General features: G+C 39.4%; 2 protein-coding genes and 1 long non-coding RNA gene across 3 annotated transcripts; 2 read left to right on the plus strand and 1 right to left on the minus strand.

Annotated features, from left to right (window-relative positions):
- The first annotated feature begins 24300 nt into the window (after positions 1-24300).
- Positions 24301-190236, plus strand: SPEF2 (sperm flagellar 2). The gene is given in 38 exon segments (XM_032415247.1): positions 24301-24545; positions 35315-35417; positions 41714-41966; positions 45468-45491; positions 45493-45642; positions 48014-48154; positions 49624-49688; positions 54447-54633; positions 57715-57903; positions 64239-64426; positions 67429-67597; positions 86372-86591; positions 88091-88245; positions 89941-90016; positions 91366-91427; positions 94616-94719; positions 96054-96310; positions 102997-103105; positions 104377-104534; positions 113514-113672; positions 117491-117565; positions 122180-122328; positions 127329-127456; positions 127540-127678; positions 131621-131758; positions 136396-136547; positions 140999-141179; positions 148211-148358; positions 150219-150347; positions 151436-151574; positions 154396-154625; positions 166735-166841; positions 167547-167729; positions 173735-173827; positions 177287-177466; positions 183719-183955; positions 184153-184275; positions 189938-190236. Coding segments are annotated over 38 exon segments (5448 nt in total). The 5' UTR covers positions 24301-24487; the 3' UTR covers positions 190028-190236.
- LOC116639120 lies at positions 167546-188929 on the minus strand. The gene is made up of 3 exons (XR_004300769.1): positions 188835-188929; positions 172396-172533; positions 167546-167663 (listed from the first exon to the last, which is right to left on the minus strand). It is a non-coding gene; the product is annotated as an uncharacterized LOC116639120 (long non-coding RNA).
- A 39966-nt stretch (positions 190237-230202) lies between the features above and the next one.
- On the plus strand, positions 230203-257243 carry IL7R (interleukin 7 receptor). The gene is made up of 8 exons (XM_032415391.1): positions 230203-230352; positions 234449-234587; positions 245853-246010; positions 250506-250663; positions 252711-252873; positions 253802-253895; positions 254803-254878; positions 255289-257243. Exons 1-8 carry the CDS (start codon positions 230271-230273, stop codon positions 255790-255792), a joined length of 1374 nt encoding a protein of 457 aa, XP_032271282.1. The 5' UTR covers positions 230203-230270; the 3' UTR covers positions 255793-257243.
- The last annotated feature ends 12744 nt before the right edge of the window (positions 257244-269987 follow it).

The following is a 269987-nucleotide window of genomic DNA, read 5'->3' on the forward strand; positions in this document are numbered from 1 at the left end:
TCATTGCTATGGGATTTAGAGGGCAAAGGATAGGAAAACACAGTCTCTGTGTTCAGGGATTGTGGGTGTTTCTTGGCGTTTTATCTATTGCTGTAGAAGAACTAAAAAGTTAGCATCTTAAAGCACCCATTTTATTTTGTGGTCAGGAATTTTGTGGTCAGGAATTCCGGAAGCATTCAGGTGGCGATGCTCACCTGTGGCCTCCTACGTTGTGGCAGTCAGACGTTGTCTGGGGCCCCCGAGCATCTGAAGACTTAGCAGCAGTGGATGTCAGAGTGACGCTCACAGGGCTGTCTGCAGAGGCGGTCACCCAAGCATTTGCACTTGGCCTGGGCTCCTTGCAGCATGGCTGCGGGGTCCCGAGAGGAGTGTCCAATGTGAAACATCCGAATAGGCTGCGTTCCAAGATGCAAGGCAAGGGCTGCCTCCTGACCTTCCGATCTAGTCCTGGACATCACACTGTGTCACTTTCCCTGCATTCTGTCCCTTACGAGGCCACCCCTGGTTCAAAGAGAGGGCCATTAGACCCAACCTCTTGAAAGGAGGAATGTCAAAGAACTTAGGGCCATCTCTATTGACTAAAAGTTGGCTGACTAGCTACCTAAATTTCAGCCTCTTAGAATGCTCAGGAGAATCTCTCTGAGGAAAGATATAACAATAAGCGGAAATATTTGTTTTAGAGACTTTCACCTATCTATTCCTCACAGGTTAAATGAGGAGAATGATTATTTCACCCGGGCTCATAGGAAAAACAATAATCATTTTTTTCCCCCTGTTACTCTGTTTACAGGTGTACACATTGTGAAATTCTTGCAAGGATTGAAGAGATGGTCTTATTAACAGTGGTTTTTCAGAAGAAAATTTTCCATCTGCTCTTTTAAACCAGGGATATTATTTTCTACCAGATGTATTGAGTGTAAGTGTCATGTTATTTTTCTGAATTGTTCTAAGACAAATATTCATTTTTTAAAGTGCAATTTTTTTTTTTTTTTTAAAGATTTTATTTATTTATTTGAGAGAGAGAGAACGAGAGACAGAGAGCATGAGAGGGGAGAGGGTCAGAGGGAGAAGCAGACTCCCCGCTGAGCAGGGAGCCCGATGCGGGACTCGATCCCGAGACTCCAGGACCATGACCTGAGCTGAAGGCAGTCGCTTAACCAACTGAGCCGCCCAGGCGCCCCCTTAAAGTGCAATTTTGAAAGAACCCACTTTCATCGAAAATAATCTGTCAGTAGAAAATGTCATTCATAAAACTCTGACGCAGTAACTGTTTATATAAAGGAGTCTATGTTTTTGTTTGATATGACCTGTGGACAAAAAGAAGGAATCTTACCGCTCGAACAATATGTCTAGTTGGGACAGGACACTTAACGCAATTGTTTGTTTATGATTTTTTTTTCTCCCTTTGAATTTTCCAGGAAAACTTTATTTTGATTTGTTTGGTTTGAAATCATGCAGTGGCATTTGCCCCCAAAGGAAAAAAAAAAATTCACTTCAAGCTGGGCAGAAGAGTGCTATATATAACAGCTGTTTTCACCTTCAAGGTGGTGTTTAAATAAAGTTCAACAAATCAAAACCAACAAAAGGGGAAGGTAATTGAAAGTGTTTATTGTCATCACTTCTGGCCCAGTGCCTCCCAAACATTAACGTGTATAGAAATTAAACGGAGAAATGAATCTGTGGTTTCTAGATCAAGTAAGTCTTGAAAGGGGCTGGAGATTTTTGCATGTGCAAAGCTCCCAGAAGATGTCAATGTCCGCATTTTGAGCAGCAAAGGAGTTCACTAACTTAGCAATGATTAGAACAGGTGGGACACGTTGGGAAAGAGAGCTAGCCCTAACTGCCTATCTATGCAGCTGGGCTTCCAAGAGCAACACATTTAACACATCTTAAAATTGGTGATTTTTAAAACTTTGGCCAATCTTTATCAATGGTGAAATATATGAAAATACATATGGAAACAGTGTCATGTTTTGTTTTATTATGAGTTTTAATGAAAAATTATGGGAAATATAAAGCCTTCACTCATAGTTACAGTTAAGTGCATGACAAAAAATATTCAACACATTAGGATAGCTGAGGAAGGACTTCAATTTTTCCAGAGAATAAAAACAAAGCTGATTCTGATAAATGGTTCTGACTGATACTGCAAAAATCGCTTAAAATGCTAATGTTCATTATAGTGGATTTTGCCAAATTTCTGGACCAATGATTATAGTTTTAGAGACATAAAGATTTTATATGCTTTTTCTTTAAAGTATATATTTTACAATATGAAATATAAAATAAAGCATATTGAGAAAAACAAACCAAACAAACAATCTAAAAGTACCCAGGAATCTACCGTTAATATTTTGGTATTTTTCCATAATTTTTTTTAAATCAACGTCTAGTTTTTAAAAATTCAAAAATGTTTTTCTACTTATGTTAGTTGATTTTTTACTTAAAATCTCATTACCATTCCATAGTAAATATTTTACTACAACATTTTTAGGTGATTATAATGCTTCTTTATGCAAGTATTTCATAATTTATTCAATAAATTTATTTTTTTAAGTTACTTCTATTTTTTATTATTTTGTAACACCATAATAAACATCCAAAAATGCTTATTTTTGTACATGTTTTCCATTTTTTAAATTTTTTTAAAATTTTATTTTATTATGTTATGTTAGTCACCATACAATACATCATTAGTTTTTGATGTAGTGATCCACAATTCATTGTTTTCGTATAACACCCAGTGCTCCATGCAGTATGTGTCCTCCTTAATAGCCATCACCAGACTAACCCTTCCCCCCATCCCCCTCCCTTCTAAAACCCTCAGTTTGTTTCTCGGAGTCCATAGTCTCTCATGGTTCGTATCCCCCTCCAATTTCCTCCCCTTCATTTTTCCCTTCCTTCTCCTAATGTCCTTCATGCTATTCCTTATGTTCCACAAATAAGTGAAACCATATGATAATTGACTTTCTCTGCTTGACTTATTTTACCTCGCATAATCTCTTCCAGTCCCATCCATGTTGATGTAAAAGTTGGGTTTTCATCCTTTCTGATGGCTAAGTAATATTCCATTGTATTTATGGACCCCATCATCTTTACCTATTCATCTGTTGAAGGGCATCTTGGCTCTTTCTACAGTTTGGCTATTGTGGACATTACTGCTATGAACGTTGGGGTGCATATGGTCCTTCTTTTCACTACATCTGTGTCTTTGGGGTAAATACCAAGTAGTGCAATTGCTGGGTCATAGGATAGCTCTATTTTTAATTTTTTGAGACGCCTCCATGCTGTTTTCCAAAGTGGCTGTACCAACTTGCATTCCCACCAACAGTGTAAGAGGGTTCCCCTTTCTCCACACTCTCTCCAACATGTGTTGTTTCTTGCCTTGTCAATTTTTGCCATTCTAACTGGTGTAAGGTGGTATCTCAATGTGGTTTTGATTTGGATTTCCCTGATGGCTAATGATGATGAACATTTTTTCATGTGTCTGTTAGCCATTTGTATGTCTTCTTTGGAGAAGTGTCTGTTCATGTCTTCTGCCCATTTTTTGACTTGATTATTTGTTTTTTGGGTGTTGAGTTTGAGAAGTTCTTTATAGATCTTGGATACCAGCCCTTTATCTGTAGTGTCATTTTCAAATATCTTCTCCCATTCTGTGGATTGCCTCTTTGTTTTGTTGACTGTTTCCTTTGTTGTGCAGAAGCTTTTTATCTTGATGAAGTCCCAAAAGTTCATTTTTGCTTTTGTTTCACTAGCCTTTGGAGATGAATCTTGAAAGAAGTTGCTGTGGGCGATGTCAAAGAGGTTACTGCCTATGTTCTCCTCTAGGATTTTGATGGATTCCTGTCTCACATTGAGGTCTTTCATCTATTTTGAGTTTTATCTTTGGTATGGTGTTAGAGAATGGTTGAGTTTCATTCTTCTGTATAGAACTGTCCAATTTTCTCAGCACCATTTATTGAAGAGACTGTCTTTTTTCCATTGCATATTTTTTCCTGCTTTGTCAAAGATTAGTTGACCATAGAGTTGAGGGTCCATATCTGGGCTCTCTATTCTGTTCCATTGGTCTATATGTCTGTTTTTGTGCCAGTACCATGCTGTCTTGGTGATCACTGCTTTGTAATATAGCTTGAAATCAGGCAACATGATGCCCCCAGCTTTGTTTTTCTTTTTCAACATTTCCTTGGTGATTCGGGGTCTTTTCTGATTCCATACAAATTTTAGGATTGTTTGTTCCAGCACTTTGAAAAATGTCATTGGAATTTTGATTGGGATGGCATTGAAGGTATAGATTGCTCTGGGTAGCATAGACATTTTAACAATGTTTAGTCTTCCTATCTATGAGCATGGAATGTTTTTCCATCTTTTTGTGTTTTCTTCAATTTCTTTCATGAATGTTCTGTAGTTCCTAGAGTATAGATCCTTTACCTCTTTGGTTAGGTTTATTCCGAGGTATCTTATGGTTTTTGGTGCTATTGTAAGTGGAATCATTTCTCTAATTTCTCTTTCTACAGTTGCATTGTTAGTGTATAAGAAAGCAACTGATTTCTGTGCATTGATTTTATATCCTGCCACATTACTGAATTACTGTATGAGTTCTAGTAATTTGGGGGTGGAGTCTTTTGGATTTTTCACATAAAGTATCATGTCATCTGCAAAGAGAGAGAGTTTGATTTCTTCTTTGCCAATTTGAATACCTTTTTTTTTCTTTTTGTTGTCTGATTGCTGTTGCTAGGACTTCTAGTACTATGTTGAACGATAGTGGCGAGAGTGGGCATCCTTGTCATGTTCCTGATCTTAAGGGAAATGTTCTCAGCTTTTCCCCATTGAGGATGATATTCGCTGTGGGATTTTCATAGATGGATTTTATGAACTTGAGGAATGTTCCCTCTATCCCTATACTCTGAAGAGTTTTAATCAGGAAAGGATGCTGTATTTTGTCAAATGCTTTTTCTGCATCAGTTGAGAGGACCATATGGTTCTTCTCTCTCCTCTTATTAATCTATTCTATCACATTGATTGATTTGCGAATGTTGAACCACTCTTGCATGCCGGGGATAAATCCCACTTAGTCATGGTGGATGGTCCTTTTGATGTATTGTTGGATCCTATTACCTAGGATTTTATTGATGATTTTGGAATCCATATTCATCAGGGATATTGGTCTGAAATTCTCCTTTTTGATGGGGTCTTTGCCTGGTTTGGGGATTAAGGTAATGCTGGCCTCATACAATGAGTCTGGAAGCTTTCCTTCTGTTTTTATTTTTGAAACAGCTTCAGGAGAATAGGTATTATTTCTTCTTTGAATGTTTGGTAGAATTCCCCAGGGAATCCATCAGGCCCAGGACTCTTGCTTTTTGGGAGGTTTTTGATCACTGCTTCAATCTCATTACTGGTTATTGGCCTATTCAGGTTGTCTGTTTCTTCCTGTTTCAGTCTTGGGAGTTTACAGGTTTCCAGGAAGGCATCCATTTCATCCAGGTTACTCAGCTTGTTGGCATATAGTTGTTGATAATAATTTCTAATAATTGTTTCTATTTCCTTGGTGTTAGTCATGATCTCTCCCCTTTCATTCATAATTTTATTAATTTGGGTCCTTTCTCTTTTCTTTTGGATAAGTCTGGCCAGTGGTTTATCGATCTTATTAATTCTTTCAAAGAACCAACTTCTAGTTTCGTTGATCAGATCTACTGTGTTTCTGGTTTCTAATTCATTGATCTCTGCTCTAATCTTAATTATTTCTCTTCTAATGAATGGCTTAGGCATCATTTGTTGTTTTTTCTCTAGTTTTTTAAGGTGTAAAATTAGTTGGTGAATTCAGGATTTTTCTGTTTTTTTGAGTGAGGCTTGGATGGCTATGTATTTCCCCCTTAGGACTGCCTTTGCAGTATCCCATAGGTTTTGGACCGATGTGTTTTTGTTCTCATTGGTTTCCATGAATTGTTTAAGTTCTTCTTTGATTTCCTGGTTGACCCAAACATTCTTGAGCAGAGTGGTCTTTAGCTTCCAAGTGTTTGAATTTCTGCCAAAATTTCTTGTGATTGAGTTCCAGTTTTAAAGTATTGTGGTCTGAGAATATGCAGGGAATAATCTCAATCTTTTGGTATCAGTTGAGACCTGATTTGTGACCCAGCGTGTGGTCTATTCTGGAGAAAGTTCCATGTGCGCTCGAGAAGAATGTGTATTTTGTTGTTTTAGGGTGGAATGTTCTGTATATATCTATGGGGTCCATCTGGTCCAGTGTGTCATTCAAAGCTCTTGTTTCTTTGTTGATTTTCTGCTTAGATGATCTGTCCATTGCTGAGAGTGGAGTATTGAGGTCTCCTACAATTAACGTATTGTTATCAATATAACTCTTTATTTTGGTTAACAGTTGGCTTATGTAGATGGCTGCTCCCATGTTGGGGGCGTAGATGTTTACAATTGTTAGATCTTCTTGTTGGATAGACCTTTTAAGAATGATATAGTGTCCTCCTGTGTCTTTAACTACAGTCTTTAGTTTAAAATCTAATTTGTCTGATATAAGAATTGCTACCCCAGCTTTCTTTTGAGCTCCGTTGGCATGGAAGATGGATCTCCATACCTTCACTTTCAGTCTGGATGTATCTTTAGGTTCAAAATGAGTCTTTTGTAGACAGCATATGGATGGGTCCTGTTTTTTTATCCAATCTGCAACCCTGTACCGTTTTATGGGAGCATTTAGGCCATTTATGTTGAGAGTGATTATCGAAAGATATGGATTTATTGTCATCATGTTGCCTGTGAAGACCTTGTTTTTATAGATTGTCCCTGTAAATTTCTGTTCTATATCATTCTTGGGGTCTTTCTCCTTTTATAGAACCCCCCATAATATTTCTTGCGGGGCTGGCTTAATGGTCACATATTCTTTCAGTTTCTGCCAGTCTTGGAAGCTCTGCATCTCTCCATCCATTCTAAATGAAAGCCTTGCCGGATAAAGTATTCTTGGCTGCATGTTCTTCTCATTTAGTACCCTGAATATGTCTTGCCAGGCCTTTCTGGCTTGCCAGGTCTCTGTGGATAGGTCTGACATTATTCTGATGTTCCTCCCTCTGTACATAAGGAATCTCTTCCCCCCAACTGCCCTCAGGATGGTTTCCTTGGTTCTAAGATTTGCGAGTTTTACTATTACATGCCGGGGCATTGGCCTGTTTTCCTTGATCTTGGGAGGGGTCCTCTTTGCCTCTAGGACTCGAATGTTTGTTTCATTCCCCAGATTAGGGAAGTTCTCAGCTACGATTTGCTCAAATATATCTTCTAGTCCTCTCTCTCTCCACCTCCTCAAGGATCCCAATAATTCTGACATTGAAATGTTTCAAGGTGTCACTTATTTCTCTGATTCTATTTTCGTGGATTCTGAGTTGTTTTTCCCTGGCCTCCTCTTTTCCCTTCTTGTCTATTAATTGGTCTTCTAAATCACCAATTCGTTCTTCTGCCTCACTTACTGTAGCTGTTAGATTATCTAGATTGGATTGGATCTCACTGATAGCATTTTTAAATTCTGCCAATTCAGCTCTCATTTCTGCCCTTAGAGACTCTGTGTTGCCATTAATCGATTTCTCCATTCTAGCTATTGTCTTCACAATTGCTATGCTGAATTCCATCTCCAACATCTTGGTTATATCTGAATCCATTTGTAAATCTGTGGTGTAAGTCATAGTCTCTGAGTCTTTCCTATTTTGGGCGTTCCTCCTCCTAGTCATTCTGTTGAGGGGTGGTTGAAGGAATGTATAGAGTCCAAATTATTGACCACAACCCAAGCAAGATGCACCTGTTTTCTAGGGACCTTAGGGTTGCTGGCCTCTTTTTCTCCCAGCCTGTCTTCTGGGGGAGGGGCCTGCAATGCTGTTATTCAGGCAACCCTGTTTGGGCAGAGTTGCCCTGCCCCCTGTGGTGGGGGATGGGCTCAGTGAAAACTGATTTTTGGGGGGTTTTGTTTTCTGGCTGCTTTCCATGGTGGCTTTCCGCATCTCTTCTAAGAGTCAGAGCAGAAGAGACCGTTTCCAACCCTCTGCCTCAGAGCAGAGAGATTGCAGTCTGTTCTTCAGTGAGCTCTCTAGGCCACACTATCTCCATTTCTGTCTGTGCTGCTATGAACTGCAGCGTCCTGGGTTGTGCGCCCCTCAGCAGCGCTCCCAGTCCTTGCCTCCAGGTCAGGCATGTCTCTGCCCTTTGTGCTTCTGAAACCACCAGCTGCCCCTAGTTCGTAGGTGCAACCTCGCTGCTCCGGGTATCCACCTGGGGGGCTGCCCTAAAGTCCTTTCCCCACCACTACTGGTCTGCACGTCAGTGCCCCGTCCCCAGCACGGGAGGCTATTGCTCACCGGTGGTGTAGAATCCCCACGGCCAGGCTCCCTCCCGCTGCCATTTATCCTTGGATATCTGCCCGCAGAATCATGGCTCCCTGCTTCATACCTTGAAACCAACTGCCTGCAATATTCTGTTTGTAGAGATCCAGATCTATCTTCTTACATCTCAGACTGATTTCGTGGGTATTCAGGGTTGTCTGGTAGGTTTCCAGCTCAATTCTGGGGACCGGTTTGAATAGGGTCCCCTACTCCTCTGTCATCTTTTCCCCCTTCACCATTTTTTCTTATGAAAAACTTTTGTTTACTAGTTCAAATGGTGAGTATGTTTCTAATGTCCGTGCATACATTAATGTCAATGAGGAATTGTCTTTCCAAAATGAACAAAACTTGACTCCCTCCAGCTCACTCACTACCTTAATCTCTGCTAGTTTACCATTTGATAAACTGGCAAAGTTACTTGGAAAAATCCACTCTCATGCACAGTGAATGGGAGAGTAAATCAGAGCAATATTCCCGGAAAACAATTTTTAGCTGAGTAGAATGAGCCTCAAGAATGTCTGTACCCTTTGACCTATTTCTGAGAATTTATCCTAAAGCAACAACTCAAAATGTGAATAATTGTACATGAGAGTTTATCCATTTATATTTTTAATAGCAAGATCTTGTAAACATACTAATTGTCTAAAAATTTAAAGAAAGTATGTAAATTATGGCAGATGTATTAAAATTATTGAGCAAGGACTAAAACTATGTTTACAGAGAGTATAAGACAGGCAAACAGAAATGCTGGGTGGAAGAAAATATACCCAGATCATTGAAGAGTGGCAGCCTGTGAGGTGAAATTTGCATTGCACAACTCAAGGAATCGCTGTTTCCATGTCGACTACAAGCTAACTATCTTCCCCCCAGAGTTGTGCAATAACACTGGTGAGATTATTGAATTTTTCATTCTCCTTCACTAAAAGGCATATGTTCCCTTCTGGCTGGCTAAGGTGAGGGGATACCCCAAAAGGAAATTTCACAAGGAAGACACAAGAAAACTAATAGCCAAACAAGAGATGTGTACTGAATACCCAAAATTGAAGAGTTGACCAGAGGCATTCTGCCAGATTCTGGGAAACAAAATCTGGAATTAGAGAAACAGAGCAATGCTGTGGGATGGCTTCCCTGTTTATTAATACTAAAACAAATTAATACTGTAAAATAAAGAAACAAGTTTGATATTTCAGACCACTGTGATGAACGAGTGAAATCTTAACCTCTATTTAAGATCACATTTCATCTGATAGCGGAAAAACTAGTTTGATCAATTCAGGGTAAGTGGATTTTGTCTCAGTTGTGTCTGGCATGAATTTAGTGAAATCAGGTCTGCTTTGATCCCTCCGCCCCTCTTCTCCCTGGGATACCCCTAAGCTCCAGGCCCTGCATTGTCCTACCATCCCTGGGGAGAGGTTTCTGGTGCCAGACTTTTGGCATCCATCCCTGCCCACTTCCTCCACTGGGTCTCAATGCACACGCAGGCCTAGCTGCAGCCCTCACTGTTTTCCAGGCTGAGTAAAGTTTGGCTTTGTCAGCCAGTGCCTAAAACAGTACCTGCCATACCATAGGCCCCCTGTAAATACTTGTTAAATAAATGAATTAACACCACTTAAGCAAGGAAGTAGGTGGAAAGGTAGCTAGGGGATAGGAAGGAATGGGAAAGAGGTTCAGGTACTCCCTCAGACTTTACCTTCTAAAAGAATAATTAATCACATATATTGGCTCACTATGTGAGCCAATGGGATCACCAGGCTGTTCGATCTTGCCTGTTTGAAATGGGCTGATTGCCATGGAAAGTGAAAGACTTACTATGTTCTCAGAGATCTCCTTTTTCAAAGCGTCCTTTACAAAAAAATTAACTTTCTCCTCAGGTTTATGTATGCATTAGTAAGCTCTCTATAAACATTTTCCTTTGAAAGAATCAAGGAGCATGTCTATAACCTTTATAATCCTGTTTCATTCCACAGGCTGCCTGAAAATTTATATATATGAAATACTTCACAAGCTCTCCACCTGAGATGTCACATGAAAAGTACGAGTAATCACTTCCAGTTAATCTCTCAACAAAAGCTAATATGTTTATTTAACTTTTACCCATTGTTCTTGAAGAAGAACAGGAGAAAGCAAAGCCACTCGCTAGCTTGGCACCAGTGTTCCCTTATATAATACCACAGAGAAGAGATTTGTTGGAATTTTCTCTTACTTTGCTTCCAGAAGAAGAGCACCCATTATAATCATTATCTGTACATTTCTAGCATGACTAGCAAGCTAATCATTCCCCAAAAGTTTACTCCTGCAATTCTGAAGTTATATAACAAGTTTAAAGAGGGTGACTTGATCTTGGATTTGGATGGAAAAACCAAGAGAGCACTTTGCATTCAGAGAATCATTCCTCCTCCTTCAACTGTCTAAAGCTTCACAGAAACAAAGGAATTTCCACTGCAACTCTGAAGTTTAGCTATTGTAACATATTTAATTATAGATTAAATTGTTTCCAACTTTAAAATATTAAACCTATTCTTTACTTCAGAATACACAACAGTTAAAAGTCCTTGTTATTTAAAATGAATTATACAACCATATGTGCCATAATGTGGATTATACATTTAATATACCCAAGGCCTTATTTTTGAACAAGATTAGTAAATAAATAATACATTTAATTAACATTTAACTATTATAAAGTACTTAACAAGGGTGCTTTCAAAAGCATTTGGATTACTTAATGGTATTAGAACAGATTAATAGAAATGCCAGAGTAAGTGAAATTTCCTTTTTTGCAAATCTAATTAAGTTAAAAATGTGGTATGACCCTTTTTTTTTTAATTCTCTGCCTTCCTTGAGTCTCAAATTTCAATTTCAAATACTTTTTTAAGTGCATTAGGATAGCATTTGGAAATGATCCAGCAATGTAAAGTGGCTACATGTTTGTGTGTGTGATTTGAATGTACTGCCATCAAGTGGTGGTGGTAATTTTTTAGAGCCAGGGGAGTAGATGCTTGGGTTCGGAGGGTTGTGTCTCCATACCTGAGGAAGTCAGATTTTATGGATAAAGCCTCCATCAAACCTTTAAGACGTTCAGTCTCTGTGAAACATTTCTCCTGAGAGCTTATCTTGACCAATCCCTTCCCCTCTCAGCTTAAAGTCTCTTCTTCTCATCGAGCTTTGATGACTTGATGTAGGGTCTGTCTGTGGATTCAGTCTAATCCCAAAGCCTGGTGTCTGATTTTCCTACCCCACTGTAGACACAAGAAAGAATGGCAGTGAAAAAGGCAAATAATGTTTTCATGTTACTAGGAAAATAATTTGGACGGTACAGACCCCCTGGAAGGGTCTCTGACAGCATTTTGGGGACCACTGGTTTAGAGAGAGCAGATAAAGGGAGGAACAGTGGTTCCTCTGGTCCTGTTCCTAGCTATCAGTCATCTTTTTTGCAATGCGCCAGAAGGGAAATATCAAGAGTAAGCTAAGAAAGACTTCCCTGTACTGTGGGAAAAAATGCACCATGACCTTTTTCTCCCAACTTTGAAAAAGAAAGGATTTTCTATTTCATTTCTACTTGTAAGTGAAATGAAAGTGCCTGCCTTACTTTTCTTTCAGACCAGAATCTCCTTGAGTAAATGAACATGATATTGATTTAACAAGCTAGGAACTCTTAGCAGCAGCTTGCAACCTCTGTAACATGCCTTAGAAGAGAGTTACAAAATTTCCTGAGAAAAATTATTCTCAAGAGAGAAAAGGGTTTTGGTTTTTGTGTTGGGAATTTAATCACGACCTAACTGTGACCACCCTAAAAGGAAATAATAGTAGCAAGAGGGTCAACTTTGCTATAAATTTCGTACTACTAATACTAATCCTACTACTACTAATCATAATAGTTATGCACAATTTAGATGTAACTCACTGTTTCATCTCTTCTAGAATCCCACCCAGGCACTAGTGGTCCATATGGTAACAGCAGTCTACAAGTTGAATTTTATATAAGGCAAATTTTTGCCTCCACTAGGGTCCTGTAAAAGTAGAATCCCAGAGACACGGAACTGGGCATAACTTTTCATCCAAACTTCTCATTTTGCATATTAAGTAACCAAGGTCCGGGGGGGTGACGTGACTCACCACAGATAACACAATATCTAGTCTTTCAAAGAAAAAAAAAGGACTAGAAAACAAATTTCCAGACCCTTAGTAGATGAATGTTTTTATTACCTCCCTGCACTTAATTAACTATAATAATAGCTCACAGTTACAGAGCCCTTCCTCGATGCCATGCACTCTTCTAATTTGGTCTGCTCCATTTTGAAAAATAATTAATTTCTATTCTAACACACTATTTTCTTTTTTGTTTGTTAAAACTCTGCTGCTTATTTCTAATTTCTTGAGAAAGAACTTAGCTCACTGATTTTCAAATTTCTTATTTGCTGACATGTTCATTTTCTGATATATATTTTTTTAGTTACATCCCACAAATTATTATATATAGTACTTTAATTGTTGCTTAGTTCCAAATATTTCATAATTTTTGCTGTGATTTTGTCTCCAATGCATTGATTATATAGAAGTACAACATGTGTGTGGGTGTGTGTGTGTGTGTGTGTGTGTGTGTGTGCGTGCGCGCATGCGCACATACTCACCTCTGGTTAATTTTCACATGTTTTGTGGGGAAAGGGCTTGTTTGTTTTGTTTTTGTTTTTGTTTGTTTGTTTCTCAGCTAAAGTCCATATTTTACATGAGAGTTTACTTTTGGTGCTGTACATTCTATGGGTTTGAATAAACATGTAATAATATATATCCTCCATTATGGAGTCACACAGAGCATTTTCACTGCCCCTCAATCTGTGTTTCACCTTCCTTCCCCACTAATGCCTGGCAACCACTGATCTTTTTACTGTCTCTATAGTTTTGCCTTTTCTAGAATGTCATATATTTAGATCACATCGTATTTAGCCTTTTCAGATTGGCTTTTTCCACTTAGCAATATTCATTTAAGTTTTCTCCATATCTTTTCATGGCTTGACAGCTCATTTCTTTTTAGTACTAAAATAATATTACATTGTTTGGATGTACCACAGTTTATTTATCCATTTACCTACTGAATGACATCTTGGTTGCTTCCAAGGTTTGGTAATAATGAATAAAGTTGCAATAAACATTTGTATACAGGTTTTTGTTTGGACATAATATCTCAGCTCCTTTGGGTAAATAACAAGGAGCATGATGGTTGGATCATATGGTAAAAGTATATTTAGTTTTGTAAGAAACCACCAAACTATCTTCCAAAGTGACACTATCATTTTGCATTCTTCCTAGCAACGAATGATAGTTTCTGTAGCTTCACATCTTTGCTAGTGTTTAGTGTTGTCTGTGTTTTGGATTTTGGGTGTGTAATGGTACCTCATTGTTTTAAATTAAAATTCCCTAATGACATATTAATATGGACTGAATGTGTATGACCTACTAACTAGCCCCTACATACCATTAGTTTCCCATATATATGTCTTCTTACAATTTGTCACTCTTGGAAACTCAAAGTCCCTTTTTTTTGTTTTGTCACTTCCCTATATATTTATCCTCCTCTGTCAGAATGATTTAAAAGCCTCCAAGCTGGGGCACCTGGATGGCTCAGTCGGTTAAGTGGCCGACTCTTGATTTTGGCTCAGGTCATGATCTCAGGGTCCTGGGATGGAGCCCTACATGGGCTCCATGCTTAGCAAGGAATCTCCTTGAGGATTCTCTCTCTCTCTTCCCCCGCTTATGATTGTAAGCTCTCTCTCTCTCAAACAAATAAATAAATCTTCAAAAAAAAAAAAAGGACTCCACACCTAGCAGTTTCTTTGCGGGATTTCTCTTCTCTTTGTAAAGCTCCTCTGTGCCATGTAAAACAACATCAAATAAATTTGTATGATTTTTCTCTTGTTAATCTGTCCATTGTCAGTTTATTTCTCAGAACCACTGGGAGAACCCAAGAAGATAGAGGAGAATTTTCCTTTTCCACATGGTTTCCCTCAAAAACATTGCATTTTAATATTGGGCAACAGCACAACTGCCAAGGTGCTGAAACACCAATTCTCCATTACTTTCTAATTTCTTCTATTATCAAGCAAGACATTGTCCGCCCTGACCCTGCTCACCTGCGCTAAGTGAGGAGGTGTTACAGTTTCCACCTTTTCTGCCCTTTCTTGAGATTTGTGTTGCTGTTGGTATGATGACCAGCCCTCTGCTTATCTCTGATACCTTCCTCATAACAATCTTCATGAGACCAAAACATTGTCAAGTGGAATCTTGAATTCAATAAAAACTAACGAATTCACAAAGGGATAGAGTTGAAAAAGAGCTTTGAAGTCATCCAGACCAACACAGTCCACATACAGAAAAGGGAATTGAGGTATAGTAAGGTGAGGTCGGCAGTAATAAGGATGGTAACATTTTTAGGAACAGTCGCTAGGTGAGCAAATATGAACTCTGGGATTAGATACCAAGTCTATTTTTATGCAGTTACTGAATTCCTTATTTTTTTTTAATATTCATTAATGCAACCATCTGCATGATCACATTTAACCTGTATCTCTTCAGAATCTGCTTTCCTAGGAAGTCTGTGTCAATCTAGCTTTCAATGCCTCAGCTCTTGGTCCAGATTGTACTGAAATCTTCAACATATCTGGAAAGCCTGTTATTTCTGCTCTCTTATTCCCCTTGAGCTCAAAAGAATTTTCATTTTTCTATTTTTCTATAGTGTTTCTATCTTTTGTACACCCATTACCAAATGACCCTCAGCCATAAATCTACATACTTACTAGTCATATCAAATCATAATTTTTGGAAACAATAAAGTAAAGAGAAATTCAGGCACTTGGCATTTTCTATTGATGATGATTATTGACCGATATTTTAACCAAAAGAAATCACCTGTATTAAATTTCCATCTATGGTCTTTTCCCCCACTCGCTATTTCTATAATATGAGTAAGGCATCTAAGAAAAACACCAAGGCAACATCACATTGTAATTAGGCGATGTTTTAAAAAACAGTTTTTTTTCTCCACCTGGTTCTTGGCTATTACCTCTTTAGCCATATTTGTCACTCTTGTATTTGTGGCTATCATGGAAAATGAGGTATATAATATCACTTATTATTAAGGTTTTTTGCCCATTCCCTTTCAAAAAGTTCTTTGGCTTCCTTCCCACTCCATACTCCATGGATTCATTCGTGATAGTTCAAAATAAGTATCAATTCTACAAGTCCTGATAATTTTTATTCAGAATTTCTTTGATTTTTCCCTTATGTAATGCCTCTTATCCCCAGATGTCATCCTAAAGGTCATGCTTAACTTCATGTAAATTTTGGAAGAAATAAAAGTTTATCCATCCTCTCCCACCTTCCCTTCATCAGTCCGCCTTCCATTTCCAGAATAGTTATTCCTTTTGTTCTGTTCAGATCATCTACAAGTTCCTGCATCCCATTCCTGCTGATCTCTTTCAAGATATAACAGATGATTATGCTGTAGAATAAGATGCAAGATGTGATCCCTTAAGTCTCCAATGGCCTTTCTGTTAATAGAGGGCTCCTGCCTTCCAAAAAACTTCATGTTAATAAAGAACTTACAATTTCCAAAAGAAGATTCAAAGAATAGCAGCTTTTGGAGTTAAATGATACACACTGGGTTCTTAACATAAGCTTCTTATGTAATGGTGACCTATTCTGTTTATAAACAACAGTGCTTCCAAATGCTCATGCATTTTCAACCTGTAATAGAAGTAAGGCCAAAGATTTCCTCTTCCTTTTTTGTGCAATTTTTATACACACACATGTAAATGCATATATATGTATATATCTCTATATATGTATATATATATACGTGCATATCAGAGAATGTGGTATATAAATTTGTATATAAATAAAGTACATAGGTATATAAATATAGGCCTTTCTTTGTATATTCCTTTCTGATACAGAATATTTCTATTATTTGACTGACAAATTATTTAAATTCCCATCCAATAGACTTGTCCTCATGAAACTTCTCTCAGAATAAAAATTCCATTTTGACTGATAAAGGTACTTTCAATGTAATAGAGCTTAATATAATTATTGGTCATCATTTCATCACTATTTTAGTATACCTTACAATCATTAATTTCCTGGTAGTTGTTAAACTTGCCTTGTCTTTGGAAATGACCTAAGTATCTTTAGTAAGGATTATTTGATGAGCTTAGCAGGAATTTCATATAAAAAGAGATCCACCTAGTAGATACATGAAATTAGTAATATTTGAACATTGAGTTCCACTTTCCAAAAACATATTAGGCATAAGAAATCAAATTTCTTAATAAGTATAGGTGCATTTCTATTATATTTCATCACAGGTTGCCTTGTCACATTTGAGTGGTTTAGAATAAATAAAACTTTGAAGACCTAGTATCAGTGAGGTGAAATACAGTAGGTAATAACTAAGTAAAGACAAACCATAAGAGACTCTTAATCATAGGAAACAAGCTGAGGGTTGTTTGAAGGGAGGTGGGTGGGCGGATGGGGTAACTGGGTGATGGACATTAAGGAGGGCATGTGATGTAATGAGCACTGGGTATTATATAAGACTGATGAATCATAGGCCTGTCCCTCTGAAACCAATAATACATTATATGTTAATTAATTGAATTTAAATTACAAAATGTTTAAAAGTTCAAAAAAAAAAGAAAAAAAAAAGAAATTGACATTGACTTCATGCTTATTGAAGTGTCTCTGGATCTCTTTTTGGTACAGTTTGATCCAGTCTTCTCAAACTTCTTTTTTTTAAAGATTTATTTATTTGAGAGAGAGAGAGTGAGAGAGAGAGAGCACAAGAGGGAGGAGGGGCAGAGGGAGAGGAAGAAGCAGACTCCTCATTGGGCAAGGAGCCAGATGTAGGGCTCGATCCCAGGACCCTGAGATCAAGACCTGAGCCAAATGCAGACACTTAACCGACTGAGCCACCCATGTGCCCCAGTCTTCTCAAACTTTTAAAGAATCTGATAATTTAATCACATGCTCAGATCAGGTATATAAGAATGTGGTATGGAAATTGCTAGTAGTCAGAACAAATATAAGCCTTACTTTGGATTTGACTTCCTGATAAAATTGAAAATAGCATGATTTAAAGCATCCAGGATCCAGGTTATTACCTTGAGAATTCAGCCATCTCCTAGGGGTCATGTAATCTGAAGTAAATTTTTTTTTCTTCTAGGGAATTTGACTTATTAAAGACAATTCTCTCCTATACTGTGGAACTCTAAGATGAAAACTGTGCATGTGGATTCCATAGATTCTATAGAAGAAGACCTTCAAATTCTATTAAAGTTTGTAATCTCCATCGAGGCCTTAAAACTATTTTCCCCCAAATATGACTCTATATTCTTTCAGAGGCATAAAAAGATAGATGATACCCTAAAAAATGGCTTAGGCTGAAAATAGGACATCCACAGATACTTTACCCTCAACACACACACACACACACACACACCCCTTCAGCTTTCTGACATTCCAGTGTGGAAGGGTTGCAAATACCATGGAAACGGGATTCATAATCAAGTGGGCCTGCCTAGGTGTCAGGTTCTGGGACAGAGCTTGGCAAAATAGGTCCAATCTATAAGGACATTCACAGGTCTATTTAGATACTGTGGGCTTTTCATAAACCCTCTTCTTCAGCTTAAACTATTGTTCTTCATTCTTAAATTTTATGCTTCCTATTTCTTTCAGTGTAAAGTGTTCTTTCTTATGTGAAATGATCTCCAGAGAAGATGCAGTATTTGTTTTTATGTTCTTACTTGGAAAAAAAAAAAGAAAATTGGCAACCTTACACTAGCTATCAAATTTCTTTTGGAAAATTACCAGCTGGTAGAATGTGAAAGTCTGGAAATCAGTACCCGGAATGAAGTGCACACACTCCCTTCATTCTTGCTGAATGAAAGGGAATTATCAGTCTGGTTTTACAAGCCACTCCATAGACAATTTTATGTTATTGCTCTGGCCATTCAGAGAGGCTCGTTCTCTACTTTATCTACAAAAATAAGCAAACAAACAAGCAAACAAGAGGGAATGTACCTATAGTATAATTTTATCTTATTTCATGGAGTACTGAAATGGCTAACATGCTACTAAGATACCATATTTCTTTGTCTAATCCCATGTTCCCTATAAAATTAGTGATTTTCCTTGATATAAAAATATCATATAATTATATAAACTTCTTTAGTAATCTTGGAAAGTGGTTATAAAATACAATTTTTATGTAATATATTTGAAAATGTACCAATAAAAAACTTACAATGTGAACAGATAAGTTCAAAAATCAATAAGAGCTTAGCTGAATAGAACCTAATGCATCATGATGACAATACAGATTCACGGTAGGAAGAAAAATAAAAAGTAACTTTCTCCATAGGATTTTTGAAGTAACCAAAGAGCCAACTTAATCTCCCACAGTATCTCTAGCTCTTAGCGGTACCACTGCGTAGTTAAATAATCAGGCTTCAGTGCCTGCTTCCTTTTAAAGTGGGCAGTGCATGTATATTTTAGGTATTGTTTTATAAATACCAATTATGCTAATTTGGTTGGCACAGTGTTTTTTAAGTTTTCTATATCCTTAATGAATATCTTATCGACTTTATCAGTTGAGATAAAGTTACTGAGAGTGAGGTGTTAAAATCTCCAATTAAAATTTATGTACTATGAATTTTAATTTTGTATCATTGTAATGTTTCTTAGTTCTGCCAGGTTCTGTTGTTAGGCATATGAAAAATAAATTTAAGATACTAAAGTAGGACTTGGCTTCTCTGAAAACATCAGGATGGGAAAATAAGAAATTAAAGCAAAGAATTCTGATAAAGGAAATTTGGCTTATCTGTCTCAGAGAACATATGACTCACTTTTTCTCATATGGTACCAAGTTCTTTGTTTTATTTTGTTTTGTTTTTAACTTGATTTTGTTTCAAATCTGATTGCTCTCTAAGATCAGAAATTGAAATGTTTGCCTGAGAAAGATGCAATCCATACATAACACAAATCATGTGGGCCTGGAATACAAGACACCATAAAAGAAGAAGTCAGATCTGCTTCAACAGAAAAGACTTCAAATATTTTGCAGTAGAACCAAACTTTTACGGTTGTATTGTTATTTGCCATAAATAACAAGAGCTGAAAAAGCCTAAATCAACACTCATTTGGAAATGTGTTGAGGAAGACATTGGAAGTTCGCAAAATTGAGTTTCTGGCCAAGCTGTGGGTGGCTGGTAAGAGTCAGGAGTCTTGAATAAGAGTTAAAAGGAAACTAGCAATTTCGAGCTTTCAGAAGGGAGAAGAGGGTGGAAAGATGGAGGGAGTAAGAGGTTTGGGGAAGGTGGTGACTGATGCCCTGGACCCTGAAGGACAGGTAGGATTGGCAGAGACAGGAAGCAGCACCCCCCTTATTTTTTTATTTTTTATTTTTTATTTTTTGCAAAGGAAGGATGTAGAGGTAGGAAAGTTGGGACCTGGTAAAGAAATGTGAGCAAGTTGAGCAAAGGGAATTTGTGGCTTACAGTTAAGGTTGGATTGAGGCTAGACTGTAAAGGACCTTCCATGGGCTCTTCATCCTCTAGGATAGTGGCTCCAAAAATGTTTCCCAAAAGAACCCCACATACTTACCCTTCTTATCAATGCTCTCTGATGTTTTCTTTTTTGTTTTTTAAGATTTATTTATTGGTACACACTGTTCTGGTGAAATTCATGGATGTATGTAAGCCAAGGAATAGAAGAGGACTTCGGGAAAATGGACTAGACTGTTTGCACAGGGTGACTAGAGGGGAAGAGACAGGAAAATGTAGCTTGAGTAGTTGTTGTGGACACTGGGAAAAACATTTGTTGAATTAATGAATGTAAAGAGAGTAGGGCCATTGCAAAACATGCTGAGAGGGAATTAGAGAATGATCTAAGAGTGATGAGAGGGGAAATGAAGAAATGCATGCAAGATGTACATGGAGGACCAAATAAGATTTTTTTAAAAATCCATCAGTGTATATGTATTTATGTATAGACATTGAACTAGTCATACATAAAATCAAAGAAGCTATATGAAATAATTGCCTCAAAAATTGTTTGAAGTGTTATAAGCAAATCTAAGCTACTCAAAACTAAGCTCACCGGTAATGCAATGGAAAAATTCATACTGCCTCAGGAGAAAAGGAAAGAAACATTTGTTTAGCATCTACTAAGAGTCAGGTATGCAATTTCTTGTTTGGTCCTCACAACCCTGTCAAACAAATATTGATGTGCTTATCCTACAAATAAGGAAACTGAGGCTCAGAGAAGTTTGTTTTTTTCCAAAGCTGAAGAGCTAGTCAGAGCAAAAGCGGACATCTGGACCCAGGTGTTCTGATTCTAAAGCTTGGGTCAATTATGAAAAATGTTACAATTATTTTCTAAAAGAATAAGGTGTATTCCATTTCAGTACACAGCACAACTTTTCAAACCAACTTGCGGGCTCAAAAGAACTCTTAATAATCTGCCCTTGACTATTTACAGAGCGGAAATAAAGAATTATAATTAAATGACAGGTAATGCCTTAAAAATAATTTTTTATTTAGTTTTAAAATTGCTGTAGTAGTTACAATTGGATGCAGGAGCCAAATACTCTAAAAACTTTAATTAAAAAACAATAGGAAAGCCATTTCAGGAACAGATGGGAAACTATTCATGTCTTTAATTATTCCCTCCCCCAACTGATTCCACGTGGGGAACAAACAAGTTATTTATCATATTAACACAAAATACCAACATGGGAGGTGCTAGAAATTTTACCCAGAGCTTGGATTTCAATAGAAAAGAAACAGATTAAATGTTAAACTTGTACTAATAACTAAAGTAGCAATTTCAAGAAAAAAATGAATAAGTAAAAGGCAAACATTTAAGTAACAGCTCAAATTTTCACTAATATTTTAATGTCAGATCATTTTCAAGTTTGATGCCTTAGGAACTGAGGAAAATATCATGCCCTTTTTGTGAAATGAAGAACTTCGCCTTTTATTTTGTAAAGTGTCTATCTTCATGTAACTAACTCCTGTATATAAACTTGTTTTCCTAAATTGGAAAGTTTGTGGCAGTTTGTGGGCATTTGGAAGATTGTGGGCAGTTTGTGTTGTTTGTTCTGGGTTCCAAAGACAAACACTACCAATAACTCTTGGAAACAAACAAACAACTGAACAGTTCCTATGGACAGGCACAGAGATACTTTGCTTTGATGTGGGGGTAAACCCCTATCTGTAGGTGGTGCACGAGCTCAGGCATTCTCTTCTGGTGCCCCTGTGGAGTTTGATGAACACTCAAAAGCAATTTTCTCAGCAATCCAGAAGACATGGTTTTCTATCCTTTGGGTCCCACAGACTGAAATTAAAGCTTGGAACCTGTTATTAAATGTAGCACTAGTCATCAATTTAAATGGGGTGCCTGGGCGGCTCAGTTGGTTAAGTGTCTGACTCTTGATTTTGGCTCAGGTCATGATCTCAGGGTCGTGAGCTGGAGCCCTGCGTCATGCTCCATGTTGGGCCTGGAGCCTGCATGAGATTCTCTCCCTTCCTCTGCCCCTAGCGACACCCTCCCCCTTGCGTGCTCTCTCTCTCTCTCTTAAATAAATGAATATACTACCAGGATGACAAAAAACACAAGTGCCTCAGCAGTGATTTCTAGGCACATATGCACCGTTAGAAATCTTTATTTTATTTTATTATGTTATGTTAGTCACCATACAATACATCATTGGTTTTTGATGTAGTGATCCACGATTCATTGTTTTCGTATAACACCCAGTGCTCCATGCAGTACATGCCCTCCTTAATGCCCATCACCAGGCTAACCCATCCCCCCACCCCCTCCCCTCTAGAACCCTTGGTTTGTTTCTCAGAGTCCATAGTCTCTCATGGTTCATCTCCCCCTCTGATTTCCCCCCCTTCATTTTTCCCTTCCTTCTCCTAATGTCCTCCATGCTATTCCTTATGTTCCACAAATAAGTGAAACCATATGATAACTGACTTTCTCTGCCTGACTTATTTCACTTAGCATAATCTCCTCCAGTCTCATCCATGTTAATGTAAAAGTTGGATATTCACCCTTTCTGGTGGCCGAGTAATATTCCATCGTATATATGGACAACATCCTCTTTATCCGTTCGTCTGTTGAAGGGCATCTCGGCTCTTTCCACAGTTTGGCTATTGCGGACATTGCTAGAAATCTTTTCAGAGATGACATGTTTCCAACAGATAAAGCCTTATTAGATATATTCCCCTTGCTATAGAGACTTTTACAATCATTTGATCTTCCAAATTTGGACAACTCTGAGGTGAGACATATCAAGTGTATCAGGCCCCAGTTCTGTTGGTAATAAATCTCCCTCAGAATTTCCATTGTTCCATCGCAGTCATGTCTGCTGCATTGGGTGTGAGGAAGTTCATGGGATGGGAGATTTAAAAGTTAAGTGAAATGGTATTAAACTTTTAGCCAATCAGGACACATGGATCAATTTCAGATCAATCTTAAGAGACATTTATTCTAGTAGGTTATCACTGTTATTGTGCATACAGTTTAAAAGAATCATAATTTGGGGTGCCTGGGTGGCTCAGTTGTTAAGCATCTGCCTTGTCTCAGGTCATGATCCCAGGGTTCTGGGATCGAGCCCAGCATCGGGCTCCCTGCTCGGTGGGGAGCCCGCTTCTCCCTCTCCCACTCCCCCTGCTTGTGTTCCCTCTCTCACTGTGTCTCTGTCAAATAAATAAATAAAATCTTAAAAAAAAAAAAAGAATCATAATTTGATGTATCCAGGCCTTTGAGGGGAAATTCTTTGTGACATAAATACACTACTATATATTATTTATCATACATATAAGATTAAGTATACATAATACAAATGCATATAATTTTTTCTATAACTCCATCTAAACTTTAGAAATTGTTAAAGGAAAATTTTTCTGACCCTTGTTAAAGACAGTAAGGAAGACTTTATTCAAGGGACCATTGCAAGTAGGTTTTACAACAGGGGCGTGAGTCGGGGCTCCATTCTGAACACAACAAAGAAAAGTGGGGATTTATAGCCAAGGAGCAGGGCTGGGGTCAGTGGATGGAAAATTTCTAAGAGGAAACATCAGGGCCAAGGGGATTCTGGCTAAACTGACTTGAAGGATTCTTGCTGAAGGCAGGCCAGGGGGAGCAGATATCAAAGGTGAGGGATGCAGAATTTGATCAATATGGAAGGGGGGGTTCCTTAAACAAACACCGCAGAGCAGGATTCTTGCTAAAATTGAATAAGAGGGCTAAGGACAGAGCTCAAGATTTGAGCCTCCAGAAGATTCAAACAAGCCTGACTCGGGTTCGCTCAAGGTAAGAGTGTTTGTCAAAATACATTTAAAAATAATCATCTGGAAGGAAAAATTGATTAGAAAATCACCTCATTAAATCTTCACCTCTCAAAACACCGCAGAGATAGGAATTACCCTAATTGTTAGTGCTGCCACCACTAAGAACAAAAATTATTGAATGCTTCTGGGTGTCAGGCCCTATACCAGGTCTGGAACTAAAACATACTTAAGACACAATCTGTTCTTGCCAGGTTAGCCACGCAATACAGCAATTAGAACAGGCAATTTGTAAATCAATTACAAAACGGCTGCCATTAAAGAAGATTTTCTGTAGATTTCCTTAAAGGACAAACAGGAAGAAAAAGAATCCCCCTTCAGTCAAGACTCCTGCTTTCTTTTTCTGCTCGTCCGAGAAGCCCCCGCTCGGGCCGTGGCCTCCCGGCCTCCCGGCCTCGCTCCCTCGGTCCACCCACCACTGCTCGCCCACCTCTCAGCCCCTCTTCCCGGTCCCCGCCGCCACCACCACCGCGGAGGCCCCGGCGCCTGCGCACGTCGCCGCCTCACCCGCCGGCAGGGGGCAGGCCACGGTTTTCTGTCCTCCGCGCCTGGACTCTGGCGCCCCTCTTGCCCCAGCCTTCCCCCCAGGCTCCGGCCCGGATACGCTTCCTTAGCAACGGGTTGCCTTTGGCAACAGGAGGACGCGGGGCCCTTGGCTGGGTTTCCCGCGCCTTCCTGCACCTGCTTACCGTAGAAGGCGCAGGCCGAACCATGTCGGAGATTCTGTGCCACTGGCTCAACCAGGAGGTGAAGGTGTCCCAGACCGTGAGTGAGTGACACAGCCCGGGGAGAGCGGCCTAGGGGCGAGCGGGGCGCAGAGCCCCGGAGCGCCGCGTGCGGACGGAAGGTGGCGGGGAAGGCGCGAGCTGTGCAGTCCAGGTGCCTGCGGGGCCCGGCAGCGCCCCAGGCCCGTCTGGTGGCCCCGGTCACCTCAGCTTCTCCCATCCCCATCCTGCCGCTCCCGAGTTACCCATCATCTCGGTGGGCCCAAGCCCGCAGTTTCTGATCTACGGTGCGGTTCTAAGCCATCAGAGGGTTTAGGGAGGTATCCTTCGTTCCTATGGAGAGAAGAATTTGCTGGACTCAATAATATGGCCCTGACATTATTCCCTTCACATCCTTAGAAGCATGGTAGGCGGGCAAGCCAATGAAATATGAAGCCTTAAAGCCAACTACTAGATGTGTGCCCCTGGACAAGTTACAATACCTTCTCTGAGTGTGTTTCCTCCAGTATAAAATAGATCCGGTCACACTCTCCGTACCTACCGACCTAGCGGGAGAGGGGGTGTGTGTGAAACGAGTTAATGCAGCAGTTTTAGCTCAAAATTTACAAACATTAGCTATTTCCGACCACTCTTCACTCTTGGCTAAAGCTGACCTTATTCACTAATCTGATTTGATCGCAGCCGTCCAAAGTTTCTAACTCCCACAACCACAGAGGCAGTTGTACATGCTGGCAATGACTATGGCAGCCGAGTAATTCCAGCAGAGCACTATCCTCCCGCTCAGCTTCTTTCTGTTGTTTCTTCAGCACTTCGTTTTCCAGCTGGTATGGTTTTTGCTCAAGGCAAGAGATTTTCAGCCCAAGTCATTTCAGTCTGTTTTCGCAGAAGCACCCTTGCATAACGCCCAGTTGGTACCAGAGGGGCAATAGTGCCTACCCGACCTTAGGTCAACCGTGGAATTTGCTAGACTAGTAGTGTTTCTGAAGCAGCAAGATATTCGTCGTCAGCATTAGGCTCCTTAATGTTGGAGCACCTCCAGTTGCATTTCTTGAGGCATAAACCCTAGACTTTTTCTTTCCCAAACCACACCGCACACACTCCCTGGGAACTGCAATATATTCTTTCACAGGATTCTATGATCATCCCATTTTGTCACTGTTTCTCACTTAAAATATGGTGCTGATCACAGCACAATGTTTAGCACTTTTTTTAATTCCCTTTTTACCAGAGGAGCCAAAGTGCAATATAATTCCCTTAAGTTACACTCTTCCAAAGAAAAGCAGTTATGGGTTGCTGAGTTTAATTTGGTTCATTTACTTGGTTAGTACAAAAAACCACACCCTTTGGTCAAGTCCCCAAGACTCTATTGCATATTGAAACACTTTTGAGAAAAGTAAATAAAATTAATAGGAAACATAACAACAGCAGTACGCCATTGTAATTGTATTAGTTGTAATTATAATTGTAATCAGTTTTTGGGATTTTGGTTTTGAGAGGAAGAGGAAGAATTACTTCTTTCTGTGAAGATTAAAAGACTGGAGACATTTTAAGTAAGAATTTTAACAACATAAGCTATGAATGGAAAATTCCCGATGTCTGCTTCCCTGAGGTTGTTAGCAGAGATGGCTGCGATACTCCGCATCCCATTCATTAGGAATACATACTTATTTCTTGATCCTAACTGCTAACCGGAGTCTAAAGAGACAGTCCCTGATGTAACCAGATTCCATATTGTAAAAGGCGTTTCAGATTATAGGAAACACACTCAAATGCGTTTGGAAACAAACAAGATAGAATTTGTGCACCTGAGGAAGCACACTGCCAGTTGTTGATTCTGGTCATTAGATAAGACATTTTATGGTGTACTGTGGAAAGCTCAGAACTGTTCAGAGGAACTATCAGGGAAGGACTATACGTGGCAACAACCTCTGGAGAAAGTAATATAGCAACTTTTTCTATAAGGGCCCTGTTAAGAGGAAGGATTTGGAAACCAGACTGCCTGGGTTGGAATCACTTATCCACCACTTGCTCGCTGGTGACCTTGGGCAATTTATTTACCTAAATGTCATGATACTTAGAATAGGAGTAATAATAATAGCTCATCGAGTTGTGTCAAGATTAAATGAGATAATAAATGTAAAGCATTTAGAATGATGCATGGGACATAATAAATGCTAAATCTCACTTTTCAGAAGCTATCATACTACAATAAAATCACCAGTATGTCAGGATATTTGAACAAGGATGTTTATTGCTACATGGATTGTAGGGATAAAATTAAAAAATGGAAACCAATCTGAATATGCTTCAGTAGTAGCATACTTGGATAAATGGTGCTGTACTCATGCTATGGATTGTTATGCAATTATTAGAAAGAATGAGTTAGTGCTATAACTTTTGACCTACAGGATATTCACGTATTTCTGTCAAGTAAAAAATAAAAGTTATAGCTTATTGTGATGAGTATAATTCCATTTTTGTACCAACTAGGAAATACAGATACGCAGACACACACACACACACACACACACACACACACATCTATCTGTGTATATTAGCACAGAGAGATATGTGGAGAGACACATACATGAATCTTCATATTGTCTGTTTTTGTAAGCATAGAGAAAAGTGTGGGAGGATATAAACTAGTGTACTGATGTTGGTTACCCCGGGGAAGGAGAGGATTGCTGGCTTTTCTTTATACATCAGTGTTACTGGGCTCGTGGCTTGCACTGCTTTCATATTTTGAAAGCAAAATTCAACATAGCATTACCAATGGAAAATCAAAAAAGATCAAATTTCATATGACAAATTAGGAGAAAAAGATGTTTACCATCTTTTAACTGAAATTAGTAACATCTTCTAATAAAGTATTAGGGAGGATTACATAAGAATTATTTTCTTAAATGAATTTTATAAATGAAAAAATAAAAAATAATAAACAAAAATATTATTAGGCACTTACACCAGACCCTATGCTAAGCCCTTTACATAGGTTTTTGAATTCTTTTTTTTTTTTAAGATTTTATTTATTTATTTGAGAGAGAATGAGAGACAGAGAGCATGAGAGGGAGGAGAGTCAGAGGGAGAAGCAGACCCCCCGCTGAGCGGGGAGCCCAACGCGGGACTCGATCCCGGGACTCCAGGATCATGACCTGAGCCGAAGGCAGTCGCTTAACCAACTGAGCCACCCAGGCGTCCTGTTTTTGAATTCTAAAAGAAGGCCCTAAGAGGCATTGTCCCAGCTGTAAAGATGAGTAAGAGAAGCTAAGATGCTTGGTTATTTGTTCAGGGTCACAAATCTAGTGGATCCTATAGGTAGAATTTGAAGCTAGATCTTTGACTTGTGCTCTTACGCAGTATATTGTATATTGCAATTTACAGTGAGGGAATATATTTTTTTAAAACCTCAACTTTCTCAAGTGTATTCATTTGAGCTCCTTTTAATAAGGATTGCTGTTCAGTTTGAAGTTCTAAGAAGTACACAAATTCAACCACCCAGGCATGTTGTAACTTCACAAGGTATAACCTAATTCCTAGATGGGTAAATGGCAAAGGTGGATTTATTAGTGTTGGTTTAGAAGCGGTTCAGTCCATATGTTGCTTGCTAGGACAAAGAAAACAATGAGAATGGCAAGTGAGTGCATTTACACTGTCTTGGTGAGGCTGGGTAATGGTTTAGTCATTGGCAAGGCAGCTAAAGCTGATTGATTTCTGCATTATTCTGAAAGGTAGAAGTCAGTTTGAATAAAGCATACTATACTGAATTTCCTGTTGCCTGGACTACCCTGAGTGTCAGCAGTAAAGAAAACAAATTCCAATGACCCTCAATTGAGAATCGTCTCCCTCCACTTAATGAGGTTTCTGGGAGTCACCAGAGACTTGATTAGTCTCAACATATGAAGATTCAAAGCTTTGTTACTAAAGCTGAGGATCTCCAGTGAGTTTAATTTAACTAGACCATTTCTCCTAGAGAATGGTGCTTAGATGTATATGGTAATAAAATGTCTTGGAATACAAAAAGTTGCTCAACACAAAATTACATCTGAAATTCAAGCAGTTGTTTTCAAGCAGTTGTTTCTATAATGAAAAAAAAAAGTAATGTAGAGTAATGTTACTAAAAGATTTGCTGTAAAATTCTTTAGGAGCTCTTAATTATTTTCAAGAATAAGCATTGCCTCTGTTTTACAAAACTCTTATGAATTCACTATATGAGGAAACTAGCAATGGAGTGTTGTAACTGAACATTCTCCAAAAATGAGTAGAAACATTTGAATTCTATGTATTGTACAGATCAGATCTTTTGTAAACATGGGTATATACAAGAAAATCCATATTCTTTTGGATTCTGGGTGTGGTTATATTGAAAATTGTAAATACCTTATTATGCATATTTTAATTGTTTCAATAATCTTAAACATTGTTGTCAATAATAACAGAGGTGTAATAAAGAGAAAATTGGATTTGGGACAGTTAAGTTTCTCTATCAATTTTGTAGCATCTGAAATATAAATAATTGTCTTTAGGTCCCACTTTTATGCCGCGAGAAGTAAGAATAATAGTTGTTCTAGTTCCAATTATGGAATGAATGAGTCATGGGGATGAAAGGTACAACATAGGGAAAATAGTCAATGGTATTTAACAGTGATGTGTGGTGACAGACGGTAGCTACACTTGGGGGTGAGTCCGGCATAAGGCATAAAGTTGTCAGATCATTATGTTGTGCGCCTGAAACTAATGTAACATTGTGTGTCAACTATACTTCAATTGAAAAATGGAAAAAAATTATCTATGTTTGGAAGGATATGAAATGAGATTGGAAATGGAAAACACCTACCACAGTGCCTAACATCTAAACTAGATCTAGATACTCAATGAATATTATTTCAACTTTTCTTCTGTCTCTTACTTTAGGATAATGCCTACTATCATGCCTGTCCTATAATAGGTATTTAGTAACTAATTGTTTATTACATGAGAGTGTGCCAGTGAGGCAAAGTAAAGTATTATTTTAGGCTGAACTTTATGGATTTGTTCCTCTTGAGAAGGTCACCCTGAGTACTTTGATCCCCATCTTTGTGATTTCAGAAGCTCTGTTTTATTACTTTAAGCAATTTTTTAGGAATTGTTTCATACTAACTGAGATTACATTTTGATTTTATAAATCAGGATACCCATTTATCCTGAGGAAAAAAATAGCAAAATAACTTATACTGGCAATTGTACTTGATGCATCATTTTGATGGGCTGATACACTCAGAAGAAGATCAAATTTATGTCAGATTTCTCATTGATAATCAGAAATTAGATGTTACCAAAAGAACCTTCAAATCAACTAATATTGGATGTGTTTTACTTCTCTGCTTTAGAGAGATTTTTATCTATGTAGCTGTGATAGGTTCATAGTTCATAGTTCATAGCTTAAAGCTCACAATAGGTAAATTGTGAGCTTTAAGAAACAATCTATGCTTCATTCTTGCATAGATTATTTCTTAAAGCTCACAATTTACCTATTCAAATTTTTCACACATCAGGTAGCTAATAATCTTGGGATATATTAATTAACCTTATTCAGAATAGAGATTTGCTAACATAATAATAATAATAAAAAGAAATAATTTATGCTCCTTGTTAATTTTGTTTTACAAGTGGGTTTCCATAGGTGGCTAATTTTATCCTTTTATATTAAATCTTAGTAGTTTTTTAGAGAGTCATATTTTCTATTTGTACCAAATTTTAGGGACATTCTTTATTTGGGCCCTCTTGTGCACTAATTATACTTTGTTGATTAGGTCTTATGTCCAGACCTTTCAAAAGCATCAAATTTTATTTTGAGAAACACAACAGAGATGTTAAAGTATCCTACTGAATATTTATTTATATATAATATTTCATAATGTATTATGGTGACCTGTTATTGGCCTGTGACCTTACCATATCCTAGACTCATAACTTTAGATAGGGAAAAGAATCTTAGACATCATTTAATTCTTGTTTGGCATATGAGGTAATTAAATCAGATGTGTTCAGCGATTTGTTTAGGGTTTTACAGCTAGGTGGTGGCAAGTTACCAATAGATTCTGGGCCTGCTCACTTTTACTTCATTCCTCATTTAACCTGGTGTCATTAAACCACACACATTTTCCTCCCTCAGAGTCCTTAGGAAATATATTGTTTCTCATAATACAACAGATTTTGGTATTTCCTGGCCAGCTCAGCAGCATTTTCCTTGATGAAAATTTGGCTTCCATTGCCTAAAAATTGAGACACCAAATCTGATACCTGAAGGCTGTTGTGTAAATCAATGTCAAAATTTTTAAAATATCAAGTCCCAAGAAAAGAATGCCACCCAATGTTTTAACCATCAAAGAAAATTAGAATGATATAGAGTTTTTGTTTCACATAGTACATCTTGAGAATTATGCTAATGTCTTCAAAGCCGAGGATTGATCATCCTGTTGTTATAGTGGAGGAAAATAAATTGTCAATGTCCTCCAGCCAGAGACCACAGGACACACACCCATCTTTGAACAAAGTTGGGTTTATTGACTTGTGGCCAACAAGAGAAAACACATACCATGGGGAGCTGTCGGTCATTCAGTAAGCGGGTGTTAGAAAGGACTTAAAGCACCTTGGCTTGTGTTAGGTGTTTTTTGAGGAGGGTTCAAGGAAGCAGTGCTTTGCTCTGAATTGGACCATGCAAAGAAGCATAGGCAACTCTATGACTGGGTATTTCAGTAAGTCTTATCTAGGAAGTGGAGAGAATAGAGCAAGACAAAGCCATGATTAGTAAAAGAGCAGCAAACACTCATACTGGCTACAATAAGGGCATTTCTGAGTTTTGGACAATACTGTTTTGGTCTGAATACAGACATGATTACAAAGGAACTTTGTTTTTGTCTTGATCTATCAGGGTCACAGAGTGGCCTTGTCTGGTGTTGGTATGCTATGAAATTGATTATGTTCAGCATGAGAATGCCAAGGCCTAGCTGTGAATGCCGGGCCAACTCCTAGGAACACCAAGGCCTGATGGGGCCAGGTCAGTGCCAAGCTATCAGCAGCTGCTTTTCTCTCTCTCAAATGGAAGTAAATTTGTTTGGTTTTTCAAATGTGGTAGATAATGCAGACTAGATCTTTGCTTTTCTAGTAAAGGAAGAGTGAAGACCACTAAGCATAGAATGTATAGGTCTATAGACCCTTATTTACAATTCCATAATTCAAGTATCTCTTTATTCATTTGGTGGCAAAACTTAACCAGAAATGCTGTCATGCTGTTTAGTCATTATTTCTCCCATTGAAATGTTTTGCTGTAGGAATCAACTATGTTTGATTACACGTACTTCTGATGGGAGTGATATACCTGGTCTGGACCTAAGGGGGGTGGAACTTGTACTTGATTTTAAAGACAATGTCAAATATTTGCCCTCTGAGTATTGAATTACTTTTTAAATAAGGATGTTTGTACTGTAGTCATTGAGCTTAGAGATTGTGTAATTAATATGACATGTTATCTTAAATTGGGAAGCACTGATAATAACAATAAAAATTTGTCACTGAGCACTTAACTATATGCCAGGAATTATGCTAAGCATTTACATGCAATATCTCCTTTAATTCTCAAACCAACTCTTACGAGGTAGAACGCATCACTCTCCCTCTTTTCAAGACAAGAAACTGAGACTTTTATAATTGCCCAAAATCCAGCAGCTTGTAAATGAACAAGGAGTCAAACCCAGAGAATCTTTCTCCAGAGACTTTGATTTCCTTCTTACCATAATTTTGGAATACAGAAGGCTCATCTCCTTTATGTGCTTTCTCCAACTGGCTCAGGGTCATTTTGGTGGGAAGCACACGGGCCATTTCATTTGTTGTATCCTTCCTCATACAGACCTTCCAGAAAGGCCCACATCAAAGATTTCAGCAAAAGAAAACCATTGTGATAGGGATCAGGCGTGCAGTGTGGAAAATCGGAGGCAGGGTTGAGTTGTTGCTGAATGACCTGGTCCCAGATGTAAATGACTTTAGAGCTCAGGATGAAGAATATCACTGGGCTCCCACGGTTTATTTATTTCTCAGATTATTCATTGATCTTGTCCTAGAGTCAACCTGCTTCTTCTTTCCCACAGGAAATTCCAGTTGTTAGTGCAAATGAACTTATAGAGGTGGCCATCGTGGAATTAGTCATGGTAGCCAGGAACATTTACTGGGAAGAAAAAATATAACAAAAATAAACTGTCCTTTGCTTTTTTCTTTTTTTCCTTGTTGTTTCTTTCCCACACCCCTCCCCCTTTCTCTTTTTCTTTCTCTCTCTCTAGCTTCCTCTCTGTCTTCTCGTACTTTTTAATCTGTATATTCCTAGCTAATATATGTTCTATTCGTCATCTTCTTTCCTGTCTAATTTCTTTCAGGTAGTCATCTTTTCCTCTTCTTTTATTTTTTTCTACATGTTTTCCCATTTGCTCTTATGGGAGAACTCACTGTTCTGTTTTCTGCTTATGCAGCACACAGTAATTCTGAAGTGTCCTATGCATACAAAGCTGCAGACAGACAGATGTTTTTGTACTTGTTTATTGGTAGTAAACTATTTGACAATGAAATAAGAAGTGTTTACTGTTCTTTATTCTTTATACCCACAAATGCCTCTATTTTACTCATATCAGAATTGCTTTATTAATAGGTCATGCATTTCAAAGGCAGTGGATTATGATTTTATTTTTCTGTGACCCTTGTCTAGCAAACAGTTTACTAAAGGCCATTTGCCTACTACATTGAGGGTGACACAACAGGATACAGATATTCCCTGGTTCTTCATGGGCTAGACTTCAGGCATTCAGTCTACGGAAGAGCGGACATAGTGCAAAATCCAGAGGGAGGAAGAGAAGGAATGAAAACTACCTGAAGGTGATGGAGCAACAGCTTCTGAATGCAAAGCAAGAGTCTTTAGACTATAAATAGATACCCATAGTCTGACAATGGCTGTATTTCCAATGGCTCCTCAGAAAGCTGAGAGGAAAATAAGGGTGGACTAGGGAAGAGAGAAAGGGGGAAATAAACAACCCAGAAAGAAGGAAGCAATGACGGAAGAGGTGCAGGATGCAGTGAGAGCATCCCAGATGGCACAGTAAGGACAGTGATGGCAGCCAAGACCAGGTGACAGCATTGGTGGCCAACAGTGTCAGGTCTTTGAGGCAAAGAGGAAGCAGCAATGACTCAGGAGGAGGAGATAGCACACCTCTGCCCTTTGGACATGGAAGGAGCCATTTGGATTTCATTTGCTTCAAATACTACTACTGTCTGATGCCAGAAGACACAGTCAGTAGCTTCTGATGCCGGATGATTCTGGAGTTCACCCTAAGTAGATAGAATCAATGGGCATAGTTGGCATCATTTTTAACTACTTTATTATATATTGATTCAACCTGAGAATTGGGGTATTATTAAGAGTATAAAATATTTTGAGAACAAATATTAGGAGAGCTTTGGGCAAAATTGTGGGCTGGTGTCGGATATGCAAGACTTTTGTTCTTATGAGAACGTGTAGTATGCTGAGTAAGGCCTCTGGGCAGTGGCCTTGTAGAGCGACTCACGTCACCACCCCCGGAACCACACACCAAGTTCCATTTCTACAAATCAGGAAGAGATGTTATTTCTTCATAATCAATTAGCCACCTTATTACTGGTCAAAGAGATAAAAGAGAACAATCTGGTATAAATGAGCTTGCCATACCTCAGTGATATTTAGTGCTTGGACTGCTGTTGCCTAAAGGACCCTGAGAGAAACAAGTTGAAGGTTTTGGGAGGATTTTGAAATCATTTGAGAAATGATAGCATAATTTATTTTGTGTATCAACTTTGCATATCATCCTTGAATAACATGTAACCTGATATTCTTCACTTTATAAGAAAAATAGAAGTGACCCACCACTAAGGACATTTTTTAAAAAGCAAATTTTATTAACACATTTTTTTCTGCACTGTCATTATGTGCTTCCTCTGTGGCAGGCGTGGTACCAAGCAATTCTCATACATTACCTCTAATCTTGAAAATAGCTCTTCAGTAGAGGTAGAGATACGGTTATCTCGTAGAGATGAGGAGACAGGAACTGAGGGAGGTTAGCAGCTGGCCAGAGGTTGCACAACCAGTAAGGGGCAGAGTCAAGATTCCAATGCAGATGTCCCTGGCTCCAAACTCTGTTTTCCTCTGGGCTGTCTCTGTCATTGTGCGGGACAACAGCTAGATCAGAGTAACCTCTGGAATTAAGGGAAAGCCTGATTATGCTCAGTAGGTTTTTTGTTTGTTTGTTTGTTTGTTTGTTTTTGAGAAGGTGCAGATAGATGGTTTTTGTAAAATTTCCACTGTAAAAAGGTTAAAATAAAGTCTTAAAGTTTACTAAAGTTAGATAGCACCTCGCTTGGCTAGAATATGCTATCATCATCCATAGATTGTATTGATAACTAAGGTATTAGAGTGTAATTTTGTAAAATAAATTGAAGGCTTGACTTCAGATCTAAGGTTGTTTAGATAAATTTTATTGGTTGTATTTTGTTTAATTTGGTCAAAAGTTGTGTTTCTTTCAAAATTTCTTGTATCTTCACGTATCGATTTATATTTATTTAAGGATATTTATAAGATCATCTATTAAACTTCAGTCTTTTTATTTGATTATTAAAGGATGTTTCTAGAAGTATTTTCATGGCATTTTGAGTTCAAGTTATGGTATGGAGTTTTACTCTATGCATATAAAATGAAAATAATTGTGCTCTATATGGAACATTATAATTTACTTCTTTATTTTTATGTTTCAAAATTCAGGTCCCAAGTCATTTGCAAAGTCATTTTCCAGTGGTTATCTAATTGGAGAAATTCTGCACAAGTTTGAACTTCAGGGCGATTTTTCAGAATTTTCAGAAAGCAGGTTAGTGAGATAAATTCTTTCCTAAAAAGGGTCAATTCGTTTGGCATTTGGATGGCTTTAGTTCCCAAAGTTAAAGGATAGTGAGCTACAACTTTGTTAATTGGTTCTTCTTTCTTTTAAGAGAAATGAAGCAACTTATCGTATCCTGGCCAAAAAACAAACAAACAAACAAAAAAACCCTGTAATATTTTTTGTTTATAGCAGCTATGTTGAGATCTAATTCACAGACCATGATTTACCAGTTTAAAGCATACAATTCAGTGGTTTTAAACATATTTACATATTTAGTATATTCACAACCATCACCACTAACCATCTGGCCCCTGGTACCCACTTATCTATTTTCTGTCTCTATGGATTTGCCTATTTTACACATTTCATATCAGTGGGATCGTACAATATGTGTATTTTGTGATTAGCTCCTTCCACTTAGGATAATGTTTTCAAGACTTATCCATATTATAGCATGTATCAGTACTTCTTAATTCCTATTTATTTGCTGAATAATTTCAATTGGATATATCACATTTCATTTATCAATTCATTAATTGGTGGATACGAGTTATTGGTTATTATGAACAGCACTGCTATGAACATTGTGTTTTTACATGGAAATGTTTACATTCATCTCGGGTGTATACCTAGGAGTTAAATTGTTGGGTTACATGATCTATGTTTACAATTTTGAGGAACACCCAAATTGCTTTCCAAAGTGCCCGTTATCATTTACATTCACGCTAGTAATGTAAGGTTTCATTTTTCCACATCCTCATCAATACTTGTTACGGTCTTTTTGATTATAGTTGTCTAGTCAGCATGAGGCAGTATCTCTTGTGATTTTGATTTGCATGTCCCGAATGAGTAACGATGGTAAGCATCTTTTCGTGTGCTTATTAGTCATTTGTATAGCTTCACTGGGGAAATGTTATGCAATCCTTGCCTATTTTCTTTTAAATTTTATTTTTTAAAGCAGTTTCAGATTGACAGAAAAATTGAGAAGAAAGCACAGAGATTCCCTATTAACCCCCTGCCCTGACACACTCATAGCCTCCTCCAGTATCCACTCCCCAACCAGAGTGGTGCATTTGTTACAGCTGATGAACCTATAATGATACATGTTTACTCAAAGTAAATAGTTTACATTAGGGTTCATTCTTGGGGTTGTACATTCTATGGGTTTGGACAAATGTAGAATGACTTGTATCTACCATTATAGTATCATACATAGTATTTTCACTGTCCTAAATCCTCTATGCTCCATCAGTCATCCTCCTTTACCTCAACCCTGGCAACCACTGATTTTTTTTTTTTTTTTTTTTTTACTATCTTCATAGTTTTGCCTCTTCTAGAATGTCATATAGTTGGAACTTCTGGCTTCTTTCACTTAGAAATATGCATTTAAATTTCCTCCATGTCTTCTCATGGCTTGGTAGCTCATTTCTTTTTAGCACTGAAAAGTATTTCATTGTCTGGATGTACCACAGTTTATTTATCCATTCACGTGCTGAAGGACATCTTGGTTGCTTCCAAGTTCTGGCAATCATAAATAAAGCTGCTGTAAACATCCATGTGCAGGTTTTGTATGGACATAAAATTTCAGGTCCTTTGGGTAAATAACAGGAGGCACAATTGTTGGATCATATGGTAAAAGCATATTTAGTTTTGTAGGGAAACCACCAAACTGTCTTCCAAAGTGGCTATACCATTTTGCATTCCTCCCAGCAATGAATGAGAGTTCTTGTTGCTTCACGTCCTTGCCAGCTTTTAGTGTTGTCAGTGTTTTGGATTTTGGCCATTCTAATAGGAGTATAGTGGTATCTCGTTGTTTTAAATTACAGTTCTTGAAAGTTGCGGAGTATGTTTGTGTGTGGATTCCTTGTGCTCCAAGCATTGTCCCTGGCCTATAGCTGACACACAGTTATGTTTCTTTATTGAATAAATGAATGATGTCAGAAAGTATATCTGTTTAGAAAACTTAAAGCACCATTCTGACCAGATGATGTATGTAGTATTTCAGGTATACTAAGTTAACTTTTGTCAGCAGGGCCATAGAGACCCTTTGTGTTAAATGGAAAAAGGGGGCGCCTGGGTGGCTCAGTTGGTTAAGCAACTGCCTTCGGCTCAGGTCATGATCCTGGAGTCCCGGGATCGAGTCCCGCATCGGGCTCCCTGCTCGGCAGGGAGTCTGCTTCTCCCTCTGACCTTCCCCCCTCTCATGTGCTCTCTCTCTCTCTCTCACTCTCTCAAATAAATGAATAAATAAAATCTTTAAAAAAAATAAAAAATAAAAAAATAAATGGAAAAAGGGACCTCATCTGGATGGACACAGCTGTGAAGACACAGGGCTCAGTAAACAGAGATGCCTTTGTGCTAAGGAGAGGAACCCCTTTTTGTATGAAACGGCCTCGCATCAGGGATAAAGCGTGGCAAGCTGAGCACAAGGCAGCTTCACACTCTTGCCCCACCTTTGCACAGGGGTGTGCCCTGACTAACATCATGTGCAACAGCCCTGCTTTTCACCCAGTGCAAAGAACTAACTTTCTATCCCACTGAGAGTCACTGCATTCCTTAATGTGAGAAGTGGGACCTACTTGTTCTGACAACCAAATTCCATTCATCTTGAATTCTTGGAACAACACACTATTTTTCCAGGGGCACATGGTCTTTTAAAGAAGGATCAGTAAATCCACGGATATCACCTTTGTAGTAGTGTACTTTGTGGGGAAAAGGATCCTTCTCTGTCAAAGCTGTTTTTTAGGCAGATGTCTAATGCTAGGGCTCATGATTTGGGGATTTTGTCTAATAGTTTTAGTTTTTTTAGTCTAAAATATAAACGTTGCTTGTAACTGAAGTTATTTGCCTTAGAGAATAATAGGATAAAAGAATAAAAAGTAAAGGAGCATGGATATTCCTGGGGGGACAGCTTCTACTTACCTTGTAAGATGTGTTCCCTCAGCAGGTGGCAAGGAGGAGAGAAGATAGGTAATCTCTGGGCAAATAAAAACTACAAGTATCAGATACTTAAAATAATTTAAGTACTCCTAAGAATGGGAGCGCCTGGGTGACTCAGTCAGTTAAGTGTCCAACTCTTGATTTTGGCTCAGGTTTTGATCTCGTGATCATGGGATACAGCCCCACACTGTGCTCGGTGGGGAGTCTGCTTGGGATTCTCCCTCTCCCTTTGCCCCTCCCCCCTGTGCACTCGCACGCGCTCTCTCTCTCTTTCTCAGATAAATAAATAAATCTTAAAAAAATAAAATAATCCTAAGAATGTTTTATGTCTTAGAAAAATCACAAGAAAATATGATTTTTCCTCTAAGTCTTAGAATAGTAATAAACAAAAAATAAAAACTAATGAGCTAAGATTTGTGGCAACCAAAATGTGAGACACAATGAATACAATGCTAAAAATCATCATGAACAAACATGTCACATCAGTTACCATGAACTTATTAATTTGTTTTTTATGTTATATACTACAAATAGCATTGCTTGCCCGTGAGAAAAATAATACAGTGGATGGGATTTGCCTCAAATGAGATTTTTTGTTCTTGATTATTTTCCTTCCACCTTTTATGAAAGGGAAAACCTTTCCACGCTCAAATTACCAGTGGCATGTTTTTGGCCAGTCAACAAAGAAAGAAAAAAAAAAAAGACAACCCCCTTCCTCTCCCCTTGCCCACTCACTACCCTCTGTGCAACATACACGCAAAATCTGGGAATTTGCTATAAGAAAAATGAGTCATCAAATGCTAAAAAACAAACAAACACTGCACATAAAGAAGGAGAAGACTTTTCCCAGAATGTATTCCTTATTCCCTCAGAGGTTATCATTTACATCCCGTACTCTGTCTCCAGAGCAAAGATGTCCTCATGGTTTCTCCAGATACGAAAACAACTGTTGATTATCATGCTATACTAATGGGGCACCTGCTATGACAAGAGTGGACTTCCACCAATTTACACAACCAGTTACATTCTCACAATTTTGATAGCTTAGAAATCTGGAATATATATTAAAAACCTGCAGAGAGAAGTACTGTTATACCTGGTACTTCAGCCAGTTCATAACAGCCATTTTAAAGCCTAATGTGTGGCTGATCCCTCATACTAACAGGCTCACACTGCATTCTTGGGGCTGTGTAAAAACGAGTAAGAGGAGAGGAAGTGTTCTCCATTTTTATTGGGTGCCCGGCTAGGTTCTGATAACATCTGGAAACGGATAGTGTTTGCTTTTGGATTTTCCCTCCAGCATTTTGACGCCCCTCATCTCTGTAGCCCAAGGTTATGACCCAGGCCAAAGCTCTGACAAGCGGCTCTCTGGCCGTCTGTCCAAATATGTGTGGTGGGCAAGACATGGGACTTTGAGGATAGGGAAGGCGTGAAAGAATACCTGTGATGGAAGAGCAAGACGGGGTGTCAGGTGCCTGTCCAGGGAAGGCAAGCACAAGTCATGGATCTCACTGGCCTTTCAGAGCTGTACTTTTTAAACATGGTCTGCTTTATCCCCCGCATTTTAGGCAGATGTGTGTTATGTCAAACTGCAAGGTCCCTTGTGGGGGAACAAACTGCAAACCTGGACATAAGAAAACCTAAAAAAATGTTTACTCTTGTTGTGAGATTTCCTGTAGCATTTATTATTTCTTCTCATTCCCCTCTGAGACCTGCTTCTTTTTTAAATTAATTTAAAATATTTTATTCAGAGTTTACTGATGTAGTTTGATATGCCAGGTACACTTTACCAAATATTTCTGTTAAAACAATAACAGTAAACAGAGGAAATAGGAAGTAAATTAGACCACATACCTGGAAGAGGAATTCAAGTTGTTGCATCACTATTTTTATTGATATTAGCCTTCCCATGATATTGACTCCTCATTCATATTTAGAAATCCTTCATATAGTCCCACAGGCCCACCTCCTTTTGCACCATGGGTTTTAGTTTGTGGTGAATGGGCACTTTTAGGCTAGATTTTAGGAGGTTCACAAACATCTGAAAACGACCTACATATTTTGTGTCTCTGCCCGGGTGTGTGTTTTCTTTCCTGTGGACCAGGTTCCATGGCTCTCATCAGATTTTCAGTGGTATCTGTGGTAACAAAACAAAAAACAAAAACAGCAGCCTCTTGAGAAACAGTATACTAGCAACAGTATATAAAGTTTAAGTGTGAAACAATCTCTGTAAACGTCTAAAAACTTAACTGAGGTCATGAAGATCATCGTATCTTCCCCAAATAATTTTACAGTCCAAAATGAAGTTACCAGATGAATAACCCTATTATCAGAAATTCTGCCCAATATGGGCCAAACCCCTCTTTTCTAAAGTATGTTTTTTTTTGGGGGGGTGGGGTGTAGTGGGACTTTCACTTATATTCGAGTATATTCAGTATATTTTTTCCGTGAAAGAATATCACTGAATGTTAGGAAGTTAAAGTAAGGAGGAAATAGGCCAGTAGTTAAAATTGATATTTGCTTCTAGTTGGAACACGGAAAGGCACAAAAATTGAAAATGCATCCAACATTTTCCTTCTGTCACTGGATTCATAAACTTATTAACAGCCCTAGATCATTTGAGACCTGTATTCCAACACTTACCTCAGTTTACCACTTCTTGTTTACTCATCTGTTTTTCTTGCTGTGAACCCCGCAAGGGCAGGGACTGCATCCTATTCATCTTTGTAAGACTTTAATAAACTTATTAAAATTTCATAGGTCACTCAAAAATAACTTAAAATTAGAAAGTCTTTACTGATTCTTAAAGTAGTAATATCAACCTTAAACTGAAGATTACAGAATTCATGTGATTGCCTAGCTAATATTATTTAATTAAATATTTCTGAAGGTGCCTGAGAGGATCGTTGTTAAAGTTGTCAGTGCAACATTTAGGGCTATTTTCAGACTCCAGTAATAATGTCATTTAAAGAAATGGAAATTTAAATTACAGTTTTGCCTTCTGAGTAAAATATTTTTCAAAACCATAGTTGTTTTTCCGTTTAGAAGAAGGCACTTAGTTATCTGTTTTTGTATTGACCTCTTATAAAATTCTAGCATGTATTTAAGCAGAAAAATGTATAAAATGAGTTTTAGTTTCACCATTCAAGAGAAATAAATGGGTGGAGTCCAGGATAGTAGAAAATCTCAATGTATTTACATGCCTGAGTAGTTTTAGAGAGGAATGGTATATTGAAAAGAACATGGAATAATTCATAATAGTAAATCATGATAATGCCTCTGCTTTGTTGTTTGTTTTTAATTCAGTGGCAGTGTCTAATTATGGAAACTATTTTAATGCCTAGAGTTTCAAATGCCAAACTTAATAATTTTTCTCGCCTGGAGCCAACACTTCACCTTCTGGGTGTGCAGTTTGATCAGAATGTGGCCCACAACATCATCACGGAAAAGCCTGGGGCGGCAACAAAACTTTTGTATCAGTTGTACATTGTTCTTCAGAAAAAGAAGAAAAGTGGACTGACTGGAGCGGAAATACAATCCATGCAACCCCCGGCAAACATCAGACAGCAAAGCATGAAAAGTGAGGCTTTTCGAGACGTAAGTACACAAAGAGACAGAAGCATATCACAGTGTTAAGACCTGGGAAAGAAAAATGACAGTGACTTTGCCTTCTCAAAGAAGCCCCATTGGGTAGCTATGGCATCCCTTATGGATGTTCTTGGCCATACTTAGATGTTGTTTTGTATTAATATTTTCAATTCATTTACCCATTTTTGATGTCTCCCTCCATCCTATCCACATTACCAATAGTTTCTCAAATTCTGTTTGTTCCTAATCTGCAGTGTTTTTATGCCTTGCTCCTCTCTTTCCATTTCTGGCCCTGGCCCTGTCCTGTCTGCTGAGATCCCTGCATGAACTACTGCAGCAACCTCCTAACATGTCTCTCGGGCTTCCGGCTTCCTGCCAGAGCTCAGTCGACTGCTGGATGAATCTTTCCTAAATTCCACTTGCATGGGGTTCTTTTGCTCAGAAACCTTCCATTTTGCATATATCCTCTCTCCAACCTGGACTGACATTCAAGATCTTTCACTAAACGGGCTCAATCTGTCTTTCTGTGTTTCTTCATAGTCCTCAGGATAAAGTCTGTTTTTTCTTTCTTTTTTTTTTTTTTTTTTTTTTTAAGATTTTATTTATTTATTTGACAGAGAGAGACACAGTGAGAGAGGGAACACAAGCAGGGGGAGTGGGAGAGGGAGGAGCAGGCTTCCCGCCGAGTGGAGAGCCCGATGCGGGGCTCGATCCCAGGACCCTGGGATCATGACCTGAGCCGAAGGCAGACGCTTAACGACTGAGCCACCCAGGCGCCCCTCTTTTTTTTTTTTTTTTTTAAGATTTTATTTATTTATTTGTCAGAGAGAGAGCACAAACAGAGGGAGATGCAGGACTCGATCCCAGGACCCTGGGGATCATGACCTGAGCTGAAGGCAGACACTTAACCAACTGAGCCACCCAGGTGCCCGAGTGTTTTTTCTACACTGATCCTCAGCCTGTCCTTGAATAGCTCTTGTATATTTCCGCTCTTCCCTCCCTTTCACCCAAGCTCACACTTTTCATCTCTCCTCTTCCCACAAACTTTTCTCCATCCGCTGCTGTGCAACCTTCCCAGCACACATGGATTCTTCCTGTGGAACTCCTAGGGCACAGGTAGTTCTTGCTCTCTGGTGATAGCCTCCTGCTGCTCAGAGTGGCTAACTCTCATGATTTATCTGTCATGTGGCCTCACAAGATTTTTAGTCCCTCCAGTTCAAGGAATATGCCTGGTACAATGCTTTGAACGTTGCAAATACTCATCAAGAGTGTTTTGACTGATTGATACAACTTTTTAGTTGACAGTTCTCTCCAGTTCCTGTTGTTATTTCGTTATGGCAAATGAAGTGCATTAACTTTTCCAGGCCTCTAGGATAAAAGGGAGTGCTGCGCTGATCCAATGCATTAAATAGAAATGGAAATAATTAAATGTTTAAATTGAACTTCTGAAGACACAATGACATAATAGATGTGAGGGCTATCTCCACTTTCAGATTTGTCTATTCTTAGTGGATGTCCTTACGAGCCTGGTGGCAGAAGGAGCTCAGCACCCACAGAGAGCTGGAAATCAGATTAGGCTTACAGCCAAAGAACTCGGTCTTGCCTTCTGCCTCCTTCACTTGCAAAGCTGAGTAACTTTGGGCCAATCCCTGGAACACTCTCAGCCTCCATTTTCCCAGATGCTGAAACAAGATTGATTATCTCTACCTGCCCCAGGGTTAGGCTTTTTTTTTTTTTTAATATATAGTTTTAAGGAAACAATATACGAGAAAATTCTTTGTAAAGTGTAGAACAGTCAACAGGAGCAAGTGCGGTAAAGAGCTGTGTAGTTGAGGCCAACAAGAAACCGTTGTGTTTAATGTTGGCCACGGTGACCTTCCAGAGTCAATCATTCATTTGTTGAACAAATATTTATTGGGCTCCTATTGTACGTCAGGCATTTGCACAACAATCAACACAAGAAAAGTCCCCACCCCCTTAGAGCTTCCATACTCGGGAGAGAAAAATATTTCAGTGGAGTAGTGTGGAACGTGGTGAGGTGAAGAGTAAATTGAGATGAGGCAGCCAGGAGCATAGACTGTTCATTCAAGGAATGTGGAGGTAAGAACAGTGGCTGCAAGAGAGAAGTTCATGAGAAATGTGCAGTTATTTGTTTCCTTTATGGACATAGAGACTGGGACAACTGGCTGGTTGAGAAAAAGAACCAGTGGCAGGAGATGACTGGTGTGAGAGCCAAGTGGAACAAGGTCCTCTGGAGAAGAAAGGAGAATGCAGCTGATGGTCCAGGTGGAGGAGGAGGTATCTTAGGAAAGAACTAGGCATGCCTTTTTCTTTGATACCAGATGGAGGAAAATGCAGGTGTCTTACATAATAATAGTTATGACTCAAATTTATTGGTTGTACGTAGTGAGGTGCAAAGCCCTGTTCCAGGTAGTGTATATATATTATCTCCTTTGATCTTCACAATAGCCTTATAAGATACCTATCTTTTATTATTCCCATTTTACAGATAATGAAACTGAGGTGCAGAAGAGTTATGTAACTTGCTCAACTTAATGCAGCTAATAGGTGGTAAAGTTGCAACAAACCTAGGCAGAGTGACTCTGGAGCCACACACTTAACCGTAGGCTACATCATATCTCAGTGGGTATTTCCTGGGTTGGGGGAGGATAATAATTAAGCCGAAGATATAGATACGTGTTGAAGTAGAGGAGTAGGATGTTCAAGGACCTTACATCTTTTGTTGCCTCTGTGAAGATGGAGGCCAGGCCATTTTTAATGATGAGAAGAGCAGGAAGGTGAGTAAGGGCTCAAAGTCATCTGAAAGGTCCTTAAATGATCTTCTGAGTAAGTGCCTGTATCTGCTGAGGTGGTTTTAGAAGACAAGAACCAAAAATGGTTTGAGCAACAGTTCCATTTGCACAAAAAATTTAGTAAGTCTTTCAGCTTTTAAGGAGATTACTTTTAGATATAAAAGTTTTAGTTAAATCCATTAGCCATGTTGCTCTGTGCCCCATTTTATAATCATCTTTGAAGTTCATTTTCTTATACTGTTAGACTCTCATTTCCAGTGGCCTGGAAGTTTTAATGTTTCTTCACTTTTTACTAGGATGTAGCTTAAGTTATAGAAGGAATCTGGCTCTTATATTATCTCTTATATGTTGGATTGGTTTTATAAAATTATTTTTGTGAAAATGTACTTCTCTAAGAATTCAAATACCATTCATTAAAAATTAAACCCAGAAAAAAAATAAAAATTAAACTCAGGGCAAAAAAATGTAAAAGTATATACGAAACTATTTTATAAGAAAGGATTCAAATCATGTTTTTATTGTTTTCATGTAAATTAAAGATATGAGTGACTAGTATGGGGCTTGAATTTATTTTAACCATCAACAACAGTAATTCATAGAAATTTTATTTTGAAGACAAATTTTATGTGTGCTTTTAATGACAATATACATTTTATTTTCTAATAATGAAATATTTTGAACTGCTTTCTCCATTTAGAGACTTAGAAACCTGATACCACTGATTTCAAACTGATTTCAATCTGATGCGGGTTATACACAGGTTTCAAGAAAAATATAAACACATGAAAGAAGATCTTGTCCGCATGCATTTTGAGAAACTTGAAAAATTTCAAAAACTCAAGGAAGAACAAAGATGTTTTAATATTGAAAAGGTTTTATAGTACGATTTTTCCAGAAACTCATTAGTGCATAGTGTATACAGTTTGCGATTTATGCCTATAGTACACATTACATAAGCATTAATGTAGCGCAAGTTGCATGTTCCTTTGCTCAGGCTCCACCCTGCTCTCACCTTTCTCTCCCTCACTCTCCCTCCATTCCCACTCCTGCCGTCAGCTCTCCTTGTGACCAAGAACAAGAACTGCCATTCTCTGGAGTGGCAGGACAACTTGATTTCTTTTTAAGTTGTCCAGTAGAAATTAATGCTTCAGAGGCATCAGCGATGGGGGGTTGCTACTAACCACTCCAGTGAAGGCTTAGGACAGTTGTCCCCACTAAGGGGTGTACAGTGGGCATTCCCCCTCTGTATTCCCTCTTTTGCAATCCCTTGGTTTTCCTGTCCTGCCTCATTTTTCTCATCCTGGCAATGTGGGGTGATATCCTGCTTGCTTCCTTTTCCAAACCCCTTAAACATCTCTTGCCTTCTTTCTGGCCCTTCTTGCTTTGACTAACTCCCCACTGCTTCTTAAATTTCTCTGAAAATCTTTAATGATCTCCTATGCCTTTAAGTACGTGAGAATGTGATGGTGTGTGGAATCATTAAAGATTTTCAAGAGAATTTCAGGTGACTACATATATGGAATGTGTAAACTCAGGCAAAAGAATTATAGTTCTTCTCCTTGCACTATAAATCACTTTTTAAATTCATATATTTAGAATTATAAGAAATGAACATATCCTGAATGTAGTCAGCCCCCTGTGCAGAGGGAGAGAAAGATGAGAGACAAACTCTGGAATGATCTCATTACTTGCCAGAGAGTAGATAAAGCACCGGGCTTCCCCTTGCATTGCATGGTAAGGAGACAAGGCACTCTTAAAGTAGTGTTTAAGTCAAGACCAAATGCTGGGACTCTAATTTTGAAGGAACCAGCCTGTCTGACTTTGATGTCCTAAGTGTAATGCAGAAAGTGTCCGAAGAAAGTTGGGAAAAAGGAAATATGAAACCATTAAATCTGAAATAAATTATGTTAAAAATGATAAGAAACAGGGGCGCCTGGGTGGCTTGGTTGGTTAAACATCCGACTCTTAATTTCAGCCCAGGTCATGATCTCAGGGTGGTGAGATCAAGCCCCACGGCGGGTTCCATGCTGGGTGTGCAACCTGCTTAAGATTCTCTCCCTCTCTCTCTGCTCCTCTTCCCCCCCCCCACCCCCAACCCCCTGCTTGTGCTCTCTCTCTCTCACTTAAAAAAAATGGTAGGGAGCAAATAAGACAAAAGGGAGAGCCTGTGTCTTCCTGGTTTTCTTAAGAAGAAAAGATCAACATATTGCAACTACAAAAAAATTCATATTTTAGAAAGTAAAATGAAGAAAAAAATTAAGTTATTTATAATTTTTTACTTTTTAGTGGTTAATTAAAGTTTCTTTGGATATAGGAAAAAAATGATCTTATTAGTTCTAATATAATATTTTAGTAGTAAAATCATGATTAGTTTTACATGTTACTTCTTAAATCATCTATTCTTTAAAATATTTTGTCTGATTTTCACTATTTTTTCTTTCACTTCTGCTTATGTTCTACTTAAAATAATTACTCCCAGGTAGAGAAGAGATGATCTAATAATGGTATCACATAATTCAGTATTTAATTCAATATTTGAAGCAGTCTCTGAGCTCATTGTTTAAGTGTGACTAAATTTGGGGGAAGTTTGTCATGTCTCCTGGGTTCCCCAGAAGTCCTCCTAGAAACCATCTCCTAAATGGAATTTTCTCTTCAGACCATCTTTAGAGACAGCATTTTCTCTTTACATTATGGGGTAGGTCAGAAGGTAGAATTGGGAGAGAATTATATTCTTCTTTGTATCTGAGGCGCCTTTATTATTCTTTTAGTGTCATCACCTAGAATGAAGATACACACATCTGATAGGCATAATTTGAGGATTCCAAAATTGTGGGTTTTTTTAAGATTTATTTATTTGTTTATTTGGCAGAGAGAGAGAGTGAGAGAGAGAGCACAAGCAGGGGGGGAGTGGCAGGCAGAGGGAGAGGGAGAAGCAGGCTCCCCGCTGAGCAGAGAGCCCCACGTGGGGCTCGATCCCAGGACCCTGGGATCATGACCTGAGCTGCAGGCAGATGCTTAACCGAGTGAGCCACCCAGGTGCCCCCCAAAATTGTGTTTTAATATCATACTTTTCAAAATGAGTCATATTGATACCTGCTTCCTAACATTACACAGTTGTGACACCTAGTCCATTGGTAAATTGCTGAGTTCTAAAAAATGTATATATGTGTACCTGTGAGTGTGTAACATGGCCTGTTATTCTGATGAGTGGAATAACTAAACTAACATCTATGGGACATTCAGCAACGCTTGAGCAGAAGACGACAAAATGAAATAATGGCCAAAATCCAAGCAGCTATCATACAGATTCCTAAACCTGCATCAAATCGTACTTTGGGAGCACTTGAGGCCCAAAAAATGATGGAAAAGAAAAAAGAGGCAGAGGTAAGTGATAATCCTTTAATTTGGTGTTATGTTAATCTTAATGAAAGAATGATCTTTCTCTAAAACATATAGAGAGAATGCCCCCAACTTCTTAGTTCCTTTTCAGATTATTGGTGGCATTGTTCCTTCTCATTCAAAACCCCTCCACTGTGTGCATATCTAATCCATATCATACTGTTATTTGTTCAGAATGAGAGAATGTAGCTGTAGGTCAGGGATAAGAAACTCCTATTAAATGACAGTACCAGTCTGGACTCCTGTGTTGAGAAGGATTCTGTGGTCACCACAAAAATATTCTAGAATGGTGCTGCCGTGATGGGTCATAATCACCATGGGTACAGAGGTGTCAGTCAAGGTACACATACCATATATATGCCATTCCTACTGTATGTTTTACTCAATTCCTTCTCACCATGCTGCTCTGTTTTTCTAGGAGTACCACAAATGTTAAGTGGTTTGCTTGCTATCAGTGTATTTAAATTTAAGATACCTACACTAGTGATATTTTATTACACCATACCAGCTGTCAGTCATTCCAGCAGGATACCATCTGCTTATGTTTCATAGGGGTGCAATACTACATTTTGAGACTAATTCCTGCAGTCTACATTGCATATTGCTATAGTGATTATTAATGGTATTCTCTCCTGGGACCTAAGGAAAAGAGTAATAGCTACCGTTTATTGAGCATCTGCTATATGTCAGCTGTATTATTTCCCCCAATTTCTAAATAAGGAAACTGAGACCCAGAAAGCCGCCATGTTTCACTCTGGTCCACAGGATAGTAAAGTAGAGATTGACAGGTCTCTCTGATATCTAAATCCAATACATTTTATGTTAATCCACATTTCTTTATTTTTTAGTATTTAAAAAATATCCTGTACTTGGATCCTAAAGAATATTACCCATAGAGGTTTTTTCAGATCCAAATTTTGGAGACGTATTTAATTCTTATATTTCTCTGAGGTGATTAAAGTTTATTAATAAGGATTTGCAGTAGACAAAGGATGAGCTAAACTAATCTTCAGAGAGCAAATTAATAGCATAAATAAGGTTGCACAAGAAATATTTAAAACATGCAAGACAACAGTTTTTGAAGAAGTATTTATATCCCGAAAAAATGCTTATTCTTCTTTAAAAGAATTGCAAATAAAAATCCATGGCCTGAGACTCTTTGAATATCTTCATTCTCATTAAATGTCCTTTGTTAAATACTGTCAGAGCTAGAATTGTGAATGGAATGATTCAGGTAAGGCAGCTTCACACTCTTTTAGGTATATTTAACCTAGTCTCAAAGTAATGAATTAGAATTATAAAAATATTCTAGAATGCAGCTTTTCATATCTTGCCTCCTAATTAGCCTGAATTAGTAGTGCATAACACCTTGGAAACTTGTAAAGTGAATATGGTAAATGAAGATTTTCAATGGCTTTTAGAGGTGGAAAACTGATAATGAATTTTCTTTAAAGGATGTGGCTAATGAGATTAAGAAGTTTGAAGCCTTAATAAAAAAGGATCTCCAGGCCAAAGAAAGGTGAGATGTGAATTACTTCAAAAATCACAGAACTACATTCTATTCTACCTGTAACTTTTAAATACTTAGAAATAGTTTATGGGGAATAGCTGCTCCAAAGATCTTTTTACTTTGTAGAAGCTTCATTAAGAGAGTATATGAAAGAAGGTAAAAGAGCTAAAATTCAGATTAATTGTTCATGAACAACTTTTGTAAAGATCAGGAGGGAAAGTGGCTATTATGAGATGGGAAGTTACTTTATTTTTCTATGCTATGTTTGCTGTCCTAAGTTCACACACTTTTTAAGCATTTATGAAAATTGCTTCAAGTTACCACTAATTTAAATTTGTCATAAAGCCTTTATTAGATGCTCGTTGGTTTCTTTCATGTTGTGTGCTCAGCATTTAACATAGGGAGCAGCAATAAAAAGTTGTCGAATGAGTTTAACTGTCACTGAAATGGTCAGTTCGGTGAGTTTATTGCAAAAAGTGCCTGGTTAATGGGCTTCATTTGCCTAAAGATAAAGATACTCTCCCCTTTTCTTTCCTATTAGGGGTCACTGACTCACAGGAGATAATTGAGTAAGGTCTGCATAGGTGGGAGAAACTTGAGTTCTTCCACATTTTTAAATGGGAACTTTCCAAATTCTACTCACTTACGTTTTATGGAATATGAACTAAATCTCTGTTAAAGAAGAAAAACGGACACAAACTATATAAATCAGTTCCATATTAATATTTCTGAGGGAAAGAAACAGTCAAATGAGGAGAAATAAGAAAAAGAAGGAGAGGTGGTGAGGAAATCAGGCGTGGAAGGAAAATAAAGCAAAATGAAGAATACATACATTACATTTTCTTCTACCCTCTGCAAAAACTTTTGATGCCCTACTCTGATTCCCACTGCCATTTATCGTGCTGCCCCAGACTAAAGAAAACACAATCCAAGCCTACCCACCCAGTAGCCACCACCCAAACCCCACCACACCCGCCCCGGACTGGCCCATGAAACCACTGGATTTCTTCCAGCTCTTTCACTCATCTCACCTGCCACGCACTCTGGAGTGTTAAGCAGATGGTATCCACCAGAGCAACCATCTTAAAATACTGAAATACTTTCGTTACTTGTAGGTGAATGGTATTCCCTGTAGCCCTTTCCTGGGACCCCTCAATTTCCACACAATTTAGCAACCAGAATTAACACCAAACATAGCAGTGGCCTCTAATTGCTGCACCAGCACCCATTTTGATTAAATATTTAACAGTTGTTAAATATTTAAAGATCATCCTGTACAATACAGCTGCAAACATGCACTCTGCTTACCGTTATTGCCTTTGCCAACCCATCTTGAACCTAGGTCTCTCTATCAATTAGCTTTAGAAACCCCAAACAAGAGCAGGTTAAAGTTGACCTCTCTCTCATGTAATAGAAATGAGAATGTAAGCAGCTCAGGGCATGTGTTGGAGCTCCAAAGTCATCAAGGACCGAGGGTTTCCTTTAGCTCCACTGTCCTGTTGTGTGGTTTTTGTCCTCAAATTCACATTCACAATACAAGATGGCTCCTGGGGCTCTGGCCATTTGGCCCATGTTCTAGATATAAGGAAGGAAGATAGGCAAAAAGTAGTTATCTGAAATAGCTGAAATAGCTCCTTTTAAGAACCTTCCCTGAAGTCCCAGGTAACATTTGTGCTTACGTTTTATTGGCCAGAGTTCAGTCACATGGCCACACTTAGCAGAATGGGAGGCTGGGAAATGTAGTCTTTAGCTGGATACTTTGTTTTCCTGAATAAACCTGGGGCTCTGTTTTGACGAAAAAGGGAAGGAAATGGTGGTGTCTATCACAGGTTCTTTCTCTGCAGAAGCCTCCACTTGGTCTTACCAGAGACTTAGCACTGGGGGGCCATGAAATAGAGACATCCTCATTTCGATTCTCAGAACAGCAGGATAGGGCCTGGGGCAGCCAGACTCCCTGGACCAGTCACTGGTGACTGTGAAGCTTCATCTGGGACTCCAAATCCCTCTCAGTATGCTGCACAAAAGGCATTTTCTCTGGTGGCCCCAAATAAAGGATGTTGGGAAGCACAGGTCTGGAGCAAACTTCTAAGGAAAACAAAAGTTATGGTACAGTATGGCCTTTGTTAAGTCCCTTTATTAATCACTGCATTAGTGCATTCTGAATTTTTAGCTTAGAATCAAGCATCTTCTGGGCTCTTTCAAAAACTTCACACTATTTGATTCCAGAAAGCACTAAAATCTCGTAAGTTGACCACAAGGAGCAATTTCTGCAGCTGCCGCTTTCACAGCCTGCTCCAGAAATGGTTCCTCAGGGACGTCACCTCCAAGTCCCATCTTCTTTCTTTTGTGGAAGAATGAAACATTGTCTCGGGGAGAGCAATGCAGGTGCTCCCATGGCTGCTTTCCCCCCATGTGTACACTGTCTTTATTTTCTAACACAAATAATAAATGCTATCTGCTACTTTTTTTTTTTAGCTGAGGTTGTTCCCTGCTCTAATGTGACACTCGAATCCATAGATTTACTTTAGACTCTTCCTAGCCATTGCTCTTTATACACAAATTTGGCCAAGCTTCCAATTACTAGTAATTCATACATACCCAATTACTAACTCTGTGGAGGCCTGACAAGCAGATATAGAGAAAACATAATTATTGCCCTCAAGAAACCTACATCTAGGAAAACGAATATTTATTCAGGTACATATCGTGTAGCTTTCTTGAGCCCTTAATTGGAATGAGACAGCAGATGGATGGGTGGGGGACAGAATGATTGATAAAGGAGAAGCAACATGTTAAGTATATTAAGCCACGTACAATCCAAAGCAAATTCTTTTAAACAACACAGTTGAGGGACGCCTGGGTGGCTCAGTTGGCTAAGTGCTTGCCTTCAGCTCAGGTCATGATCCCAGGGTCCTGGGATCGAGTGCTGCATCGGGCTCCCTGCTCAGCAGGGAGCCTGCTTCTCCCTCTGCTGCTGCCTGCCTCTCCCCCCTGCTTGTGCTCGCTCTCTTTCTGACAAATAAATAAATAAGATCTTTAAAAAATGTTTGAGTAAAAACATAATACAAATTTTAAAGGATGATCTAAGAAGTTATGCCACCTAATTTTCATAAGTACTTAATTGTACTAATAAATAGGGTTAAATTCTGTATTTTAGCTTACTGAGGCTTTGGTAGCTACACAATTTCTGCTCAAAGACTCTTTAATGACAGAATACAACTGAAGGTTGAGCCCTGGTTGATAAAATAAACAGAATTTCAGGGTGTGATTTTTTTTTTAAGAATTACTCTGTATCGTACTTCTTAGCATATCATTTGAAGTTGAGCAGACATCAGCTACATGTCAGGAATATGAGGCACCAGGACAGAGAGGAGTATAATAGGATACTTTTCTTATGAGCTCAGAGTTCATCTGGGAGTAGCAAATGCACAAAAAATGAACTATAACACAATATGATCTATATTATAGACATGCAATTGTTACTTCATTAAACATGAATTAACTGTGCTTTATAAGAATACTTCGCTCTGTATAGGAATTGGTGACAATTTAGTTCCTACATACCATATTAATGTGTTCTTGGTTTTGAATAAGATAGTAAGTTGTATTTTAAACTGAATACATTAATAACTTACAACATGAAAAAAATATTTATAATATTAAAACATTTATTGGCAGGTAACAAGATACATCTTGTACCATTGTACTATTGTATTCTGTTTATTTTGTAAGGAGGTATGCAGATGAGAATTGATTATTTGATCCTTATATACATAAAAATGTATCTTTTACTTCTAAAGATAACTTTTTTTTAAAAAGATTTTATTTATTTATTTGACAGAGAGAGACACAGCAAGAGAGGGAACACAAGCAGGGGGAGTGGGAGAGGGAGAAGCAGGCTTCCTGCCGAGCAGGAGCCCAATGCGGGGCTCGATCCCAGGACCCTGGGATCATGACCTGAGCCGAAGGCAGACAGACGCTTGACGACTGAGCCACCCAGGTGCCCCCTAAAGATAACTTTTGAATGAACCTATAAATTCTTGTACTGAGCCACCATTGTCCCACTAAATTGAGTGTATTTGCTTTCTGTTGGTAACACCACCAGGCTCTTCCTGATCCTTTAATTTTGGACATGAGGTAGGACAGGCACCGAACTAGGTCTTCTTGGGTTTCCAGGACTTGGGCAAGAGGCTAGGTCAGTCTTGTGTTTGCCAGTGTGGCATGACGAGCAAGTCATTTTTCAGCTGCCACCCTTCCAGTACGAGCTGGGCCACTGGTCTAAGCATTCAGAAGGTTACTGGGAGTTCATAATGCAGCTTGCATTTGCATGGGGGAGAGGAGGGTTGTAATGGATGGAAGTACTCTCAGTGTCCTGACGTTAGGACTAGAGGTATGCCTTCCCTGACACTTTGGTTATCACTAATGTGTTTACTCTTGACTCAAAACACGGGAGGCAAGAGGCCTAGAGACAGCAGGCAGAAGAGGGAGAGAAATCCAGATCATGAGAAGTGAAAGAACAAGTAGGCAATAGGCTTAGAAAGAAGGCTAAGCTAATGACCTCCCAAAGTAGAGTCTAGAAATGCGACAAATGGAATCTAATGATAAGCTATGGATGTCACAACGAAGTTCTAATATTTGCTTTAATGCTTGTATTAATAAATTAACAGGGCATTCAAGGGAGCCTTTTCCTGAGGTCTTCATAGATACAAGTAGTGGCATGCGATTGCATTGTTTTTTTAAAATCTAAATAAAAACTATTATCCTTAGTGCCTCCAAGACTTCTTTAGATACAGCCGGCCAGACAACTACTGATTTGTTAAACACTTATTCGGATGATGACTATATTAAAAAAATCCAAAAGCGCCTTGAGGAGGATGCTTTTGCACGAGAGCAAAGGGAGAAAAGACGGCGGAGACTGTTAATGGACCAGTTAATAGCCCATGAAGCACAAGAGGTAAAATATTTAGATATTGCTTGAATAATTTAGTGCTGGACAGTTTGCAAAATTTAGTCTTTTATACATACATATATGTATCTTTCTTATTTATTATCTGTTACTCTTAATCAATATCAACAGAACACATCCGCATCATCACAGCAAATAGACTCAGCAAAATAAATCTACATAAAACATTTACTAAATAATCTAAAATCTGATGATGGTTATACAACATTGTGAATGTACTTAATACCATTGAATTGTACCCTTAAAAATGGTTGAGATGGTAAATTTTACGTCATGTATATTTTCCCACAATTAAAAAAAAAAAATACTGACCAAAAAGGACATACTTTGGATATTAACCAAATGTACATTTGCAAATATTTTCTCCCATTCTGTAGGTTGCCCCTTCACTCTGTTGATGGTCTCCTTTACTGTGTAGAAGCTTATTAGTCAGATGCAATCTTACTTGTGTATGTTTGCTTTTGTTGCCTGTGCGGTGGGGGTCATATTAAAAAGAAAAAATCATTGTTTAGACCAATGTCAAGAAGTTTTTTCCCCCTGTACTTTCTTCTAGTAGTTTTATAGTTTTGGGTCTTATGTGTAAGTCTTTAATACATTTTGAGTTGATTTTTGTATACAGTGTGAGTTAAGGGTACATTTTCATTCTTCTGCATGTGGACATCTAATTTTTCCAGCACCACTTGTTGAAGAGATCGTCCTCTCCCCATTAGGTAGCCTTAGCACTCTTGTTGAAGATCAGTCGACTGTACAAGCATGGATTTATTTCTGGGCTCTCTTTTCTATTCCATTGGTCTATATGTCTGTTTTTATGCCATTACCCTACTGTTTTGAATACTGTGACTTTGTAGTATATTTTGAAATTAAGAATGCCTACAGTTCTGTTCCTCTTGCTCAAGATTGCTTTAGCTATTCGGAGTTTTTTGTTGTTCCATATGAATTTTAGTATTTTTTTTTATTTCTGTGAAAAATGCTATTGGAAATTTGATAGTGATTTTATTAAATCTGTGGATTACTTTAGATATTATGGACATTTTAGCATTATTAATTCTTCTAATCCATGAACATGGGATATCTTTCCATCTATTTGTGTATTCTTCAATTCCTTTCATCAATGTTTTATAGTTTTAGTTCACAGATCTTTTACCTCCTTAGTTGAATTTATTCCTAAATATTTTATTATTTTTGATGCTATTATGCAATTATGCTGGATTGTTTTCTCAATTTTTTTTCAGATTATTCATTGCATATAGGAACACATTTTTATATATGTGATTTTTTGTATATTGATTTTGTATCCTGCAACTTTACTGAAATTGTTTTTCAGTTCGAACAGATTTTTTATGTTGCTGTTGTTGAAGTCTTTAGAGTTTTCTGTATATAAATCATATCATATGCAAACAGAGACTATTTTACTTCATCCTTTCTAGTCTGGATGCTTTTTATTCTTTTTCTTGTTAATGGTGCTGGCTAAGACTTCCAGTACTATGCTAAAAAGAAACGGTGAGAATAAGCATCTTGGTCTTATTCCAGATCTTAAAGGAATGCTGGCAAGCTGATAGGTTTTAGCATCATACCATTGATTATGATGTTATCTCTGGGCTTGTCATACATGGCCTTCATTATATTGAGTTACATTCCTTCCCTACCTAATTTGTTAAGAGTTTTGATCTTGAAAGGATACTGAATTTTTTCAGATGCTTTTTCCGCATCTATTGACATTATCAAAAAGGTTAATGAAAACAACATGGAGAAGTTGTTAGTCCTCTCAATTTGTTTATTGGTTTACTCTAGTGGTTCTCAGTGTGATTCCTGGACCAGCAGCATCAGAATCACCTGGAAATTTTCAATAATGTAAATAATTGGACCTCACCTCAGACCTACTGAATCAAACTCAAATCACAGCTCTGGGGTGAGGCCTGTGCTTATATATGTTACTAAAAAATTCATACTTATTTTCTGTTGAGAAATTTTATTTAATCTACATTTTTATATAATTCCCAGGTTCAAGTTTTGGAATTTACTATAGAGTGTTGTTATTATTATTTGCCTCCAGATTCTGGAAATATATAGGATATTTCCCCCATAATCTCATAGTGGCAGAGATCATTTGAAACAATATCATTAATAATGCTAGATTTTCTTCCTAAATAGTTGGATTGTTGAGTGTTAAATGGACAACTCCAATGTTTAAGCATTCTTTTATGTCTTCCCCCTTGAGAACTTTAATTACCTCCTCCTTCCACATGATGTCTCTGTTTAGACAGAATGAGAGCTTGAAGGGGCTTTGAAGATCACCTTCCACCTAAACCCCTCATTTCACCTGTCAAGCAGTCGGCCCTGAAAATCCAAGTTACTTGTCCAAGGCCATACGGCCAGTTAATGGTAAGACTGGAGCTGCAGTGGCTTTTGATTCCCAATTTAATGCTTTTTTCCACTGCTCACATACTGACTCCCCTTCTACTCTCTTAAAATAGACAAGAGAGCCAGGAGAATGCATCTAGTTTCTCTTTCAGATTACAACCAATCAGATTTTCTGAGACAAACAGTAGGTCATGACCCCTTAGACTCTGCTCCAGTCTTCCCATTCCATCAGATTGCAGCTTTTTCTCACACAGGTAGTGAGATATCCAAACTGGCAACTAACTAGATCTGCGTCTTCAGCCAAAGTCTGCATTTGTTTTTGTAATTACAACCAGTACTTATTTCAGGAATTTCAAATTTCTGAAAACATGCTTTTAAATTGAGAATCAGATCCTTTGTTTACAAAACCTTGAAAACAGTCACCTAATTTATTTTTCATTGGATTTTAAACAAAGTAATAATTCATTTAAAATCATTGTGACTTGCAAGATCATAGTGCTTCCAGATACCAAAATGATACAACCTTTGTTGGAAATCTTCATTTTTATAACTTGATTTTTGCCATGTTCAAATTTAAATCAAATGACAGAAGTAGATGCCGAGGAATACTCTGCCTTGTGCACATTATTTATACATAGGCTTCTTAACCCAATGGGAAATTTGGACATGGCCTTGACAAATAATTGGCTCCTCCAATGGTGTTTTCAGGAGGCGTATCGGGAGGAGCAGTTGATTAATCGGCTGATGCGGCAGTCCCAGCAGGAGCGCAGGATCGCTGTGCAGCTGATGCATGTTCGGCATGAAAAGGAAGTTTTATGGCAGAACAGAATTTTCCGAGAAAAACAATATGAAGAAAGACGACTTAAAGATTTCCAGGATGCTCTTGATCGAGAAGCGGTAAACAATAGCTCCCTTAAAAATCTAAGGTTACTTTTGATCCTTTCTACCAAGTCAAGGTAAACAAAACTGCATTTAGTTGCCCGTCACTTAAAAAGAGTTAATTTTTATATGATCTCTCTCTTACCTTCCCATTTTTATTTTTGTGTAACTACACTGGCAGCGCATAGAGCTTCTACATATTACACTCTCCCCCTCTAGTCTTGATTCCACCAATATTTGATGTTCACCACCCATCTTTATGTCTATGTCTCTCTGGTAATTTTGGTTGCCTGAAACTCATTCTCCAGTAGATTCCTCAAGAAGGGCTCAGGGAACAATATTCCACGTATGTTGTATCGGATATTGTGTATTGTATACTGATAACAGTATAGATTTAACTTTTATACCTGATTGTCAGTTTTGCTGTATATAGAATCCCTAGTTCACATTTTCTTTCCTTGAATATCTTAAATACATTATTCCATTTTCTTTAGGTAAAAGTGCTATTGTCAAAACGATTAATGATAATCTAATTTTCAGTTCCTTGTGTGATTACTCCATTTTTCTAGATGTATACAGAGCTTTAATTTCCTTTAAAATCTGCTAAGTATACTAGGATGGTATTGGTGTTGGTTATTTTAGGTGAACATTCTCAGGCAGTGAGAGCACTTTTAAGCTTCCTCCTTTTTATAAGATACCATTAGTCTTTAATAAATGATTCCTTGCTTTCTGATAAAACAGGATTTTATCAGGCCCATAGTGTATTATTCCTTCCTCCAGACCCAAATAGGCCACTTATCCAGTGTACGATCTTGTTGATCGTATTTGAGAATGGTACACAGACACCAAGATCCGGATGAGAGGTATGCTCTCGGCTACTGTGGTATCATTGTGTCTAGGTCCTTTTATGGCTCTGAAAGTCAAAATATCTAATCTTTCGATTATTTAATACATTAATATTTTTCCTTATCTTTATGTATATATGAATTCTAATCATCAAAATAGATCTATTTTATCAATAGATTATGTAGATTACTTCTTGCCTATTTCCTACTGAAGATAGAGTTCAAATTTATTCAATCTGTTGGTCCAGATTTGATTGAAGAAATACAAAACTCATGTGAGTGGCATTTTATATAGCCTGTCTTTAATGCCATAAAATAGTCACAAAGCTAAGCTGAATAAAAGAGAAAACCACATAGAAAATAGGAAGGGAATGCTTTATTTATCAGATTTGTGGTTTACACTGTGATATTCCATGAAAATAAATACAGCTTTTGCCAAAAATATGCAGTTTTTAGAAATATCATTTGAAAGTCAGGAAAATGGTGCTTTTGCCTTTTGTAGAATAGACATAGCTGAAATGTTAGGGGTAGGGGTGAAGAACTATACCTCCATGGCTCCATGAATTTGAGCTGTAGGATCCCTGATCTCAAGTGTTCTCTTTAAGAGCTGAATTATCTGGATAATTGTTTCATCCCTCTTTTTTGACAAGAGTGAACTTGAATGGGTTGAATAGCATTTGCTTACATTAGAAATGATGTGTTTAGCTAACCTTTTAAGTGCCTGTTGAAAAATATGTTTGCTTCAAGCCCAGTTAATGAAGTACAGAATAGTAAAGCATTTATAGCAGGACTGGGCTCACTGTGATGAGAAGAATTACCTGCTTTTTTCTTTAACTAGGCCTGAACCGACTTCAGAGGACTGGAATATTCAGGCCTGCTAGAGCCTCAGAGACAGAACTGTGAGGTTCTGTAGCATCTGAAAAAATTATATCCCATCCTCTCACAATGAGTGCCTTTCCTTAAAGCTGAGGTATCTGCTTCCCTGGCCCCCCTCTCTGTGAGGTGGCTTGATTTCACGCGTTATCTCCGCAAACACTGAATTTATTACCTCCTACATCAGCAGTGGCTGGTGTGTGAGTAGGAGCCAAAGAAATAAATACTGAATTGAAGTTGCCAAAGGAACACTGTTACCTTTTCTTCCTAGTCTCATGCACTAAATAAACAAATCAGATTTTGTTCCCCACAGCAGATAATTCTACTGCTTCACTTTTGTGAAGAAGAGAGTTTTTTAAATTGTTTTTATTACTTTTTACTGTTTTTTAGTTTTTGTTATCATTTGTGGTGGGAGAAGGAGGAGAATTCTAGAAGTACTTTTAAACCTATTACAAATTTAAAAAGTCTGTTAATGGGGTGCCTGGGTGGCTCAGTTGGTTAAGCATCTGACTCTCGATTTCGGCTCAGGTCATGATCTCAGGGTCCTGGGATAAAGCCCTGCATCGGGCTCCACACTCAGTGGGGAGTCTGCTTGGGATTCTCTCCCTCTTCCTCTGCCCCAACCCCTGCTCTCACGCTCTGTCTCTCAAATAAATAAATAAATATTCAAAAAAATTAAAAAATAAAAAGTCTGTTAATGATACAGGCTATTAATAATATTTCATATTATTAATATTAATTATTAATCTGCTATTACATGGTCCCTTTCTGTTGAGTTCTGCTGTGGAAGCACTCCTGGTTTTCTTCCTACTTCATTGGCTGCCCCTTCTTGGCTTTCCTTTGTAGGCTCATTCTCCTCTAATACCAAAACATTTAATGTCAGGGTTCCTTAAAGCTTAATTCTAGGCCTCTTTCTTTGCTCCTCTATGTTATTTCCTTAGACAGTCTCTTAATGCACAACCATGGTATGTAATTGCTGCAATAGACAGACGACTCATGCATATCTTGTCCTTTGCAGTAGAGACCCATATGTTCAACTGCTTTCCTGACATCTCTACTCCTACATCTCAGTGATACCTCAAATTCACCATGTTAAAGCCAAATTTATGACCCTTCTTACTAAACTGGTCTTTTTCAAATTTCCGTATTTCCATAAATGGTGACACTATTTATTCGGTTATGCAAGTGCAAAACTTCAGGATCCACTTGAACCCTACTTCACCCTTTCTTCCATATCCAAAACATCACTAAGTCCTGTCAATTTCATGTACTAAACATCTCTTCAATTTGTCCATTTTTCCCCATGTCTACACCACCAGCCCAGTCTCTACTACTACTCTACTACCACTACTACAGTGGTCTCCTTTGTCCATTTTGAGTGGCTATGAATTAGCAACCACAGTTGGGGTATGCAAGAACATAACATTCTTTATATTCTTTAAATCAGCCTAAGCTCGAACTCCAGCAATCCACCTCTGCCCACAGAGAGGCACAGATGCACGGCGCCCCAGGCCACAGACCAAGTCATCAGGGAAACCCTGCAGTCATCAGGCCCAGGCCCAGCCTGTTGCCTTTGAGACCTCAGTTACCCCAGCCCACACAGTGCCTCCAGTGGCACATGTCTTCGCAGAGGCTGTTCCAACTTTTGCTGGTCTCTCACATGCTCCCTTCTGAGGCTCTGCTGCTCCCCAGGAAGTGCCAGGGAGTGGGCGCACATCTCTTCCTCTTTCTCTTTGCTCTCAAAATCTCCCCTCCTCTCCTCTCCCTCGGAGTGACCTAGATTAATTTGCCTTTGGATAGAGTCCTTTAAAGTGAGGAGGAATTTCCAACAGTTTCTACTTTTCTGTCCTGAAGAAGCTCCCTGAAGCAGGAGTTAAAAAAGTCCTGTTAGAAATGAAGGAAGGGGAAATTAGAGATAACTTATACAAATTACCTGCCCTATTATCATCTCCTCCAAATCATCCTCCATTGTGCAGCCAGAGGAATCTTCTTGACTCTCAGATTTGACCATTGCCCTCATACTCAAAAACCCACTCATGGCTTCTCTTCGACGAGATCCCTGCTCATACCTTGCTCCCCTCTGTCTCCCAGACTCTGGCCATCCTGTTCTGCTCTCAGATCTTTGAACAAGTCATTTCTTCTGCTAATCCCCTTCTTCCCTCATGCCTTTCCCCAATTAATCCTCATCTTTCAGAACTCTCTGCACAGGTCACTTCTTATCTAGGTCAAGCCTCCTGTGATGGGCCATACACCATCGTCCTTCCTTGTGACATCTATCATACTGTGCAGGTATACATTTATTGTATGGCTTTTTCACTGCCTCTCCCACTGAATGTAAGCTCTATGAGGAAAGGGATCATGTTTGCTTCTGCTCACTACTGTTTCCCCAGGGCTTAGGCCAATGTCTGGTACATTTCAAGAAAGGCCGGGGGGCGGGGGTAGGAATGGTGCAGAAAGGGAGAGAGAGAAGGGAGAGAGAAAAACAGAGAGAGAGAGAGAAAGAACTTTGTGTTGTCCATCATCAGTTTTTGTCTGTTTTGGTTTTGTATTTAGATTAAATCTGCTTATCTCATCCTTTAAGGTAATTGGGCATCTATTCTATATTAAGTATTTCTGATTTCAAATTTCTAATCTGCCTATTATTAGTAGTAGTACTTAATTATAATAATATTTAACATTTTTTGAGCATTTATTGTGAGTCCAGCATTGAGCTATGTTTGTCACATGCACATATAATTCTCGCAACAGCCTTTGGAAGTTAACACTATCCTTGTCTACATTTTACACATAAGGGAAACAAGACTTAGAAAGCTCACCTTCACACAGCCTGTGAGTGGTGTAGGCAGGAGCACAGCCAGCTCTAGCCGACTCCAGAGTCTGGGCTCATAACCACCGAGATTGACTACCTCCCACAGACTTCCTTTTTCCTTTTCCTTCTTTCTTTTTTTAGGGCTTCAACCCAGTTTGCTGTAATGCGACAGGAAATTGTGGGTTTAGCACAGGGAGGCGGGGTGGGGTAAAGGTAGAAGACTAGTAGCTGTAAAGAAGGAAGAAAGGCACAGAGGGTGGGAGGGAGGGAGACAGCACCGAGGTGAAAGCTGCTGCCTTCCTGTGGGATCATTCCGCGGGTCCCTGTAAGGCTTGGGTCCCTTCCCGCCCGAAACATTTCCACATGCTTTACAGGCACTCTGCAGTCAAGCAACTTCACACCCCATTTTACTGTCACTCCACAAATTCTCATCTGGCTACTCCTGCTCTTTTAGACTCCTCTTCCTCTGACCTCTTCACAGGTGATGAAGCACGCCATAAAGCTTTGTACTGAAATGGTATGCTTTCCCCAGGAAGACTGGGCCCACAGAACAATACAGCAATAACAAATTGTGGTGTGATTCCGGAACTTGCCAAATGTACAGGACTGACCTCAGGGGTCACCCAGCCCAACCTCTTTCCCAATAAAAAGAAAACAAACAAAATAAAACAACAATAACAAAAACAAATGAACCTTCCATTTGGTTCAGTGGACAAAAGCAGTCCATTGTCAGGCATTTAGTCATCTGTGAGTAGTATCATAAGAAATATTTGCCCTGATTGGATGGCTCGGTGAGTTGTTCTGTGTATGCCAAGTCTTTTTAATACCCCACTTCACCCTGAGGACATGGAGGCTAAGGGAGGCTCGGGCTAGGAGCCTAGGACTTGACTTCCGCATACAGGCTGGGGCTTGACTGACGGCAGCTCCTCCAAGGCCCAAGTTCACCTCCATTTTATACTCATCGGGTTAAGTTACAGGAGGCAAGTCTGGTTTCTGGAGCATGTTAGCACAGGATAGAATTTCTCAAGGAGCTGGGATAGCTATTTGAAAAGCAGCATTTAGTCATGCTGAGTTTAACCATTGCACTTTGTGTGAAGAAAGAGTTTCTCTAAACAAAATAATAGTGCAAAACAAGCAGAGGGTCATGACAAACTGTAAGTATTTCATTACTTTCTGCAGAAATAAATGTTCTCTCTGAGTGAATTTTACCAATTTATTAAGGCTATAACAGCAGAATGTTTTTTTTGTTGTTGTCGTCTAAATACATTTAACATTTGTTGGCACATGTGTGATATTCTCAAGCCAATAATATCAGGGATCTTCCAAAATATTTTCTAAGTATCAGTCAGTATCCCAGAACTCTCATGAAAAGACGGGAGGCACTGGCCGGGCGGAGCAGATATGTCAGGTTAAGGCTCCTAAGCTGGGTTCGAAAGGGCCAGCAGTGCTGGGGTCTGGCACAAACTTGCCTGTTTCTCTGTGATCCCTGACTCTGACTGTTTGCAAACCATGAACTCAAGGCTTCTTTTTAAACACTTAAGATCCAATTTATCATTAATCTACATTGGGCTTTCCACGGTTAGACCACTGTTCTCTGTATTATATTTTGCTGATAAGATAAGCTAAAGGTGGAATATTTCCACTATCGTCTTTGCCATCATACTCAGTAGTCAATAAGGAGAAAGGCTCTTTCGTGATTAAGTTTTTCTTGGTGTAAAAGGATGTTTCATTCTACTTAGAAATTTTTTTGCCTATTGAAATGATATTATTTTCATGTGAATCTTCGCACAATTACATTGACTTAAAAACGTCTTTGCCTTTCTTAGGCTTTGGCCAGACAAGCCAAGATTGATTTTGAAGAACAAGCCATCAGAGAGAAGGAAATTCATGAACAGATTGCTGTGGAAAGAGCTCAAGCTCGTTACGAAAAGCATTACACTATATGTGCAGAAATTTTGGATCAAATACTTGATTTGTCCACTAAGGTGGCAGACTACCGAATGTTGACAAATAAGTAAGTGTTGTTTTTTATAATCGTTACAGTAGAGACATCACAGAAAGTGAGAAAGGATAAGATTGTAATGTAGACACTCGGTTGATAAGAGAGACAAAAATTTTTCTTGAAAAAATGCTAAGAAGTGGGGTCCAGGATACCTGGATTACTGACTTAATTCACCCACTGATCAACCTTATTTAAGGTGTATTTATATGTCTTTTAACATTTAAACTTTATGTCTAAATTAAAATTTACAAAGATAACTATGATAATTTATTTGAAACACTTGGAACTTCCTAAAAGACTAGAATTATTTGAAGATTACTGGTCATTAAATCTGTTTATTTTCGTTGCACCTTGTTTCTAAAAGGAATTAATGCATTTATAAGGAAATATTCAACAATACGAAATATATTAATAATATGCCAGAATAAGAACAAAGGAAAATCCAAATTAAAGTAGAAAGTTAAGAACAAGGGATAAACCGGAACACGGTTATATTAGCAGCAGGAGATTTGCCACTTGCTGCAACTGAGCTGCAAATTTTATCTGAGCTTCCTGGTGGTCAAAGTATAAAGGGAAATACAGCCTGTCATGTGTTTTCCATTTTCTGTTCTGGTTCTTTACAAAATACAGAACTTTTCTTGGCACTCAGTTTACAACAATAGTTCACTCATGTGGTACCCTCACCTAAGGTACACTGAGTAGTGCTGTGGATCTAGTGGAGAATGTCCTCAGCAACATCCTTTAAGCAAATGTATCATCTGGCTTCATAGACTTATTTCTTGTGATACTCTTTGCTGAGAGCTAAAGGGGAATGACATCACAGTAGATCTCAGTGAAAGTGATTCCATAAGGACAAAGATAAGGTGACCCATTTAAATGTGTACACATCTCAAAATTACCTAGACTGAGATCTTCTTGAGAACCCACTGCTTCTCACAGTGGCTGCACCAGTTTACATTCCTGCCAACAGTACACACGGGTTCCCTTTTCTCCACATCCTTACTTTTTATTTCTTCTCTTTTTGATACCAGCCATTCTGACAGGCGTGAGGTGATATCTCATTGTGGTTTTGATTTGCATTTTCCTGATGATTAGTGATGTTGAGCATCTTTTCATGTACCTGTTGGCCATCTTTATGTCTACTTTGGAAAAATGTCCATTCAGATCCTCTGCCCATTTTAAAAATTGGATTGTGTGCTTTTTTTTTTTTGCTATTGAGTTGTATGAGTTCTTTATATTTTGGATATTATCAGGTATGTGATTTGCAAATGTTTTCCCCCATTCAGTAGATTGCCTTTTCTTTTTGTTGCTTGTTTCCTTTGCCTTGCAGAATCTTTTAAGTTGGATAAAGTCACACTTGCTTATTTTTGCTTTTGTTGCTTTTGCTTTTGGTATCAAATCCAAAAAATCATTGTCAAGACCAATATCAGAGAGCTTACTGCCTATGTTTTCTTTTAGGAGTTTTATGGTTTCAGGTCTTACATTAGAGTCTTTAATCCATTTTTTGTGTATTGTATAAGTGTCTTTTAATTGCAATTGAACACAACAGTGACACATATATTATATTAGTCTAGACTGCTAAGAGTCAAGATAAACTCATGTTACTTCATTGAACAAGATATTATCAGTATATATTTTTTTCTAAAGCGCAGGTATATTTTTGGTATCAGCCTACTCAGAAGAACTGACTTTTTAGATTGCTTCTTAAAATTATTAATATTCAGATAATAGGATATTAACTAAGTAATTGTAAGATTAAGTTTTGGACAATTTATAAGTTATTAATCACTTCACCATAGAAACCAATGATATTTCAATAATGCTGATGTTATAATATTTCTATGCCTGAGTTTATCAATTTCTAAACTTCCATATCTCTACAAAGTAACCCTTAGCAACTATAAATATTTTATTAATGGAAAACATAAGGTGATTATATTTGAAATTGTACATTTAATTGAAATACTACTTTTCTTATTGTGGCAAAACATACATAACATAAAATTTACCCTTCTAATCATTTTAGATATACACTTCAGTGGCATAAGTACATTTACATTATTATGCAACTGCACCATCCATCTCCAGAACTTTTTTATTATTCCAAACTGAAGCACTGTACACATTTAATAACTCTCCAGCCCCTGATAAACCTCTGTTCTACTTTTGATCTCTGTGAGTTTGTCTATTCTGGGTATCTAATATAAATGAAGTTGTATATGATTTGTTCTTTTAGTGTCTGGCTTATTTCACTTAACCTAATGTCTTCAAGTTTCATCCATGTGGCATGTATCGGAATGAAATAAATGAAAAACTACTTGTTTTGTTGTAATTTCAAGCTCTAGTCCAACTATTTCTAGAGAAATGCATCAGAATCATGTCAGACTCTTTCCTTCTTTGCATTTTGTTCTTCTTGAAGCTATTTTCCCATCAGCCTGTCCTGATTACCTCTTAATCATTCATCAGATTTAAGTAGAAATAGTTACTGAAAAGTAATTTTAAAGGTTATCAAATAGACAATGACAATAAAACCACCATACATTTGATTTTTCTATTACAAATTATTTGCAAATGTGGAAACCAGCTGCCATCCTAAAAGGGCTTTGGAAAATACTCAGTCTGTTCATTTTGCACAGGAAGACACTGATACTAGAGCATTTAAAGGATTTCCTAAGATTGCACAGCCATTTAATGGCATAGCTGGGAATTGTTTTAGAAGAACCTAAGTTTTAGGATAGTGCTCATTATTTTCAGATATATTGTTCTGTTAGTGCACAGTCAATATGAAAGTTTGAGGAACCAGTGGCTTGAAGTAACGTTGATTCATTCAAACCTACTAAGTTTGAAACGTTCTACTAGCCATTAGTAATATACAGTAATAGTAAGTGGAATTCCTAGCCTCAAACAGCAGACCATGGGGAATGAATATGATAATACAAAGACTAAGGTTTAAGGTGTATATTTGACTAACCATTGATTCATCTCTACCTTTTTTTAAATCTTTTTTGCTATAGTATGATTCCATATAAGTTGATGCATGACTGGAAGGAGCTGTTTTTTAATGGAAAGCCCATATATGAGCAAGCCTCCATTAAGCATCTACCAGCTAAGCCCTCTGCAGAACAACTTACAGAACTGGATAAGAGGGACTTGCTCGATAGCAATGATTATGAAGAATATAAGGTACTTACTAGTAGGGAATAATGAGAGAGAATGCAACATAATACATGGTGTTTCTTTAACATTAATTTTATGACATGTTATTTTCATCCCTATTAATAAAAATGGACTTTTTATATTTGGCTTTTCCCTTGGTTTAATTTGTATTTATATACTGAGTTTTAAATGCCTAGCCTATTCATAATCTGTTATCTGTTACTCCCAGTAATAGTAGGAGAGTGGTCTGAAAAAAATAAAACATAATACATCGTTAGGGCTGATAGATTTTAGAATTTTTAAAATATTTTAATTTATTCATTAGCATTTTCTTTGTATGAGCTGTCTACCTTTGCTACAAAAACCCTTGCATAAATATATTTCTTTAGTAATTTATTTAAATAGTATGTAGTTTTTAGAGGCATATGGAAGAGTAGAAGGTCTGAGTTTTAGGAGTAGCATAGATTCAAGCAAAACATTATTGAGAGATTTGAAAAAGTGAGGGGTGACACTTGTGCTTAAAGAGCTGCTTAAAAGCCTTTGGGGTCAGGCAGACCAAGGTGAGACCTTAGGCAGCCTGGGAGAGACTCAGTTTCCCAAGTTATGAAATGGGGATAAAAACATACCTACATTATTTTGTTGTTATGAAACTTATTTAAGGTAATACATGTTAAATACTTAGTCAAGTGCACTGCATGTTGGATACAAATAGTACATATTAATTTCTTTCCTCACCGCCCTGCTCTCCCCACTGAATTTCATCTCACCTTTAGGAAGAAAGATGTAAAATTAATAGCTATCAGATGGCAGTTCTAGGTAAATATGCATCAATGGAATGAAGAATGAGGCCCATGATTTTATCACTGAATGACGTTTAGAAGGGTAGTTAAGTGCAACATGAAAAATTGAGAAGGAAGAATGATTTGACCTAATCATTTGCTGAGATTTAGCAAATACACAGTAAATGTTTGTCAAAGGGATGCATGAATAAAATGAATGAATGACAATGAACAGGGCAAAGTGTGAAATAGCACTAATATGTAAATATTGAAAAAAGATCGATTTATGGGGGCAGCTGGGTGGCTCAGTTGGTTAAGTATCCGACTTTTGATCTCAGCTCAGGTCTTGATTTGGGGTGGTGGGCTCAAGCCCCACCCTGGGCTCCATGCTGGATGTGGAGCCTACTTAAAATAAAAAAATTTTAAAAATTTTTAAAAAGATAAATTTATGATAAAATGATAAAGAAAAAAGTGAGCTTATGAGAAATTGAATGTACATCATTGTAATTGGATGAATCTATATTTGTATCATTAAGAGAATTTTTATTTAAGAATTGACTAGAACTTTACAGGATATCCATGCATATTTATGTTGTATGGTTGTGGAATATAGTAGATCTAGTGTGTCAACCTAAAATATCATGCTACATAATAAATGCTCTGACAATAGTAAAATATGTGAAGGTATTTTTTTCTGTTGTAAATTAAAAATCATTTTATTTGACAGGTTTTACTAATGTATAGAATATTTATTTCTAAACATTTTCTTTAACAGCTCTATCTACTCTATTCTTATTGCTTTCATAAATCAGGAGACCTGGTAGTCTGCAGCCTAGCAAAGATTTGCCTTTCTAACTTTTTTCTTGTTTGGGAAATCATTACCACAGGAGCATGCTTGTCTTACCACATCCTGAAGCAGCTGGTATGTTTCTTTTGCAGGAAATTATAAACTTTTGTTAGGAGTATGTGACTGTCTAGCAATACAGTTTATTTTGTTTATAGCCTTTGCTGTTTTCCTAGAAATGAAAATTACCCTAGGATTTCTGATATATGTTTATATGCTCTGTTCCTTTTGACTGCATGATGGAAAATAGACCATACACAGGTATTAGGATATTACTGTAAACTATCCTATTATCATTCCGTTATTAGACCTTTTGTCTCTTTAGAAACTTGTTATATGTTCCTGCATATAAGTAAAAAATAAATGCTTCAACTTGTAAACTATATTATCTGGCGTAAATAGCCTTTCATAGGAGGAAGAGGGGCAACAATTGGCGGCTTAGCTAAAGGAAACCATTGTCCACATTTATCACTGCTAAATTTACTCAGGATTTTTAATCCTTCAAGTAAATGCATAACTTAGAAATTAGTCTCCGAAGGGTTTACATTCTTAGCATACTCTATTGTTGCACCCAGACCCAGCATCCTGAAAGAACGGATACATCCGGGCTTCGAGCCTACACTTTTAAAGCTCTGTCAGCGTAAGCTATGATGCTTAAAATTTTTAAATATTACACCTAGAAATAGGCATAAAAACAAATTTTTGCTCATGTACACATCTTATAGAGGCTAAAATTTGACCCTTATCGCTTAACATCATTTCCTAAATCATCACTCTATAAACTGGGTACACATGAGAGAGGTCTAGTTTAAGAATGGTCTGGCCAAGAACATCATTTATCTCTCCCAAGAGGAAGCAGGAACAGCCTCATGGAGCAGCCAGGACATCCACTGTTATAGGATAACCATGAGCTATTCAGCCGAGAGTGGGGAGGAGACTGAAGACCCAGTGGACATGGGCAGCAGCCTAAGCCAGGAGCCCCAATGCTTGAGAGCATCAGCTGTTCCAGAACATCCCCACCCAACAGCTAGTGGTTCTCGACTGTGCAGTGGACTCCTCCTAGTAAATCCCAAACTTCCCCAGATGCAGGTCCCTGTCATGATTCTTACTGGCCTTCTTCTTACCCAGAATTCCATAGCATTTGATTTTTAGAGCAGCTGCTTATTAGCAGTTACCTACTGAATGAGTTTGGGAGTTACTAAAATTTGGTCTTCATAAACTAAAATTTGGTAATTCCTTCTTGAAGACACAGATTTTTCTAACTCTCCACCACAAAGCACTTGGCAATTTGTGGAGATCTGCTGCGCATGCCCACAAACAAGTTGTAGTTGGAATTACCATTTTGGAGGAAGGATCATCAATGTTGTTGCAAGCTGGTCATGGTTTTTAACTGCTGTGATTTTTGTTTTTAATGAAAACTTGCTGTTTAAATTCACAGTCAGTTGAGGTTACTTGGTTGTTGGGTTAACCCTACAGTGTGTGTTGTAATGCACATTTTTATCAATAACACTTTTGGCTTATGATTTTCCACTAACTGAACTTTGAAGATGCGCTTGTATATTTTATGGTTTAACACCAATACTTCTGTCACTGCAGCAGATGTATACATACCCATCCCCAAATTTGTTTATACAATGGCTTATTACCAGGTCTTTTTCCCCTGGAGAATAGGAATGTGAGACTAAATGGGCCATGGATTGTTTCTTTCCTACATAAGTCTCATCTGATTTGCTTGACCCAAAGATTCCAGATTCTATCTTGTTCTTACTCTTTAACTCCAGGCTTTAGTATTGATCCAATGGCTTTCTAGACTCAGCTTCTGACAGTAGATCTCCAGCTTAGCTCTTGCTTTGTTCCCTGGTTTCCCAGTGAATGACCCAGTCTTCGCAGTGTATTATTAATCAGTTCCCTTATGAATAGAATACTAACTTGAAGCCTGTATCACTCAAGTGATATGGGTAACTGACTCAAGTACACTGATTAATTTTAGTAGATAGTGTGAATAGGTCATTATTATTTTTATTTACTTAAAAGATATGTGTTGTATTAGCTCAGGCTGCAATAAGAAAATACTATAGACTGGGTGGCTTAAACAACAGGAATTCATTTCTCGCAGTTTCAGAAAGTCCAAGTTCAGGATGCCAGCTAATTCAGTTCTTTGGTGAGGACTCTCTTCCTGACTTGCTGATGGCTACCTCACTGTGTCCTTACATGAACAGAGAGAGAGAACTCTGGTCTGCCTTCTTCTTAACAGGACCCTAATCCCATCACGGGGGCCCCAATCTCATCAACTCTTCTAAACCTAATTACTTCCCCAAAGCTCTGCCTCCAAATACCATCACGGTGGGGTTAAGGCCTCAACATATGAATTTTGGAGGCACACAATTCATTTCATAACATACATGTTTATTCAGGACACATAAAATGTCTCAAAGTACAAACTTGCCAGTCAAGTATAGGAACCCTTGATTTCAAATGAAATTGTTTTATTGCTTTTTATCCCCTGCTGAGAAAGAAGTCTTAACACCTTGTCTTTTGACTATGGAGATATGTTTATATCTTTTGTTTCTAGACCTGCAGGAATGTAGCCTTTTAAATAGAGTAAGCAGTTGCTTTCACATTGTTGGTTGAGATGTTCTGTCTCAAGATCTGTATGGGCTCTGTGCAGGGGCCCAGATCAAAGGTCTCAGAACAAGTTGAAAAGATGAACTGGCCCTGCTGAGTGAGCTTGGCAGCTCTTCTGAGTCATCTGACCTCCAGTCAGGTCTGAGTATTATCAGCTTCCTGACCATACCTTCTGGCCAAACAGCCTGGCCTTCAGATTCCAGAGAAGTCAGGGAAATATAACAAGAACACACGAAGTTGTTAATCTCAAGAAACTTGAATGGACCCAAGAAAGTCTGAATTTTGGTGTGGGGCAGATGTATTGGGTTGAGAACCAGAAACCCTCCCACCTGGAAGACCCTCCCACCCCACCCCTCCTACCCAGTGCCCAGGGCCTGTCAGTTATATTCTTTGGTACACTGGACTTACCGTAGTCTTTCACATATTGAGCAGTCACTTCTAAGCTTTTTTTGGGTGGTCTATACCTCTGTAAGTAACCTTAGCAGTGAAGCAAAGAAAATAGAATGCACTAGTCATTACTATGAGAAGAGGGTATTCTGTGTGGAAAAATTCTACATGAATTTTTGAGTGACAAAATAGGTAGACCAAATCATAGTGTCTACACACTTTGTGATAGAGAAATTCCAGCCAAGTCTGTCTAACTGTCCCTGGCTGGGCAATGGCAGCAGATAGGTGAATTCAGATGTAGAAGCTTCTGGAAAATTTACCTGAGTAGCAAGACCACAGAAATTATTATAGAAGTGATCTTGAGAGAGACTACCACCTCCCTGATGAAGACAACATGGCTTGAGCAACTAAGGAATGAAATTTACTATTTTTTATGAGGACAGCCACCACCACCAGAATTGTTTGGCAGCCCTGGCATAGGGAGGGCTCTGATATAAAGTACAGTATGATGCTATCCCAAGGGCATTTGGGGTCAGGAGAAATGCAAGCCTTAGAGTCTGAATTTGTTCTAACTCCAGGCAATTGTGCTTTGAAAAACATTGGGCTAGACACAGCTGCTGTAATTCCCAGTGTGCCATGTTTAATGCCTTAGAGGGGCCTTGGTGACTTTCCAGAGCAGAGAATGGAGCCAGGAGTAGGAACCTGCCATTTTGGGGTAAATCAGCTACTCTCCCATTGATCCTCTCAGTGAGTCACTGTGAATGTGTCTGAAATCAGAATGCTAAGTAAGTAGAAGCCTCTGCCTATTGTTTGCATCCAGTTTGTCATTGAATTTCAACAGCACTGAAATATAAGTTTTTAAGACAGAGGAGCTCTCAGAATGACTTAGTCTCAGTTACCCCTACTAATCAAACCTACAAGACAAAGTATCAGCCCCATGATTCTGGCTGCCTAATACACAAGTAATCAGTTGCTCAAAAGTTTTAGGAAAAGAAGCCTGCCACTGGTTGCAAGTGCTGAGCATTCTGAACCTCCGGATTTGTTACCAGCCAGAGTGATTGGATTGCAGAATGAGGTGCCAGGCTCCCCCAAGTGTAGGCCTGTAAGCTTTGACAGTGAGCAGCACCACATGCTAGGTAATTGACCATGATCAACTTGAATTCCCCTTTAAAAATAAGTACAAGGTAGATGGACTCTGTTGCCCTAGGTCTTCTTTTGTGCAAAGCTAGAATTAAACACATCTGTTTTCATAGTAATAGATCAGATTGGGGAAGCCTACTGCTGGGACAGAAATGATCAGATTTCTGAGTAAAAGCCATTATTTGATTAGTACCAGTTCTTCAGATTTGCTGATGAATTGGAGTTAACCATGAGATTGATTGATAGACAGGCATTGATGACTCAGTTCTGCTCTGGCCAGAACAGTCTTCAGCTCAGCATGGCAGGGGAAGTAGAGTTAACCTCTTCCTTCCCCTCATTACCATGAGCCACACTTGTACTTCCTAATGGTAGATAATGGCGTGGCCCTGTCTGAGCACTCTAGCACAGACGGGTGTGGAGGCATACCTTCTCTGGAGGTGCATGTCCCTGGCCAATGTCAGCGTGAGGTGTGCATCCCCACTTCCCTGACTTCTCTGGAATCTGAAGGCCAGGCTGTTTGGCCAGAAGGTATGGTCAGGAAGCTGATAATACTCAGACCTGACTGGAGGTCAGATGACTCAGAAGAGCTGCCAAGCTCACTCAGCAGGGCCAGTTCATCTTTTCAACTTGTTCTGAGACCTTTGATCTGGGCCCCTGCACAGAGCCCATTCCATAACAGCTCCTGGACGAGAAGTCAGAATTCAGTTGCACATCAGCCTGCTGCTATGTCTTCTCTTCCTCCTTGTCAAAAGCAGTATAAGGCACTATCAATCCTTTCCATTGGAACCTGGCTATCAAAGGAGTACCATACAGTGGTCAAGAAACCCTCTAGGGCTGCCAGGTTACATGAGCCAAACTCTCCATCAGACAAGACATCCAACTACCCCTTCTGTTTCTCCTGAGAATTCTGGCTGATTGTCAGGAATTTTTAAATCTAAATTACAGATTTTGGCAATTCCTCCAGATTCCCTCAGGATTTTGGTGTGGTTGGAGGATAGAAAGCTTAGGAAGGGGAGAAAAAGAACACAGCCTCTGAAAGCTACCAAGTTTTGCCCTAGTTCTTCCCTGTGGAGTATGGCTTTTTTCTGAGTGCCATATTTCCCAAGCACTGTACCTGGAATATGGCCACTTGACTTTCCATGTTGTCACAGTTGTAAATGTGCTTCTATAATATTGGATTCTCTCTGGTGGGAGACAGGACAGATCCAGACTCGAGGTCAGCCAGGAGAGCTGGGGCCAGGGGTTGAATTCTTGGAGCTAGAACCAAAATGGTCAGGATAATTTACCTGAATTAGCTGAAAACAGGAAGAGGCAGAGGTGGGCTTAAGCCCAGGCCTTTGAATACTCCAATGATCAAAGCTGAGATTGGGTGAGAACCAGACTATAAAATGAAAACAAAGGCGGCAGGCTGGAAGTGAGGCAGAACTGGAACAGAACAGGACTCACATTAAGGGCCTGGAAACAAAGTAAGGAAGCCCTAGGCAGTTGCCACAAGTAGAGCTGGAATGCCTGCAGCTTATTTTTTATTGTCTGCCAGTCTGGGGTACACAGTTGGGTCAACCTAGTTTAGCAGACCCAAGATAAATGGCCAGTTAGGAATATGAAATTACCCAGGTCACAAACAGCTTGCCATAGAGTGGCTCTTACTACCCATTCACACAGGCTGCTCTTATCTACTCCAGGACCCTGAGAAATCTCTGGCGGAGCTTCTTACAAAATCCCAAAGTTATAAGTTATTTAAATTTATTGCATTTTCACTGAGATGCTGTGTGCTGCCAAAAAAAAAAAAAAAAAAAAAAGGATACCTTGATTTAATGGAGAAGCTCCCTCAAAATCATACTGCCAGCCATAACTTCTAGAAATGCTTGCAGGATTAGCTCATTTCATACATGATGTGTGGGTTCTTGTTAACTTCTTTGAGGATGACGTTTTCTGATCTTGTTCCTAGACTTTGGGTTGGGATGTGTCTAAGTCCTCTTTGTCCTCAATCAAAATTACTAAAATGTAATATCCATGTATTCACTCATTTATTCAGTTCACATATAGCCTATACCACTGATTGCTTGATTGATTCATTAATTCAGTCAATAAATATTGACTATCTACTATGTGCCAGCACTGTTCTAAGTACTGGGGATATGAAGTTGATTAAGATAGAGATCCTTACCTCCTGGTGCTCACAGTTTAGTGGAGATGAGAAAAAAAAAATTCCAGAGCATGATGTTAAGTGTGGATAAGCACGGGAGGTTATGGGAACCCTGGAAGGGGTGATTTTCAGCTGAGTTGTAAAGTATGAGCAAAATCGTATTTCAGGTATCACAGACTGCATCACTTCCTCACTTCTTGCAGAGTGGTGTGCAAGAGAAAGTCTGCCATAGGAGATGAAAGGTTAAGGCAGCTCGAATATCGGTATGATGGAGTTGTGGTGCATCAGCTGTACTCTGAAAGGAGCATAGCCTCCTTTTGTGGAGTTACTACCTGTGGTGTTTCTCAAAGACAGTTTATTAGAAGCTTCCATCTTAAGTCCTTTGGCTACACTGTACCAAGACAATCTGTCCAAATCTGTTGGTTTTATTATATAGGTTAAAAGATTGCATTTCAGAAAAACCCAAGCAGGTGTCAAAAACACTTTAAGTGTTGTGTTCCCTAAGAAGCTCTCTTTTTTTTAAATTTTATTTTATTATGTTGTGTTAATCACCATACATTACATCATTAGTTTTTGACGTAGTGTTCCATGATTCATTGTTTGCGTATAACACCCAGTGCTCCATTCAATACATGCCCTCTTTAATACCCATCACCAGGCTAACCCTTTCCCCCACCTCCCTCCCCTCTAGAACCCTCAGTTTGTTTCTCAGAGTCCATAGTCTCTCATGGTTTATCTCCCACTCTGGTTTCTCCCCCCTTAATTTTTCCCTTCTTATTATCTTCTTTTTTTTTTTTTTTTTTTAACATATAATGTATTACTTGTTTCAGAGGTACAGGTCTGTGATTCATCAATCTTACACAATTCACAGCGTTCACCATAGCACATACCCTCCCCATTGTCTATCATCCAGCCCCCCATCCATCCCACCCCCCACCACTCCAGCAACCCTCAGTTTGTTTCCTGAGATTAAGAATTCCTCATATCAGTGACATCATATGATACATGTCTTTCTCTGACTGACTTATTTCGCTCAGCATAATACCCTCCAATTCCATCCACGTCGTTGCAAATGGCAAGATTTTGTTTTATTTTGATGGCTGCATAATATTCCATTGTATATATATATACCACATATTCTTTATCCATTCATCTGTTGATGGACATCTTGGCTCTTTCCATAGTTTGGCTATTGGAGACATTGCTGCTATAAACATTGAGGTGCATGTACCCCTTCGGATCACTACATTTGTATCTTTGGGGTAAATACCCAGTAGTGCAATTGCTGGGTCATAGGGCAGCTCTATTTTCAACTTTTTGAGGAACCTCCATACTGTTTTCCAGAGTGGCTGCACCAGCTTGCATTCCCACCAACAGTGTAGGAGGGTTCCCCTTTCTCCGCATCCTCGCCAACATCTGTCATTTCCTGACTTGTTAATTTTAGCCATTCTGACTGGTGTGAGGTGGTATCTCATTGAGGTTTTGATTTGGATTTCCCTGATGCCTAGCAATGTTGAGCACTTTTTCATGTGTCTGTTGGCCATTTGGATGTCTTCTTTGGAAAAATGTCTGTTCGTGTCTTCTGCCCATTTCTTGATTGGATTATTTGTTCTTTGGGTGTTGAGTTTGATAAACTCATCAATTTGATAAACAAATCTTTATAGATTTTGGATACTAACCCTTTATCTGATATGTTAACTGCAAATATCTTCTCCCATTCTGTAGGTTGTCTTTTGGTTTTGTTGACTGTTTCCTTTGCTGTGCAAAAGCTTTTTATCTTGATGAAGTCCCAATAGTTCATTTTTGCCCTCGCTTCCCTTGCCTTTGGCGATGTTTCTAGGAAGAAGTTGCTGCGGCTGAGGTAGAAGAGGTTGCTGCCTGTGTTCTCCTCTAGGATTTTGATGGACTCCTGTCTCACATTTAGGTCTTTTGTCTATTTTGAGTCTATTTTTGTGTGTGGTGTAAGGAAATGGTCCAGTTTCATTCTTCTACATGTGGCTGTCCAATTTTCCTGACACCATTTGTTGAAATGACTGTCTTTTTTCCATTGAACATTCTTTCCTGCTTTGTCAAAGATTAGTTGACCATAGAGTTGAGGGTCCATTTCTGGGCTCTCTATTCTGTTCCATTGATCTATGTGTCTGTTTTTGTGCCAGTACCATACTGTCTTGATGATGACAGCTTTGTAATAGAGCTGGAAGTCCAGAATTGTGATGCCATCAGCTTTGCTTTTCTTTTTCAACATTCCTCTGGCTATTCGGGGTCTTTTCTGGTTCCATACAAATTTTAGGATTATTTGTTCCATTTCTTTGAAAAAAGTTTATGGTATTTTGATAGGGATTGCATTAAATGTGTAGATTGCTCTAAGTAGCATTGACATCTTCACAGTATTTGTTCTCCAATCCATGAGCATGGAACGTTTTTCCATTTCTTTGTGTCTTCCTCAATTTCTTTCATGAGTATTTTATAGTTTTCTGAGTACAGATTCTTAGCCTCTTTGGTTAGATTTATTCCTAGGTATTTTATGGTTTTGGGTGCAATTGTAAATGGGATCGACTCCTTAATTTCTCTTTCTTCTGTCTTGTTGTTGGTGTATATAAATGCAACTGATTTCTGTGCATTGATTTTATACCCTGCCACTTTACTGAATTCCTGTACGAGTTCTAGCAGTTTTGGGGTGGAGTCTTTTGGGTTTTCCACATAAAGTATCATATCATATGCAAAGAGTGAGTTTGACTTCTTCTTTGCCAGTTTGGACGCCTTTTGTTTCTTTTTGTTGTCTGATTGCTGTGGCTAGGACTTCTAATACTATGTTGAATAGCGGTGGTGATAGTGGACATCCCTGCCGTATTCCTGACCTTAGGGGGAAAGCGCTCAGTTTTTCCCCATTGAGAATGATATTCACTGTGGGTTTTTCATAGATGGCTTTTATGATATTGAGGTATGTACCCTCTATCTCTACACTCTGAAGAGTTTTAATCAAGAAAGAATGCTGTACTTTGTCAAATGCTAAGAAGCTCTATCTCTTAAGAGAAAAGGCATTTGTCTTGTTTTGTTTGTTTGTTTGTTTTTGTTTTTTTGAAGGCATCTGTAATTGAATTGTAAGACATGTAGAGTCTACCAAACTGGGAATATATGGGGCACTTCAGGCCATGCCGATGTTGGTTAAGTTCTAACAATCTATGAGATCAAACACTGGATTGTGTGTGCTTTCAGACTAGTACCACCATTCTACAAAAGCCACATTTGGATGTCACTACTAAATATCACTGGCATAATACAATGTTTGCTTGTTAGCTGGATGTTGTGTTAGATAGAGGCACTCATATTTTATGGACTGATGAATATCTCCCAAGACCCAGATTCTGGTTATCCAAGTTGATCAAAGTAAACCATGCCTGCTCTTCTTTAAAAGAGTGGATGAGGAAGCTCTCTTCCTCACTTGGATCCTTGAAAGTGGCAAGAAATGAGAATGAAGTACATCTGCTTGAGTCCAAGGGTAATCATGTACACAGAGTAAACAATTTGTTGAGAAAACTATGCAGCTCCACCAGCAGCAGCATCGAACCCCTTGGACAGTGTGACAATCAGGGAGGGAATCTAATGAACTGAACACATGATCTCACACTTGCCCCTGAAGTGTGCACATCAGCCTACATTCAAGCATACTGTTCCCAAGCAGATGCTGTCTGTAAATGCTCATGTTGCTTTTAGCCATGGTTAATAACAGGGGGATGAAGGGTAATGACACATTAAAGCTTGGGAAACAAAAAGGATATGACAGACTGGAAGTAACCAGAATCAGAAGTCTAGGTAACCATGAGGTGCCTACAACATGATATAGAGAACCATGTGAGTGGTGATCCAGGCTGGTTATCAGTGTGTTAGATCCATGTAATTTGTGAAGATAGGAAGAATAGGTGGATCCTATGATCCCAGGAATTCAGAATTCAGTTTCCAAAAAGGTCAGTGTAAATCAATTAATGAAAACGGTGCTGGTAAATAGGTTTGACTTTCAACCAAGGGCAGAGGCTGTTTACACTGTTGTAATTTCATGGTCCCTGTGTGTCGGTAGACAAGAATTCACAGGGAGAGGTGGACCCCTAGGTGTTGGTGGATCTTGAGTCTTGTATCTTCTCAAGTATGCATACTGATGGTATTTATGCAGAGACTATTAATATTAAGATAAAGACATATTAATAATTATTATATATAGGGGTGCCTGGGTGGCTTAGTCAGTTAAGCGGCTGCCTTTGGCGCGGGTCATGATCCTGGGGTCCTGGGATCGAGCCCTGCGTCCGGCTCCCTGCTCGGCAGAGAGCCTGCTTCTCCCTCTCCCTCTGCCTACCACTCTGCCTGCTTGTGCTCTCTCTATATAAAAAAAAATAATAATAATAATAATTATTATTATATATATATATGACAGTTTCCATTAATCAAGTGCTAGTATCATGGAGCACATCTACACAGATAAAGTATCTCATTAAAGCAATAGTTTGAACCAGGTGATACTTACGTAGTATTGCCTATGCTAAGGCATCAGAGTCTTGAAACTAATAGTCAGATATCTATTTATAACAATACCTGAAGGAGTAAAAATGATACATTTTATTACATGACTTTTCTCTAATAAAATTTTATTATAAAATTAACATAATTATATATAACAAACCATGTAAAATAGGGATCTGATAAAAAAAATCTAGTTCCTCTTCACTAATGAATCTCTTTAGCTTATTGTAGTTAAGCTAGCAACCTTCATTCTGGTCTGAATTTCCCTTTTTCCAGTTCTTCTGACCTCCTTTTCACTCATCATGTTCTTATTCCAACCTGAGATGATTACTTTGACTTACCCTATCGTGGTCTTTACTAGAAACTTTATCAACTGTATTTTTAAGATGATTCTGCAAAATGTGTTCCACCAAATCCTTGATCCCCTTATCTCCACAGGTTAACCTAACCTAAACATTCAAAGAAAATGTTCTCTGCATGGCCAACATTCTATCCCATTGTGTTTGGCCACATTCTACCACTAATTCAGTGATGGAACAGGGCTTTATTCTGATCCCTTTGAGAAGAAGCGTGCCTCTCAGATTGGGGTGCAAGCTGAATGTGGTTTCTCCTGTTGGCAACCCTCCTGTGTGACACTATTATGTGCCTCCAACAGTAGCCTGAGAACCGCTTAGTTAAGCATTTAAAGTGCACAGTCACATAGGCTACTCACACAAGCCTTTCATTCAATCTTTGCAGCAGCCCTGTGAGATAGATATTATGAGGGAATTGACAAGAGTACAAAACAAGTAAGTAGCAGAACTATTATGGGAATCCAGGTCATCTGATTTCAGTCCCAGAATGGTTCCTTTAGAACAGACTAAATGACTACACTGCACAAAATCATTAGAACATTGGAAACTTTCCACTTAAAATTGGCCTTGGACTTAAAGCCTTTTTAATTATTTTTTTGTTATTTTTTTTGGTGTCTTTCTTTTTTTTTTTTTTTTTTTATTATGGTCAGTTAACCAGCATATAGTACATCATAAGTTTTTGATGCAGTGTTAAAACTTTTTTTTATTTTATTTTTTTTAAAGATTTTATTTATTTATTTGAGAGAGAGAATGAGAGAAAGCACATGAGAGGGGGGGAGGGTCAGAGGGAGAAGCAGACTCCCTGCCGAGCAGGGAGCCCGATGCGGGACTCGATCCAGGGACTCCAGGATCATGACCTGAGCCGAAGGCAGTCGCTTAACCAACTGAGCCACCCAGGCGCCCAAAACTTTTTTTTAAAATAACATAATTTCTCTGGTTTGTTTTTTAATTTGATTCATTTCTGATTGGCCACATTACATAAATCACTTGTCTAATTTAGAAGTATAAACGATTCCAATGAATGAAAGCAGAAGCAAGCAATAAATTCTAATTCAATCAATGATTATGGAAAGCAATTTAGTATTTAGCTAATTTTGAACAATGCCTATAATTATTATGCACAGAATTGTTAGAAAAACCAAAGACATTAAAGTAAAACAAAATAAATTTTACAAAGAAAAGATAGTTTGAATAGAAGTAATAATCAGATACAATTATATTTATTTAGTAATAAATTCCACCAATTTTAAAGGAAAACCTATTATGAATACTTTGGGGGATTTTTGTTTATTTGTTTCAAAAAGCATTTGTTTACCTCAGGATGTTGTCATATCAGAAATACTGTCACCAAATCAGGCAACTCTTCTATAGCACTTATCAAATCTGTCAGTTTATATTCTGAGCAAACATTTTTTTGTCAGATAATTGATAGATATTGAAAGAATACTGAGAAAAAGAAATGCAACAACATAGGCATGTATTTATTAATATATGACAGAGCATATATAAAAACATGTATACATTTATATATGACCTAGCATATATGAATATTTATGCTGTGTCACATAGAATATATATTAATATAAGTATACAAATATAAAGATTTATATCCTGATGTGTAGTCAGAAGAGACATTACTTTCCTTCTCAAAAAATTTAAAAAAGAAAAGGAGGTAAGGCAATTCAGATTAGCAGAAGTTGAAAAATTGGCCCGTGTTTTGTGAAGAAATACAATGACCTTTGTCTTTTGTTTTTGTTCTGTCTTTGGTTTTCATGAGAGCCTGTGTTGTTGAGGAAACTCATTTACTCCCCCAGTGGATATTGCTCATGTTTTTCTGTCCCAATTATTTGGACTAAGAAGACTAAGTTAAGGTGGTTGGGGGCAAGTTGACTGGGGGCAAGTGATAAAATAAAAAAAAAGTGCTAATAAAACGGATCATAAGAATTGGGGAAGACTTAAACATGATTTTTAAAAAAGCTGATATATCTTGAATTCATAATGTTCTGGACCACTGAAACAACGTATCAGAGTGTTTTGAAGTTTGAATAGTTAGATAAATAGGTTGCATGTACTAATTCCAAATAATCTTTTTTTTTAATTTAAATTCAATTGGCCAACATTTAGTACATCATTAATTTCAGATGTAGAGTTCAGTATAATTCAAATAATCTTAAAATAGATCATAAATGACATATATTTCTAGTCTTTGTAGATTGTGGATGGAATATTTATATAATAAAATTGTTCCCTACTTATGTTACTAAATTTTTTTATATGCACCAAAGATAAATTTTTAAGATCTTTAAGTGACTTCAGAAAAATACTATCTTACTTGTTTCCAGTGATTTGTATATAAATTAAACCCTAATCTTATCTGTTTTTGTGTCTTTAATTGTTTTTATTATTTTTCATTATTATTACAGTGATGTTATAGCAACTTTGAACACTTTAGAAAATACAATAAAGCAATGTGTTAATTTACTCTCCCACCAGTATTGAATGAGAAGTATGACTAATTTTTTTGTGTTAGGCAAAATATGATGCATCATTGTTTTATTTGGATATCTTTATTTCTGTGAATTTGAACATTGCTTTAAAAACTCATTGACCATTTTATTCTATTTTGGGTACTGACTGTTCATATTCTTTGTGCCTTTTTTTTCTGTTGGGATATTTTTCTTTATCTGATTACTTAGAGCTGTTTATAAACTAAGACTCTTAACCCTTTGTCAAACATATATATGTTCACAGACATTTTCCTTTTGTTCTTTATTTTTAAGTTGTGTGTAGGTATGTTTATGTGGGGGGGGATGTATAGAACATTTTATTTTTATGTAATTAAATTTATCAGCCTTTTCTTTTATGGTTTTCATGCTTAAAAAGACCATCCTGGAACATATAAATATTCATCCAGATTTTGGTGCCTTCATGATTTCTTGGTTCCAGAATCTATTTTCATGAAAACTATAAGGATATCCAAGTTAATTTTTTTCAAATATGTGGCCATAAGTTATTCCAGTACCAGTTATGAAATAATAATCTTCTCTGCAACTGTGAAATATAAACCTTATTATGTACTAAATTCCTACTATACTTAGATCTGTTTATAGAATTTATATTTTTGTGCATTGACTAAACTTCTTTCTTTCTGAAACTCATTTTTTCATTACTGTATCTTTTTTTAAGTTAAATTACATTAGCCAACACATAGTACATCATTAGTTTCAGATGTAGAGTTCAGTAATTCATCAGTTGCATATAACACCCAGTGCTCATCACATCACGTGCCCTCCTTAATGCCTGTCACCCAGTGACCCCACCCACCTCCCCTCTCACAACCCTCAGTTTGCTTCCTGTAGTTGTAATCTCTCATGGTTTGCTCCCTTTCTGATTTCTTCCCATTCAATTTTCCCTCCCTTCCCCTGTGATCCTCTGCGCTATTTCTTATATTCCACATATTAGTGAAACCATGTGATAATTGTCTTTCTCTGACTGACTTATTTCACTTAGCATAATACACTCTAGTTCCATCCATGTCGTTGCAAATGACAAGATTTCATTTTTTGATGGCTGAGTAATATTCCATTATATATATTCCATATATATATTGTATATGACTGATACGTCATTTTCAAATATCTCCTCCTCTACTCTATGGTCAAATAATCTTCAACAAAGCAGGAAAGAATATCCAATGAAAAAAAGACAGTCCCCTCATCAAATGGTGTTGGGAAAATTGGACAGCCACATGTAGAAGAATGAAATTGGACCACTTTCTTACACCATACACAAAAATAAACTCAAAATGGATGAAAGACCTAAATGTGAGACAGAAATCCATCAAAATCCTGGAGGAGAACATAGACAGCAACCTCTTTGACCTCAGGCTCAGCAACTTCTTGCTAGACAAGTTTCTACAGGCAAGGGAAACAAAAGCAAAAATGAACTATTGGGACTTCATCAAGACAAAAAGCTTTTGCACAGCAAAGGAAACAATTGACAAAACCAAAAGACAACCTACAAAATGGGAGAAGATATTTGCAGTTGACATATCAGATAAAGGGCTAGTATCCAAAATCTATAAAGAACTTACCAAATTCAACACCCAAAAACCAAATTATCCAGTCAAGAAATGGGCAGAAGACATGAACAGACATTTCTCCAAAGAAGACATACAAATGGCCAACAGACACATGAAAAAATGCTCCACATCACTTGACATCAGGGAAATACAAATCAAAACCACAATGAGATACCACCTCACACCAGTCAGAATGGCTAAAATTAACAAGTCAGGAAACAACAAATGTTGGCAAGGATACAGAGAAAGGGGAACCCTCTTACACGTTGGTGGGAATGCAAGCTGGTGCAGCCACTCTGGAAAACAGTATGGAGGTTCCTCAAGAAGTTAAAAATAGAACTACTCTACAACCCAGGAATTGCACTACTAGCTATTTACCCAAAGGATACAAATATAGTGATCCAAAGGGGCACCTGCACCCTAATGTTTATAGCAGCAGTGTCCACAATAGCCAAACTATGGAAAGAGCCCAGATGTTCATCAACAGATGAATGGATAAAGAAGATGTGGTACATATATACAATGGAATATTACTCAGCCATCAAAACATGAATCTTGCCATTTGCAACAACATGGATGGAACTAGAGGGTATTATGCTAAGTGAAATAAGTCAATCAGAGAAAGACAATTATCATATGATTTCACTCATATATGGAAATTAAGAAACAAAACAGAGGATCATACGGGAAGGGAGGGAAAAAAATAAGATGGGTCAGAGAAGGAGACAAACCATGAGAGACTCTTAACTATAGGAAAGAAACTGAGGGTTGTAGGAGGGGTGGTGGGTGAGGGGGTAACTGGGTGATGGCATTAAGGAGGGCATGTGGGATGTGATGAGCACTGGGTGTTATATGCAACAGACGAATTACTGAACTCTACCTCTGAAACTAATGATGCACTATATGTTAATTAACTGAATTTAAATATAATAAAATTAAAGAAATTTTTTTTAAGTATCCTTAAAATCTCTTGTTTCTTTCATAGTATGTTACAAAATTGATACTTGCTATTCTTCACCTTTATTCAGAACTAGTAGCAATTTCTGTATTGTGATTAGTCTGGACAAGTTCTAGAAATATTATCAATAAAAAGTAACTTGATAGTTTTGCTCTCTAAACATTTCCATTTTTATGAGTTCCTTCCTCATTTATTTATTTAAAATTATTTTTTCCTATTTTAATGCTTAGTTTGTTTTCCTTCTTTTTTATTTTAGATCAGGCATTTTATGGGACTATGAACTTTCCTCTGAGTACAGTTGGATCCCATCCCATATTTTTAATCTATTGTTTTAATGTTCTTTTTGTACATTTATATTTTTAACTTCTTCTTTAATCCAAGAATTACTTTACAAGAATGCTTATAATTTTTAAGTATTTATATTTCTCATATCTTTTTAAAATTGAGTTCTAGATTATTACAGAGAATGTGGTCTGTAATTTGTTTGTAAACCTGTAATTATTTGATCATTTCAGCAAGAAACCTGAAAAAACTGGGAGTCAAATGTAATAGATTTAGAGGGCATCATATCAGGCATGAATGTTCTCTTTTATCTTTCTTACATTAAAATATCTTAAAATAAGCTTAGTGTTTACATAAGATAGCAGATAAACTATTATTCTCTTTTATCTGTTTACTGAGGGTAGCTTCAATTTAAGTGTCTTTATGCTCAACCTGAGTTACAATTTGTCTCAACTCAGTATGCCTACTTTCATAAACTGTTAAGGATTTTTACTTTTCCATAAGAAGCTCATTTTTCTGCTCTCTAATATGAACATATTATTTATGTTATTACTCATTTATGTAACATAATTATTTAAAGTATTACTTTTATTTGCTATAATTTGAGTTTATTTTCAATATTAAAAATTTTCATATGCCTAAATTCCCACTTTTAAGAATATTCTGTTTTGTTTGTTTCATTGTTATTTTGCAGAACATGGTTGGAGAGTGGGCCTTACCAGAAGAAATGGTAGAAAATTTACCACCCTCCAACAATAGCATATTGGGTCACGTGATTCACAGATTAGTTGAAAAATCTCATCCTCCTCAAGTCAAGTCAACAGTATCAGAATTACCTTCATTTGCTATTAAAGGGTGCTTACTGGGGAAAACATTTAGTGGAAAAACCACTGCTCTAAAGGCTCTACAAAAAGGTAGAATTTCTTCTTTTTTTCCACTTATTGGATTCTATTTACATTGACTGTAGCTGCAAATGACTATGTCTGTAGACAACATACATAAGAATCTACTGATATGTTGGGAAACTCTGTCATCAAAAATTTTATACTACAGTGATCATATAAAATTACTTGTCCAAGGCAGACACTTTTAGGATTTAAGAGTCATAAACTGGCACTGTCCCAAGCAAACCTGGATATATGAATATGCTATATAATGGTGTGCATAGTCTTGAGAAATAACAAGTTATAAACTTTCCTCATAGATTTTATTTACCTACCAATGAAGGGGGAAATTAATAATTTATAACAAATACAAAAGAAATCCACTTAAAATTATGAATGTATTAATTCTTCACATCCATTGAGTTCTGTCTTTTTTATGAACCTTTGGCTTTTTCTTTTGAAGCTCATTCAGTTAGAAGCCCAGGTTTCCATCTGTTTAATTAGTTTTTATTCAGTTATACTTATTTTTTACTGTTTTCACTGGAAAACACAATTTGCAGAGACTAGTCCATTTTAAACTATTCCAAGACAGACAAGGGTAGATCATTATTGAGATGTTAAAAGGACCTCCTTGAAAAGCAGCTTGACAAAGGCACAATGAGATACCACTCCACACCCACTAGGATGGGTGTAAATAAAAAAAAGGAAAATAACAAGTGTTGGTGAGGAAGTGTTGGTTGGAACCCTCATACATATGTTGCTGGTGGGAATGTAAAATGGTGTCACCACTATGGAAAGCAGTTTGGTGGTTCCTCAGTAAATTAAACAAAGATGGCCCCAACAATTCCATTAGGGGATATATACCCTCAAAGGAGTGAAAACAGGTGTTCAAAAGAAATCTTGTGCAGGAATATTCATAGCAGCACTATTAATAGTAGCCAAAATGTGGGGACAAAATCTAAATGCCTGTCATCTGATGAATGGATAATAAAAATGGTATTAATCTATATAATGAAATATTACTCAGCCATAAAAAAGGAGTGAGGTACTGATATGAGCTGCAACACGGATGAACCTTGAAAACACAATGCTGAATGAAAGAAATGAGACATGAAAGGCCACATATTGTATGATTCCATTTATATGAAATGTCCAGAATAGGCAAATCCATAGAAACAGAAGACAACTTAGTGGTTATAGGGACAGGGATAGAGAGATAAGGAGTGAATGCTTAATGGGTACAGGGTTTTCTCTTTTGGTGATGAAAATTTTTTGGAACAAGATAGTGCTGATGGTTGGACAACATGAATGACGTAAATACCACTGTGGTGTATCATTTACAATGGTTAAAATGGTTAGATTTATGTTATGTGAATTTTATCACAATAAAAAAAAATAAGTGGCTTGATCCAAAAGACAGTTGTAGGAGGCCCTAGAGACAGTGTTATTGGATGAAGCCAGCACAGAAGGATAATTATGTCAATTTCCTAAATGAAAAGATATTAATAAAATTGTCTTTTGCACTTTAGACTTTCCTATTCAGATACTTTCTATTGACACTCTTGTCCAAGAAGCTATCAAAGCATTTCATGACAATGAAAAAATCAGTGAGGCTCTACAAATTGAGAAAGAAGCTGAAGAAAAGACTCCACCAGTTCTGCAAGAGAAGAGCAAAGAAATCCAGGCAAGTGTGACTTTAGTTTTCTTTTCTGCTCCTCATAGTCTAGAGATTTGAAGCTGGATAGAATCTAAGAGATCTTCTAGACCAGAGGTTAGCAACGTTTTCTGTAAAGGCCCAGAGAGAAAATATTTTAGATTTTGTGGACCAAGAGGCAAAATCAAGGTTACTATGTGTGTATTTATAATAACGAGAAAGAAAATTCCTCCCTGCCATCCCCTAGTTTGCCTGGTGGGTCATCCAGGATGGTTGGCCCACTTCGTGCCCAGTTACCATCAGCTGGAGACAGTCTCCTAAAGAAAGAGCCACAGGCTGGTAGGACTGGTAAGGGGGTGAAGGGGCTGAATTGCAAGGGATTGGAGGAGGGTGGGGTATGAGTGTTGGAGGGGGGACTTCACCAAGTCATTAGCTCCTGGAGTGATATTTCGTCACTGAGACCCTGGCAGTGGCCAATGGCAGAGTATCCATTGCATAGTTAAAGATCAGTGCCGGCTTTGGGCAGTGGCTGAGGCAGATGCTGGAGCAGAGCAGAGAAGGGGCAGAGGGGGATGCCAAGCTTGGTCCCCTGGCTCACAGTGCTATTCCGCAGAGGGATGCCCAGGGACCATATAAAAAAACAGTTGGATGGCTGAATGTGATCTGTGAGGAGAGGGGTGGTGGAGAAGGGAGAGGTCTTCCTTGTGGTTTACCTGTGTCACATTCCCATCAATATTGCATCTTGCTACATTATTGCATGAAGATCCTAAGGCAGAAAATATGAAAATGTGGCCCCACCTTGAGAATCATAATGCGGTCCAGCACCCTCATTTTAAAACGGAGACAGTAGAGGTCCTAAGTATGAATTGGTTTGCTTGGGGTCAGAAGGCTTGTTGATGAGTGTTTTGAGTGGAAACCCAGATTCTAAATCCAGCATTCTTTCTCCTGCTTTATGTTGTCTCTGCAATTGAATAAATTAGCAGAGAATCTAATCCAGATCATTTGCATGGGCTGCAAGATAAATACCACTTAACTACAAATTATGAAAATAACTGGGAGAAGGGGCGCCTGGGTGACTCAGTCGCTCAGTTGGTTAAGCATCTTCCTTCGGCTCAGGTCATGATCCCAGGGTCCTGGGATCGAGCCCCACATGGGGCTCCCTGTTCAGTGGAGAGTCTGCTTCTCCCTCTCCCTCTCCCTCTGCTGTTCCCCCTACTTGTGTGGGCTCTCTCTTTCTCTCTCTCTGCTTGTCCAATAAGTAAATAAAATCTTAAAAAAAAAGAATAACTGGGAGAAGTGTGGACTGCCTCTTATTCTGTATTTCAATCAATTGGATGATAGATCATGTACATGTTTTTTCTTTATTCCCTTATGGCTATGACTGACAGCTCCAGGATTGTTCTTTCTAAAATGGTTTTCCATAAAATCTACCTCTTTCTCAGGTTTCACTGTATTTTAAAAATAGCAGTTGCTGTATTTTACGTAGAATTAAAGGTCATTTGAAAGACAGAGTACACAATAGGTTACTATTTCTGTAAGAATAGTCATCAAATTTTACTTGTTTTCAGAAATCATTCAGTTCTTCTTAATACCAATGTTATTGATAAGATAGTGTAAACCTTACTTGTAGAATAAAATGTTAAATATTATTGAAATATAACAATGTTACAATTCCTGTGTGTGTGTGTGTGTGTGTGTGTGTGTGTGTGTGTTTTCTCCCCAAAGGATCTGCGGAATGTATCTTCACCTTATCCAGCTTCAGAGGAAGCATTGCCAGAAACAGAAGATAAAACTATACTTAGTAAGTGAGATGTCAAAACAAATCACCCATTATTTACATTACATTAGATAGGCAGACAGATAAATAGTTAGTGCAGGTGTATGTGAGCACAAACTTGCTTTCAGGGAAAGAAGGGGGAGTTTTACATAGTTGTCTACCTGGCCATTTAACAGAGAGAGCAAGATAAACACAGAAGTCCCTAACCTTTGTCTACAGCTAGGGATAAGAGATGAATGTTAAGAAGGAATCTTTCTATACTCCTTCAAGTAGTTGCTCAGTTTTGTTGTGCTTATGGTAACAGTCAGGAGAAATCCTCCCTCTTCCTGGCTTTGCAGGGAGACGGTATTTTATTGTTTCTTCTTGCCTGTGCAGATGTGGGTGAGTGGTACTGTTGGGGCTCCCCGCATGCTGCTGTGCTGTTCACTGTGTTGAGGGAGGCTGCAGGGTCTGGTCTCTTGCATCCACCTGAAGAGTGGTTCCCTAGATAAAGTTAAGTTTATTCCCAGCCTTGAGCAAGGCACATAAATAGAACCAAATCCTCCAAACCTAATGAAAAGTTATCTCACTTGGGATCTGGGTTCTAGTCTTTCAGATGCTTTTTAGAAACAGTGAAGGAAAACAATGTTAAATCTTAAATGTCTTTTCTAGCTATGCTAGTGAAGGCTTGCCGTATTTAATAGTTTCCTCATATTCTAGCATAAAGTTCAGATCCCCCCGTGCCAACGTCATTATCACCATCACCCCTGAACAGTGTGGTGAGTGTGCAGGTCTCCTAGAGCAGCTGAGTTTTCCATCTTTTAAAAGAGCATAATCTGTCCCTTATTTTTGTTATGTGTTTCATACAAGATAATTTTAATTGACTTCTAAACTATTTTAAGTATTGTATGACATATTTTATTACAGAAGTCCAGTTAATTATAAATGGACTCTGAAAACTTGCTTTTTTCTGGAGATTTTAACTAACAACCCTTCTGATTTCTAGAATTTTCTACTTTTACACATGTTTATTACCTATAACTTGATAATTTAGGAAAATAAAAATTAATGAATTAACATTTCAACAAATTTTCTTGAGAAACTTGGCTAGTTTTCTGAAAAGAAAACCTAAACTGTATTGAAGTACTTCTAATGATACTATTATCGGTGAGCCATAATGGAATGAAGGAAGTAGAAAACGCCAAGCCACATAATGGCTGGATTTTAATGTGGTGGAAGAAAGGTGAAGCCGTGCTGTGGTGATCCTTCCTCTGAGCATCTCAGGCATGGCTGGACCCAATAACCCATCTGTCCAAAGCCATAGGTGATCAAATATTAATATGGTTTTAGTGGTAAATACTGGAGTTTGTTCTTACCACTTTTTCTGTTAATAGGTACCGATACAAATAAAACTATAAACGTTGAAGAAGTCAAATCAAGTGATAGTTTCTCTGAAGTAAGTACTATAACCTAATTTTGGCTACTAGTATGTTGAAATAGGTCATGATTCATAGTTTCTTGATATGTCTTCAAATGGAATGAAATAGCAATGTGCCTCTCTTTGTTTTAAAGTAAATGTGATGTTGGGGCACCTGGGTGGCTCAGTCGGTTAAATGTCCAAGTCTTGATCTCAGGGTCATGAGTTCAAGCCCCACGTTGGGCTCCACGCTGGGCTTGGAGCCTACTTAAAGTAAATATGATGGTAAAATATTAGCTAAATCTAAGTTACTTAATTTTCTTTAAATTCTTTATCTCTAAAGTGGTGGAAATTGCTATTCAGTTTTGCCAGGTAAGAAGGTATATACATGCTTTTTTAAAATTTTAGTCTTATGTCAAGTTTATATTTATGTATTTTTCTTTACCACTTAATTTATTACTTTTATTTCCTTTCCTACTCTCTTTACCTTTAAATAATTTTTTTTCCAGAATTTCTCCTTAGACTTAGTGGTGACTCTACAGAATTTTGTAGTAACCCCTGAAAGAAATATTTATATTTCACTGACTATTACTTCTAATGGAAGCTAACATTTCTTCATATAGTATTGCTTTTCTGTATATGGAGATATCTTTTTGTCATCAAATAGAATGTCCAGATTAATCAAGTGAGATTTTATTTGCTTTATTTTTATTACATTTAATTACTTTTATTATGCATTTTGCCTTGGGAAAAATTTTATTTTTTTTTAATTTTTATTTTTTATGGGGGACAGGGGCAGAGGGAGAAGGAGAAGGAGAATTTTTTTTTCTACTAACATCTTTTTTAAAAATTTTTTATTTAAATTCAATTTAATTAACATATACTGTATTATTAGTTTCAGAGGTAGAATTTAGTGATTCATCAGGTGCATACAGCACCCAGTGCTTATTACTTCAAGTGCCCTCATTTAAAAAAAAAAAAAAAGATTTTATTTATTTATTTGTCAGAGAGAGAGAGAGAGAGCACATAAGGAGGGGGAGTGGCAGGCAGAGGGAGAAGCAGGCTCCCCGCTGAGCAGGGAGCCTGATGCAGGACTCGATCCCAGGACCCTGGGATCATGACCTGAGCCTAAGGCAGATGCTTAACCAACCGAGCCACCCAGGTGTCCCATCAAGTGCTCTCCTTAATGCCCATTATCCAGTTACCCCATCCCCCCACCCAATCCCCTCCAGCAACCCTCAGTTTGTTTCCTATAGTTAAGAGTCTTTTATGGTTTGCCTCCCTCTCTGTTCTCATCTTATTTTATTTTTCCTTCCTTTCCCCTATGTTGATCTGTTTTGTTTCTTTAATTTCACATATGAGTGAAATCATGTGGTATTTGTCTTTCTCTTGCTGACTTATTTCGCTTAGCATAATACCCTCTATATACCACATCTTCTTTATCCATTCATCTGTTGATGGACATCTGGGTTCTTTCCATATCTTGGCTATTGTGGACATTGCTGCTCTTAACATTGGAGTGCATGTACCCCTTTGAATCACTATGTTTGTATCCTTTGGATAAATACCTAGTAGTGTAATTGCTGGGTCATAGGGTAGTTCTATTTTTAACTTTTTGAGGAACCTCCGTACTGTTTTCCTAGTGGCTGCACCAGTTTGCATTCCCACCAACAGTGTAAGAACATTCCTGTTGGGAGAGAGGGAATCTTAAGCAGGCTCCATGCCCAGCAGAGACCTGAACTCGGGGCTTAATCTTACGACCCTGAGATCATGACCTGAGCTGAAATCAAGAGTCGGATGCTTAACTGACTGAGCCACGCAGGTGCCCTTAGAAAATAATTTTAAATTTCAAATATTTTAGATTTCAAAACTACTTAAAGACAGAAAATATTTTGGAAGGATATATACCAAACTATAAATATGATAGCCAATGGGGAGGGAAATGGGCTTAGAGATGGTGATAAAGGGGAATTTATAATTTTTACTCCATGTATTTGAAATATAAATTAACAGAAAGACTAAGTGTATTTTTATATTTGTCTTTATTGAGTTACAAATCCTCCAAATTCCATATTCACTTCAAGGGCACACTTTTTTTGCGTGTGTGTGCACTGTTGTAATTATTTGGAATATATCAGTGAATAGAAATGACAAGATTGCTGGACCTTAAGGAATTTACACTCTAATATAGAGAGACAGATAACAAACCATAAACACAGTAAATGAATTATATGACCCATTAGATGGTAATGAACCAGGAGGAAAGAAAATGTAGAGTGGAGTAAGGGGTAAGAAGCACAGGCTAAGGCCAAGGAGGTGGGGAAAGAGGGAAGGTTACTGTATTAAATGGAGTAGGCCTCCTTGAGAAAGAGAGGTTTAACCAGATTGAAAGAAGATTGAGAGAACCTGCCAAGTACATCTGGGGCATCATTTCAGGCAGTAAGAATAGCTGGATGGCAGCCATGAGGCAGGAAGATGCCTGGCCAGCAAGGTGGGATAATAGTAAGGCATGAGGTTAGAGAGATGAGCAGGAAGGGAGAAAGATCAGGTCAGTCCTATAGGCATGATTAGGACATTTAAAGTAAACAAGGAAACATTACAGGGTTTCGAGTAGAGATCTAATATCATTTAACTTACAAAATACTCACTGGTGGCTGATTTAAGAATAAACTCTAGGGAATTTCCTGTTGATAGAGCAGCTTTCTTGGACTAGTCCTTCTTCAGATAACATAAATGCTGGACAAGATAGAAAAGCGAATTATTTGAAGGCCAAAAGCAGACCGTAAAAAACAAAGCAGCAGACAGACAAGCAGCACCAACCAGCAGAAATTGTATGAAATTGGATCATTGAGTGAAGGGAACTTACCTGGGCAAGAGCCATGCTCGTACAGGTTATCCCAGAGACACATCATGTCTGCGCAGCATGAGAGTGACTAGAACTCAATCAGAAATCTTCAACAGCTTCGATTGAAAGTATTAGGAAATGAAGGTTGGGGATGTCAGAGCAGCTGAAAATTGAGAGGAAGATCTTGGAAAGGAGAGAGCCACAACAGAGGAGCCTCAAAATCTGCATACACATTTCCCCTAAATGCTTGGCTGCCTCCAGAATTGCGCCAGATGATCAGTGTCTTCACCAGAGAACATGCCCATTTAATTTTTTCCCCCCAAGTATCAGATTCTGATTTTTAAATCAGCTGCACTCTACCATTCATTGTTTATTTTCACAGCTGACTGTGCGTGCTCGGCTTGGTGCAAAATCAGAAAAGTTGCTGAAGAAAGGAAAGAGCATTTCTGACATGTTGCTAGTTAACATCTTGGTAAATGCTATTAAGTATGTATTTTTTAATCTACTAATATATTCTTTATCAGATAGAAGTATATAAAGAATTATATAGAAATGTTTTTTTAACATCTAATAAATACTACTTGTCTACATAAGAAAACATACAGCAAGATGAAGATATGTTTTGTGATATACATTCATATATTTCACTTCCCCCACTTTACCAGCCTTGACTTCACTCATGCAGATGTGAATACAGGTCAGGTTCTATTCCCTGCGGGGAATTCAGGGAAAAGTTAGATTCTTGGAAAAGCCAAGGGACACGTTATAGAGCAGAGAGACCCTAACTGTGTGGTCACAGGCCAGTGCCCTTCCTTGTTTTATGTTTCAGGAGGAGGAATCCAAAGGCTGGTCAGTGCTGGATAGGAAGGCAATGAGAAAGGAGAGGTTACACAGGCGAGAAGGAGATTCTATTGTTTAATATGAGTTCTAACAGAAAGAAATGAAGTCATAACTTTTAATCCAAAAATCAGAATCTCAATTTTACACAATTAGGGATTTAGAAGAGCCGAGTTGAAGTTTCTTCCCTTTTCATATTGTTTTTCAATTTAAAGACTTCAAATAATAATTTTGGAGCTCTTATTCTCTATGGAGGATGCTGCCCTGAAAGCAAAACCCCAAGAAATGCTTCTAACGCTCCAGCAACTTATAATCTATTTGAGATAAGGAAGACTCATTTGAATTTTTCTCATTCAAGAAATACAATAATTATTAATTTTATAGCGAAGTGAATGAGAACCAGAGGAGTTCAGATTAGGCAGTTATGGCTCCAGGCTGGATTGGGGGGAATAAGAGGAACTCTCCAGGTTGGCAATGTGAGTATCTACTGTGTGCTAAGCTCGGTGCTGGGTTTTTAAAATGAATCATTTCAGTTTATCCTTATAACCGCCCTGTGAGGTATGTTATCCCACGATGTGTAGATGAGAAATGGTTCAAAGGAGGAACTGCCTATGAACACAGGCTAGAAAATGCAACACATACTCACCTAACAGTGAGGAGATCAGTTTGTTTGAAGTAAATAGTTCGAGACTGGGAAAGACAAGACATTATAGGGAAGTAAGTTGTGGCCAGTTAGTTTTAAATACCATGTTATGGCCTCTGGAATAGATTTGGAGGGCAGCAGGGACCTACAGAAAGATTTTAAGCAAAGGAGTGATTGTGGTACATTAATAGGCCTAATTTTAGCTGTAGAGTAATAACATTTGTGTGGAAGGAGCTTACTGTGGAGTTAAAGGAAAGGTAAAGGCAATTTTCATTGTATTGTTACTTCCAAAGGACTTGTATCTATCAAAATGTTCATGGTGTGTCCATTTTCAACTTAGTGAGATACCTGTGGATCAAGGATGGGTCTTGGATGGTTTTCCAATGACGTTAAACCAAGCAAAGCTTTTGGAGGAAGCTCTCACAGGCTGCAGCAGAGAGGTTCTAGAACTGGAGGGAAAGAGAGCACAAATATCCACGTTGGCTATTGATCCTACAACCTCCAAAGAAGTGCCTCCTCTGCCTTCTGCATTTGATTTTGTCATGTTATTAGATATTTCAGATAATTCCTCGCTGGATCGCATGAATGACACAATGAGTAAGCTGGACACTTTTCCCTTTGTTTTGATATTCTTTTTTATAATTCAAAGCTCTTTGTTCATTCCTTCTTTGACTGAATCAGTGAATACTCCCATTTACAATTAGAAGTGGTAATAAGGAATCCATTTCAGATTTCCGAAGAATTATCTAGCAGAGCACATTTGCCTCTTGCTTTAACTGTTGGTGTTCAGCACTGCAGAGAACTAGCAGAGAATTCTATGCTGACTGCATGCATCTCACTGAACCCTTCCCTCAACTTGGCAGCTCCCCTGGCACAGGGGCACCCTTTTTGAGATTTGCATGCATGGAGGAGCTTCTTGGGGCTGTCTAGTACATTGTGGTGGGTCACCATAATGAAGGTCATAAATCACATCTCTTCTGCAAGCAAGGATCTGGTAACATCCTTCCCTGAGATTGTGTGTGAAGTCAGAGGAACAAGTATCAGTTGACTGAAGTCCTCACGTGGTGGAGTTGAATAGTCCTTCCAACACTCATGGTTTATTTAATTACTTTTTGCCATTGAAACGAAAGTATTACTTTATTCCTCAAATTAAATACTTATGAGAAAAGCACATTTTCTTGAACCTTGTCTTTCCAAGTTATGAGGTATTTGACCTTGGAAAAGATACTTTGTTATTCTAAACCTGAGTTTCACAATCTATAATTGTATTGTTATAGGTATTAAAGTAGAACTTTCTTTACTCATAACACTTCTGAGAGCAAATGTGTGTGTTTCCTACCCCACCCAATTCTCCAGTTCTTGGGAGAGACCAACTGGGTGTTCTACAATTTAATTCAGTTCTGGCACTAACTACTGGGAGTTAAGGCAGACTCCATAGGTTAAGGGCTCAGCCCCACAAGACTGCCCCCAACTTTAGATGCCAGTTTCAAGTAGTAGATTCCTACATTACCCACATTTCTGTCTGACTTGGCTACAAATTGGGGGTTTCCATGACCCTTCCTCAGGTTTGAATTTTCTATAATGTCTCATAGAACTCATAGAAAGAACACTTACTATTACTGGTGTATTATAAAGGATATCCTAAAGGATTTAAATGAACAGCCAGATGAAGAAAAATACAGTGCTAGGTCTGGAAGAGTCTCAAGCTTAGGAGCTTTGGTCCCCATAGAGTTTGGGTTACACTACCCTCCTGGCATATGGCTGTGTTCACCATCCCAGAAGTTCTCTAAAGCCCTTGGTTTAGAGCTTTTATGGAGGTTCTAAAAAGCATGATTGATTAAATCATTGGCCACTGGTGATTAACTCAGCCCTCAGCCCCTCACCCCTCCCAAGAAGTCTGGGGTCAAGGCTGAAAGTTCCAGCCATCTAATCACATGGTTGGTTCCTCTGGCAACCAGGTCTCATCTTCCAAGAGTCATCCCACTAGCATTAACTCAGATAAGGTGAAAGGGGCTTATTATGAATAAGAAAAAATGCTCCTCACACCTGTCACTCAGGAAATTATAAGCTCTTTGTCAGGAGCCAGAGAAAAAGACCAAGTATGTATTTCTTATTATATCACAATATCACAGATATTAAATGAGATTAATGTAAAACACTTAGGATAGAATCTGGCACAGGATAGCAAATACATCAGGAAGAATTATGGAAGACTTTGAAATGAACAAGAGATTATTAGATATCCTTTCAGTAGAATGTTGAGTATAGTCTTTTTGACACTTTGGACTATCTGCATCTATAGAAGTCTGTGCCTTTCATTGGCTTTGACCTTTACTATAACAGTAAATTGTAAGAAACTAATGGCAATTCAAATGATTCTTGTGCATAGACAAGCAGATGAATTTTTACTCAATCAATATATATTAATTTCTAAACTTTTGAAGAGATTTCAAGTATTAGATTGCTCTATACAGAATGACCAGTTTTTCAACTATTAACATCTAGTCTAGCATTCCTGACTGTAGATATGACTGTTACTCAGGTTCTCATTTGAACTGTTTATAACATTTCACTAGTCCCTCATTAACTGGAGAGTTAAATAATGCCATTTTGCCTTTGTTTGAGAGTTTTGATTTTACCTTTTTAAAAAATCAGTCTTTAACAAATGGTAATCCTTATCATTCTTTTATTACTGCTATTGTTACTAATACAATGAATTCAGAGCTAGGAGAGACCTAGGGAATCATCTATTTCAGTGCTTTTATTTATAGATGGGAATTCAAAGCATGAACACCTGACTTGTCCAAAGTCACACTCATCCTTATTTTGAGTTTGTGTAATTTTGAGGTCTACTGTTTACTTAAATGAAATGACAAAACCATTAGATACTACTTTAGCTGGTGAGCCCAGTAGTGTAAACTGGATGCTGTCTACCAGATCTTAAAAGAGAGAACTTACTTCTAGCCATACAAGGGAGTAGGAGCCATGCTGACTGCAGTGATGATTCTGCTTCTCTAGCCAACTTGCCCATCCTGTTCAGGACATAGCTGAGAATTGGCTGAGAACACTGCCAACCCATGGCCCACTGGTGATAGAACCGGACCCCGAACTCAAGATCAATCTGACTTGAAAATGGATATGTCAAGCTGTTACAAAGGGCACACAGAGACCTGTGGAGAAGAGGGTTCCTGGAAGCTGATTATAACCCTACAAGGGCCTCAGAAGGTTTGCCTACCCACTCCGGGCTCCGGAGGAAGCTTACTGTTGTATGTTTCAGAAACAGGAGGAAATCAATTGGCAACAATTTTTCAAGAAGTCCAGCTCAATCTTTCTTAGAATATTAGGTTGAATGGCCTTTGAAATATCATTTTGCCAATTTACTCTCCTCATGTTAAGCAAGACCCTATTTAAACTATTTTAGATAAGACTCTACCCTTCTATAATATTTTGTTCGTTCATATATTCATTTGTTATTTATAGCATGCTTGCAGTGTGCCAGACATTGTGCTATGCACTGCATATAGAGCAATAAAGAAAAAATGGATTCTCTCTTCAAAGAATTTAGTGGAAATTGTAGCTAAGGAACCGAGAGGTTGCAGTATAGAATTGTGTGTCCAACATGGCAGCCACCAGCCACACATGCTTTTTAAACTAATTAAAATTAATAAACTAAAAATTCAGCTCCTCGGTCACACAGGCCACATTTTATGTTCACATGTGGCTAGTAGCTACCGTATCATACAGCCCTGGTGTAGAATGTTGCCATCATCTCAGAAAGTTCTATTGGATAGCACTGGTCTAGAGTGAAGGGAGCTAAAATGGTGCCACTAGTAAACATTTATCTAAGATTTATAATTTGCCAGGAACTGATAATACACAAATGAAAGGCAAATCCCTATCTACAAGTTGTAGTGTAAGAAGCAAAAGTAAGCTGATTATTATAATATAGTTAGTTGTGTGCTATTATTATAATACAGTTAGGTGTGCCCAGCATGGGAAGAGGTTAACCAGGCCAAGAAGGAAGAGAGGTAGAGAGAAACACATCACAAACCTTGGCAGGTGAGCATGGTCCATCTAGAGAATATCAAGGACCTAGTAGGGCTGAGAGGCAGCAAGGTATGGAGGAGGGGCAGAAGTGAGCCTGGAGAGTAGGCATGGGCCAGCTGGAGTCTTGCCCCAAGCTAAGGTGTTTGAACATCTTCCTGAAGCCATATGAAATCACTGAATGATATTAAAGCTGAGATTTAATGCAATTAGATATGCATTTTATAATGGTCATTCTGGCTCAGGATGGAGGATGCATTGGAAGGGGAGTGAGGTTGGAAGCAATAAAACCAATGAGAAAACTATTATCCTCTAAAAAACAACAGAAGCATTATGACAGCTGGGAGAGGCAAGGTGAGAATGGTCAGCTTCAAGTGGTATTTACAGGGCAAATCACAGAACTCAGTGATCAGTGAGGATGGGAGATGGAGCACAGGGAGAAAAGGATGAATGCAAGTTTCTGACCTACACAGTTTTTGAATGATGATACCATTTACTTAGAGAATATGGAAAGAAACACGCAGAGATCCTGTAGGGAAATGTCAAATTTGAAGTGCCTGTGGACTTTTAAGCTAAGATGTTGAGAGAACAGTTCTCTAAATGGGGATAGATGTCAGGAAGGAAGCATGTCCTAAAGTTAAGGATTTGAAGGTGAGAGGTATCGCCTAGGAATAAAAATGTGCTTTAAAAAAATATCCAGGATGACCCTCAGAAAACATCAGAATTTACTGGGGAGAGCAAAGGAAGAAGTGTTTAGAAGCAGCAGCTAGAGAGAGGAAGAAAGCCAGGGAAAGCAGTGTCTCATAAGCCAAGAAAGGACAGATTTTCAAAATCAAGTTGTACTATTCCCATCCCAGACCAGTAGGGGCTGGGGTCCTGAGGCCCAGGTTGGGGTGTGAGAGCCCAGTCTCTAGGGTCAGGTGCAGCAAGCTGCCTGCAATGCTTGAGTCTGTGGAGAAGCCTGAAGAACAGCATCACAAGGAAGCAGCTTACAGCCAAAGCCCAGTGGGCTCAAAGGCTGAACATCGGGCCAGCCAAGGCTGGGCAGAGAGAAAGGCGCCAGACTCAAACCCAATAGGCAAGAGACCAGGGAGACCTAAGGAGAGGGAACAGGCAGTGTAGGAGCATAAGGCTGTGTCAGAATGGGAGACTAGATGGCTGCCTGGGTTTTTAGCCAGTGCTGCAGTTCATCCGCCAGCCTGAGAGGGAGCAGCAGTGTTCATAGTGTGGAGAGAGGCATAGAGAGGCTTTGAGTGCAGGCTCTATAAGGGTAGCTTCTGTGACTAACAGTAACTGAGAAGAAACGGGAGAGGCTTCCAAGGCTGATAATGTTTGTTCATTGATCTGGGCGCTGTCTTCAGTTTATGAGGTCATTGAGCTAAATATTCATGTATGCATTCTTTTCGGTGGGTATAGTTCAACAAACAGTTCAAGCATTAAAAAGAAGTCCAGAACCTGGAGTCAGATTACTGGAATCAAATCCCTGCTTTGTCATTTATGACCTGTGCAATTTGGGGCCCATTACAGAATCATAATCTTGCTTTTCAAGTTATGTTGTGAAAATAAGATAATATGTGTAAAAGTATTTAAGAATTGTGTGCTGAATTTTACCTTTAAATACAACAGAGAAATCAAGTAAGATAAGGATGTCCATTGGCCTTGATGTTTTTGGTGAATGGAATGAGAGCTATTTCAATGGAGTAGGGGGCCATGAAGGATGGTCTGGGGTGGACTGAGGCATGAATGGGAGCTTGAGTGAAGATAACTCTCAAGAAGCTTATCTCAGATTCTTTATCATCTATCTATCTATCTGTCTATCTATCTATCTATCATCTATCTATCTACTCAGCTGATTTTTGAGCCAAGGAATTAGTGAGGTTACAAGTCATGAAATTGTGTTTTCCTTCAAGGATGCCTACCTGTTCAAGTGTAGACTTGGAAAGAGAGACAAGTATCAGCTAAGGCTGGTGTAGCTCAAGGACACAAATCGAAGTTGTTAGATGAGGGAGAGAAGCTGGAGTGTTCAACCATGCAACTCAGGTTTGCTAGAAAATAAAAAGTCAAGATAATGCAAGTAAATTTGGGAGAAAGGGTGTAGGGACTGGATGATGTTGGAAAGATTCATCAGCTATATGGGAGTACTAGAAAGACAAATAGTAGGAGTGTAGGTCTTTAAGACTTCAGAGATGGAGCCATTCAAGATGATCACAAAATCCAGGATGTGGACATGGTCTTGGAAAGAGAATGTCACAAGTGGAGAGAAGGGGAAGGGAGACCAGTGCCAGGGTGGAGTTGGGGAAGAGAGGCATGCTGATAGATGTGCTGAAGTCTTTGACAAAGTGAGAGAGTGACCATGAGATGGTGCAGGATAGCACCTCCTGAGAAGAGTTCCCACAGTCTTCTTCCACCACCCATCACGGACACCAGTAATCTTTGGGTATTATAAATAACCTAAAAGCATTATTCTGTATTCTAAATCACTTCATCTTTTTCTATCCTAAATGTAAATGGAGAAAACTGATTGCTCTATCCAGTGAGAGTTCTCCATTTTCCTGAACAAGATTAGGTCACCCTTCAGTGTTCTCTTGCATTGACTGAATTCCTTTTAATCTAGTTCAAGGGTCTCTTCCCTCTTTATGATTTTCTATTTATTCTAAGTTCATGAGTTTTCTGGACTTTGTACCATTCAATCCTGAATAGGACTCAGTCAGAGCTGTTGAGGATGTTTTTGTTTTTGTTTTTGGTCTCTTGTGGTCAGTTCCTTTATGTCTACCCTATAAAGAAAGATCACAGTCTAGAAAGAAAGGTAATTTACTTTATTGAATTGTAACATACTGTCAAAAATAATTTTTACATATGTTTGACTTTATGGCCACCCTGTTATTTCATTCTTAATCTTTATACCATAGTGTTGATTTTCTCATTATTTCCTAGTTTGTTATTCATGATGACCCATCACTCTTCATTCTCACCTTTTCAGAGTCAGTCCTGAGATCCTACACATTGAAACTACAGCTCCTCTTTAATGTTGTATCATATGTCATTTTCCTCAGTTTCCAAGGAAAATTTGAGTCTGATCCCAAAACTATACTCTTTCAACATGTTGTTAAATATTTTAATGAATATTGGATCAATGGCAGGATCATATCATTTTGGCTGTCTTGCATCAGTAAATTTTAGCAGTGCTACTGAAACTTTGGTTTAGCAAATTACCTAATTAAGTAATTTTCTTATCATAGCTGAAGCATTTTCAAGTGAAACTCCTCATGAAGACATGACTCAACATGTAGCTGCTGAAAACCAAGATATGGATGAGGACCAGAATTTAAGAGATCAGATTCAGCATAGGTTAGTCTAAAACTCACTGTCCTGCTTCTTTTTTTTTTTTTTTAAAGATTTTATTTATTTATTTGACAGAGAGAAACACAGCGAGAGAGGGAACACAAGCAGGGGGAGTGGGAGAGGGAGAAGCAGGCTTCCCGCTGAGCAGGGAGCCCGATGCAGGGCTCGATCCCAGGACCCCGAGATCATGACCTGAGCCGAAGGCAGATACTTAATGACTGAGCCACCCAGGCGCCCCTGTCCTGCTTATTTCTTGCCCTTTGAACAGACTGACCATCAGTCACTTTGGAATCATCAGATCTAGAAAAAAAGATGTATTTTCTAGCATTCAGCCTTTTACAAGTAAAACAAAACTAAATAGTTTTGATGGTGGGTGAAATATTAATGTGCTAGCTTTCATATTCAGAGCGCAAGTCATCCTAGAATGGGAAGAGAAGAATTAAATCAGGCAACACTTCCCTTTATGGTTCATTACATGGACTCCTAATTTAGCCCTCATTCAGCAAATGCCAGTGAAGATCATGATATTTCAAAGAGCTAGGCATCAGACCAGAGTATAATTTAAAACGACTTCCATTTTCCTAAAATGATGTTATACAAAAAAAAATCCCCAAAAAACAAAAAACACCCTTCTCTTGGTTGTGCGCAGTTTGCTCATTGGAACAGAAAACTTAGAGTTAGACAATTTTATGAAACCTGGAGAAGTCTAAAAATAGGAGGTGAGCCAGAGAAAAGTAATTGTCTACATTAATTAGCTAATTAGCTACATTAAGTTTATCCATTCTCAAGGAAGACAAGAAAGTTTCAGGAATCATTCCAAGATTATTTTTGAGTCAAGCAAGTAAGTCTGAGCTATCTACGTTTACTCAAAGATTTCTTTAACTTCTGTCTCTAAGAGAAAAACAGATGACCTCAGGCTGTAGCTCAGGCTGTAGCTACCTTGAGAAGTGTGCTCAGAGTTAATTCTACTGTGAGTGCAGCCGATCTTCCTGTAGATTTTCACTGAGTGAACCAAACTTACACTGAAGGTTTCCTGAAATGGTGGCCTTTTCAAATCTTCTTTTACTCTCATATATCTCAAAAAAATATGGCTTGATGGTTAAATAATTTCTTCTTCAAAGTAATTAATATTCCATTGCCTGTATATTTTTTAGAGTTGCTTTTTCAGTTTTAACTGTATTGGCAGCTTATTTTTTCCTTATGTGTGCCAGGTAAATCATGATTAATGTTACTCAAATATTTTAATTGGTATATGTTATCATACAATATTTTTGCAGGATTATAGGCTTCTTGGACAACTGGTCTTTATTGGAGCAGTGGTTTACAGAGCCAGAAAATATTTTGATAAAAATCAATGCTGAAGTAGATAAACAGTCTTTATGCCATAAAGTAAAAGAAATGTTTATGACAGAAATAATGAAAAAAGAGAATAAAGGTAATTACATTTCTTTATAATTTTGAACTTATGTAACTGAAATGGGTGGTTTTAATGAGCTTAGGGAAAAATGAAAACACAATTACAAAGTTCTCTGTTTTATTTGGGTTATACTATCTACAAGTACTTCTCTAGCTCTCTGCTGCAGATGTTTCTAAATAAGAGATTTTTCTGTTTGTTTTAATTTAATCAAAATAAGTCATCTCACTGAAAGTACTGTTTTCATGTGGAAAAAAAAAAAAATAGCAGTTAAAATTAACCTCAGGAGTTAACCCTCCTTTTAGGATGGAAACCCTAGACAGTTTATTTTCCCCAAATCTTGATGTGATGTGAATTTACTGATTATAACTACTTATTTTATAAGCCTTCTTCTGGAATACATCTATCATTAAACCATCCTGACCTCCTTCCTCCTTCATTCGACCAATAATAATTGCCCACTAGCTTTTCATAGTATTATTGAAATTTATTATTGAAAGGGATCTTAGGCTAATACACTGCCAAAGCCAGAATTCAATGGAGAATTTTACCTTTGCAAAATGATTTGAAAAATAAATCTTTCTCTTTTGTTTACCAGTCACTCCTAATTGTATTGACAACAGCATCTTCTTGGTATAATAAAAAAGGTCAAAGTTAATAATACCACAAGGATTCTAAAACTGCCTTGATAGCATGCTGTCTCCTGTCACTACATTCATGACCTAACCACCATAATGTATCAATTAGCTGACCCCAAGCTAGCACATAGGTATAAGCCATAAATACTGTGAGGATCCAGGAGCACACGCTTAGGAAGACAAACACCCACATCCAAATGTCTCCTCCCAATAACCACCCACGTGAAGCTCTCAGACAAAACAAATACCAATCCATATATTATTTAAGCGGCTTAATATGTTATTTGACAGTCAGAAATTAGGTTAGAGGCTGGAGGAAACCACCCACAGCGATCTTAGAGTCTTGATTGGGAGGCAGAAACACCAATTCTAAGCTGTAGCTTCAAACATCTACAGGTTAGAATCAGTTTGTTTTTGCCAGCTATCAGACTCACTTCAACATTTTCCTGAAGATTTTACATTCCAATCACTAAATACATCAACAGCTCAACTGCCACTTAGTTAAGATTTACATTCCTGTCGGTTAATCACTTGAACAGATATTTTATCATTAAAACCATAAACATTGACCTAGCCCAATGCTCTGAATTAAACCTCCTGATTAAGTTAAGAAAATAAATAAATAAAAGGCTGTGGTCCTTCTGTGTATATTCTGAGGGGAAGAAGTGACCATTATATACTTCTAAGTAGGAAAAAGCTATTTATATTTACATATAAAATAGTCCCGGTTTCGTTTTTAAAAGTATGTACTTTTACTAAATATACTAAATACCCTACTACATATATATGCACAGGAAAGAATCTGGCAGTCTCTACAGTACTGGACGGTGGAGGAAGAGGGGGACAGAAGCTTAACAGGCAATTTCCCTTTCCGCTTATTCGTCTAAATTGTTGGACTTTTACAAACAATAATTCTGTATTACTTTTATAATCAGAAAAAAAACCCTTACTTTCCACTATGAAAAAACATCTAATAGAATAAGCCTCCTTGCTGGCTGAATTGAAAAGAATCTAAGGGCAGAGGGACTACGTATAAAAAAAAATAGCCACACAAGGGTGAGGGTATTCATGGCCCGTGGTACAGTCAGCAGTTGCTGCCATGTCCAACGAGGAGGGCTGGTGAGGCCGGGGAGGCCGGGCAGGGCCACACAGGAAGGGTGAACCTGAATGGTGAGAGGCAAAGGGCCATACCAGCAAGAAGAGCCTACAAAAGCAAGAACTAGCCATGTCTGCCTCTCCAGGCCCCCAGGCTGACGGGCTCCTCTACCCTGCTCAGCCCTCTATTTAAAACTTAAAAAGCTGCCCCCCAGCACTCCTGATCCTCTTTACTCTCTTCTGTTTATTTTCTCCAAAGCACTTACCACCACCCACCCCTTCTATAAAGTAACTTACTCATCATGTTTATGGTTTGCCAACCACTGCTAAAATGCAGGCTTCAGAGGGCAGCGATTTTTCTCTTTTGTTTTACTGACCTATCTCTGATAACCAGAACTGGGCCTACTGTCGTTTTTTACTACTTATTAGCAGTAGTGGTGGGAGTTTTACCTCATTGTTAGGACCCTTCCTTTCTTCTGAGGCACAATTCAAATCCAATAAATAGTTTCTGCTTGAGATAAAGAATTGTCAAGAAGACTTGAGTACTATGCACTAATCTATGTACTTTGCATGCATTTACTCCCAGAAGTCTGGAAGGCTTTCCCCTTCTGTCTCATTCCCACTCCCAAGGCTTCGGTCACTTTGTTCTTCACCTTCTCTTCATGAGTTCTTTACCTTGGTTTTCCACTGTTAATTTTGAAGTAATCCTTTATTTTCCTATTCCAATACATTAACTACATTTAGATTGTTACTTTTACATTTGGCACCCCTTGTCAACAAGACTTTCTACCTGCTACACACGATAGGGAAAATCTGTGTCCTAAGATGGCCGACTGAGCCAGTGAGAGAGTCCCAGTCCTTGCCCCAGGGCTCTTCCGGGTTCTTATCCCTGCTCTGCTTCCCGCACACACCAATCCAGGTTCTTCTCCCTGCCCCACTTTGTGCATGTGCCAAAAGTGCCAAGTATATGGAAGCAGAAGTGTATAAATTGCCCCCTTTGTTTGTGCTTGGGGCTCAGACCTTTGGAGACCACTCTCCTCTGAGCCCGCTGGCGTTAAATAAACCTCCTACCCTCCAAGATCTCCGAGTGCTGCTTGGTTCTTCTGTCAGGCAATCCAGTCCAGGTTCTGTAACATTTGGTTCCCTGACCAAGAAACCCAACCACGCTGGCCCATTGTTGCCACCGGTTTGGGGCAACGGCGGGGCGGTGATGGAACGAGGGATCGTAACGGAGAAGGTGCTCCCTGCCTAATTTTCGGCAGTCTCCCACCCTGGTCACCTCGGGCCGGCCCCGCTCCGCTGTTCCCGCCAGACTCGAGGAGATTTGGCAGGTGAGGACCTGGTCCTGATGTCGGATTCTGGTAAGGCCTGGGGCCCCAGGACCCAGACAGGCCCACCCCCATTGGGGTGGAAGGGGAGCCTGATCACCTCCCAGAGACCTCTTATCTCACAGGTAGGGATTCCCAGGGAGGGAATGTAATAACTTCTAGAGTGTGAATGTGTGAGTGAATGTGCAGTCTGACCTGGCTTGCTCAAGCTGACTGATTCTGTGACTCCACGGGCGGGCACCCTTAAGGTCCCCAGAAGCCTATGGAGTCTGAGTGGGCCCATCTGCGATTCCGTGGTGAACGGCACACAGTCTATGGTGGCATCGGGATAGTTTCTGATCATAAATCACAACACTGAGACCGCTACGGCTAAGCCTCATCTAAGCTCCTTCGAGACACGGCCAAACAGGCATCTGATTGGTCTCCTCACCTCAGGAGGCACCCCCCCCTTTGTCTGTCTCTGCACCACTGCACACGGGGATATCACCATGGGGTCAGGGCAGAGTAAACCTACGGTTCTAGAGACCAAGATCAAAAACTTCAAGTAGGGGTTTTCGGGAGACTGTGGAGTCAGGATGAACCCTGACAAGTTGAGAACCCTATGGAGCATGCACCAGCAGGAGTCATCAACCCTGCTGCCTGGGCTAGTATGGATGCACCCAAAGAGCACCCAGCATGGGACTTCACCACAATCGAGGGACAGGCCCACATCTGCCAGTACCAGGAGGCCCTCCTCCAGGGAATCCAGGTAAGAGCTAAGAAACCATGAATATGACTAAGGTATCCTCGGTCACTCAACAACCAGGGGAGTCCCTCGGGGACTACTACGAAAGACTATGTGAAGCCTACAGGATATACACTCCATTTGACCCCGAGACGCAGGAAAGCCAACAGATGGTAAACACCTCCTTCGTGGCTCAGGCCGCCCCAGACATCAGAAAAAACTTCAGAAACTAGAGGGTTTTGCCAGGATGAACATCACCCAACTAATAGAGTTTGCCAATAAGGTCTACATGAATAGGGAGGTCGCAGCCTAACGGGAAGCCAACAAAAAAGATGAAAAAGAAAGTCAGCCTCCTCACTGCCGCCCTGAAAGAAAAGGACAACACAAAGACGGGGAGACCCCAACCACCGAAAGGGGGGAAGCCCAGAACCCCCTTGGCAAGGGATCAATGTGCCTACTGTAAAGAGAAAGGGCATTGGACAAATGAATGTCCCAACCAGGGAAAGGCTCAAAAGCCCAGCTGCTACAATTCCCTGTGTGGGAATTGACACAGATTGACGGGGACTGGGCTTTTTCCTCCTTGGCCCCCATGATTCCATGGTCAGAATGAAGGTGGGGGGCCAACCAGTGACTTTTATGATTGATATTGGGGCCGAGCACTCTGTTGTCACCTCCCCAGTGGCCCCTTTCAGCAAAAGGACTGCGACCATCCTTAGGGCCACCGGGACGCAGGCGATACAACAGCCCTTTTGCCAGGCTCGCCAGTGTGAACTTGGGGGCCACAAGGTCCGACATGAATTCCCTTATCTGCCTGATCACCCCATCCCTCTCCTGGGCTGAGACATGCTCTCCAAGCTTAGGGCTCAGATAACCTTTGAGCCCACTGGACACACTAGCCTCCTATTGAATCCAAGGCAAGAAGAGATGGGGTCTCTAATACTAGCAATTACCATGCCAAGGGAAGAAGAATGGAGGCTATTCTGTGCTCAGGTCCAACTGAGCAGCCCGTTGGAGTTTAGACTCGCCTTCCCTTCAGTATGGGCTAAAAACAACCTACCTGGACTAGCCCGGAATCGGGCCCCTATCATTGTTGAACTGATCCCAGGAGCCCAACCTCAAAGGCAAAGGCAATACCCCCTTCCACAGAAGCTAAGATCAGCATCCAAGAATATCTGACCAAACTCAAAGAAGCAGGTATTCTAGTCGAGTGCCAATCAGCCTGGAATACCCCACTCCTGCCAGTCAAGAAGCCAGGAGGAGTATACCACCAGTTCAAAACCTACGGGCCATCAACAAGGTGACCATCTCTCTGCACCCAGTGGTCCCGAATCCATACACCATCCTCAGCCAAATCCCAGGGTCGGCCAGATGGTTCACTTGCCTAGATTTGACGGATGCCTTCTTCTGCCTCCGCTTAGCTCCCCAGAGCCAGCCACTGTTTGCCTTTGAATGGTCTGAACCTGATATAGGGTGCTAGATGCAACTGACTTAGACGCGCCTCCTGCAGGGGTTTAAAAACTCACCAACCCTCTTTGGGGAAGTGCTGGCCGTGGGCCTCGCCAGCTTCCCAAGAGAGGCCACGTGATGCATCCTCCTCCAGTATGTGGATGACCTCCTCCTCGCCAGTGACACACAAAAAGACTGCACAAAAGGCACAAAGGCCCTCCTACAGCTCCTGTCAGACTTGGGATACCGAGCCTCATGGAAGAAGGCACAAATCTGCCTACAACAGGTCCAATACCTTGGTTTCCTCCTCACCCAAGGGAAAAGAGAACTAGGGCTGGAGAGAAAAAGGGTCATCATCTCCCTGCCACAGCCCCAGACAAAAAGGGGCCTACGAGAATTCCTGGGGGCTGCAGGATTCTGCCGCATCTGGATCCCTGAGTTCTCAGCAATAGCAAGACCTCTTTATGATCTCTTAGGGGGACCAGATCGAGAACCCCCTGCCTGGACTGAGGAGGCAGAAGCCGCTTTCACAGAGATAAAGACCACCCTGGGGCAGGCTCTAGCCCTGGGCTTACCAGATGTAGAAAAACCCTTCAATCTCTTTGTACATGAAAAGGAAAAAATAGCACTCAGGGTACTCACCCAGACTGTTGGGCCCTGGCAATGGCCAGTTGCTTACCTGTCAAAGAAGCTGGACCCCATGGCAGTGGGATGGCCGCCATGCCTCAGGGCGCTAGCAGCCACAGTCCTACTCATCAGGAGGCAGACAAACTTACCCTGGGGCAAGAACTTAATGTCAAGATCGCTCATGCAGTTGTGTCCCTCATGAACGCACAGGGACACCACTTCCTTTCCAACTCTCGGCTAGCACAATACCAAGGGCTCCTCTGTGAAAACCCACGGGTCACCCTTGAAACAGTAAGGACATTAAATCCAGCAACCTTTATCCCCATGGAAGAGGGGGTACCAGACCATGACTGCTCTGAGGTGACTGATGAAGTCTACGTGAGCCATCCAGATCTGCGGGATCAAGCCATAAAGAATCCAGAGCTCACGCTGTTCAGCGATGGCAGCAGTTACCTACAGGAGGGTGCCCAGAAAGCGGGTTATGCAGTAACCACAACCACTGAAGTCCTAGAAGGTAAGGCATTACCAGCTGGATGGTCAGCTCAACGGGCTGAATTATATGCCTTAGAGCACTCACCCTCGGTGAAGGCAAGCAAGTCAGTATCTATACTGACTCTCGGTACGCCTTTGCTACTCTACATATACATGGAGCCATCTACAAGGAAAGGGGCCTCCTAACCGAAGCAGGAAATGCTATCAAGAACAAGGAGGAGATACTGAGACTCCTCGAAGCCGTCTGGCTTCCAAAGGAAGTAGCAATCCTGCACTGTAAGGGACACCAGAAAGGAGATGACCCCATAGCACGGGGAAGTCGTCTGGCAGATGAGGCAGCCAAGGCCACAGCCAGTGAGGACATAGACAGAGCCCCTTCCCTCATCATGGCCCTAACACCCCTGGAAGAAGTCCCTCTGCCCAATTACACTAAAAAGGGAAAGGAATGGCCATGGCTGAGGGGGCCAACCTGATTGAAAATGGATGGTGGATGATGCCAGACAGGTGCATCTTTGTTCCAACAGCAACTTGAGGGCATCTAGTCAAGGAACACCACCGACTCACTCATCTGGGAAAAACTGCATTAGAGCCTTCTCAAGAAGCACTACTACATCAGTGAGCTGCCAGCACTGTGCCGAGCAACGAGTGAACGGTGCATAACATGTGCTAAAAATAATGCTCGGTCTGTACCACGGCCCCCACCAGGTGTCCAGAGGATGGGAGCAACCCCCTTCGAAGATCTAGAGGTAGACTTCACAGATGTGCAGCCGAGCAGGGGGTTCAGATATCTCCTAGTAATAGTATGCACATACTCTGGGTGGGTCGAAGCCTTTCTGACCAGGATGGAGCAAAGCCGGGAAGTAACTAAAGTCCTCTTATGGGAGATCGTTCGGCCTGCCATTAACAATCCATAGTGACAATGGACCCGCATTTGTGGCAGACATTGTACAGGTCTTGACCAAATCTCTCAACATCATCTGGAGACTCTACACTGCTTACCGGCCCCAAAGTTCAGGGAAGGTAGAGCGAATGAATCGCACCCTCAAGAGAACCTTAGCAAAGTTTTGTCAGGAGACTAACCTCCCATGGCCGGATCTGCTACCCCTAGTTCTCCTGCATGCTCGCTGCAAGCCCCAGACATCAGGTTTCTCCCCATTCGAATTAATATATGGATGGCCTCCCCCGTGCTTGGGAAGCCTTCCAGGAAATTTACATCAGGTTGGAGATAAAGGGATAAAGGAGCAGCTTCAGGCCCTGGGGGCCACCCTAAATAAATTACAAAAGTACACCATTGAGAGGGCCCCAATCTCCTTAGGGTCTCAGGTATACTCCTTCCAGACAGGGGTCTCAGTTTGTGTCAAAGATTGGAAGAAAGACCCCCTCAAACCGCAGTGGACAGGGCCCCACACTGTTGTTCTAACCACCCCTACTGCCCTCAAGGTCTCAGGTGTCACCCCATGGGTCCACCACTCAAGAGTGAAGAAAGCTCATCATTCGGATGAGGAGCCGCGCCAGTGGAGAGTCCAGTCAGACTTCACGAACCCACTCCAGCTTCACCTTTGACGAGACCCCACCATGGTCCCTGGCTCTCATCGGCGTGATTTCCCTCATCTTGGGAGTCAGACTGTATACTGCTGCCCCTCCTGACTGGACTTTCCCCCAGAGGCTTCTACCTAAGGTCATAAATCCCACTTTTACTGGCCCTCTGCTGTCTACTCCTGAGTGCATTTCACCATGATTTTCCTGGCCCCAGTCTGTCCTGGTCTTCTGCTACCTGGTGTGCTATTAAGTTTATGATTAAGTCCGTGTTTGCCCCAAGCCTTGCAGTCAACCCTCAGAGTCAAACAGAATGATGCCCTCTAAACTAGGTGTTTAATGGGACATCAAAGGGGGGAATGATAAGGAAAATCTATGTCCTAAGATGGCCGACCGAGCCAGTGAGAGAGTCCCAGTCCCTGCCCCGGGGCTCTTCCGGGTTCTTCTCCCTGCCCTGCTTCGCGCACGTGCCAAAAGTGCCAAGTATGTGGAAGTAGAAGTGTATAAATTGCCCCCTTTGTTTGTGCTCGGGGCTCAGACCTTTGGAGACCACTCTCCTCTGAGCCCACTGGCGTTTAATAAGCCTCCTGTCCTCCAATATCTCCGAGTGCTGCTTGGTTCTTCCATCGGGCAATCCAGTCCAGGTTCCGTAACACACACACGCACACACATCATCATCATCATCATCATTATCCACAAAGTAAACAACATAAGAGACTCTTAATCTCAGGAAACAAACTGAGGGTTGTTGGAATGGAGGGGGGTGGGAGGGATGGGGTGATGGGGGGATGGACATTGGGAGGGTATGTGCTATGGGGAGCACTGTGAATTGTGTAAGACAGATGAATCACAGAGCATACCCCTGAAACAAATAATACATTATATGTTAATTAAAAAAAAGAAAAGAAAAATAAAACAACGTTTCTAACCAGGCAGAGAAGGCTTCAAATCCTAGCTTTAAGGACTGGATGATTTAAGGGAGAGCCTTAAAACATGAATTTAAACTTAAATCAGTATGGGCAATTTTATATTAATTTAGGCTTATCTTGGTTCAAGTAAAATAGCGGGTGTCTAGAGTCTCTAATAAAGGTCCATTCTTCTTATCTTTTCGAAGTTAAAAAGAAGTTAGAAGAAAAGGAAGCTGAGAAAAAAGAAGAAGTCCCCCTGGCTGAGCCTCCGCCTCCTCCTCCCCCTCCCCTTCCTTCTCTTGAGCCAGAAAAGGAGAAGGAAACCCATCCAAAAACTCCTCCAGCAAAAGGGAAACCACCATCAGGTGATTGACAGAATAATTTATAATCCTGTTTTCCAGTTTCTTATCTTCGCTTAGAAAAGAATTATGAATCGCAGTACCAATGCCCTTATTTAGATTCAGACTTGGAGCAACTTCAATGGTATGGCTAGGTGCTCAGACAGAAGTGGGAAAGTCCTCAGTAGCTAAGAGCGTGGAGGGAAAGTGGAGTCCTCCTACCCAGTTCTTCTGGTTAGAATAAGGCCACAGGTGAGAATAGGAAGGGCACAGAGAATAACCAGAAGGAACTTAGAGCAGATCAAAAGGATGGACGTCTGTTTGCTGAACTGTAGACTGATGTTTTTTTGTAGAGTGAGAACATCTTCAGAAAATGAGAGTTAGTATAGCCAGTTGTTCATAAGAATAAGGGAACAAATCAACAGCATTCATCAGGGTCTAGAATTCATATGTAACTTCATCATCTGTGGGAGTATATGTGATAATAAAAGGATAGAAATGAGCACCTGGCTTCTCAGGAAATGTATGTTTGTAATTTATAATATATACGGATAAAGAGTTTGTGTAGGGAGTATTTTTTTAGCTTAAGTTCTTTCTACATCTTTAACCACGAAGGGCCATTAACTTAAGTGGTAGACAATAAATATAATGACCAAAGTGAAGTGCTCAACCGTTGCAGTGCACGATATTGGTAGAATGTTAGTATCAGTTTGGTGCTGTGTATAGGAAACAAATGTGGCTCTCGGGTCTAGTTTTAGCTTTGTAAGTAGCTGGCTGTGCATTACAGAAGTCGACCCAGGAATCTTTGATCTTGTGTCAGCATTGTATTTTTAAACTCCAGAATCTTTGTGCTTCGTGGACATTTGAGAAGGATGTGAATTTTTTAATTGAATTTATTTATATTAAGCAAATAAATTTAAAGACTTAAGTAACATATATTATGTTCTATTAAAGACCATTTGTATTCCAATAAAATGGGGTTTGGCTAAAGGCAAAACACGCAAATTCTAAAGAAATGTTTTTTTTATCATATGAACAATAAAGCACAAAGCCATAAATTAAATATATATGCCCTTTTCCCACTACCTCATTAGGAATTAAAAAAAAATTCAGAGGTCCAGGGGCGCCTGGGTGGCTCAGTTGGTTAAGCGACTGCCTTTGGCTCAGGTCATGATCCTGGAGTCCCTGGATCGAGTCCCGCATCAGGCTCCCTGCTTGGCAGGGAGTCTGCTTCTCCCTCTGACCCTCCTCCCTCTCATGCTCTCTGTCTCTCATTCTCTCTCTCTCAAATAAATAAATAAAATCTTAAAAAAAAAAAAATTCAGAGGTCTGGAGGAAAAATAGAAATCTGTTTAGAACTGGGGAGAACAGTTTTCACAGGGGCTCGAGTAGCCTAGACTTATCCAATATAGTCCTTTAACCTCTGACCATGGCTGTCCTACCACGACCTCCCCCTTGGTCCGCTCGAAATCTGGGTGACCTGTGTACCTGAGCCATTCCCCGAAACCAATCTCTGGTGTTTCTGGTTATAACACAGTTCAGTCTTTAAGTTTCTGAAGTTTGCTTGCGATTTTAAAATTGTATTCTTGAATACTGTGCATGGGAGGAATAATAAAGCTATTGTTGCTTAAAAGAGTGCTTGCATCTGTCTCTTTTTTTCACCAAGGACTGATCTTTAAAAACTTATCCAAGTGTTAATCTCCAGAGGCCTAATTACTGCCTTCCAACAGCAATGCCTTAATGGAAAGAGATCTCTGTGCTCGTGGGCATCGAGGGGGCAGTAGAGCAAGGCAGTGAAACAGGCAGCTGCCCTTACAGCTCAGGGAAGCTTAGTGAAGCAATTTTAGAGGGGAAAGTTCCTGGTAGGTTTGTTTATTTTTATATAAATAATTAACAATTTTTTTCAAATGAAACATTTTCAGAAATGAAAACCTGAGGCTTCTGAACATGTCCATCTCAAACACCCAACTACAATCTTTAGAAGTTGAGATGAAAAGAGGAATTACTGGGGCACCTGGGTAGCTCAGTCGGTTAAGCGTCTGCCTTCGGCTCAGGTCATGATCCCAGGGTCCTGGGATCGAGCCCCGCGTCGGGCTCCATCCCAGGGTCCTGGGATCGAGCCCCGCGTCGGGCTCCCTGCTCCGCGGGAAGCTTGCTTCTCCCTCTCCCACTCCCCCTGCTTGTGTTCCCTCTCTCGCTGTGTCTCTCTCTCTCAAATAAATAAATAAAATCTTAAAAAAAAAAAGAAAAAAAAAGAGGAATTATTTACCAAAAATTAAAAAAAAAATCAGGGTAGAAACAGTAAAGAAGGAGGCATAGGGCACTGAGTACAAACAGTCATTTTGTCCCCATATGGTTCTGCATTGTATATAGTTCTACATTTTATATCTGCTTCAAATGTACTTGGGATTAAATCTGAAGGAGTTCACAGTTAACATTCTATTAAAGGGTCTATTATCAAATCCACTACCAAACTTCAGAATTCAATTTAAAACTTGAGCTGTCAGTGTGACAGAATATAATAGTACTATATCCATGCTGCTATTTAAAAATATTTTTTGAGATTTCAGAATCTATTTTAGAACTGATTTTAAAAAAACAGGTAGAGTAGATGTTGCCCCAGCCGAAATTAGACTTGCCCACAATGCTTTATAAATTCAGTGTCCTTTATAAATTCAGATATCTCTATCTGTAACTTCTATTCTCTGTTGCCTTGTTTAGAGCTAGTTTAGAGCTAAATAGTTGGTTACCCAAAGTATTGTTATTAAAGGAAGTAGGAGCTTATCTAAACTTTATTGTTATTATTACTAAGCTTATTTCTAAAAAAAGCAACTAGTTCAAATGTTTGGTTTTTGTTTATTTGTTTGTTTACTTATTTTTGAGTCTGGCAGTCGGCTATTTGGATACTGAAAAGTCTTTTTATAGAGGCTGACCAAGTTTAAGGTTAATCCTTTTCTATGTCTTCTATGAAGTCTTGGTTGTTGGACCTGAGAAGTTTAAATATGGCATGTGCTATACATTTACACATTCTTATAATTATCACTTCTAAATATAAATAGTAGGTCAGACAGGGTCTCTCCATCATAGGCATTTAAATTGTCCCATATGTCCATCCTTCCAATGAAGAATAAACTGTAGCCCAGGGCAAAGGGTAGATAGTGATTGAACTTGTTTGGTGAATAATGTGGAATATAGGGAATTTTTTCAAGGAACTAATTTATTATTTGGGATGCCTTATTGACCTTTAGATGATCAGTTTCCTGTTTTCCCCCTTCCAGCATAGTTTTGAACTAGAGTTCAAGGAATCCAAGATAACCATATCCAAACCATCCTTTACATTGCAAGTTATAGTCAATGCAAAACGGAAATGTAGAAATTACAAGGCGTGAGGTCAGGAAAAGCTCAAGGATGCATCATCTCAAAACAATGTGGTTATTCAGCTCTTCCTCAAGGTGTTTTGCCATCATTCTTATTACAGATTTAGTTGTTTTATTGTATAAGGATCATTTAGTTGAAATAAATAAAAATAGAGCCATATGCTTCAAATGAACTTGTAACTAACTTTTAAAACTCTGCAGGTTATGTTGCATTGAAGAGTTTACAATCAAGTCCACTACCAAATATTGATACTAAACTTCTCAGTGTGACAAATCAAATAGCACTATCAGGGCTGTCATTCAAGAAGTTTTAATCCAGTCTGTCTTCAGCTTAATTTTAGCTCAAGTGAAGACGTCACAAATATAACTGTTTATCTGTGAGAAATAGCGTTGGATTGTGTATGAGTAATATAGCCCAGAATATTAAAGAAAATCATCAATAATGTTTATGTCTTGAATTTTGTTTAGAGTCCTTGCATGGTAAGCAAGAATCTCTTCAGGAAGGAAAAGGGAAGAAAGGTGACACTTCACTCAAAAGAAAAGGTACCGCAGATAAAGATAGATATGGTTCAATGTAATTCTGCATTTCCTAACTGCCTCAGGGAAGAGAGCCAGATTTGTTAGTTGTATACACTGAATACTTCTCTTAGGCCTTGTAAACCATAAGCCCTTGCCAAAGAATATAACCTCAGTTGTTCTGTAGCCTGGATTTTAGCAAAGGTCCTGCTGAGAAAAGTGATGTTTGTGGGGAATAATTTAGAGATATCTAGTATACAGAATATCCATTCATCGTAGAAATTATAGGTGTTATCCTTGGGCTAAGCTATGCCATCAGAAAGCTATGCACTGAACCATATTTTCTTGAGCTCTCATCAAATTGCCTTCACTGATAATGCACTTCGGTATAAAGTCCTCAACTCCCTTCACAGTATAACATAGCAGTGCAGGTGAAACTCTCATTATACCAATAATACCCTCATATTTTATTTTTTGAGGGGATAGTATGCCCACTACATCATTTAATGGCCCGTATATGAAATCCTAGGTGAGAAATTTCTTTCAGAATCAAGGGACAGGAAACTCTTTCTTCCTCTGAGTGGTTAGGTAATTAGCACATCTAAATGATGATACTTCCTTTTCTATTTTGGCTGACCAGAAGTTCAGAACCAAACTAGTGCCCGTATCCATGCAAGGGTACCTAGATCTCAGTATCTGCTTTCTAATACCTCTCCCAGTTTTGACCTTCCACCTTAAGTTGTACTTGTCCTCACCCTAATTGCATGTAATTTTTTTCTATTTTAACTGTTTCTGTGAAATAAAGGGGGTAAAATTTTTAAGTAATTGATAGTTGACAGAAGAAAATCCTAGACTCGTAACAGCATCTTAGTTAGATTTATGTTGAAGCTGCTATAACAACCAATTCAAGATTGAAATGCAGTTATAAATATATACAGTTGGCTTTTTCAGGGTATATTCAAATGGGGTTGTCATGAGTGTGTACGTTTTCTTAACTTCTCATTACAAATTGCCAAATGCAGTTGCAAGCCAAGAGTGTGCAAGTTCACATAATGATGGGCTGAAAGGATCTTTATTTTGCCATTTAAAAATACATAACCATGATCCCAAAGAGAATTTCATCCTTCTCTAATTATGTAACATGATATATAACTAGAGCCACCTGATGAGTTAACACTGAGATATAAATTTTAGCCAAAATGTTAAGGGCTATAATTTATGCTCAGCTCTACCGATTTACTAATAGGAGAATAGTTTTTGCATTTACAGTATTTATTCCTTGCTTTCTCATTGTGATCAATAAAAGCAAATGAAGGATCATCATAGAATCTTCAAAAATACAAATTAAAAAAAACAAATTAAATATACTATGCATATTAGTTACCAAATCAAGTTAAATATAATAATGCACATGCTTTAAGAGCATCCTTATTTAAAAGTATACACACCCCAAACAAATCATAAGCAAATACAAGTTCAACCAGTAAAATATATACATTGGAGTCATGCAGTTAGCTCAATTTAAGTAACTAAGAACTTTCAAACATTTTTTGCTTTTATTTTACTGGATTTCTGTTGTGTTAAATAATATTTGAAATAGGTGAATTTGCAATCATGATTTAGAAGTCTTTCTGTTACATAGAAATGCTGTTTTTCGGCATGTGTCATAGGTTTCCTCATTAAAAGGAAGTTATGATTTTAATTCTTAGTATTTAAAATTAACATCACTGGAGGTGAACACAACTGATTGATTATCCATTTATCTCATAGGTCAGTCGATACCATTATAATGAGATCATCTCTTCTGGTTTAAGGAGCTATCTCCTTTTTTCTTTCTTCAGACTTACCTTTATTTCCTGCTGTTGACATCTTTGACTCAGTCCTCTTCTTCTCTGCATAACAGATCAGTCTCTACCCTTCTTCTCCCAAATCTTGACACTGAAATGCCTTTTGCCAAGTGTATTTTGGTGTTCTTAAATCATTTCTTATTCTCTTCAACCCATTTGCCATTGTCTCACGTTATTGATTCATAAAACACAGCTTTTCAACCCCATGACCTTACCTACCACTTGTTAATTAGGGGCTGAATGAAGAAAGTTTTCCCTAATCAACTAATTGCAGAAAATACTGAGTTAGGCCAAGTTAAAAAGTTTTTAATGCAGGATTTTAAAAAATATATCAATATGCATCTCTAAGGAAGTGTGAAATACAATATCTAATATCCCAAAATATTTTGGCTGCAGAATTCTCTCTTGGAAGAGTATCTACTGGGGCTAGAGTTTTATGGAACAAACATCAGGGAATGATGTTGTCTTTAGTTCCACTGGCCTGCCCACGTGTTGGCATTGGCATCGTTCCAGTGCTTGCTTTCCGACTTGACTTATAGTAATAGGTGCTACCAGGCCACTTAGCAGTAAATGAAATGTCAGTGTTATAAACATCAGTGACATTTAACTGGAAGGGCATGGAAAAAGATAAAAGGCTAATGAAATTGAAATACCTGGCTGCATCCACCAGAACAGTGGCTCTTTAAGTGTGGTCACCTGGGAACTTACTAACAACACAAATACTTGGCCCCACTCCAGACCTACCAAATCTAAAACTCCTGGAGGGGCCCAGCAATTTGTGTTTTAATAAGCCCTCTAGGGAATTCTGATGAGCGTTAAAATTGAGGAACTATTAAACTGGAGCCCAAGGATTAATCCTGTACTGTAGCCATTGGAATATCAGAAACATTCAATTATTTATAACATATTTTTTATATGTCCCATCCCCCAAAATATTTCATTTGGATTGCAATTTAGGAAAAACATACATATGAACTGTTTCTATTTCAACATTGAACGGCTACACTGGGGACTAAACAATCCAGCTTTCAAGTGAAAGCCGGTCTCTCATTAGAAACTGAAGCTTCCATGTGGTCGGGTGAGTGGTACTGAGAAAGAAACGCCCCCCTGTTACATTTAAGATGCTGGCAGATTATGTTCAAATCCCTATGGCATAGATACATTTTTATTCATTCAAATTTTGTTTTTCCCCTTAGCATTTTCATTGTTAAAAAATAGATATAAGTTAAATGGAATCAAAGCACGATGGTCCAAAAAGACTACCTGGCTCTTAGTTTTCACTGAATGATCATGTTATTTAAGAAAAGAAGAAAGAAGAAACTCATTTCAGTCTCACATTTACAATTGCAAAGTTCTTCCTCTTAGGAATTCTTCTTAGAGAAATTCATCTTAAAGTGCCCATAGTGTTATCATTTTTATTTCACCAGATTCAGGTCAAATAACGGGAAATCACCCTATTGAAATATATATCAAATAATGAACATTGTTGGTTATTGCCTGAACAAAGATTTTCTTAAATTTTGCCTAAATGTAAAAAGAGCTGGATATAACTTTAGACCTATAGATAATGGATACCATTTTTAAATGTATAAGTAGAGGTCACCTAAACTCTCCATAAGACATAATTGACAATTTCCCCTCTACTTATAATCTATATAATTTAACTAGCATAAAAGTGTAAGATATATTTACTTTTCTAAATAGCATTATCATTAAATAATACTCATTAAGGAAATATAGCTTGGGAAATAAAGTATTCCCAAATCTATAAGTGTCTATAAACTGCATCTAAAATCTCAGTAATTATTCTGAAGGTAAGTGCAATTTAAACGGAATGATTTTCTAAACCGTAATAACCTTGATCCTTTAAGGAAATATTAGGCTTTCTGAGTTCCGCTACTTTGATGAATCACAGGATCTTTCAGACCATAAGAGTGCCATGCCACCCAACTGGTCTAGATTCCTTTCTTCATGCTCTCGGGGGGAGTGAAGCATATGCCCTTTCTGGATTCTTAACTGAACATTAGCATTCTTTCTCTTCCTCCTCTTTATCCTCCTCTACCTCCTCTTCCTCCCTCCTCTCTCTTCCTCTTCTCTCCCCTTCTCTCTTTCTTACGCCTTAATTCAGCCAGGCTTATGGCACAGAAGGTACCTTCATCCATACTCCCTGAGTGTAGCAAGAAATACAGTTTCCCACTCAGAAACCCTGTGTCTCATTCAGGGAATGTTGGAATATTCAGGAGCTACAATACTCTGTCTCCTTCCCCACATCCTTCACTGACTCCGGCTGACTTACAGTAACCTCCTTCCTCCCTACTCCTCCCCTGAGCTTCAAAACAAAAACAAAAACAAACAAACAAACAAAACCGATCAAGAGCACTGCTCATAGTAGACTTACTCTTTCTCATTCAGGATGGAGAATTTAATTTGCTAGTATTTGCAATAGTAAATGAAATGCACTTTTCAGTGTAAACTTTGTTCATTATGGAAGCAAGGACAGAGACAAAAATAAAATACCAAGTTGCTTTTGATAGCCAACTGGACAAAAAACCTGAGTGGCTTACAAAACAAAACAAAAAAAAAAACAAAACAAAACCCCCAAACCTGTTCCTGATATTATTGGTTAATTTGGAGGCTGTAGAGAATGGGGTGTTTGATTTTTTTGATTTGCTAAGACTCCCAAAACTGCTTAATGAGTTGCCTGAAGTCCACAGTAATCCTAGATTTATTCATCCACTAGAATCTGGTTCCATTCATCTACTTGTAGTGGAATGATTTATTATGCATATTTAAGGTTCTCCTAAAGGAAAATCACCAGGAGGGAAAACACCAGTAAAGAAATCACCTGCCGATTCTACAGATGCGTCACCTGTTCCCATAGTGCCACCACCACCTAAGCCAGGAGCCGAAGAATGGGTCTACGTGAATGAACCAATTCCTGAGGTATGGCAGTTTAGATTGAAGCTAGTAGAAGCTAGCCTTTCTCTTGTTTATAGTAAGATTCACACCATTATTTGCACCATCCAGGCCTTTTATAGCTGGTGATATGTATGCTCATCAGAAAGCCAAGGTGAGGGCACGCATGGTGATGAGCACTGGGTGTTATACTCAACTAATGAATCATTGAACACTACATCAAAAATTAATGATGGACTATATGTTGGTTAACTGAACATAATAATAAAAAAAGCCGAGGTGAATTTTTGACGCTATTCATTGAATCACATTGTATCCTCTCTCTACTCCTTCGAGTTTCTGAGTCATGCTGTGAACCACTATTAAGTGCTGAAAGCAGAAGAACAAATGGGTTCTGTGAGGACCAATTTTCTCCCCAAGGACAAGCAGAGATGCAGTTTCCTGGAAGAATGACTTCCTCAGAACACATATCCAGCAAATTATAGCCCTCCATCCATATTCTCATGTCTGCATTGTAATGCTTTCAAATGAAGTTTAACTTCTGACTTTTTACAAATAGAAGAAACTTTTTGAAGCTAACTAAACTAATAAAAGAACAGGTCACTGTCTGGCCTGAGAACTTTAAATAGGTATGCCAGAATAAGGTGAACTCTGGGAACTCCCTTCAGTTCTTTGTTCTCTGACAACTGCAAAGCCCAGTCTCCACGTAGGCAAAGCTGGTTGCTTCAATAGATAAATCATCTTAAGAAAATCACCAAGAATGGTCTTTCCTTTCACACTTTTTTCAAAGACAAATTGCTCTATAAAAGATGCAGCCCCCTTTTTTTGTTGTTGTTGTTATTTAAAATTTTTTATTGTTATGTTAATCCCCATACATCATTAGTTTTAGATATAGTGTTCCATGATTCATTGTTTGTGCATAACACCCAGTGCTCCATGCAGAACGTGCCCTCCTCAATACCCATCACCAGGCTAACCCATCCTCCCACCCCCCTCCCCTCTAGAACCCTCAGTTTGTTTTTCAGAGTCCATTGTCTCTCATGGTTCTTCTCCCCCTCCGATTTCCCCCCCTTCATTCTTCCCCTCCTGCTACATTCTTCTTCTTCTTTTCTTTCTTAACATATATTGCATTATTTGTTTCAGAGGTACAGATCTGAGATTCAACAGTCTTGCACAATTCACAGCGCTTACCAGAACACATACCCTCCCCAGTGTCCATCACCCAGTCACCCCATCCCTCCCACCCCACCCCGCACTCCAGCAACCCTCAGTTTGTTTCCTGAGATTAAGAATTTCTCATATCAGTGAGGTCATATGATACATGTCTTTCTCTGTTCGACTTTTTTTTCACCACAATCCTCAGTGAATTCTTACTCTTATGAACTCTGAGCACTGACTGCTTGGGCCAGGCATTTGAGACCCAATCATGAATTTCAGTGGTTGTGCTGTTGCTATTATTATTGATCTTTCCTAGGGAAATGTCTTATATCCCCAATTAGATTATAACCTCTTTAAAGAGGGTAAGAACATGTGGGATAATCGACTATATTCAATACAGAATCAAACACAACGTAGATTCTTGATGAAGCTCTAATGATTTAATTAATTTACATTGATAAGGAAGCTAGAACAGAAAATATTTGAAAATGACAACATTAAATGATATAACTGTAGATGAGTGTAATATCACTCAGCCAAACAGAAGCTACTTATTGAAATAAATACATTAAAAAAACTTGTCATAGAATCGGGATATAGAAATGGTTGTTGGGAAGTAGATAAAACTAAAATGATACTATTTGGTAGGGTTGGGGAGTAAGAGACAAAAATATTGAAATCTAATCCTTAAATCCAAACCTTGAAGCTCATGAGATAAATAAATATATAGAGGACAAGAAGGAAATAGAGGGCAGAAGTGAAAAAATAAACATTAACCCTGAGATTTGGCACCAGCTCCCATGTAGATCTTCTAGCAGTCAGGATTCTGGCAGAAAACAGATGATAATTTAAGGAGAGTTGAATAAAGGATCAAAAATAAGGGAACATATAAGGATTTGATTATTACCCCCAAACAAGGGGTAACTGGGAGCCATATGGCCTGTAGGCCTGAAAGGGTGGGGAAAAGGAGCAGATGCTTGGAAGCCAAGAGGACCTCTGTGTGGAGAGGGCCATCTGGCAGGAGCGGAGGCCTTCAGCAGAGGGATGTAGCCACCCACAGTGACACAGCAGAGGGGAGTGGGGAAATACAGGACCAGACCTCATGTTCTTCTTGCTCTCCCATCTCTTGCCCAGAAGATGGAGGGCAAGGTTGTTTCCTGAAGTAGTTCACATAAGTTAGCCTTCCAGGGCACTGAGCAGCCTGAAGAATGAAGGATAGGAACTTGGTCTGTAGGAACAATGGGAAGATAAGCAGCACAGACCTCTACCTCTAACAACCTAAGTGAAACCATGTGGAGAACACATTTTGCTACAACTAGAAGTAGTCTAGAGCCTAGAAACAAAGCAGCCACATGATCCTCTCTAGTCCTTTTCCCACCCTAAGGTTCTCAGCCTTTGGCAGGTAAGCTGTAGAGCTTACCTGTCAAAGAAGAAAGACAGATGCCCAGTTAAATTTGAATTTTAGATTATCAATGAATTTAAGTGGGCCTCCTATACTTTATCTGGTAACCCCAGTTCCAGGCCATCCAAGGACCCCATATCTACCTCCCTCAGTAGGCATGTGGACAGAGAAAGAGAGGAAGGGGGAGAGGAGAAGAAGGGGAGAAGGGAAGGTAGATTGAGAGAGAGAGAGAGGTTGAAGAGATTGAGAGAGATTGCTTTCAGATCTGGCTCTTCCAGGTGGAAGCAGCAGCCAAGTTCCAGAAGAACCTTGGTCCTACCCCTTTTGTCAGCCAGAAGGAGGGGTGCAGAGAGAACTGAGAAGGCAGTCAGAGTGAGAGATCTTTGCTTTTCAGCTTCTGAAGTTTTGGAGCATATTTGCTTTGGCTACTGATTTCCTATTATACTCAGTCTTACCCAATGAAAAGAAGACTATTTAATTGGAAAGTATAGATCTGAACATCTAGTCATATCACATAAGTTCAAGTGCTCAGACCCAGAAAAAATTATATCCTAGAGACTGGAAGAACCTATAGATTTGAAATTATCGACAACTCATAGAAATCACAGAGGATATGGGAGATTCCAGAAGACCAGATATAGGAAAATACCTAAATGTTTAATAAAATGCTGATGGGATTTAGTAACATACAGACCAATACTCCAAACATTAAACCCTGACACAATTTGAGAGAAAATATTAAAAGTCTGACTTCTGAGCATGTATAAACTACAAAAATGATCACCCAGAGCCCACACAGTTTCACTAAGTCCTGCTGAACTGGCCCATTCCTTTTCCTTGACAGCAAGGTTGACTAGATGGATCAGGGAAGTACCATAAACTTTGTATATCTTGAGTTCAAAATAGTATTTGACAACTTCTCATGAAGTTCTTATAAACAAATGAGATCTGTGAGCAGGGTGTTAATTCAATTAGGTCTATTCCTAGGTGGTAACTCTCTATGCACAAAGTGTGAATTAATGGATTAAAGTCATCCAGGAGGGAGGTGGAGTAATGGGGCTTATTTAAAATGGTCTTTAGCACCATTCTGGGTATCATGAAAAAGTAGAAACCAGAGGCAGGAACTAGGGGGAAAAAAGGTGTTAAAATAATGTCAGAGGAGCATTAAAGGAACCGTAGGCGTTTAAACTAGATAAATGAATACTTCAAATGTGTCTGGACATTAAATTATAGACTTTTAGAACTAGATGAAGCCAGCCAGTCTCCTAAAAATTTAACTGATGATAAAATTGGGTTCAGGTGAGTCTACGTAGTAAAATTTATTGAAGGCCTGTTACGTGCAAATGCTGTACTAGATGCTGAGCCTAACAAAACAAGTTTCATCCTGAATCCCAGCCTACCTCTCCCCATTGTCTTCCAATATCTGAGAGGCTGTCACAGGGAAGACTGTTAGGAATGTAGTCTGCCCTTCTCCAAAGGGCACAGCTAGGGCTGGGAAGTGGGAACTACAGGAAGGCAAATTGCTGCTCAACACAAGGGAGACTTTTACAGTAACATAGTTGTGTGACACTGGAGGGCCTACCCTGAAAAGTATCAGTGAGGTCCACGGAGGGATCATTTATCGCTAGTATTTAGCATTTCTGAATTGGAAAGGAGATTAGCCAAATAACCTCTCAGGTCCCCATGTGTAATTCCCTGAGTAAATAAATGCACAGCCAATAAGGGAATATTTAGTACAGAGAATTTATATTGAATATAATATGTATCTTCAATTTTATTTCATTTTGATTATTTCTTAGTTTTGGTTATTTATTTGTATCATCAAAGATAACCTAAAGAAACTTTCTAATTTTCATGGTACACACAGCAAAGATAAAACCACTTGGGCAAATTCAGAGAAATGACTCATCACCACCCTGACATGAACACTAGATATTGTCCATGATAGGCAGTTTTCCAACTTAGGCAAAATATGACATCTATTTATTCATTCAATAAATATTTCTTGAACACCTATTATGTCCCAGACGCTGTGGTGATTATAGGAAAAATGGTAGAGTGGTGACTAAAACAACCATTGTTCTCATTGTTCTTTATGAGACTGATATTCTAGAGGTGAATATGGACAAATGAACAAGCAGTTGCCATTAATGTCATCCCTACTATTCTAGGAGAAAGTAGAGGGGCTGAGATAGAACTCTGGAATGTCAGGAGGTGACCTTCAAGACTTTTTGGATCAGGGAAGAATTTCTGGAAGAAATTTATCTGAACTGAGACATGAAGAAGTATTTGGAATAGAAATTAGTTGGGGGAGAAAAGAAAAGGAGGGGCAAGAAGTTTCACAGAGAATGCATTAGATAGTTCCATCTGCATCTTGTTCTTCTTGCTTAGTATTGCTCTTTTGACTCAATTAGTCAGAAGAATTGTCACTTTGAAATTATTAATTTTATGCTTTACCATTTAACAGGAAATACCTTCCTTTTTAGTACCTTACTGGGAACTAATAGAAAATTCCTATATAAACTCCATCAAAACAGTACTCAGGCACCTGAGAGAAGAACAGCATTCTGTGATTTCTTACTTATATGAAGTTAGGTAAGTAATGTTTCCAAAGTCAGAATTCTGTAGTCTATAGGCATGTCACGTGAGCTCCATCTCATTCTCTTACTGCCTTACAGAACAAATTTCCAGCATTTTTTGCGGCGTCCAGATCACAAACAAGATTTTGTATCTCAATGGCAGGCTGATTTCAATGCTCTTCCTGATGACCTGTGGGATGATGAGGAAACAAAGTCTGAACTACACCAAAGAGTAAATGTAAGGAAATCTGTGACCTGCTGCACCAGGGTCTCCACACAAGAATATTGTACTGCAGAACCCTAACTCATTCCCTTTTTCTTCCATGAGGTGTGAGGGTGAGGAGGGAAATGGTTTGAACACTTAACCTGCCACCTTTCAAGAGCAATGGCTCCTCCAAACTTCAGTTGAGACTCATGTTCTCAAAATGATAACATGGTGGACAACACTTCCAGAAAGAGGAGCCAAGTCCAGCAAAGCAAGAGCATTCTTGGCATCTGTTTTGTAGACCCCTAACCCCTTTGTTCGGCATTGTAACTATCTCCATGCCTGGCATTAAGCACATACCTACCTTGAGTGCGGTCATATGGTTGGATGATGTCAGGGAGAAGGGGAATGAGGGAACTTCATGGAAAACCTAAAGGGCTGCCAATATTGAATTGATCCTTTGAGGGAAGGTACCAAATCTTATACATCTTTGTATCTCCAGCAGGCACAGTGCCTGGCCCTTAATAGGCAGATTTTCATAAATTCGTAAGTGGAATATATGACCCTGATGTTTTAGAAAAGGACTTCTGAAGTCCAGGAAGCCTGATTTCAATTAGGAAGTTAAAAACATTAAACTTTTTAAAAATATCAATTCAATCAATAAAGTAGAGAAGCTTCTAATAAAAATAGTCAAGGAAAGACAAAAAACTTTAGGTAGAAACTTGGATAGATCCCATTGTTTTTGACTTTAGTATTTTCATTATAATTAATTACCAAATAGTGTCTAATTGCCTTATTGATATTGTCACTGACCACATAATTATTTTTTAAAATGTTTTGTTTCATTTCCCAGTGACAAATTTTGTTATTGCTTTAAATTTTGTCCCTTGCTTCTAATTTTGTTGCATTGTGATCTGAGAATTAGGTATTTAGAGTTTTGACTTATTTAAGTAATTTCAATAATATTTTAAATTTATCTAAATTTTTAGGTTGCCTTAAACATGGAAAATTTTTGTTGATATTCCATGGGTGCTAGAAAATAGCATATAGTCTCTATTTAGAAGGTTCAATAAGTTTTGGCCAAATCAACCTTGTTAATGTCATTAGAATGCTTTTTAGCAGTGGATTCTCAGCAAGAGTATATTGTAGGGAAACTTAAGTAGTTTTCAAAAATAAACCTGCCTTTGCTTCCAGCCCTATGTCCAAACTCAGGTTCAGGACGGGCCCCATATATCACTTTCATTTTTTCAAGTGTCACAGAAACAATTACCCTTTTGTTACATTTTTATATCTACATAATCTTGCAAAAACTATTGAAACAATTACCCTTTTGTTACATTTTTATACCTACATAATCTTGCAAAAACTAATGGAAGTAAGTTAAAAATCCCTATGATGGTTACATTTCTATCCCCATTTGCCTTGCTTTATAGATTTTAATAGATTTAGTAGATTGCTTTACAGACTTAATGTAGCAGCAGTAAAGCTAACCTGAACATGTATGTGCTGGCACTGTCTTCCTGCATCCTCAAGACAGCCCTCTGAGGTGGGAACTAGTAATATTCCCATTTTATGGATGACAAAATATGGTGAAGTAAGTGTCAGAGCTGGGATCTGACCCCACGCCACCACGCTCCCCGGCCCATGCCCTAAACCATTCATTAAGCTGCTTTTCTGAAGCAGCGTTATTTGACACGTGAAGAAACATGTCAAGCTATTTCTTCATGGTCTCCTATACTCTTTAGAGTATAAAATAACCATCTTTGCACCAAAGTACTTCTTTTGTGTTGAATTTTACTGTATCTGATATTAATACTGTGAACCTTGCTTTATTTCTTATTTGTATTTGTCTTGTATAAGTTTTGACTTTTGACCTTTTTGTGTCATTTTGTTTTATGTGAGACTCTAGTAAGCACCATATAAATTGAATTTGGGCTTTTGACCCAACAGAAAACCTTTAAAACTTTTGTGAAAGTGTTCATTTTTAAAGATTTTTGTCTGCACAACCTTCACAATTAATAGCCAGGAGTTTTTCTTCAATACAACCCACTCTTCAATACAACCCACTCAGGAATATATAATAATTCCCTAATTCTTGCCAAATGAAATGTGACAAGCAGCCATGCCTCTGGGTAAGCCCAGACCCTCTCTATGCTTGGTCAATGTCCTTGTTCTTCTCTTATTTCATTCCACTTCTGAGAAGTTAATGGAGAGGTTCTGCTATTGCATTGTCCCCACTCTGCCATCAGAAATCTGAACCACAGAGATGCTAGTACTTGCCAAGGCCTCACAGTGAGGCAGAAACAAAAAGAAAACTCTTCTAGCTCTCAAAAATGTACAAATGCTTGGTAAGCACAAACCAGTATGCATTGAATATCTGCTAGAGCATTTGTGGAAAGACCATGCAGATATCAAGGTCAGCTCTATAATAATGGTGTTTTGTGCTGATACTTAGCATAGGACTATAAAAATGGCTGTGATATTTTCATTTTTATGTGCAGTTCCCTGAAGGTAACAAATCAAAATGCTAAGAGTCCCATTAATACAATATCACAGAAAAAGAACCCACTATGGGCACTAGAATGAAACTGCTTGCATTAAGATTCCTGGCTCCACCACATTGAAACCACAGCCAAGTGACTTAACCTCTCTGGGCATCATTTTTCTCACCAGAATTTACCTCCTGGTTATTGTGGGGATTAGCGAGGTAATCCATGTAAAGCACTTAGCACAACGCCCAACACATAATAATGTTCGATAAATTATTATTGTGAAACCTGTCACATTTTAATTGACTGTATGCATTTCATTAATGGGATATTTTATTAAACAGATATTTTATTGCATGGATAACACGATATTCTTATAAGATTATAATAGTTTTTATTAACCAAGGAATTACTGTATGCTAAATACTATGCTAAGTGCTTTATATACATAAGCTAATATATTCTATATGGCACATCCAAAAGGTAAGTTACGGATAAAGTAACTGAGACCTGAAATAGTGGTGTAGATTACTCAAGAGCACAGGCTCATATCCTGGATCCAGGACCTACTTATTGTGTGCCTTCAGGAAGATAACCTTTCTGTGACTTCTCTGCAAAATGAACATTATAATATATTACCTCAGGTTGTTGCGAGGCATTAAATGAGTTGATGATAGAAGTACAGTGACTTACGTTCTGATACACTGATGCATGTAGAAAGACCTCAGTACATGGTAGCTATTGTTAGTTTTGTTATATAAATGGCAGAGCTGGGATTTTAAAAGATTTTTCTTACTGCTAGCTCTTTAGTACAAAGCTAATTTTTGGACAATCTTATTAAGCTCAGACAGCACTTCTTGGTGAATGACATGTTCCACTCATGATTAATGAACAAGCCTATGCCCTTGGATTAAATACAGCTGCATATTTCTTCCACCAACAATACGCCATTTCCCCATAAATTCGCTGAAAGGACTTATTTATTTATTTATTTATTTATTTATTCATTTAGAGAGCAGATAGGGATGGGCAGAGAGAGAGTAAGCAGGCTCCGCACCCCAGTGCAGAGCCCGATGAGGGGTTTGATCTCACAACCTGAGATCATGACCTAAGCTGAAATCAAGAGTCCGATGCTTAACTGACTGAGCCACCCAGGCACCCCAGGAGTTTTTCAACTAAACAAATTTTCTGAGAAAGGATTAGAATACTACATAAAACATAGCTATCCATAAATAAAGTGAACTGCAGTGGATTTGTGCTAGATGTGGGCATATGATTTGGTGAGCTGGTCTTATAAAGTAAGGGCCTGGCATAGAGTAGAAGCAAAATAAATATTTATTGAATGAAGGAATAAAATGCATGAGTGCATTAGGTCTAATTTTCTTTGGAGACATTTTTAAGACAGGCAAAGGATTCTAGTTTTATTACACTGAGGTAATTTGAGCCGCGATTATAAAGCGTAACAGTGATGTTTCTTTCTGCTCAGGATTTACGAGACCGCCTGTGGGACATCTGTGATGCTCGGAAGGAAGAAGCAGAGCAGGAGCGTCAGGATATCATTAACGAGAGCTGGTTGCAGGACTCAATCGGAATAACGATGAACCATTTCTTCTCATTAATGCAGGTAAGAGAAGCCCATCAACAACACAGGCTCTTGCCTCCACAGCTACGTCCCGTCCCTCCCTTTACAACTCCTTTGGGAGGATGAGGGGCCTCTTCAGGCTCATTTTACTCACAGCACTCTGCCTGGCCTGAGCTGCAACTTGCTGAGGAATTTAGCTGAACTAAATAATTTTAGCCCAGGCCAAAGAAACACTAGAACTGGTAGCATTCCGGGGCGCCTGGGTGGCTCAGTCGCTTAAGCGTCCAATCTTGACCTCAACTCAGATCTTGATCTCAGGGTTGTGAGTTCAAACCCCACGAAGCTGGGCATAGAGCCTACTTAAAAAAAGCAAAAACAAAAATAATAACAGAAACCGGCAGCATCCCAAGCAACCACCAACCAGCTTTGTTTCCAGGTGGCTTAGAACTGGAGAGGGACAAGAGAGATGCCGTCTTATACTGGTTGTTACCTCATCATCCTCTCGCAATGGACACCCAAAGTGGCCAGCAAAAGCCCAGGAAAGCAGCTCTGCCATAAAGCATGGGCTAGGTCAACGTCAGCAGGCATATGATTCCAGAAAAAGGCTTATGTCAGGATTGAAAAAAAAAAAAAACCATTCACCAGAACAACCTCATTAACTTATATTTGCAGCCTGTGAAATAAAAATTGCACTAGACGAGATCAGAAGATAGCGATTGCTCTTATTCCAAGACTATTGTCAACAGTAGGAAAAAGAGCACAGGCCAGGTCTGGATATCCAGCATGGCCAAGGAAAAGAGCTAGAGTTTGAGAGCTGGGGTGTAGTGGGCACCAGAAGCCATCTGTGCTTGCTGATTGGCTTTGCCTGAAGGAAAAATAAACATTCTCCTATCTTCACCTAGTTTTAACACTGGGAGCAAGGTACCCTCGAGGAGCAAGTTAGGCTCCTCCCCTCCCAGAGGAACTGGCAGCTAGGGGTATGATCGTCCTTGATGTTTACTTTTCAAAGGGATGGTGCCCAGATACTTGGGAAAGAGAGTTTTGAGTTCTAAAACTGGCAAGAAGCTTTTAAAAAGATTTACATCTCAGGGGTGCCTGGTGGTTCAGTCAGTTAAGCGTCTGCCTTTGGCTCAGGTTGTGATCTCAGGGTCCTGGGATTGAGCCCCATGTTGTCGGGCTCCCTGCTCAGGGGGAGTATGTTTCTCCTTCTCCCTCTGCCCTGCCCATGTTCTCTCTCTCAAAATAAAATCTTTAGGAAAAAAAAGATTTACATGTAAATGGACAGAGCAAAGATTTACAATGACAAATTTTGTAAAGTAAATTAGAAAAGGGCAGTAAGGCACCTAGAGTTAGGAAGAAGAGTATCTAAAGTTTAGCCAAGCTGAGGGGAACAGTAAGCTTGTGTTAGCCAAGCTGTGTCTACATGAGTATTTTTTCCTAAGAGCATAGCAGTGAGGGTAGAGAATAGAAAAGGGTACATTTCTAGTCCTCAACTGATTGATTTACATGAGGAGATAATGTGGGAGCGCAGGATATTTAGCTGACAATCTGAGTTAGCGCACGGTAGATGTTCAATAAAGGCTCACTCAACCAACAACCATGAATGCTGATACTTCCAACCTTCAGAGGGACAAGCCCGTGGTACAGGGGCAGGTTGGACCACTGGAGGCCTGAAAAGTCAGCAGAAAGCTGAGACCCAAGAGCAGCCTCACTGACTACCAACTCTGGGATCCAGGTGTGGGTTGTACAAAGGATTAAAGTGAGCCAGCCAAGCAGCCTAAGCCACACTGGGTAGCATTCCTGGGGCACTGGTTTGGGCAAGGAGAGATTGACTGTTGGAACAGGTGTGTCAGAAGCTTCTGGCAGAAATAACTGAAATCCAGTAGTGAAGGTAAAGGGAATAGAGAATTTTTGTGAACCATTTCTCATTAGTCCGAGCAGTACATGCCTCTTTGGGGAATGGTAGAACTCTCACATCCTAGATGGAAGGCTCTCGTCCTAAGAAGTGAATCCACATCTAAAATCAACAAGGAGGAAAGAAGAGAAAGGACAGGGCAGCAAATAAGAGCTGCTCTTTGTTAATTCCTTACTCCTTCCTCTGTATGTGCCAGGCACTGCTCGAAGGACTTTCATGTATCTTACATTAGAACCTTCACAACAACCCTGTGCTGTGACTTCTGTTATAATCCTTCAGCATTGTTCAAATAGTTGAAGGCCCGCCACGTGAAACAGCAAAGAACCTCATTCTGCACTGATCGATAGGACGTTACAACAACTGAAGATGGAAATTACAGGAAGTGGATTTCAGTTCCATAAATGCAGAAAGAACCCAATGATTAGAACCATCCAACAAATAACAGACTTTTGAAGCAACTGAGCTGCTTATAAGCAGAACATTTGCACATGTTTATGGAATGGAGGGCTAGGGGAAAGAATCTTTATGAAAGTCTTCAAGGCCTGCAATACTGGGTCACAGACAACTAGATAAGCATTTCCCAAAGTGGGATCCATGGGACACTAGTTTTACACAGTGGTCCGCAGAAAAGGACTCAGTGATCAAGTGAAATTGGGAAGTACTGCATGCTCTGTGCTTCCCTTTCCCTGGGAGATTGACAAACATATTGACATATTAGGACATCAAGATGCCCTGCCATTAAGAAACCTTTTTGATATGTTAATCCAGCATTTCTGAAACTATTTGACATTGCAAAGTTTTTGGTTTTTTTACCCCCAACAGGGTACTCATTAACAGCTCACAGGACAAGTTTTCTACCCAATAAATTTTAGAAAATACTATGCTTGATGATTTTCTAACATTCCCTTCAAAACTAGGATTCTGTCTCTAAGCATGACAAGTGAAAACACTCTGTCTCTAAGCATGACAAGTGAAAACTCACAATGTGAGATTTGTCCATGTAGGAATATCTTAAAACTTAATTTGGTTGCTCTGCAAGAAAAGAAAAATGTTTAGTTTTCCTAATCATTTCAAAATGCTAGTTTGAAAAGTTACTTAAATGTATATTTATGTTTAAAATCCAAATATTTAAAACATGTTTTATAATTTAAAACAATATATGAATGGTCATTTTATTTTATACTATAAATTCCATTTAACCAAGTGAACTTTTTCCTGTTTCAGTCATTTGCCTAGAAAAGTTTAACAATGTACAAGACAACTTTTCAGGAGCAATGTGGTTTACCCTTTTTTGTATCAAAAACAAACTTATTGAAACTGTTTTTGTCTTCTGTTGTCAACTACAATGCGAAAGCATTTATTTATTCTAGACTGTGAATATGGTAGTACAAGACTATTTCTGGATGTTTTATGAAATAAATAGTAACATTACTTGCCCGATAAATATTGGGATCCCTTCATAAATATCCTTGGGTTAGGGTCAGCGAAGGGCTTTGAACACTAGGTCAGGTTTGTTCTTTTTGGAAAAAAATGCTTTCTATAATTAACTATATATCATGGAATACTTCTGCAGAAGAGCTTCAGTCTCTAAGCCCTCAGGCACTGGTTTAAGTAGCCCCACTCGCCAAAGCGAAGTCTGGAAGTCATGTTTACACCACCAGAGAGGAGCAGGGTTGTGCCCACTGATCTGACGCCTAATGGGAGAATGGGTTGGCAGACTCATGGTGCATTTGGCACTCACGATGCACGCATGTCCTCATTCCTGCAAAGGGGGTAGCCTGGCTGGCAGGGAGTCCCTTGTGAATGACTGATGCTCCACTTATTGCCAGTTCCTCTGTGTCCTCCATTTCCCCCAAGGCACTACTGGCAATGCCAACAGACGGGGTTTGCTGTGAGCATGGAGGAGTGATCTCCCTAGTACGCATTACTGAGCAAGAGTGGAAACTGTGAAAAGAGAGCTGACCATTGCCTTTGCCTTACCTTGTCATTTCTCCACAACTAGGTTAAATAGTCCTAGAGGACCAAAACCTAGTCTTACTTTGTACTTCAGTTTTTTTGTATTTGTATCTGTACCCATATTTGTATTTCGTATTTGTATATATCATATTTTTGGCATCTCCCAAATCAATTAACTTGTTACCTCTGGTAGAAGATATTCACATGTTTGTTAATGTATTAGTTGATTGGATACAGGACACAGGAATTCTTAATGTAACAATAATGAATAATATGTACTACTTTGGACATCATACTTACTGTAATCTTTTATCACAAGGTCAAGAGGCATAGAAACTCCACCTTGTTGAGTGGAATCATACTCCATGAGTACAGAAAACACAAAGTCACCAGTTATCTTTCATTGTTATATATGCCTTTAGATATATATATAAGATATATGCCTTTGGATATATGCCTATAGCCAATTCTTTCTCTTTTTTTTAAGATTTTATTTATTTATTTGACAGAGAGAGACACAGCGAGAGAGGGAACACAAGCAGGGGTGGTGGGAGAGGGAGAAGCAGGCTTCCGCGGAGCAGGGAGCCCAATGCGGGGCTCAATCCCAGGACCCTGGGATCATGACCTGATCCGAAGGCAGACACTTAACGACTGGGCCACCCAGGTGCCCCTAGCCAATTTTTCTTAATTTCCAGAAAATTGATTTCAACTGAAATACTTTAAAATAGTGCTTACAGAACTTATGGGGGAAATTGTAAAGATCAGCTTGTTCTTTCTTGGGTATTAACATTCTTATTTGCTATTAAAGGCAGAACTGAACCGTTTCCAAGATACAAAGAGACTCCTTCAAGATTATTACAGGGGAATGGAAGGCAAAATCCCAATCGATGACATTAAGAGATTTACTCGAGTCCCATTGGTCCAACTGGATAGTAGAGACATTTTGGAAAGCCAGCTTAGGTAAGGAAGGTTATCATGTTGCACTATAATTGGTTTGAGCATAAAACTTTATGATTTTAAGTTGAATACCTAATAAAAACCAAACTCCTGTATCTGCAAATCCAAAATCCAAAAAAAGCTCCAAAAAGTGAAAACTTTTCTACGTTCAACTTAAGATGATTGATATGCATTATTATCCAAATGATGATGACTATTTACACACTTTGCTGCAGAGGTATAGTGTGTTTTATTATGAAGAGCTTCCAACAGACTCTGCTGGGGATATTAGGGAATATATAGAGTATATAAATTGTGAATTCTGAAAAACTTTTGGCTCAAGAGTTTTCAGCAAGGAATCATGAATCTCTACCACTTTTATGAAAGGTCCCAAGCACTTTGTGTGTGTGTGTGTGTGTGTGTGTGTGTGTGTGTGTGTGTGTGTGTGTGACATGTAAATGAAAATGGAAGGGGTTGTGAGTCTTCTTTTACAGGTAAGGAAATTGAAAAACAGTAAAGGTTCAGTCATATGTGATTATGACTTCATGAGGTAAAAGACTTGTCAATAGTCTAACATCAAATTCCCACCAGAGCAAGAAAATAAAGAATTAGATTTTCAACCAAACATTTCTGTGCAATACAAAAGTTTGCAAATAATTGCATTTATAGACTCAGTGGTGGGGACAGGGAAAGGGCAAGATCCCAAACCCAGAGAAGCTATGAACAGATAGAAAAATGTCTTTAAGAAATAGGGAGTGGGTGGGGTGCCTGGGTGGCTCAGTAAGTTAAGTGTCTGCCTTCGGCTCAGGTTATGGTCCCAGGGTCCTGGAATCTAGCCCCACATTGGGCTCCCTGCTCCGCAGGAAGCCTGCTTCTCCCTCTCCCACTCCCCCTGCTTGTGTTCCCTCTCTCGCTGTGTCTCTCTCTGTCAAATAAATAAATAAAATCTTAAAAAAAAAAAAAGAAATAGGGAGTGGGAGTGGTGGTGATTCCTGTGATGTGGGTGGGTCCCAACTCTAAAACATTAAGAGAGCAAAAAGTAAGAATAAAGTGACAAAAAGAAAGCTCAAAATCCTTGAAATTAAATGAATTAATTAAAAATAAATTAATAAAACAGCATTAAGAATTAAAGTAATATTTTCTCATGACCAGTAAGGAGGTCATGAGAAAACAAGAATCTACAAATGTGAAGAGGGGAAAAAGAAAGAAGCTAGCTTTAAAAAAATAATATACAAGCTGAACATTAAGTTTAAATCTCCAAAGATATGAGATATGTATTGGAGATTGAAAGCAGTATATGTACTTTATTGGACAAGTGTGCTCAAGTCAATGCAGACAGCACAAATGGCACGAACTAAATGTGGTATCGTGAATATGTTTTGGAGACAGATCTGGTTTCAATCCTGGGTGTTATTTACTAGTTGTATGTGAGTAAATTAGAACAATTTATTTTGGGAGGAAAATCACCCCAACTCTCTTAAGCCTTGGTTTTCTTATCTATAGAGTAGGGTGCTTGTGAAGATTATAGAAAATGAAATCCTCAAAGCACTGAGTACCATGTCTGGGGATCAGAAGACTTGAGATCAAGTCTCAATAACTCTCAATAAGTGGTGACTAGATTACACAACCTTTAATGCATATTATGACAATAACCTACATGCAGCATTTTCTATTCTTATATATTTTAATTTTTTTTTAATTTAAATTCAATTAATTAACATATAATGTGTTATTGGCTTCAGAGGTAGACATCAGTGATTCATCAGTCTTATATAACACCCAATGGTCATTACATCACGTGCCCTTCTTAATGTCCATCACCCAATTACCCCATCCCTCCACCCCCCCTCCCCTCCAGCAACCCTCAGTTTGTTTCCTATGATTAAGAGTCTCTTATGGGGGCGCCTGGGTGGCTCAGTCGATAAGCGTCTGCCTTCGGCTCGGGTCATGATCACAGGGTCCTGGAATCGAGCCCCACATCGGGCTCCCTGCTCTGCGGGAAGCCTGCTTCTCCCTCTCCCACTCCCCCTGCTTGTGTTCCCTCTCTCGCTGTGTCTCTCTCTGTCAAATAAATAAATAAAAAATCTAAAAAATAAAAAAAAAAAAGAGTCTCTTATGGTTTGTCTCCCTCTCTGGGTTCATCTTGTTTTATTTTTTCCTCTCTTCCCCTATGATCCTCTGTTTCTTAAATTCCACAGTATTTTAATTGTGAGTATTGCATGTTCTTGCTTTGCTTTATCCTCCCTACCAAAAAGGATTTGAGATGACCTGAACACAATAGGATATATATGAGATCCGAGGCCCACTTTTTCTCTCTCTAGATTTCCTCTATGTAGTCTCACCGTGTCCCCATAATGCCCATGTGTAAGCAAGAAAACACAAGAAGGAAAGTACCGTCTTCTTGATACAAATACAAGAGAAATGATTAACTCAGCAAGCTACTGAAAAAGAACTTTGAAATTGAAAACAATAAAAAATTCCAAAGGCAATATGAACCGTCAGAGCCATTAAAAGAGGCCAAATTTCAATGTCTACAGTAGCAGTGCATTCTGTTCTTAGCACAAAATAGCAAGTCAGGCATATTGGGGAAGCTATTAAAGTTGGTTAGCAGAATGAAACAGGGAAAAGAACAGCCAGTTCTTATTGTCTGCAAAACAACTGGGTACCAATCTCAACCTCAAATCACTGCTATGAGTATCTACCGAAACTCTCAATCAATGTATCAACCAACCAACTAATCAGCTACAGTCTCTTTAAAATATATAAGGGAAACAAGCATCCTGTTAAGCATTTCCACATAGCTGTCTACTTTATTCCTGTAAAAACAACAACAACGGCAGCAGCATAATAGTAACTAATAATTGGTTGATAATTGGCAATTACTAAGAATTAGTAATAATAGTAAAAGTAGCAGTTGCATATTTGTATTATTTGAGGAAAGGAGCTTCAGAAAGTCAAGTGACATGCCCCAATGCATATCTATTGATAGTGGCAGAGGTAGCTAGACCAGAATTTTTTCCAGGTAAATGAAGTCTAACCCCAAATTTTATTTCTAAATGATATGCCACCACTCCTCTCCTCCAAAGCAAGGTGTTGGGAATGCATGTTGTACTGTATTAAGCATTTAGAGATGATCACACAACCTTTACCTTGTTAGACGCATGAATCTCAGTGTCTCAGGGACTGACATTTAGCATTACTTGATTATTAAAATGTAAGTTGTCCTTGTGGGTAGATGTGTACGAAGAACCTCAGCACATTGTCTTTATAGGCACAGTGCATTGTCAGAATGCCAAGTCCTGGAAGAATCAGAGCCAAATTCAAGAAACCATGTCCAGTGCTTCAAAACAAGACCAAGCTAACTGTTTGCTGGAGTTCACAATCAACTTTCTGGGTCACCAATCTGTTCCCCAGCAGCTTGAGTCTGCCAGACCAAATGCTTGATCCTACTACGGCTTCTGACTCTCCTCAAGTTTTAGCAAAGGAATCCTTGGAGTTTCTCTCTCCCCATTCCATGCCCAGCTGAGGACCCTTTGCCCTTTGGATCACTAAAGTGGATCCAAGTCATAATAAACATTCTGCCCTGGGGCTCTCTTCCCGCTTCTCATAGCATTTGAGATTTGAGAGTCCTTCAGGGATAGAATGTTCCCAGGGGCAGCTCTAAAATTTCTACATAAGGGCAACAATATGGCTGAAAGAAGGGAGAGTGAGAGCTTACCTCTGTGTTCCCACACTTTACAAAGCAAAGAGAAAGCTTCATCATCCGTACTCTAAACTGGGGAGGGCTGTTGGATTTCTCCCCCACCCACCACAGGATTCCCCCTTGCAGTCCTCACATTTGTCATATCTTGCTTTTTCACTGTCCACTTCGGGAAGCCAAATGATGCTAGTCATCTTAAAGGAGTGGTGCCCAGTTTTATTTGATTTGCTTTTTCATGACTGATTTGTTCCTTCTCAGAAGCTGATGCCCTGGATACATTTCAAAATTGCATTTCTTCAAGATTCCCATTGTTTCATTTCCCTCCTTGTAATCAACAAGAATTAAACCTAAAAATTATGTTTTGTTACTATTTGTCTCTAGTTTACTCTTGTTAATAAGACTGTAAAAATTTGAATACAGTCTTTTTTTTTTTTAAGAGAGGGGGTTGGGGGAGGGGCAGAGGGAGAGAGAGAATCTTAATCAAAGCAGGCTCTACTCCCAGCATGGAGCCCAACGTGGGGCTCAGTCTCATGACCTTGAGATCATGACCTGAGTCAAAATCAAGAATCAGTCACTTAACTGACTGAGCCACCCAGGTGCCCCCTGGATACCATCTTTTATAGTCTTTTCTTCATTTGAAGAGTTCTTCCAGGACAACTTTGAAAATTGAGGTTAAAGCAAGATAACAAAATTCCCAAACTAACATGTCATAAAAATATAATTCTGTTAAATGAAATACTTATATTTCCTTTTTATTTGTTTGTTTTTTTCAAAGAATTCCTCTAATTTCTCGAATATCCATATCCCCGGATTCAGTTATGTCCAAATCAAAAACAAAGGCCATACTGAAGGGCAAGATCGATTACTCACTGGAAACTGTTGAGGCAAACTTTGAGGCAGATGAGAAGTTGCTAATGGACACCTGGCAGCAGGCTTCTTTAGCAATATCTCACATGGTAAGCAGTGCTTGTTACTACATTTTCACTAAGTACCAACATTGGTAATATGCTATGAGTAGAAAATTTACACAATGTTGTATAAATTTATACCTTCAGGAACTTTTTTATTTTGTTTTGTTTTCTGAACGAAATAAGAAATGAAACAATTCAGTCAGCAAGTAGATGAGCTTAAGAATGGAGTAAACCAACATGTAGATTATTTTTTGTGCTGGGCCAAGGTTCCAAATGCAGGGGCCAAAAGGTCCATCGGGAAAAGTCAATGACGTGGGTCAAGTATAATGCAATAAGGGAGGGATGGGACTGTGGCCAAGTGGAAATCATACTCCTAAAGAGGTATGTGCTACATCACCCTGACCAAAGTTACCATTTAAGAATGAGGCCCAGTATGGCCAGATTTTACAATTTTCCAAGAAAAGCCAGAAATTCAGATTTATATGTGAAACCTACTGATTTTAGCATGTTAGAAATGAAATCAAATTCGTGAAACTTTACAAAGCCAAGAAAAACACACATCTGGCCTTGTAGGCCTCTAGTTTGCGTAAGTCACCTGTGGGGTAAGTACTCTCCTCTTTACCATGGAAAACGAGGATCCAGAAATGTTAAAAATTTTTACCAAGGTCACTTAGCAGGTTAAGTGTCAAAAAGGATATTTGAACCTAGGACTATATAAATTCAAAGTTCATGTCCTTTTCAGCTTCACTGGGAAGCGAAGGGACGGTGATAGTCTCTGCCTGTAAGGGGCCTGCACCAAATCAAAAGGGAAGGGAAGAGCACACAGATAACTCTGATGTAAGGAGAAACTCCCCCCTGTATAGAAGATGCACGCAGAGTTTAGCTTGGATGACCACTGTTCCCTCACCTTCCAGTCCTGTGTACTCAAGGTGGTTCTCTTTTCATTCTGTGCCAGGCCTTCTTTGAGTTTCCCCAAAATATCCCATCCAAAAGGAAGCAGTGCCCACCTTCCCAAAGACCTTATGGAAGAGGTGGAAGAGGAGCTTACCACAGGGTCTCAGAGCGAGGAGGTGACACTTCTGACTGGGTGTTTTCCAAATCTCTTCCCGGCCACTCTGCCTCCAGGGTTCTTTTCTCTGGTTCATCCCACAGCAACCTCAGTGTTCTGTTCTCCCTTTCTGTTCTCCCTCTCTTCCTGTTGCTCTTCCTTCTTTTGTTTCTCCCTCTCAAAAGTGACTGTAGATTTTTTTTTTTAAGATTTTATTTATTTATTTGAGAGAGAGAGAGAAAGCACGTACATAGGGAGAGTGAGAGGGAGAAGCAGACTCCCCGCTGAGTGGAGAGCCCAAGGCGGAGCTTGATCCCAGGACCCTGAGATCATGACCTGAGCTGAAGGCAGACGCTTAACTGACTGAGCCACCCAGGCGCCCCTCTCAAAAGTGTTTGTAGATGCCTTTCATTGTCTTGCTTCTACTATAAAAAATGTTAGTGTGGATTTTGACACATCTAAGAAAAGTGCATGAAGTATAACTGCAGGGCTCGATGAACACACCTAAAGTTACTGCCGAAACCAGCATACAGGAGAAATGGGAAAGGTCCGGAACCTACCAAGTCCTTGCCCCTTCCCAGTCCCAACCCCTGCATCCCTACAACACGGACCTTCCGCCTGCCTTTTGACTAACCATTGCCTTGATATTCATAAGTTTTATCACCCAAGTCTATAGCTCTAAACAGTATAGTTAACTTTGCTTGCTTTCGAACTTTAAATACATGGACTCACATCTTTTGTCTCTTTGTGTTTTCTTTTGCTCAACATTACATATGAGATTCATTATATGTTGTTGAGTGGAGCTGTAATCTGTCCCTTTTGTTGTTGTATATTGTTTCATTATGTAAATCTATCACAGTATATTGAACTAGTCTGCTACTAATACACATTTGGGCTTCCAGTTTGTGCCATTATGGATATCCTCGCTGTGAACATTCTTGTACTTGTCCACGGCTGCACTTATGCACACACAGCCATTGGATATATGGCTAAGAGTGGTGGCTATCTTCAATGTCAGTTGATGATACTATACATAATACTTCAGTTTGCATAAGTAATACCAGATTCTTCCCCCATTCACTGCAGTATCATCTTTGTCATAAAGTAGGTGACCACATATCATAAATTAAGTCTGTTGAATTGCTCTATTTTTCCATCTTTGTACCAAAACCGCATAATGTCATATCACTTATTTGTTATCTAGCTGAGCAAATCTTCCCATCTTGTCATCTGTCCAGAGCATTTTGGCTCTTGGCTCTTTGCCTTTCCATATAAATTTTCAAATCAGCTTGTCAAAATTTACAAAAGTGTTGGCCATAGACCTTTTTTTAGATGATATTTATCAGAATATGGAAGTTTCTTTTCATTTCTAGCTTACCATGAGGGTTTTTCATTAATATATTAACAAATGTTTTTCCGCATCTATTGAGATTGTCATATAATTCTTTTTCTGTTTTCTATCAATGTGAAATATCATATTGGTCCATTTTCTAATATTAAACTTACATCACATCCCTGAAATAAGTCCAACATTATAATTAAACATCATCCTTCTTACATATTGCTGGCTTTGTTTTGCTAATAATTTGCTTAGGCTTTTTGAATCTCTGTTCATGAGTGAGAAAATCCTAAAATTTGTTTTTCTCATACTGTCCTTGTCAACTTTTAACATCCATGTAATACTAGACTCATAAATCAAGTCAGGATATGTTTCTTCTCTTTCTATTCTTTAGAAGAGTTTGAGGAAGTTGGAATTATTTCCTCTTGAAATGTTTAGTAGCATTCACCAAGAAGCCATCTGGGCCTGGTGAACTAAACCTTTTCTTACTAGGAGGTAATCTTCTTTATCTATAATGTTTTTTTGGAAATGATACTTTTGAATATTGTTTACATGTTATATCTTTGTTCATCCTCTTATTTTTTATCCTTTCTATATCTTTTCTTGCTTGCTTTCTCCCCCCCTACTTACTTTTAGAAGTAGTGCATTCTATTACTGTTCTCTTAGTGGTTACCATAGGAATTACACCATAAATTGTTAACCTATCAAAGTCTAAATATTATTTAGTCAGTAATTCATGTGTTATTCCTAGAGTAACCACTAAGTGAATTAGTGTGTGTTACTTCCAAACTAATATAGGGAAAATGAATAAATTTAAAATATTAAGTCCAAAATAAGAAAAGAAAAGAGGACAGAACAAGATTTAGGACAAACAATATAAGTCGAAAGCACATAATAAGACAGTAGATGTATACCCCAAAAATACTGATAGCTACTTTATAAGGGCAAAATGATCCAGATGAAGAAAAGGGATTGATTTATTTTGTTAAAAAAGCATATGATGCCTATAAGAACACAGAAATGATCTTCTGTTATTGACCAGAGAGGAGAATATGGTAGTGTGATGACCTCCAGTAGCAACCGTGGAATCCTAAACCCTTGGCCCAGAGGCTCAGTGCTCCCCATCATGCTGGTACCAACTCATCAAACCTCATAAAGCAACTAGATATTGCTTCCTACATATCCCCTCGGCATTAACAATTTCCATGCCTCGGCTAATGTCATCTTTCTCTCCTAAAATACGTTCCTCCTTCCTTCTATTTGATTAAACTATATACTTCGTATAAGTCTTCAGAGCCAGTTCCTGCTTTGATTCCTGACTACTTGGTTACCTGTTTGAAGCCCTTGCCTTCTCTGATCATGTGCTCTTCCAATCCCTGCAGCAGTATTATCTCCCCAAGCATCCTAGGTGATTGTAATGTTTATCTCATTCTTTTCGTAAACATTTCACTGGATTCTAAGACTTTTTATACACCCTACACCTAGCATCCTAGCATCATGCCCACATCTAATATGATGCTAAGCCCTCAGCACAGTCTGACATGGGACTGCTGCCCGACCGATGACGCTGATGTTGCTACTGATGATGATGGCAACGACCGTGGTGATCACTGCAAGATTACAACTACCAAGCACCAGAGAGTGGGAAACCAGAGCTAGGAGTTTGGGGGGGGGGGGGGAAAAAGGGAATTATTATTGTTATTGAGCTACATAAAGTAATTTGCAAGTTTTACAAATCCCATTAGAATTGCCTAGGGGAGATGACATTGTAGAATATTACATTATTAGAAAGAGCAGTGTACAGCACAAAGAGCACTGGCTACCCCTCTTGGTTAAATTGTGTGATTTTATGGAAATGACTTAGCCTCTTCCAGTCTTCAATTCCTTATCTGTAACATGGGAGACATTCCACATACCTTTCCTCTAGTGAATGGTTGAAAGATCCAGTGAAATAATGTACCAAAGAAATTATAATAGATAATGTAATATATATAATATTATATATAGTTATATATAATATATAATATAATAGATAATGGAAATTGTAACTATAATAGATGATGACATTAAAAAAATCTATTCACAATTGTACTATTTTCCTTGTGGAATTTAAAAACCACATAGAGAGTCACCTGGGTGGCTCAGTCGGTTAAGCATCTGCCTTCGGCTCGGGTCATGATCCCAGGATCCTGGGATCCAGCCCCATATCAGGCTCCCTGCTCAGTGGGGAGCCTGCTTCTCCCTCTCCCCCTTGCTTGTTCTCTCTCTCTCTCTCAAATAAATAAATAAAATCTTTAAAAAATAAAATAAAATAAAATAAAAACCACATAGGAAGCAAGGGAGAAAAGTTAAGTACTAATCTAATTAGTATTCCTAGTAATTATATTTGAGTCCTGCTTTTATGTCTCTAATAGACTTTTATGACCTTGATGTCACATGACCTTAAGGGAATTTTAAGTTTCCAGTGAGACAGACATGCTTGGGCAAACCATTGCAGGGAAAACAGTGCAAGCGGGGATTAGAGCAACTGAAAGGAGAGTGCTTTAACATGGGCTTTTTTCTACACAGCAGTCTCACCAACAGCTACCCGTTTAGTGTGTGATGTTAATTTTTAGAAAAACTTTCCTCTAATTAGCAGGTATGCAATGATTTCAAAGAAACAAGTCATAGTTAACGCCCACAATGTCAAGACATTATTTCTAGAGTTTCTTCAGGCTTACAGGTAGATTGCTCAATGTATTGCGAATAATGTTAATTTTTGAAAGAGACCCAGAGGTCTCTGAGGGAAGTGGACCAAAAATATGCAGATGATGATAATTATCATCATCACCACCACCACCACCACTACCACCACCACCACCACTACCACAAAGTTGTTTATAAAGGAGAAAAATCCAATTTTAAAGGAAATTGCTAACTTACGGTGCTTTGCAAAAACAGATTCAAAAATGAATTGCTTGCAATTTAGGCGGGGGGGGGGGGGGATGTTAACAAGTCTGTTTTCAGCTTTACCAAGAATTTTAAAGTACAGTAGATATCATGAAATCCATTTTTATGGCTTAAGGGCATCTGATAAAAACCACATACATACGCTCACACAAAACTGGCTTGTTCTCTGAAACCTTTTCTGTATTTCTCCAAAGTTCCACTGATCTTAAAGAAGCTGTGGGTATGTTCCGTGGAATATGATTATTTTAAAAGAAATTCCATCTATTAATAATCATTTCCTGGGCGTCCCCTATGAGCATAGCAGGTGCTAAAAGCCGCTTGAAGCCCATTTGGAGGGTGGAACACTAAACATTCATAGAATAGTCGGGGACAGTTACATGCTGAGCCCCGGGGTATGAAGTTTGCAGGAATTTGGGGAGAGCAGGAATTGGCTGGTGTATCCCACCAAGACTAAGCATCTTTGAGGGGAGAGCTTGTGCCTTATTCATCTTTCTATTCACCTCCATCCAACTTCCTCTTTCTCCTCCGAGCCCCTCACCCAGTCCTCCCCAGAAATAACGTCAGGCTTGGACACAGTAAGCACTTCAATAAATGAATTCTCATGACCCCCATTTCTTTACCAGTTGCTTTATTGAGATTTTAAGGGATTCGACCAGATGTTGCTCCTCCCTCCTCGGGGTGTGCAGGTTTTCTTTCTCCCTTTTGGGAGTCTTTTCTAAGCTCTCATTTCTTGGGGCTACACCCCTAAGTGCTCTTCGCCTTTCCTGGGACAGTTGGACTTATTTTGGAAGGTCTGGCCTTTGAAACTGCAGGCATGGCCCCAGTGGCATGAGAACTCAAGACAAGGTTTCCCTGCTGCCTGAAGCACAGAGTCCTGGAGGAGGGATGGAGGGGTCCCAACCGCACCCCACCCTCCCGATTCCTCAGCTATGATGGGGTGGCCCCGCAATTCATCTCTCACACCAGGACATTCCATTTGTGCGAGTGAAAGGAGGGGGTTGATGAGATGGCGGGAAGCTGCAAGTCCCCTGAGTAGAGGAAGCTGACAAGATGAGCTTAGTCCGTGGGACAGGTCATCCTCATAGGATGATGTCTAGTGTTAGGGGAGAATGGAAGCCCAAAATCCAAGTGTCCATGAGCCCAAATAATACAGGGCATGCATTCCCAAAACTTGGTTGGGTGACATGAGAAATTCTTACCCATTTTATGTATAAAACACAGTTATAGGTAAAATACATAGATACACTTTTGCAGTATTAAAATTTCATGGAGCAGACTATTAGAAAAACTGTCTTTAAAACTCTGTAGGGGATGTCAATAATAATAATGACGATGATGATGATAATAAAAGGTGAGAAACATTGGTATAGGGGAATGCCCTGGAAGAATAGTGGGTGTTAAATCCATAGAGTCTGAGATTTAAAAGAAAGCTTTTAAAAAGCATCCTCATGGAGCTGCTGCAGTGTGGAGGTGGCAATGAGCAAATGTAAGGCTGCATTGCATGCAGGGCTGGAGAAAGTGAGCAACCTACATACAGAAGGGGAAGCCACTTCTTGAGGCCCCGGGCCAGGTTTCCAAGTCAGTAAAACATTGAAGTGTGTTTTCTGTAAAGACTGAGTACATGGAGTGGTTGTTTACAGGAGAATGAGGCTTCAGTTGATCTGGGTGATGACTAAATCCACATAGCTATCATATTTCATAAGTGTCACATTCATCGAAATCTTGCTCGTATCCAATCAGGTTGCTGCTGAAATTCATCAGAGGCTCATGGAAGAAGAGAAGGAAAACCTGCCAGCAGACACAAAAGAGAAATCTCCTCAGATGGGTACAAATAGAAAAGTCATAAAGGAACCACCCAAGAAGAAAAAGGCAGACAAAAAAGCAAAAGGTATTCATGGTTTTGGTATCCAAAACTGTGGATGCTTCAACTCTCCTTGGTAGAGAACACAAACGTCTAAGCAGGCACGTTAAAGCTACTGTTGGTTTGGTTTTGTTCCAAGACCCAGGCTCCGGTGGCGTTAGCTGACTAATCATACTGGGTACCAGTCTCACCTAACTTGTTTATCCAAACGTATCCAAGGTAGAATAAACCTCAACAACAGTTTGGAACATGCTAGAAGAACTCCCAATAGCACTATGTAATCTGAAAATTGTGCACATAGGGGCCGCAGTAACTGAGAGGAGGTTGGGTGAAAAGCAATTATAAGTATGTAAGTTTCAGGTTGAATTCAGGTTTCTGGTTTAATTCAAGCAAGTTCCTCTCTCCTGGAGGCCTCCTGCCTAATCTCTGCCTCAGAGACATGAGGGGAAAGCAAGGGCGAGAGAAGACTCAGGCTGGGAGAGACCTCCTGTCAGCCTTGGGGATAAACTCTGGCATAAACATTATCCCCCCCCCTTTGAATGTCTCCACTTGTACATATTTAAGGTGAGTTCAGGCAAGAGAGGAAGAGACAGAAGTCACCTCACTAGTCAGTTGCTCACGACACGTTTGTTAGGCACCTGCTAGAAGGACACCATGATGGGTGCGAGGGACACAATGATGAACTTCAAGAACCAGAACAAAAACACAGTCCCTGCCCTGATGGGAACTCTAGTCTAGCAGCAGAGACTGACGTTTGACCCATCCTTGTTCTTTAGTGGGGGAGGTGCAGGCAACCTTGAGAGCGAGGTCACCTCAGTCCTTCTGAGAGGTAAGGAAACACCTCCCAGCTGGAGTACATTTAAGCAGCCCTGAGCAGGAGTAAGAGGGGAAGCTAAGGATGTGGGCAAGTGGGTGGTGATGGGTGGCACTCGAATCAAAGAGAAGAATAGCACCACAAGAAAAAACACACCACTTAGTCCATCTCAGATGGTAAAAATGAAAGAAATAAGCAGCATTTGAAGGACATACTTCAATCTACTTTTAATGGATAAATGGTTGAGTCCATTCCCTTAATTTTAGAGATGATAAAACAGAAATCCAACGAGATTAAGCTCCCTTTCACCTGTAATTCATACATCCACCTACTATTGCAATTACATTTTATTACAGTTTCTTTATTTACAATTATGTCTTCTTCACATGACTTGAATGCTTGCGGTCAGACCTTCAAGACAGCTTTACTGCACTAAGTAGAATTATGTGAACAGAGCCTGCAGTTAGAATCACACTGCCATTTCTCAAGGGTAGATTGTCAGAAAAATGCTGACAAATTCTTATTTTCTAATTCTCTTATGTAATCATTGAAGTACGTGCAGTTAAGTACTACTGAAAAGATTAAGTAGATTGCAGATTCTTGACCATGAGCCACATTTCAGCCATATCTCCTGGATGTTGGTCCCCTGCTCTTTTCTTCATGAGGATCTGGGATACACTTGGCTAACACTAGTACCTCTGATGGAACAGTTCTTCTGCAGCCGGCTAATGGCATCCGTGGTGTGTTGCGGTTTGCTAATTCCCGTCCCCAAACTCTGCATTGCACCTTCCTTGGAGTCTATAACCATGTCTGCCCTCACTGCACACCTCATTTTCCCATGATGCTACACAAAAGGGGCATTTTTGTATGTGTATAGCCTAGATAACACATGGAGAATTCTCAAGGAAAGATCCATATTTCCCACTCACAGTCAGGACTCAGGTTGGTCCTTTCCAAATCGCAAGAGTTTTGCTATAGACCCGCATGTTTCGCTTGGTCCTCATTTTTTCCAAGGAGCTGTGTGTCCCCTTGCATGCCCGCTCGCTCCTCCCCGAGTTCCACTGTGCTTCCAGGCAAATCACCGCCAATGGCAGAGGCCGCGCCTGTGACAGGGACAGCAGAGGAGATTGCCCAAATGGAAAAGAGAAAAGAACTGATGCTCAGAATCAAGGAAGAACACCTTGCTGCCCTGCAATTTGAAGGTAGCATTCGGGAAAAACCGAGATGATTCTTTTCAGTGGAAAACAGTCCAGTAGGCAAACAGCCTGTGACTGGCTCAAGTTGTGTCTAGGAGAACACAAAGCAAAATGATTGAAAAGTACAGCATTTAGTTGGTTGTTTTCATAGGACCACATGAGGGCTAGATTCAGCTGTTCTATAACTGTCTGCTGGGATCTCAAAAAGAGACAAAGAAAATTTGGGAAGGGGTTAGGAGAACACCAGCAATAATTAACAATCTCAGAGAATAGACACAGAAAGAATATGTTAGAGTCTGTGTGATTTTTACAAGTTGAAAGAAGGCTTAAGGCCATGTACGTAGGTGGTTTTATATGTTAAGAATAATTTAGGCCTCTCATTAGGAAAATAAATCCTAACTGAGGTTAACAGGCCCTGAAAGTGAGTTCTTGGGAACAGAGACCATAGAAGAGGCAGTCATGGATCGATAATGCTCAAGAGCCTCCTTTTCTATAGGTAGCAATGATTTTATAAGATATATTCTCCTGGCCCTTCCACTTGTCTTATAATGCAACTCAAAATGGACTTTGAAAAAAAATTGGGAAAATGAACAAATTAGGCCAGTGGCAGTGGAATAAGCAAAGAAGAAACATGGAAAAACTATTTCAGAAGTAAAATCCACAGACCTTAGTGTGTGCCATGGGCAGCAATAGGCCTTGGGATACAGAGGATTTACCCTAGTTTTACCAGTGCTAAGAAAATACAATGGCGTTGCCATCCCGAGATTCTAAAGTAGGGAGATCATCAAGAAACTTTGTACCTTCCCCTTTTTATTTATTTGTGTTTTCCCACTCCAATTTATCAAATAATATATTACTATAAAGTGCAATAAATGTAAAGCTCAGTTTATAATACTTTTGGCTTACATAAATTGCCAAATGACCCTACCATGCATTACACTTTTTTTCTCAGTAACGTAGATCAGGTATTACCTATACTCGAAAATTAAATGTCCACCTACATCTTCACAAACTGAAGCATGATTGGTTTAAAATTGAATTCAGTAGGTTAGAAAATGCATGTATATATAATCCTTCATTTTCTTCTTAAATAGAGATAGCCACACAGTTCCGGCTTGAGCTGATAAAGACAAAAGCATTGGCTTTTCTTGAAGATTTATTAACAAAGGCAGTCGATGTATATAAACTCTTGGAAAAGTGGCTTGGTGAGAGGTACTTGAATGAAATGGCCAGGTAATGTACTGCATGGCTTTTCCAAAATGTATTTTTTAATTCCTGGTGGCCAAAATTGGCAGATTTTTAGGCATTTACAAATAGAAATTTTGAACTTTTAGGGAATCACAAATGCATTTGTATGGATTCTTCTCAAACAATAAGTCATGTGTCAAACTGTCCTGTTGCAATGTCCAGTTTTGCATATCATTTCTGAGTTTGGTTTTTACCCTGCTCAATGAGGACCTTAGTTTACAAGGTATGATTATAGGTAATTTTTAAATATTTTTCAGAAGATAATGTTTCATATCTTTCTAATGCCAGACTTCTTTTTAGTCAGGGCTGATTAATGAGAGACTGAGAAGTCAGTCACTGCAATGTTTTACCAGTGAGGCTGATTCCCTTGTAAGGGTAATACCGGGTTCTACTTTGCTCTTGGGTTCCAAAGGTTTTTCAGACTTCTCATCTCTAGTGAGGGGCAGAAAGTCTCATTCTCTTAATTCTCCCCTAAAAAGCAGCTCAGCAAAGCAGAAATAGCCTTCAAGTGAGAGTCAGGAGCCATGATGTTCCAAGAGATGGGGATTCCCTCATTGTCCACAAATGAGCAGCCTGCCTAATCACTTGGGGGCCCCCATGGGCTTCATCTAAAAAAGGAAACAAGGCAACCAGGCTACTTCAGAGGATTCTACTAGATCTAGATTCTGTGAACACTACAGTTTGGAATAAACATTTACTGAAAATTTAGAAGTTGCTATCTACATAGAATACAAATGGCGAGTGTTCTCAGAAACAACTGCTATCGGAAAGATAGTTGTTATGGTTTGTTTTCTATAATCCTTGTCTCATAATGAAAGTTCTGTTGTAAAATCTTCAGCCTAGTTTTTTTAATACCTGTTGTGCTATATAATAACACACACACACACACACACACACACCCCTCAGCCTGGTAACCTTCCTGCAGTAAGGCTTAACATAATTTTACTGCTGGATAGCCAAGTCTGTTACTCATTACCATCACAGAGCAGTGATGTTCAGTTCTGTTCTCGGCCTGCCCCTTACAAATGAAAACGTATCTTCTTAATTCATAGAATTCACAGCTCCCATCCATGTGGCCATCAAGGGTAAATGCTTCTTATTTTTATCAAATGTACCTCAATTTCTCAGATTTATATTATGTGTATATATCTGACCCCTGAATAACTTTAACAAGAAGTTAAAACTAGGACTGTTCAGCTATGCTTTCTGTTTTAGTTATTGTAAAAGCTCTCTGGTGATAAAAGGAAAATATAGAGAGAGCTATCAGATCCCTTGGAACTTCAAATCTTGCTTTTCATTCCCCTGGCATTTTTTTAATCTCTTTCATTCCTGAGAAGGGTAGGCCTGGTAACCTCCACTAGGTGGAGCACACCCATTTTGAGATCCTGGTTATGGCTCAGTCTTGGTCTGCAGTGGGAGGCCGTCCTCACTCAAGGCCGCAAACTTACTTGCTCTCCAGGGCCTTCTCCTCTGCACCCAGCGCACACACACCAGGAGGCGTAAACTAATTAGATAATACACGCTTTGTGGGCACTCACCAGTACAGCATGCTGGAGTTGAATTCTAGGGTTGTCTTTTCAAAGAAAGCAACTAATCCTATTTTTAAAATTTTTCAGTATATATTTTATATTATGTTGCTGGGTTACATAAAAGCAGATTAAAAATGGATTTTTCCATCATGTACAATTTTTATTGCAAACTGTAAACACAATCCTTCCTGTAATACAGTAATATTGCATTTATTTGTGTATAAAACTTCTCTGGCTTTTGAAGTGGCCTTTAATTAGGGCCATAACTATAATCCCCAGTATAGGTTAAATCCATGCCCTGTGTGATTTCACATTAATAATCAAAAGGTATGGTGTTATGTGTTACTGGATCCACGCAAAGATAAGGAAATTCAGGGAGCTTAAATAAGTTCCCAAGGACCCGTGGCTATGGAGTGTTCTGGAATGAGAGCTCAGCTTCCAGTGTTCTTTCCACTGCACCTATTACTGCTTATACTACATGATTTAACTAGGAATTATTATTTGTAAAAATAGAAAGCAATTTCAATGGGTTTATATTATTAGAGTCCATTCTGACAATTGTGTCTTAAATAACATCAAACTCCTTGATCTAAATTTAGAGAAAAGCCACTCTTCTAGAAATCCATAATCATATTTGATCAACTTAACAATTTTTCCTGATTCCAAATAAATGTGTCATTCTAACAGTTGTATTTTACAGATTTTTCTACCATATAACTTTCTTCCGGTGCATACTTAGAATGAAATGTATCTCTCGACACAATCTTTTTTTTTAAATTTAATTTAATTTTATTATGTTATGTTAGTCACCATACAGTACATCATTAGGTTTTGATGTAGTGTTCCATGACTCATTGTTTTCACATAACACCCAGTGCTCCATGCAATACGTGCCCTCCTTAATACCCATCACCGGGCTAACCCATCCCCCCACCCCCCTCCCCTCTAAAACCCTGTTTGTTTCTCAGTCATCTTACTTACACAGTAAAATATGTTCTACTATTAATAAAACCATCTTTGAAGTCCCTTTTTGTTCAGCTTCATATAAATATGTGACCATGAGCTCTATAATGAGCATATATCTTATTTCCAATCTACACTTATTTAATTATACTCTGCCTTTTCACAAAGTGGGTTTGAAGAGAATTGGAAATTGTAAACATGCAGATTGAATTGTCTACCTTAGCTGTACAATGTATAGACTCCGTGTAGTAAGCAAACACTGTTAACCCAGGAGTATTTAGTGGGGATAACCTTATTCGTTTTTCCATTTTCAGTGTGGAAAAATTAACCGAGGTAGCTCGCTATCACATTGAAACATCTACAAAAATTCAGAATGAACTTTATTTAAGCCAAGAAGATTTCTTCATTAATGGCGATATGAAAGTCTTTCCAGACCCCCCTCCCCCAGTGCGCCCCCCACCTGTAGAAAAGGAAGAAAATGGCACCCTGACCATTGAACAGCTTGATAGTCTTCGAGATCAGTTCTTAGATACCGCACCTAAAGGTAAGAAAAATAATCATGGTGAAAAAGCACAAAAAAGGTTAAGACTAATCAGGGTAGCAGTCACTTACTCACGAGTAAAATCAGCCCCCTGGGACTGCGGGTCACCAAAACGAGCCCTCACTCTATTCCAGTTTATCACACTTTTGCTTCATACAACATAGATCTGAATGAAACAAACAGGAGGAAAACAGTGACTAATCCTTCGGCAGTGTGGTGATCCTCGTTCCTGGTAACTCTCCTCTTCGGCCCGTCCCTGCCCCTGGCCAGAAAGTTGGTAAACTTGAGTCTGACTCTGTCTGGCATTTGAGAGAGACAGCCTCCACACACACGTCCAGTCTAAGGTTTGGATTGAGATGATGAGTTTGTGTTTCTGTCTCCCCCACTAGTCTGTGGAGGGAGACCAGGGAGTAGAGAATTTCCCTTCAATGCTTCACAGACTAAGAATAGAACCAGAGAAGCTGTCAACAAAATATTTGCTTAACTGATGAATGTGTTCACATGTATGTGTACATGGTATTTTATGCACATGAATTCTTTACTTCCTTCACATGTTATCATTATGGCTCTGTAGCATGTGCACAGGCTTTTTTTTTTTTTTTTAATTCAGTCTCTTTCTACTTCCAGATATTCTTCAATGAATTCCATCAATTGATAGCACAAGTAATTCAGACAGGTCATGTAGGACTATCATCTCATCTCCATTTTATTGGTCTGGACTCTTTGTCACAGAGCAGTTTTTACTATGGTCATAGGTCATCCAGGCCTCTTCAGATTCAAGGCTTTTGCCCCTTCTCACTGAATTAAGTCACCTCTCATAATCAGGTTTATTTTATCTACCAACATCCATGTATTGGAAAATCATTACTTTCCCCTAGAGAATAGCCAACTGACTTTAGTCTAGCACTAACACAATTCCACTTTCATAGTGATTATATTCATTTGTTTTTTAAAAGTCAAATATTTCTCAAAACCCCCATCAAATCTCAATAGTCAAAAGGGCATTCTTTTACTCTGAGTCTGAACTCCTCTTTGCTAAGCCCAGCGGATGAAACAGGTGTAACCATGGGCCCCTGGGTGACCCCCTACCTGGCACATGTCAGCTCATCTAATTAGCATGAGTGGTCTCCATCTCCAGTACATGACAACTATAGATGGACACCAACTCTGGTTGGCAGTATTTGGGCAGGAAGGAAACGTGGCCATCAGCAGGTACAAAAAAATGGCAGTTTTATAAAGCCTGCCTGTGAAATCCCTTCCATCTGACAGTCAGGCAAATTCTAATTCCATTCTCTGCCCCACTGTGTGGGTTTCACAAGACCCTCTTATTACATATTTCCTTCTCGAGAGTTGCTTTTGCTCTTCGTTTTATCCACACTATTTTTTACATATAAAACAAAAAGATACATGAATAAAGATCCTGGATATGAAATATGCTTTGATTTAATTCTACACTAGGGTGATGGGAAGGAAATCATCCAATTAGCAGGTCAAAATTAAAAGCATTTGGGGGCATTTGAGTAGGTGGAAGTGGATTTTGAAAATTATCAAGCACTCCTAATCCCTTTGAAAAGGGACCTTTGTATTCATGATGATAACCATAATACGTTCTTGGATCCAAACCAAAGCCTGCATTTCAACTAAAAGTTTAAAAACAACAAATAGCAGCTGTAAGTTGGTATGCGTATGTCTTAGAAGATTAACTCTAGAAACCCTTGGGACTAAAATATGTCAACTGATACATTTATCTGTTTTCTGAATATGGTAGAATGAATGCAACAGCTCTCAAAGTATGGTAGAAAGAGGAAGGAAAGGGGGGAAAGGGGAAGGAGGGAGGGGGACTGAGGGAGATAATTATATATTTTTTTAAAAAGTAGATGTGAAAGGAAAACCACTTGCCTGGTGGACTTAGAGTGTAATTTGAAAAGGCAAGCAAGGAAGAAGAAAATATAAACTTCTATTTAGGTTCTTTCTGGACCAGAGTATGAACTTTCTAAAAGTGCTCAGGAATGCAGAGCAAAAGAGGATCAGTGAGCAGTGAGGTCAGTCAGGGAGTTTGGTGGGATAGTATCTCAGAGGAAGTATTTGGAAGAAGAGAGATTTGATGGCAGGGATACAGGGGATATTTCAAGTTGGAGAACAGCCACTGGCCAAGGTGCAGATAAGAGACATGGGTGTGGACGTTCAGGGAAAGATCAGGAGACAGCTTTGATTCTCCTTCCCCAACTGCACGAACTGCAGGCAAACACATGGGGAGGCCTTCTCTGTCTGAGGAACCACCACCATCCACCCAAGCTGGAGAATTAACTCAGATTCAAGAATAACCATGGTTAATTACTGCACAATTTATAAGGCTATACAAAACTGTGAGATTTGGCGGTCTTAATGGTTCAAAATGACTTCTGGTCTATGAGCAACCAGTTTAAATTCTTTATTATTAGCTCAAATATGCTATTTGAATACACACACACACATGTGCACGCACACACACACACACACATATATATATGTTGCTTTTTAAGTACATGTAAAACCTTAGCACAGTATCAGGTAGTCTATCAATAAAAGTAATGTTCATTGTTATTATTCTTGCCAATGTTATAAAAGGAAGGCAAAATAATGATCATTCCATTTTCTGCATCCCAGAGTCACAGTTCCATGATGACTTCTTTGAAGTCAGGCTGCAAATGTTGACATTGCGTCTCCCTGAGGAAGTCCAGAAATTACCACTCACCCTTTCTCCCTGACTCCCTTAGCCCCCCAAAGATCGTCTGACTTTAGTCTTTCTTCCTCAGCTCCATGATTGTTGTTCCCTGCCTTAAATGATACACAGCCATCCATCTTTCAAGTGAAGTCTTTTGTCATATTCTTTCCAAGAATTGGAAAATAATCTTTTATGGTACCTTCCACTGTATTTATCTTAGAACTGTAGAATTTTAAAAGACAACCTTAGTTGAAGTGATCAGTTTTGAAAGTATGGAGCAACTGGCTGAAAGTGGCACTTTCTAAATGTGTGATCCTACAGAACTTCTTCCTTGAACTTGAAAATTGCTGCTATTTTTAAGCCAAGAAATATGAGCATTACGGTAAACTATTTCATATATGCCAGTGTAACCTATGGTATCTAAGATGCAATTTTCATGCTTGCTAAAATATGGTAAAATATGATAAACAGATGGATTTTTCTCTAGGAAAGAAGCATATATGTTTGCACATAGTCATATGACTAGGCCCACAGGAAGATGTTTTTAGCAAATTTATAAGGAATGATAATATCATGAAGTTCTTTGGTAACTTTTAATTATGCTACATAAATAAAATTATTGAGTGAAATGGATAATCTTCAAATAAACCTAGTGACTTTAAATACTTGTGAGTAACTAGTATCAGGATATAAACAGATAAAACTAAAGCTTAAGGAGTTTTCTGCTGAATATTAGCTACCCCGCTTTAAAAATAAAAGTCTACATTAAAATAGTTCTTACTAAAGATAATGGAAAATTGAAAATGCATTATATACCATAATGCTTATACTCAACACTCCTGGTCAAAACCTGCCACTTGTAATGATTCTAAATCTCCTTTGGTAAAGGTAGTCATGAGAAATAAAATACCGTTTGTTGATATGATCATTGCAAATATGCCAGAAAAGAAAAATGACCTTATGCATGGTGATCATACAAGATCATGCGAAATGCAATGAAACAATTTATCATGCTAGTATTTTTCTTGCCACCCAGCAAAGATCCATACTTGAGAATCTTAGGAGCAGCCAGTAAATCGGCAAGACATTCTTTCATTGACTGTCCCAGGAATCATTCCCATGACAGTACTCCCAGCACAGAGGGAGATTTAGAGAACATCTTCTGAATTATAACAATAGCCAATATTGGCATGGTGTCTGGCTCCATGTGTCAGGCCCCATGCTAGCATTTCCATGTTGATTCACTTCTTACTCATGGCTGGCTGAGTAAGAAGACCCAGCCATGGGTAAGAAGGAATCAGACAGCTCTTTTCAAATCCACCTTTCATCAAATGATTGTAGTATGATCTTGGGAAAGTTATTTAGCCTCTCTCTGTCTCAATTTTCTCATCTGGACAATGCGGTATTTCAATGGAGTTGCTATGAGTATTAAAATAATTAATTTATGTGAAGTGTTTAGGAAGTGTCTGGCAAATAGAATGTGCAATCTAAGTGTAATATAAGCCATTGTCATTTAATTATATAACTGTAGTAATATCATGTTATATAATATGTAACATTATACAATAGTAATACAAACTATTCCAATTATTACCAAAAATGTTAGCTCGGTATGCTGAAGGTCACATACCACAACAGGCATCTACAGCATTACCCTGGAACATTTCCGGAAAAAAAAAAAATTATACCACCTGATAGGATTAAACCATAAGGTATGTGGCTCCTCAAGGAACCAAAAACAGTCCAAACAAAAACACTTATTTTGTGTAGCGCATTAAGCTCTTGGTAGGAACATCTTGTCTCTAAACATCAAGTGCCAAGCACATCAGGAAGACAGTCTTTTTCCAATGGAAGCAATTTGGAGTCTGTTGAAACTAGAACACTTTAGCAATGTTCCTCAGTCCCCACTTAAACCAAAAGAACCCCTTTTCTTTGTAAACCCATCAGTGTTCCATGTAATGCCTGTAGAGATTTGGTTCATGGCTATTTTGGCTTCAGCTGAGAGGCTATCCAGAGAGAACAGAGTCCAGCAAATTCTGCATCCTCACTCCTTCTTCAAGAGAGGCAGCATTTAGTTGTTCAAGGCTATGAAATTGTTCTAAAAACTCACAAGAGGCCCCTCCTCTGAACCTCTTTCAGAGACCCTTAGGTTCACTGATTGGTCTCAGAGACAGAAGGCACAAACAGAACTCTTGTCTGTGGTGACTAAGCTAGATCATTCGGCTACATGGTTTTTGCAAGAATTCAAAGGAGGAAGTAGTTATTGCTGCCTATGTGGGTCAGCATAGGGGTTAACCCAGAGGCGAGTTTTCAATGGAACCTTCCAGGAAGAAAAGCAGGGGAAAGCAGACAAAGGGGAAAATAGAGTACACGCGGAGATTTTGAAGTTGCATGATATATTTATTCAAGGAACAGCAAACAGACCAGCTGGGGCAGGAGGCACGAGATGAGGACCACAAAGACCTTGCGGTCAGATGGTGAAGTCTCAAAGTGGCTTGCAAAGGACACGCAGGAAAGGATTATCAAAGGCCTTTAGAGCCAAATGATGTGATGTGTGGATTACAGGGAGGAAGAGACTGAGAGCTCAGCAGATGCTGCTCTGTATCTCTGGAGAGTCTCGGCCAACTGAGAGACAGGATTAAGGGCACAGGGGTGGGGGGAAACCATTGGAAAGTTCTGTGGATCTTTCTAAGCTAGTGTCTCTGAGAAAATTGTAGAAATATGATACTATATATTTGCAGGGAGGTAAGCGCCCTGTTGTAATCTGAAACCTGCTTAAATTAGTCTGACTTTATACAAATCAAAAACATAGAAATATTTCTTAGAAAAGGTACGCTAGAGAAGGATTGATGTTTTTAACAGGAATATGTCTCCAGGTGGCAAAATCTAGGGATTACTGTAAAAAGGAGTAAGGCCCCAGTATGTCCTGTGGTTCTCTCAGTGGGTGAACTCCTTCCGCTACATAGATTCAGATCACGGAAATGCAGTAGTAAATCTAGAAGCCTTTGGACCTGTTAAAACTGTGGGCAGAGTTTCAGCTGCTTCTTCAGGAGGAAACACATTCTCATGAAGCAAGAGAATTTATATTAAGCAAATGAAAGTATGTGCTCAGAATTCAAGATAACACCTTCTGGAAAATCTGTTCATAAAGCTAAAAACATAAAAGCTAGCTAAATCAGTAGTGAGAGTTAAAGTCCTTCCCTTCCATAACAAGAGACTTCTTTTCTCATATATTCATTCCTGTGCTCACCAGCATTGATGTGTGGCAAGCAGTCACGGGCCTGGTGCCAAAGGCCTAGTGTGGGAGACCGACGACCCCACGTGTAGGGCCCAAAATGAAGGCAGGAGGTATCAGTCACAAGGAGGTTCACTTTAAGCAAAAACAGTAATATTTAGGACTTGGGAGGAAAAAAAACAAAACAGCGCTCCGTTTTAACAGTAACAACAGCAAAAAAAAAAAACACTGATTAAAAGGCAAAATAGAAGTTAGATGCAAATCGGGTAAGAAAGGCAGCAGCAGATTGACTAATGTCAAAGGTTTCCAAGTAAAAGATGTTAAGAGATATGAGATCATGAAAATCAGTTGGGAATGTTGATTTTCTTAGACATCTGCCAAGTGCTTAGCACTGCTCACCTAGGCCTTATGGAACACAAAGGAAGTAAGTGTGGTTCTGTCAGAAGAGTTTAAAATCTGGCTGTCAGTCAGCCTAGGACAGGAAAGCAGTGAAACAGAATGAAACGCCAGCTTGTATGTCGACATGAGTTAATTTAGTATAATATCACACAAATACATATTCCACTTTTTCATTAAACTATAAAATAGGACAATATAATCTAATGATCAGTAGGGTCACAGAAGTCGAAGGAGGGAAATAAATATGTGGTCCAGGCTGCCTGCCTTCAGAGAGAAACTGTATTTTAGGACGTTGCTTTGTGTAATTAAAATTTTTCTGTCCTTCTGTCCAGATGAATATATATATATTCCACACTCCGACAAGTAGGTTTCAGAAATTAGATCTTTGGGGAAGAGAAAAAGATGAGGCATGAGGCACAGCTCCTTGAAACCATGTAGGATGGATCTCAAAGCCTCAAGCCCTTTCTGTAAATGAACAGGTTGGCTCTGGTACTGCCACAGGAGGCGGGCCTGTGGCGGGAAGGAAGAGATGGCCAAGGCGAACCTTCTAGACTGTGCTGCTGTGCGTGTCCTGTTACTCTTCCTTCTCACCACAGGAAGCAAATGTCAGCAAAAAGCAATGTCCCTCTTATGCATAAGAACCAGATTCTAGAGTGCAGAAGAACATAGCACCCTTTGCCCTTATGAGAAACCTGTAATAGTGAAGTAGGTAAGCATGGGGGCTGTGGAGTCAGACCACCTGCTAGTGATCCCCAACTCCACCACTTCTGAGCACTGTGACATCCAACAAACTAACCTCTCTGTGTCCTAGGTGTTTTTATCCATAAAATGACAGGTAATTGGTCCATTTTCTCAACTATAAAATAGGGATGATGGATTATGAGGATTCAATGGTATAAGCCACTTAAAACACTAACCAGAATGGCTGACGTACTACTTGTAAGCACTCACTGTAATTTTTTCCAGAAATAATGAGCATGTGTTAGGGGCAGAGAGTAGACAAAACTGAGGGTAGATGTTGGTGATTACTGAAAATAACAATGTGGAGTTATTTTAAAGGCAGGGATCTTCCAGATGATCTGAACCAAATCACTAAAAAGCAGAAAAGGCCACAGAAGCTTGACCATTACCTTCCAAGGAGGAACAATCAATTTTTGAAAATCTGGCTAAAAAAATACCCTTGGCTTATATATGATGAGATACTAAATCTTATGTTCTGTGGCCTGTGTTGTAAGCACGGAGTGAAGTCAAGGGGAAATCAAGTGAGTTTTTTTTACGGCACTGACAACTTTAGGACAGAATTTCTCAACGTATATCATCTTAGTGAGGCTCATGCCAAGGCTTCATTAAAGGAAGCAATGAGTGGTTCTCCAGTGAACTGCACCACCACAGAGCTCATGGTGACAATCATGAGCAAAATCACCCTTGGGAGAATAGAGAACTTATTCAGATCATGCCATGCTATTGCCAAGACGGGACGTCCCCTCAAAGACTTTATCTGGATGTGCAAGTTGGATGATATGAAGGGGATTGACATTGGTCCAGTATTCAGAACTAACAAATCAGCAAGAACCTTTACGTATTTTATCCCTGAAGTGGAACGGAGGAATCTAAGAGAGAAACTAGAACAAAGTAAATTTTTCTCTGTCCTCAGTGATGGAATCACAGACAGTTCAACCGAGGAAGCTGAACTTGTCTATGTGCAGTTTGCACGTGCAGGAAAAGTGCATTGCCAAATTGTTGGGGTACAGACAGTAGACAAGAAGGATCCTTTGGCAATAAGAAATGCCATTGAGAAAACTCTAGAAAGAAATCTTCAACTTAAGCTATCGAACCAAGACTGGGCAAAGAAACTGGTTGGTTTTGGAAGTGATGGTGTCCCGGGCTCAGAGGGAGAAAACAATGGGGTGGCTCTGCTTTTAAGAGAAATCCAGCCATGTGCACTGACTGTGTACTGCTTTGCACATCATCTTGAACTATCTTACAAGGCAGTGTTCCAGAGCATTCCCCTGTACAACGATGTCAGAAACCTTCTTCTCAGCATTTACCACTTCTACCACAGTTCCCCTCTTCTCAGGAGTTCTCTGATGACTGCTTTCAAAAGCCTTCACCTTCGGCCTGTGATGCCTTCGCAAGTAGGGGGCAGGAGGTGGCTTCAGGAATTACAGGCAGCCCTCCAGAACTTTCTCAAGGGATATCCTGCAATAGTCCAGCAATTGCTTTCGGTAAGTAATTTTGACATACCATACTGTTTTAGTTTTCCAGAGTGGCAGAGAATATCTTTATGGAGCAATTTGAAATACTAATTTTAAGAACGATAAACTGCTATTTTATTCCCGATCTATGTTACAGGCAGATGAAGACAGAAGTGACACCAGTCATCAGAAAGCCAAGGAACTCCTAGTGTTCCTTCTCCAAGCAGACATTGTTAAATTCATCCATTTCTTAGTGGATGTCATTAATGTACTTAGCATTCTTTCCCGTGTCAATCAGAACAGAAATTCTTCCATTGCTGACATATTTGCCATGTTAGAGTCAACACTGGAAATGCTCAGAATATATCAAACAAAGTGAGGAATTGGGGAATGTCAAATGTCAAACTTAGACAGTATGACTGGGGACATTATTTGCCAGGTGCCTTTTCATTTAATTGTTTACTTGGGGGATTTTTTTTCCTCCCCAGACCAGGACCAAAAGAACGTTGGGTGGATTCTGTCACTCACTTTCATGGTAACTGCCTGGGAGGAGAGGGAGACATTTCTGATGTAAGAAACACAGTCTTAACACATCTTATCAAGAGGCTGCAAGGCTGCTTCAGAGATGCCAGCCAGGATGTGGTGAAGGCTACCATGATTGGGAGCTTTAAACTGTGGCCCGCAAAGATAAACCCAGGTACCCTATACGCACTACCTCCAAACCTACTGTTCTTTGATCCTCTGTAGGTTTCTTTCATATCTTGACTTTTTCTCTTGTGTATCGATAGCAGAATTTGGAGAAAAAGAGGTATCTATACTGATTGCCCATTATGAACCAGTACTGGAAGCTGCCAATGTGGAGATCGAGGAAGTAGACACTGAATGGAGCAGGTTGAAATTAGAGATATATGCTAGGTAAGCATAGTTGGTATTTATAAATATTTGAATGAAACTTGGGAGTCTCAATCTTTTACATTTTTCATTCTCCTCCCACCCCTTAGATTTCAGAACATCCGCAAATTGACCTGGGATTTTGTGAATTCTGTTTACTTACACAAGTATCCAAATATCCTGACATTAGTGGACCTAGTGCTGACCCTCCCTGCAAGTTCCGCAGAGGCAGAACGTGGCTTTAGTCAGATGAAACGCGCCAAGTCACAAATGCATGCCAAGATCAAGGCTGAAAGTATGATGGACCTCCTGATAATCCAGTTGAATTCTTCAGATATTAATAATTTTGACCCTCGGAAAGCTATCCATTTATGGAATACAAGAACACTGTCTTCCACTGGTGACACGAGACCTAATTCTGCTTGTTCATCAAACTCAGAAAGCCCTTATGAAAGTGAATAGTAATATGACAAATGTTGACTTTGTCATTGATCAAAACAAAAACAAAATCTTTTTAATATGAAATTTAGAAGTAAAATAGTAACCAGTCTTCACATCAAACACAGAAGGCATTTGGCATTTTTCAGACAAAGCAAAAATACCCTGTACTTTTCTTTAAAAAAAAAAAAGAAGAAGAAGATTTATTTATTTATTTATTTGAGAGAGAGAGTGCATGCACATGAGGGAGCAAGCCGGGGGGCGGGGGGGGGGGAAGGAGGAGAAGGAGAGAGTATCCTGACACAGACTCCCCACTGAATGTGGAATCCAATGCGGGGCTCGATCCCAGGACCCTGAGATCATGACCTGAGCTGAAATCAAGAGTCGACTTGAGCCACCGACTGAGCCACCCAGGCACCCCTTCCTGTACTTAAGTCTACTTCTACATCCACACATTCTTTCACATTCTTTAGATGGAGGTGATACTTCTAAGCAATGGTGTTATTTTGATGTCATCTCTTGCAGAGTTACTGCTAAAGGTGACTAGACTATGTTTATGGTCTGAGTTCCCTTGGGCCTGGCATACAATTAACATCTTTCCTGGATAATTGTAAATGACATCTGCATTAAATAACTAACTTAGGGCCAAACTGAAAAAGAGGTATTTTGGGGGGGGATCCATGAATAAGACTTCTAAGTTTCTCTGTTTATGTTATCATATTTCATGTGAAGGTCATATTGCCATATGCCTTGGCCATGTAGGTGACCAGGTCAAATATTAAAAAGTTTTCACATTTCACATTAAGGTCACCAGATAAACAATTGCTATGTAAGCTGGAAGTATTGTCTTACAACACTTTGCTTGCACCATAGCTATTAAAGACAGTGGAAACATATTGCATCTCTACCAGAATTTTTAAATACTTTGAGTTTCTTCATGGATTCATAAAATAGATTTTATTTATGGCTTCATCTTGAGGAACATGAGTGATTATTTCTAACTTATCTAAAATCCAACGTGGTTTTTACTGAAAATAAAGCTCATCTTACTGAACATTCCACTCCTTGGGAAAATGTTTCTCATCTCTATAAAATTGGATACTCAGCTTTGATCAAAAAGGATAGAGAATTTATTTCTGAATGACCTGTTGGATGGTCAGGCATATCAAAGGAAGAAAGATTCTGCACTTGCCACCCAAAAAATTAACTTCCAGATCTCAAAATTGTGTATTTGGTTTGAACCACTGACATTTTAAAAGGATTTGTGCATTTTCTTAAAGGTTATAAGAAATGTTAAGGTTCACATTGGACTTTTATAAATGCCAAAAATTCAGATGTAAAAAGAAAAATTTGAGATGCTACATCTGTTTCTATTTCTACTCTTTTTATTTCTAAACAAGGAAGATAGCTCTATACTCTGGACCTGAAAGACCCAAATACATGTAGGAGTCTCTCCTGACTCTAGAAGGTACTTCTGTCAGAGGGGTTAGACAGACATTTTTTAAGCAGATTCATTTATTTTGTTTTCCTATTTCTTTCTTTAATGCATGCGCATGCAATTTGAAATGAGAGACAGACAAAACAGACTTCTCTTTTGGACAGGGTAAAAATGGATTAATGTATAAAAGCAAAGCACTTAAAAGGTTAGTGATCTTTTATGAAATACTTTGGAATATTGAGCCAATTGGATAATTAAATTATCACTTCCAGTCCAGTAACTTAACAATTCAAGTCTCCCTGCATTTACAAAAACAAAACAAAAAAATAATCTCTTCTGAGCCAAGTACAAAATGAGGATAAATGTGTTACCTTGATAACAGTGGTGATTTGTGTGCATTTGAAACACCTTTATCCCATACTCACCAAAATATTTTACTCTTGTCCTCTACTGCATATAGGAAAACTTACAGTTGTTTTTTTTTTTTTTAATTCTACTAATTCTACTCTGAGCAAAAAGTCAAAGGAAGGTTCCAAATTAAAGTATAAATTTTCAGTATTTTGCCCAATCTGAAATGATTTATTACCCGGCCAAAAAAGACATTTTAACTTAGCTGAGACACAATAATGAGAGTGCCTCAGGAAACTTATTATTCTTATGTTTTCAAATGTCTTCTGTTCTCTAAAGGTTACAGTTTTAAATAATATGAATAAAGTGATTATACAAATATCCATTTTTGTTCTCTTTTAGCAAAAGAAACAAAGTCCCTGTCACATAACATAATTGGAAAAATATTTTTCATTTTACCGTAGGCATAATAGGACATAAAGCATTTACTGACATCCTGCTGGATCTGGTAACCCTAAACCTTGGAACAAACAACTTACCTAGTAGTTGGATGCACCTCACTCAACCCGAAGTAAGCTTCAATTTTGTTTGGGTGTCAAAACTCTGAGAATTCTTCTTATTTCATTAAGTCAATAGTTTTAAATCATCAGTACTTGCCATGTCTGACATTCAGGGGGCAATCAATAAAACCTGAATGAAGAACAAATGAGTTTGAATGTAAGATACCCTTTGTGTGTGTCCAGCATTGAAAGAATGAATGATGATCCTGACAGTCAATGAAAATTATAGAGCCCAGGAGGCTCAGCCTGTGAGTTTGTATCTGTTACTTCTGGAGGGAGTGATCCTGACTAGTAACAGTAGATGATTCTGGCAGTTCTTGCTTTTCAATGTAATCTGTTCCTTAAGAATGTACCAGAAAACCAAATGGTTATAGTATATCCCTACAGGCTGCAGAGCCCTTGCACAGCCATTTCTAGAATCTTTATCCTCACTCTGTTGAAAAGGTAAAGTGACCAGAGTCACATGTGTAAATTTGTTGTGTAACAGTAAACAAAAAACCCAAATGTGAAGGAAGCAAAAAGTGAAACAGTGTCTAGGTTCTGTCTGATGTGGATTGGTTGGTAGAACCAGAGGGAACAAACCTGAGAACTGAGTCTCTTCACCAATATGAACTCGTCCTTCCTTCATCTGAATGTCTCATGAAGAAACATGAACTGAGAGAGTTTCAAGGTAGAGTCATACGAACATTCCAATGGCATTTCCTGTTTTCTTCTAGTTGCAGGAGTTAACATCTTTATTAATAGTAAACTTGGAGTTTGTGGACTGGCGGAAATTCCTGTTAGTAATCTCGATGCCTTGGATCATACCCATGGAGGAAGAGCTCCTCGAGACCCTGCAGAGGTTCAAGGCCGTGGATGAAGAGCAGCTGGGCACCATCACTTTCGAGCAGTATATGCAGGTTGCTACCAGGGCCTGGTGGCACTAACACTACTGGAGTACTTTTGACCTAAGAAATGTATTATTCACTGGTCTTGGGCCAGCATTCTGCCCCTCAGGTGTCCATGTCTGGGCACCCAGAGGCAGTGCAGACACTGTCCAAGTCCCAGGTGGAAGTCTAGCTTCCCTAGGGAAAGGGTCTGGAGAAAGAGCTGCTAGGAGAACTAAGAGCTCTGAAAGAAGTCACAACAACTTCATTGTCCTTCTCCTAGCTCCTACACAGTGGTCCTTAACCTTGGCTATAAACTAGAATCACTTGCAGAGCTTTTAATACGTCTAATGCCCAATACCCAATACTCTGGGAGTAGTAACAACAGTACTACCCAGGGAAATGAACACAGGGAAAGGGGAAGGGCTTTTTCTCCATTTGGTCATGAGCATGAAGCGTCCAATCTCATGCAGCAGATGCAGAACAGATTGCAAGTCACCATCATGTAGGCAGTGATTAAATTTATGAATGGACGAGATACCCAAAGGAAGTGTGGAAAGTGATGAATAACTCAATAACATGATACCTGGCCGTTGGCCTGGGCAGGTAGGCCATTTAACACGTGACTTTTTCCAGAGCAATTTTGGTAGAGTACAGAATCCAGATTGCAGAGGATTGATTATGTGAATAGGTCTCTAGGAAGTGAAGATAAAAGTCAATTCACTTTTTAGAAGTTTGAGTAAAGAAGGAGAATGAAACCCCATAACTAAGAGGGCCTGAATTACTTATTTTGTGTCTACTAATTGAAATCGTCTTATTGCTCATCTTTTCACATTGCTGGTAGACACAAAAGATGAAAGTGATTATAAGGTTCTAATTTTGAAATAGGGTAATACTCTTTAGGTGCCTGTATCTTGTGTATATTTCAATATTGAAAGAGCACATCCCTTCCTGCTTCTCTTTTTGTCCTTAATTAATGGATGGCATGTGTATAGACAGCCCCCGGCATTCCCATGCTTGTGCTGTTGAGCCAGAGGAAATAATACTTGAATATGAGGAGATTCCTTCAAGGCTGGTCAAGACAGGTGCTTTGGCTGATTGGGCTTTGATAAATTTGCTTCCCAAGTAGAGCAATTTATAGATACTACCACTGACCTCAACTTAAAACTTGTGAAAATGATTTTGTCTAAAAATAAAAACAGCAGAGCAAAATTTACTCTATTTTCATCATGGGCTTAAGTTTTTAATAACTGAGCACTTGTGAAATTACCAACCTTCGCTACAGTACGTGCCAATTACCACAGGATAGCAATTTAAACATCCTTTTGTACAAACATGAGACGAACAAAGGATGTTGGCAATTTTTACCAAAATGCTGAGCCAAAACCAGAAAGCTCCTTTACCAAAAGTATAAATTTCTTAGAGAAAGTTGGTCGCTGCATTTAAAAGAAAGAAGTACTTATTTGAACACCTCCTGTGTTTGGGGAGCAGTCCATTTCCCAGCTCAGCACTCTCCTCCACCCACCCAATTCCCAGTCCAAGGAGCCCCAGGATAAGAAGGCCATTTGGAAAGGCCCACTTGGTCATCCCACATGCCTTTCAGAGATTTCCAACACTTGCTAGCTCTCTCTCACACACACACCAAAAACAAAACCAAAACCAAAAAAAAAAAAAAAAAGAAGTTATATGGCAAATGTCAAAACCACTTCTAGAGCAAAATTTCATGAGATTTGTAAAAATGCTACATTAGAACAGTAAGGTAGAATAACATGCATCGCTGAAATGGAGTTCTCTGGCAGAGGAGGGCTCTCTACACTGCTTTTTATTTTTGTTTGTCTTTTTCTTTTCTTTTGACTAATTGCAAGTTCACCACAACAGCCACTTAGGAGTGTGCTGATTTCCCCAACTTCTAAAATGGAATGAGATAGCTGGTAAAGTCGGCCGGGCTGTGTACCTGGGCTGAGCTCTATGAACACAAAAGCCTGTTTGCCCTCTGCCCCCAGCCCTCCTGCAGCTGTCACATGCTTGCCTATATGGTGTGAGGAGGCTGAGCCACTTCAGGTAGGATTCTGTGACAATGAACTCGCAGCTCACCTTCTGTCCGTGAGAATGCATGTGATTACAGGCTTAATGAGTCAGATGTTCTGGGATCCAAACAACACAGTGCTCATTCTTTAAGGAAAAGTAAAAAACAAAACAAAACAAAACAAAACAAAACAAAAAAACTTCAGCCATGATGTGGGAAACAAAGGCAGAAGAAAAATGATTAAATTTCCTCACTACCTACAGCCCACTGACTAGTCCTTGAAACAGGCAGAGGGACAGTCTTCTGGGAACACAACTGCCTTAATATTGATACTTAGCCCAAGCCCCAGGACCCTGTAAGTTTACTTTAACATATAAAAATTCCTTTGGAAACTTCCTTTATCTCTACTCCCCAAGATACACGTTGGCAATCATCCCCCAAGTATATGACACACCCATATACATCTGAAGGGTCTCATGACTGAGTTTTTACTAAACAGTAATAATTGACCTTTCCTAACAATAGCTAGCCCCCTCAGGATCCTGAAAACCTTGTTTCCAAAACACCTGGGAGGCTTACACTATCCTTAACCTCCTCCCAACTTGAAAGTATATGAATGGCCACTCCTCGTGACCCCAGAACAGCTCTTTCTGCCCACAGGTCCTGTCCCCGAGCTTTAATAAAACCACCTTTTTGCACCAAAGACGTCTCAAGAATTCTTTCTTGGCCTTTAGCCTTGAACCCTAATGTCTTTCCTGTGTCAGGCCATGTTTTAGCAAGAGAGCACAAGGGACATTTCCATCTTTTAAGGAGAAGTCACCTAATAATCCAGTGACTCATGATATGGTTGACAGAACCTTGCTTTATCAATTTAAACCCTACTATCCAGGCTCACATTTAACATTTCACATTGCTACAATTTTCACGGATGACTTCTTAAAAATCAGAACTTGTTTTCCAGTCAGGTTATTTTTTTTCCTTTCTAATGTGCCCTTCTTTTGTGAGAAACACACAATGTTCTCATTTATGCAATATCTTATATTTTTAGTAAACTAATATGAATGAATCCTTGGGTTTAAGGATCAGGGAAAATTTCTGTGCATCGAAACAATTAAACATGGAATTGAGAGTTGGTTGAAAAATGGTAGGAGGAATTGGGATCCAATCTCTATTTCTTTTTTCCCTTCTAGCTTCTTTTACCATTTCCTCTTTGTCCCCAGTTTCCAGCAATTTGATTATTGTGTTCCTTGGTGTGGTTTTCTTCATGTTCTGCTTGGTTCACTGAGCTCTCAAATCTCCATGGGTTTTGTAGTTGTTGTCAAATTGGAAATTTTTCAGGATTTTTTTTTTCCTAAATATTTTTTCTGCACACCCACCCCATCTCAAAATCCAATCACGTGCTTATTGTCCCACGGATCACTGATGCTTGGTTCATTTTTTTTCCAGTCTTTTTTCTCTGTGCTTTACTTTGTATTCATTTCTATTCCTACGTCTTCAAGTTCACTGATCATTTCCTCTGCAGAGCTGAATCTATTATTAATACCATGCAGTGTTATTTTTCATTTCAGATATTAAATTTTTTGTCTCTAGTAGTTCAAGTTGGTTCTTTTTTATATCTTTCATTTCTCCCTTCATTATGTGCTTGTTTTTTCTCTATCTCCTTTAACAAATGAAATATATTTAGAATAGCTGAAGGAACATCCTTCTCTGTTCATTCTATCATCTGTGTCATTTTTGTGTTTGTTGTTATTGATTGGTGTTTATTCTGACTATGGGTCATATGTTATGGCTTTTTTTGCATACCTAGTAACTTTATATTGGGTGCCAGATGTTGTGTATCTTATATTGTTGGGTGCCCAATTTTATACACCTTTAAATATTGTTGGGCCTGCAGTGGTGTTACTTGGAATCACTTCTATCATTTAGAGGTTACAATAAGATTTATAAGGGTGGGTCCAGAGTGGCCATTAGGTGAGGGTTAATCTGGTCCCACTGCTAAAGCAATTATTTCTGGGGGCTCTCTCTAGTGCCTGTGTTTGAGGAGATCCTTCCACTCTGCTTGGTGGTAATATAGACTCTTCCTCTCAGCTCCATGTGAGGCTCAGTAATTGTTCAGCTTACTCCTTTCCTATGGTTCTTTCTCCAGCTTCTGGTATCTTCCACAAACACACATCCACAGATTGGCAAGTTAAGACTTATAGAGATCCCTCTGTGAATCCTTAGAGCTTGTTCTCCTACTCAGTGCATTGCTAGTATTCTGCCCTGAAAATTCTAGCCATCTTGGCCTGCCTCAACAACAAAATCTGTCTTCTCAACTCAGAAAGACAACCAGGCTCTATTTGGATGCCTCTCCTGGTGCTGCAGCCTGAGAGCTCCCTCCAGCCTAGAACACTAGTAGGACTCCTTGGTTGCTTCCCTTAGTTCAAGAATTACTATCCTGTGTTGCCTATCGTCTAATGTCTGGAAAATCAACTTTCAGATATGTTGTTCATTTTTCTTGTTGTTTAAGTAATTCTGAACTTTGGTGCTCCACCATATCCCTTACCTATGTTCCTCATCAGTCTATTCTCCCATTGAGTGGTACTTACCCTCCCCAGATTAGCTATTGGGCAAGGGTCTCCTCCTGGTCAATGCAAAAGCATATTCAAAGCCCAAGCCCATGCTGGAACTTACGCTTCTTCTGCGTCTTCTCTCACAGGGTGCACATGGCCAGCGTCTCCTTTGTCCCAAATGAAAAGAAACCTTTGGGGGCTTCATCCCCTTACAAGTTATCCAGTGCCATTCCAGCCTTCTCTCAAAGCACAGGTGATCCTTGGAAGGAAAGAAAGCATACAGCATAGACCAGAGTCAGGTTAGACAAGCTAGTGGCTCTTGGCAATAGAGTGATGAGAGTAGGTGTCACTCTGGAAGATGGTAAGAGAGCTAGACTTGGGAACAAAATGCATATGTATATGAAGTGCTTACCATGTACAAAAATTAAGGTTGGAATGACATATTCTTTAAACCCAGGGAATTTATACCTGATGTTCAACAGCAGACATGAATGGCAACACCTAAAGGAATGGACTAAATGTCCATTGTGTGGTATAAACAAGTCAAATTGGAGTTCAGAGGCAAGATCAAGGAGGGCATCTATAAGGATGTGTGATCAGAACAGAGCCTAGAGAGATGTGCAGGTTTACATGGATGGACAGGAAGTCGAACCTGGTAGGAGGGATGATGTGAACAGAAGAGCAAGAGTAGGAAATGGTTCCAAGCAGAGAATATGACAGATTAAAGTTTTGAGGAAATTGATACAGTTGCATGGTACAGGCTGAAAAAAATAAGGAGACTGGAAACAAAAATGACTCAGAGCTTACTAGGATGGCCTATGACAGAAGTAAAGAGGCTCTACCCCAAGGTAGCAGGAGTAGGGATGGAAAGAAGGAAGAGAAGGGAGAGACATTGTGAAATAGGAATCAGAGGATCTGATAATTGGTATCACATATGGGCTGAGAAAGAGGGATGTCATTACAAAGTAGGCCATTGAGTCAGTCATTCACTCAATGAAGATTCTTCCAACAATGTGCTCCAGCACCACACTAGGCTCTGAGAATAGATAGCCACACAAAGGGGACATGTGGAATGTGAGCTAGTGTTATGAGTAAAGACCCCTCCAGAAGGTTGCCATGCAGGCAAAATCTAGGGCAGTGACCTCCAAACTTCATCACATGTCTAACAGATAAAATATAGCTAGCATCCCCAATATGTGGATTTTCATTTATAAATTATACATGTGTACTACTGTACTAATACATTATTTATATTATCAAATTTTTAAGAATAAAGATTATATAAGAATGATATCAAAATATGTGTAAATGGAAGTTCTAGGATTTTCTCCTGCATCCCCCTGGTTTTTGAACCCTATTTTGGAGACCACTGCTCTAGACAGTTGAACAAGATGGATTCAATCCCTATGGCTTTGAGAGGAATGATACTTGAATAATTTTCATTTTTATTTTTTGTATAGGCTGGTCTGTGGTTTACAAAAGATGAAGATATAAAAATTCCAGACAATCCTCTTGAACCCTTGCCATTCAATAGGCAAGAGCATCTTATAGAGGTAATTACTGAGATCCTTTAAAAAATTTACTACTATGACACTGGTAAGTTTCTTTGTCTTTTCTTCCACTTGTGTAATTTGTTTTGGATTTTACCCCCGGCCCCCAGTTCCTTTACTGTATCCCCAGAATGTAGACTTTAATGTTCATAAGGTGGCAGCACAGAAAAGTTTTGGGGAGGAGACAGGGACCAAAATCTTAGACAGAGTCCCACTGTTAACTCAGTGTGATCTTGAACATATTTCATAACCCTTCAGGTCTCACTTTCCTCATATGTCAAAGTAAGCTGCTGCTCAGCACATTTGTCTCTGAGGGTCCTTCCAATTCTAAAAGCTTAGGGTAAGAACTGTCATTTTACCAACACAGTAATCCCCCCCCCCCACCGCCTTGGGATACATCTCAAGACCCCAAATGTATGCCTGGAATTGTGGGTAGTACCAAACCCTATATATACTGTTTTTATGAGTCAAACTTATAAATTAGGCACAGTAAGAGACTAGCAGTAATAGCTAACAATCAAATAAAACAACTGTAACAATGTTCTGTAATGAAAGTTTTGTGACTATGGTCTCTCTCTCTCTCTCTCAAAATTTGTTATTGTGCTATACTCACCCTCTTCTTGGGATGACGTGAGATGATAAAATGCTTGTGAGGAGATGAAGAGGAGTGAATGACATAGGAGTTGTGATGTAGTGTTAGGCTACTAGTGACCCTCTGATGATTCATCAGGAGGAGGATCATGTTTCCGGACTGAGGTGGACCACAGTGGACCGTGGGTAACTGAAACCACAGAAAGCAAAACCACAGATAATGGGGACTACTATATATGTTTTTGTCCATTTCTCTTTGATTTTGATTAACTTGAACAACATACCAAGGGTTGCATAAGTATTGCCCATGACCCATCAGATTATTATTATTATCAATACTATTATTGCCAATAATGGTATTATTAGCCTCTATCCCTGAGCCCACAATAGAAAGCAGGACCTTAATAAATGTAAAGCACTCTGGCTTCAGTGTAAATGTTTAAAATATAAAAATATACATAACACAACCAAATTCAGTAGGATATGAGAGAAGTTGAGTGGTGGATTTAGACAGCTCAGCAAACTAGGTGTATCAATAGTCCAATTTTCCAGCCAGCCATTAGTTTAAAACTGCAGTACAAAATTGAACATGACTCCAGTTATAGCCTTAAAGTGAGCAGTTCCCTTCAATTGGATGCATAGTATCAGAGCACCTCTCCCATGATAGCAGAAGAGCATATAAAAGAAAGGGGTCAAGGAGTCAACAGAGTCCAAGACCTGAGACTGGCAGGTGTGGGGGCAATTTTTTGTCTTTGTTGTGGTGGGAGTTTTCAGTGTAAAACTGGAGGACTGAGACCAACCCTGTAAAGCCTTTGGAAGGCCATTCTCCATATGATGTGAACAGCAGTAAACAGGTTCTCTGACGACTGCTAAGCAGTGAAGCAGGAAAGGGCCTTTGGGTGCCAAGGGAGGGAGTGGCTCCCACCTACTGGTGCCCAGACTGCTGGAAAATGCCTTGGAGGAACAGAACAAAGTTGGCAGCAGAGGCAGGACCATGAAGCCTGAGAAAGAAGTGGGACAAAGAATGGCTGACGTGTGTGTGTGTGTGTGTGTGTATACGTAGGTGCGCATGAGTGTGCACCCATGAGTGTCTGTCCAGAGGACAGAAAGGAGTGGTGTTTTCCACCCCTCAGTGCCTCATAGACTGGATGTTCAGGATTACATAAGTCTCAGTGCTGTTAAACTGGGATTCAAAGCACAGATTCCAATGCTTGCAAGCTTCAAGGTCTTGATGAAGTTACCTAACCTCTCTGTGCCTTGGTTTATTTTACTCCCTCTCTGGCAGGGTTGTTGTGCAGAGTGAGTGATTGGCACATAGTGAGCCCTATGTAAGTGTTAGCTAAACAGAAGCTAGTCATGCTAACTATAGTTGGCTGAAGGATAGCCAACGGAAGGACAACCATGTTAATGGTTAACATGCTAAAGAAAGGTGTACAAAGAAGAAAGATAAAACAAAAAAAATAAATTTACCCCTTTGGCTATAATTAGAATAAGAAAGACCAAATGGGGGGGGAGGTTGGAGAATGCCCCATGGAGAGGGAATTCTGAGGGTTAGGAGCCCTGGGCTCTGTCGCCAGTTCTGTCATGACTCACTGTAGGACTCTGTACCCTCTTAAGAAGAGGGCTTGAACTACAGTCTCAGGTCCCACCCAATTTCTCTGCTTTGTCACTTGTGCTCTCTGTGACCCAGGGCCCACCTCTGAGCCACATTGGCAGGGACTCCTGGAGACAGGCCATTAGCACTATCCATGGGCTTGAATGACCCCAGAGTCCCAGGCACTGGATGGAAGGCCCTGTTGCATCCAAGAAAGGAACCCTGAGACGGGTCTGTGTTGCAATCACAGTGTTGTCCCCTGACAGTGATGGTGTACTTCATGATGACTGACAAGGTTCCACAGGTCATGTCCTGGCTTCCCAGCTTCCCACACACTCAGTGCCAAGAGCAGCTATTCCAGTATTTTAAAATCCTTAAAGATTTCCCAAGAAAAGGCGATTCAATTTTGCCATAATCAAATTCACAGATGTTGTCTTAATCTCTCCACAGCTTCTATTCATGTGAAATCCTTCTATTACTTTGGGCTGGTAATATTTGTTGAAGCCAGGTTTGAAATACTAGGTGTTTGTTAACAGATCCCAAATGCCTATTTCCATCGCAAACCTCCCTTGCAAACCTCCTACATGCAACTGCCCATTTGACATCTCCACTAGAATATTCTAGTAGATATTTTGAACTCTCTGTGTCCAAACCTGGTACCTGAAGTCCCATCCCCACCACCACCATTCCCATCTTCACCCAAAGCCCTGATATCCAGTGGTGAGCGCACTTTCCGCCAGTGTGAATCCACAGTGGAAAAAGTCACTTACTGTCAATAGATTAAGTGTGGAGTTCAGAGCAGTGTTGGCAAGTTGAAAGATTTTAAGGGCTAGACCCCCAGTGGCTTTAGGTGTCACTTCCCCCTCTTTCCACTCACCGCAGGGAGCTCTATTGGAAGCATTACATTTAGGAGTCAGAGCCCAGTTTGTCAGAGTGGTGATAAGGATAGACAGAGAGGTCCTTGTTCTGTGGCTCCCTTTTCCTGCTTAAAATGTAATCCCCACCACCTTTATTGGCATATTCTTTCCTAAATATGTTGATACCATTGATTAGCATATAATTTTCTTTAACATTAGGATTTTGAGCCTTACTCTTCTGTTTTTTAACTTAGCATATTCTCTGGTTAATACTATTCATTACCTATTATGTTTACTGATTCAATCCTCAGAAAGCGACCTTATTCCAAAGCTCCTGGAAAGATCCTTCATTGTCTGTCCATCTACTGCCTACCCATTTTAAGTCTTTTATCTTGGATTGAAATTCTTTTTGTGTGACAGTTTTTCTTTAGGCTATTTGCTGACCATGAGAAGGATCCACCTCAACTTGACTACACACAGATGCTGCTTTATTTTGCTTGTCATCCAGATGCTGTGGAAGGTGTCTATAGGGCCCTCAGTGTGGTCATCGGGACTCATGTCTTCCAGCCAATTGAAACTCTTCCTGTTATTGCAGAAAAGGTAATTGTGTTCCAGAAATGGACTAGCTTTGGGGTCCGGAGGGGGATGCCAGAAGATCCTAAACTTCTAACAACAGAGACTCTGTTTCATCTCTGTATTTTTCTGGGTACCTAACACAGCACTTTACACATAGGAGGTCTTCAATAAACCTTTACTCAATTGGATTAAGAACTAGAGACCCACTATCAAAAAAAAAAAAAAACCTTTGTAGTAAAAATCAAAATTGGCTCAAAGTTTCTTGGTGGAATCCAAGTTTGTTCTGTAAAGGATAGCCTTTATTTTACATGAAGTCCTGATCCTTACAAATGAAAAATAAGTGGGCATCAATCCAATCTATCTGTCATCCTATATGGAAATTCTATGTGAAACAAGTTCAGGCCTCAGATATCCCACATATATGTGACACTTGATAGTGTTTCAGGCCAAAGCCCAGCCACCTGAAATCCACAGGTACCTTGTATCTCCTGCATCCAAGGACGAAGAAGCTTAATAGCTAATAAAAAACCTCACATTCCCTTTTAGATTTCTAAAGGATTGGCATTCCCTAGCTTTTTTGGGATGGAAAAGCCTCAGAACAGGAGGCTAACTAATGCATTTATTAGGTGCCCATTTGCATGACTTGTAGTATTCCCCTGACATTTTGGGGACAGAGCTATGGTCCTTGTAATGGAGGACCTCGTAATGTCCTTCTTTTATGGACAGAGGAGAGGTACTGCCCAGTCCCAACTCTGCAGATGTCATAGCCACACTTGTTTGCCTCTCATACATGTCTGTCAAAACAAAGTATGCTGCGTTCCCTTAAAAAAAAAGTGGAGGAAGTTTCTGTGACAGCTTTCACATATGTGAAGAAATAGACCCTCTTAGATGTAACCCTGAATTTTGGCCCTGAGCAAATGGACAAGAGATGTCCTTCCCCTCCGCTCAGGGCCAGAGTGAGGCCAGACAGGTGCCCAGTAAGCTGAGCACTCAGGGCTGTTTGACCCGATGTGCTGTAGATGTTACTTCAACACTTAACACAGTGGCAGAAAGGACAGTAAGAAATATTTGTTTCACTCAAGAATTCTGTCTTCTTAGACAGTGGAAAGTCAGTTTCAGCTTTCCCAAGTAAATAAGGAGTTAGATTCCAACCACCTATTGTGGGCCTGCATTTGCCACTTCCCCAGGGATGTTCCTGTCTCCCCGTATAGGTTGGGCCTCCCTGAGCTAACTCTGGCATGGATCATGGCCTGCCAGGAGGTCTCAGTCAAATATCTGTCTTCCAGGAGAGCTTCCCTGACCTCAGATGACGTCAGGCACCTCCTGTCATATGTTCCCAGAACATTCTGTGCTTCTTTCACGGTACTCGTCACAGTAACTACTTCTTCAGATCAGCTTCTTTTCTAGACTTTAAGCACCCTAGGGCAGGGAGGGGCCGTCTGTCTTATTCTGAACCGGCCACAACCCTGAACCCGAATTACTGGCACAGAGGTCAGCAAAAATTTCATTGAGTGAGTCAGTTAATTAATTAATTAGCTTTGTAAATCAGGCTCTCTGCATAGCCCTGTGATCCACAAGGGATACAGAAGAGCCAAATTTTCTCCCCCGAAGGGACTGTGTGTAATTGCCCCCATCTGTGCAGAAAAGAATGGAAGAACAATGTCCCAAATGTGGAAGGAACACAGTATAAAGGACAGATTAACACAGGGTCTTGCTGATCAAAAACAGTTTTTATACCTTCTTCTTTCCCACTTCCCTATCTCTGTTTTTGCTATCGCTTCCACCTGAAATACCCTTCCTCTCATCCTGAAGGATCCAAGGCCTTCCCATTAGCCAAGGCCTTTTTCAACTACCAGATGATTCATGAAACCTCCCCTGATACTCAAGAGCAACACTGAGCATCCTCCACTGGGCCCCCTTATATTCAGATTCCCCCTGACAGGGCTGAGTACCACTGCATGCATACATGCATTTATTCAACACATATTTATCCAGCTTTTCTGTGTACTGGAAACCACCCTTGACCTGGGGATAAAGTAAGTAACATAAAGACTACATCATATGCTAATAAATGCTACAGGAAAAAAAGAATCTAGGGAAAAATACAGGAGTTGGGGCAGGTTGCAATGCTGGGAAGAGCAGCAAGGTAATTGCAATTCTAAGTAAAGACAGCAGTAGATGCCAAAGCCCTAATTCCAAAGACCAGCCATTGCAGTTGGTGAGGAGTGAGCTGGAGGAGAGTAGTAAGAACAAAAAGTGACGGGGAGAGGGCCCTGAGGGCCACTGTAGGGACCTTGGCTTTGACTCTGCCAAGAGATGAGATGAGAAGTTATTGGAACACTGCCATCTGATTTAAAATGTATGGAGATCTCTCTGGCTGCAGTGTTGAGAGCAGACTGTAGGGGGATGAAGGAGGGAAGTATGAAGAACTAGTAATTCAGGCAGCAGTTTGTCTGTTGAATACTACTGCTAAGTTATTTCTACTTTGAGTTGGGGACAACATGTTAGCTGCCACATAGCAAGTGTTCAATCAGTGTTTGTAAACATGGCATAAAAGAAGGGAGGAAGAGAGAGAGGAGAGGAATGGAATCCTGTTTCCAAGGTAGAGAGGAGGTGAGCAGACATTCCCAGGAGAGGCAATAATGGATCCAGGAGGCTGCAATGAGCTGGAAAGTCCAGGAAAAAGGAAGCATGTGCTAGAATTGTTGCTATAGCAACAGACAGCTGCCTGGGTGAGTAGCAGCCAGGCTAGCTAGCACAGGAAGGCTGCATCCCCTGTCCCGAAACCACTCATTCACAGAAGTTAGTGCCCCACGGGGAAAGCAAGCCCCTGGAGAGCTTCTCTCCAGAGCTCTTCTAAAGTCCAAGGACACTGCACAGGAACCTCCCCACAACCACTGCACCACACAGATGGAACCATCCTGAGGGGCAGGGGCGGCAAAGAGCCTGCCTATGACACACCACACACAGAAGTCTGTTCCTGGCTCAGGGAGAACCCTAGGAGCTTGAGCTTTTGAAATACAGGATCCGCCCACTTCCCTCATTCTTGCTCACCCCTTGTTCTTACTATCCTGCCTCAAAATTATGCTACTCTGTTACTGTGCCCTTTCCAGCTCTGTTCTAGTTTCCTGGGCAACCTCTTCCCAGGAAGCCAGACTGAGCCTGCTCAGAAATAACACCTCCAACGGATCCACATTCACTCCCAAGACATTAAATCAGATCTCTGTTTTGCTTTCCGCATAAACAACTGGCATCTCCCCAATAGTTTATTCTTCCTTACTCCACTCTGTGACTCATGCTGTTATATTCAATGTGTCACAGACGTTCTGTTCAAATCCATGGCTCCTTGAGTAATTTAAAAGAAGCTCAAGAGCGAAGCATTCATGAGTATGCACTAGTCCTAGTGAAGCTCTAAATAAGTTGACATTTGGGAAAATGGTTCATTCTGGCCTGCGGGGTTATGGTGTAGGAATTCAGTAAATTGTAAGCTTGAAACTCCCACATTTTGAAGATCTTGTTAAAGCATTTAACAGATGTTAAAGCAGAGCATTTGAGATGCTGGGGTTTGAAACATATAAATTTTCATTCCATCTTACTCTTTTGACGCTTTGCCCATATCGGTCCCAAGGTCTGACCTTTTGTTCTGCCTCTGAGATGTGGGAATGAACTGATTGAATGATAGAAATGCATGGCCAGGCACCATTCTGGGGACATGTTTGTTGGGAGATCTCGAGCCTCTGAGAGGTAACTGAGTGTGACATCGTGTTTGCTAGCACCACAGTCTTCCTGCCGCTCAGATGCTAATGTGACTCACACAGAGTTTTGATGCCACTAGTAATTGCTCATTCAGAAGCACTGGCTTTTCTTCAAACTGGCATCGCTGGTTTTGTTCATACACCCACATTCAAAATTGTGATCTTTCAGAGATGTCTGTTGGAGAGAGCCTCTTCTCTTGTACCCTCCACGATCTCACTAGGATGCTGATCTGGCTCCTTTGGTTCCCATCCCAGCTTCCCCTCTCTCCCTGCCCTCTCACTGAACCACTAAGTCTATTCTCTCTCAACCGTATGGAGAGCAAAAATAGCAAAAGCATCCTCTGACATTAATAAGGATTCTTCATTAAAATTTCAAATGTTTAAATTGTTGCGTTTTGGTAATAATTCATTTGTCCCAGGATGATTATATTGGGCCTCTGAAAAGTTAGTCCCTCTCTAATTATGGAAATAGTGGAGAGAGACAATGCTCTTTCCCTGTTTAATTTAGGTATCACCTGCTCATCTAATCTGACTAGTCATTTGCTCACCCACAGGTTCTGTCTTTATCATGTCCACGCAGCATTTATACTGCAGTCTCAATAGAAATCCATTCATCCTACACCACTCAGCAAGATGTTTTCATCTTGACTGTGTTCATTTCATTATACTAAATGTTCTATTGCCCTGGAAAACTATTGATAGGTAGCCAGTGTGATGATCCTCAAGCTTCCTAGGTGGACACGAAAAGGCCAGTTTTACATTTCTGCAATGTAACATTTCAATCGTTTAAAATAAAGAAGAAGTTGAATAGATAGATAGATGATAAATAGATAGGTAGATAGATAATAAATAGATGATAGATATATTGATGATAGATGATAGATAGAGAGATAGATGATAGATAGATAGATGATAGATAGAGAATAGATAGATATACTTAATTCCAAATTCTTCACCTGATAAAGCATTCTCTTTCTCTCTCTCTCTCTTAGATTAGATTAAATTCCCAATTTACCCAAGGACATAGAAACCCAACCCACACAGAGCTAAAGCAAATGCAACCTGTCTTCATTACACTGCTCACAGCCCCTACAAATCTCCTAAAGGGACTGACAACTATCAGAGGCTTAATTTGCTGCTGTATCATAATCCTTTTTATACCTGGGACTCTATTTGGAAAGAATTTGCATGATTAATTAACTTGCATGTAATACTTCTACTGAAGTGAATATTTATAGACATTGGATCCATCCTTTTATTTGAAGCCTAAATTTAATATTTTTCCTTTCTTGGGATAAAGGAGAATCAATATTCAGGTGTTTTCTGACATCTGACCCATCAACATTCTAAAAATGCCCATTTTTCTATGGCAAATCATCAAATATCAATTATCTCATCATGAAACACACACACACACAGACACTTTTATTACAGTAAATACAAGAAATACAAATATGTAGAGTATTTGGAAAGTACAAAACTAAGTGAAAAAGAAATCACCTGTTCCACTACCTGGAGGTAACCATTGTTTTCTCTTTACTGTGTCTTTCTTTTCACTAATAAGCATAGATATATAAGAAAATGAGGATCCTAGTGTATTTATTATTTTCTTTTGTTTTCTTTTTGCACTTATTCTGTGAGTGTTTTCTCGTGTCACTAGGTATTCTTCTAAACCGTACTTTCCGTGGTAGTATAGTATTCCATCACAGAAATATACTATAATTTATGTCATCACTCCCCATTTTTGGAATTGCAGATTTTCTGTGTTTGTTGTAAGTAACGCTGAACAAACATCCACATACAAAAGTCTTTGTGCACACTGATACTTTTTTACAGTCAATTCCTAGATCTGTAGTTACAGCCAACAGGCAGGACTATTTTTCAGGCTTTTGATAAATACGAAATTACACCAGAAACAATGTACTCTTTCCCATACTCACAGGGCCAGGGCCTGACTTCATGGTTCTTGGACACGTTTCAAGGAGCGGCCATAGCAATCCCACCTCACTTTCCACATTCAATTTGTTTTCTACCTTGCCTTCCAATGTTTAGTTGGATTTAACCTCCAGTATAAAAACAAACGTTTCAGAAGCTCTTAGAATCTATCAAGCTTAAGTAATTAACTTGCCATACCCTCTCAACTATAGTCAATTTCCAAAGCAAATCCTTTAAAAATTGACGTTCATGTACAGAAGCCTGACACCAGTTACGCTAATTCACTCCAGTATCCATTTATGGAGGAATCCGAGGTGCCCGGCATGCAGTAAACCGAAGCATGTGTGGTGAGTAAGACATGCCCCACACAAGGCATCTGTAATCTCCAGGCAGAATTGGTCTAGATTTTTGATGTGATCTCCAGTGCAGCCAGCACATTCTCCTCTATGCTTTGTTTGGCTAGGTTGTGGGAGGCACCATCATTTCCTTGCATGAAGAGTATGTGGCAACATTGGCGTGTTCTAAATGTCTCCATTACTGGAAAGATTTCAGTCCGACTTCATATTCTCTTCATTTAATCATGCAGATCTCCTCCTTGACTGACATGAGTCCAGTTGAGGAATATCCTGAACTCGAGGGAAACTTTGTGAGTGAGGAAAGGGAACTAAGAGAAGACGGGGAGGGAAAGGAAGAAATCCCTGAGAATGCGAACACTGAAAAGATTTCCATGGAAAAACTACTCAAAGTGTTCCAAGGAGGAAAAGAAGTACAAGATGCTAACAGATTTGCCAGCCACGTACAGATAGAGAATGCTTACTCAGAGGTTGGTTAGATTCTTTCATAAAAGGGGCAACTTGTACATAAAAAAAGTCACCCTCAAGTTTTAACATAGTTTCATGGAAGTGCTTTCTAATGTATCATGGTATAGAAATTATGGCAAATTCCTTTATTAAGTAAAATAAGTTTTTAACATCTGCAGGACTGTAAAGTTAATTAACTTCATTTTTTTCTTCTTTAAAGAACTTCGTAAAAGTATTTCAAGACCTAGGTGCCAAGAATCTGGAGCCAGTTGAAGTTGCTGTTCTTCTGAAGCATCCTTTTATTCAAGATCTGATTTCAAATTATTCAGACTATAAAATCCCTGTGAGTATTACCCAAAGGTGTCCTAATTCAGTTGAGCTTAGGATCAGGACATGGTGGGACATCGCCAGTGTGGACTACAGAGACGGGGGAGAAGCTGGAGTTGGCGAAACCAGGGTCAGGAGAAGCTAAGCTGGTAACAGCATCAGCCCAGACAGGCCAGCCCATGACACCCAGAGGGTATCAAGGTCAGGGACAGTAGAGGTAGCTGGCAGTACTGTGGATGATACTGTCAGCATTATGGAACTGCCTCATTAGGCATGGGGCTACTTTGGACCTAAGACAGAAGGTTAAATCGATGAGATTAAAGCTGGGTGAGTGGCCATGTTAGTGTTCCGGATCATCCCAGCTGCCTAATGACTGGCCTATGACTGAAGGGTATGGAGAATAGAATCCCCCTTTGCCAAAGAGAACTAAGGAGACCATGATCCCAACCAAGTGCCAACGTAGTCATTGCATTCTAATCATGGTCCACATGGTCTGTGTTGTGCATATGGCGACAGTGCGCATGAAAGCCTGGGTGCCAGTTCCGTCAGGGAAGTACTATGCAAGATGGAGAAACTGAGGACAAAACCCAGCAGACTGGACCAACTCAGAAGGAGGGAAGGAAGAAAAGAAGAGCCGTACTCCAGAGCTCACAGTAACCCAGCCATTCTGTACCACATATGCTGAATGTGCATCCACCATGGGGGTGCCTGGTCTCCAACAGCAAGGGCTAAAGACCCCCGTTCACAGTGGGGCAAGCGTACAACCTCCTCACATACCAGTTCAGCCGTATGAACCCTCCTTATTTGGCTCCTGCTAGGTGTTTATTGGACTATACAGGGTTTGCTCAGTTTCAGATAAAAGCACTTTCACTTTGACAAAATGAAGCTGATCTAAGATGCATTACTCCTGACTTCTCAGTGATAAACCTCTATGCCCAGAAATGAGACTATTCCAACTTGAATATCTACAGACCTAAATTGGTTTATTCTAAATTGCTGATCTTTTTACATAGAAATTGTATTACGTATGTTGGTAATCATTGAAATTGATTCTAACAAGCTAGCAGACTCTCATCCAGTAGTGAAGTGTGATTAGAGCCTTTTAGAACACAGGCTCAGGAATCAGAAAGTCATGGGACTGAATCTCAGGTATACTACTTACTAGATACCTGACTTTAACTTTCTGTTCATCCCAGCTTTCTCATCTGTTAAATGGGAATAACAGCCATTCCTATTCAAAGGATTGTGGTGAGGATGAAATGAGACTGTGCATAGGAAGCACACAGCATGGTTCCTGACACTCAGCAAATACTTCAGAAATGATGGCTGTTAACAATCGCTCTTCACGACTGAGCACTTATTACTGAGGCTAGTAATGTAAGTTTCCAGGAGAGACAAAATGAGTACGAAACTCAGTTTCTGTTCTCAAACAAATTCCACTTCTGTTTGCAAGAGAATTTTTACATGCAAGAATTACCAGAGAATGATATAAGGTACGCCACCCAAGCAAAACATTATAGGAACTCAAGACATAGGACACTTTTTTTGTTCCAGAAGCTGGATCTTCAAAGATGACCAGGATTGTTGAAAGTGGAGGGACAGGAGAGGACGTGTACACGGATTTGCTGTTGGGATGGACAGAGGACAGCATCACAGGGAGAAGGAGAGACTTGTGCCAAAGGCATGAGCACAGGACTGCGTGGGAGGAAGGCGAGGCCAGGAGGGCTTCTGAGTAGGGGCGTGATGTGACATTGTCTTCATCCCAAAGTGTTTCTTTGTCTCCTCACCATATCGTATCATTATGTCTCTACCTTTAATAGGGCTCTTAAAAAAAGAGTTGTGCCTCTTTATAGAAATAGGCCAAAATAGTTGGAAACATGGTTAGCATTCCACAAACATTTACTGTTTGCATCCAAACTGGTACATTACATGTCCCTTTCCGGTTTCTTATAGCACATATTTTCATTAAATATGAAATTAGGAGGAGGAGGGCATAGGTCAGTGTGACCCTAGAGTTAGTGGGGACAGAGAACACCAGAACTAGACAAAGGGGTGGAGGGGGGGGCAAGGGAGGATGGGGGAGAGTCGCCAATTGTGGGGATCTAGCCCCCCTTTGGCTTTCCTCTGGGCTAGCGTCATTCTGTATAAGGTAGGTTCCAGAGCTGTATGTTAGAATTTATCTTATATTAATTACCAAGAACCAGTAGGAACATAAAATGATGCCACAATTTTTTCCTCCCCTAATGGGAGGAAAACTCCGTACAAAGTCAGGCGATTTGGGAACGTCTTTACTCTGGCCAGACTAAATATGATTAACTTGCAGAGAAGATTCTCTTCAGCATTTTCCTGAGAAAAGAAAACAGCCAATGGATGACTGCCTCCGAAAGGCAGCCCCTTGAAAAAACCTAGGGAAAGCTGGAGTCCATGGGGCTCTTTTTCATTTATGCATTGCCCTCATTTTGGAAGGAATTTGATCAACTTGCCATACACCTCACTGCTGACACTTTGGACAGTGCAGTCCCTCTGTGCAGGACTGTCTCCAGCATGGCAGGATTCTGGGCCGCCGCCCACTCTACCCCAGGAGCACCTGCACAGACAGACTACCAACACCATCTCTGCACATCCCCCAAATCTCCCTGGGGTGCAGCGTCCCTCTCTGGCTGGATCCAGCCAGCGCGCGGTGTCTGACTGCCAGGGAGTCAGCCTCCTGGGACCAGCAGAAAGAGAGTTAGCCTGTCTGTCACCAGTCGGTCTGTCCATTCACTCCTTTGCTGCCAGAGCGCTTCGGCAGAGTCGGCTGGTTCAGCGCCTCCCTCCTCGCCATCACCTCTCCTCCTGGGCCCTCCCCCTCAAATCCATGAGAGGACGGAGCACTACGTAAGTGGGACTCATTCGTATGACTGGGAATCTGAGAGTTGAGACTGTAACCTAAAAACCTAAGCCCTGATATTCTAAAATGAAAGAGCTTCCCTTTCCAGTAAGTTCTACTCTCATTTTCACAAAGCAAAAAAAAAAAAAAAAAAGAAAAGAAAAAAGAAAGAAAAGAAAGATAAAAATGAAGGAAAGGAAAAAAAAAATCTCTGAAGATTCAGTTTCTGTCAAAGCCATCCTGTCACCATTTCTGCTCCAGATATCCATGTGCAAGTAAATAGATCACATTTTAAAATGAACTTTAACCACAGTGATGTTATTTGAAGATCTTTCAAGATAAGTAGAGCAAAAGCTAGAATGTGGTTTTTCAGGTTAAAATGTTGTTTGCTGATATAAACAGTGGGAAGTGAAGGTTGTTTGCCTGATAGCTTGTGTTTACAAGGTTTGTGTTTGGAAGCAGCAACATTTTAAAATATATATTTGAAATATCTGAGTATTTGTAATTATTTTGGTATGTTTTATTTTTGCTCCTATTGGGAGGCGGCCTGGCTGTGTGGTTGAGAGAGTGGGCCCAGGAGCCACACTGACTGGGTTCACACCTACAAACTGTGTGACCTTGGGCAAGTGACCTCATGGTGCCTTGGTTTCCCCATCTGTAAAATAGGGTTACCATACCCTCATAGGGCTCTTGTATGGATTAGATGACTTAGTACATATAAAGTGCTTAGCTCAGTGCTTGGCAGGTAGAAAGCACCCAATAATAAATGTTAGACATTATGGATTATTATTACTCTTACTGTTACTGGTTTGCTGGTAGTTGCAGTGCCCAGGAAATATTTCTGAGCCATGTGAAATTATATGTGGATAAATAAATAAGCTAGGGCATTTCATCTCCTGAATTCAGTGTCTGCTCTTTGAAAAGAAAGACAAAGGCTTTCATTGTTGCAGTGCCATGATGACAAAGAGTCCAAACTGGTGTCCCAGAAATCCCCATGTGGCCATTACCTATGGGGAAAATCCAGATTTTGTGTTGGATTTTATAGTCATTCAATCAAAGTCATTTATTTAATTTCTACTTTCATAGATCTTATACAAAGAGGTCATTTCAAGTAATGTTCCTAAATTATTAAGAAAATGCTTTGGTTAAATAAATGTAACAAGATCAATGAGGACACTGTAACTGGGTTGTTAGTGAGCAAAATCAATTAATTTCCCATGAACAATATATTTAAAATGTAAGTGAACACAAGATTTCCCATACCAACCTAATAAGTGTAGTCTCTTCTAATGAACACATGCTGACTAAATGTAGATTATTTTTAGCAAACCTGTAAATCCAGCATATATCCTTGAAATTAAGGTTTCCATTCAATAGGAGATAATAATAAATCTTTTAGTGTTAAAATCCAAATACCACAGGAGAATTTCTTATAAGTACATGAGTTGGGACCCAATTAATTATGTGAGGACAAAATATGATTTATTAAGGATGACTTGAAGGAACTCTCATCCCACTGTAACTTCAGGGCATCTGACTTTAAAATATTCTCCAACCTTCTCCTTTATCTCCCTAACAAAATATGATGGCTGCTTCGGCACTTTGTGTTTCCAAAGCACCCAGGTCAAACATTTCCAGACTCTCTTGGCTTTTCTCCAATAACTGCTACTGAAAATTATGGCCTCTGACTTCAACAGCAAACTTACCCAGGGCTGGCTTATACATCTGGAGCTTATGATTTTGTCCGTGCTGGGGAGTGTCAGGTGATCCCAGGTCAGCTCACTCCTTCATCCCCAAGTGAGCATTCAGTAGTCAGCATTAGTTACCTTAAGTACACTATTCAAAGGAGACGTGTTATTAACAACTGTGGTGGATAGGACCAGAAAGGTCAATGGTGAGCAGCTGTTCTTTTTCACATAGTTCACTCAAGTTTGACCTCTGGCTGCAGGAAATCTGTATTTTCAAAGAACAAGGTCTCACAAGAAAATGATTCACTATGATTCCTGGTAGTGACTGATAATAAGCAGTGTGTGTCACTCGGCAGGGGTCAGCTCAGATAGTGAACTAACTCATGTCTTCTTGCGTAAAATGACCTCAGTCAAATTGAAACCTTTGGAACTCAGCTTTGAAGAAAAGAAACTTACATTCTTAAAACATTTCCCTAAATGTGTGGGGGAAAAAAAAGAAACTGCATATATATAATTCTACAGTTTCCATGTGTGTTTGTACCCCTTCTATATTTTGATGCTGTTTTAAATTTATGTTTTCAATGTCTGTGATGTAAAATGTAAGATGCTGGTATTTTAAATGGATGAAAAACAAATCTTCTATTCCTAATATTAAAAAATAAAATAAAAACATGGAGAAATGAGACAATCTCCCCTCCAAATAATCGGCTGGTCTAAAATTCTACAAATCTGTAGACATGATTGATTTGGCATTAGAATTTTTCTTTAATACAAAATAAATACAGTTGCTCATTCATTAATAGGGAAGTAACACTTTGGCTTGTTCATTATGTGCCAAACTATGTGTAATTGCTTTTTACAAATGTTCTTTAATCTAATAAAACAATTCCATTCATTATTAGATTAGAAAACAAAGGCTCCAAGATCTTTGATATCTTCCCAAGGGTACAGCCAGTAAGTTGCAGGGTGACATTTAAACTAAATAGAGCACCATTTTCTTAAAGAAAAAATAAAAACAATTTACTGTTTCATCACTCCCATATTATGATCATTAATTCTAAATCACTAATTCTAAATCACTTATTAATATTTGTTATTTCTCTTTACATCTCTTCCTTTAGGATATTAAAATAATTCTCCAAAGGAGTGAGCATGTACAAGGAAGTGATGGAGAGAGATCTCCTTCGAGACTTACAGAAGAAAAGAAATGAAGACAAGAGTGTGATTTTTATAATTTGACAATGAATCTTGCAAACATCAATGTAAACAAGGTGTTGGTCATATATGTTGTCATTGTAGGTATAGAAATGACCCCTACCAGGTTATGAGGAGCAATGAAAAGGGGGCCTTCCTTAACTCAGAGAATATTCTATAATAAACCTTAATTACAGAGCAAAAATCCAAAGTAAGAAGGAATGCATTTTGAAGTGATTCTGAAAATAGACGGCATCAGACAATATGTTCAAAAATAAACACACATAAGTCATGAAAAGTCCCTCTGAGAAGTAAGGAAACATTAAGCAAACATGGTGAAAATCCCCTGAAGCTCCACATCAGGGAAGTACTGATATGTATATTTTGTCGTTCTTGCTCCACATGCAGTAGAATTCCAAGGTCCATCCCACTAGCCAAAGAGAAGGATGCATCATCAACTGCTGGTACAGCCACCTCCTATCATCTATTCCTAACCCTTTCCTAATATAATACAATGTTTCCCAAATAGATGGATATATTTGCACAATTATATCTGTTTACTTATATAAATTAGTGACTTAAATTCAGTGATACTTATCTCAAGAAAATGTTTTCTTTTTAAGTGAGTGATAGATGTATTCTCAGTGGTGAGCCTTCTGTGAAATCTCTGCTTGGTCTCCATCCCCTCCCTGGCTGCTCCTTCTGAGGCTCCCTGGCAGCTGGATCCTCCTCTCTTTTCCTCAACCTCCAAATGTTGGAGGGCCTCAGAACTCAGCCTCCTCCCTCTACAGTCAATCCCTGGATGACTTGTCATTTCCACTACTTTGTGGGTATTATAGAGGCTAACGCTGAAATTTCTAGTCCCATCATTCCCTGGAATCCAAACTTCGCTCATACTACCCATTTGATTACCATATTGATGTCTCATAGTCATCACAAACTCAACCTGTCCAAGCCAACAGGGGGAACCTTTCATAATACAAGTGAGGTCATGTCACCCCTCTGCTCCAACCCTCTATCGGCATCCCATCTCATGCAGCATCCAGCCCAAGTTCTCGCCTTAAACTTATCCCTTGCTACCTTTCTGATCTCATCTCCTGCTGTTTTGCCTCTTGCCCACTCTACTTACATTACAAATCCACCTTGTTGAACCTAGAACATACCTGCACACTTCTGTCTCAGGTCCTTTGCAGGTACTTTTTTCTCTGCCTAGAATGATTTTCTCCCAAATATCTGCCTGACTTGTCCCCTCACTTTGTTTAGGTGCCTGTTTATATGACACTTTGTCAGGAAGGCCTTCCCTGAACACATAACAAAATAGAAATAACCCACAGCCCAACACAACATAATTTTTTTCCATTGTACTTATCAACATCTGACAAACTACATGTTTACTCATTTGTTTGCCTGTCGCTCCACTAGGCTGTAAGTTCCATGAAGTCAGAGATTCTCGTGTATTTTCTTTATTACTCTGCTCCAGAACCTAAGACTAAAATCATTGCCAGCTTTACATTTTATTGATACATTTGTGCAAAATATGTGGAAATATCACACTTTGATCACTAAAACAAGAAGCAATCCAAAGACAATTTTTATTGTTAGAGTTATATTCTCTTTCTGGAGAGTGACACATTTCCTTAATTTGCATCTTGTGGGCTCCATTACCATAACTCTTATCTTCAAAATGATGGAAGATTGTGACCCAGAAGCACAGAGATGGAGAAGAAACTCTGCCAGAGATTTCAAAATTCAACTTAGCTGGTTTGCATGCAATTCTAGTTATTACCAGATAATTCTAGTTATTCTAGAGAAGGGAGGAGGGAAATATCTGAAAATCGAGTTCAAATAAATAAAATATCATGATGAGGACACAGGCAATAAACTAATCCACATTTCATCAAGGACTGAACAAGACAAGGCAACATTACTTTGCAATAGAAAAAAATTAAAAGCAGAGCTAACAGTATCCCTCGCTCTCATAATGTTCTTGTACAACATTGTTAAATAAGGACATTGCAGAATCTCCCTCCTGAGGCCCATTGACTCATCTAAGCCGTAGGAGAGCAACCACCACATGAAAGGTCTCCCTGGTGGGTATTTGCTACCATGTCACAATCTCTTAATCATCAACAAGACTAAGCAGATGTTGTGACTGGGCGTTACCCAGAGCTATAAAAGGAGCTCTCCCACACAGGTCCTGGGGCAGGCAAGGTGTGGAACTTCACACTGAAACTAGAGGCTGCATGGGATTCTCCCAGACAAAAGAAGAATGTGCTAGAACTCATCTACCTGAGGGCCTTTCAAGTCTTATAATTCTAGGAAATGCCCAACCATCTTCAAATCATTCTGATGCTGTTTTGCACTAAATATTACTATGTCCTCCAGCTGCTGCCTTTGTGAGATGGAAGTCTCTTATCTTGGTGGCTCTCTTTTGGATATCACTGTGGCCTTTACAGGATTGTTCATAATATCCTTGGGAACAAAGTCAACAAATATGGACTGAGTGCAAGGACAAGTGAGTTCAGACCCAGTGGAGGGACACAAAAGATTCATCACACAAATTATTCATTATCTCCCTTCCTCAATGGACTGTTAGCTACAGATCTATTTTACTGATCTCTGTGATACAAAACATCCACAAAAACATTCAAAAAGGGATATAGGATCCAGGCGAACTATAATTATGGTTGACACAGTGTTGAAAGAGATTTGAATTAAATTATGTTTAATAAGAGAAAGAGGACCCAATAACAAGGTTAAGGGACTAATAATAGGTGACTATAGTTAATAATAGCTGCTAGTTTTGAGGGTTTACTGAGGCAGGCACTCCACCGAGAGCTTTACAAGCATTGTCTCACAACTCTGTGAGGTAGGTACTCTTAGGATTGCCATTTACATAGAATGACAAGGACATTCAGAGAGATGATTAACTTGCCCCAAGTCACACAGCTGGTAAATAATAGACAGACTAGGAACTCGATATTAACACCAAAAGCCACCCTCTTGCCTGGTTTGCTCAACTTATGTACAAATAACCAATCGCACAAGCACAGGATGGAGGAAGTATGGCTTAGCTGTGTTTAAAAATAAAAACAAAGGGTTTTGTTCAAAGCAATTTGACTAATTAGCTGTGTGATGTGGCCCCTAAAGAATCCAATGCCCTCAGAGCATTAGTGGCTGTAAGGGAGATGCTGATTTTCCTCTGATCTGCGGTGGTCAGACCTCAGCTGCAATTCTGTGTGCAGTTCATGGTAACACGCTTTAATATATGCAGAGTCTATATATGCAGAGGAACTGATTTTTTTTATTCAGAAGTGAGGAAATTCAAACCCCTCAGCCTTAGGCCTGAGTAGAGAGGCTTCTAACTTAAGGGACAGAGAAGTACTCTCTGCGGTCCCCAGGGATAAACCAACACTCGCGGTGAATGTTGCAGCATGATAGATTTCAGCAGCTGCTAGCTCCCTGTTGCTAGAAGAACTCTGACAGAGGCAGAGTACCATGTGGCAGAAGAGTTGGGTGCCATGACAGGAGTGCAGAACTTTACCCCTTGTCTTACTCCTACTGCATTTCTGTCTCTATTGAATCAGCTTCTCGGCTTTGCTACCTCAACTTCCATCTATCTCCTCAAAGGGGCTTTTCTGCTTGGTCTTCATTATGTATGGATCACACCTTTCTTTAAAGCACTTTGACTATGCTTATCCCACTGTATGAGCAGCCCCTATTTCCTTGCACTAGAAGCCCTACCCATAGAGCCCAATACCATACAGCAGCCACTTAGCTGTTACCCTGTCTGAGTCAGCTGAAGACTCCCTAAGGGAGGATTACAATGGAAGCAGATGAGATACAGATTTTGGATGGGGCATTTGGCAGGATGCCCCATCCATCTCTGAGGTTCTTTGAGAAGAGCTCCTCCTTCTTACTTCTGATTCTCCATTAATGGCAACACCTGCTGTTCTCCTGGTCTTTGACACTCAGAACCTGGGCCGAGTCCTTGCGTCCTGGTTGTCTCTCCCCCTTCACACCAGAGTCTTATTACTCCATATAAATATCTCTTACATCTGTCCTCCCCTTTCAGTTCCCACAGTCCCCAGCCTGTTTCAAAAGCCCTCAAAATCTTTCTTCTAGGCTCTTGAATAGCTCTCAATTGTTCCCCTACTTTCTGTATCTTCTACATCTTCCCTTTTTCTACCCAAATCCAGCCTCTGCACTACTTCCAAAATAATCTTCCTGAAACTCTGCTTAAGCATGTCACACTTTTGCTTTAAAAAAGTTCCCTCTACCCCTTGCTATCAAACAAATTCCACATCTCTTAGAATATTATTTATAATCTCTTTCTATATTCATCATCTTTTTCTCGCACTCACCTTCATACAGCTTCATTCAACATAGCCTCCGATACTTACTAGATAATAAATATGGAATGAAGTAATGAAGAGGGATGTCTCCTTTTACCAGAAATTCTAAAAGGTGAGAACATCTTTTAGAGTAAAGATGTTCCTGTAATCTTTTTCACCCCTTACGCTAGATCTGTTGAGAGAATTGATTTCATCTTCTGAGGATTATTTGTGTGTGTGTGTGTGTGTGTGTGTGTGTGTGAGTGTATGGAGGTGGTAAGAAGATCACTTTCCTCCTCCCCAAATGGCTCCCTGCAGTTCTGGAGAAGACAGGCTGAGTGACATCAGGGTACATCCCCTGGAGGCTGACTGACTCATGGAAGCTAAGGAGAACAAAGAATTCTATTGTAATCAGCTCCTTTGAGGATCTGTAGACTAATCTAACCCTGAACAGGTCGGCCCAGCAGACCCCACCGTCTGGGTGCCGTCTAAGCCCCTCCACCACACCTTACCCACCTTATCTAAACAAAGGGCCCTAACTGTGCCCCAATACCTTTGCAACTTAGTCTGTCTCCTCTCTTATTTTACTGGCATATTTGACTTAATAATGAATTTATGTTGCCTGTTGGAGTGGCTCCTTCAGCCTGCAATAGTTCTCATGTTCTCTGACACAGACTCAGGAGGGCATCCTCTGTTACTAGAGGCGTCACCAAAGATTCTGTTGATCTAGGGGTAAACAAATCGATGAGCACACTCACTCTCAGATTCTTAGCATAAGAACGGAGTGAAATTTTGTTTTTAAGCCTGTGTCAAAACAAATCTGGAAAGAGATGTCACTAGAGTCTCGTGGTTGCAGTTTAAAGCCCCCAAAGGGCCACCTTGGGCTCGAAGCAGTGCCTTGAGCGCTTGAGCTCCAAGCAAATGCTGTTGTGTCTTTGCTCACTTCACGTTAACCACAAGGAGACAGCGACACTGAGCACTGTCTGAAACAGCCTCACCTTGCTGTGCCCCCACAAACCAGGCTGAAACCACAACATCCTTCTCGCACGCGGCAGACCTCACTATGCGCTCGAAGGCTGAGGGCTTACTCCTCTCCCACTAGTTTCACTGTTTTAGCCCATCTCATGGTATAGTCCCTGTAAATCAAGGAGAGCCTTTGCCACCAGGCTCCTTGCAAGAGTGTCTATAGGAAGAGTGCATTGGAAGACATCACTTAGCTTTCTCATGCTACAGGAGACTATAGACAGTTACAATTTTTTTCCTGAATTTAGCTGCCCTTCACAAAGTTTACCCATCCTGCCAGTAGGATTGTTTGGAAAATTCTTGTATGATGCTAAGGTGTCAATTGTAAAACTATGCTGCTGTTACTTCTTGCAGAGAGCAATTTCCTCCAAGCTGATAACCATGTTTCTAAACATGGCATTTTCCTCAGGTAGCAAGCAGGTAGTAAGAAATACTTCTTGGGTATTTGACCTGTGCCAGCCACTATTCTAAGCACTTTCTAAGAATTAACTCATTTAATTCTCATCTAGAGACAACTCATAATGTAGGTATGTTGTTATTCTCATTGCTGAGGTGTGGAAGGTTAAGGAGCTCACCTAACCCACATGGCTGCTAAGGGGCCAGGATTCCTACCAGGGAGGGAAGGGATTTGCCTCCAGAGTCTTTACCCTTAACCCTCCAACTGTGGGTCAGGTAGAGGCATCATAAGGTAGAGCCATGTGTTTAAGTCCCCAGGAGCTCCCCTCAGCTAAGGATTGGTCTCTTGAACCCTCTGCCCCTGGAGCATTGCCTCCCTACTGACAGAATTTTGCCATCAGCAATCTTGGCTTATGAAAGATGACTCCACTGACCTACATACCTGACTTTTTGTGGCATCCTGACTTGCCTTGCCTGTGTTGCTAATTTCACTGTCCTTCCTCCCCTTTATTCAGATTTTCATAAATCTGATCACAACATCTCTCTATTTGACGCTTGACCTAACGCATGTGGTCCACTCACTATCTAGCCCCCCTCTGCTCAGTGGGAAGGGACTAAACCCTTTCTCTTGACAAATACTTTAGACAGAGGACAGTGAGACAGATGAGCCTCCAGAACATTCTTCCCCTGCTAAGCCCTCTCCTACAGAGGCATCATGATAAATCAAGTTTCTTCTGTCAGTCATAGCTTAATTTAATGGACAAATGAAGGAGCGTGTGCTCTAACTGAACTTCTACAGTTTCCTTGACTGCGTGATTCTGGGACAATCTGACATGAGAACACAGGCTGCAAACACAATGTTAGATGGACTTGACAGACATTTGAAAAATGTGGTAGCAGGTCAGATTTCTTAAAAACATGGCTTCTCGGTCTATCTTTAATTTTCACACTTTTAAAAAGGCACAGGGTAGATTTCACTTTTAATTCTACTATAAAAAAACAGAACACATATGCGGTGACAAACCCAATTAACTTTCATTGTCAATGGCAGTGAGGCCACAGGGCATGCACGGTGAGGACTGTCACACACTAACTGGCTGCTACCAAGTGTTACCCAGCAGGACTGTAAGAAGCCTGAAACTCAGATCTGTGTGCAAAATCCCTTCAATTGGAAATATTGACAACTCATTCGGGTATTTGAAAACATTGGGTGAGCCAGCTCTGCATAAACCAAATGATTATATTTGTGGGCCTTATATGTGGCCCAATGCCTATCCTCTTTCCATTGTCAGGTTTCCCAAAGTGGGTCATTCCAAGCAAGTCACAGGGTGGTTGTGGCAGCAAGAGTAGAGGCCACCAAACCCAATGCTTCACAGTTTAAACCATGGGTACAGAGCCACAACTAGCTCATGCAGCACCCTTGTGTGACTCCCCACGAGACACCCTCTGGGAGACATCCCTGCCTTCAGACTCACACAGTACATGGCAGAGCACAGCAGATCGGGGAATAGAGTTCAGCCGCCATTCTCCTCTCAACTGGTTGCATTTTTGCAGTGCACAAACTGCCCAGTCATCTACAGCAGACTTGGTGTGGCTTCATTCAGCATACTTGGACACTCAAACCATGTGAATGAAAAAAAAATTGAAGAAGGAAGGCAATCTGTGGCCAAAGTTTTCCAGCTGTCATGCAACTCCTGGGCTTCCAAGCATTTGAGCACCCGACCAGGAGGCCAGGGGTGCATAGCTCAGCCAAGACCAGGGCACAACCCCCTCTACAACCTGTTGTCTTATTGCTTGCATCTCCCACCCATGCTAGACATGGATGGGTAGAAGAGAGATATTACACACATACATGGGATGAGGCTAAGCCTTGAAGAAGCCTGGAAGTGGTAGCCTAGGACATGTCTAAGAATAAGCACATGAACATAGCGCACACATGTTCCTTTGCATTAGGTGGTTGTCTAGCAATGCAACTTCTATCTAACTCTCAATTTTACCTGCAAGGCTAAGTTGAAATGGAAAAGTCAGCACAACTTCCTGTAGTCATCCTTCCCCCTGTGACTATGACTAAGGCAAGGCCACTGAAGTTGTGACTACTAGCAGCTCACATATCAGTTGTGATCAAACTATTGTTCTGGAAACCATAGCTGGTGGATCTATTTCCAAATTGGCTATGGACTCACTTTATAAGGTTCTCCCTTCTCACAGAAATTCCCAGAGACAGAAGAACATGGTAAGAAGATGTACTTCCCATGCCCAACCTGTCCCCTTTTATTGCTACCATCACATCTCCCTTACTCTTTGGGGAAATAATACTTACGAAAATAAATATATCTCTTGAAAACCTTGTTACTGATTCTAAGGGTGCTCTGGGTGAAGGCACTCCCCTTGTTCTCCTCCCATCCTCTGGTTCCCCATCTCTGTCCCCACACCCACCCACCAGCACCGAACAACCTCACAGCTGAGCTGCACATGGGCAGCAGTTCTGGAGCATCATGGGACTTGTGAAAGGAGAGCAATCTCCTCCCCTTCAACTTTCCTGTGAGGCAATGTGTGTTGCTGTTTCCTGCACAAGATACAACACATCTCCATTCCCACACTTGAGACAGCAAATGTTAAAAGAGCTGTTTCACTAAAACCCTGACACGGAGCCTCTAAAAGAGAATGACACTAAACGAAGACAAAGTTTCTTCCTCCTGCCCAGAATGCCATGCGGCATCAATCCCCTCCCCCACTCTCCACACACACCCTAGGACTCCAGTGTCCCGGATGCAGCTGGAGACAGATGTCCCATAGAAGAAAGATACTCTGCAGAGGAAAAAAATTCCTGGCAGGAGTGGTGATGCCCAGAGGAAAGAGGCAAAGCAGTTGAAAAGTAAGAAATGGCAGATTCTTTGCTGGGCAGCCTCATATGTTTGTGAGCACATGTAAGAACCATCTCAATCTTCCCAAAGACTTCCCCAAATACTTGGGCAACATTTTTCAGGAGGCTGATCCTGAGAGAGTGGGTAGGTTCCGGGGCCAGAGAAGTTTAAATTGTTGTTCTTAATGTAAAGTCATTTAGACCCATAAGGTAGTGACCCCTGGAGAAACCAGATTTAAAAGATTTCTGTATTTTAACCTTCAGAGCCTGTGTAGAACTTCCATATATTTTAAATTTTTCCTGTGTGAAATGTTTTCTGAGAGTCAGTTGTATATACAATGGATCACTGGGGTAGAAGGGGATTCTTGTCCCAGGAAGATTTCCAGGAACCATCAGGTGGTGGGGATGTCCCATGCCCAACCTTAAGAAGTGGAGCTGCCTACCCATCTTCAAACTCTCCCCTCTTGGTGGCAGCAGATCCAGTGTAGACCCTGAAACTTTTATTTTCCACACCTGCTTGTCAGCTCTCTGATTCACAAGAAACCTGAAAACTCTAGTATCTCAAGAAGTTGAATCAGTTGTAACATTTTTAATGCAGTGTTCTGGTATAGGGAAATCAGATATTATTGCAAACTTAACACTGGGATGATGATCACAGTTCTAACTGTGGGGATTTGCAGGAAAAGCGTGAAGGTCCTTTAAGACAGTGACTCACTCTCCCTGCTCTGTCAAATGCTCCCTTGGCAGATAAACCCCCAGTGACATCATTACATTCTCATATCCTCAAAAAGCAAGCCATGTGGCTTGGAGAATTTTCCTTTCCCACCACACTTCTTAAACCAGAGTACTCTGGTTTAACTAGCATAACAAAGTCAGCTGTAGTGTGTGCAGAGTGCCCATGGAGCCCACAGAGCTGCCATCTCCCTAGAGATTTGAGGGTGGAAAGTAATTGTTATATTTGCAAGAAGTTGCTCTTAAAATTTGTCCAAATAGATAATACATGCATATAGAGAAGTTCAAGGGTTACACAAATATATGCTGAAAAGCAAGTTTCCATCGCAGTCCTATCTGCCAGTCCCACAGGACTACCCCCAGAGTCAACTACTATTACTAATTTCTTAATTATCCTTCCAGAGAAGATATTTGTAAATATACCCCCTTCCAATTTAACACAGATTGCAAATGATTTGAAACTGTGATTTTCAGGTAGTAAAGTATGTATGAATCATCTGGGGATATTATTAAGATGTGGATTCTGATTCAATAAATCTTGAGTAGGACTAAGATGCTACATTTCTAACAAACTCCCAGGTGATGATGCCAAGGTTGTTGGTCCATCATGGGTCACACACTGAATAGCAAGTATTTAGAACCTTGTATTTACTCGAATGTGAGGTAAAAATGTGACTTAAAACATGGTTTTTGGAAAGCGATCTTACAACACTTACTAAAATTAAAAATATTTGAAGACTCCAAACCAGCAATCACATCCTAGCCCAGAAGAAAACATTATTTATCATTATATACATGTATCTATACATTTATCATTATATATATGAGATCATTATATCATTAAATATATATATATATACACATATATATATATTCATTCATTTATTGCCATGGAAATACATGGGGAAAAAGCCCCTTATAGGGAATTATTGAGTTAACTGTGGTATATCCATATCATGAAACATTGTGCAGTCATTTAAAAAAAAAAGGACAGAGAGAAAGACTTCGGAAGGTAACTAGTTGATTTAAAGAAATTTCTACAAGGAATGTTGAGTGAGTAAAGCCAGACTCAGTGAAGTATGTATTAAATGATACTATTTTTGCAAAATAAGAGACAAAAACTAAAGGTGTATGTATGTGTTTGCTTTTACATGTATGTAATATACATATATATAATGTATTCACATATGTGTGTAGTGTGTATATACATTGATGTGTGTATGTTATATATGATTCTAAGAGCAGATAAAAAATATGAGAAGACACACACTAAGTTATCAACCTGGATTTAGGGGGTAGGAGGTGATTGTGGGTGAAAGGGATAAATGAAAAAGAAAATGAGAGGAAAATAGTATTAAAATAACATGTATAAATTATGATGTATGGACCTATGTATGGCATCAAGAACAAACTATACATACATTTGAAGATAAAATGTGAGACTTCAGTGTTCTCAGAATATGGTCCCCCTCTCTAAACTTCCTTAAAAAGACTTTAGTATGAATATTTGAAAGTCCTCGCTTAGCTCTTTGGTGCCTACATGGTACCTCCTCATTTGGTTGCTTTCAGCAGAAAAAAAGAAAAAAATGACAGTGAAGATTGATGTGTCAATAATGGCCAGGGAAGGCATAATTTGGGATTCCCAAAATCAATTGCTCATAAGGGTAGCCACCATAACTGTGATTAAATCTCCTTGAGGTCTTCATTGAGAGTTATCACCAATTTCTCTTCACATAGCTCAGAAATTGCCACCTATCTGTAGGAGCATTCTCTTCAAGGCTTGTTTTCCCCCAAAGAAATAAATACCAAATTAGCAATATCTAGCCCACATCATGGTGCAGAATGTGGGGCAGATTACCAAAGTATGTGAGACGCACGTAATTTGAAGTCTTTTTATCCACAGAGTAAAGAAACATTATTTTTTCCTCCCCGCTGCTTACCCACATCTGAGCGCAATCAGACAGACACCTAAAATACATGTACGGCAAATCAGCTAAAAAAAAATATGGCCACACTTGCATTTTGTTTTGAAGATTTTCAGATAATATCTGAAAGATTGTTTCCAAGCCACGGTTCTGGTTTTATGGTCCAGGGCAATGCTTTAACCATTTCAGAAATAGATCAGAATATAGGTTTTTAACTCTTTCCCCTTGTAAAATACAGAATGGATTTTAATTTGACTTCAATGGCAAAGCTATTAGACCTACACAAATATGTAATCTAACATGTTCAGTTACTATCACCCAAACGGTTTATTTTTATGGTAAATTGAAAAGTACTGAGACATCTAGTCATACAGACATCCAAAACATCTGCTATCTGCTTCCTTCCTTTCTAAGAAGTTTCCTTCCTGAAGTAAAGTCTTGGAATAGGACATGGAATAGGACAAAGACAGTCTTACTTGTCTCATCTTTCTTGTTCACCTAAAAAGTGCTGTTTACTTAAGGTTTGTTAAGATGAGTCTGCAAAGTTGGTGTTCTAAGGGCTTCATATGTCAACCAGGTGTAAACATTTAGCCTTCCTTGGCAAATAACTCTGTGTCCTTCTCACCTCCATCTGTGGGAATGATGTTCCATCCACCCAGGAGACAAGGAGTCCCCAAGACTGTATGACTAAAATGGTGGAGGCCATCGCCAAAGCAATTAGGAGAACCAGAGCCTCTGGTCCTCTATAATTTCCCATTCCAGCCAAATACTGAACTGCCACTGGGCAGTAAGTGTCCTGGTCCCCCTCCCTGACAAGGCATTAGCCTCTATGGGTTAAGAAGGCACCATGGAGACAGTCCCACTTGGTCTCCTCCCCAACACCTTAAGAATATGAAAGTCAATTGGAAATTCAGGGCTCTATATCTGTTACTGGTTCCCGGAAATGTAGCCAATAAGTACTGCAGAAGGATACAGGGTGATCCATGGACTGGGAGGGACACCCCCTGGTGACACATAAGACTTGGCACACAAGACATTTAGGGTTAAGATGGTGGAGGAGTAGGGTGACCCTAAGCTTGCCTCCTCCCTCAAACACAGCTAGATAAACATCAAATCATTATGAACACCCAAGAAATCAATCATAAGTCTTAGAGAACAAAGCTGCATGTCTACAAACAGAAAAAAAAAAAAAATGACCTGTGGAAGGTAGGAACTGTGGAGAGTTGATTTGTGGGAGATAGGAGCCATGGGCACTGTGGAGGGGAGGGAGCCCTGATCACAGAGAGTGTAGGGAGAGAGACAGAGAGAAAGAGTGGGGGGGGAGTGAAAATACGTGCAGGGGACTTCACAAGAAAACTATTCCCCAAAACCATTGACTGGGAAAAAAGAGAGGGTTTCAATACCACCACTTTTTTATAAACAGCAGAGCACAGAGTCTGAAGTTTCAGAGGTCAGCGCTATAGCCAGGGTTGCACCTGATGGAGCTCTGATGAGGAAGCAAGGTGGAGCCTCATGAAGAGGCAACACAGTCTAAGGATCCACTGGGTTGCTCGGGGAGAAGCAGCTCCCCTGTTGGGAGAGCATTTGATAGAGGAGAGTTGGCCTTTCCATGGACAAAAGACTCTGTGGGTGACCTTGAGCTGCCCCATTCACTAGCATAGGAACAAAGACTCCCAATGAGGGCAGCAAACCCTGGTGCTGGCTGTGGGTTGCAATTCCCATAAACTCTGAACCACTGCACAGTTGCACAACTATTTTCTGGGACAAGCCAACATGGCCACAGCACTGCAAGACCCTCCCCCAGAGGATCAGCACAGGTCCACGCCATGGGGGTCTCTGAAGTGTGGGGTATCAAAACCCAGCCATGCCTGAGATAAAACACAGGAGTTCTGTGCCACCTGGCAGGTGGCCAGTTCATATAAGGACAGGGTGAAGGAAGGGATTTGGAAGCTGGGGACACAGGAGTTATTGTTTGCACATCTGTGAAGGCTTCTTGAAGAGTGGAGGGCATGAACTTCCCATTCTGGAGACAAGAAAGCAGGGCAAGCCATTTTCACCACCAGCACTGATCCACCTCAGTGAGGTAACCTGTGCCACCAAGTGGGGAATGGAGCCGCTACACCAAGCCACACCCTCTGCGTCCTGTAGACGCATCTCCACTAGGGCAAGTCCACCTGGGAATCAGAGCAGCAGGCCCCTCTCCTAGAATACCAGCACAAACCCCTTGTACACACTAAATCTACTCATCATGGAGTGCTACAAAGCTTCAGCTCTAAGGGAAACAGGATCTAGCTTCCTTTGGGTTTTTTTGTTTGGTTGGTTTTTTGTTGTTTTTGTTTATGTTTTTGTATACAAAAAGAGCAATTTTTAAATTTTATTATTTTATTTTTTTAAATTTTTATCCTTCTTTTTCTTTTTTTCTATCAAGCTTCTCTTAACAAGCAGACCAAAACACATCAAGGATCTAGCTTCCTTTATTCATTTATTTTTTCTTTAATTTTTTAATTTTAATTTTACTTTGCTTTATTTATTTATTTGATCTCCAAAATGACAAGACAGAGGAATTCACCCCAAAAGAAAGAACAGGAAGAAATGAAGGCCAATATCAATACAGATATAAGTAAGATGTCTGAACTAGAATTTAAAACATCAATTATAAGGATACCGCCTGGGCTTGGAGAAAACTGCAAACAAGATATAAAGAATCCCTTACTGCAGAAATGAAAGAGCTAAAATATAGTCAAGTCAAAATTAAAAATGCTACAAATGATGCATATCTGAATGGATTTCATAACAACAAGGATGGATGTATCAGAGGAATGAATCAGTGATATAGAAGATAAAATTATGGCAAATAATGAAGCTGAAAAGAAGAGGGAAACAAAGGTAATGCATCATGAAGGTAGACTTAGTGAACTTAGGAACTCAGTGACTCATTAAAATAGAATAACATTCATATCATAGGAGTCCCAGAAGATGAAGACAGAGAAAAAGTTGTAGAAGGTTTACTGAAACAAATTATAGCTGAACACTTCCCTAATCTGGGGAATGACACAGATATCAAAATCCAGGAAGCACAGAGAACTCGCATTAAATTCAACAAAGCCAGCCATCGCCAAGGCATACCATAGTCAAATTCACAAAATCCACAGACAAGGAAAGAATCCTGAAAGCAGCAAGAGAAAAAAAGGCCTTAACCTACAAAGGAAGACATACCAGGTTTGCAGCAGTTTGGTCCACAGAAACTTGGCAGGCCAGAAGAGAGCAGTAGGATATATTCAACATGCTGTATGGGAAAAATATGCAGCCAAGAATACTTTATCCAACAAGATTGTTTTTCAGAATAGAAGGAGAGATAAAGAGTTTCCCCAAACAAAAACTAAAGGATTTTGTGACCACTAAGCCAGCCCTGCAAGAAATATTAAGGGGTCTCTTTGAGTGGTAAAGAAAGACCAAAAGCAACAAAGACTATAAAGGAACAGAAAACATCACCAGAAACACCAACTTTACAGGTAACACAATGGCACTGAATTCATATCCTTCAATAATCACTCTGAATGTAAATGGACTAAATGCTCCAATCAAAAGATATAGGGTATCTGAATGTATTAAAAAAAAAAAAAAAAAAAACAAGATCCATCTATATGCTGCCTACAAGAGACTCATTTTAGACCTAAAGAGACCTCCAGATCGAAAGTGATGGGATGGAGGAGCACCTGGGTGGCTCAGTTGGTTAAGTATCTGACTTTGGCTCAGGTCATGATCTCCAGGTCCTGGGATCCAGCCCTGCATCAGGCTCCCTGCTCAGTGGGGAGTCTGCTTCTCCTTCACCCCCCTTATTCTCTCCCTCTGCCCGTCCCCCCACTCATACTCTCTCTCTCTCAAATAAATAGATCTTTAGAAAAAAAAAGAAAGAAAGAAAGTGAGGGGATAGACATAAAAATGGACATCAAAAGAAAGCCAGAATAACCATACTTATATCAGACAAACCAGATTTTAAAACAAAGACTGTAACAAGAGATGAAGAAGGGCATTATATCATAACTAAGGGGTCTATCCATCAAGAAGATCTAGCAATCATAAATATTTATGCCCCCAACTTGGGAGCACCCAAATATATAAATCATTTAATAACAAACATAAAGAAACTCATGATAATAATATAATAATAGTGAGGGACTTTAACAACCCACTTATAGCAATGCACAGATCATCTAAGCAGAATCAACATGGAAACAATGGCTTTGAATGACACACTGGACTGGATGGATTTAACAGATATATTCAGAACATTCTATCCCAAAGCAGCAGGATACACATTCTCTTTGAGTGCACATGGAACATTCTCTAGAATAGATTATATACTGGGTCACAAATCAGCCCTCAACAAGTACAAAAAGATTGAGATCATACCATGCATATTTTCAGATGCCAACACTATGAAACTTAAAGTCAACCACAAGAAAAAAATTGGAAAGACCACCAATACATGGAGGTTAAGGACATCTTACTAAAAAGAATGAATGGTTTAACCCGGAAATTAAAGAAGAAATAAAAAGTACAGAGAAGCAAATACAAATGAAAACATAAGAGTCTAAAATCTTCGGGATGCAGCAAAGGCAGAGGGAAGTACATTACAATACAAGCCTACCTCAAGAAGCAAGAAAAGTCTCAAATACACAACCTAACCTTACATCTAAAGGATGTAGAAAAGGAATAGCAAATAAAGCCTAAAGCCAACAGAAGGGGGAAAATAACAAATATTAGAGCAGAAATAAACATAGAAACAACAACAACAAAAAGAGTAGAACAGATCAACAAAACTAAGAGCTGGTTCTTTGGAAGAATTAATAAAATTGATAACCTCCTAGCCAGACTTATCAAAAAGAAAGAGAGAGAGACCCAAATAGATAAAATCACAAATGAAAAGGGAGAGATCACAACCAACACCACATAAATACAAAAATTATAAGGGACTATTACAAAAAGTTATATGCCAACGGACTGGGCAATCTGGAAGAAACGAACAAATTCCTAGAAACTTACAAACTACCTAAGTTGAAACAGTAAGAAATGGAAAATTTGAACAGACCCGTAACAAGCAAAGAAATTAAAACAGTAATCAAAAATCACTCCAAAAAACAAACAAAACAAAACATTCTAGGGCCAGATGGTTTCCAGGGGAATTCTACCAGACATTTAAAGAAGGGTTAATACCTAATTCTTCTCAAACTGTTCCAAAAAATAGAAATGGAAGGAAAATTTACAAACTCATTCAAAGAGGCCAGCATTACCTTGATTCTAAAGCCAGACGAAGACCCCACTTAAAAGGAGAAAAACAGGCCAATATCCTTAGTGAACATGGATGCAAAAATTCTCAACAAGATATTAGCAAATCAGATTCAACAGTACATTAAAAGGATTATTCACCGTGATTAAGTGGGATTTATTCCTGGGCTGCAGGGCTGGTTCAATATTTGCAAATCAATCAGTGTAATACACCACATTAATAAAGTAAAGGATAAGAACCATATGATCCTCTCAATAGATGCAGAAAAAGCATTTGAAAAAATACAGCATCCATTCTTGATAAAAACTCAACAAAGTAGGAATAGATGGAACATACCTCAACATCATAAAGGCCATATATGAAAGATCCACAGCTAATATCATTCTCAAGGAGAAAAACTGAAAACCTTTCCTCTATGGTCAGGAAAAAAACAAGGATGTACATTCTCACCATTACCATTTAACATAGTACTGGAAATCATAGCCTCAACAATCAGACAACAAAAAGAAATAAAAGGCATACAACTTGGAAAGGAAGAAATCAAGCTTTCACTATTTGCAGATGACATGATACTCTATGTAGAAAACCCAAAGACCCCAAAAATTGCTAGAACCAATACATGAACTCAGCAAAGTCGCAGGTTATAAAATCAATGTACAGAAATCTGTTGCATTTCTATACACCAATAATGAAATAGCAGAAAAAGAAATCTAGGACTCGATCCCATTTGCAATTGCACCAAAAGCCGTAAGATATCTAGGAATAAACCTAACCAAAGAGGTAAAAGATCTATACTCAGAAAACTATCGAACACTTACAAAAGAAATTGAAGAGGACACAAAGAAATGGAAAAGCATCCATGCTCATGGATTGGAAAAACCAACATTATGAAAATGTCTATACTACCCAAAGCAATCTATACATTTAATGCAATCCCTATCAAAATACCACCAGCATTTTTCGCAGAGCTAGAACAAACAATCCTAAAATTTTTATGGAACGACAAAAGACCCCAAAGAGCCAAAGCAATCCTGAAAAAAAAAAACAAAACTGGAGGCATCATAATTCCAGATTTTAAGCTATATTACAAAGCTGTAGTCATCAAGACAGTATGGTACTGGTGCAAAAACCAACACACAGTTCAATGGAAAGAATAGAAAACCCAGAAATGGACCCACAACTATTTGGTCAACTGATCTTTGACAAAGCTGAAAAGAATATCCAATGGAAAAAAAGACGTCTCTCCAACAAATGAATTTGTTGTCGGGAAGACTGGACGGCAACATGCAGAAGAATGAAACTGGACCACTTTTTTATACCATACACAAAAATAAATTCAAAATGGATGAAGGACCTAAATGTGAGAAAGGAGGCCATCAAAATCCTATAGAACACAGTCAGAAACCTCTTTGACCTCGGCGGTAGCAACTTCTTACTAGACACATCACCAGAGGCAAGGGAAACAAAAGCAAAAATGAACTATTGGGACTTTATCAAGATAAAAACTTCTGCACAGTGAAGGAAACAACCAATAAAACTAAAAGGCAGCTTATGGAATGAGAGAAGATATTTGCAAATGACATATCTGATAAAGAGTTAGTATCCAAAATCTATAAAGAACTTATAAAACTCAACACCCAAAAAACAAAAAATCCAGTTAAGAAATGAGCAGAAGACATGAATAGACACTTTTCTAAAGAAGACATCCAGATGGCTAACAGACAAATGAAAATGTGCTCAACATCACTCATCATCAGGGAAATACAAATCAAAACCATGATGAGATACCACCTCACACCTGTCAGAATGCCTAAATTAACAACAGAAGAAACAAGTTTTGGAGAGGATATGGAGAAAGTGGAAGATTCTTGAGTGTATTATGCTAAGTGAAATAAGTCAGTCAGAGCAAGACAAATACCAGCTGACTTCATTCATATATGGAATTTAAGAAACAAAACAGATGAACATATGGGAGGGAGAAAAGAAAAGAGAGAGAGGGAAACAAACCATAAGAGACTCTTAAAGATAGAGAACAAACTGAGGGTTGATGGAGGGAGGTGGATGGGGGATGGGCTAGATGGGTGATGCACATTAAGGAGGGCACTTGTGTTGATCACTGGGTGTTGTATGTAAGTGATGAATCACTGAATTATACTCCTGAAACCAAGATTGCACTGTATGTTAACTAACAAGAATTTAAATAAAAATTTGAAGAAGAAAAAAAAAGATTTGGAAGACTTGGTACACAAATCATGTGTTTTGCAACTTGTGAGTGCCCCCAACTCAGCTTCATGGCATTATAAATACTCATTTGTATGATTTAATAAGGAATCTTTTCTGAATTAAGGACAAGAATAAGCAATATAACATTCTTCAAGCAGTATAATTCTAGTGTTTACAATATCAAAGACATGTGTTTACAGTGACTAGGATGACAAAAGTGCTTCCTGATCAAAGGACATTTTTCATAAGATGGACTTTTTTTCCCATGAGCTAACACCTTTAAAATTGGAAGGAACCTTACAACTAATGTCACCTAGATTTGGTGAATTGCAGTAAATAAAAACATCAAATTCACATATCAATATTGTTGGTTCTAAAGGAATTGTAAGTACTCTTCAAGTAAGTTGTGCTCATAATAATACCCTCTCAGCTTTTTTGTGTTTTTTTAACCATGTGTTGCCCTAAGGAGTGTTTTATTTATTGATAGCACCTAATTAAACATCCCTCTGGGTTACCTAATTTGCTAGACTTCTAAAGTATTTGATGCCACAGTAATGATATTTTGCTTTAAAGGCAATTTTAACAGATAGTTATTGTCCATCTGTTTCTATCCTGGCCTGAAGCCTTGACTGGCTAGTCTCGTAATTCTACCCAATTCCACTGACTGGATTGCAACTCATATTTCATTGTTTTGGAAAGAGGGCTATGGAACCCCAATTTTTTTCTTCCTTGTTTTCAAATGATACATAGATGTGTATTGTTAGAGCTGAACTCCTTACACAAGTAGAATTGTGCTTATCAGGACACTGACCTGACCTACTTTGATGAAAATGTGTTGCACAATTGTAAATCACTTACTGACACTGGTTGACCTATTTTCAATTATATAAGACTTCTTTGAAACACTTATTGAGAGGGAACATGAATTAAAATCATTATGGAATTGCCTCTTCAATCAGAGCAGAGCAAATTACAGAAAATACTACTAGAAAATCCTATTCTACTCTGCTGTTCAGATAGGAACATCTTTTTCTGTGTTCTTTTTAATGCTTGAGTGTTCTTAATTCATTAAGAATCATCCTTAAGAACCAAATTGCTCTTTTAGTCAATTCTTACCTTCTTTTAAGTGACCAGTTTAATTCATCTTACTAGAATAATGACTCATATCTGAATAAAATTTTTTAAATCTCTGAAATAAAAAGCTGTTTGCAGGACATGATCAAATTATCTGGCAAGTTTTTCTTTTTCTTTTTTTGAGTATCAGGTAAGACATTACCTGGATATCACATTTTTGATACTGAATACTGCTGCACATAAAATATTCTTTACTGAGGACACGTGGAAATACAACTCAAAATGGCACTAGATGAGCTTTTGGTGGGTCTAGTGTTTATAAGTTCCAGAATTATCCAGAAGAGAAAACATCCGTCCATTCATTTTTATTATATAATTACCAAAGTGCTAATTACATGTATTTTGGGTGTTCCCTTATTGGGGAAAATGTTTTTAACACCTATAAACCACAAGCAGAGTGTCAGATTAAACAAAGCCCTTTGTTCCCACAATTTGTTCAAGAACAAGTTGTATGTGTAAGCAAAATTTGATATCAACACGGTTCTGGCCTAAAATGCTGACTGAGACCATAAGTTGGCTAACAGCTTAAAAGGTAACAGGTTGATAGATATAAAAGGATTTAGGATGAACTGGGCTTTAGAAACCAAGCAGAAGAGGGGTGTGGGGGATCCTTTTACCTTCAATTCAAAATAGGCTCAAGATTTTTATTGTGTTTCTATTGTCTGGAAAAAAAATCAAATCCTACTCGTTTGAACTGTCTCATGGCACGCCACTACTACTAAGTGACTAAATCAAAATCAACTTCTGATGCATCACAAAAATAAAAGCCAGTGTGTCAAGATAGAACTATTGCCTAAACTATGTAAACAGGAAAACCTAATCTCTCTAAAATTTCCTACCCGAACGCCTTTTTTTGTTGTTCAACAAGCATGTTGGTAAATCACTGGGAAACATCAAGATGCTTGCCTGCAATTGTTAAGCTATTGCTTAACATAATAACTCACTACAAGATAACAAGGACAGGAATAGCTGTAGCCAACCAGAATGAGGCCAATTGTTATCTGCAAGAAAAAGAGGAAAGGGACCAAAGAGAAAGAAAGGTGGGCAAAAACATGTTTAAGACTACAGCTTGCTTTTGGGGCACCTGGATGGCTCAGTCGGGTAAGCGGCCAACTCTTGATTTTGCTCAGGTCATGATCTCAGGGTTGTGGGATCGAGCCCCGCCTCCAGCCCTGTGTGGGGCTCTGTGCTCAGCGAGGAGCCTGCTTGAGATTTTCCCTCTTCCTCTCCCTCTGCCCCTCCCCCCCACTCTCTCTCTCTCTCTCTCTCTCTCTCAAATAAATAAATCTTTTTTAAAAAAGACTACAGCTGCTTTCATTGAGAATTGATCTTAAATAAACAGGAGCAGAAAAATATGGAGAGACACTGTAGAACCATTTTAGATAGCTAAAGGGCTGGAAGGTGGTGCAGGAATAAAAACATGGAGGATTTGAGACTTGCATATATTTTAGTGATGTTCTCCATGTATGTGAAGGCTTTTCTGAAAACCCACGAGTAGCAATTCTTGATGTCTACTGACCTCAGCAAAAGAAAATGAGCCTAGGGTCACCTGGGTGACTCAGTTGGTTAAGTGCCCAACTCCTGGTTTCAGTTCAGGTCCTGATCTCATGGCTAGTGAGATCGAGCTCTGTGTCAGTCTCCATGCTCAGCAGAAATCTGCTTGGATATTCTCTCCCTCTGCCCCTTCTCAATCTCTCTCTTTCAATTAATTAATTAATTTAAAAAAGAAAATGAGCCTAAACCACTACATAAATTAACTTAATTTTCAAGCTTTCCTTATTCAGCAAACTTAGAGAGGTACAGATCACATCAGAGAGAAGTTATAGGATGGTGGAGAGAACCTGGCTGTGCAAGCCACTCCTCTGAGTTTCAGGTTTCTAATTTTAAAAATGCATATAACAATGTTTTTGCAAAAATACGAGCCTTAAGGCATTTAGCAGGAACCTGGCATATAACAGATATTCAGCAAATGGTGGCTATTACTGCTGTCTGGGTCCTCAGATCTGCTTTTTCTGTTGTCTTCTGCACCAAAAGTTGATTCTGCTGCTTGGCTTCCTCTGTTTGATTCCATGCAAACCTGGACTCATTCTATTAAATCCCTAGAGTCAGGTGATTTAAAATAAAAGCAGGCAAATTAATCTTTGGAGGTCAGTCACACAATGCACTGAGACTTTCCCCTTGCAGCCTCGTTATATTGCTGCATAGATGCAGCCCTTGAGCGTTATCTCCCAAGTTAACCCGCTCCTAGGAGGATGGGGAGGAGATATGAAGCCAGGGAAGAAGAAACAAAGTTTCCCACTCCCTAGAATGATTTTAAAAACTCACCTTACTGTTGGAAGGAGGTTGTAAAGTAAGCAGTCTTCACTACAGTCCGCATTTATTTTAACGGTTTATGGTAGACAAATATGCCCTACATTTATCTTTCCTTCTTACTTCAAGTGAGTTTTTATATGCCCCTCACTTGGCAAAAATAATAATAATGATAATAAATGTTTTTCATGGTCAGTTTTCTTGTACATAGATATAGGTCGTGTTTCTCTCCCCCGCCCCTTTTGTGTTCCCATCGATTTGGGTTCGTTGCGGCATAGCACTTTTTTTTCCTTTTTGATCAACAAAATGATAATTCATCACCGTGTTTCACATTTCCAAATGAACTGAAAAGTGGGATCCAAAAGTATATTTTGCAGTATTTAAAGTTATTGTTATTTGGAAATTTTTAATTTCATCACTTGGAAAATGAAATTTTAAAGTTTAGTCAAGATAATGAAAAAGGATGTTAGAAGTATATACTAAATGCTAACCACCAACTCCAGACAAAGACTTCATCAACATGAATCGTCTCATTTCTTCAAAAGTTAGTCATAAGGCATCACTTTCAGTCTTTCTCTGATTAACCCTGAGAAAAGAAACCACCCCTTTCCCTCAACTTTCTAGGTAGATGTTTTATAATTACAAGAAATGTTTGTTTATGAAGCAATTGAGGGAATGGATGATGCAAAGTAAGAATCCTTTATGAATGCCAGAAGGTAATTAGGAATTGATACAATCATAATTGGGGGTGGGGGGAGGAGAGAAGGAATTATGAGTACTTTTATCAAAATAAAAGTCTGAAAGTTCTGAATGGTGAGTGGAAAAAGCCCAGGTAGGAGAGAAAAATACAGCTCATAGTAGGAAAGCTACCAGTGAAAAGCAGTCCACTGAAGAGCTGCATTGCAGCGAGGGAAGGCCAAGTCTGAATAGGCTTGAAATTAGCATTATCTCCAAAAAGAGCCAAGTGAGTAAATTCATATTCATGGGGCTCACTGCCCTTCATCATTGTTGTCATCATCATCATCACCACTACCATCATCGCTAATACATGGTGAACATCTTGTTTTATCTCATTTGATTATGACAACAACATTATTTAATAAGGAACTCAGACTTTGAGATGTTGAATAACCTCTCCACAGTCACACTGCTATTTTAAGAATACAGATTTTTTTGATTCCAAACCCATTGTATTAACTGCTATACCAATCTGCCCCAAAGAATACAATTTAAAGATGATATACCTTGAAGGAGCCAAACTCTGAACATCTAACCACCATTCATTCAGCCACACATTAATCTTGTCCAATCTCTCAGACCCAAAAAGAACACCTCGTGTCCTATTAGTCAAATATGCTTTCCACCACACTTGTAGCTACTATGAAATAAAATGCAGTTTCAAAGAAAGAGATTTCTGTGCTCTGTACATATCTGTGAGCTTATCACATAATGTGAAATATGAGATTTTTCAATCAGTCTCATTGGAATCCCACTAACAGCATATAATTCTTTAAATCACATCATCTGAACTATGATTCATCTTTTCCTGTATTTGTGCTATCATTCTAGCTAATCATACTATAATACTAAAATATGACTCTTCTGTTAGTAATACTTTCCCTAATCAGATATGGGGCTTAAGGGATAGTCTCACAAAGTATTGACCTCCCCTCTTCTCTTCTCTCCATGATTTTCTTAAAAATATATACCTTGATAAATTAGACATTTGAAGAGATCAACAAAATTTACAAAAACCTTTAACTAGACTAAGAAAGAAAAAGATTCAAACTGCTAAATTCAGGAATGAAAGAGGAGACATCACTATATATCCTACAATAATAAAAAGGAATACTGTAAACAACTGTATGACAACAAATTGGATAAATTCCAAGGAAGACACAAACTACCAAAACTGACTCAAGAAGAAGTAGAAAATCTGAATAACCCTAAGTAAATAAAGAGATTGAATTAGTAATTTTAAAACTTCCCATAATGAAAAGGCCTATGTGGCTTCACTGATAAATCCTCTCAAACATTTAGAGAAGATCCAATGCTAATCCTTCACAAATTCTTCCAAAATATAAAAGAGATTGGGAGACTTCCCAATTTATTCTAAGATGCCAGTATTACCCTACACCAAAACCAAATAAAGACATCACAAGAAAAAACTACAGACTAATGTCCTGTAGGAATATAGATGCAAAAATCCTCAACTAGCAAAATTGAATCCAGTAACATAACAAGGTCATGACCAAGGAATAGAAGATTGGCTTAACATCTGAAAATTAATACAAGTCATGTACCCTACTGGTAAAATAAAAGACAAAACACACATAATCACCTCAATAGATGCAAAAAGCATTTGACAAAATACAATGCCTTTTCATGATTAAAATACTGGACAAAGTAGGAAGGAAATTCTTTAACCTGATGAGAGACAACTAACAAAAACCCATAGCTGATATCATGTTCAGTGATGAATGGCTGAATGCTTTCCCCCTAGAGTCAGAAACAATACAAGAGTGTCCACTCTCACCAGTTCTATTTAGCACTGTACTGGAAACTCTAACCAGGGGAATTAGTTAACTAAAAGAATTAAATGTGTTACAGATCAGAAAGAAAGAAGGAAAACTTCCCCTCTTCAAAAATGACATGATTTGTATATAGAAATCAATCCATAAGGAAAAAAAAAACTATTAGAATAAATGAGTTGAGAAAGATTATAGGATATACGATCCATATTCTAGAAGCAACTGTATTATTATACCAGAGCAAATAATATGAAAAGGAAATTAAGAAGACAAGACCATTTACAGGAGCATCAAAGGGATTAAAATACCTAGGAATGAATGTAACAAAAAAGAATGTGAGATATGAAAACTGAAATCCACAAAACATTGTCGAAGAAATTCGTGAAAACCTTAGAAATGGAAAAATACCCTGTATTAATGAATTGGAAGACTTAATATTGTTCATATATCAATACCCCCAAAACCCTTTTTCAGATTTCATGTAACCCTATCAAATTCCAGCTGCCTTATATGCAGAAATTGGCAACCTGATCCTAAAATTCACAGAAATGCAAGGCACCCAAAATATCCTAAAATAGGCACCCAAATAGCCTAAAGAACACCGAAAATAGCCTAAAAGAACAAAGTTGGAGGACTCATACTTCCTGATTTCAAAACTTAACCTGGGTGGCTCAATCGGTTAAGCGGCTGACTCTTGATTTCAGCTCGGGTCATGATCTCGGGGTCCTGGGATTGACACTGCGTCAGGCTCTGTGCTCAGGAGGGAGTCTGCTTGGGATTCTCTCTCTCTTTCTCCCTCTCCCCTTTCCCCCTCCTGCTCTCTCTCTCTCTCTATCTCTCTCTCTCAAATAAATAAATCTTTAAAAAAAAACTGAACTAAACTACAAAGCTATAGTAATAAAGGCAGTGCAGTACTGTACCACCATGTACCATAGTACCATCTCTATTCTACTCTCCAGTGCCCTAGAGGTTCAGGGAAACCTGTGGGATGGCCATCTCCCAGCATGCTGGTGAGAAGTGAAGCACAGGTCCCTTCTACTCTTGCATCCCCCAAACCTATCTTAGGACGTTCTCCCTCAACTTGGATTTATATCCTAGTGCAGCGAGGTGTTAGAATGCTGGGCTCCACATCATGAGTGCTCATCAGCACTCAACTCTCTCTTTTCTACTCTGACTCTTGTTTTCCCTCCCCTTCCTCAGTTGGAAGCTCTTTATCTAGTTATGAGAGAAAGAGAGGGAGAGAGGGGCATGTGTAGGAGTGGGTGTATGTATTGGACTGGCTTCGGATGAGGTAGGGAGAACAGGTCTTGCCCGAAAAACAATTGTTCTAAATTTCCCCTACCTTTTAGAGTGTGACTTTGAAACTGAAAGCCAGAAATTTGAAGTCTCTTTTTCCTAGTATCACAATTTTCACTTGGGGCAATAGAGACCTCCTGGGGGAGGGTTTTTGGATAAAAGCTAATGACTTGGGAGACACATGGTTTAACATTGTACATCATCTGCCACTTTTTTTACCCTCTTGATGAAAGCAGATGGTGGAGAAAGTTTGCCTGCACTAAATACCTATGTGACAGGCACTGAAGCATGTACTTCAACCAGAGAGTGACCCTCAGAATTAAATATGATTCCCCCATTTTGCTGATGAGAGGCACTTGCTGAAGTAGAATTGCAGCCCAGGTGTGATTCCAAATCCATGCCCTATTCCCTTGAATCTAGAGATTTCTAATTTTTAAGCAGTAGACCTCATTTATTTTCCAAACAAAATCCTACACAGAAAACTACATTACAAAACAGATTTTAAGCAGAAGGAAGCTTACTATTCTCCTGGTTCAGAGTATGCTCTCATTGGTTCCTTCAGCTCCTCCCTCAAGTACAGTCTGTCCATGGTGGGAATAAGAAGAGAGAGGGATTTTCTTTTCCCTATTTCTAGCCCCTTCTGAATGGCCATTCTCCTCCAGGACTTAGCAATTATATGACACTTTGCTGGGGGGAAAGCCAGATCTTGTTTGAGCATTGTCCTCATTGGGAAATTGGTTGGGAAATTGATGACTGTGGTGTAGTGAAGTCCTCACCATTTCCGGTGGGAAGGATGGCTGGCAAAGCTCTGAATTATGGCATTGTGTAGGGTCCCCCAGAGTGGAGAGAAGGGGCTCTGACTCACCTTGCAAAGAGATCCCAGGTATTGGCATATGGTTTGTCACTGTGGGCTCCATTCCTTCCCACCTGAGCTCTCCCGGATGTTCCCTATCAGCCTGGGAATATGTCCTCTTTCCCCCACCCCATCTCTCCATTCTCCTCTCCCTCAATGTGGATACCTATTTATGCCACTCTTCTCTTTTACTACCTCTGTGGCTCAGACTTTTGAATTCAAAAGCCAAGAAAAGACTCTCTTCTTAAATGTTTTAAACTGGCACCTTTCTTCCCTGAGTGAAGAGTTCAGAATGTCTGTCTCTTGTATGAGGAGTGGGCGGTGGGAAGAGCCAAAAAGGGAAGGAAAGCCCATGGGTAGGAGCAGGGAGGGAGCAGTGGTTAATATTTCCAAAACATCACCATGCTGGAGCTAGACCCACAGCACACTGGCTCAGCTTCCTCCTCTTTCTTCCTACATCCTCTTGTGGCCCTTAAGGCCTTTATGAAAGACACGGTAAAAATCTGGGCACAAAACACTGCCCAGAACGACCAAGAATTACTTAAAATAGGACTTTGCCTTTCTGAAAGACCTTGTAAAGTAACCAGTGCGGGCAAAATTCAGCTTCTCATAATAAACTGGAAAAAATTGAGTCCTTTCAGTGAAAACACAAGTACAAGATGTACACTGGTACAAAGTCTAAAGTTCCCTGCCTGCCCCTGCCACCTTTATTATTATGCGTTTACCCAAAATAAATCCCCTCCTTTCTGCTTCTAGTAGTGGAAGAGAGTTTAGCTAAGAAAGCACACAGCTCTGTCTGAAGTTAGGGAATAGACTATGCTGTTTGTAGAGAAGAAGAGAGTTGCTTTGGAAAGTGCACATGCAGTGCCTAGACAGAAGAAAATGGTGGAGCTTCCCCAGGAGTAAGGCCAAACCCCTTCCAGTCAATGGGGGTAGAATAAGAAAGGACAGCCTTATCTGCTCCAGAGTAGGGAAGGTAGAAGCCAGCACAAATATTCAATATTGTACTGTCAGACATTCCTCCCCTCTGCTGCCAAGACTGATGTGAGAGAAATAGCCAGGAAACTCAAATCAAGAGTCTCAGACACAGCTGCCTGGGTCTCTAATGGTCCATGGTCCCCCTGAGGACAGCTTAGCTACTTTGTCATGGCATTCCCCACCTCCGCCCCCAGTCAATGTATTGGATTTTAAAATTTTGTGTCACTGTCCCTTCTGAGGTTCTAATAAAAGAAAAAACCTTTGATCCCATATACTGCTTAGAGTTTCAAGAGATGCTTGGAGTACCCAAATTTGGAACCCTAGCTTTAGAGTTTTAATTTTCTTTAAAGCTCTTTGGGAACAGAGACCTGAGATCAGAGAAAATGGGCCTGGTGTGAATATTAAAAGTCTTACTTCCCCAGTGGGCGAAGCAAGCTCTGTTCTGCCCGGATCTAGGTTCACTCACCTGATAAGTCATTTTGCATTCTTTAATCCTGAGATCAAATGCCTGCTCTCTCCCCCTCAGGTGGAAGTGGTTACTACTGCCTGTGTTCTTCATGATATGTACTTTTGCATAACTACTCAGTATACAACCCTTGCAGAGGCTACTTGCTCTCTCCAACATTCATTCTTCCCTTCTCCCTTTTACTACTAGATTCTCCAGTTTTAGCTGTAAACATAGTTCCTGCTTTTTAGACTACAGTTTCCTTTCTCACTTGCAGCTAAAGTGGCCATAGTGACTATTTTCTAGCCAATAAGACACGAATAGAAGTGATATATGCAATTTTCAGATCATGTTCTTAAAAAGGACACCGATTCCTCTTCACTGTCTTGTTGAATCTGCTTCCCAAAGGCTGGAATAAGATCATGGTGCTGGTCAGCTGACCTTAAATACACAGACAAGAGCAATATCCTAGGAAATGAAAGAGTAGGCTGGGTCCCTAATTGAATGAACCCATGGAGCTGCCTCACTGCCGTGGATCACCTTCTATGAGAGAGCAGTAAGTCTGCATCTTTGTTAGAGACACTATGTTTCCAAGTCCCCTTGTTTCAGCAGAATAGCCCAACTAGCACATACAAAAACAAACAAAAGTCCTATAAAAAATTCCAAAGTCTTCTGAGACTGATAAATAAAAGCATAAAAGTTTGCACATCCATAAGCAAAAGTAGGCAGTACTTACCTATTTTCTTGGAAAGTATCTGAAAGTGACGGTTGTAGCTTAAAAAATTTAGTGCAGTCTCGGGGGCGGAGCAAGATGGCGGAGGAGTAGGAGACCTGGATTTCATCTGGTCTCAGGAATTCAGCTGGATAGGGATGAAACCATTCTGAACACCTACAAACTCAACAGGAGATCGAAGAAAGGAATAGCAACAACTCTCTGAACAGAAAAGCGACCACTTTCTGGAAGGTAGGACGGGCGGAGAAGTGAATCCGAGGGGATATTCGGGAGGATAGACGGCGGGGGAGGGGCCTCCGTCGGCCGCTTCTGGCAAGTGATAGAGCCACGGAGCACAAAATCGGAACTTTTAGAAGTCGGCTCCGCTGAGGGACGTCACTCTGGTGGCTAAGTGGGGGGTGGAACCCTTGAGGGACAGAGTGGTCTCAGGACCCTCGGGGTCACAGAAAGACCGGGGGTGCCTGAGTGCAGCAGAGCTCCCAGGTATCAGATTGGGGAAGCCGGCTGCAGAGACAGAGCCGAGGAGTGGGCTCTCAGCTCGGGGTTGCCATAGACCGTGATCCGCGGCACAGTCGGGCCACTGCTCCTCCAGCAGGGACCCAACAAGCGGCAGATCCGGGGAGACTCCCCTTCCTCCCCCGGGAGGAGAGGTGCGGGAGCGCACCACAGGGATCTGCTGGGTTTGGAGACTCCACCCGGGGTCGGGTGCCGGAGATAGAAACGCTCGGTCACAGGCGGGGTGAGCACGGAGTGCAGCCGGAGACCAGGGAGACGGAAGTGATTGACTGCTTTTCTCTGGGGGCACACTGAGGAGTGGAGCCCCGAGTTCTTGGCTCCTCCGGGCAGAGATTGGGAGGCTGCCATTTTCACTCTCGTCCTCCAAAGCTGTACCTAAAGCTTGCAGGGAACAAAAGCTCCAGAGAGCAAACCCGAGCAGATTACTTAGCCCGGACTGGGCAAGGGCAGGGCAATTCCGCCTCCGGCAAAGACATTTGGGAACCACGGCAACAGGCCCCTCCCCCAGAAGATCAGCGAGAACAGCCAGCCAAGACCAAGTTTACCGATCAATGAGAATGGCAGAACTCCAGCCCTAGGGGAATAATGCACATAGAATCCATGGCTTTTTTACCATGATTCTTTAGTCCTTCAAAGTTAATTTTTTTTTTGAATTTTTCTTTTTCCCTTTTTCAACCAACATCTTATCAATCCTTTTTTTAAAAAACATTTTTATTTTTCATCTTTAGAGTCCTATTCTATCCCTTCATAGTAGTTACCCTTATTTTTGGCATATATATATAAGTTGTTCTCTCTTTAAAATTTTGAGATAGTTTCTTCTAACAGATCAAAATATACCCTAAATCTCTAGTGTATGGTTTTGTTCTACTCTCCTGCCTGATCACATTCTCTCCCTTTTTTTTCTTTTTTTTTAAATCCTCTTCTTTCTTTTTTCAAACAACTTCTTATCAAGTCCTTTTATAAAATTTTTTATAATTTTCATCTTTACAGTCATATTCCATCCCTTCATCATATCAACCCTTATTTTTGTACATATATAAGTTTTTCTTTCTTTAAAATTTTGGGAGGCACTTTCTTCTAACAGACCAAAATACACCCAAAATCTAGTGTGTGGCACTGATCTATGCATCAGCCTGATCATATTTGATCATATTCTGTTTTTTTGTTTTGTTCTGTTTTTGTTTGTTTTTATCTTTTCTTTTTCTTTTTTTTTTCCTTTTTCTTTTTCTTTCTTTCCCTTTCTTTTCCCCCAGGTTCAGTTCTTTTCTGATCTGTTTAGAGTATATTTTCTGGGGACGTTGTTACCCTGTTAGCATTTTGTTCTCTCATTCATCTATTCTCTTCTGGACAAAATGACAAAACAGAAAAAATCACCTCAACAAAAAGAACAAGAGGTAGTACCAACTGCCAGGGACCTACTCAATATGGACATTAGTATGATGTCCGATCTAGAGTTCAGAATCATCACTTTAAAGTTACTAGCTGGGCTTGAAAAAAGCATGGGAGTTATTAGAGAAATCCTTTCTGGAGAAATAAAAGAACTAAAATCTAACCAAGTCGAAATCAAAAAGGCTATTAATGAGGTGCAATAAAAAATGGGGGTGATAACTGCTAGGATAAATGAGGCAGAAGAGAGAATCAGTGATATGGAAGACCAAATGATGGAAAATAAAGAAGCTGAGAAAAAGAGAGATAAACAACTACTGGATCACGAGGGCAGAATTCAAAAGATAAGCGATACCATAAGATGAAACAACATTAAAATAATTGGGATCCCAGAAGAAGAAGAAAGAGAGAGAGGGGCTGAAGGTATATTGGAGCAAATTATAGCAGAGAACTTCCCTAATTTGGGGAAGGAAACAGGCATCAAAATCCAGGAAGCACAGAGAACCCCTCTCAAAATCAATAAAAATAGGTCAACACCCCAACATCTAATAGTAAAACTTACGAGTCTCAGAGACAAAGAGAAAATCCTGAAAGCAGCTCGGGAGAAGAGATATGTAACCTACAATGGTAGAAACATTAGATTGGCAACAGACCTATCCAAAGAGACCTGGCAGGCCAGAAAGGACTGGCATGATATATTCAGAGCACTAAACGAGAAAAATATGCAGCCAAGAATACTATATCCAGCTTGGCTGTCATTGAAAATAGAAGAAGAGATAAAAAGCTTCCAGGACAAACAAAAACTAAAGGAATTTGCAAGCACGAAACCAGCCCTACAAGAAATATTGAAAGGGGTCCTCTAAGCAAAGAGAGAGCCTAAAAGCAACATAGACCAGAAAGGAACACAGACAATATACAGTAACAGTCACCTCACAGGCAATACAATGGCACTAAATTCATATCTTTCAATAGTTACCCTAAATGTAAATGGGCTAAATGCCCCAATCAAAAAACACAGGCTATCAGATTGGATTAAAAAACAAGACCCATCGATATGCTGTCTACAAAAGACTCATTTTAGACCCAAAGACACCCCCAGATTGAAAGTGAGGGGGTGGAAAACCATTTACCATGCTAATGGACACCAAAAGAAAGCTGGGGTGGCAATCCTTATACCAGACAAATTAGATTTTAAACCAAAGACTGTAATAAGAGATGAGGAAGGACACTATATCCTACTTAAAGGGTCTATCCAATGAGAAGATCTAACAATTGTAAATATCTATGCCCCTAACATGGGAGCAGCCAATTATATAAGGCAATTAATAACAAAAACAAAGAAACACATTGACAACAATACAATAATAGTGGGGGACTTTAACATCCCCCTCACTGAAATGGACAGATCATCTAAGCAAAAAATCAACAAGGAAATAAAGACTTTAAATGACACACTGGACCAAATGGACTTCACAGACATATTCAGAACATTCCATCCCAAAGCAACAGAATACACATTTTTCTCTAGTGCCCATGGAACATTCTCCAGAATCGATCACATCCTAGGTCATAAATCAGGTCTCAATGAGTACCAAAAGATTGGGATCATTCCCTGCCTATTTTCAGACCACAATGCTTTGAAACTAGAACTCAATCACAAGAGGAAAGTCAGAAAGAACTCAAATACATGGAGGCTAAAGAGCATCATACTATAGAATGAATGGATCAACCAGGAAATTAAAGAAGAATTTTAAAAATTCATGGAAACCAATGAAAATGAAAACACAACTGTTCAAAATCTTTGGGATGCAGCAAAGGCAGTCCTAAGAGGAAAGTATATAGCAATACAAGCCTTTCTCAAGAAACAAGAAAGGTCTCAAGTATACAACCTAACCCTACACCTAAAGGAGCTGGAGAAAGAACAGCAAATAAAGCCTAAACCCAGCAGGAGAAGAGAAATAATAAAGATCAGAGCAGAAATCAATGAAATAGAAACTAAAAGAACAGTAGAACAGATCAACAAAACTAGGAGCTGGTTCTTTGAAAGAATTAACAAGATTGATAAACCCCTGGCCAGACTTACCAAAAAGAAAAGAGAAATGACCCAAATCAACAAAATCATGAATGAAAGAGGAGAGATCACAACCAACACCAAAGAAATACAAACAATTATAAGAACATATTATGAGCAATTCTATGCCAGCAAATTAGATAACCTGGAAGAAATGGATGCATTCCTAGAGATGTATCAACTACCAAAACTGAACCAGGAAGAAATAGAAAACCTGAACAGACCTATAACCACTAAGGAAATTGAAGCAGTCATCACAAATCTCCCAACAAACAAAAGCCCAGGGCCAGATGGCTTCTCAGGGGAATTCTACCAAACATTTAAAGAAGAATTAATACCTATTCTTCTGAAACTGTTCCAAAAAATAGAAATGGAAGGAAAACTTCCAAACTCGTTTTACGAGGCCACCATTACCTTGATCCCAAAACCTGACAAAGACCCCATCAAAAAGGAGAATTACAGACCAATATCCTTGATGAACATGGATGCAAAAATTCTCACCAAAATACTAGCCAATAGGACCCAACAGTACCTTAAAAGGATTATTCACCACGACCAAGTGGGATTTATCCCTGGGCTGCAAGGTTGGTTCAACATTCGCAAATCAATCAACGTGATACAATACATTAACAAAAGAAAGAACAAGAATCATATGATCCTCTCAATAGATGCAGAAAAAGCATTTGACAAAGTACAGCATCCTTTCTTGATCAAAACTCTTCAGAGTATAGTGATAGCGGGTACATACCTCAATATCATAAAAGCCATCTATGAAAAACCTACAGTGAATATCATTCTCAATGGGGAAAAACTGAGAGCTTTCCCCCTAAGGTCAGGAACACGGCAGGGATGTCCACTGTCACCACTGCTATTCAACATAGTACTAGAAGTCCTAGCCACAGCAATCAGATAACAAAAAGAAATAAAAGGCATTCACATCAGCAAAGAAGAAGTCAAACTCTCACTCTTTGCAGATGATATGATAATTTATGTGGAAAACCCAAAAGATTCCACCCCAAAACTGCTAGAAGTCATACAGGAATTCAGTAAAGTGGCAGGATATAAAATCAATGCACAGAAATCAGTGGCATTCCTATACACCAACAACAAGACAGAAGAAAGAGAAATTAAGGAGTCAATCCCATTTACAATTGCACCCAAAACCATCAGATACCTAGGAATAAATCTAACCAAAGAGGCAAAGGATCTGTACTCAGAAAACTATAAAATACTCATGAAAGAAATTGAGGAAGACACAAAGAAATGGAAAAATGTTCCATGCTCATGGATTGGAAGAACAAATATTGTGAAGATGTCAATGCTACCTAGAGCAATCTACACATTCAATGCAATCCCTATCAAAATACCATCCACTTTTTTCAAAGAAATGGAACAAATAATCCTAAAATTTGTACGGAACCAGAAAAGACCCCGAATAGCCAGAGGAATGTTGAAAAAGAAAAGCAAAGCTGGCGGCATCACAATTCCGGACTTCCAGCTCTATTACAAAGCTGTCATCATCAAGACAGTATGGTACTGGCACAAAAACAGGCACATAGATCAATGGAACAGAATAGAGAGCCCAGAAATGGACCCTCAACTTTATGGTCAACTAACCTTTGACAAAGCAGGAAAGAATGTCCAATGGAAAAAAGACAGTGTCTTCAACAAATGGTGTCAGGAAAATTGGACAGCCACATGCAGAAGAATGAAACTGGACCATTTCCTTACACCACACACAAAAATAGACTCAAAATGGTTGAAAGACCTAAATGTGAGACAGGAGTCCATCAAAATCCTAGAGGAGAACACAGGCAGCAACCTCTTCGACCTCAGCCACAGCAACTTCTTCCTAGAAACATCACCAAAGGCAAGGGAAGCAAGGGCAAAAATGAACTATTGGGACTTCATCAAGATAAAAAGCTTTTGCACAGCAAAAGAAACAGTCAACAAAACCAAAAGACAACCGATAGAATGGGAGAAGATATTTGCAAATGACATATCAGATCAAGGGCTAGTATCCAAAATCTATAAAGAACTTATCAAACTCAACACCCAAAGAACAAAGAATCCAATCAAGAAATGGGCAGAAGACATGAACAGACATTTTTCCAAAGAAGACACCCAAATGGCCAACAGACACATGAAAAAGTGCTCAACATCGCTCGGCATCAGGGAAATCCAAATCAAAACCTCAATGAGATACCACCTCACACCAGTCAGAATGCGTGTTATGCACAAACAATGAATCATGGAACACTACATCTAAAACTAATGATGTAATGTATGGTGATTAACATAACAATAAAATTTAAAAAAATTTAGTGCAGTCTCATATAATCTTCCAACAGACAGACCCCTTGCTCCTTATTTTCCAGGAACATCTGCCAATTCTATGTGGCAATTCCATAAACAGTATCACTCAGGGTTACTTTTAATGTTGACTTTGCTTATGTTGATATTAGGTTAGGAAATTATCAGACACCAAGGCTGTTCTTGGGGACTTAATTTGCACAGGTGCTGGGTTCTAAGAGGGCAGCGAAGCATAAGAAGTAGAATTGAGGGCTCTTACCAATTTTCCCAGTTGTCTGGATTGGGATACCAGTGTGGCAATCAGCACCACAGGCCCCTGGAAAGTGTTCTGCAGGCATTTAGGAGCTACCTTGACAGGACATCTGCGCAGAGTCACAGGCCAGGGCCCAGGATGGTGTCACTTAATCCGGACTTTTCTCCAAAACACTACAAGGCACTGACCCTAGAGCTGTGAGCAGGAGCCTTCTGTGAACTCTCTGTTGGGAAGGGCCTGAAGGGAGAGACAGACCCACCCGTTCCCCAGCTGCCCCCCAAAGTGCCGGGATCTGCTGCTATTGCCAGCTGACAGACCACTTTCCCCAAGGATCGATACTCCGGTTCACGTTTTTATCAAAATTTGAGCATGTATTGACATCAAAATACTCTCTTTCTGGCAGAAATGTCTTCAGCAAAGAGTGAAAAACGGGCACTCAGAGACTCCATTTTTGTTGTATCCGAAGACAGAGACTAAAATCTTGTCAGGGCAAAATAGCTCTGACATTTCAAACTCTGCCCAGAAAGAACTCATTGCATGACATGACAGCAAGGTATGGGGCTGAAGACACAGGGTAAGGAGGAAAGGGAAATGAAAGAAGAGCCACAACAAGGAAAACGCTGTGCTCCTGGAAATGAAACTTCACGATGTTGGGACTCCCCCTTAGAGCCCTAGGGACTGACTCAGCACACACTGATAAAATGCTAAAGCAATTCATTTTGGACTAGAGCATGATTAGGGCTCCCTACAGTCATCCTCACCAACTTGACACCCTGGGGGGTTTTCCTCTTTTTTTTTTTTCATAGTTCTTAGGGGTCCCCAGTCATTCCACTGAGCTGGCCTGGATTTCCTTCTTCCAGCAGAAGGCAGGTGCCCAAGACTGTTTCCCATCTTATGGATAATATCTTACTGTTAATTAAAGAAGGTAAGTTACAATGGGAGGAGGGCACATTCAAAGATTTCATAGAACATGTTTTGGAACTCTCTGAGTATTTTTTAAACATCAGATTTTGCCCAGGATATTCCTATAGCAACATATACTGCTTATTATTACTGTTGTTGTAGCTGCTGTTTCATTTTATTGTCCTTCAATGTCCAATCACAAGGTGAGTAACTTTTAAATCTTTCTCATTTGGGACAAATTACTAAATGTTAACGGCTCTTTTATAAGCTTCATACAAAAGCTGACTCTGAGAAGTGCTTTTGCTCTTGAAACAGTTTGTTTCCCAAGGGTGCTGAAAGAGATAACACATTGGTGCCAGACCCACTAAATTTATAATTTCTGTCAAGGATGGAAATGAAATTTCTGGTCCTAAGAGATGAGTTCAGAGAGTAAGGATTAGTAATAAGATTCTCAGCCTGAATTTGCCCAGGAAAATCTTTGTCCTTACAGATTGGGACAAAGAGACAAAACCTGGGGCTTCCTGGAGTGGATTTTTACCAAGAAAACAAACAACAAACAGTCAAGTAAAGGGTGCACCACATTCTTCCACTCCACTATCCAGTAATCTCAAATCTGGCTAAAAGGTGAGTTTTCTGAGCTCTTCAGGACTCTACTTGCTATACACAACGTTATAGACATTACTTATTACAGTAGGAAAATAAAAGAAAATCATTCTTGCTTTCTCTGTTTAATAAACAGTCTGAATGATCACACACACACACACATACACACACAAAGGAAGAAAGGAAAGTTGTGACCAGTTGACACTAGGAGTCTTACAAGGTCACTGTGTTCTGCTTATATATGAGAAACAATAAAATACCTTTCCTTTTCTATGATTCACCACATCATAGGAACTCATGAGACTAAAGGAAGACAACATATAAGAGAGGGAAAAGAGAAGGTAGTGATGAAAGGAAATGATGGGAGAAGAGAAAGGGGGATATGTGCAGCAATCAGGCTGCAGCGTCCCAGGATCTGCTCTGTCCTCAGTCCACTGCTGGGATCCTGACTTTGCAGGTGGAGACTCAGGTGCCCTGGGCATCTTTTCTGATCTGCTTTTCTTAGCTCTCCACTTCTCTTACAGAGTAATGACAAAGCAACATAGTGAAGGTCTCTCAACTGCGGGAGTAGGTGAAGCAACTTCTTCCTAAGTTTCCAAAGGCCTAGCAAGACCTGGGTGAAGAAAGTAGGGAAGGCACCATTGCTCCCCCAGAATCTCTAGAAGGACTAGTGAGGCTTCTCTTTCCTTTGAGCTCCCCACACTATATCTAGGTTTCTCTCTAGGTCCTTCGGCATCTCCTGCCCCACCCAAAAAGAGTAAGTACACCAGTGGAAATCCCCTGAGCAAACTAGCACATGCTGTACCAAAATATTGTGTCTTGGCTTTGTTCTTTTACATCTTCACAACTAAAGGAAAGAGATACAATCAAAATGATAGTCCACTAAAATGATAAACAAGAGAATTTAAAGAGACACAACCCAATTACTCACCCATGGAGTGACAATCTGAGCAATTCATGAGACCTGTGTTGGTGGATAGATATAATTTGTGATTCCTTCTCTAACACTTACTTAGTTTATGGGAATTTATAATTACATCTTTCTTGAAAGGATATTCAGCTCAATGCAAAAACATATCAACTTTTATGAATCAGATTCATGCTTTTCTAACCAAGCTTTCAAGACAAGATTAGAAATGAGGGCACAAATTATTATCTGATGCACAAAATTGTCACTCTTTGAAATATGTTTCAAAATGCCAAAAGAAAACCTCGGCAGATGGAGGAGATAGATTATGTGCATGCAGTTGGCTTCTTGTTCTGAAATATCCCTTGAGCTTGCAGTCCAGAGTGCGATCTTATGAACAGGGTACCCCATCTCTGTCACTGGATCTGCCTCAACAGTCAAGACAGGCTTCCAGAGACTGTGCAGGTGCCCCTTCTTTTCTCATTTTATGAGATTGTCACAATCACTGTAATGATGACATAAGCGAACTCATGCAGCTTTCAAAGACCCTTTCTGTTTTACACGTTGGGGGTGCTGTTCATCTTTGCTAATTCAGCCGTTTTTACAGCCCAATAGGCCAATATCTACCCAATGTCTGTGAATCAAACGGAAGTTCACTACTCACTGTCCACTCGGCATCTCAGTACTCATCACCTTATAATTTCAGTCTTGTGGCTTTTTTCTGAAAGAGAGCTGAGGGGTGTTCTATAGCTCCAATCCAGGTGATTAGCCAGCCAGTGGAAGACCTGAGCAGACCTCGGAGTTTCGGGAGTCATTGTCTGTTGATAACAGGATTGCTATCAACCTGCACCTTCATTTGAATACTAATAGCGGTTTAAAGAAAAAGATATAACAATTACCAGGAAGTTGGTTAGACTTAACAAATACTACTACTTTAACCCAGGGGCCATGTTGGGAGAAGTTTTGATTGGCAGATGAGTTTAGGGAGAGTCTGAATTATCTTCGTCATTGGCCCAAGCTTTTGCCCCATACGCACGTATAGGCAGGTACCAATGTGGTTCGCAAACACTGTATGTTCCTGAAATGTTGTGTGGCAATCACATTTTCACAAATATAATCCTATTAAAACCACACTGATGGGCGCCTGGGTGGCTCAGTTGGTTAAGCGACTGCCTTCAGCTCAGGTCATGATCCTGGAGTCCCAGGATCCAGTCCCACATCAGGCTCCCTGCTCATCAGGGAGTCTGCTTCTCCCTCTCACCCTCCCCACTCTCATGCTCTTGCTCTCTCTCATTCTCTCTCTCTCACATAAGTAAATAAAATCTTTAAAAAAAAAAATTTTGGTGGTTGTTGTGTTAAAAAAAAAAAAACCCACACTGAGAAAATAATTGTGTTATCCAAGAAACAAGGGATCCACAGCTTTTATTTTTTTCTGTGAAGGACCAGAGAGTGAAGATTTTACATTTTGTGTGCCGTACGGTTTCTGCCGCAGGTCCTCAGCTCCGCTGTTGTAACACAACAGTAACTGTGTTCCCATAAAACCTTATTTGCAAGAATAGGTGGTGGGCCAAATTTTGCCCTTTGGCCGTAGTTAGCCAACTCCTGAACTAAATAAATAATTCTTGAATGCCTACTTTGATGAGCAAGGTATAAGTCAGTATTGGGGATACACAGAAAACCAAACAAAATTGCTGTTCTTGTGAAACTCACTGGTGTGTATGTTCAGAGATTGGAGGTGAACTATTTAAAATAACCTGCAGTACATTACTTCATAAAGTGCAGAATCTTTCCTTAAAGAGACACGCACCCCAGACAATCAACTGATTAGCTTTCTAAGTTTAGTTTTGTCTTGTGATTTTTTTTTTTAACTGAAACTTACTCACATTCTAGTCTCAGGTAGTTTGGGGCTAGATTTGAATGCCCTACCTTACTCTGGAATAAGCAGAGTAAGTTTGGGGGCTGTCAGGAATACCAAAGAGGTACAATAATTCGAATGTTCTATCCCTTCATTTCCTCTACCTCTGCTTACAACAGCAATACTTTTACTCAGACTTCCTGTTTCTGGCACTTGCCTTCTTTTTTGCTGTGTTTATACTTCCCCCTGTCTGTGGTTAAATAAGTATAAAGTGCTAAAGCTGTAGATTTGTCTCTGTCTCTCTCTCGCTGGGGCTCACTCTCTCTCTCATTCATTCCTACACATAGGCTCACACACCTCCTCTCTCCTTTCTTTCTCTCTCTCAGAATGACAATTCTGGGTACAGCTTTTGGTATGGTTTTCTATTTACTTCAAGCCGTTTCTGGAGAAAGTGGCTATGCACAGAATGGTGAGTCATTTCTAACTTTTCTTTAGGATTTCAGATTATCTCTAGCATATGCTCAGGTTACTCAGATCCCTAACAGACCTGATCTGGACACTGGGTTGGAATGGAGTTGGAGAACTTGCCACATACTCAGTCATCTTGTAAGTTCTAACCACCAGGACAGGGCGTCTGGGGACAATACTGTGGGTGGTTTATAAAGTCTTAGAATTGTCAGAAAGGAATGCATTTGGCTCTCTAAATGTGGATCTTAAATGTCAGTCAATGCCTCTGCTCTTACAAAAAGAACACCCATATAGACACAATGGTTGTGCTTATTGGAGAATCTCCAAGGCAGTTTTACCTTGTTAAAAAATCAAGTTAAATTTGTTTTGCTTAGCTTTTTAGGAGGTTCCAAAAGCATGACTTTCATGATAAAATAATTTCCAGAAACAACAGCTTTGTCTGCACTCACCAATGCCATATCTCTAGCACCTAAAAGAGTGTCTAGAACTGAATTCAGTATTTGAATTGAGTATTTGAAAATTTCTTCAAAATACTTTAGTTTTGATAGATTTATGTGAGATTCTTAGGCAATAACTGAACAGCAGAAGATCTGAATGAGTTGTCTCATTAAAATATATTTAATTTTCTCCATATTGACAAATTTATCATCATATAATAACTCTCTTTGGGATCCTTGAAACACTTAGCACCTAGAAGCCGATGCTGCCTACTTAGTAAGTAAGTTGTAATTACAACAAAACTGTAGACAAAGGCAGAACAGCCTCAACAGGAGCCATCTGGGAATTTGGACCACCCATTTGTTCCTGATAATTAAGCCCTTTTACTTTAAGAGTTAAAAAGGATTTTCTTATCAAGGTTATCAAACACATCAGCTCAATGATTCAGCTTAGATATGTTAAGCCATGTATTTACTAAGGTTGGAAATCCCTAGAATATTTTCACTAAGGGAATTGTCAGAATGCTGACATTTTTCACAGCGTGACCATGTATGAATCACTTTGTGGGGATGATTATTATTCGAAAGTGTTGCCTTGTGTTTGCACAGATAGCTGGTTGGCAAGTAACACCTAATTCTTACTCTTCAGAGTACAATCTATTCCCTCTATTTCTCCCTGGTGGCCATACTTTTTTTTTTTTTCAAAGAAATAAGAATTCTAACTGAAAGCTGAGTTTTCACTTCAACTTTTTAAATTTCAGATTGATTTAGGAGATCTAACCAATCATCCACATTGATCACGTCAAAATACTTTTCAGTTTGGGGTGTATAATAATCAGCTGTTATTTGTTGAAAGATTAGTTCTTTGATAACTACAAGGATGAGCAAGAGAATAAAGGGATATTTTTTAAAAATCCAAGCCATTCATACTTTTAATCAACTAATTCTTTTCAATAGGAAGATTTCTAAACCACACGGCCTTGTCTATAATACATATTCTAAAAATTAAATTTTTATAGAAAGGTATGCTTATATAGTGAGCATTTAAAGAATAATGGGTTAACTCACTGTACAAAAGTTCTATGTAATTTCAAAGCCATAGTAATAATACCTTTGACATAGAATTCTTTTTCAAAGGAGCCTCACAGTTTTCACGTATATTTCAGAATTAGAATTCTCATTTTACCTTTTCATTACTTATTGTCAAAAAAAAAAAAAAGATAATAGTCATAGCTAACCCTTATTGGGTGCTTACTGTGTTCTAAGCTAAGTCTTTGCATATATTTTGTTCAATGATTCCTCAAAATAATGTGAATTTCCATGTTGAAACAATGAGGCATAGAGAGGTTGAGTAACCTGACAGGGACCACAGCTAAAAAGTAGAATAGCGAGAATTTAAACCCACATCTGTCCAGCTCTGGTGCTGGAGGTCTTAACCACTGTGTATATTACCCTTACCTAAGAATTTTTCAGCTTTAGATCAAGTATAATATTCTCTTTGTAAAATGCCTTGCAATTTTGCAAGTTGTCGAGGGGAACTTTTCTTGGTTACAAAGCAACTTTATTGGCTAAAGAGCCGATGAACTGCTTCTCAAAACATAGCCACTTTAATTGTGCTTTGTATCTTGTATGAAAATATACATCAGACTCACTCCACCAGACTGGATGGCTAAGGGCAGTGGGAGTGCTTTATTCTCCTGGTGCTCAGCATCTGCTAGACTGTGCTCTCTCTGGCTTATATTGTATGTCGAAGAATTTTGGAGACAAAGCTGATCCACAGAAGGCTGAATCCAAATAGTAATGTAGGTTCTGTCGTATAGGATTGGTGGAAGATTCAAAGAAGAGAAAATGTCAAGACAGAGTGAGGACTGCTGAGTAAGGGCAGGCTAAAGCCACCTAGAACCATTCCACTGAGAAAAGAGCCAGTTCTTAGGAGACAAGATCTTAGTCCTATAAGATTAGGAATGAACATGCTTTAAAATGTGAGCCCTAAATTGTGGGTTTCCCCCTCATTATTTAAAACTGTCATCAGGAAGAGGGCTCTACCCTGCTGAAATTACATAAGAAGTCTTTGCTAGTGGCAGAATTGTGCACCTAGTGGGTTCTAGGAATGGTCAGAAAGAGCAGTGCCCACAGCTCTTATCTTATCTCTTATCTAGATCTAGCTTTTCAAGATTTGTGGCTTTGACTGAACCAAACTGTCACTCAACTAGTCTGCTCACAACAAGCTTTACTAACTTTCCCACAGACCTACTTAGTTATTTAAGTAAAGAAGATGCTGTTTCTACATTTCATTGCCTTCAGGACACTCAACTGGGGTTTAATTTTAATACATTCTATATCCTATTTAAAACCCTAGGTGCTTCTAATTTCTAGTATTGATGGGTCAAGGTAATTTCTAGTATTGATGGACCTGGAAGCCATCACAGGCTAACACTTGACCACTCTGAGAATGACTTCAGTTACGCTGGATTTTCTCAGGTCCCAGTCCAGGTATATTTGCTGACAAATTATTTTCTATTAAATATTGTGAAATATATATACAATACGTCTATTTAATCTTAGGGGCCTCAACCCAGTTTAAGAAATGGATTACTAGCGGCGCCTGGGGGGCTCAGTCGTTAAGCGTCTGCCTTCGGCTCAGGTCATGATCCCTGGGTCCTGGGATCGAGCCCCAGGTCGGGCTCCCTGCTCAGTGGGAAGCCTGCTTCTCCCTCTCCCACTCCCCCTGCTTGTGTTCCCTCTCTCGCTGTGTCTCTCTCTGTCAAATAAATAAATAAAATCTTTAAAAAAAGAAAGAAAGAAATTGAATACTATCTGTGACAGATTGTACCTCCAAAAGAGGCTGAAAAAAAAATCAGATTCTCTACATTCTTCGAGAATTCTGATGTCTTTAAGATACAATTTCTATAGGTGAAGGATCTATACATGTAGAAGCAGTACCTATAGGATTCCTGTAGGATTCTTGCAAAGGTCCACTAGATCTGAGTCCTGGCAGATCTAATTTTTTCTAACCACATTTGCCTTAGCAGCTTAAGACAAATTGCTTTAAATAAATATTCACACAATGGAGATAATCAATTGTACTTTTAGTTGGGATGGCTATTTAGGCAAGAAAAAGCTATCCCTTAAAAAGTGAACTTCTGACTGTAAGATAGTTCTCATCTTCCTTCATTCAAAAAAGAAATACTTGGGAGGAAATAAATAAAGATTAGTGATAAAGTCAAAGGTTGGATTAGGTAGCTTTTGAATAATGGAGATAAAGTATCTCTTACTTGAAATATACCAATTAACAGAAGAAATTAACAGCGTAAAAAAGAGTGTGTTTAGTATTTTATTCTAGATCTCTAATGCACTAACCCAATGGAAGAAATATTTAGAAATATTTGGAAGTTATTTATTAATTGTGATGATTTTTTTTTCCCGTTAGAAAAATCTGTGCTCATTAGATATCGATTTGGTTTGGGTTTGGGGTCTTTTCGGTTTGGGTTTTGGTATTGGTTTTTCTGTCTTTTCCCTTGGGCTTTTCTTCTTTAGATAAACCTATAATCACTCTTTCATGTCTGCCCCAAAAGGCTTCTATTTCATTAATGTCACTCCAGATTTCAAAAGGATGCACTCATTTGCTTCATTAACAGCTGCAGGTTTGTTTTTCCCCAGGAGAGTTTGAAGATGCTGAGCTGGATGACTATTCATTCTCTTGCTATAGTCAGTTGGAAGTGGATGGAACCCAGCACTTGCTGACCTGTGCTTTTGATGACCCGGACGTCAACAGCACCAATCTGGAATTTGAAATATGGTGAGGAATAGTGGCTCCTATGGGTGCCTAGAAATCCTGCCTCTCCTTTCATGTGCTGCTCAGCAAAGGAGGGAGTATGAGGCCTAATTCTCAAGTACTAAAATCAAATAGATTCCAAAAACTTCCTGAAACTCCTTGTTCTTCACCGAAAGATTCCAGCAGAGATACTCTCATGGGTTCATCTGCAGGGCCTTGCTGCGACAGCAAGCTGATGGTATGGAACTTGGAGACCTCACAACCCTTCTGACTTCATGGCAGAATTTAAATCTTGCTTTCCTAGGACACACCTCCCCCAGATTTCTTTGTCCAACATGAGACAATCTAGTGCCTTGTTGCACTCTGGAGCACAGTTGCCTGGTTTCTAATCCCAATACTTCACAGACTTGGCTTTTTAACCTAAAGCAAGTTATGTAACTCATTTATGCCTCAGTTTCCTCACCTGTTAAATGAAATGTACTTACACATAAGGAGGTTTAGATGATTAAATAATTTAATACTTTAATTAGAAGACACATCCAGTATATAATAAGTAATGGGAAAGAAGCATTAAAATAACAAAGTCTATGAATACAGACCTAACTTCCACCCTCTTGACACAGTTTGACTTCACATGTTACCCTCAGTATCAATTTTCCAAAAATCTGCAGGAAGAACCTGGCTCTTAGTTTCATGAGGCCTCAGAGAAAAGGCAAAGGAAAAGAGAAAGTCTCTCTCTGGTTTGAAAGTTTGGTGAAGAGCTCAGAGAGCTTTCTTCTCCCTCCACAAACCATGTCTTGTTGCTGAGGGTTACTGTCTCTGATGACTTGAAAAAAATACTCCAACGTGAAATCCTAACTTAGGGCTATCTCCAAATTCATATCAGATGACCTAATTAGTTTCCTACTAAGAAAAGTGAGTCAAGATCCACCAGTTGTAAAAGAGGGCTTCTTAAACTCAGTAGACCCTGGGCCAAGCCCCTCTAATACATAGTCTAGACAAGACCTATATCGCATGCATTACGTTAAATTATAGGAGCTTTCCTGAATGTGCTCATGCAGTGCTTCCTGATGCAGTCATTGGAGAAAGATGGTCTTGGACTTGAATGCCATAGTGCATTCTCATTCTGCCTCTGTCAGTTCACTTCTCTAACACACTTTCCAGAAATAAAATGTCGGGAGAACAGGAACCTACGATGTCCAAAATCTATACTGCAACTAGACTACCCCAACACAGCCAAACAGCTCATTCAAACCACGCACTCATTTTTATGGACAGAACCCTCTCCAACAGAGGTTTGACTTTGGGTTTCCACCCAGCTATTTAGTGGACTGCAGTGCTCATATAGTTTCTCCTTGGGAGGCTGAGACGACCTTTCTGGCCACTTTCGCTCACACCACTTCCTTGCCCACTTGAACAAACTTGCCCACTTCCTTTTGCAAATCTCTTGATTTTTCCTGTCATATTGTAATCTATCTGCAACTTCCGTTGGGGATTTTCAATTGGATTTAGATATTTCAGTTGGAAAGGGATTGTCTTAAGACGTGTTTTGCAGTGTGAAACAATAAATATGAGGAGGTTTAGGTGCTCCTGGAGAGCAGCTGTTTTTGTGAAGGTATACCTCAAGGGGGATTTTCATGCAAATCCTAGGCCCAGCGGGGACATTGTTTCTCAAATCAAAGTCACCTACTGTGCTATAAATTTGCTGGCTAGGCTAGGTTGCTTTTGGCTAGGTTGCTTTCCCAATGAAACTAGCTTTATTGGAACTCTCTGTTCCTTTAATATGTTTATAAAGAAGAAATTGGAAATGACTGAAAAATGTGCTTTCTGATGAAGTCTTTACACAGGTCAGATTGTTGATAGAAACCAGGTGCTATTTCCCAGCTTACTAGGGGCATTTTCCTAGATGAGTTTACCACCTGTCTGATCTGGCCACCATTCTCCCAGGGTTAGAAACCAAATTACTTAGTGTTCAGTGAGAGGATCCACCTCTCAGGAATGGATTTGGATTAGCCAAAATCACAGGATTAGATTACCGGCATGCCAACTGATGATTTCACGTTGGTAGATACAAGTACTATAGATACCCAGATATTCATACTGGGCTCAGGACCTACGAGACTTGGTCTTGGGAAGAAGAGAAACACAGCAGGCCAGTAGGGTGCATATCAATATAAATCCACTCTTACTGGGAGATCTGAAAATTTTTTATTCCCAGAACATTAACCAGCTCTCAGGTACTGGAATGACAAAACAGAGGCACTGAAAATAGGCACCTACGTTGGACTCCCAGTAGCAACACTTAAGGAGTTCTGTGACCAAGGAGTTACTTAAACTCTCTAATCAAAACAACTACCTGGCATTGGGGTATTTGGTATATGGTCAGTAAATGGTACTTAATTCTCAGGGTAGACTAATTTTCATTAAAAATGTGATCAAAACATAGTTCAGTAAATACAAAGCAAAACAAAGGAAGTTTGTTTGTTGATTTTGAGATGAGAGTTATTTGGTTCAGATCTCAAAGTGCTTATTAATTTTTTAGGATTAGCTGCGAGCACTTAAACAGCTAGGTTATCTCTTTAAAAATCAGATTTGATAATAGCGGGCCCATACAGCAAAAATACCTGAACAGAAGTCCAGCTGCATCTGTGGGTGGACAATTAAATCTCAGACCTGAAGTTAGACCCACTTGCATAGACACCATAGGCACTTGAATTGGGAACCCTGCCTTTTAGGTATTTGTGTAAGTTCCAGAGTCAGCTCTCAGAAGGCAACTGATTTCCTTTGTTCCCACATTCTTGGGGGTACCACAGTCACTCCCATGTGCCACCTACAGATATCACTTCACATATGTCATTCTTGGTTTCATCATTTGCCACCCTTGTCACAGGCACACTGCCAAATCTACCTCATGTTCTAGAATTACCTAGCAATATCTGTCAGGTGATTAATTTAGTCCTTCTCCAGTAAACTATACTAACTTTCAAAGTTGTTCGATATTTTTGAGATAGATTCTGTCTTTCGAGGCCAAATGAGGAATAAAAGCTACAGTTTGTTTTTGTTTTTAATATTTCTGTGTAGATACCTGTCTGCCCCATCAGGAGAAATGCATTTATCAAGCTAAACCACACATGATTGCAGGAGATTTAGGAAGCTGGAGATAGGATAGAGAAGCAGGCACTATGGTCTCCCCAGCAGTCTCTCTCTGTTTTCAGAGCAAGAGGGTTTGTGTGAATGGTTTAGGGTTGATGTCCCCTGGGAAGGTCCTACAGGCCCAAATTTGTTAGCCTATAGGACCACTTGCGGTCAAAAGTACATTAAATAAAAAAAAAAAAGTACATTAAAAAACAAAACAAAAGCAGAAGTAAAGCCAGAAATCACTGAAGTAGTAATTTGTGAAAGTTTATTGTGCATGTACCAAAAAGTTTGCAAACCAGGAGTGCTTAAACTAAAATATGGAATGAGGCTTAGAGATATATTGTTATAAAGCAGCTTATGTAGTGTAAAAGCGATGAGTGTTCATTCTTTACTGTGATTGGCTATAATATTAGAATTTTCTTAACTGAAAGGAAATTGGTTAGTGGTTACCTCCTATCAATTTTGGCAAACGATTTAAGTTTTGCTTATGATTTTCAGAAGCATAAGCAAGAAGTCACCCAGGTTAAGTTAATCTTGCTTGTCTTGCAAAGTAAGCTAAAACATTTGCTTATATGACTATCTGATTTTGTCTGCCCAGGGATTTTTAAGTGTGGTCTCTGTGTTTAATTTTAACATTGGATACTTGCAGTGCTTTTTTTTCCCCCCCAAAATACCCTAAAATGACTCTATCCAATAGAAATACAGTGCAATCCACAAATGTGTGAGCCATATACGTAATTCTAAATTTTCTAGTAGCCACATTTAAAAAAAGAAAAAATAAATAGGTGAAATTAATTTAATTTAAATTAACATATTTAATATAATAACATATTTAATTTAATAATATATTTTATTTAACCTAATGTATCCAAAATATTATCATTTCAGCATATAACAATATAAACAAAAATATTAATGAGATATTTTATATTCTTTTTTGCATGCTGAGTCTTCAAAATCTCTTGTATATTTCATAGTTAGAGTACATCACAGTTTAGCCATATTTCAAGTGTTCAATAACCACATACTGGGTAATGGCTATCATGTTGGATCGTGTAGTTCTAGAATATTTCTAATCTTAGCAATACATATTTAGCAACCAAGTAAATTGTTTTAACTTAGTTAAGTTAATTGAAATGAATTGGATTGACTTGAGTTGAATACTCATGGGGAAGACACTAAGTTTCCTCCAATCTTCTGAGGCCAGGGTCATTGGTACAAAGCGAGGTTGTCTACTGTAGGCCACCGGTTTTCTTAGCTCCTGGCATGGCTTCCCCTCCATATAGGGTGGCTCCTGGAGTTCACACCCTTAAAAGGATGCCCAGGCTCACAAGCCAACCATATGGTGATCCTTTATATTTCATTGCTTATTAATCTCATTCTCCAAAAAGTGGGAATGAACCAAGAATACTATTTTAGGTTCTTCTTAAACTTCCAATAATACCAAGAACTTGCTATCTGTTAAGGATTTATAATTGAATATTCCACCACGCTTTACTTACAAATATATTCTAAACTCAATGACTGAACTAAAAGTCATTATCTTTCTAATTTCTCTACATCATATGTCTTACCTAAAATTCAGAAATAGGATACTACTCCAATTCTCCCCTTCTATCCTTATTCATCCAATTATGACATGTTGCCATCTTCAGAACTTTCCATGTGACACTCGTCCCAAGTTTGTCGCCTCGTATCCATCTGGCCTAACTTAAAAATTTACTTTTAATATTTACTCTATTCCGAGGGGGGAAACTTCAATGAGGGACACACTCTCTAGAAACTCCAACACACACACACACACACACACACACACACTTAAAGCCAAAACAACTGCATACTCTAAAATATAACAGTTAACAAAAAAACTATAATTGAGGGTGGGACAATTTTAAGGAAGGTCCCACAAATAGTAAATATAGTTAGACAATTAATAAACTTAAAATTTCTTTACCCATCTCTATCTTTGTCTGAATGTAGGGGAGTAACCAGTCACTCAAAGACCACAGCAGCCCAGAGCTGGGAGACTCTGCCCCTAAAGCTGAGGCATCCTCCTCAGATTTTAACCCCATGCCCACCTCACCTCAAGCCACAGACATGTTCTTTCTGCTCAGAGTTCAGGAACAATCCCAGAAAGGGCTCACTTGAGCACATGCCAAGAAAAGTATACCCACATCCAGTTTACCAAAGAAAACCAACATATTCTGGATTGTGGGTAGTAAAGGACCTTTTTAGAACATATTCCCTATGATCTTTTTAAAAATATCTGTTTAATGAGAAGTATTCTTTCCATGTAAACAAAACCTTTATTTTTCTGCCACAATTCCCACTTCAAATTTGAGCCAACTATACCACTTTTCAGGGCTATTTGGCTAGAAAAGCATGTAGGAAAAACAAATTGGTAATCATGTTTATCACAGGAGAGGGAAATTAAATTGATGGTTGAGGAAGGAAGAGAAATGAGTACTTTTATTTTTATTCTTCATTGTTTAATTATTTTTACAATGAGAATACATATTTTGCTTCCTTCTTTAATACAGAACATTTCTTTCACCCTAGAAGGATGCCTCCAGTCCCCTTCCAGCCACTCATCCCCTGTGAGCAATCCATCACCCTTGGTTTTGCCAGTTTCCAATAGGTCTTATAAATGGAATAACACACTGTTTACTCTTTTCTATATGAATTCTCTCACACAACAAAATGTTTTTAAGAATTATCCATGTTGATGTGTGTCTCAGAGCTCATCTTTTCAACTGCTGACTATTAATTCCACTGAATAAATATATCACAAGCTTTGAATCCTTTCTCCTCTTGATGGACACTGGAGTTTTTTCAAATTTGAGACTATATTTTTTGAAGTTGCTATTAGTTTTTTTTTTACAGATCTGTTTGTTAATACACACTTTCATTTCTCTGCAGTAAAAACCTCAGATGGAATTGCTGAATCATAGGGTACGTGTGTGTTTAGCTTTATAAGAAACATCCCAGCAGTTTTCCAAAGTGGTTATACCATTCTACTCTCCAACCAACAAAGTGTGAGAGCTACACACTCTCTGTCGTCTCTGACACTTGGCGTTGAAATAGTATCTCGTGATTTTCTCAAATAACAAATAATGTTGACCATCTTTTTGAGTAGTTGCTGGCCATTTGTATGTCTCGTGGCAGGTGTCTGTTAAAGCCTTTTGTCTTTTTTACGGAGTTATTCATCCTTTTATTGTTGATGGGTATGAATGCGTTTTATGTTTTATGATACAATTCCTTTGTCAGATATATGCATTACAACTGTTTCTGCCAGTGTGTAACTTGCCATTTCATTTCCTTAATGGTGTATTTTAATGAGGAAGAAGTTTTCATTTTGATCAAAGTCCAATATGTCTTTTTTTCTCTTTTATGTTTAATTTTTGCGTGTGTTATTACTATTTTTGTCTACTCCCAAAGTCAGAAAGATATTTTCATATGTTTTCTCCCGGATATTTTATAGTTTGAGCCTTTACATTTAGGTCTATAATTCATATCTAATTAATTTTTCATGAGATTAAGGTTCATATCTTCCATATATTTATTCAGTTGTTCCAGGACAGTTTGCTGAAAAGATTTTCTATTTCCCATCAAATTGATAAGGCACTTGTATTGAAAATCAGTTAAGCTTCTATGTGCAAGTCTATTTCTGAGCTCTATACTTTCTATTGATCAACTTATCTATTCTTTTTTTTAAGATTTTATTTATTTATTTTTGAGACAGAGAGACAGAGAGAGCGTGCACATGAGCAGGGGGGAGGGGCTGAGGGAGAGAGACAAGCAGACTCCCAGCTGAGCAGGGAGCCCAATTCGGGGCTCAATCCCAGGACTCTGGGATCATGACTGAGCAGAAGGCAGACACTGAACCAACTGAGCCATCCAGGTGCCCCAATTTATCTATTCTGGTGTCAGTGCTAAAATGGCCCCATTATCATAGCTCTATAGTAAATTTGAAATCAGCTGCTCTGACTCTTCCATATTTGCTCTACTTTTTCAATGTTGGTTTGACTATTCTGAGTTCTTCGTATTTCCACATAAATTTTAGAATCAGCTTGTTATTTTTCTTTTAAATCCCGTTGAGATTTTGATTAATGTTATATACGCCACATTGGGGGAATTTGCTATCTTCTCTCTACTAAATTTGCTAATACATGAATGTGCCTCTCCATTTATTTAGATCTCCTTTAATAGCTCTGAGGAATGTTTTATAATTTCCATTGCAAAGGCCTTGAACATTCTTTATTAATTTTATCTCTAAGCATTTTATGTTTATTATTATCATAAATGGGGCTGTTGTTTTTAAAATTTATTTTCTAATTGTTTGATACTAGCCTATAGAAATATAATTGTCTTTTATAATCTGACCTTGAAGAATTCACCCTACTAGTTCCTGTAATTGTGTTGGAGTATCTATATAATGTTGTCTGCAAAGAAAGGCTTTTTTTCTTCCTTTCCAAACTGGGTGTCTTTTTGTTTGTTTGTTCCTCTTGCCTTATGCACTGGCTAGAACCTCCAGTACTCTGATAAATAAAAATGGTGAAAGTGGATATTCCTGTTTTGTCCTTATCAAAGTGGAAAAATGTTCACAATTTCACCATTAAATATGATATTAACTGTAGACTCTGTAAATTTCCTTTATCAGGTTGAGGTAGTATTCTGTTAATCGTCTGCTGAGAGTTTTCATCATAAGTGGATGTTGAATTTTGTCATATGTCTATCTGCATTACTTGAGATAATCAGATTATTTATGCCTTTTGTTCTGATAATATGGTGAATTGTATGATTCATCTTTGATTGCTGAACCTACCTTGATTTCCTGGGATGTGTCCTACTTTCTCATAGTAGTAAATCAATGTGTTAATATTTTCTTGAGGAAATTTCAATATACATTCTAGGGAGACATTTATCTGTAAATTTCTTTTCTGTAATATTTTTGCCAGCTTTTGGTACCAGGGTTGAGCTAACTTCATAAAATAAGTTGGGTAGGGTCTATTTCTATTCTATTTTCCAGAGTAATTTGTGTAGAATTGGCATTATTTCTTATATATTTGATAGAATACACCAGCATAGAACTATCTGGCATAGAGTTTTCTTAGTAGGGAAGTTTGTTGATAATAAATGTAATTCCTCTGAAAGAAATAGAGCTATTTAGATATTCAATTTCTTCCTTATTTGTACTTTTAGGCAATATCTTTTTCTTAGTGACTGCTCTAACAGTTATAATATTCAACCTTATCATAGTTTACTTAGAGTTAATATTGTACTATTTCATATATAAAATATAAGAAACTTACAATACAATAATATAGTTCCACTTATCACGTCCTATCCTATGCACTATTGTTATATATTTTTACATCTACCATACATTATAAATACCACAATGTTATAATATTTGTTTTAAGCAATCATTTATCTTTAAATAATTTAAGAGAAAGAAATATATATTGTCTTTCACATTTACCAAAGTATAGCCTTTCTGGTATACCTAGTTGCCTCCTATAGGTCTGCAATTCCATATAGTATTATTGCCCTCTGGTCTAAAGAATAAAACAAATTATCTCAATTTTTATTTATCTGGAAATATCTTCACTTGGCCTTCATTATTAAAGAATATTTTGTGCATGTAAGAATTCAAGGTGGACATATTTTTTTTCTCTCTTTCAGAGTTTTAAAGATATTATTCCAGGGTCTTTGGTTCCTGTAGTTTCTGATCAGAAGTGATATTTTTCTCTAGATACTTCAAAATTTTCTATTTGTCTTTGTTTTTCAGCCATTTGACTGTGATGAGCCTAGGTATAGTTTTATTCGGATTGATCCTGCTTGGATTTGCTGAGTTTCTTAAACCTAAAAATAGACATTTTTGTTACATTTGGGAAATTTGGAGCCATTATTTTTTATCTATTTTTTTTCATCCAAGTACTTTATCTTTTCTTGTTCTGGAATTCTAATTACATATTTATTTATCCCCTTGATATCATCCTATATATCACTGAGCATTTGTGTTATTTCTGACTGAAAACTTGCTATTGCTCTATCTTCAAGTTCACTGATCCTTTCCTCTGCCATCTTCAATCTGCCATTAAGCCCATCCAATGCTCTCAGGGCATTTTTACAAATTTTAGATTTACTTGTCAGTTACAGTATTTTCATCTGGTTCTCTTTTACAGTTTCCACTTCTCCACTAACATTACACATCTATTCAATCATTATGACCATATTCTTTGTTTAGCCCTTGAACATATTTACAAAAGCTACTTTAAAATACTTTTCTGCTAATTCCAACATCTGGTCACTTTAGGGTGGCTGCTTTACATTGACTGCTTTTTGTCTTTTTTTTTTTTTTTTTAAAGATTTTATTTATTTATTTGACAGAGAGAAACACAGCGAGAGAAGGAACACAAGCAGGGGGAGTGTGAGAGGGAGAAGCAGGCTTCCCGCCGAGCAGGGAGCCCGATGCGGGGCTCGATCCCAGGACCCTGGGATCACCACCTGAGCCGAAGGCAGACGCTTAACGACTGAGCCACCCAGGCACCCCTGACTGCTTTTTGTCTTGACTATGGGTCTCATTTTTCCTTTTTTAGTCATTTGTAGTAGCTTTTGAATGTAGGAAGGCACTATTGGTAATAGGTTTTCTGGATTCAGTTAACTTCCTCTTCTGAATGTTAGTTTTAGCTCTGTTAGTTTGTTAACAGGACTGGATTAATCTTCAAATTCTCTTTTCTTTTGAGACAGCACCTAAAATCTCAGCTCAGTTCTTTCTAGAGCCATCTAGCTATTGTTAGCCCATGGTTTCCTTGGAGTCTCTTCCATACTTGACAATTAAAGGGACATATAATGATATGAGCAGAGTTTATATGCAGATCTGGTGACTTACATCTCCATAGCTTCCTCTTTTCTAGGCTTTTCCCCATAAAAATATCCAGCCATGCAAGCAGTCCTCTGACTTCTAAAGACAATAAAATTGTGGCTTCCCATTAGATTCTAGATGTCTATCACAGTGAGACCTGAGGAGTGTCATCAAACAAAGAAAAAGAAAAAAGCAGAAACAAAGATCTCATCCACCTTTTTTTAAAGGAGAAAGTTCCCTCTCATTTCTGCATATTTTTGGTTACTCTCTAAAGCTTTTAAATAGGATTTCCAAAAAATAGCTTGTCCGAGGTTTGTAATAATTATATATTAGAGGACTAGTATGATATAAGTTGTTCTGCTATTACTGGAACTCAAACTTATAATTTTTATTAAAAAAGTATAATGTGGAACTTTTAAAAAAAAGATTTTATTTACTTATTTGAGAGAGAGAGAGAGTGTGCACGAGTGGAGGGAGGGGTAGAGAGAGAGGGACAAGCAGACTCCATGCTGAGCAGGGAGCTCAATCCCAGGACCCTGGGATCATGATCTAAGCCAAAGGCAGACGCTTAACCGACTGAGCCCCCCAGGTGCCCCCATGAGGAGCTTTTGATGTTAGTTGTACAGTAGGTAACAATCTCTCTTCCTCATTTTCATGAAAGTCTGATCCTAATTGAGAAGAGGAAGTGACAGAAGTGACAGAGTTCAATTCCTAGAGCATAGCTATTGTCTGTTAAGGTAGGGACTATGGGAAGAAGGGTTGCTTTTAAAGTCTGTTGATGAGGTAAAAGTGGAGCACAGTCAAAATTACCTTTGAAAATCCCTAAATTACCCATTAAGTATTTATGGTTTTATGTATACAATCCTTTAGACTATTGTATCCTTTCCTTTAACTTTTTTTGGTCAATGTTTCTTTACAGGTTTTATTTTCTCAATTTATTTCTGCAGGACATCAAAAAGAGCAATTACCTTCTCATCTAAACAAAGTATTTGTTTTTCAATGATTGATTCTTAAAAAATAGGAATTTTCCATCTTTTTCATGAACATGCTTTGATGGTTCAGATTCAGTTGCATCTAATGCCTGAATATATCATCACTAGGTCTGATGGTAGCAAGAAGCCACATTATTTAATTCTCTCTCTCTCTCTTTCATAAGCACCTACCCATCTGCATACCTATGGACAGAGTTGAAGTCACACAACTAAAATGCACATGTAATGCTATTCTACTGTATACAGAAACTCCTACTTGATTTAAGATGGATTCCCTTTTTGTTCCTACAGTGGGGCCCTTTTGAATGTAAAATGCCTGACTTTTGATAAACTGCAAGAGATGTATTTCATTAAGACAAAGAAATTCTTACTCATTGGAGACAGCGAAATACATGTGAAGCTTGGAGGAAAGAACATAACTTCCAAGAAATTGAACATAGTCAAGATAGGTAAGAAGTTGTATATAGGGGTATGATTGCTATTTGGGGATATATGAAGACACTGATTCTCTCTGGACTTTGTGTTAAAAGGAGACAAATCATGAAAGCTATATTCAATAAAGAATAGCAAATTCCCTAATGGAAGGAATTTTTTAAAGAAATGAAAGTTGTGACGCATATGCCACTAATTCTTACTACAAGAGAATTCTGAGGGTCTTCAAACTCAGCTATGAAGGATAGTGACTGCAGAAAGAGTTCATCTGTGTGAAGTTTCACTGGATCTGGGCCTCTGCCATCCACCAATGTATGTCCTTTCCTTCCTCATCTTACCTTCTTTTGAATTCCTTGTAGTCTTCTTCCCACATACCCACCATATTCTGAGTGTGTTTTGTTAAATTATCAAGTTATTTTTAAAAGTAAATATGACTTCTGTATTAGAATTCTCCAGAGGAAACAGAACCAATAGGAGATATAGATAGATAGATAGACAGATGATAGATAGATGATAAATAGATAGATGATAGATAGATGGATAGATAATATGTAGATAGAGATATAGATATGAAAGAGATTTATTTTAAGGAATTGCTCATATGATTGTTGGGGCTGGCAAGTCTGAAATCTATAGGGAAAGCCAGAATGCTAGGAACTCAGGTAAGGTTGGATATTTCAGTCTTGAGTCCAAATCCCATAGGGTAAGGTCATGGTCTGGAACCTCAAGCAGGGTCTCTATATTGCAATCTTGAAGCAAAATTGCTTCTTTTCAGGAGATCTCAGTCTTTGTTTTATTTTTTTAAGTTTATTTATTTATTTATTTAAGTAATCTCTACACATAACATGGGTCTTGAACTCATGACCCAAGATCAAGAGTGGCATGCTCTTCTGAGTGAGCCAGCAAGGCACCCTCAGTCTTTGCTTTTAAAGCCTTCATCTGATTGCATGAGGAGCACCACATTATGGAGGGTAATCTGTTTTATTCAAAGTGTACTGAGTTAAATGTTAGTCAAGTCTTAAAAAAAAAAAAAATGATACTTTTGGACTAGTATTTGACCAAACAAGTGGGCGCCACAGCCTAGCCAAGCTGACACATGAAATTACTATTACATCTTCCTACGAGACTTATTATTGAGAAGTGAGGCATAGCCAATCTAATTTGGCTTAGGATATTCATATTACAATTTGCCAAAAAAGATATAATAATTATATTTCAAGTAAAATTATAATCTGAATCGGTAAACTCAACTACATGTTTCCTTTGGCTCTATATAATATCCATATACATAATAATATGAATTAGTAAATCCATTCAATTACCTGGTTATAAGTCTATATTAATTACAAATTCACCATTTGGTTACCAGGCAAGTAAATCAAAGTAATCAGAAAGATTGAGAATATAGACACAAGAAGTTTTTTTCCCATTACTTACAGATTATGACCCTGGGGTGAATAAAGTTCTTTTCAAAACCTCAGAATGTCTAAGCCAATTACAATGCATCAGTGCAATAGAATAATAACTACCCACATTTATTCTACCTATGGGTATTTATAGATGAAACAATATACACAGGGGGAAATTGGCCAAAGTAATTGAAGAGATGCATTCTTTTGCTGGTTTTAAATACTATGACTCACTCTCTCTCCTTATTCTCAACCCCTTCTTCAGCACTCAAAAACAAAATCAAAGGTAAGAGAGCAATACTCATTAGAGACAACAAGGAGGTGAGAAACTTTGAGTCTATCTTAGCTTTGCTTCACTAAATTGGTAAAATAGAGAGTAAAAGCAAAAGTTCTACCTGTGAATAATTATCCTGTAAAAAGGCAGAGATAGTGAAAAAGAGACAAGGCAGAGGGTTGTGCATGTTGTCCACATAGCAACATAGGCCACAACCTATGTGAGTACTATCTAAGAAAGTGGTAACAACAACAAGGTAATTCTGAGTATGGGACACAAGCAAGCTGGGTTTTGTCATTTGTAGACTAGGCTGTTATGGATAGATGGTTAGTGCACTGCACAAGAGCATGATATCTAAAGTTTACCACTGGAATTGGAAATATTTATTCACTTTTCCGAGAACAGGTACAGAGTGCAGAGATTCTCAGTCTTCTGACAGATCCTGGCATTTTAGAAAGTGAGCATGTGAATACTCAGGACTCCAGGTGGCACCCTGTCCATCTGAATTCCCAAATCATACCCAGTGCTCTCAGAGGCCCATTTTCTATACCCCAGCAGAAACAAACCTAACAAGCCACATCTGAGGGTCTACAGGAGAAAAGCAGTTGTGCTCACACCTGGTAGCATGGGCCCCTGTGAACTTGGAGTTATGAGCCTCGTGGGCTTTGGAAAGCACCCGTAAGCAAGCAGGATGAGAGTTAGTGGAGGCATGTCGCTCAGTAGTACCTTCTTCTGGTTCTTAAGGTGATATTTCATTGGCAGAACTGTCATTTAATTGAATTTAAACTGGAAGCCCCTGATTGAGCCCTAGACCAGAGTTCCCCTGCAACCACCTGGCCCTCACTTCTCCTTCTTTAGGTGTGGTCCCTCTGATAAGGCTAGAGGGGCAGCTTCCTCCCTTCCCATTTGCCTTGGTGGGATAAATCTATATTATTGTTCAGATTGTTTCCAGAATAAATTAACTTATAAAAATTTTGCTTGAGGAATGAGCAACTTTTTCTAATGTGCTCAAAGACACCCTTTGGGCCAGAGACAGACCTATTTGGAGGATACCTGGACAAGCCAGTGTGAGATAACGGAGCACAGAAACAAAAGCTAAAATAAAGAAGAGCGAGCCCCAGAATCAGACAGAATTGGATTTAAATACTATCAAACCATTTTATAGGAGCCTGAACTTAATTAACCTCTCTGAGACTCAGTTTCCTCATCAGTATAGCAGTAATTAGGGATTGTTGGTGGAAGCTTGTGTAAGTAAAGCACTTGGTGCTTAATAGGTATATAATCAATATCAGTCTGTTCTTCCCTTAATTCTTCCATTATTGGGAGTCCCTTGGGAGATGGGAATGAAGCAAGGAATTCAGTGTCAGAGGTTTCGTTGAGAATGTGAATCTTAATTATTCCCTTGAATGAAAAGTAGGAACTGGCTTGGCAGGTATAAAGGGTTGACAGGATTCTCTGTTGGTCTGTTTCTTTACACCCACCCGCCTTTCCCCTTGTTTCCCCAGAGCACCTTCCCTTTCTATAGTGCATCTAAGAGCAAAAAAGAATAAACTCCCTCTTTTATAAGACATCGAAGGGCAAAGGAGACACTTCCTCTTTTTCAGGATCTCTGGGGCAATGCAAGAAAACCTTAGGTGGTTACCACTATGAGCAAGTGACTACAATAAGTGAGCCAAATTCCACCACGTGAGTTCACTTTACTGGGTCAGCAAGTCGGCCTTAAAGCCCAAGTCAGATAGCTTAGAATCCAGCTCAGTCTATAGAGGAAGAGTTTGATGAACACATACTCTTCCATTAACAATAGGGTTAGCTTAGATTTTAGCCTATGTGCTGCCCATCTCTGTCTGGGATCAGCTATGCAAAAAAGTGGCTGTCCCATCTTTAGACAGCTAACTACCATCCCAGGCTTTGGTGATAGAGCAGCTAAGAACCCAAGACAGGAAAGCCCCTGGAAAATGGTGGGGAGGCCACATGACACACATGCTTTTCAAGGAATTTAGTATCTTTATCTGGGTTGGTTCTGCCTAGAATAAAACCTGTCTCCCTCCAATAGCATTTCATATATGGTGCGTGTGATCCTAAGAGGAATTTTGCATGGCAGGCAGACAGAAGGAAGAGACCGGAGAAGAATTTAGAGCTAATACAAACTAGACTGAAGTCACACTGGAAGTTATGAGCTTAGGGCCAGGATGCAGACCCTCAACTTCTACATAGCTGAGGTGAGGTACAAGGCTCCCAGCTTACAATCTGATTTTATTGGAATAATGAGGACTCCAAGTTTAAATACTCCTGTTTTGGGGCTAGTTAGTAGCAAGTTCTCTAGCATTCAAAAGGCAAAGAGAATATGTTTTGGTGTAGAATTAGCACTAGCTGCTATAACAAATAAGCCCTAAAACATATGATATCTCAAACACCAGAAGTTTATTTCTTGCTCACATAAGAGCCAAAATGGGTATTTCTAATCTGTGGGTGATGCTCCTCCAAGCAATATTCAGAGTTCCTCCATCCTGTGGTCCCACTGTCTTCAACATATGACTCCAAGTGGTGGAAAGGCAATAAGCAAAGGGCCATACATGTAAGGTTTCTGGGCCAGGATGGGAGGTGATGCACATCACTTCTACCCACATTGTGCTCAAGACAGCACCCAACTGCTGGGGAGGCTGAAAAGTGTAGTCAGGCTGTGAACCAGGAAGAAGAAGAAATGGTTTTCTGAACTGTTGCTCAGTTACTGACCCAGAAAAAGAATGTGATGTTCAGAATAGATGAACTTTAAAAAGTGTAATTATTTTCTTGACTGCCCTATAGACTGACCTCCTTTTTCCTTTCCAGTTAAACCTGAGGCTCCTTTTGACATAAGAGTCATCTATCGCGAGGGAGCAAATGACTTTCTGGTGACATTTAACACATCTCACTCACAAAAGAAGTATGTGAAAGAATTAATGCATGAGGTAGCCTATCGCCAGGAAAAAAATGAAAATGACTGGATGGTATGTAGATTAACTACATTTATCTCTTATGACATTCATAAAGATGTATATATAAATATACTTAATAAGTAAATTTACATAAAATACACAAAATTATAAAATACATAAAACTATAAAATAAAAACTTCTTAATGTTATAAATTTTATGGTCCCAGAGGTACATTTACCTGGGGAGGGCCCCTAGCAATTTTGTGTTCAAAATATACTTTTTCCTGAAAGGAGCTCCCCAAAGTATAAAAGCTTCAGGTTTCACAAAACCTAGATCTTCTCTGGGCCATCCCATTCTAGCTCTAATTTTTTTTTCTTGCTCTATTTTTTGTTTTTATAATGTTTCTAAATTATGCAGTTGATTAGCAACATAGATTAAGACCAAATCAATCCTCTTTATTTGGGGAGGGGTCTCAAAAAGTATACAACTCTCACTGGCAAATCAGGCGAAAACCATCACCAACTCATAGCCACAGTTTAGTTCACAGGAGTTATGGAAGCAGCCTGAAGGAAGGAGGGCAGTGGAATATTTTTCTTCATTTTTTTTTTAAGCCTGAGTTCTTCATCCTCAAAGTAAAAAACTTCATTTGTATCATAATCTGGTGGATTATTTAGACTCCATGAGTCACTGTCGTTGGAATGGTCTGCTGTCCCTGAAATCTGTCTTGGGGAAAAGATGAGAGAAAAGTAGAGAGTCCCAGATTTTCAGGTTCCTCTGAACCTACTGGCTTAACTTCTGTCCTTTTCGTATCACATGAGCAAAAACCAGATGATGGCTTCTCTTTCTCAAGGGTGAAAAGAGTATCTACTTATCCATACTGTTCCCTTTTCTCAGGCAAAGATGAGCCTTCTTTGTCCGCAGCATGCTGCTGTACGGTACTTATATTAAGTGTAATGTCTGCCCTAAACAGCCTTCTCCCTCCTTCTATGCACCCACCACACAGACTAGACTACCTTGAGCCTGCCCTTTTGAGTCTTCATCTGAAAATTACACCAATGGAAAAACACCTATAGTGGAGAAAGGAAGGATGTTGAATAAATGATATTAGGACAGTCAGTTCGCTGCTTGCAGAAAAAATTAAGTTAAATGCCTAACTTGCTCCATATTAAAAAATAAAATAAAAAGATGATTTAAGGAAATTATGTAAAAGTGAAACTCTAAACAAGGCAGAAAAAATATAGGTAAATGTTTATATAATCTTGAGATGAAGAAGAATATTCTAAGCATAAAAGCAGTAAAAAAAAGCAAAAGATGGATACATGTGACTACATAAAAATAAAGGCTTATAAATGTCAGCACACACAATAATCAAAGTCATAAGGCTAATTAGAAATTAGGATTAAATTGTCACACATACAACTGACAGATGATTAATATCCGGCATATTTAAAGAGGTCTTATAAATCATTAAGAAAAGGACAAATGTAACAACAGAAAAATTAGCAAGAAACTTGGAAATGTCTCATAAATTAGAAATACATAAATTCAATAAATATATGAAAACTAATAATTGAATAAGTATAAATATAACATAATAAAAAGTATAAATGTAAATAGCAATGGAATATTAACTTTTTACCGATCAAATTGAAAGATGCTTTTTTCTTCTTAAGGGTGATACACATTTTTGAAGATACTGTTGTCTCTGTATTGCTATTTGCAATGTAGGATGGTATCTTTCTAGAGAGAAATTATTCCTGCTCACTAACCTTACCATTCTCTTTTATTTCCATTTGGAATGTGAAAGGGGAGAAGGAGAAAAAGAAAAAAAAAAAGAAATTGAAGTGTGGAAAGGAAGGTGGGAGCCTGGGAGTGATTTATATCCTCCTGGAGTGGGAGAGCCCAGCTCACCTGAACAAAGACCCATGGTACTGTTGCCCTCCTTGACCACTGGTAGCATCATTTATGAGCTTACACATGGTCCTCCCCGTGTCATAGCTCCTTTTCCTAATGAGAGTACCCATGTGACTAAAGGCACTCAACTTGAAATGATTCAGGGGATCTGGGCAGCACTTCTTTTTCAATCCTAAAAATGTAATGGCATGTTTTGCTCTTTAGCGTGTGAACTTATCCAGTACAAAGCTGACCCTCCTACAGAGAAAGCTACAACCTGATGCAATGTATGAGATTAAAGTCCGGTCCATCCCTAATGCCAACTATTTTCAAGGCTTCTGGAGTGAATGGAGTCCAACTTTCCACTTCAGAACTCCAGAGATCACAGGTGGGAAGTGACCGAAGAGTCTTGTGCCCTGCATAGTGCTATGCCTGTCAAAGTGTGTGAGCAAGAGTGAGAGCCAGAGAGGGGAAATGAACCCACAAGTTAGGACTCCCGGAGGGCATTCTTTCACTGTCTTTAGAGAATGACCTGCCATCTTTGCCCCTTTGGGGAAGAACAAGGAAGTGGTGGGAGCGGGGCCCTTAGTCGTTGATTAAATGACTCTACTGGTACCATCAATGACTCTATTAACCCAGGTGCCCTTGGGAATTGCTACTAATTCTGAACAAAATGCCTACCTACTACCTCCACTTTATCAATTTAGATTGGAATCCCAATGGCTGGTCTCTGTAAAGGCCCTCTAGGGAACACCTTTGGTGATGGAAGATGGGCAAGCAAGTGCTGCTCTTCCATGTCCCCTTTTTCAGAATAACAAAGATATCCAGGTGGTCTAGGAAGAGAGAATTGCCAGAAAAAACAAAGAACATGGCTCAGGCAGGCCCCTGAGGAACCAAAACACTGCACACATACCTTCTCTTTGAGGTATGAGGGGAACCGTTCTGCCATCCCAGCCTCCCATTCTCAGACGGGAAATTGCCGAGCCTGCAATGTAGAGCATCCACCTCATCATTCTCCTACTGGGCTTCCTTCTCTTGATGGTGGGAGTTGAGGAGAGATTGCTGCCAGCCATAAATGCCTGGTCACTTTTATATTTCAAGTGACAGATGTTCTAGACCTGGTCACCCAATTCAGTGCCACTTACTGAAGCCAAAATCCCTAGTGCATAAAGCTAGTGTATCATCCTATTCACTGGAGAGCGACTTTGAAGAAATAATAAATGGTCCTAAGTTACTAAATAAATTCAAAGTACCCTGAAAGCCTCCCCCACTGCATGGTTAATGATTGCTAACCAAGATCTATCCTTACATTCCAGGGAGGATGGATCCTGTTTTACTAACTATTAGCATTCTGAGTTTCTTCTCTGTGGCTCTGATGGTCATCTTGGCCTGTGCGTTATGGAAAAAAAGGTGAACTTTAACTAATCAAGAGGATGGTTACATGGAGCCCCAGACAGTTGGAGCTCTAACCCTATTTACTGATGAGAAAACTACAAAGGGGAATAAGGCATTTCAGGGATTACAGTGCCCACATTCCTCCCTAGCCTGGGGAACTGGTGAATTTCAACAGTTAATTTCATAAAGGGTTGAAAATATGTAAATTAGACATAGGGCAAACCCTCCTCCCCAACTTTTTCTCCTAAAGAAATAGGAACTATGCCTCCAAAATGTCTGGGCGGCTGGGGGTACCCAGGGAAAATGCAGAATGTATTTGAAGGCTTGAATTTCAACACATGACTTCATGGGACTTTTACATTCTACCCCATGACAGAGCCATGTTTGCTTCATTATAAAAATGATCCTTTTGACACGTACCTTCAAGTTATTAATATTCTAGGAAGACTCCCATAGCACAGTGCCACATATTCTCGTGAGACTCCAACTTGAAAAGAACATCCTAAAGCAATTTCCCTGGGTGACTTAGATAATATTCTTCATCTCCACCAGAATAAGAGCAGAGGAGTTGCTGCCAGTAGAGAGGAGGAATAAGATGACAACACCTATATTAGGAGTAGATGAACAGGGTGAATGTTGGTTCCATAGCTACACCATTGCCAAACCCTCACTGTTCCTCTTCCCCAGGGCTCCCTCCCAGAGGTGTTCACGGAGATCACTGACAATAACCCCTCTGTGAATCGATAGGACACTGGGGCCCAGGGAAAGCAAGTCACTTGTCCAAGCTCACCCACCTATAGTTGTGGCAGAGCCAAGACTACAAACCTGCTCTTCTGATTTCTGGCTCAGAATGAGTGGAAAGACCTACTGTGCATGCTCCCTCACCATTCATTTCCTCTCTGTCAATGTCCTCTTATTTCAGAATTAAACCTATTGTGTGGCCCAGCCTCCCCGATCATAAGAAGACTCTGGAACAACTGTGCAAGAAACCCAAAAAGGTGAGTGCTTCTGGTGCTTCTACCACAATGTTGGAGGCATCCCAGTATCCAAGAATGATATTGCAGGATAGGAAAGAGTTCAACCATAAGTTTTGGTCTTTTGTGCACCCCATGACTAGGGTCCCTCATGAGATCCGGGCTGTACCTCCCTAGAGGTAGGAAACTAAAATGAGATACAAGTCTCAGAAGTCTCCTGGGCTTCCCCAGGGTGGGAGGGCATAGCCAGTCGCTTCAGACTCTGATGTGTCAGAGTGTCTCCAGAAGCAGAGTTAACTAGAACATGTGGGTAATTTTCTGACATTCTCTGGTAGACCCCTGTCAGAAAGTTCTTTACATCCTCCCATGAACTGAACCTTTGCTCGTGTGTCCCTTTGGAGCACTCTAAATGCCTTTTCTCTTTTCTGGTGCAGAATTTGAATGTGAGTTTCAATCCTGAAAGCTTCCTGGACTGCCAGATTCATAAGGTGGATGGCATTCAAGCTAGAGATGAAGCAGAAAGCTTTCTGCAAGACACTTCTCCTTCACAACTAGACGAGTCTGAGAAGCAGAGGCTTGGAGGGGGTATGCAGGGCCCCATCTGGCCATCGGAGCATGCAGCCATCACCCCAAAAGCTTTCAGAGGAGATTCACCCTTCGGATGCCTGGCTGGGGGCATCAGTATGTGTGAGGCCCTTGTGCAACCCTCTTCCAGGTCCCCAGACTGCAGGGAAGGCGGCAAGAATGGGCCTCATGTGTACCAGGGCCTGCTGCTTGGCCCTGGAACTACAAATAGCACCGTGCCCACTCCATCTACTTTCCAGTCAGGAATCCTGACACTGAACCCAACTGCCCAGGGACAGCCCATGCTCACTTCCTTGGGATCAAGTCAGGAAGAAGCATATGTCACTATGTCCAGCTTCTACCAAAACCAGTGAATTGTCAGAAACACAGGACTGGAACCATGATGACCAACAAAGATGACTAAGCTCCTACTTACTTCCCCTTGCAGCACAAAGAAGAAAAAATTAATGCCAGCCCTCCATATAATCTACAGGATTCAGAAACATAGCTTGGACCACTCCTCCCCACTCCAGGGCATTTGGCTTGAGGCAGGAGCACTCTGCTTCAGGCAACCCAAATTAGTCCATTATTTCAGAAAGAAAAAGAAGCAGGAAAGAATTAAAGAAAAGGTAGAGAAGAGGAGGGAGGGGGATGGAAGGCAGGAAGAGGGCAAGGGAAGACAGAGGGAAAGGAGAACAGCGCTGATCGCTACCATTACTAGGACTCACCGTGTATCCTGTGCTCTACACAGCTTGTCTCCCTGCATCTTCATGGTAATCCCGGGCACTGGGGCAATTGTTATTATTATTATTATTAGTCTCTTTTCTAATAGATGATGAAACTGAGGCTTGGGGGCGTTAAGTAACCTGTCCACTTTGTCCCCACTCAGCGTGGAGTTTGATGGCTGGAGTCTAACTGTGGTTTCCCCCGCCAAGCCATGTGCCTTCCCCTTGACTAGAGGCTATCCCATTCACAAGTGCCAAACCTCACTAATAACGAATGGGTGACTATAAAATTTATTGTCCAAATTGGGTCACTTTTGAAAGTGAAAGGGGAAGTTATAAATACTCATTCCAGGACAAGCAGCATAAGCCAGGAGTTTCCTAGACACATAGGGACATGGCCACCAAAACGAGAAAAGGCTAAGAGAAAGAAAGGGTCATATAGTATGTGAACTACCATGACCAGCCATGTCTACGAAAACTGAAGAAGGCAAGAAAAAACCACGAATTCTATTTGATTTTGTTTTTTCTGAAAAAGGAGAAGCCCAGAATTTCTATTGTTAGTTATCAAGGCCATGAGTCTCTTGCTACCACCACTCAGCTGCATCCACCGATAATAGAAGAATCTGTTGCCAGCTCTGGACACAGGGGCATTTGAGCAATAAGCCAGGAATAACTTTATATCTGTGTAGAGACTGCCCCAACCCAAATGTGTCTACAGACTGTCCTGAGTTTTATGGCCTTGTATCTTGCCACAAGCTTCAGGGAGAACTATAAGCATATGCAGTGAATGAGCCCGACTTGGCCCTGTTCTTGAAGATAAAGAAGATCTGACATGTGTCCTCTTGTATTTCTTGGTCTAGATGAATTTCTAGTGACTATCTCAAACCAAGTCAAGGCAGCTGAGAAATTGCAACCCAGGGGAGAACAGCAGAGGCCTCTCCCACAGGCCTCCAGCCCTTGGGTACATGCAGAACCACACAGGGCAGCTGAGGCACAGGAAATCATGAAGGGCATAGATTCAGGGTTTGGCTTGGTTTTGTTCAGGGCTTTGTTGCTGTTGTTGTTGTTGACATTTTGTATCTTTTTGTTCTGTTTTTAGTTTTTGGGGGGTGACCTGTTTTTAATTTTCTTGTTTGTTTTGTTTTGTGATATCTGGGAAGGGGTTTTAAATTTTGTTGAACAGATCTTATCTGCTGGCTTAGAGGCCTAATGATAATAAGATCATTTATTCTTCCATTGGACATTGTACTTTCCAAATCCTTTTCTCTGAATCAGTAGTGATGAATATAATCTCACATTCCCTTAGTTTTGCTTAGTGCTTTTGTGATTTTCAAAGCATTTCCATAAGCGTTATCCCTTTCATTTCCTTGACAAGTATTTATGGGTAGGCTGCTATGTGCCAGCCACAGAGCTGGGTGTAGAGTATCTAAGACAAATAAAGTTGGGGGCCTTATAAAGTGGAAAAATCTAATGAAAGTGGCAGCTTTGTAAACAAATGATTATAATCTCACAAAGTGCTATAATAGAGGCATGTTCAAAGTGCCCTGTTGAAGACAATCAGGAAAAAATGCCAAAAAAGTGATACATGTCTACGGGGAGGAAAAGCCCAGAATCTGTCTGGTGTGTCAGCAGCAGAAGACCTTTTCCACCAGGTGGACATGTATTCTTTACCTTTTGTAGAAATGGGAACCAGGTCTCAAAGAGGAGGTCATCACAGAAAACCTCATGCGAGCCTGGTTCTCTTGTACCTTATCCACAGAAGTCCCATGAAGTGTGTCGTTAGCTTTGACTTATGGGAAAATTGGGGCACAGAAAGGACAGGTAAGTTATTCCACCTTAGGTGTGAGGTCAGGACTGAAAGCCAGAAGTTTGTTTCCCTGACATAGTAGACAATCTCTCAAAGAAATGAGGGGATAAGTCTAGAGGAAGATCCAAGTCACTCCAGCTCTAAAATCCCATGTTTCAGTATTGTTGGGCACAGATTATCATTTGAATTTCATGTGTGAATGTCTGTCTGTTACTGGAGGAATTTAAAATCTATATATTATCCTCTTATAATCATAACTGCTGCTCATGTGTGATCTTATACTCAGGGACATTGAATAATATCAGATTACAAGTCTGTTCTGACCAACCCTCTTTTGGATTTCATTAAGAAAGAAAAGCTGGTGAGAGACAACGCAGAAGGCAGTGATGTAAACTGCTAGATCTATATAGTGTGAAATGAGAGCTGTTAAACAGGCAGCTCATTTGGTCAATTCAACAATCCTGGCTGGACCTAGAGAGCCTTGGCTTATCCGACCGATTTTCCACTAGCCATTGCCTCTCCTGTCCTTCTGGTTTCCATGGAAACTGGCTTCAGAAAAGCCAAAGATGGGCTATTTCAGACGCGCCTACTTGTGTTTTCATAGCACTTCTAGAGGGGCTAGAAGACGAAACTGACTGGAAAGGCGGTGAGAATATGTGGTAAGACAACTGGAATGGGACAGATCCGATGGTATTTGTGTCAGCTCAGTGGTTTTTCTTTGGGATTATTCTAAAAACTCTCTAGCATTCACTACAGTGAAGGTCTCTGATTGGACCGTGTACCTCCCATGTGCATTACAAACATTTTGCAGAGCTGCTAAGTATCTCAGTATCCACTGTGTGTTACCATCTCATATTTAATTAAATGCTATGGAACTCTCTGTGCCTGTGCTTGTCTTCTGTGAGGAAGAGGGGCAGAATGGGCCACAATTCTCCCCAGCCACTGAACACATTCTGGTGTCATTTGCTGTCATTTTATATATGGATCTTCAGGGAAAACTCACTCAGTGATTAAGTAATGAATTCACAAATTAAGGAATTAACAGCAATTTGTTGAGTATCTGCTTTGCGTTCCTTTGTCCTGTGCTAGGCACTGGAGTTACAGAGATGAGATGCACGGTTTCCAGCTCACAGTCACTGGGGGGCAAATACACATAGGAACAGTCACAATGTCATATCACAGCCTTGAAGGCAAAGTATCATCAGGGTTCTCAGTTGAAGCGATCAAAACAAATTTGAGCCGATTTGAGCAGAAAAGGGATTTAAGAAAGGCTACGAGAGTCCTCCCAGAATCCAGAATATCTGAGAGGATCAAGGAACCAAACGTGGAGTTCACAAAGCCACCCCTTCTTTCTAGCACTGGCACCCCCAGAACTGAAGTCAGCCTTCTCCACTGCCACCACCAGAAACCCCAGAGCAGACTTGGCCGCAGTGTCCGGCAGCTTCATGTCACTGGAGCCTGCGCTTGGGTGGAACTCTGCCTAGCTCAGGTACCTGGGCTCAAGCAGTGGGGAGCAGAGAAGAGAATAGCTGGTGTTTGCACCCTCTACGGTAAGAGGTTGCATCTTGTAGAGTGGGGCGGTCCCCAAATATAAGCATGAGCTGCTGCTGCTGGCTGAGGAAGGAAAAAATAACAAACCAACCAGGAGAGGCGATGTGACGGAAATCACACTTGATGTGGCAGTGCAGAGTAAACAGGAATGTGCCAGATACAGGAGCCCGGAGGATATTTCCTGGCAGAGGAAACTGTGCTCAAAGTCATGGAGTTGTGACAGAACATGGGACATTAGGGGAGTTACACATACAATAGGTGATGTCTCCTTGCCCGCCTCCATTGGGAACAGTAGGGTGTTGGTTGTTCCCAAAAGCCAGACACAGGGCACTTTTATAAAAAATAATACAGTTCTGACTGGAACACTTTATTTTAATTAAAAACATCTGACTGTATGTCCATTCACCACTCATTTGTAACCAGGCCAAAGCTGCTCCTTTGGGTTGTGGGTTGTTGACCATAGCTTCACATCATCTTTCTTTGGTAAAGCACACTGCAACACATCACCTACTCTTTCTAGTTTTGCTTTCTTTAAGATGGATAAGGACTTCCAAACACTTACAAAAAAAAAAAATCTAAGTGTAGACGTCTAACTTTTTAAAGGTATTCTCCAGCCCAATGTCATGCCATCATGTTTTCAACCCTGTGGTATTCTTTCAACATGCCTTTGTCAGGGTTTTTCAAACCATTGAAGGTAGTTCTCATGGATCCACATCAGTCTTTCTTTGCATACTCATACTTTATCAGCCTCATAATATGATCACAGTAACAGGTCCAGTTGGCCTAAACAAGTCTGGAACATGCAGGACTGACTTGAGTGAGTTTATTTCTCACTTGGTGGGTACGGAGTGCACTAGGAGATAACCTGCTAGCAGGCAAGTCTCAATGTAGGTGTCAGTGTATCCCACAGAGAGAATGAAGAGTGCTGGGTCATTCGGCAGGTGGTTCAGTGGAAGCCATCCACAGGCAGAGAGTCTGCTGAGCAGTGGTTAAGATGGCACTTGGCAGAATTAGTGGGGACCAATGGTTACGTTTGACATGCCAGTCCCAGAAGTTTTGATTTAGTCTTCAGGGGGTGGGAGTACCTGGGAGGATTTTAATCAGGGATGTGGCATAATAAATTTCATGTGTGTATCAGGGTTTATGGAGGAATCCTATAACACCTTATGCTTACCTCTATCATCACCACATTGATTTGGCATTACCTAATCTGATTCCCCTATGGGCTTCTAAGTACTCTGGCAGAGAGAACTGTGACTTATTAGGGGTGTATGTGTGTTGTTAAACACAGTACCTAAGATCTAGAAGGCACTCAATCATAACATGGAATGAATGAATCGGCATGGTAGTGAATGATATTGTATTAGTCAGTGTGCTTCCTCATCACCATCCAGGACATAATGATGCCGGGCTAGGATGCTCAAAGGCAGGCACTGCATCCCTGAGAGAGTAGCACATCTGGGCAGCCACGTGCAAGGAGTCGGTTGTCTTCCCCATCCACAGTTACCTCCCCAGCTGCACTCTTAACCACTGTAACCACAGATGTGGGGAAACAATAGGGTGGGGGAAAGAATTTTCCAAAGCTTCATTTCTCTGGTGAATATCTGCATTTAATTTTGTTTATTCACTTATTTGGTTTATTTTTGATGCACATTGCAGTCTAATTTAACTTTACATCTTAATGGCTTGTGGCATTTGTATGGGATTTGTGTATAGCTTGCAATGAGGCAGCTGTTCAGGCAAAGAAAGTATGATGCATAAAACTTGGTGGGCCAGAGGAATACGTTAACACTCACAAAGCAACTGGTGAAAACAAATGTGAAGCAAACAACACATGAAGCCCCTGAGGTTTGAAAAATAAAATTTTGATGCTGACTTCTGCAGAAACACTTGAGTTGGACCCTCAACTGTCAATTAGGAGGGTCAATTCCTTTCTACTGTGGTAAAGATTTCTCAATGAGAAGAGAACTCACAGAGGCTGAGGAGGACTTTTTCTTTTTTTATGACAAATTAGTTGCTGCAAAGTATGAATTGGACTAGTCATTAAACAAAAAGGATAAATCATCAGAAAATATTTTAATATTAAGCTAGAGACACTGTTATCCATTGGTAACAGTGAAATATTTCCTTTATAGTTTAAGGAATAATTAGTTTTGATAAAAATTCAGTAAGTGCTCTTCCATGAGACTGATGGATATACTATCAAGTCCCTTTTTTACACATCAATAAACTTTCATGGATTTAAAGGTGAGGGTGCCAATGCAGATTTGAGTGATGCTTAGGATTAATTTTTTTAATAAAAAAAACTTTAGTAAAATAAGAATAGAATATAAGCCAGGGTCATGCTCAATGGTGAAATATTAAAAGTACTCCATTAAACTTAGAAATAAAACAGAAGAAATTCCACTGTCACCACATTTAACGTTCTTGAAATGCTAGAAAATGCAATTAGACTAGGAGAAAAAGTAAGAGGCATAACTATTAAACAGGAGGAAACTAAATGATTATTATTGGCAGATGAAATGATTGCATATCTGGAAAACACAAAGGGATCAAGTAAAAAAATACACTAAAAGACTTCATTAAGGTCTTTGATTATATTTCCATATGTTGAATTATTTCTTTAAATCTTCATTGAATATTTATTAAAAACTAATACTTGCTTATTCCTCAAAATTCAAGAAACACAGATATATATGACAAAACAAGTAAAAGACCTCATTCCCCAATCCCACTGCTCAGAAATAATCATATTTAATAAGCAATGTGTAGTTTTCCACATCATATACATATGTACATATGCTATTGTTCTAAATATCATATGGAAAAATTCAAGAAGAGCCTGCACAAGTCTGGAGAAGAAAAGAATTGAAAAGAAACTAACTATATGAGTGATTTTGACATTTATTCATTTTTTAAAGACAATATAAATTACATTCGACAAAATGACAAAAATTTTCAGTGCAAAAAGCTACAAAGTTACTTGCCTAGAAATTATAGATATCCCTGGTTAGATTTTCCGTTTTTCTTCTTCTTTTCCTTTTTTTTTAAATTTTTTGTTTTTTGTTTTTTGACAATCATAGACATAAACATAGAGAACCTATGTGTCCAGATCTAGATACTTATAAAAATTTCATTTACTTCTAATTAGTGGAGAAAAGGTAGATTATTTAATAGAGATTAGAACAATACACTAGCCATTTGTAGATAAAGGGGCAAGTATTAACCGACTTCTAAAATAAATCCAACATAGATCAAAGATATAAATAATTTTTAAAATGAAAACAAATATGCTAGAAAACATGGGCAAATCATTTTATACTCTTTGGATGTGAAAAGCATTTCTAAAAAAGGCACAAAACCCAGAAACCATAAAAGAAAAAGAGTGATACATTTGAGTATGTAAAATTTAAAATATTGGTAATTCCTTTATTGAATTAAAAAAATACACACAAAAAAAGAAAAGATAAAAATAAACTGGAAAAATATAGTAACTACAAGACAGGCAAAGTGCTAATATCCTTAGTATCCAGAGTCTTACAAATCAATAAGCAAAAATGAATAATTTAAGAGGAATATGGACAAAGCACATTAGGAGAGGGTTCACAAAAGTGAAATTTATTCTAAAAATATGAAGTATGCTCACTCTCATTCAGAGTGCAAATGAAATAATGAGGTAAATTTTTTGCCTATTAAATTGTGAAATACTTTCTCCTGTATGGGAACTCTGAAACATAAGGTAAAGCATGTGGATAGGAAAGGGATAAAGAGTTGAGACAGTAATGCACCTCCTTCAGTCAAATATGAGGATAGATATGAGGCCACATTTACAGGACAACACAGATGTTGTCCCTATCTGAGGAAGCTCTCCTGTCCCATCCATAAAGCAGCAGGCCACAGACACCTTCTTTCCATTCCTTAATGAAATGGCTTTGTCTGTACCTGTACTGGGAATTTTGGGGGAAAGAGAAGTGGTTGAGCAGCGGAAGGATTTCAATATTCATAGATCCCTTAATCTAATAGCAACAAATGTAGACATTTCTCATATGAATTTTTAAGTGGGAGAAAACACACACACACACACACACACACACACACCCTCACACTCCTTTCCTAAGCATGAAATTTAATTTTTTCCCTTCAGTATGATTGACCCAGCTAAAGTCATGTGTGCAACCCTGGACCAATGACAGTTACTAGAGAATGCCATGCACTAACTGGGTTGGAAACGGCTCACTCTCTGGACCTGGGGATGAGATGGGTACCTAGACAAAATAGGGATGAGAGGAATGAAATAAAGGATGTTAGAGAAGCAAACAAAAGTGTCTACTACAAAAGATCTTTTTTTAAAGATTTTGTTTATTATTTATTTATTTATTTTAGAGCAAGAAAGAGAGAGAAACAATGCACAAGCGGGGGAGTGGCAGAAGTAGAGAGAGAATCTCAAGCGGACTCCCCGCTGAGGGTGGATCCCAACACAGGGCTCGATCTCAGGATCCTGAGATCATGACCTGAGCTGAAACCAAGAGTCAGACACTTAACCGACTGAGCTATTCAGGCACACCAGAAGATCTTTTTTAAAAGTATATTTAGAGAGAAGATAGAATAGTAGAGTTAGAATATGCTTAGAAAAAACTCTAGAAGGCAAAGCTCCAAAACGTTTTCAGTCGTTATTATTAAGGAGAAGAATGGAATGATAAATGGAAATATAAAAGTAAGAGACTTTTCAATTATTGTTTTTGTTTTCTTTTCCTTTTGGAAGGGGGTGTATATGTTTTATTATTATAATAAAAATAATTAAAAGAATAAAATGTTTCTCAATATAATTCTTACTTGGAATTAAAACTTTTATTTTTTTCTGTAAAGTTTATTTTTCTAGAATAACATTGATATTGACTTATTCAATTAAAAATGAGATTCTGCTGTTCTAGAGTCATAATCTGATTTCTTCTTTGTGTTATGGGTGACACAACAGTGAACTTCAAGATGCCCTATCCTCCCATCTTTTAAATAATTTCTGAATTCCAAATGATTTCTGAATTCCACCACAGTTCACTGAGCACCTCTTGTGTGCAAATTGCAGGGATAGGTGCTATGGAACAAGATGAAATTGTAACGGGGGCCCAAAGGTGCAAGAGCACCTGGCTCCAGGGGTCCCAAACAGAACAGGTTCAGCCACTCACCACTGACAAAATCCAGTAGTGAAACAAGAAAAGAATTTATTTCAGCGAGGCCAACACTAGGAAGACAGAGGACTAATGGCCCAAAGGCTGTCTCCAAAGTGCTGAAAATACTTCTAGGTTTATATAAGGAAAATGTGGGACAAAAGTTGGTGGGTATGTTTAGGTGAGCAGTAAAGATCAGGTCAATTATTGCTCCAGGGTCAATCCTGCGGGGTCTTGCTACATATTGTATAGGGCAATTGTTATTGCTTGAGGGAGTGGTTTCGGTTCCCAACATGGGATACTTTGCCTGCCAGGTCTTTTGCCTGAGTTAAGAGATAAATTGGAAAAAAGAACTTAATTAGTTAGAAAGTACAGACTGAGGTCAAAATGGAGGTAAGTAAATTCATGTTTCAATATGACATGTCTCTATGGTTCACATCTCTTCTTCTTTACCCTATCTCCTATACTGTCTTGGTGAAAATCTCATAATCCTGCCAAATGGTGTCCATATAAATTTGTGCTGTCCTTTATTGGTGCTTGGCAGTGCTCTCTCCCTTCCAATGCCTTCCATGATTCCTGCCAAACCTTCACCTCTCCAAGTCCCTCCATTAAACCTCAGCCCTTCTCATTCCCAGCAGGTATTTTTGCCTTTACTTTGAGAAAACTGGGTCACGACTCTTTTTCCTCTCTTCCTATTTCCATCTACAAGTTCCCAAATTCCCATAAATCCCTACCCACTCTTCTCCCAGTCAAAGGATGAGATGCCCCTCTGTCAGTAGAAGACCAAATCAACCATTACTGTCCTTTACTCCACCCTTCCCTCCCACTCCAGAACTTTGCCCCTTCAATTATCTGGTATCTCCCATACCTTTGCTATTTTCATTACATTCATTGGCTTTTTACCTTCAAGATTTTCTTGTCCATCCAGACCTACACCCTGAGCTTTAGAATCATGTCTACTAAGCTGAACTTCCATGAGTAAATATATCATATGTCTTTTGTTCAAGGTTAAATTTCCAGCACCTAGGACAGTACTCACTGGTAGTACTGAATATTTGCTCAATAAATGCTTGTTGATTGAATGAATGAATACCCAACTGCCTATTGGATTTCTCACCTAGATATCCATAGATCTCAAAAGTGAGCTCTTCATCCACCCCATTGGTAGCTTCTCAAAGTTGTCATTTCCCAAGTATAGTAGAGAAGCTACCATGATTGGATGGACTTAAGAGACCCTGAAAAGAAAGAGGGTAGATGTCTCAAGGATAGCCTATATGAACTGAAGTTATACCCTTCCCTTCCCCTGCATGCCACATCTAAGAACCTTAGAACAGGGGGCACCTGGGTGGCTCAGTCAGTTAAGCATGTGACTCTTGGTTTCAGCTCAGGTCGTGATCTCAGAGTCATGGGATCAAGCCCAGCATCAGGCTCTGCACTCAGAACAGACATCTGGAAATATATAGGTCAGGACAAATTATGGAGGCCTTAAATGCCATGCCATATGTCTGAACTCTTAAATGGGCTTGGGGAGTTACTGAATGTCTTTAAGAAATGAAGTGACGTGATTGAACCTGAGTCTTAGGAGAAATCATCCTGGTATTAGTATGAAGGGTAGAGGAAAAGGTATAAGACTGTAGGCACAGACTTACCTGGGGACCATTTCTATATTTGAAGTAGGAAGAACTCAACATGTGCAATGGGAAAGGAGAGAAAGGACATCAAAAAAAAAAAAATCAGCTGACTCTAGAAAGTGATGTAAAATAATAGCAAACCCTCCTATAGAGCTTATTTAGTACCAGCTAAAGTTCTAAGTGCTTTCCATATATTAACCCATTTAACACTCACCCAATTATATAGTTACTATTATCTCTACTTAGCGATGAGGAACTGAGATGTGAAAGGTCAAGTAGTTCGCCTAAACTTATAAAGCTAGTAAGCCACACAGTCAGATTTTAAACCAGGCAGGCTGACTCTGGCATTTGTACTCTTAACCATTTCTTGGCAAGAGAGGGGACAAAGATCCTTGGGTTTCTAGCTCCTGTAGCCAAAGACACAGACTGAGATAAAAGCATGCTCAGTGCAAGTAGAAGATGGGATGGGATTAATGGAGGGCAGGGAAAGGAGTAATGAATTTTATTTTGGATCTGCTGATTTCAAGTGAACCTGAGCAACATGTGCAAATGTCTACTACCTGGGCTCTTGCAACCAAAGAAAGTAAAGTCTCCCTTCCTGCCATTTTTGGTAGCTGGCATTATGTGTTAGAGCTAATATCTTAATGATGCCCTGATTTTTAACTCTACTTGATTCTAAAATTTTTCCCTACAATTTCTATCTGTAATAATAGTCCACTTTGTCAGTATACTACTCTTTCAAACCCTGAAATCTTCCCATGATTTATTAAACTAGGATGATTAGTTATTCTGCTGAATTATTTCCATATAAGATGGTTCTGATTTAATTTCCCCCTCCAGTATGAAACAAGAAAGTAACTGATGTCTGTGGTCACTTCACTGTGGCTTCAGTAAGGTACACTCCAAATAGCATGGAAATAAGATACCCTTCAAAGCAATATTATCTTTTTTTTTGTAAAGATTTTATTTATTTATTTGACACAGAGAGAGAGACAGCGAGAGAGGGAACACAAGCAGGGGGAATGGGAGAGGGAGAAGCAGGCTTCCCACTGAGCAGGGAGCCCGATGCGGGGCTCCATCCCAGGTCCCCGGGATCACCACCTGAGTCAAAGGCAGCCTCTTAACGACTGAGCCACCCAGGCGCCGCAGAGCAATATTATCTTTACGTGATGTTTTATATACAATTATTTAGAACAGAGGTACATAAATTAACCTACAGAGACTAACATCACCCTCAAATGACTGAGGCAGGCCAGATCCTGAGTGAGTTCATTGACATGTCTAATTGACATATCTACAGTGAAAAGTGTGTCCCTTCGATGGGTAGTTGCTGAGCTATGAAGCCCTGAGAAAGAGAGAGGTCAGGGAGGGAATCTTTTTTAGTTCCCTCCAGGGATTGTTGTAAAAGAATTTTATGGTCTCACTGGCAAGATGAATGCAATAAACTGTCAGCCTAATTTCATTAAATATTCTAATCTTCATGCCCTTTGTTCTTATTCCAGTGACCAAAAAACCTTATAATTATGTTTCCAACAAAGATCTGCCTCTAGAGCAAAAATTTTCTCATTTACTAACATGGATAACTTGGTTCCAGTATGCGAGATAGCAAATAGCTACAACTCCCCGCAGAAAACTCCTGCATGGACATAGATGGAAAATTCCTAGCCCTAAACCATAGAGGCAGATAAAGGATGAATACTTGCCTCAGTGTTGGTGTAGCATGAATTTCAAGATCTGGAATAGGGCCATAAGGCCAGTGACAAGGCTGGCTAAGTGGGGAATCATTACCTGATATGGTTATAGAAGCTGTTTTCTTGGTTGCTAACATGGCTAAGGAAAGAAAGACCCCAGTTCTATACTCCTCCAACTTGGCAAATATCTTACTCCACATGGGTTAGCAAGACCACCAACCATGCCTCCCTAAGAAAATGGAAGGCAGGGGCACCTGGGTGGCTCAGTCGGTTAAGCATCTGCCTTTGGCTCAGGTCATGATCCCAGAGTCCTGGGATTGAGCCCCACATCAGGCTCCTAGCTCAGTGGGGAGTCTGCTTCTCCCTCTCCCTCTGCCCTGCTCATTCTCTCTCTCTTAAAAAAAAAAAATGGAAGGCAACAGGGACTGCTATTTTAAGGGGCAGAAACAGCTAGTGGTCCACTAAAATTTGTACTCTCCTGCTGTTGGATAGATTTGCACTGGCAGGAAGATTTCCTGACCAGGACTACATTTCCCAGCCTCCCTTGCACTTAGATATAATCAAGTGACTGTTAATCATCAACAAAATGCAAGCAGAAGGGATGTGTGTCCCTTCCAGACCATAGCTTTTCAGAAAGTTCTTCAGCCTTCTCTACACACTCTTCTCCTTTAGGCACCTGGATATCAGTGACTAAAGAGCCCTGAAAAACAGCAGAACTACGAAATGGAGTAATCCTGCAACCCAGAATCACCACCCAGAGAAAAGCTATTCACTGACCACAAACAGCAGATATGTAACACTGCTTCATGAATGAAAAAGAAATATCTATTTAAAGCAAGACATGAAGAATTAAACACATCTGAATTTAAATTAGGGAGGAAGAAGGGATAATAATATGTAGTGCCCAAAATATATTCTGTGGTCCTCACAGTGACAGTATTAACCAGCAATTAGTCTCTACTTTAATTATTAGCACATAATCAGTTTGTTACATTAATTTGGGCATACACTGGTAGACTGTATTCATCAAAGAATAATAAAGACATTAATTTTCAAACAAGAAAAAAAAAGAAAAAGAAATATCTATTGTATGAGCTTTTATAAATTTTAGGGTTTGTTTACCACAGCAAACATTACCCTAACATGCCAAGTGTATGTCCTCTACATTGTTTAGTAGCCTCTGAGAATAAATTGCTAACAGTGACTGAATTGAAAGCTGAATTGTTACTCTCTCTCATCCTCAAGCCCAGGGGAGGTCCTCTGATCTGGCCTTAGCAGATGTGAGAATTGCATTCTTCATAGTAGATGAATGACTTGGCATTCCAGTTTTAGCATCAGTTGCTATGAGCTTGCTCAACGTAGGTCTGTCTTAAAAGATGGACCTACTCTCAGTGCGCTGACACATTCAGATCCTTGAGGCTGGAAGGTTGCAGGACTCAGCCCTGGGCTGTGAGAAATGCTCCAATTGAAATGCCTCCACACAAGGCCTCTTGGGAGTGCTATTTTTCTCCTACACATGCCTAGGAGGTACATACATTTTCTTGGTATTTCCTTCATATTTTTAGGACTTTAAGGGCAAGAAGAGGATGGTCCAGCAATCAAAAATCACAAACTATGATGGCCAACTACAGATGGACAAATAAACAAAAAGCACTGGAAATATACAAGCTGGTATCTCTATCCCCTGCTACTTGAAGTGTTGTTACCTGAAGACCAGAGGCATCAACATCACAGGGAAGCTTGTTAGAAAGGCTAAAGTTCAAACTCCACTCCAGCCTTCTGAATCAGAATTAACATTTTAACAAGATCTTCCAGTGATTTGGGAGCTCATTAAAGTTTGAAAAGCCCAGCATTTCATCTCCTCTCCCACCTCATTTCTCCAAGATGAAGGCCTGTGGTTATATGTGTAGTCAACTTCCAGCCACCTTTGTTTTCTGAGAAGTAAATATTAGAGGAAGACAAATGGGTCAGGAAATCTTGTATCATCTGCCTTGTGGAG

This window comes from Phoca vitulina, unplaced genomic scaffold (assembly GCF_004348235.1).
Source record: "Phoca vitulina isolate PV1807 unplaced genomic scaffold, GSC_HSeal_1.0 scaffold17, whole genome shotgun sequence".
Taxonomy (NCBI): domain Eukaryota; kingdom Metazoa; phylum Chordata; class Mammalia; order Carnivora; family Phocidae; genus Phoca; species Phoca vitulina.

Bases quoted from the DNA above. Each gene is read 5' to 3' on its own strand.
- IL7R (XM_032415391.1), top strand. From the start codon at position 230,271: ATGACAATTCTGGGTACAGCTTTTGGTATGGTTTTCTATTTACTTCAA. The intron at 230,353-234,448 runs GTGAGTCATTTC...GTTTTTCCCCAG, and splicing joins AAGTGGCTATGCACAGAATG to GAGAGTTTGAAGATGCTGAG. The intron at 234,588-245,852 runs GTGAGGAATAGT...TTGTTCCTACAG, and splicing joins AATCTGGAATTTGAAATATG to TGGGGCCCTTTTGAATGTAA.